Source organism: Typopeltis vanoorti, chromosome 19 (genome assembly GCF_054136105.1).
Source record: "Typopeltis vanoorti isolate ZY-2024b chromosome 19, IOZ_Tvanoo_1.0, whole genome shotgun sequence".
Taxonomy (NCBI): Eukaryota; Metazoa; Arthropoda; class Arachnida; order Uropygi; family Thelyphonidae; genus Typopeltis; species Typopeltis vanoorti.
Genome location: NC_143567.1, coordinates 29,548,290 through 29,752,220, shown reverse-complemented (window position 1 = coordinate 29,752,220; position 203,931 = coordinate 29,548,290). Strand labels below are relative to the sequence as shown.

The window sequence follows — 203,931 nt, the reverse complement described above, 5'->3', positions numbered from 1 at the left end:
GTCTCCCAGGACAAAACTACATTATCACTTTCTCCAAGCAGAGGCAGTGTAGCTAGACTGTTAGTGTTAAGTTCTCTGATGCAATGATCAGATCCTCACTCTTGAACTTTGTGTCTCCTTCATTACATGTTGCATCTGTCAGCAGCAGAGGGAAGGAAATGGAATTTCTTTCCCTGCCTCTGACCATTCCTCCTCTTAATCTATGTATCCATAGTTGAAATCCCCCATAATAATTACTCAGCCTGTACTCATTGTGCTAATATGCAAGTGCATGTCTTGTACATTCTCCTGTACACTCCCCCTCCTGGATTATAGCAGCAGCCAGTTACATATTTAGTCCTGTTAGCCTCTAGTAGTAAGACTTATACGTTGGTTAGACATAACTGGTAATTAATTTACGGAATTAACAACGCATATAAAGTATATTAATTAAAGATAACTTTAATGAATCACTTCTATATTTCGGCAATGTCACATTGCCATCTTCAGGAACATAAAGATATGGTATGTGCACTAAGGAACTAACAAAGCAAATGAGGAAGAAAGTAAGAAACTAATTTTGTTCCTGAAGTCCTAATGGTGCCCTTTTGCGGGCTAATTTGGTAGTCTTGGCAGTTGGGCTGAAGTTCTCATAATGAAAGTCTCCCAAATTTGGGGCAGTTTCATGCACCCAAATTTGTTGAAGTTAGGAACGTTTTTTAGAGCTGCTGAAGATTCTTTGTTTAGATTTTATTTCAAAGAATCTTCAGCAGCTCTAAAAAACGTTCCTAACCTCAACAAATTTGGGTGCATGAAACTGCCCCAAATTTGGGAGACTTTCATTATGAGAACTTCAGCCCAACTGCCAAGACTACCAAATTAGCCCGCAAGAGGGCACCATTAGGACTTTAGGTACAAAATTAGTTTCTTACTTTCTTCCTCATTTGCTTTGTTAGTTCCTTAGTGCACATACCATATCTTTATGTTCCTGAAGATGGCAATGTGACATTGCCGAAATATAGAAGTGATTCATTAAAGTTATCTTTAATTAATATACTTTATATGCGTTGTTAATTCCGTAAATTAATTACCAGTTATGTTAGCCTCTATCTCACACCAGATTGCCTAAAATGAACTTCTGAATCCTTTCCCCCCCACCCCCTAATGTATTGTTACTCTTTCAGAGTTTAATTCCTCTGATATCATTAACAAAACCCCTTCCCACATCCTGTTCCTTCTGTCTTCTTTAAAGACACTATGTCACTTGCATTCCATTCCTATCACCATATCATCCTCGATCAACCACATCTCACTAATGCCTGTAACGTTTGGCCAACCAGTGCCAAAAACTCCAACATTATTTTGAATACTTCTGGCATTAGTATATATGTGTGTGTATATATATAAATTGCAATACCCCCCCCTTAATCCCACAACCTTCCTTACACCTTGTGTTACTTAGCATTAAAGTTAACCTGGGATGCTACCTTTTGCATCATGTGGTCATTCCCACTTACTTCCCCCTAGGTTGCCTGGATCCATGCTCACCTGCATTCTCTCCCCCTCCCTCTTAAGATTCTAGTCTTCATGACTTGTACTTCTGAACTCACTGAACAACACTTTCTTGATGCTCTCAACACCACATCCATTTAGATGCAAGCCATCCACCTTATATAAATCCTCCTTTCCATCAAACTCCACACCATTCCTGCACAATCTGCCCACTGACTCATTTGCAATCATAGCTTCCATCTCAGCTCGCCACTATCATACTGTGTCAACAGACACACAGTTTTTACTTTCTCATTTCTTTTCTGCATGCACTAGTAACTTTCATGCCTTCTCACATACCACATTTGTCACCTGCTAAATCATTTATAACAGCCAAAATAAACAAAATCTGGTCCTTATTTTCACTCTTTCATGTGCCCCTTTCTTTTTCTTCAGGTCATATCATCTGCCAGGTATTTCTCCAACCACTCAATCTCACATTTTGTTCTGTGAAGAAATCCCCATAAGTGCACTATCTTTTCTATTATTATCATCATTCATACAGTCAATTATATTGCTTGCAACACTAATTGCATTATCACACATTTTGTCTTTCAAATCACCCCATCACTCTTCTTACATATATTGTGTGTGTATTTTATGAAATTAAGGAACTCACCCAATCAGTAAAATATAAAATTATCTTATTTTATACAGAATGAAAATATTTAAAAATAAAATCTAAACAAATGCAAAACAAGATTTCTTGTTTTGCATTTGTTTAGCGTTCCAATGAGCAATACAAGGTACTGGCAAAGAGAATAACCTGTATGGTAAGGAAAACCAAAGCTAATTATGAGAGGAAGCTAGCTGATGAATCCAAAAGAAACCCTAAAGAGTTCTTTTGCTATGTGGCTAGTAAAAGGAAGAATATCCATGGAAAGATTACTTTAAAAAGTGTTGACGGTAGGGAAATTACAGAAGCTAATCAAATAGTTGAGTTGCTTAGTGATCATTTCGCAAAAGTGTACCATCTTGGTAGTGATAGTGCAGTGTCAAATGTGCCATTGACTGATGAGAGTCTAGAGATAGACAAAATTGAGATGCTTAATATATTAAAGAACCTTTATGCTAACACTGCCATTGGGTTAGATGGCATATCGGCCCATGTGTTATGAGAATGTGCAAGAGAATTAGCAACTCCTCTAACCAAGATGTTTAATTTAAGCCTCAGTTCTGGTAAAGTGCCACTAGAGTGGAAGGGGAAAATAGTTCCATTGCACAAGGGAGGCTCTAATACTGAGGTTGCAAATTATAGACCAATATATCTGGAGTGGTGGTTAAGATTTTGGAGAAATTGGTAAAAATTAGAATTCAGGACTGGGTGTACAGCAGTATGATACTTTATAAGGGGCAGTATGGTTTTGTGAAGGGTAGGTCTTGCCTAAGTAATTTGCTTACTTTCTATAATAAAGTAACAGTGGAGTTGGATAAAGGAAATCCTTACTCAGTGATACTGCTTGACTTTGCAAAGGCTTTTGACAGTATTCCACATGGAACTCTTTTACATAAATTAGAGCAAATGGGTGTTGATCCGAATATGGTGATTTGGATTAAAGGATGGCTGGTAGACAGATATCAAAGAGTGGTTTATGGAGGAGCTGAGTCCAGGAAAAGGCAAGTGACTAGTGGTGTACCTCAGGGCTCAGTCCTTGGTCCTCTATTGTTCAATTTGTACATCAATGATAATGGAAATATCCACTTGTTTGCTGATGATGCAAAATTGGGAAGAGCGATAATCAATTCAAATGATGTAAATATCTTACAGGATGACTTAAATAGGCTGACCTGACGGTATGGACTAAGGTTGTCATGTTCATGGACTAAATGGCTGTCAGTTCAACGTGGCTAAGTGTAAGGTGATGCACTTTGGGAGGATGACATCACATGTTTACTATATTAACGGAACTGAACTGCAAGAAGTTGATGAGACTTGGGAGTTATTGTGGACAGAGAACTTAAGTTTAAAGGGCATATTGAAAAGATTGCCAAAACATCACATCAAATTACATGGTTGTTGAGGAACACTACCAAGCGGGGATAGGGAGGTTATTGTTCCACTCTGGCATTAATAAGGCCACATTTGGATTATTGTGCACAGATCTGGTCGCCAGGATTTCTTGGTGATGCGGAAGTGGTGGAGAGGATCCAGAGGCAGGTTACAAAGATCGTTGTAGGTCTGTGGGATGTTCCCTATGAGGATAGATTGATGATCTGTGGGCTCCAAAAACTAGCTGATAGATGTAGGAGAGGAGATGTGATAGAGGTATTTAAATTGTTAAAGGGATTTTACAGGATTGATACTGATGATAATTTTAAGACCATTGCAGGAAGTGAGAGAACGAGGGGCCATCCCTGGAGATTGTGTAAGAGTGTGGTTAACAAGGGTGTTAAGACTAGATTTTTTTACTTGGAGGGTTGTGAATGGGTGGAATGCTTTGCCAGAGGTGGTTGTGGTTGGTGGTTGCTTCAACTGTGAATAAATTTAAGGAGAGGTATGACAGGTATTGTGTAAATAATGGTTAGTGTGCCAATGTCGGGGCTCCCACGATGAGTCTTTTGATTCCATGGAGACACCGTTAAAATAATAATATATTTCATTGTAAATGTAAATTTGAATTTAGATGTACATTTAAACAAAAAAAAATGATTTTTTTAATAGAACAAAATTTATAAAGATACTATACATTTTTACTTAATATAAATAATTTATCATCAATGAGACAAGTGAAATTGCCTATTTCTATATCTGCTATATATTGCTCTCTTTTGTGCATTTTATAAATCCGGTCTTTAACCAATGATCCATACTTAAGAATTTGAAAGCTAAAAAATCGTGGTACGAGATATATATGTAGGGATTTTCGGAAACTAAAGTTTTCAGAAAAAAAACTAAAAATGGGTATGACTTACCAAGAAGCTTCTATTCTCCATCACTTCTGTCCTCGAGAGCGGTACCTTGTGTGCAATCAAAGTAATCTACCCAAATAGAGTCATCTTTCCCATTATATCAAGCAAAAATTACCAGTAATTTAAGACTTGAGATACATAATGAACAATCTTTTACAAATTACTAATGAGTAGTGAAAGATGTGCACGATTGCAGGCCAGTAGAGAAAAGCCAACTATTAAGAAGTGCATATGATTGGTGCGGTATTAACGAAAGATCGCACGACCAAAACAAGTTGACAATTGAATTTAAATGCTAATTCTCTTAACCGATTTCCATAATATCTGAAATGCATTCACTATATATTTCTTAGATTTAACACGTTCATGATGGGGTAGTGTCAAGCAAAACCATATGTTATGCCTGCAACATGTGGTTTGCTCCAGTCTATACAGCAGTTTCTGTTGGAGAGGAGATGTGATTATTAGTTAGTGTTTATATATTCCCAGTTGTCTAATTGCACTATTTGTTGAGAAATATATTACAGTGTCTACAATGTCTGTGAACCTTATTCAGTGACATGATAAAGCTAATTGTTTTTCGTGTTTCTGCGGTATAGTTGCTGTTGTGGAGGGCGTAAATAGGGAGCGATAACTTGCTCCTTGCAGTAAACAATATTTTCTGCTCCCTGCAGAAAAAAAAAATATATATATAGACTATAAACGTTTAAGAAATTCACATCGTATGATACTTTATGGGTTCTTTCTTTAAGTATTTAATAAGTGGGTTCTAAAATGTTCACCTGGGGGAGACCTAACTGCTACCAGGCATATCCCTCGGGTGGCGGATGAGGGAAACTCCAATGGGTTGCTCTGAATAAAGAATGAGTCATGGACCAAAGGATGCAGCAGAGGAGTGGCAAGCCAGCTGCATTATTCTGCCATTCAACCCTATGAATCAGGAGTCTCCACTGTGTCAAGAGAATATTACTGCGTCCGAGGAAACCGACGCGACATCCTAGATCACAGGGAGCAGCCGAGAAGTTTAGTATGTGGTCAGCCAATAGAGATTCACATCTCATAACCTTAATATAAGGACACTGTTAAAACCTGGGAAAATAAATTTGATGGAAAAAAGAACTTGCTAGGATTACATGGCACATAGTAGGCTTGGCTGAAACCCATTGAACAGGAGAAGGAGTTATAAACCTAAATTCAGGAAAACTATTCTACTCGGGCAGAGAGGACAATATACATAGAGGAGTCGCCATTTTAGTGAACAATAGGCTACAAAATGTAGTCATGGCCACAGAACCACATGGCTCAAGAATGATCACTATCAAATTAAAAGGTAAAGAAAAAAATGTTCACTTTACAAAAATTCAAATCTACACACCTGACCAGTCACATGAAGAAATTGATACCTTCTATGATAAGTTGCAAATTGCAAAAAATTATAAATGCAATAAACCAAATGAAACTTTCAAAAGCTACGTGTAAAGATGAAATATCTATAGAACTATTGAAATATGGTGGCAAGGAAGCTATTAATTTCCTAATGAATTTATTTAATCAAATGCTTTATACTGGAGTAATCCCAACTGACTGGAAAACGGGAATTATTATACCAATTCACAAAAAAGGAGACAAAAGAATATGTGAAAATTATAGACCCATAACACACAAGTCATAGTTATAAACTATTCATTCGAATTATACAAAAGAGAACACAGGTGCTTACAGAAAAAATCGTAGAGGAAAACCAAGCAGGATTCAGGCCACAGATCCACCATAGACCATATCTTCATTAATAATATAGCAGAAAAATATTGGGAATACAACCTGCCCATATACTGTTGTTTTATAGATTTTAAGCAAGCCAAATTGATCACTATCCTGAAAAACATAAAAATAGATTCAGATATTTTAACATTTATTACAAATTATTATGGAGACACCAAAGCTTTTGTTAAAATGAACAACATTAAAACCGAGTATTTCAGAGTCCAGAAGGGTGTAATGCAGGGATGCCCTCTCTCACCTCAACTCTTCATCATCTTCTTAGAAGTCTGTAAAACCATAGCTGATGAACCAGGTGTAAAAATCAATGGTACCAACATTAATCACATAAAATACACGGATGATATCATTATTGCAGCAGATTCTAAACCACAGCTAGAAAAAACTATTCATATTTTAAATGACTCTTGTAAAACTTATGGTATGAAAATAAATCATCATAAAACAAATAGGTAGAGGAGAAGAAAATATTTCTATAAATCTCGAAAACCATCCGCTGGAACAAGTTAATAAATATGTTTATCAACACCCACTGGATTGAACACAAGACTAATGATCAAGGCAGAACAGATTTAAACTTCCCAGATAATATAATAGACACAATCATTAAGCATCAACTGAGATGGTTTGGTCATATTCAGAGAATGCCCCCCCCCCTCATAGATCCCCATATTTAGCTCTGAATGGATATAGAGGAAGAAAAAGACCTAGAGGCAGACCAAGAAGTACTTGGATAAAGTTGCTGAAATAACATTACCATCTACCCAACTATAGAGTCATGAGTGATATGGCTAAAGATCGCGATAAGTGGAGAACCTTTCTTCTTAGTGGACTCAACCCATTATCAAGTGGATGAGATGATGAAAATGTTAAGTTTTGGTATGTATAACTGTAATTTTTTCAATTGGAACTGGTGCCTTTTTTATTTGGTAAACTAAACGCTTTATTTTTGTAAAATATCTTGTTGCCGTAATACCGCTGAATACAGCGCCTTATTAAGCAGTGCCGAGAGGCAGGCTGCCTCTATGCTACACCCTGTCAACAATACTGGGAAAAGCACAGCATAAGAATGAATTCATTGTCTGTCTTAAACTAACAATTTCCACTAAAAATATAAACAATCGAGAATATTTATATAATTTTCGCTCAGTCGATGCTTACTCTGTGAAATAAAATCTATGGTAATATTGATAACGTTTCACTTCAAACAAATTATAAAAAACTGGTGATGTATTAAGTTCAAAATATAGCGCAATTGGAAGAACGACGGTACATTGCGCCTTTGATTGGAACAGGCTAAGTTCGATTCTCGTCGCGACGGGAGGAATCTTTATCTGGACGATTTCAATCGATCTCATACGGAGGTAGCAGGGTTTTTTCTCCCGGAAACTCGGGTTTTTCATCCCGCATACAGACAAATCGGCCCTTCAGAACACACGCAATTTACAGACAAAAAATACTAGTTGTAGTAGTGGTGGAGGTGAGCGGTTGATGGAGATGATTCGTAGTAGAGGTTCGGTGTAGTAGTTGAGACAGTTGTAGGTGTCCTCCCGCGATGAGTCTTCGGACTCCTTGAAGGTGTCACGAATAATAATAATAATGTTAGATTATTAAGAATTCATAATAATTTGACTGATTTAAAATTTCATTTTTATTCATTAACTATAATTTGTAATTGTGATATTTATATAGTAGGATATAATTCAAGAATAAGAAAATTTATATATGTTTTTAATTATTTTCTATGGTGAAATGTCACCTGCACAATCTGCAACCGCACGGCCTAGTCCTGTGCTAGGCACTTAGAAAGAAATGTTGGGGACAACCATGATCACTGCTGGTGCCAGGTTATTTTGCGCCCTAGGCAAAGTTTACAAGTCCCCTCTTATTTCATAAAATGTTTCTAATTGACATTAAACAAAATAAAATTGTCTTTCAGGTTAAATTAATAGGGCTTTTTTTATTTTCTTTTTTTAATTAATTAGAAAGTTCTCTGTTATAATTGAGTTACAAAACAAAAGTTATAAAATATCGAAATTTAATATTTTAAAACGTTAGCGTTTTAAAATATTTATCTTAACTGAATTTTAAATAGCAGTAAGTTCAAATCGTTTAGGTAAGGAACAAAAAGAACCAAGAGTTAAATAGTAAAATAGTGTGATGTGTGAGGGATAAGGAAAAAGAATCGATACCTAAATCATATATCACTATTTAATTTTGATATTTTAGTAAAGTATGAATAAAGCATACAAGTCCCCTAGTTTGCCTAAATGGTAGTGCCAGCCCTGACCATTATATGATTATTATGGAGAAGGAATGCATCGCATTTTGGTAGATAGATTTAAGGAAGCAGAATTCACAGTGTATGAAATTTGTACTGCTTCAAAACGTAATTTGACTGGCTATGAGAGTCGAACGTGTAAGTTATCTTTCAATATTTTACATAATGTGTGTATGAAGTAGAAGTCGTGTCTATCAAATAAAAGAGTGTTTCATTTACTGTGGCAAACATATTTTTTACTCATATTCTCATCAAACTGGTAGTATTCATTTCTTCTGCCATAGTTTTCTGTAGATACGCACACAGTCATACATTTTAGGATTTATATTTCCGTGGATTATGTTCTGCGCTTCGTTAATGAAAAGATCAGCACCGACAAGGCCCCTTTTAGCAAAAATAAAGCATAATACAAGATTTAGTTGCATGCCAGTGTGTATATAATTATTATACGCACTGGGAAATGTGACAGTGATCGCTTAAGGTTAAACGCTGGACAGTGTCCAGTCCTGGATAGAAGGTTGAATTCCAAATGCTTGCAATAACGCTTTCATTGTACCCATATGTAAAAAAAGAAAATAAAACAATGCGAGAATACCGAGGTATTTCTCTACTGAATGTTCCAGATAAGATTTGAGTAATTTTAGGAGAGGCTTAAAAAAAGTTGTGGGGGAGAGAAAGAGAGAGGAATGACAAACTAGATTTAGGCCAAAAATACATTAATAGGTTAGTTTAGTACTTTACTTTAAGATAACTGAGAAAACAATATAACATGGATCTCTATTTCAGTTTTATACACTGGTGTCCAAAACCGAAGGACATCAATGTATAAAACATTAAAACACGATTTCTGAAGATTACAACAGCAAATTCAGATGAATCAGCTTTTGGTAATTTGTATAACAAGATTTCGAGTAGAAAGCAGGTACACATTCAAATTTGCGAATCGCGTGCAAAGGGGACACGTGGTAGTATTCAATGGGATAAAAGGCTGTAGTAAGCAAATTGTATTTAAAGGAAGCTCTTTTCGTGAAAGAACGAAGTTCCAAACTTGGATGTCTTTTAATGTCCCAGAGATATCTAAATGATTGCATGTGGGGAAGAATTATTGAAAAGCATGAAGCCTGCAGAATTACTATATTGCAGGAGTTTGGAATCTCACATAGCGTTCTATCCATGCTTTGGGCTGTGTTTCAAATCAACGGAATGTGTTCAAGACGTTTGGAAGAGATCGCACTCGCCCTACCATGCAGCATGAACACAGATTATTGCTTATCACAGCAAAACGTAATTGACGGCAGGGTCAGCTCGATACAAGCACAGGTACGCGGATATCTCGACAAATTGTGGCAAGACATCTGCGACAAGTTGACCTGTACAGCCGAAATCTGTAGTGTGTGTGTCCCTTTATCCACAGCTCATTGTACAGCAAGTTTTCAGTGGTATCCATAAGAACTGAATAAGATACCAATAGGCTAATGTACTCTTTACAGATGAATACATTCCGATTCGAGACGACACCTGATTTGGCATAAAATTCGCGCTTTGTATCGCGAGAATGTTCTTAAAAGGGGACGATACGGCGGTGCTGGAGTCGTGGTGTGAAGAGGTCACACCGCCCTACAGGAAATTGGAAAAGGGACTATGACCGGTGAACGATATTTTCAATGAAGTTCTTCAACGTCATGTTTGATTGTTGCGTGGTGCTGTAGGCAAAAAATTCAGTTTTATGGATGATAGTGCCACCCGACATCGTACATAAGCAGTGGAGATGCTTCTGGAGACTAAAGATGTTAATCCAATCGAGTAGCCAGCACACTCCCCAGATCTCATCCTCCTAGAACACGTTTGGATGCAAAAGGAGATATTTCTTCTCGAAATTTCCCTCCAGAAAACAAACGAGGTCTTATCCTTGCTCTGATGGAGGAGTTGGCCAGTTTGCCTCATCACCTCCTGAATCACGTAGTGCAATTTTGTGAGAGCTGCATCGCAGTTCTCATATTGAAATCTCTCTCTCTATCTCTGCATAGTTTACTGTAAGCGCTGTACATTAATTCCTTAACTACAGGAAATTTGTAACTTTTGCCAAAAATGTATTGCAATTTAATTTGTACGAAATTTAGAACATATAATTTATTATATAATATAATTTAATTTATTAGCGTGCAATTATATGCAATATAATTTATTAGTATGCTGGCAATAAATGTATGTGTTCATTTCACCATAGTCGTGAATTTTTTTTCCATATATATATATATATACTGGTAAAAATGTAGTTCGTCCTTAGCTAATAGACTCCAGTGTAGATTTGGAAAAGATGGAAGAGGAAAGCTGTTGAAAATGCTGAAAGAGGGAAGTACATGAAGATGGTTTAGTGTAAATAAGGAACAAAAGTAGGTAACATTACTTTACCTTATATTACGTTATGAAGGAAAGTGGTATTAAACCTATTATCAACATTGTTGTTTTTATATTTAGACTGAAGAATTTCATTTCAGCTAGTGGCGGTGTAGCCCTTTGGAAATGCAGTTTGCCTCCACGGCAACAAATGTAGAAGAAATACCTTTTGATTCTAGTCACCAACTAGAATTACCAGGCCTATTATCAGCCAGTTCTTGATTCAGGAAAGAAGGGTTCTTTCTCTCCTAGAAATTGCAAGTTTTGCTGTTAAACTCAAAAAATCGATCACAGATTTCATGCTAATTCAGACAATGTAACCAATAGGATTTTAGGACCGTATGGCAGCAGTATCTGGTATACTGTTTCGGATGAAATCGAAACAGGCTAAAACACCTTCTGCCTTATTACTTTTGAATAAAAGGTATTAGATAATTTATTTTTAATTTTTGCTATTTAATTTATTCAGATGATGAATACAGTGTGTGTGTATATATATATATACTGCCTTCCTTACTAAATTGGATAACTTTTGTACACAAATTCGGCACAAAATCAGCAATATATAATATAATATAAAAATAGTTATCCCGTATACCTGTGTTCCTGCTGGTTCGGGAACACAAGTATATGGGAGAATGATTTGAAACAAGAAGTGATCACCATTTAATTTTGAGTAGGATAAAACTGAATATCATACTGGAAGAAATATAGTAGTAGTCCGGTCACTCTGAACAAGATCAAGGAATCATGATGTGATTGGTTGTTGCGTATGGAATTATGGGTGACGCTAACACTCCTTTAGCATTTTCTTTTAGAATCCAAAGACACAATTACATTATTAGCTATCACATCTGTCTTTTTTTTTCTAAACCAGCAGCAACCCTTTTCACTTTTACTTATGGAAAAGGGTGTTGTTGATGCGTTATGCAATTTTAAGTGAGACCATATATATATATATATATTATTATTATTATTATTCCTGATACCTCCAAGGAGTCCGAAGACTCATCGCGGGAGGACATCTTCAACTGTCTCTACACTTTATCTCTACTACGAATCAACGCCATCTACCGCCCACCTCCAACACCACCACAACTAGTAATTTTTTGTCTGTAAATTGCGTGTGTTCTGAAGGGCCGATTTGTATGTATGCGGGAGAAAAAACCCTGCTACCTCTGTATGAGATCAGCTAAATCACCATCGATTGAAATCGACCAGATAAAGATTCCTCCCGTCTCTCTGTTAAATAACCGAATTCTAACAGTCATACTTTCAGTATGACTGTTTTTTTTTCAAGTCTGGTGGAGGTATCTACAGATATAGTAACAAATTGTCACTTTTCATGTAAAATCTCCATTAAAATTCTAGCTATAATTTAATACCCAATTCCTTTTGCTTGCAAGAGTTGACACAGTTTCTTGAAATATTTGAAGGCTTGCATGAACAAATAACTTTTAACTCAGTGAATTAACCTCAGGGTTAATTCACTGAGTAGATTTAAAAAAAAAAAAGAAAAGTCTCTGGTTAGTTTGTGGCAAGAAATTTCACAAGGAAAAAAAATTTAAGTAAGACCATATATATATATATATATTAGGGTTACCAAGTAATTTTAAAAACTTGGTTATTTTACTCCTAATCCCAAGTAAGCAAACAGTTAAGTTTGCGCCTGAAACGTAGTTCAAGTGTAAAGGTGGTGCAGCATCAGGGCAACTCATTGTAAAGGTGGGTAAAGCTCTGATTACTATTCTTAGTATTTTCCATAATGTAAAGCACATCTCACTAAGAGATGTATACTGCAATACATTATGGGTGGGGGGTCACTACCCAGACTGGTTTCAACCTTTTTTGAGGTCACCTCAGTGAGTAGCTACATAGGTTAAAGTTGATAAGGCTCCGTATTACTAAAACCTTGGTATTTCGGGTCTAGCTACTCACTGAGGAGACCTCAAAAAAAGGTTGAAACTGGTCTGGGTAGTGACCCCACCCATAATGTATTGCAGTATACATCTCTTAGTGAGATGTGCTTTACATTATGGAAAATACTAAGAATAGTGATCAGAGCTTTACACACCTTTACAATGAGTTATCCTGGTGTTGTACCACCTTTAGATTTGAACTACGTTTCAGGTGCATACTTAACTGTTTGCTTACTTGGATTAGGAGTAAAATAACCAAGTTTATAAAATTACTCGGTAACCCTAATATACATTATTCTCAAGGTGAAAAAACTTATTTACATCTATATATCTCCTCCAGAGATTATTCAAAATAAAAACACCTTGTAGCAACTTGTATAGATAAAGTTGATAAGGCTCTGTATTACTAAAACCTTGGTATTTAGAAAAGAGCCTGTGTAGCTCAGTGGATGTGGCGTTTGCCAACCACGGCGCTTGGCCGCACGAAGGAAGACTTGGTTTCGAGTCTAGTCGGCGACTAGAGGAAATTTTTCTAAGCCTTTTTTCGACCGCTTCCCGAGTTAGTCGATCTCTGGCACGGGCAAGCAGGTTTTTCGTCCTGTAAACTCAAGAAAATCGACGGTAGAACCCACATTATTTCAGACATTAAATATATTGTGTTAGGGTTAGGGACCACGAGATGGCGGCACATTTGAGTGGTCTCTCTTCACTGAGTACCGCTTAATTAGTGATAGCCTTGGGCCATCTATCTCTGATTGGTACCAGTGGAGATTGAACTGCCCACTCAGTCTCCAAAAGTTAGATAGGGCTAAATGGCCTCACCTACTCCCCGTATACGGGAATAAAAAGGCGTTAGCTGATTTTTTTTTTTGATTGGTATTTAGAATCTGGGAGACCTCAAAAAAGGTTGAAACCGGCTGGGTACGACCTCATCCTTAATGTATTGCAGTATACATCTCTTAGTGAGATGTGCTTTACATTATAGAAAATACTAAGAATAGTGATCAGAGCTTTACCCACCTTTACAATGAGTTGCCCTGGTGTTGCACCACCTTTAGACTTGAGCTATGTTTCAGGCACAAACTTAACTGTTTGCTTACGTAACCAAGTTTATAAAATTACTTGGTAACCCTAATATACATTATTCACAAGGTGAAAAAACTTATTTACATATATATATATATATATATATATATGGTCTTACTTAAAATTGAATAACACATCAACGACACCCTTTTGTTCATTTTAATTTACACATTTTATTTGAGGGAAATATTATTTACAATGTATTTACTGAATCTAACATACAGAAAATAAATAAAGTGAAAATACAATGTTATTTTTTGGTCCTTAATCTACTTATTGTTAATTTTGCGCTGTTGTTCAAAGGTTCTTCCCATGGTTGCGGAATTGTCATGATGTGATTTTCGACAATGTGACTCTCATCTGAAAGTTTCTTCATTTGTGATTGTTGGGAATTTGTTACTGTAGTAAAATTAAGGGTCACATTTTTATTTTTTTGAAACCAATACATATATATTTGAGCATTATTAAAAGCACAGAAATGTTCGTTATGTTTCCAAAAGCATTTAAAAGTACATGTTATGTTTTCACGTTTTGGCCATCCAATTTTATTTAAATCAAGAACAGGTCTCGCTATTAATCTTGTTAATGTTTTAGATTTTTCTCTTCCTTTGGTGAGCGATATTTGATATTTGCATGGTGATTCTATTATCCAATTTCTTAGTTTGTCCAGAGATAGTGAACCAATTTCCCACTTCAGCTGATGGTTATATTTTATTAACCAAGAATTCTGTTTTTTAACTCTTTCAAGTAATTCATTCCAACTACAAGGTGATTTTGTCAATGCATATCTTAAAATAATTCCATCAGAAATACAAATTTCTTTAGGAAATAAATTTGAAGTCTTATTCAAACGAAATTGACAATCAATTATACAAATGATAACTGAAAATTCGTATTTTTCATCCGCTGTCGATTTTTCATATTCGTTTTCCTTCATTCTTCTTACATTATTTCATATGGCATCACAAATAAATAGTTAATTGTTATTATTAGTATTTCACTGATTATTAGCTCTGATCTTATATTTTATGTTAGCTTTCTGTTAAAAAATTCTAAACAATTAGAACTTTTCACAAAGAAGCTTTCAAAGAATTTTGTGGCTCGCCCATTATTTTTACATTACCAGACACAAAACACCACAACACAATACATCAGCTGCAGTGGATGAACGATTACATTTAGTCCAAAGTCACTCAACTTGATTGTTTTTCCTTATATTACCGTTTACCTTACCCAACCCTATCCTGACCATTCCTTCAAAATTAACCTTTTGTGCAGATGACTCAACGACAAGTTTTCGCATGCTGCTGGATATACTGTTGATGTGTTTTTATCTTACTTTGTGTGGGGAAAGGTAAAATTTGTATCTGTGTTATCTGGAGAGTAGAATCATTTTTTCTATACCAAACTTTAAGAGTTTAAGTCACGTTTTTGGGTTAAATTATCTGCTGTCTCTCTGTAAAATCACCAAATTCTAACAGTTTGGATTTTCGATTATGTGAATGAAATGTTTTTTTCAGATAACTCAAACAATGTCAATAGGTAGCATTAGACTATTTCTAAAATAATCAATTACCGTAACTGCCAGCGTATAAGACGCACTGGCATATAGGACGCACCCCCTTTTTTGTACACATTTTTTATGAAAAAAACTTTATCACTGAATAATATAATGAATTTACAGTATTTCAAATATAAAGTAAGTAGGTCTACTTTCAACAAATATCTAATCTCACTAGGAAAGAGCACCCACCTTTTAATCGTCAAAACCCAGAAATTCATCTCCAGAGCTAAATGAAGAGACACTTGACACCACTTTTAAATCAGAATCTGAGTCCTCATACAACAAATTGTCCTCTGTACCATCCAGTGTATTACTAATTCCACACTTAAATGATTTAATCAGTCTCAGTTTTCACAGCATCCCATGAAGCTTTGACCCACTCACAAACTTGCAAAATGCTAGGCCTCTTCCTTCTTCCTGGTGGCATAACCTCAATATCTGAAGACTGCATCCAGCTGTTCCACTTCTTAAATTAATAAATCAATTAAATGGTTTATTAATACAAACATCTAAAGGTTGAAGCTGACTAATTAGACCTCCTGCAATTACAGCTAACTGAGTTTTCAATTCCTTGAGTTTATTTGTAACATCGTCTATTCTGTGAGAATGAAACTGATCCCATACTAGCATGACAGGCTTCTTCAACAGTCCACCAGGGTGCCTAGACCAAATTTTATCTATCCATAACTTCAATCCTCCTCCATCCATCCAGCCTTTTGCATGAACATGTACAAACTCTCCTTTAACATGTTCATTGCCAGACACGCGATATCGCGCGATGCGAGTTCTCACCAAACGGCCGATCACGCGTTATCGCGTGAACGTCGCTAACTAAATAAAAAAATATATAAAATTTGGCCACCACACGAAATTCCAATTTTCAGCTTGGCAATGAAAGTGTTAAGCAGTTTTTCTTTGGGTAGCGTCTTCCTTTTAAAAATCAATAGTGGCGGGCAATTTTGTCCCATCAGCACAGCAGGATAAAACAACCGTGTAGTGAGTTTTTTTGTGCCCCAAAGTTTTAATAGTAACACTTTTAGTGCCCTCGGAATCTACAGTTTTGTTTGAGGGCACATCAAAAGTCAGCAGAACCTCGTCCATGTTTCCTATTTGTGCCAGTTCAAAATTTTCTCGTTTCCTTGCGTTAATGACGAACGGATGAAACTCGATCATTTTTTCATATTCAGCTAGCATCTTTTGTGATATTTTTGTTTTAGTCTGCATACATAGCTGGTTTCTCTTCATGAATCTTGAACACCATGATGTTGATCACAAAAATTTTTACTTTAAGAATTAAATTTTATTTTGGAGTGTGAAACTACAGGTATTGACCATACAAATAGTACAACAATAAACGACGTGGAATTTTTTAGAACCATTAATCCTCAACTTGTCATCTCGCAATTTTCTGGTGAAGAAAAGGACAACATTTTAGCGTTTTTCAGCTTCGTCAAAGAGCTGAGAAAGGTTAAAGGGTGGTATTGCTTTCGCTTGATGAATAATCATTTTTGTAGACACTAAAAGTCCCACTTTTCTGTGGTCTAAAATCCAAGTATTCAGTTCTGCCTCAAGTTCTGGCAATTTTGCAGTTCCACTTCATAGGTTATGTTTAGTCTGAGTTGCTTTTTTAAATCTTCCTCCTGATTTCACCAAGTTCTTATCATTTTCTCAGTTGAGGTGGTCCGAAATGCCTCTCTGCAGCCCTGTTTTCATGTTCATTATGCAATCACACATAGCTTGTATGCAATATTGTAACAATGCTGACGTTTTTCAGCCATAATTTGCCAAGAAATTTAGTGAAAATTTAACGGCAGAAATTTATCACCGTTCACAACTGCGACAACAATTGGAAAGTTTAAATGAACAGCACACAGCTGTGATCGTGGATGACAGCGCATGTGCATCCACTGAACTCTATGTCAGTGTTTCTCAAAGTGTGGTACGTGTACCCCCGGGGGTACGTGAAAGGTCTTCAGGGGGTCCGTGGCAATTTTTGGCTATGCATCATTAACACATAGAATAAAATTCAATGTATCTGTGAATTTCGAGATTGTAAAACGTTCCTATTGTGTCACTGGATAAGGTTCAGAGAAATCTGCAGGCCTGTGCAATATGTTTCTCAACAAACAGTACAATTAGAGACAACTGGGATAAAAACAGCACTAACTAATAAATCGCATGTCCCCCTCCCACAGAAAATGCTGTATGACTCGAGCAAAACCATATGTTGCTGGTGCAACATATGGTTTTGTTTGAGTGAACGTGTAAAATGAAGAAATATATAGTGAATGTGTTTCAGATATTATATAAGGAATTTGGGTGAAGAGAATTAGCATTTCAACTCAACTATCGGCTTGTCTCTGTTATTTAATAGCATGATCTTTTGTTAATACCACACCAATCATATGAACGCAGATATCTGAAATTTGAGAAACACTGCTCTACATAACTGGAATGCTCTCACATCGCAAGGAAGTAATAAAGAAATCGGGTAACTCATAACAGAGAAAATTTCCAGAAATGAAAATAATAAAAAACTGAGTATCGGCATATAAGACGTATCCTGTTTATCAGACCTATTTTCAAAGAAGAAAAGTGTGTCTTATGTGCTGGCAAATACAGTACATAGATATCAGTTTTAGCCACTTTTTCCCCCTGTTCCTGGCATTAATTTCACAGTAGTAATTTTTTTTACAATAATTAAACAGAATTGCATTAAGGTATAGAGTTATGGATTTAAATATGAAATTCTAATCAGAATAGCTGAGTAAAAAATTCACTGTGGAAAAACACAACAGCAAAAGCACACATCTTTGCTCATTTAAGTTTGCAAATGCATATTTTATTTTTCTGAAATACTATTTACAAATATATTCACAGAGAATATATAATTACCCAAAAATATTTCACAATATTTAGTTTACACTCTTAATATTTTCCAAAGAGTTCAATAAAGAAAATTTTCATTACTCACTGTTTCTTGGTTACATTACATCAAAATAGCTAGTCACGCAAAAGTTTTTAGAACAGATATCATGGTAAGCAAAACTCCGTACATTTGATATTGTGTCAGTCTGGAAAGCACACCATGCCTCCCTTAAATTTCTGTGCATTCTTTTGTCACCAAATATGCACAGTTTTCGTAAAATGTCGTAAATATCCCAAAATAATCTTTATCGAATTGGATAAAATCTTGAAAGTCTAATTTTACCATTGATGAATTTAAATGATTAGCGATAATTTTCCCCATGATACGAATAGCTGGTAATTCAGTTCTAAAAAATAGTAAATGATTATCAATGTCATACATTTTTGGTGAAAATCTATCAGCTTCTTCACAACTAATAGAGAAAACCTTACTTCCATCAGCTCCTGTATCATCAAGTATTAGTTCCCCATCTTGTCATTTCAGAATATAGCACTCACCGAGGTCCATTTCGTAGTCAACTCTTCTTTGCAAGTAGCCAAGGATATCAGACCACTTCCTATGTAACTTTTCCCAAGTGGTCCTGGATAAATACATCACAATGTATGTGTCTTCTAAAATAATTGGTTTCCATCCTTTTAGAGCTATGTGAAGAGTTTTGTCTTGTGCTATTTTCCTGAAGAAAGAAAATTTCAATGACTTTTGTGGCAATCCTATTATTTTACTTTACTTTACTTTATTGGACACAAAACACCACAATAGCTGCACTGGATGTACGAATTGCCGTAACTGCAAAGACACTTGACTCGTTTGTTTTTCCTTATAGTACTGTTTACGTGACCCTGACTGTTCCTTCCAAATGAAACTTTCACGCAGATGATTCACACACATATTTCTACATGCTGTTGGATATGTTTATGGGAGATTATCTTACTTTGTGACATCATTGGGCAAACCTCTCTGTGGCTCGAAGAGTATTCTATATTATTTGTCCTTATTATATTAAGTATTTTATCCTCAAACAGCATTTTTGATGGTAGACCATGTGACTGGTTCTCTCACTCATATGTCTGAAATAAAACAGAAAAAAAATTACGAGTCTTAATAACAAATCTTACAGAATTCCAAAAACAGGAAGTCAGTCGCTAGTAGGCTCAACACTATGATGTCATTGGGTCATTGGGGACAGATAGCTTGGGAAAAACATAGCATGAGAACTGTGCGAAGGAATTAACGAACAGAAGCAAACAGATGGAAATCTAAAGGATGTAGTCAAATAGATCTCCTGGTTATTTACAGAAATATTGTTCTTTCAACTCGTGTGTGTTATGCTGTGGATATAAAATTCAACTATTTTGGAATATCTTTTTTGGAATATTCGCATTTAGAAGAGTCATTCTGGAAAGACTAAGTAATTTAAATTATCATTAGAATTTCTAGACTACATACAAAAGTTATCAATTTAAGTCTCCATTTATTTTAATTTATTTTTTAAATGCCATTCAGTTTTTCTCTTGACTAAACTAAAAATACCAATAGCCAAAACATTTTGTAAAAAAGATAACTTTAATTAGCAAAAGTAATGAAGTTTAAGATCTTAATGTAGACAAATCAAAAGATTCTGAAGAGTTGATTTGTCTACATTAAGATCTTAAACTTCATTACTTTTGGGACACCAGTATATAATTAAATTATTCAGAAAAGCCTAAATGCCGCTGCCATTTAGACTCTACTCTATGAATTCCCATATTATTTAATAGGAAAGAAATACCCCAAACTATATTGGAAAATCAGTACTTCTATCTACAGGCAACCAAACACAAAACTTGAAAACAATGACGGATGTGTGTCACCCTGGGAAAATTCCAAGATATCTTACCTCAAAAATATCACCCACAATTCCACAGGCAAACCAAAACATCACATTATGTCACAAAGACATATGTTCCCCAGAAATTTCCAAACACATAATGTCACGATTCCTTATCTCTAAAATAACCCACAATGCTTTATGCTAACCAAACACACCACATGATGTCCCTGACAGAAGGGAGTCCCTGAGCGAAATTCCAAACATTCCAAACTGCATCTTATCACTAACCATCACCCATAATGCCATACACAAACCATTTACTTATCTACAACTCATAACAGAACATATCCATGACACTGATGTCGCTGCCCCCATTCACCCTACTCCTGTTTGGTTTTAAATGTCCCATCAATCACACGACGAATCCTTAGCCACTAATATATCTTCCTTTTCCATTCAAAACAATAACGTCACTTATTTACAAGTAACAAATAACGTCACTTATCTTCATCTGATAACAACACACATCCAAGACACGATTCCTTATCTTGATCTTGTTCAGTGTCCCACCAATCATGACACGATTTCTTATCTATAACCATCACCCATAATTCCATATGCGAACAAAACAAACGTGACGTCACACACATAGATGGTTCCCAGAAAAATTCCAAACATTCCAAACTCATGGCATCACTCACACAATGACGTCATCATCTCAACAACCAATCACGTCACGATTCCTTATCTTTTTTGATCTTGATCTTGTTCAGAGTGACCAGACTATTACTAAAACTGTGTAAGAAAGTTTGAAAGTTTCAAGCAGCTTTCAAGGTGAACCTTGAAAGTCCAAGAATATCACTGTATGTATATGATTCTTCCTTACTACCCTCATTACCTCACCATAAAATGTAGGTAAATTGCTAAAACAAGAAATCTAACAGGTATTAGTTATTATTATTACTTTTGCACTTTTCTCCAAATTTTCCCATAAAATTTCTTAGCTTTCCTATAATGTCTGTTGGTTTCCTACTATCTTATTTAAATGTCAAATAAATATCATTTCTTTTTCCTTGTATCAGCAGCCTTCTCTAATGCCCAGTGGTGGCTCATACATAAGCACTGCGACACTGCAGCACCCCGAAGGAAAAAATGAAATTTTGTTTGTGTTTATAAATAATAACAATGCTTACATTATATAAATGCAATATGGCATGTTAAAGGTTACAGCTTATGTTTTGTCATTGATTGAATAGTTAATAATCGGAATTGTTCAATTAATGCTTTAGATTACGAAACAAATACACTGCGATCTAATGCAGTGTCGGAATTATCACATTCGGCAAATTGCAGCTAGACTTGCCGATATTCGTTTGCGCTTCTCATTGCATGTTAAGTGATTCCGACATTGGGAACAAATTATACATTTTCCCACAGGTTATTATATTCGATTTCGTTTTCAATTAATGCACCTGTTTTAAAGAATGCATTAGGTGCATTAATCGAGGGATTGCTGTGTGTGTGTGTAGTCCTGTATAGCTCAGTGGAAGTTGTGCTTGCATCCTCTGCACTTGGCCGCTCAAAGTTAGACCTAGGTTCAAGCCTAGTCGCAGACCGGAGGAACTTTTTCTAAGCCTATCTTCGACCGGTTTCCGAGTGAGTCAATCTTTGTTACGGGCAAGCGGGTTTCTACTCCCAGAAACTTGGGATTTTCGTCCCATTAATTAACTCAAGAAAATCGACCATAGTACCCACATTATTTCAGACAATAACATATCCTGTTAGGGTTAGGCACCTATAATTAGTGATAGACATGGGCCAGCTATCTCTGATTAGCTACTAGTGGAGATTAAACTTCCCCCTCAGTCTCCAAAAGCTAGATAGAGTATAAAGATCTCGCCTACTCCCTATTAGGGAATAAAAGGAGTTAGCTGATTTTCTTTTACATATTATTATTATTATTAACCTATATAGCTTTTGGAAACTGATTGGGAAGTACAATCAGAGATAGCTAGCTCAAGGCTATCACTAATTTAAGCAGCCTGCACTCAAGAGATGGCTCAATAAGTGCTGCCATCTAGCTGACAAGTGTATACTGAGTTAAAATATGAGGCGATTACAATTTAGTTTTCAGCAGGATAAAATTAAATATCATACAAATATCATAGGTTTAAAAGGAGACAAGTTGAGCACTTGCCAGAGGTGAACTATAAAGTCAAATACACAAATATTATTCAAGAAAAAAATGAAAGTTTGGAAATAAAACTCTCTTTCGAAAAATTCCTAGATTTTTCGATATGTGGCAAGCAGAAAGAAAAATGATTATGGCAAGATGATGTTGACGAATGAAAGTTGGAGATTGGTTACTTACTGCTGCAGAGGACAGTTAAGAAAGCTAGATACATATCAGTATGGCAAGAGGACTGATGACATACCACTTTGATCTTTGTTATATTCCCATGGTTTCTCAAGTATTTCTCATGAAGTAAAAATTGATCTTGACAACCTGTGTTTGGCTTGAATCCAACTTGTTCTTCTCCAAGTGTCTATTCCACAAATTTTCTTGGCCTCCTATGAAGTATGCTTACTTAAACCTTACCTTGGAACCGTTAATGGAAATTCTCCTGGCATTATTACAGAGAGCTGTGTTCCAATTATGTGGAATTCGAACTATGTTGTGTGCATCCTGTGTAGCTCTGTAAAAACTTTAATACCTCCATATTTTAGCATTTCTGGTCGAATATCATCCAGCTTCCTTTGCCTTTTCACATTTCAGTTTTAATGGCTTTTTCTACCTGCAGTATGGATACATACTCATTAATGTGTTCCTCTTGAATATATTTTCTACAACAGTTTTGCCAGTTCTTCTTTCATTTAACAGTCTTTCAAAATATCCACTCCAAATATCTACGTTATCATCATCTTCAGTTTTCATGTCACCTCTGTCATCTCCCATTCTACTGGACTGTTCTCAATTACCTACTCAGTAGCCTGCAGAACATTTTTACACATTCTTGATAATTACCTTCTGTATTCTTACCAAAGTCTCCAAATGAATTTTGTTATTAATATTAACACCATACCTCCATGAATTAAAAATATTCATCACAGGAGACACACTGTTGTACACAAAGCCTATCAAACTGTGCTTTAAACTCATTAAATGTAGCTGCTTTCATTATGTCAGGCAAAGCATTCCAGTCACCAATTACTCTCCATTCAAAGAACCTGCTGCTTAAGCTCCTGCTCTCACAGCTTCCAATTATGTTGCCTTCTTCAATGTTATGAAAAATTTCTTCCACGTTAACCTGCTAACAACTCTTTATCAGAGTAAATGTTTCAATCATGTCCTCTCTCTCTCTTCCGTCTTCCAGGGAGTTACAATAAAATTGGCCTTTAATTTGTAGCCATAGCCTTATCACCACCTGTGTGAAGTAGCACAATCTTATCTTTCTTCCACTCTGGAAATTGTGTTGTTGCAATACTTTGATCTTTGTTATATTCCCATGGTTTCTCAAGTATTTAAATTTTCAAATATTCTGAATGCTTTGCAAACTGCATTCCCAAAATATGTCTTCATATCCCACATCCCAAAAATCAGTTACCACCTTAGGTAGTTTTTCTCTGGAACCTTTCCAGAATATCTTCATCACCATGAAGACCAGTGGATCAAATCTCTGCACAATAATCCGTACAAGGTATGATGAAGGTCTTCTATAACAGAACCAGAACTTCCCTATTTCTGCAACTTAAAGTCCTCTGTTCACTGTCATTATCCAATGCGATGACTTCACAACTTGTGCAATGTGACCTCTGAACATCAGATCCTTGTCCACCCCAAAAGTCTCTTTTCTTCTCAACTTCCTCAAATATTTCCTCAGCAAGTGTATACTCTGTATCCCATTGTTGCCTATCAAATTTCAGAACCTTGCCCTTTGCAACATTGAACTGACAGTTCCACTTACCTGCCCATTCATGCAATCTATTAAAGTCCACCTGTAAGGTCAAATCTGCTTGACTCCACACTTTCTCTCCAATTTTGCATCATCTGCAAACATACATCACCAGTTTAACCCATCCTAATATCATTAATGTTAGTATATTCTTTTGGCTGTTGCAGATTGGATACATCCTTTCACTACTAAGAACTTCGGGATGACAGCAAAATCTCTACATCTCTTCAGAAATGTAAGGTGATTTAGTAACTTAGCTTTTTTGCATTTGTCCTTTTCTAAGCACTGATCTTTATGTTTCATCTATGAAGTTACATTGTTCATATTTGGTCTAATGTATTAAAACTAAGAACTTTTATTGTTAAAAGACCATAAGATTTAATGATTACATTACAAATACAAAAAGCTAACAAGTTTCACTAGCCACTGTCTAGCATTTTCAAGGCTAGACAGTGGCTAGTAATGTGTGTGCGCACGCGCACACACACACACACACACACTATGTTGAGAAAAGTATTTGGACACCTAGTTGTGGTAAAAAAAAATTTCATTTTAATTACATTTCTCATACCGAGTGAACCATTAGTCTGCCTGAATGACAGCATCATATTCTTCCAATTTATAATGTTTACATAACAACACATTGTTTACAAACACGTATCTCATTACATGGCACGATGCACCTTGCCCATGAGGATGTCCCATTGACTTCTTTCCAGACAGTGTGTATATATATATAAATATATCAGTAGCATATCTGATTACAGTTATGTTTACATCATCATCAGCAAACAACAGGTCAAACCCTGCCCATTCTTTCGAATATAACGAATGTACAGACTGAAACATTTTGCCACTCACGTATCCAAATTAATAGCTTATATTTCAATTCCATATTCTTTTAGACAACAGCCGTTCATCTGGAATCCCGTCAAATGTTTTAACAAAGTCCAACAGTATCATACGCTATCCATTCCCTCTATTCGACTGAGTCATATGATTACAAAATATGAGCATTTTGCTAGAACACAACTTTCCTTTAGTAAACCTATGATGATCCTTGCAAAGTACAGCCTAATTGTCAACAAATTTCTGTAAGTTCTTACCATCTTCTCTAAAATCTTCACCACCAAACCAGAGATGCTAAGCGTCACCTGGTTATACGAGGCCCTATTGTTTTCGTTAGGGAACCATAGGATGCTATTTTCAGGCAATAATGATCAAAGAAAGGAAGCAGCAGTGATAGCATTCAACACCAACCATGAACTTCTTAATTGGAAGGCAGTTTCAAGTAGAGTTACGTGCGCAAGCTTCAAAATGAGTGAAAAGTGAACAGTGAAAAGTCAGCTACTGGAACAAGCTCCGACTCAATATCTAGAAGAAGAAGAATAAACCAACCATCAGAAGAACTGAATATGGGAATCATCAATATAAGGAGTATTATTGGAAAGGAAATCGAACTTGCAGAACAATTGGAAAAGTACCACACAGACATAATTGGCATTATTCGGACAAAAACAGGTGAGATCTTACTAAATAATAAGTATAGGATGCTATTTTCAGGCAATAATGATCAAAGAAAGGAAGCAGCAGTGATAGCATTCAACACCAACCATGAACTTCTTAACTGGAAGGCAGTTTCAAGTAGAGTTACGTGCGCAAGCTTCAAAATGAGGACATGGACAATGAAACTTATTAGTGCCTATGGTCCTGCAGAAGGTTCTTCTAAGGAAGAAGTGGATGAATTTTTCATCATTAGAACATGCAACTGACATAAAGAAAATGGAAAAAGTGGTTCTTGTTGGAGATCTGAAAAGCAGAGTAGGAAATAAATCCTGCCAGGTATATAGGAACATTTTGGAAATATTTGGAGAAAAGGAAAAAGCTAATCATGCTCATACATTGATACAAGAGTGTAGAGAGGATTTGAAATTGGAAGTGACCATTCTCAGTACTAAGCAGGATAAAAATGGATATCACATTGAAAAGAACAGTATGTAAGAAAGTTTTCAAAAGAATTAGTTGAGCAGCTTTTACAAGTAAATTGTAGACTCAACTATACAAACATTATTGAAGAAAAAAATGAAGCAAATTGAAAACAGGAACCAAACCTTGGAGTCTCAGTATCAAACTCTGAAGAAGACATTGACTGATTCAGCCAGGGAGGTATATTATTATTATTATTGCACCCTCCATGGAGTCGGCAGACTCATCGTGGGAGGTTCATTCAACTGACAACATATTTATCATACCAAATCTTAAAATCCTTAACACTCCTTGCATTACCACAACATTCTGGTAACGCATTCTATTCACTGATAATTCTCCATATAAAAATCTACTCCTCACACTCCTCTTCACCACACTCTTACATAACTTCCAAAGATGACCTCTGGTTTTTCCCTTCTCACTTTCTACTCTTTTTATAATCTCATCTGGATTAATCTGATAAAATCCTCTCACTAACTTAAATGTCTCTATCATATTGCCTCCTTTCCTCCTATCCACCAAACTCTGCAATCCATACTTTTTCAACTTCTCTCCATAGCCAGCAGTCCAAAGTCCTGATATTGTCTTAGTCACTCACCTTTGGACCCTCTCCAATGTCTCCACATCACACTGAAAACCAGGTGACCAGATTTGAACACAATAGTCCAAGTGTGGTCTGACCAGTGCATATGGTGAAGTTGTCTGCAAGAATATAAAAGTAAGAACACCATGGTGGACACAAGAAGTTAAAGTAGTCCTGGAAAAGAAGAAAGCATACCAAAAGTTTCTAGCAAATAAGTCAGCAGATGCCCTAAAGGAATACTGAGAAAAATGTAAGAGAGCTAAGCTATGTGAAAAAGTAGCTAAACAAACGTCACGGGAAGACTTTGGTAAGAATATGGAAAATAAATATCGGGAAGGTGGCAAAATGTTTTGCAGGCTAATGAAGAAGCTTAGAAACGGAGGAAAGAGTAGTGTAAAAGAATCAAAGATTATAAAGGTGACATGAAAATTGAAGATAAGGATATCCTAGATGTCTGGAATAAGACTGTTAAATGAACCAAGCAGCTGGAGTAGAAATTTTCGACCAGAAATGCTTAAGTATGAAGATATAAAATTCTGCACTACATAATTCAGAGGGCCTGGTTAGAAGGTCGAATTCCTGATGCATGGAGTAGAGCTCTCATAGTACTCATCTATAAAAAAGGGAATAAAACAATGTGAGAATTACAGAGGAATTTCTCTACTAAGTGTTCCAGGTAAGATTTATGCAAGTATACTTGAAAAGAAATTGAGAAAAAGTGTTGAGGAGGAACTTGGAGAAGAACATGATTGGTTCATGACAAATAGAGGTTGTCAAGATCAGATTTTCACTTTAAGACAAATAGTTGAGAAATCATGGGAATTTTACAACAAGGATATGTACTTCTTTGGGAAGATTGAATGTAGGCTTTTCATGCTGTAGTGCAGTTACCCGATGAGTATGACGGATTATAAGATGATACAGACTGAGATGATAATATGCTGGGGCACAAGTTTTAAGTACAATTTTTGGGAGGGACACCAGAAGACTTGTTGTATACAAGCTATTTTAGCATTCATTTGTTGGCTTGTATGATCTGAGTCACCAAGAGGATTGCCAACACCCATAATATATGGTATAGTAAGCAAACTGGATAAGAAAAGTTCTGGGTACTAAGCGAATAGTGACTGATATTCTGGTAGGTAGATGGACAATTTGTGATAAATCATTCAAATACTTCTATGTCCAAACAGAATGTGATTTCAATTCAAATAAAGACAATGCAAAATTCTTTAACACAAGAATGTCATGACCATTTCTAACCAAGCATACTTTTATACTATTTATTTTGACTAAATTAGACTTTTGAAATGGTATCAACAATTTTTTGGTCCCTCAGAATTAACTTATAACAAAATTATAAGTTAACTGTGAGTGATATGGGATGAAATGGAATGGAATGAAATGTCTTCCATGATGACTTCTTGGAGTCCAACAACTCATCAGAAAATAATAATAATAATTATTTAGAAAACAATAATAATAATTATTATGCTAATTAATTATTTTTAAGATATAGGGATCTTTCAATTATCCAGTCACAATGGAAAATTGATTTGTTTTTCTATTAACTGTAGATACATTTAACTATGTATAGTTACACAGTGAGTTCCAAGTTTCAGTTGATATACCTATTCAAGGAATAGTTATTTGAAGGTCAGATAATTAAGCATCGTATTACATTTTTAATCAGTATATATATTTTTTTATTTCAGTCTATATACATTTTAGAACCTATAACACATTAGTGACATGTGTGGTCAAGGATTAAGAAACAGAGACACACACACACACACACACACACACACACACACACACACACACACACAGAGAGAGAGAGAGAAAGAAGTCATATTTATTAGTGTTATTTTTTAATGTATTCACAATTACTCCCTTAAGATGTAACAAATGGCAAGTAAAAAAGCACCAACATTAATAAGTTATGTCAAAAAATATTAATAAGCATTGTAGTACTTGATCCAAATATGAGTCTCTTTTGGCTATATCTTTTTATTAAGCAGGATAGGAAAGGAAAGCGTGGTAGTGGAGTACTGCTTATGATATGTGATGACTTATGTCCTCTAAGAGTGGAGGCTTTGGACGGCAGTGACCCAGGTGGTTTTGAAAGCATATGGTGTGAGGAAGAAGTGGCAAAAACAGGATATTTATTGCAGTGTTGCTATAAACCAGGGAGCACGGAGGGTGGGGACCAGGAGATGTTTAGGCAGTTGAGCTTGGCAAGTGCAAGAAGAACGATTGTTGTGGGAGATTTTAACCAGCAGTATAAGCTGGGAAGAGGAAAATGCAAGTAGTAAGAAGGGGATAGAATTTCTGGAATTCTTGAGGGACAAATGTCTTTGGCAGCATGTAATAGAGGGAACAAGAGGTTCAAGAGTTTTGGATTTGGTCATAGCATCAGAAGATGCTGATAATAACTGAGATGACATCTCTACCCGTTGTTGGAGAGAGACCATGTGGTTTTGACTTGGAAGATGAATAGACATGCAGGAGTATCAAAGAAAAGTGACGTATGTGGAATTATAAGGCAGGTGATTATAATAGTCTTAGATATCAACTTGGGGCTGTTCCATGGAGGGCAGAATTGGAAGGCCAGGATATCATTAGTGCATGGGAAATTGTGAAGGAATATTTGTTGGCAGCAATAGTAAGCTGTATTCCACGAGTGAAGAAGAGGACACAATTTGGTGTAAAGTGGATGACAAACAACAGCAATCTCTCCAGATGCCTATCCTTCCTCATTCAAATGCAAGTGGTCTCTTACATATATCAAATTGGAAGAATTGGAAGAACGATGGTACATTGCACCCTTCGATTAGAAAAGGCCCAAGTTTGATTCTTGTCATGAAGGGAGGAATCTTTATATGGACTTTTTCAATTGAAGGTGAGTTAGCTGATCTCATACAGAGGTAGCAGGGTTTTTTCTCCCGGAAACTCGGGTTTTTCATCCTATATACAGACAAATCGGCCCTTTAGAACACATGCAATTTACAGACAAAAATACTAGCGGTGGTGGTGGTTGTGGGCAGTACCTGGCGTTGATGTAGGTGATTGGTAGTAGAGGGTCGGTGCAGTAGTGGAGATGGAGTGTTGTATAGTAGGTGTCCTCCCGCGATGAGGCTTCGGACTCCTTGGAGGTGTCACGAATAATAATAATAATAATACGTAAAAGGATGGATTTAGCAGTTTGGCCGTAGTATAGCTTTCCACAATCACATAAAATCTTGTAGACTCCTGGAAACTGAGTGGGAAGATGTTTCTCTTTAGGTTTACTAAGTATGGAGCGAAATTTTGGGAGCATAGAGAAGCAAGTTCTGAAGTTAAGGGGGAGAGGGATCTTCAGAAGCAGTTGAGTGACGGAGAGAAAGAAATTTATCAATCTTATTAGGAGAGAAATCATTATTAATAAAAGTCTTTTTAAGAAAAGGTGTTCATTTTCAATTTCCGTTTCTTCTGTAAGTAAAGATTTGGCCCGGTGTGCTAAGGTGGAAATAATATATATATATGTGTGTGTGTGTGTATGCACACACACAGTATATATAAATAAAATAAATAAATAAATAAAGTACAACACTGTGGAGAGAATATAAAGAAAAAGGTGACCAGCATACCATGAGCAATAATACAAAGCACAGACAAGAAAAATTATTAGTATGGCAACAAGGGTTAAATCTGATTATGAGAGGAAATTAGGTAAGTAGGCCAAAGAAAATTCTAAACAGTTTTTATGCAATGTAGTGATGTAGTGATTAAGAGAAAGAATGATTATGGGAGGATATCTTTAATCAGTGCTGAGGGTGCAAAAGTGAGAAAAGCAGAAGAAATAGTTGAGATACTGAGGGATCATTTTTACAATGTTGGTATTGCATTTGCCAAGAGGCTGATACAAGAACTCAGACAGATGAACATAAGGTGCTCAGTATATTGAAAAATAACAATGTGAACACAGCAGTGGGATTGGATAGCATGTGGGCACACGTGTTATGATAATGTACAAGAGAATTTGCAGTGCCGCTGATGTTAAATCTAAGTCTCTGGCAAGGCTCCAAGGGTGTGAAAAGGAGGCAAGATAGTTCCATTACATAAAGATGACCCTAAGAGACAAGTAGCAAATGACTAGTTAGTATCTCAGGAGTAGTGGTTGAGGTACTGGACAAGTTGGTTGAAAATGGAATTCAGAAGTGGGTTGATAGGAATATAATATTATATGATGGACAGCATGGTTGCATGAATGGGAGGTCCTGCCTTAGTAATTTATTCATATTTTATAACAGAGTGACAAATGAGTTGGATAATAGAAACAGCTACCACTATGATACTTCTGAATTTTGCAAAGGCATTTGACAGAATGCTGTGCAGAAAACTATCACATGAGTTGAAAGAAATGGAAATAGATATCTGCTATTTGCTATTCTCTGGTGTATGTTAGTCAACCACTCCCCTATGAAGCTGGTGGCATGGATAGGGGAGTGGTTGACTAACATATACCATAGAATAGCAAATAGTGGAGTAGAATTCACAAGAATGATGATGATTTATAAGGCCACATCTGGATTACTGTGCTCAGGTCTGGTCTCATGAGTTTCTTGGGGATGAAGAAGTTGGGGAGAGAATTCAGAGGCAAGCAAATGAAAATGGTGAGTGGTTTGTGGAACATATCCTATGAGGATAGATTGAGGGTTTGTAAATTGCAAAAGTTTGTTGATAAGCGGAAAAGTGGGGGGGGGGGATATCATAGAAACATTTAAGTTACTTAAATGATTTTATAGGATTGATGCAGAAGAAATGTTTCAGCACTTAGCTAGAGAGGGGGGGAAGGAGGGTGAATCTTCATCCCTGAAGATTCTTCCAGATATGGATCTTCATTCCTGAAAGTTGGGTAAAGGTGTGGTTAGTAAGGATATGAGAACTAGATTTATTATTATTATTTATTATGTGACACCTCAAAGCAGTCCAAAGACTCATCGAGGGAGGGCACCTACTCTACAACTTTCCGTCTCCACCAATCGCAACTACCATCATCACTATACCAATGCCATCTACCACCCAACACTATTTTCACAGACAATCACACACATCCATACCCATGGCAGGATTCAAACCCACAGCCTTTTGGCTGGAGAGCGGATATGCTAACCACTCAGCCAACCAGGCCAGCTCACTTGGAAAGTCGTGAATGAATGGAATGGGTTGCCAGAGTCAACTGTTAGCACCTTGTCTATTAATTGGTTTAAGGTGAGGTATGATAGATTGTGTAGATAGCTTTGGTCACCTGCAATGAGTTTCAGACTCCATGATGATGCCTGTAATGCCTCAGGTCTTTTACTAGGGCCACTGCTTTTTATTTCATTATTAATGATACAGAAAATGATTTAAGGGGAAGTATTCAGCTGTTGTTTTTTTATTGTACTCAAGGAGAACAACAGAGAATAATAAAAGTGATGTAGAGATCCTGCAGGATGATTTAAATAAATTGGCAGTGTTAATGTGACAAAAAAAGTAAGGTAAGGTTATGCATTTCAAAATGAACAGTTTACATGTATTAAATTGATGGTACTTTACTGTAGTATACCAACAAGACTAGAGATTTATGATAAACATAGAGCTCCATATTGCAAAAGTTGGCAAAATACCTCAAAGGAATACTTAGATGTTGATAAGTAGAGATTGGAATGTTATTATCCTCTTTTATAAGGTGATGATATGGCTGCATCATAATTACTGTGCATAGATTTGATCACTTGGATCTAGAGACAAGTGATCAGAATGTAGAAAGCTCTTGAAATGCTCCTTATGAGGACAGACTGAAAGTGTGTGGTTTGCAAAGTTCAGTTGACAAGTGTAAAAGAGGGAACACTAACAGAAACTTATAAGTTACTTCTATAAGATTGATACAAAAGAAATGTTTCAATATATGACATGTATGGAAAGAAGTGGGGATGACCCCCGGAAGTAATGTAAAAGTATGGTTAGTAAAAGTGTGAGGATGATTCGATATTTGCTTGGAGAGTGATGAATGACTGAAACGGACTGCCAAATTTGGTTGTGAATACTTTGACAATGAGGGTTATGAATTGTATTGAAAAATAATGTGAACAACAGCTATTTTGGGCCTCCAGTCATTAATCTTCTGACACCATGGATATACTCATAATAATATGCCAAGCTAAAAAAGAATAGCAAGTTTTTTCTGTTGGGTGGAAAAGTATATTTGACAAGCCTCAATAGTGCAATTGAAAGAATAAGACACTGCAACCTTCAAATGGAAAAAATCTGAATTTGATTCTTGTCATCATGAGAGGAATCTTTATATGGATTTTTTCAACTGAAGGTAAGTTAACCATTCTCATCCAGAGGTAGCAGCAGGGTGTACTTACACTTTTCTCAAGGCAGACGGGGGGGGGGGGGGGCTGAGGCGCTAGAGTGCTCTGGAGCCCTTCCTCACTGTTTGGAGACCTTAAATTGGCCATAATTTTTCAAGACCACCAGCTAGAACCTAGTGTGCCTGTGCATAAGTACAGCCATGGGTAGCAGGGTTTTTATTCTCCCAGAAATATGTATGTATGTATGTATGTATATTATTATTATTATTATTATCAAACAAGACCTCATGGAGTCAAAGACTCATCTAGGAGGTCCTTTTATCTCACACACATCTCATCATACCGGGTCTTAAACACATTCAAACTCCTTGCAGACACCACACTCTCAGGCAAGGCATTCCAATCATTCACAACTCTGCATGAAAAAAACCTGCTCTCACTCCCCTACTCACACCCTCTTTATACAGTTTCCAGGGATGACCTCTGGTTCTCCCCTGATCTCCCACTATTCGCTGTAGAACTTCTCCACCATTGATCCTATAACAACCCCTTACCAACTTGTAGGTCTCTATCATATCTCCCCTCTTCCTTCTCTCCACTAGACTCTGCAAATTACATCTTTTCAATCTTTCCTCATACTCGACATTCCAGAGGTCAGAAACTACCTTAGTCAGTCGCCTTTGGACCCTTTCCAACATCTCTTCATCCTTCTGAAAACCAGGTGACCAAATCTGGGCACAATAGTCCATGTGTGGCCTAATCAAAGCCTTATACAATGGAACAAGAATCTCCCTACTTCTACACGTCAGTGTCCTCCTCATCATTCCCAGAAGTCTTTGTGTTGTCTTCACAATTTTGGCGATGTGTCCCCTAAATTTTAGATCCTTATCCACTATCACTCCCAGATCTCTTATTTCCTCTACTTCCAACAATATATTCTCACCAAGCATAAATTCTGAATCCCATCTTTGTTTTCCAAATTTTAAAACATTACATTTTGCAACATTGAACTCACATCCCCATTTGCTTGCCCAATCACTCAATTTATTCAAGTCTTCTTGCAAGGCCACAACATCTTCACTACTCTTTATGGTTCGTCCCAACTTTGCATCATCTGCAAACAACTGAATATCTCCATCCAAATCTTTGCCGATATCATTAATATACAAGTTAAATAGTAATGGCCCTAAAACAGATCCCTGAGGCACTCCACTAGTGACTTTCCTTTTCCTGGATATTGCACCCCCATACACAACTTGTTGATACCTATCAGATAGCCAGTCTCCAATCCAATGCACTAATCTAATATCCAACCCCATCTGCTCTAGTTTGACTGTCAACTTATCATGAGGTACTCTATCAAAAGCTTTTGCGAAATCCAAGTATATTACTGTGTATCGTTCTCCTCTGTCCAAGGAAGCAGTCACTTTATTGTAATAAGTAAGTAGATTACTAAAACACGACCTCCCTTTAGCAAATCCATGCTGTCCATCAAAGATTATACCATTGTTGTCAACCCAACTCTGGATCCTAGTTCTCACAAGCTTCTCCAACAACTTAACCACAACACCTGACACACAGATAGGCCTATAGTTTGATGCTTGAGTTCGATCACCTCCTTTATGAAGTGGCACAATCTTGCCCTCCTTCCACTCTTTAGGGACTTGACCAAGTGCAAGACTCGTATTAAAAAAATATGTCAAGGCAGGTGTCAACTCTCTGGCACATTCCTTCAGAATACGCGGTGATATATTATCAAGTCCCACAGCCTTATTTACATCTAGTTTACTCAACTCCCCAAACACCTCTTGCTCACTTACAGTCAGTCTCTCCTCCCCATCATCAACTGCTCTTAATCTCTCCATGAAGTCACATTCACAAGATTGAAAGATCTTTATGAACTGCTCATTAAGTAATTCCACCACAGATTCTGCAACAGCTGTCTTTATACCATTTCCTCCAATCAATGTCATCCTTCCATAATCATTCTTTCTTTTGCTGGCTACATATCGAAAGAACTCCCTAGGATTCTTTTATGTGTGTCTGTGTGTGTGTGTTTTTGATGGAGTAGTGTAAACAGCAGGGTATGATGTGGAGTGAAGTGACCTACCACAATGAGTCCTTGTGCTCCTTTGAAGTGTCATTTAATAATAATATTTCTACTGGACAAGAAACTGTATTCTTCTTTGAATCATTTACTTCAGAATATGGAAACAAAAAAAAGAATTTGCATGTGAAATATCAGTTCTACTTCTATGAATATGAAATATCTTCATGACTGAGCTATTTGATTTGTTATGCACAGCATAGAGAGCATAAAATTTCACATTGTTCATGTGTTCCATTTATTTGCTTATGGTTAGGTTAAATAAGGGCTTTAGTCATCATATAGTCTATATGCTTAATTATTGTGTGTTGTAGTTATTCCATTAAATTGTGTGATGAGGATAGCACTCTCATGGTGGTGATGGGCAGTAGATGGCAACACCATCTACTGCCCATCACCACCAGGGTTTGATTCATCCTTCTTCTTCTTAAGTGACACCTCCAAGGACTCATTGCAGGAGGTCACTTCACTCCACTCCACTCTGATACACACATATCTCCATCTCCCCTACCACTTAATTCTTCACTTGCACACAACACTGCCAGCAACACCATCTACTGCCCTTCACTACCAACAATATATTTTCCAGATTGCTAACTTATTATCAATTGAAAAAGTCTATAAAGATTCATCTATAGACAATTTTCATGACAAAAACCTACATAATATTTAATTTTTAAATAAATAAAACCAACACTTAAGCCTGGGCCCAGAAACAACTGAGTTAGAAATCTGGAAATAATGTTATTCTGATTTTTTTTTCCTCTTCCAGAGCAGTTATGATCTTGTAAAAATGCAACATTCTTCACTGCATGAATTAAAATAAATTAAAGTCATTATCATTATTTGAATTCCAACCTATTTAAATCATTCCAAAAGTGTGCTATGTCAGTGATATTCTTGATTATTCTAGTTGATTTTGCATCATCAGTAAACAGTTTTATGTCACCAGTGAAATCCTTCTAATGTCATTAATGTAAAGATTGAATAAGAACTGATCTCTGCAGCATTTAACAGTTACGTTAAATCTTGCAGGTTACTCCCCACCTCCTCAAATTATAATACTGGAATAAGCTCGTAAATTTTTATTAGAATAATTTATGTGAGTTTATTCCAATATTATGATTTATTTAAATATACCTACTCACAGTATTTCCTTATTGAAACAAAATCTATCAAATCAGCTATCCTGTTATTCAAACTAATTGTTTATAATCCAGTCCCATATCCTCTGACTTATGCAACAGCTTTTCATGCTGAATCCTGTTAAAAAAACATCAGCAAAATCCAAAAGTATGATGGTATATCCATTCCCTTTGTTTGATTTAACAGTAACATTGTTATAAAATGTGAGCAAATTGCCCAAATATAACCTTTCCTTAGTTCATGCAGTTCTTTGCAAAGTATAGATACTCTATAATAAATTTAGTTTAATCCTTTATCCCAGTGTAAGCAAACAAAGTTTGCACCTGAAGTATCTTCAGGACTGAGGCAACTCATGGTAAAGGTGGACCAAGCTCTCATCACTCGTCTTAGTATCTCCCATAATGCAAAGCACATCTCCTTGCAGACATGTATAATGCTATGCATTAAGGGAAGGGCCACTACCCAGACCGGTTTCAACCTTTATTGAGGTCTCGTCAGTGGGAGCCAGACCCAGAGGTGGTGATACTAAGGCAGAAGCAATGGAGAAGTCATATTTACCTATACGAGTTGCCAAAAGGTGTACCACCTTATTATTAAATTAAATTACTCTGGATTTAGAGAAAGATGTTGGAAGTTTTTTTTCCACATGGTTAGACTATAATAAATTTAGTTTAATCCTTTATCCAAGTATAAGCAAACAAAGTTTGCACTTGAAGTATCTTCAGGACTGAGGAAACTCGTGGTAAAGATGGATAAAGCTCTCATCACTCCTTGTCTTAGTATCTCCCATAATGGGTAGTGGCCCTTCCCTTAATGCATAGTATTATACATGTCTGCAAGGAGATGTGTTTTGCATTATGGGAGATACTAAGACAAGGAGTGGATGAGAGCTGAGTCCACCTTTACCACGAGTAGCCTCAGTCCTGAAGATACTTCAGGGGCAAACTTTGTTTGCTTACATTTGGATAAAGGATTAAACTAAATTTATTATAGTCTAACCAAGTGGAAAAAACTTCCAACAAAAATATTGATAATCTGTCAACTTATTTCTGTAGGCAATCTCTTTACCAACTTCCCCAAAATCTTCACTACAAGTCCAGAGATATTGATAGGGTAATAGTTAGACAATACTCTTTGCAGACTGTTATGCAATGGATTATCAAAAATTCTTTCTTTTCCTGTGAAATTTTGCCTGTTTTGAGATTCATATTATACAGCAAAGTCAAAGGTATCTAGTTCAGCTGAACACGCTTTCAGCATCCATGCAGATATTCCATTTGTCCCCATTGCTGAATTCTTATCCTGTTTATGCAATAGCTAGTTTCTCCTTCTCATGCACCCGAGTTTCTTCATCCAGTGAAGAGGTAGCTCTGAGCTCAATGTTACATACACCAGGTTGGCAGCTTTTAGGTAATGAGTACTCATTAGCTGAACAAACTCTCCTACATCTATCATCCATATTATCTGCATTCATGTCATTCTTTCTTTTACTTGCAGCATAACAACAGACAATGGAATTCTTTTGAGTAATATTAATATTAAAATAAATATATGAATTATTAATAAAAGAATCTATGCACCATCCCCAGTTATATGTACCAAATATGTAACAAGTTTAAAATTAAAAAAAAACAAAAAAATTAAAAATCCAGAGGTGGATCAAACGGGTGGTGGACCTGGTGTCCGCCATGGGTCCCGAGCTATGGAAAAATTAAGAGATCTATAAGAATGATATAGATAATATGCACTTTAATGATGAATTGAAACAGTTTCTACTATTTTAAAAAGAAGATAGAAAAAATTCAATACTGCCACACAACAATACCTAGCTGCAGAAGAAATGCCATCATCTTTTCCAAATGTAGAAATTTTTAACCCCCCCCCATAAATTTTATTGCCAGGGGCCCCTGGAAAAACCAACAACAGCAAAACTGTGATCATATTTATTGTTCCTGTAATCTTGCTTAATCTAGCTACACAATAATATCAAATCCTATCAGCCAAAGAGTAACTGTTGAGGGATGAGAATGCTCTACTAGAATAACCAACACCATGAATGTTTTAATTATATCTCCTCCACACACACACACACACACACACACACACACGCAAAAAAAAAAAAAAAAAACATGCATACAATGTTCAACCTATTACAGAATCTACAAATATTACCCCTAGTAGATATTTTAATTCAAAATTGACACATTTGTTAGCAAAGTAAGATTTATAAGATTTGTTAACATTTTATTAATAAACAAACAGAAAGAAAGAAAAAAAAGGAAAAAAATTGGCTCATACCATAAAATTCTTGGATTAGTAAAGGACAGCTAAAAGCCTTATATTTCAAAAGTAAATAAATGGTATTTCTGCTCTGTTTCATGGGATACATGATTTTTTTTGTGAAGCTGCAGTATTTGCCAATTCTCCAATATCTGTCAAAAGGCTGAGGAGAATAAATAAAGCTGTCGCATGGATGTTTGCGATTGTCTGTGAAAATACTAGTTGTGGTGGTGGGCGGTAGATGGCGTTGAGATGATGATGTAGTTGCCGTTAGTTGTACTTGGAGAATTGGGTGGAGATAGGGTGGTAGAGTAGGTGCCCTCCCTCGATAAGTCCTTGGACTCCTTGGAGGTGTCACGCAATAATAATAATAATCTGTCATAGTAACTGTATACAACATATAAATCTATAATCTTAAACTTCCCCTCAACTTTAAGCAGCATCACTATCTGCCCATGAATGCAATACAGCCCTAGCTAATTTTCAGTCTACACCACCAACTTTTATCAATTCCTAAAATTGTATATTTAATTACGTAAATCAAGCGGATATTAAATCCGGCATTATTTCAAAGCCGAATGTATATTTAAGTTCCTTCCTCTGTGTTCAAGGATTTGTAGTCTCATGAACCATCAAGCAGCAAGGGAAACATTCTTCATAATAAAAAAGAGAGAAATTAACATAGAAAGAAATGTTAATTGGAGTGCATAAAATCTTATAATTTCTGTTCAAAATTCAATTACCCTATGCGAAATTAATCATTACGATAATGTATATTACAGCAGAGGGGGAAAAAAAATTCCTTCGTTTGTCAGGAGTGGGGTTCGAACCCACGCCCTCTTACGAGGACCAGATCTTAAGTCTGGCGCCTTAGACCACTCGGCCATCCTGACAGATAATTCTGGTGTCATAAAATCATTATAAATTAATAATATAATTTTCGGTTTTTTTATTTGTGGTAACCTCATACTTTTCAATTCATAAATATGTTACAAACTCAATCATACCTCACTGTACAATTAAGACGACTGACTCCTGTCTTCAAATGGAATTATACAATGGCGATGTTATTCTACAACCAACAGTATCTTTGAATGTGCCGTGCCATGCCATCTACTGGCAACAATTGCATTTTTAGACCAAATTACTAACCTACTACATATGCATCATAAAAATGAAAGCCAATAATCCATAAGAAAATATCAAAAAATAAAGTAAGGAATTATGTGAATAAGTACTTCGTATTTTATATATAAAAAGGCGAGTTAGTTTCAGCGTTATTTTACATTGGATATATAATTGTTGTAAGCAAATCAACTAATTTCTTAGTTCAAAAATTAACCCGAAACCTCAGTAATAAAATAAATATTGAGCAATTTTTACACATTTTTTAGATCCATTTATCTGGAATAACCAAGTATTAATAAAATTAGATAATAGTTAGCAAACTTAAAGTTCAATGATACTATTTTATTTTCCAATCGAAGAAGAGTTAGCTAGTCTCATACGTAAAGGTTTGTTTATTCCGAAACCTGGTATTTTTCATCCCAGCAATCCAGCCAGAAGAACATGCACAATGCAAATAGGATTAACTGCCCTATCATACGTAATAATAACATTTCTAATAATCCAAGTAATTTTGTAGTGATGAGCACTTCAAAAGATAGCGTAAGATACCCGAGAAAGCTGTTATCAGTCCGAAACTAGTTGCCGACTACAGGAATTTTTGTAATTCTGTTTGCGACCTGCTTCCGGGCTAACACTAAAGTTAGCACTTAATAACTTTGGAAAAGTAGGATCAGCCAATCCCCACTCTCTCTCATCCATCATAGGCTTAAGCATTAAATTAATTATCATTAATTAAATTATGATAATATTAATGTATTTACTTTATTAAAAGCAAATAGACCAGTGCAGCCCTGTGGAACTGGCATTTACATTCATAATGCAAGATGAATGAAGAAAGCTGTTCTCCTTCCAAAACTAATCGCTGACTAGAGGAACTTTTCCTAATCCTTTCTTCAACCTGTTTCCAAGTTAATCGATCTTTGGCAAACAGTCTCTCTCTCGTGGAAACTCGAATTTTTCATCTTTCAAATTCAGGAAAATCGATTTTAGAAAATCCCCACTATTTCAGAAAATAAATATATTTTGTTAGGATTAGGAACCACGAGATGGCGAGTTGTTACAACTGTGCCACTAGTTTAATCTTATCCTCGGGATATGAGTCGGATCTCGTGAATGCATATTCACAATGGTCTCTTTCCATATATATATACTTATTATCGAGCAAACTGTTTTATGCAATCTACACATACATTTTATAATTTATTGTACCTCATTTATATTATCCGAAAAAATCCTTTACGGCTTTTGTTTTCCAAACAGAGATTAACTTTTTAATGACTAGTGAGCAGCTACTCTCCATCCTTCAGTGTTCACTGATAGTGAACTCACGCAATCAATGAACCAACACTTCCACTCGTCAGAGTACGGATAAGAATTACAGTAATCTCGTATCCCTAAACTATAACACCTGAATTATTATGTGGTAATGCGAGTTATAATGTGGATTTCTTGAGACAAACTAGAGATGGAAGCTTATTTATTAGTGTCAGAGATCAACCGAGTCAGAAGTCGGCAGAGGAAATTCCTTTACTTGTCAACTAAAATATAACTTACAATTGACTTTTCTTCGGATAACGTAACTCTATAAAACCAGGGGCGATTTTTATAGGTCTCAGCAGACACCTCTGTTTTATGCTATCAATTTATGGCAGTCAATCTGAAATTTAAAGAGTGATACTTTGTGTTCCAGAATCAGCACCCATACAGTGTCATCTTTGTAAGATCCTCTACTCATTGGAATCTCTCCGACGGTATAGAAAGTTTTATCCCCACTCTTCCTAAAGAGAAAAATAAATGTCTGCCATTAAACTATCTTCAACTTGTGCTCACTTCTGTACTCTCTCTAAATTGAAAAGAAGGTAATTAACCACCATCTTCTTCACCACCTAGAAACACATTCGTTAATTAGTGATCAACAATATGGACGTCACCATTCTCGTTCTACAAAGACCTTCTTTCTAACTCAATTCACCTTTGGACACATATCAAAGAAAGACTTAAAGAAGTTCATGTGATCTTGTTATTTCAAATACATGGTATCCAGTTTTGTATCGCAATTTCTTTCCAAGCTGCTCTTTTGGTCTCATTTTACCCCTTAGAATTGACTAGATAAGAAGCTGGAAATCACTGTGTAGCTCGTTATCTAGTCATTTATTGCAAGTCATGTGGATGTTTCTCTCATATGATTTTTCCATCAAAATCAGAGTACTACCTGAGGTGCTGTGTTTCATCTTCACTACACCTAGAGAGCAATGATCTCTCACAAAATCCTATCCTGTATACAGTTTACTGATGTCCATTATCTATTCACAATCAATTAATCTTCGTCAGTCACAAATTATTGTAGCACCCAGATGACTCAAGATTCAAGCTGCTATGATCTCTACCTTGTTCCCAAAACACAGCACACCTTATTGCATCGAAGAAGGACCATAACTCACTTTTCCTGACTTATGGTAACACTCCACGCACGAAACAAGATATTTCCTCTTCTTGGTCTGACTTTCACTTCCAAACCTATCCTGACACAAATGTCCAGATACTTTTACTTTTTCGTACTATACATCACATATCTTCTGCGCAACTCCTAAAATTTTATAAATTCGAATTCCACCCAACCTTAGAATCTCTCTCTCTCTGGATGCCCCTTTCATCCATTTTCCCACAGATGTTTTTTTTAAAGCATTTCCTTGGACGATGCTTCACTGAACTGGCAACACCCTATCCTAAATTTGCTGCTAATCACGTTAGAACCCGAGAAGTTGATGAACAACGTCCACATATCATAACGCTCCAGATTTGTAAAACTAACATCTCTTCCATCATTCCATATAGTTCAATCTCCTCCGTACGGTTTATCCACCAAAAGGGCACAATCTAAAACTCTTCAAGAAACACATTAAGAGAGATTCCATTATTCTCTCTGATCACATGTCGACACACTAAATCTTGTTATCTTGCTATAGGTCCCGATACATCTAGCGTTTAGAGATGACATAAAAAATCGATAAAAAAAAACTTGGCTTTCGTTATACTTATTATAAACATACTAAATAAAATTTTAGTGTCACTTTCCACGAGATGGCCACGGTTACCTGCCATGATCTTGTCACTGAAAGCTGTTTGAAATCGCTGATAGCTTGGACCAGGTATCACTAACAGCAATGGTGAATACTGTCTGCCCCTGCTTTGTAAGTTGCTCAAGGGTTAAATAGGGTTAAACAACTTGATCTATTCCCTTTCGGGAAGAAAAGTCATTGACAGGTAAACACAAAATGGTTTGCAACTATATACTCCGTTATTCTTATTAACAACAAACAGAATATACTATTATTACGATTATTATTTTATTATTTAGAAAGGTATTTCCATGGAGTAAAAGATTCATTCTGGAAGTCCAGTACTATATCCACTACTCACACAATATCTATTATACATCTCCTTAAATACGCATGGTTGGGGTGCTCACACACTAAACTCTACAACCCACAGACCATCCATTTATACTCATAGAGAGCATTCTACAGACCCGTCACCAGCTTGGTCACGCATATATGAATCCTCCCTACCACTTCTTGATCCCAAGAAACTCAGGTGACCGAGTCTATACAAAGTAGTCAACATGTGGACGAATCATAGGGTTTATAAAGAGGAATAACAATTCCTCTGAATCTTTATCCACCATCAAGCAGGATCCCTAGCCTCATGAATTTCCTGTAATTTAGTACCATCAATATGATACAAAGTATGTAACCTTTTCATCCCGAAGTGAATTACCTTAGATTTTCAAACATTAAATTGATATCCATTGCTCTTTGCCTACACAGCCAATTTATGTAAATCATCTTGCAGGATACCCGCGTCACTTTTATCAACTATTGTCCTCCACACACATCAGCAAACAGCTGAATATCCCCTCAAGTATTCTTATATATCATGAATGTACAAATTGAAGAGTAGAGGTCCTAGTACAGAGCTCTGTGACACTCTACTAGTCACTTTCATTCACTTTATTAAACTCCACCATTGTCTAATGTCTGTCTATCAGCTACTCGTGTATCCTTGCCACTAACCTCACATCCATCCCCATTTGCTCTAACTTATGTAGTAATTTTCCATGCAGTATTGTCAAACGCCTTTGCAGAGTGCAGCAGATCATAGTGTTATTGACAGAGAACCTACTTTTACAAAGCTATGCTTCCTCATAGAGTGTTATATTCCTATCCACCCATTCCTGAATTTTACGTTTAACCAACTTTTCCAATACATTAGCCATCACTCCATAGATACTAATTGGTCGGCAATTTGCTACTTCCATCTTTCAGCTACATTTATGTCCTACTCCCTTTTCATTCCCTTTGAACTTTAGCTCAGCTGAGAATTAGATTAAAATAACTTCTCCAGGCCTTGACCAGTTCTCTTGCACATTTTCGTAGCACATGAGCTGACACACCTGTTGTATTCAAATTGATATTTTTTAATGTACTCGATGTGATCAATGCTAACATCAGTCTTCATCACATTAGTAACTGCAAAGTGACTATCTGAATGGCATATCATTGCAAAGTAATCACTCATAAAATTATTTTGTCTGCTGCTTTCACTTTTCTACCATCAGCAATGAGTAAAGTATCTCTCCAGAAAAAATCAGCTGACGCCTTTAATTCCGGTATAGGCGAGGACGTTTCAGCCCTATCTACATAAATTTCGTATAAAATGGAAAAAACAGTTTATTAGTACTACAAAACTAGTTTCAGTTTTTTAACAGCCTTCATCAGGTGCACATTATAAGAGAAATAACCATTAAACATGGAGAAAAAAACTGTAAATATCACGGAAAGTAAATGCATATATTTAACTTTAATTAAGTCAACGTTTGACTTCAACAATTGACTCGGTTAAATGACATGTTTATAATTATTAATTGACTTAAACACCACCGAAAAAAAATACAAGAGGTTTAATAAGGTTTCACTACTAGTTTCATTAGAAATGCCAACTTCGTAAGGTGAATACAGTACCATGGAGAAAACAACATCCTAAAAATATATTGTACTTGAGACAAAAACAGAGTTTAGAACAAGTAGTAGTTGTGTTTGAAAATGAGTCCGAGCGTTCGTTCGGTCGTGAAGCACTGTGCGTGTGAATGATATCATGAGTGCGCAAAAACTGGATTACAGCGCAATGTGAATCAGGCAGGCTGTAACTGAGATTGCTGTTTAGATAGATAGGGTCGAGAGCTATTTCTTTGGATTCCAAGATACGTCTTTCTAATTCATTGGAGCATTTATGGATGATTGAAGTTGAGTTCCAGTCTATTTGATGTTGTCGTCCTTGAACATCGGTATTGGACGAGTATATATATGTATGTATATATCCCATTTCCATTCATGTGCAGTCTCGTACCTAGGAGGTTGACTACCATTATGTGACTCATGGTTAACTACTGGTGTAACGACATGTGATGAGGACCCGATCTCGTTCACATATATCGTCGTCAGTATTCACGGCTGTAATCCGTGTGTGTTCACGGGGACGGTTTGCCTGTTCTGAGGGACGAAAACCCGAGTTTCCGGGTATAAAAACCCTCTACCTACGTATGAGACCGGCTAACTCATCTTTAGACGAAAGAGACCTGGCATATGTATATATAAAATCAGCTAACGCCTTTTTATTCCCGTATACGTGGGAGTAGGCGAGGCCATTTAGCCCTATCTAACTTTTGGAGACTGAGTGGGCAGTTCAATCTCCACTGGTACCAATCAGAGATAGATGGCCCAAGGCTATCACTAATTAAACGGTACACAGTGAAGAGAGACTGCTCAGATGTGCCGCCATCTGAAATAATGTGGGTTCTACGGTCGATTTTCTTGAGTTTACAGGACGAAAAACCCGAGTTTCCGGGAGGAGAAACTCCTTGCCCGTGCCAGAGATCGACTAACTCGGGAACCGGTCGAAAAAAGGCTTAGAAAAATTTCCTCTAGTCGCCGACTAGACTTGAAACCAAGTCTTCCTTCGTGCGGCCAAGCGCCGTGGTGCGCAAACGCCACACACACACACATATATACAGTATGTGTGTGTAAAAAGAAAAAATTAAATTAAAAATCAGCTAATGCCTTTTTATTCCCGTATACGGGAGTAGGCGAGGCCATTTAACCCTATCAAACTTTTGGAGACTGAGTGGGCAGTTCAATCTTCACTGGTACTAATCAGAAATAGCTGGCCCAAGGCTATCACTAATTAAGCGGTACACAGTGAAGAGAGACGGCTCAAATGTGCCACCATCTCGTAGTCCCTATCTTGAGCTTAGGGGACGAAAAACCCGAGTTTCCGGGAGGAAAAACCAGCTTGCCCGTGCCAGAGATCGACTAACTCGGGAACTGGTCGAAAAAAGGCTTAGAAAAATTTCCTATATATATATATATATATATATATATATATATATATATATATATACTGTGTGCTAAAGATAGCTGTGTGCTCCACACTGGAGCACACAGCTATCTCTGATTGGCTACCAGTAGAGATTGAACTACCCTGTCAGTCTCCAAAAGTTGGATAGGGTTTAAAGGCTTCTCCTACTTCCTAAAGGAATAAAAGGCGTTGGCTTATTATTATTGCTTATCAGTTTAAATTGTCTCTAATCTATTGGATCCCTGGAACCAGTGGGGTTCCAGGTACCCAGGAACTGGGTACCTGGATGATATGATTGACGATCTGCTGATCAGCGCCAGATGTTGGGAATTTACACAGGCACCATTTGCACATCATACGAATACATCTGGCATGGCCTGCCCTCTGGCAGTTCATTGTGCTCCATTACTGTCTGGACAGGTCAAAGCCAGGAGAACTCTATTGTGAGGTCTGTAATGAGATGTCAATTTTTTATTATTGAAGTAAGCCAGTGATTTTTGTATTGTTTCTTGAGAACATATATCTAATTGCTCATATATCCAGATCGCATTGCGGAACTTTAAGCGGATACATAGTAGATTTTGAAGGTTCTCATGGAAAGATAAGGTGTTATTTCCCATACGTATTTCCATTCTCTTTTAGCGGCAGCTTTCTTCCTTATGTCTGGTGATATGATGTTAGAGGGTGTTGGTAACCACTCAACAGGTGTAGACTTTATGCAACCCGTGATGATTTTCATGGTATCCTTAAGTTGCACGTCGACCATGCTGACATAATGACTCGAAAACCACACTGGAGCACAATGTCCTGCACAAGAGTATATTATTGAATGGGCAGCAGATTTTAAAGTGTTATTTCCTGCCCACTCAGCCCAAATACAGAAGCTTCCTGATGATATTATTCCTAGGCTTTAGCTCTTGGCAGACATTTTCCAGGTATTTCTTGAAGGTTAAAGAGCAATCTAAGGTGACTGCGAGATATTTTGGATTGTGGTTGTGCTTTAAAGTCTCTTCTCTGAATGAGGCTTTCAGCCGTTTATCACCTTGATGACTGTTCAAGTGAAATGTGCAAATTTCAGCCTTAGAGGGATTTGGGCAAAGACGCCATTTGGTATAATAGTTGTACAAATCTTCAAGATCGGAACTGAGCAAAGTGTCGGCCTCTTTCAGGTGTTTAGTCTGACTCTCGTCGCAGATCGTTGATCTGGCGTTCACAGATTGTATGCGTATCCAAATTTTCGAGAGGAGATTTGCAGCATGTCACTAATGTATAAATTAAAGAGGATCATAGTTAGCACAGAGCCCTTTGATAGTCCATTTTTTAGTGCTTTAAGGGGATATTTTTACCATTCAGTTATACTTTGAATTTATGCTTTGATGGCATGCGCTTTAGAATCTTAATCATCTTTGGATGTTGTATTAGAGTTGAAAATTCCAGTATGAGTCCATTCAGTCTATGCCCCGGACTGATCTATGAATGCTACTGAGGTTTTAAAGCCTTTTTTTTGGAAACCAGCTTCCGTATTTGTAGTAAGGGCAAGTACTTGGTCACAGCAGCTGCAAGAGTCTCTGAATCCGGCTTGTTCATTTCTCACTATGGCATTAATCAATAGGTAAATTCTATTATAGAGTAATCGTTCAAAACCTTTATAGGGAATATTTATTAAAGATATTGGTCGATAGTTTGCTACATCAGTCTGCTCGTTTCAGGTTTTATGATGGCTATAACTCTGCTGCTCAGGAATTCCTTTGGAATGTTTCCGCTTTCTAGAATTTTACAGAAATACTGCAAAAACCACTTACGACCGTTACTTCGAAGATGTTTAATGCAGGGTATATACCTTCCAGGCCTGCTGCTTTCTTATTTTTCAGGGATTTGAATGCCTGAATAAGTTCGTTTTCAGTGAATGGCATTGAGAGGTGGTTATTTTGTTTGACACTTCTATAAACATGGATATATTTGGTCCTAATTTCTTTAGAAACGATTCTGTAGCTCAGTGGAAGTAGCACTTGCATCCATTTCGCTAGGACGCTCGAAGTTAGGCTTAGATTCAAGTCTAGTCTTCGACTCGATGACCTTTTTTCTAAGCCTATCTTTGACCGGTTGCTGAGTTAGGCTATCTCTGACACGTGCAATAGGGTTTCTATCCCCCCGTAACTCGGGATTTTCGTCCCGTTAACTCAGGAAAATTGACCGTATAACCCACACTATTACAGAGAGTAACATATCCTGTTAGGGTTAGGTACTCAAAAGATGGCAGCACTTGTTGGCCGATTTCTTCATCGGTGATATTCAATTAGTGATCGACATAGGCCAGCTATCTCTGATTGGCTACTAGTAGATATTGAACGGCCAGCTCAGTCTCCAAAAGCCAGATATGGTTAAAAGGCCTCCCTACTCCGTATAAGGGAATAAAAGGCATTAACTGATTTTTTTTTATATTTCTTTAGAATAGAATGCACTTATCTTTACTTTGTTAGATGCTTTCTGGATTCCAGTTGCTATGTCTTTTGAAGTAACCTGTGTGACTTTCCGCTTAGAATCTGCAGTTTCAAGTTTTCAGAGCAAGGAGTGGGTATGCGGGTAGAGTGGCTGAAGTCTAAATTTTCGGTTGTTGTTTTCCAATGTTGCAATCGTTGTTGATTAAGCATTTCTAAAAGTCTTCTTCCAATTTCAGGGTCTGGATCTTTTTCGTATGTTTTGGATACTTCCTTAGTTTTAGCAGACCGGTATGGGGTGTACTATTTCTGGAATTTCTTCATAACATGATTTTGCAGCATCTATCAGTACTCCTACAAAAGATTTGTAAATTTCGACTTCAGGTCGGACTGCTGGATGTTAGATTCAGGTTGTATCTAACAACCCAATGGATGTTAGATTCAATTTGTTTAGAGTACTAATTCCTGATAGCTTTGCAAAAATTCCATTTTGTCTTTCCACAGATTGTATAATCTGGGTTTGCGTTTATATAGTGACTATAACAGGTCTATGTTGAGATCGTGGAAAGTTGTCAAGTACTTTCCTATCAGTGGGTAAAGGATTATCCTTGGTGTTCAAGTGACAAAGCAGAAGTCGGGGTTGAGTCTTTCTTCCATTCACCTGATTTAAAAGTTCTAATTTTTTTTCATCAAAATCCAGAGATCGTTCAAGGCGTTCAGCCCAATCCATCAGTCTAGTACCTTTGATATCTTTTCTACTATAACCCCATGAGTAATGTTGACTGTTAAAATTTCCTATGCAGACTGCTGGATGTTGGTGAGCAGGAAGGGCCGGGTAGACCAAGTTTGTTTCGGTGGTTTGTAAACTGACACTACGGTTGTGCCAGCTGTCTTTTTGCTGTAATGTTCTCGATGATAGCTGGCCCAAGACTATCCTTAATTTAAGTTGCACGCAGTAAAGAGACGGCTCACAAGTGCCGCCATGTCGTGGTCACTGACCATACCCCAATATTTTTATCGTCTGAAATAGTGTGGTTTCTAGGGTAAATTTTCGTGAGTTTATGGGATGAAAAACCGAGTTATACGGAGAAAAAAACCACTTTCCAGTGCCAGAGATGGACTACTCGTGAACCAGTCGAGAAAAATAAAGTTTTAGTAAAAGGTCCTCTAGTCGGCGACTAGAATCGAACTCGCGACGCACTTTCTTCGGGCAGTCTAGCTCTGAGGAGTGCGAACACCACTTCCACTGAAAAAACAAAGTCTCTATCATACTTTATTCACTTGATACGCAATAAAAATCTCTTTTGCATTTACCTTAGCCTGCTTAGGCAATTTTCTCTGAAATGCTGCTTTCACCTTCCTTCATACTAGTTAATCTTCTTGCTTGTGATTTATATTGATCATGAGCTTGCCAAATTGATATTCCTTCCACAATCTTCCTTTTTTTTTTTTTTTTTTGCAGCTCCTGCTTAATATTTCCACTCGTCCACTTTATCCCTACTTGGTTTATCGTCCAGATCATAAGTTTGCAGCCTTGATATTGCAAATAAACACAATCCATGACCACATCCCATGCACTAATAACATTCATTGGATGTAGCTTCTTGCGCCATCGCACTGCTTCAAGTTGTACTTGAGCATGTTACAATTGCCTACTTTTGTAGTTTAATATAAATAAATATAAATAATATAAAATAAATTAATATAAAACCCTTTCTTGACTGAAAATTCCGCATGTTCGCAACCTCCCATGACAAGACTGCATTATCACTTTCCTCCATTGAAGGCAAAGTGGTTACTATAGTCATACGAGGGTGGTCTGAAACATTCTCGTCCGAATGAAAAAACGAATTCATAATTTCAAAATAATTTTTATTTTTCAACATAATCTCCCTTAAGACTAATACATTTATTCCAGCGATGCTCCATCGCAATTATCCCGTCCCTGTAGTGGTTCTCAGTAAGATCTGCAAAATATCCCTCAATAGCTGCAATCACCTCTTGATTCCAACTGCAACGCTGACCAGCGAGGAAGAGTGTTAGTTCGGGGAAGAGATAGAAGTCAGAGAGAGCAAAATCTGGAGAATAGGGTGGATTTTACAACAAATCATACTACAGATCCCTTATTCTGCCTATTGTCAAAACACGTTTGTAGGCAGGTGCATTATCATGAGGAAAATTGATATTTTCCTTCTGCAAACCGGGTATTTTCTCACGAATTTTTTCGACTAGTCTGGCTAAAAGATCGGGATACTCTTCCCCGGTTATTGTTTTACTTTTTTTTTCAAGATAATTAATAAACAAAATGCCTTTAGCATCCCAAAATACCGATGGCATGACCATTCCTGCTGATGGAACCGACATTGTCTTCTTTGGCGCTGAACAACTGTCTGTCCACTGTTTTGACTGCTGTTTGGATTCTGGCGTGTAATGGTGAATCCAAGTCGCATCGATAGTAATAAATCAATTAACAAAAATCAGTTTTATTCTTGTTAAAACCCTCCAAGTACTGTTTAAAGAATTTCATGCAAGTGCATTTTGGATCTGCTGTGGGCAATGAATACATTAAACATATGCTGCATCGCACTGAATCGGGCATATTAATATCATTCAGCATCGAATTCTTGGATGTCATTTTGCATGTACTCATCGGTGCCATAAAAATGTAGAATGCGTTTCAAACTATATCGGTTAATGATATTCTCAATTCAATAACACACTTCACAACACAGTCAAAAATAAAGAAAATACCAGCATGAAACTTTAACAATATTAAACTAGACATACTTGATGTTCCGACCACAAGGCTGTGTAGCTTACTGGAAGTGGCATTTACACTTCTCAGCGCTAAACCGCCCGAAGAAAGAGCGTCACAAGTTCGATTCAAGTCGCCGATTAGAGGAACTTTTTCTAAGCCTTTTATCGACCGGTTCGAGAGTTAGTCGATCTCTGGCACCAGCAAACGGGTATTTTATCCCGGAAACTCAGGTTTGTCCCGTAAATTCAAGAAAATCGACGGTAGACCCACACTATTTTCATAAATGAAAAATATTGTGATAAGATTAGGTACCATTGGCACTTGTTAGCCGTCTCTTCACTGCATGCCGCTTAATTAGTGATAGCCTCTGGCCAAGTATCTCTGATTGGCTACCAGTGGAGATTGAACTGCCCTCAGTCTCCAAACGTTAAATAGGGCTAAAACGGCCTTGCTTACTCCCTTTACGGGAATAAAAATGAGTTAGCTGATTTATTATTATTAAAAAAAAAATTATGTGCTCCAAAGTCAGTTCAGCTGTGAATTGGCTACAAAGATGAAAAAATGCGGAGATAAAAAGAGTCATTGTGTTAGAATGCCATGTTGCAGGCCTATCTCTTCTACAAAGTGTTGAGAATTTTAACCATTCCAGGCCATCAGTCAGTGATGCCATACTGCGATGGAAGCGCAGGGCATCAAGAATTCGAGTGCAAATGCTACCTGCAGGAATTCACCCACCATACTCGTCGAACAGGACTGTACAGTGCTACGAAATATAATATGTAAAAACTGCAATTCTTCTGCCAATATATTGATTGCAGGGTTCCAGGCATCGACTGGACGAATCTTCACTAATATATTAAGAACCTATGGTCACAACATGGGTTTCCATGGCATCGCAATATACAAGACCCACATTTCCCGAACCAACATGCTGCCCATCTTCAGCATGTTTAGTGGAAAGTTATTTTATGGAGCGAAGAATCATGATACACCCCTTGCAGAGAAGATAGGAGGGTGTGTGGGGTGTTAATGATGCACGGTGAACGTCACTTACGAGAGTGCGTAACCTGAAGTATGATATTGAGAGGTAGCGGCATGATGGTATGGTTTTGTTTTTCCTGATTTGGCCTCGGACCTCTCTTTGTGCTACCATGAACATTGATCTCTGAGAGGTATCTGAATATTCTAGACCAGGGGTTCCCAACTTTTTTGGTCCCTGTACCCACTTGACTTTTAGTAAATTATCTGGTACCCCCTATTCATTATAATAAGAAATAAATTCTTAAGTTTACCATGCAGATTCAAAGAATATAAGAAATAAACAGTAATTCAGTTTTCATAAAAGCTTTATTCGGTAAATAAATCAATTGCATTGTCATAAAATTGTTAAATCTTTATTAAACTGCAGTAAAATCGACTAGTGAGACCCTTGATACTGTTTTTCATCCATCAACAGTTTTATTCTTGGTACAGTTTTTGAAATAGATACCCGCATATCATGTTCCAGTTCCAGTTTGTTTCTTGTTTTGGACTTGATTGAAAACAGAACTGAGAATCCTGATTCACATAGATAAGTTGTTATAAATGGAATGATAGCCATGTAAGCACGTTTAGTGATAACGAGATATGCGTCTCCAAGTGTACACCAAATATTTTGTAACTTCATTGATTGGAATTCAATTCGGAGTTTCTAGTTATTGCGGAGATCAATTAGCTCGTCTTTCACTTGGTCGTTTTCACTGATTTTTTCTAAATCAACATGAAAAGGGTTACGTATCCAAGCTTCATTCCTGTGGTCAGGAGGAATTATTCTTGAAACTTCCTCTTTCAAAGTTTTTAAATGCAATATAATGCTATCGCGAACTTCCTGTTTTATTTCATATGCCGGATCTGAAGTGATTTCATCAAGAGATTTGAAATTGGCAAAGTTACCTAACTCCACCCTTCTTCCCCAGAGAGTCAATTTTTCTTGAAACGATTGTATATTTTCTTCATCCTCCGCGAGAACGACATCTGTACCTTGCAGTGAAATGTTCACAGAATTAAGAATTCCAAATACACCAGAAAGATATGCCAGAGAAATCTCAAACTTTGGATCTTTGAAATATGAAGCAAAAGCAGATTCTTTTTCGACTAAAAAAATTTCAATTAAATTTCTAAATTCAAAAACCCTTCCTAAAACATTTCCTCTGGATAACCATCGTACTTCTGTATGAAGCAGCAGTATATGATTTGCTCCAACTTCTTCATACAAAGATTTAAACACACGGTATTTCAATGCTTTTGCTCTGATAAAATTCAAAACTTGAACAACAACATCCAAAACGTCTTTCAAATTATGTGGAAGTGTTTTAGATGTTAAAGCATACCGGTGAAGGATGCAATGGTTTGTAAAAATATTTGGGTTGATTTCTTTAACTAAATCGGTGAAACCTGATTTTTTCTCCAACACACCAGGAGAACCGTCAGTACAAATAGATTGTACTAATTCCCATGAAAGGCCATTTGAAAAAAAAAATCATTACCAAATTCATAATGTCCACTGCCTTTGTTGTTTCTTTCAAGGGTTTACAAAAAAGAAATTCATCTTTTATGTCATTCTGATGTATATATATCTAGTAAAAACAAGAAGCTGTGCACAGTTAGAGACATCAGTTGATTCATCCAACTGTAAACTAATTCTTGCCGGATTTTTCTTGATTTCCTCCACTACCGATACACGTATGTCTTCTGACATTTCTAGAATCCGATCATAAATTGTATTATTTTATAATGGTATTTGTGCAATTTTCTATTTTGCTTCTTTACCACACATCAACTCAACCATGTCCATAGCACACTGATTCACTAATGTCTCAGAAATTGCATGTGGTTTCTTTTCTTTGGCGACCCTCAATGCGACGCGATAACTGGCCTCCAGTGCTGGTTTCATCGGGGTAATAAATCCATGGTCATGAAGTGTGATATTCTTACCAAATCATGCTCGTTTTATTCTAAATGAGGACTCTTACTCGTTAGAATGTTCGGGATGAACATTCTGAAGATGCTCTCTCAGTTTTGATGGCTTCATACTGCCATTGCTGAATATCTTGGAGCAAATGAAGCACTGCGGTTTTTGCACACCTTCTTTGTCAAGCACAAGAGTAAAACCATATTGCACCTATGAATCTTGGTAACAACGTTTCTTTGGCATGTGCATTCCTCGGGTCTGCAAAAATAATTTTTTTGTATATAAAAATCCTGATCTACCCTTTCATTTTAAAAATAAGCTAAAAATAAATAATATTTTAATGTACTTAAATCTTGATCTATCCTCTAGGCTAAAAATAAACTATAAGCTACTTACGATTAGATTACAATTTAGTCAGCAAAAGTGAAGTCGGCAAAAGTAATTTAGCTAACCTATGTTTATCACTAAAACATGTGTACTGTGAGCATGTCGAAATGAAGTAGTTGGAGTGTGTACCATACATTACTTTACGCGCATGCGCAGGAGGTGCAGATGCCTCAGAGGCGACCTCCAGAGGGCGCCGATCTGGCAAATTCACTAGCTATCATGAATCTTAACCGGACATTTCTAGTTATCGGACCCTGCAGTCAGAAAAAAGTCTACAAACTCACTATGTTCGAAAAGAGGCCTGAAATGTTGCTGGTGTGGCTGACAGACGGTACCAACATGGAATAGCCAGGAAATGTTGATAACATAACTATTTTTGTAATATATCAATAGCATAATATACTTATTTAACTGCTATTCACCGTACCGTACTCCCTAGACAAGCTTCCCGAACCCCCATTGGATACGGTTACACCAGGTTGGGAACCCCTGTTCTAGACAATGCAATGCTTCCTATTTTGTGGCGTTTCTAAGGAAATGACTATTGCCTCTTTCACCAAAACAACGCAACATGTCATAAGTCTATTGATATAACTGCGTGGTTTGGGAAAATGAACATCAACACACTTGCTGGTCAGTCTTCACAGAGACTTGATCTCAACCCTATTGAACATCAGTTGGATTAATTGAGCATCAGGTGAGATCAAGAGACGTCTGCTCCACAAAAGTTCAGGATTTGGTTACATACAGGAAGAATGGTTTAAAATTCATTGATCATGTACGATTGTGGATAATATGCATCGTAGTATTGCCTTGATGCAAAATCAGATATCATATTTTATTAAGGTGGGCGTCATTGCTCTTTGATCCTTACAATATGGTGTCTGTTGACTTTCTTCGAAGCAGTATTTTATAACATAACTATAGAAATCTGAAGATTGATGTTAAATTACATAAAAATAGAGCGAAAAGAATCTTGTCTTGTCGATTGTGTAGTTGATAGAAGGCAGTGAAGGGATAACGATTACATATCTCATCATCACAACTGAATTTATAGGACAACTTGAGGTATCCGTTCGTCTTCCATGTGTGTTGAAATAAGTGCAGGGATCTGAGTAGATGAATTTGAATGAATGCTTCCGGATTGGTTTTTTAAAATCTGCCACAGGCTTTAGTGCATTCCGTCGTCAGCTTTGAGGTTCACATTCTCTTACACGCGATTCAGCTGGAAGCTGAATGGCACATTTAGCTTTGAACAGTTGAATACATGTGAGATGGATGGATCCAGTAATATCAGGGAGCATTAGATTTTCTGTGGTTGGTAGGAATTGTAGTGAAGTAGTACTTACATGAGTTGGAAAGTTGGTGCATGATACTGTGCACTCACTCTGTTCTGGAAATGCTTTTCTGATTGTTAATTTGAATTGCTGTTATTGTGATTTTGCTTTGCGATTATTTTTATTGACAGCTGTTCAAATATCTTTACTGTATATTCTTTGTTAGAAGATCTGAGATTGTGATTTCGGTATTCTGTTCCAAGTAGGAAAAGAAAGGCGATGCCCAGTTCTGAAGAATGGACGTGTTTATTTTAGTAACTGTGAACATAGGATGTGGGATGATCCTTTTACGGTACGATGAAATTCTTGGCGTTTGTACCGATGGAAAACAACTCGATAAATACTTAACAAATAGGAAGGTATTCGTGTGTCGCTCATGAGGAACGTGAATAGTAGGAGACTTCTAACGGTTTTTGAATGATACACTATATTAACAAATGTATTTGGGCACACAGTTGTGGTAAAAACATGCATTTTAATACATTTCTAGTACCGAGAGGGACCATCTCTGGCCTGAATTTCTGATAACGTGGTAACAGGAATAGTCTTCTATTACTTGAGCATGACTACCTCAATGTTCATGCTGATCATGGCCACTGTGGTCTTGGTCTGAAGCGAATTCGGTGTTCTAATTCTTCAGATGTTCAATGACGTTCAGGTCAGGACTCCGAGCTGGCTAGTCCAACACGTCACTGTTGTTTTTTGAAATCCACCGGCATGTTTTCCTTTAACATTTTCCAGATTAACTGCGAAGTCCACCACTAATGACGTATGGGATGCTCGAACATTCCGAGACAAGGGTTGATGTCTCAGTTGAATCCTAGGGTGTTTTCCTGCCGTGGTAGTACTATCCATCTAAGAATGATATAAGCAACGGTGTATTTCGGTATTCAGACACAGGTATCAATGTTACGAACAGGGCCACTAATATGACACCCAACTATCATTCCACATAGGAAGTCTGTCATTTCAACTGAACGTGGTATCTTGACATCGAGTTCAGTGCAAAATATGCAGCACATCCCAACTTTTATTACAAGTTTATGCAGACACTCACTGAGTATCTGCATGTGATAGGATCCGAAATTTGCATGGCACAAAAGGTGTCCAAATACTTTTGTCAACATAGTGTATAACTTTATTGTGTTTAATCTCGGGACTAATCCAATCCAAAGACGTTATAAACCTCATAAAAATGATGACCCAGTCAGAAATCCCAACTAAAGTCTATCGGACAACTCTACATTCACCAGAGAAGTCAACAGAAACAGATGAGAATCGGGAAACTTCAGCACCAGCTCCAGTCCCTCCCAGAAGAAAGCCCATCGTATCAGTGTATCCTCCGGGCCATATAGGCACAAATGGAATAGACATCAAATCTATTAGATGCTCATACCAAATACTTCTCTTTAAACAAAAATCCCTGGGTCAAACATCATCTCAGCCATCCTTTTGAAAGATATCAGCATTAAAGAAGAACCACATGAATTCACATGTGAAATACTAGAGCAGCCAGACCATATATTGCTTTACAGGAGACCAAGTGGGTGATTAGAGAATTCCTGAGATATCCAAAATATTACTCACAAGTCTTCAGAAAAGCATAGAAAAACTAATTACCATAGAAGAGTTAAAAATATCATGCAGCTCCCTATTAAAAAAAACATCAGAATGGATGTATGCTTCAGAAGTAAATACAAGAAACATTAATGGCCTATGGAGACGGAAATAGAATCCCAGAACTGGAGCTCTAATAAAATGCAGCTGCTCAGATAAAAGATGAAATTACCATAGGTTTATGGCAACACCCAAATCTACAACATACTGAAATCGACAGAACAGATGCCGCTGTGATCTGGAGCGAATTGGACGTTCTGATTCTTCCCAAAGATGTTCGATGGCGGTCTGGCCCCTGAGCTGGCCAGTTCAACACTTTAACATTGTTTTGTGGAAACCAGTCTCGTACACAGTGCAGTATGGCATGGAGCATTGTCGTGCTGAAACACGAAGGGGGGTTACTGCGGAAGTACTTCCACAGCATTGGAATCACGAAGTTGTCCAGATATCCATCAGCGTTAATGATTTTGGGCACGCCCACCAATGGAACATGCTCCATCCACTGATACACCACCATACCATTACCGAGTTCCCCCCCCCGACCCAAATTTGACATTTTGAATGATGCAGCCGTCAGGAACCGTATCCCAGCCAAAACATTTAGAGGCGTGATTTGTCATTCCACAGAATGTTTTCCAATCATCTACTGTCCAAGAACGATGTGAAAGATGCTAGTCCAAGCGTCGTTTCGCATTGATGGGGGTGATGTGTGGCTTGTTTGCAGCAGATCTGCCATGGCAATCTAAGCCATGCAACTCTCTGCAGATAGTTCTAGTGCTGACAGATGTCCCTGTAGCATTTTCTAGGTTGACTGCGAAGTCCGCCGCTGATGATGATGTGCGGGATGATTGAACATACCGAGACAGAGATCGTCGATTTCCTTCAGTGAGTCTGTTGTCTCCGAGAGCGTTTTCCTGCTGTGGTAGCACCATCAACTTTCCATCTAAGAATGATATAAGCAATGGTGGTTTTCGGTATTCTGAGACGAGTAGCAACATCACGAACAGGAAGACTACTGATATGACACCCAACTACGATTCCACGTCTGTTAGTTCAGCTGAACGTGGCATCTTGACATCGAGTACAGTGCAAATCTTCGTATCAGGCTTACGAAGACACTCCCTAAATATTTGCATACGTATGGTCTGAAATATGCATGGCACATAAGATGTCCAGATATTTTTGTAAACATAGTGTGTATAGAGTGCTACTAATATTCGTATCATAGTCGGTAAAATCCTGAATATTTAACTGGGCCATTTCGAAGTGCTGCGGATAGTTGTAATAGGCAGTTGTAGTAAACAGTTAGCTAAGCAGTTGAAGAAAAGCGTTTTTTAGAAATTGGAGGTATTTAGATTGGTCATTCTGTTTATGATAAATAAGGTGGGCTCTTGATCCTAGAGTTGAAATAATGCCCAATTTTTGAGGTGAAATGATGGAATGAAGCATGTAGATATCTATTAGTATCCATAGATTTTTGAAATATAGACACTTTTAATTTACTAGATTCCTTAGTTAGTCGAATACCCAGAAATGGGACTGAGCCATTAGATAAGAATATATCATCAAGGTACCTTTTGCATAATTTTGGTTTATATCTTCTAGGACATTTCTTTCGAATGTTTCCATATAAACATTTGCTAAAACTGGAGAAAGAGGACAAACAGGTAATAGAAAGACCAGAGTTCTGTTTGTATGATATTGTAATTGAAATACCCAGAGAAGATACAATGTTTATAATGTGTCAGGAATTTCTTAGAAAATGTATCTTGCAGCAGATTCGAGATACTTGTGATGACGAGGAAAGCATAGGCGTTATTACTCTTCCATATATTAGCTCTCTTTCCATAATTTGTGCCGTCTGGCAGGTGATATGATAATTATCTGCAATACCTATCTAACTTCCTCAAACCTCATATCGAACATTCCAACTCCTATTTGAAAAACTCAATGTAATTTGTTGAGAACCTTTCAAAGATACTAATTACACTATTAGAAATATTAGCTAGTGTAGACGTAGTTTCGTGGTTTACAAACGTCTCTGTTGAAGAATTAATAGATATCCTTTCAGACATCTTTCCTTACTCCAACCTTAGTCTTGATATTTAATGGCGTTCTGATTCAAATTTCGAATAATGAAATTAATATTTGAAAAGTTAATAATTTATTGTTTATTTTTCAAATTTATTATTATTATTATTATTATTATTATTATTATTATTATTACATGATATCTCAAAGGAGCCCAAGGGTTCATCATGGGAGAGCACGTCATCTAAAGCACGCAAATAGTAACTTTGTCTGCTAATTGCATGTGTTCTCTGGCTGATGCAGAACTCCGCTACTGCTACAAGAAATTTCATAGTATGATCCCATCTGAAATCAGACACACTAACACAGGACCCAATCCTTAAAAAATGAAAAAAAAAAAAATTCATCCTCTTGTTGGTGCACGCAGAGTTGGCAGTCCTAATCTAATGCTTTCTGTACGCCAATTTTATAATTAATATTTTGTGGCACTCTGTATTCAAACTTCGAATAATCAGATGCAGTTACGAATCATAATGAATTTCACCTGCCAACGATCTGGGTAAGAAGTAAACTTCCGCAATGAATTTTTTTATTCATTATTTTTCGTCAATTTTTACATTTCGTAATGTTGGTTCTGTTTCTTTTCTCTATGCAATTATTGCAGTACACACATATACAGTACACATTTGTTACAGGAAGAATAATATAAGCGAAAACTTATTTTAAAACTCGTGGGCACTTTGTTTATTCAATGCTAGGGGGCTCCTCCCCCTGACGCCAACCTCCAGTGTTCCGGACTGGTAGGCCGGTTCTCCTTGAATTCCGATGACTCGAATTTTGAAGACTCGACACTCAGGGTAGCCCCTGAGTTTTAAAACGTTTCAAATAACTTGAAAAAAAAAAAAAAAAAACGTTACACAAAAACGTACAAAAAATGTTACAAAAAACGTTACAGCCTACATCCGTTTCAAGCCGACGTTACATCAGTTTCCAATTTCAGCTTATCATTTTATAGTATAGAGTAGATTTTGATAACACATTTGATTGATATGTAATAGATGAGCATTATTATTATTATTATTGTGACACTTCCATGGAGTCCAAAGACTCATCGAGGGAGAACACATACTCTACAGCTCTCTGTCTCTACCACTCAATCCACCAACTACATAACCACAAGTACACCAACGCCACCTACCACCTACCACCACTAGTATTTCCACAGAAAATCACAAACACCCATGCCATCGGCGGGATTCGAACTGCAGCCTTTTGGCTGAACAGCTGATATGTTAACCGCTTGGCTAACCAGGCCAGCAAAGATCTCGCCAGCGACAAGAATCACACCTACCGTCTAGCGTTATGGATACAAACATCCATAGGGATATGCAAACAGCCACATATATTTTTATTTATTGGTGATGTCAAATTTTATATTCTCTAATACAAAATTAATTTAATTTGATATTTGAGATTAATAAAAAATTAATTAATCAAACATTTAATAAGTATTCAAAATTTGCTCTGTTTATTAAATGACATTTATCGTTATGCTGATTTACTGTCCAAGGCAGATCCGTAAATCGCCCATTACCGTTTATTGTAGGTGCTGTCTATGTTGCTCTAGTTGTGGAATATATCCACATGTTCCAAATGACATTCATTAATTAAAGTAGTGCATATATAATTTGATGTTGATGAGTATACTAAAGAGATTCTTGACCCACCTTATTCAACTCTTCATTTAATCATCGACACTTTGTGTTGTGTTGTAGTGTGCAGTTGTCGAGATGCACATTTCATTTTCAAAATGTGAATAAAATATGGGAAGTTTGGTTTCCAGCTGCAAAAGGCAAACTTCGCGGTCAAACAGGTAATAGAAAAATTTGATTTATAATTGTGTAACAATAGAAATAAAAGAACAACGATTGCATATTAGTTGACCTGCATTTTTACACTAATAATTGATTACTGCTCATTAACCCTAGGGAGCAGCACTGCAGATTTCTAGCATACATTGAAATAATTTCTGTGTTGATTTCTAATGTTATTTCAAAAAAGACATAAAATATGAATTGTTAACTGTTTTGTAAAAATAACAAAGATGGAAAATAAACAGCCAAATCACCAAAATATAACAAGCACTCATGGCGTCAGTTCTGAATTGTTAGATGGTTTATTATTGATACAATAAGATCTTTCTTATTAAAAAAAAACTTAATTAAAGGGCACTTAATGTGATTTTTAGCTAGGGACATGATTATCAGATTGGTAGCACTCATTAGGTAGCGTTATTATGGTATATTAATAAGCAAATATAAGTGCTTTATTGAATTGTGACTTATTATTTTGAGGAAAAAACCGTCAGCAATCTGATGTTATTTACACTTACGACCACTTTATGCATAGAAAATCATTTCTTTTAAGAGTAACTCCCCAATAGCCTTTATAAATTGATTTATTCATTTGCGAATTTCGCAAAAAGGGAGAAGTCAGAACATTTTTGGAATATTTGTAGAGTTTACAAATATTAGTTTAAAATTTGTAAACCTTTTGAAAATAATACATGCTGATATCAGTTACTAGGTGAGACGATTTCTATCATCAATTATACCATCATTGCTTTGCTTGATACAGGTCTGAAGTAGCAAAAAAGAAAACTGTCCTGCTTTGAGGAAAATGATTTCTCAAAATTCTCATAGGTCACTAAATTAGTTAGTGGCATTGGCATAAATTAGAAATTGCAGCGGGGGGGGGGAGATGTTATCAGTGCATGGGAGATGGTCAGTGGGTTTTTCACTGAAACAATATCAAAATGTATTTCCATTATCAGAAAATGAATAAGGCAGGTTGGTGGATGAGTAGTAGTATTAGGTGTGATCTTAAAAAAAAAAAAAAACTTATGGAGGATTTACAAGGAGAAAGGTAATCAGGAGGCTCACAAGCAATACAAAGCTTAGGCTAGAAAAGATAAATAGTAAGGAAGGCTAAATCAGATTATGAGAAGCCAAGCAGGTCAAGGAATACTCCAAAGAATTCTTTCACTGCATGGCTAGTAAAAGGAAGAATGACTTTAGAAGGATAGTTTTAGTTGGTGTTGATGGCAGTGAGGTGTCCGAGTCAGACATAATAGTAGAGTTACTGAGTGACCACTTTTTGAAAGTCTATCCAAGTCAATACCCAAGTGAGGATATTTTTGTGTCTTATGTAGCAACAGGCACTTAGGATATTGTGAAATTTAAATGTAAATACTGCTGTGAGTTTGGGTATTTCATGAATGTGCAAAGGAATTGTCAGTGCCTCTTACTTGGCTGTTTAACTTAAGTGTGAACTCTGATAAGGTCCCTATGGAGTGGAAAGAGGGTAAAATAGTTCCTTTGCATAAACAAGACTAAGACTGCAATAGAAAATTACAGACCAATCACTATCTTGAGACTGGTGGTAAAAATATTGAAAAAGTTGGTTAAAGATTCAGGAATGGGTAGATAAGAATATGATACTCCATGGTTTTGTTAAAGATCAGTCTAGCCTTAGTAAATTATTAACTTTTTATAATAGAGTGACAGCTGAGTTGGATATGGGGAATGGCTACACGGTGATACTGATGAATTTTGCTAAGGTGTTTGACAGGATACCCCATGGAATACTGTTATGCAAATTGTTAACAGATTCTTCAAGGATCTGTTAACAATTTTTTTAACAATTTAACGCCTTCATAGCGTAATTGGAAGAATGACGGTACATTGCGCCCTTCAATTGCAATAAGCCTAAATTCGATTCTCGTCATGATGGGAGGAATCTTTATGTGGACTTTTTCAATCGAAGATGAGTTAGCCGATCTCATACGGAGGTAGCAGGGTTTTTTCTCCCGGAAACTCTGGTTTTTCATCCCGCATACAGACAAATCAGCCCTCCAGAACACACGCAGTTTACAGACAAAAAATACTGGTTGTGGTGGGCAGTGGATGGTGTTGATGGGGATGATTGATGGTGGAGGTTCGGTGTGGTGGTGGGGATGGCGAATTGTATGGTGGGTGTCCTCCCGCGATGGGTCTTCAGACTCCTTGGAGGTGTCATGAATAATAATAATAATAATATATTATAATAGAGGGTGTTGTGGCCTTACAAGAAGACTTGAATAAATTGAGTGATTGGGCATGGGAATGGGGATGTGAGTTCAGTGTTGTAAAATGTAAGGTTTTAAAATTTGGAAAACAAAAATGGGATGCAGAATTTATGCGTGGTGAGGATATATTGTCAGAGGAATGGCTACACGGAGGAAATAAGATATCTGGTGGTGATAGTGAATAAGGATCTGAAATTTAGGGGACACATGCCTTGAGAAATGGTATGCCTTGCCTGAGAGTGTGGTGTCTGCAGAGAATTTGAGGGTGGTTAAAGCACGGTATGACGAGCTGTGTGTATGATAAAAGGACCTCCTGGATGAATCTTTGACTCCATGGGGTCTTGGGTCACGTCTAGCTCACAAGTTACTTTAGCCGGCCTGGTTGGCCGAGTGGTTAGCATATCCTCTCCAGCCAAAAGGCTGCAAGTTCGAATCCTGCTGTGGGCATGGATGTTGGTGATTGTGTGTGAAAATACTAGTGGTGATGGTTGACGGTAGATGGCGTTGGTGTAGATGATGAAGGTAGTAGCGGTTGGTGGAGAGTTGTAGAGTAGGTACCCTCCCTCAATGGATCTTTGGATTCCCTGGAGGTGTTACGTAATAATAATTATAATAATAACAAAGCCAAAATTGTGAAGACAACACAAAGGCTTCTGGAAATGATGCGGAGGACACTGACTTATAGAAGTAGGGAGATTCTTGTTCCATTGTATAAGGCTTAGATTAGGCCACACATGGACTATTGTGCCCAGATTTGGTCACCTGGTTTTCAGAAGGATGAAGAGATGTTGGAAAGGATCCAGAGGTGACTGACTAAGGTAGTTTCTAACCGCTGGAATGTCGAGTATGAGGAAAGATTGAGAAGATGCAACTTGCAGAGTCTGGTGGACAGGAGGAAGAGAGGAGATATGATAAAGACCTACAAGCTATTAAGGGGTTGTTATAGGATTAATGCTGGAGGGGTTCTACAGAAAATAGTAGGAGATCAGGGGAGAACCAGAGGTCATTCCTGGAAACTATAAAGAGGGTGTGAGAAGCAGGTTTTTTTCATGCAGAGTTGTGAATGATTGGAATGCTTTGCCCGAGAGTGTGTGGTGTCTGCAAAGAATTTGAGTGTGTTTAAAGCACGGTATGATGACCTGTGTGTATGATAAAAGGACTTCCTAGATGAGTCTTTGACTCCATGGGGTCTTGGGTAATAGTAATAATAATAATAATTTATTTATTTATTCGTATGGAGTTTCCTCCCCTTTTCTCCCGCGTCCCTATTGGGGCGAGTTGAGCCCCCTCGTGGGGGTTAAGTATTTATGGCTGTAGATCCGTGTGTGTTCACAGGGCGGTGTTCCTGTGAACTTGTCATCTTTGCTACTTTGGACAGACTGGTTGTTTTGCTACTGTTAGAAACCAAGAACATTAAGATTATATAAAATTTTTGGAATCTGAAGGTTCAAGCCTTGTTTCTCATGCTATTGACACTAGACATAGAATTCACTGGAACGGAACCAAGATGCTACACTACAGTAGATTCAAATTTGATCATCCATGTTTTGAATCACATGAAGTTGTACAGCACCATCCTAATCTTAATTGGACAGACTGTATGCCTAGTTTTGGGAAGTGATTGCTGTTCATTGTTTATTTATAATTTTTTTAAAATAAATTAATTATACATCTATTCCCATGTTTTCTCCTGCTATACAACTGCAACTGAGACAAATGATATTATACACATGCTGTATGATTCACTCTTGTATTCAGAATTTAAATGTTGTTACCAGTTCTGACACGTGGAGCAAAATATATTGGAGTAATAATACTTTGTTCTTGTCATCTTTGCTACTTTATATTTAGTTTTCTCTAACATGAAAGCGTTATTTCAAAAATCCATTGTCTAACATGCATGTCTCTATTAAACTTCTAGTAAGCCAGTAGTGCATATAGTATTTTTCTGAAGGAAAAATACTGAAGTGCTGAATCCTCATGAAATCTTTCTTGCTACTTTCATTGAGTCAGAAGACTCATAGCAGGAGGTATAAACTCTAATTAACATAATGCATATATACAGTAACTTAATTTATTCCTCACGTGTGTGCTCACCACCTTCTCTGTTAATACATTTTATTTGTTTATCACTTTTTTATGCAAATTCCCTTGGTTGGTAACTTAATGTTAAGGAATGAGGAAGCAGTGGAGAGGATTCAGAGTCGAGTGACCAAGATGGTGAGTGACCTTTGAATGTTTCCTATGAGGATAGATTGAAGCTGTTTGGATTGCAGAAGTTGATTGATAGGAGAAAAAGAGGGGATATGATAGAAACATTTAAGTTGCTTAAAGGGTTTTTATAGGATAGATGCAGGGAAAATGTTTCAACACTTGGCTAGAGGGACCAGAACAAGGGATCATTGCTAGAAGTTGAATAAAGATGTGGTTAGTAGGGGTGTAAGGACTAGATTTTTTGCTTGGAGAGTGGTAAATGAGTCGAATGGGTTGCCAGGGTCAGTTGTGAGTGCTTTGTCTGTTAATGGGTTCAAGGAGAGGCATGATAAATTGTGTGGATAGATTGGGTCTCCCACGATGAGTCTTCAGACTCCATGGAGGTGCCCATAATAATAATAATAAATGATGTTGGGACTTACTTTTTTCACTTCTCATGTGTAGTCTTCACAGCATTTTGAGATCTGTGTTCAATTACCCAAGCACTCTCTCTCTCTCTCTCTCTATCTCTCTCTGCTAGCAGTTCCACATTAACATTACACTTCTTTCTCTACTGGATGTAGGCCCCTACCTCCTGAAAACACACTCTTAGTCAACCAGATGGACACAGCCATATTTGCAACTGTACCTTATATATTGTCAGTCTCTCTTGTCTACTTGCATGAAGAAAAACCTGAGTTTCTAGGAGGAAAAATCTGATATGCTGCTATATCAGATCAACCGACCCACTTTCATTCAAAAAAAAGTATTTCATACAAATGGACTTTACATCATTGATGAGAATTGAAAACCCAAGTCTTTTGCAACCAGAAAGGGCATATATATTGTTTTCCAGATATGCTACAGAAGTGCTACTCTGCCTTACCTTACAAGCACACTTTTATACATTTGTGAGGTTGAATACCATTGTTCTGATCCTCCCCCCCCCCTTTGTATCCTTCCTTTTGGAAAAACTCTTTATATAACCAGTATGATCTTCTCCAACATTCATGTCTTAAATCATATTACTATTCTCATTCAGTTTACTTAGTTTTATAGTTTACAGTCTGTCGTTATACTCGAGAGTCGCAATATGTCTTTTGTAATTCTTTCTGCATGTTTTCTAGAATATCATTTCCCTGAAATCCAAGGGAAATGATATGGCCCACCACACACAAATCTCTGTGTGTGGTGGGCCATATGCGGTCTGAGTAAAACCTTATATAATACAGTCCTATTCTTCTAAACAATGAATCAACATGATCACCATTTTTTTGTATACATGTTTCCCAACTCTAACTCTCCAGTCATTATTATTATTATATGGTAACATCCATGGAGTCAGAAGACCCATCTCGGAAGACCCAAACTGTCCACACAATCTGCCATACCTCTTCTTGAACCCATTAACAAAGCATTAGCAACTGACTCTGGCTACCCATTCCATTCATTCACAACTCTCCAACCGAAAAATCAAGTCCTCATTCTCCTACTAACCACACTTTTACTCAACTTCCAGGGATGACCTCTTGTTCTGCTTCCCTCTAGCTAAGTGCTGAGGGAAGTTCCACAGACCATTCACCACCTTGGTTGCTTGCCTCTGGATTCTCTCCTACCTTCATCTAATTCCTTCCATCAATGCAGTACACAACTTGTAATCTATTTATCCCAAAATGCATAACTTTACATTTCTCCATGTTAAACTAATACTCATTATCTTTTCCCATACTGACAGCATATTTAAATCATTCTGCAAGCTCTCCACATTGCCTTCATTACTTATTACTCTATCTAATTTTACATCACCAGCAAACAACTGAATATGTGGTTTGCTGTAGTTGGTGGATTGAGTAGTGGAGATGGAGAATTAGAGCAGGTGTCCTCCCTCGATGAGTCTTTGGACTCCTTGGAGGTATCATGTAATAATAATAACTCAAATAAAAAAAAATAATAATTTCTTTCAGGTTATTTCCTATATTATTTATGTACAAATTAAACAGTAATGGTCCTAGCAGTAAACTTAGTTACCTGTTTTTGTCTTGATTCTACCCATCTGCATACCACTTTTGATGTGTCCAGCAGCCACCTTCTTATCCACTGGCATCATATCCATTTGTTCTAATTTGCATAACAAAGTTCCATGTGGTATTCGATCAAATGCCTTTGCAAAATCCAGTAGAATCATCATGTAACCATTTCCTTTATCCAACTCAACTGTCATTCTATTATAAGAAGTTAGTAAATTACTAAGGCATAACGACCCTTCATAAAGCCATGTTGCCCCTCAGAGAGTATCATATTCTTATCCACCCATTCTTAAATTCTCTTTTTTAACAATTTTTCCTGCTTTTGCCACCACTCCTGAGATACTAATTGGTGTATAATTTGCTACTGGAATCTTAAAACCTCCCTTATGCAAGGGAATTATTTTGGCCTCTTTCCACTTCCTTGGAACTGTATCAGAGCTGAGACTTAAATTAAACAGCCTACTCAGAAGCATTGCCAGTTCCCTTGCATATTCCTGCAAAATATTCCCCTGCATAATTCCTGCTGATACCCCCCATCTAATCCCATAGCTGAATTTAATTGAGATTCTGCAATATCCTAAGAATCTCCATTTCATTTGCCTCTGTTCCCACATATGTCTCTAGGGTCGTCGCCAGATTAGATCATGCCCTGAGGCACACAATTAAATATCACTCCTGATAGATTATAAGACAAAAATATAAGAAAATCTCCAATTGCTATTTTGCTTTTATTACAAGAGAAACATTAATGCAAAACGATTACATAATAATATTAATTAAATGTTTGCTCTACGGGGATATCGCACAATAAAACTTTGAGCTCTTCTACATTTAAATTGTAAACTATGTCCACCTCTATCGATATAGTTGTCAGACCAACCAATCTTTCTTGGGTCATTGCTGTTCGCAAATAATTTTTAATCAGTTTAAGCATGGTAAAAATTTTTTCCGCACTTGCTACGCTAACAGGAATTGTTAGCATAGTGACGGCACCTACCTCAACATGGCTGAACGAGCTCCCTTATTAAGCCACGCCGTGAGGCAGGCTGCCTCTATGCTACACCCTGTTGACGGTACTGTATGTCTCTGTTGCAGGTCAGCATTAACCTCGCTTGTATGATATACTCTTGCAAAGTGGGCACTCAGTAACCTAACTACTTTATCTGCTTCTGTCACCTCATGACTATCAACACTCATTAAAGTTATTCTTCTATAGTCATTCTTCTTGTTACTTGCTACGTAGCAAAAAGAACTCTTTGGGATTTCCTTTGGCCTGCTCGGCTAGTTTCTTTATGTAATATGACATTTCCTTCCTTACCATGCTGGTCACCTTTTTTACCTGACCCTTGTACTGTTCATAAATTTGCTGGTCACCTTTCTTCCTATATATATCCTTCATAGAATTTTTTTTCCCTGCAGCTTATGCTTAATGATATTACTCATCCATCTAGACATACCAACTGCTGAATTAGAAACTTTTATTTTACATATATACTTGCGACTACCAATACTGATCATCTTCAGGTCTGTGTGCTTAGTTCAGTGAGATATGAATTGGGAACAGTCTTCATTAAATGCTGCAGTCAATTGCTGAACACAAAAATTTCGTTTTGTCTATACAAGTCTTCTCAAATAATGGCAGTCTCATTCCTGACAGACTGTCTCAGGACCACAGTTATGCCTCTTAGATAAGCAATGTGGATTATTTTTCCACGGATCAAACACCCAGGATAGTTCACCTTTTGAGCAAAGCAACCAGTCAGCGCTACTGTTTTCAAAATCATGGCTAGAAGGGCACCCACAATAAGCTCTATATTGAACTGTGAAAATCCTTTGTTGTTTCTATTGTGATCACCACTATTGTCTCTTACTGACCAGCAACATTATTAAAAAGTCTAGAACACTTGGTGATGAACATAACTTAGTATTTTGCATATACGCTGCGTAAGTGACATTGACGTACATCTGCATAAAGATTTCTAATTCAGTGGGTATGTAACGCCTACCTGATTAACCCCCCCCGCTTACCTTAGGTAAACGATTTAATATTGCTTCTTCTAGATTCCCCTTAACTATATTCTATGCACTATTAATACTTTCCCTTGAAGGGTTTATGTCATTTCACAGCTTTGAGCTTCCTCCTAAGCTTGCCATAATCACCTGCCTTTTAGTTCCACATATACTCCTTCTTGACAGAATATTCCTAATTTTTTACAATGTCCCAAGTCAAGACTGCATAGTCACTTTCCCCAATCAGAAGCAATTTGGCCACTTTGGTTACAAATAGTTCTTCTGATCCTATGACTAAGTCCAATACTCTTGCACCCTGAGTCCCCTCCATCACATGCTGCCTCAAGTAATTATCTCTTAGTAGGTGTATAATTTCCTTCCTGCCATGTTATCTCTCTTCCTTCCAATCTATATCTCCATAGTTGAAGTCTCCCATTATAATAACTCAATCTGCTCATTGTACTGATTTGCTGATTCATGTCTTCCAGATCATCCCTGGACTATAGCAGCAACTAATGATATATTTTGCCCTATTAGCCTTGATCTCACACCAGACAGCTTCAAATGCATCTCATTTGAAGCTGTCTCATTTCCTTATCTCCTATTCTTTTTGGCTGCAATTCATCTGCAATCATCAACAGTACACCTTCCCCCCATCCTATCTTCTCTATCATCCCTGAAAATACTAAACTCTTCACATTCTATCCCTGAGACTATATCATCTGCTGTTAACCAAGTCTCACTAATGCTTATAACTTTTGGCAAGGTTGTACTGGCCAATGCCAAAATATCCTCCCTCTTGTTTGTGATACTTCTGTCATTAGAGTATAGAAACTGCAGCATCCCTTTAGACCCCCTATCTGACAGCCAGTCACCAATCCAACTAACTAGTCTGTTATCCAATCTCATTCATTCAGTTTATTTAACAGTTTGTTGCATGAATCAATCCAAAGCTTTTTCAAATCTAAATATACCACTATATACATATCATCCATGTCCAATACATTCATCACATTGTTATGATATATAAGTAAGTTGCAAAAACTTGACCTTCCTTTAACAACCCATGGAGATAATCACAGAGAGTACTGCTGTTTATGTACCCATTTCTGTATACTAGTTCTCACTAATCTCTCCAATACCTTTATCACAACTCCAGATATACAGATTGGCCTCTAATTTGTAGCCACAGCTTTATCACTTTAAAATTGTTCCACGTGTGCAGTGGAACAATTTTACTTTCTTTCCACTCACTTGGGACCTCTGCTATTGTAAGACTTATTAAATAGGTATGCAAGTGCCACTGCCAACTTCTTGGAATCTCTTAAGACATGTGGTGATATGCCATCAAATTCTATTGTCTTATTGACTTCAAGCTTATTTATTTCATCATATACCTCTTTCTCACTCACAATTAAGTCATCCTCTCCTATTTCCTCTACACTTCCACTTCTCATGATTTCACTCTGATGAGCATTAAACACCCTTATAAACTATTCACTGAATAAATCAACTGTGTTCTCTTCAGCAGTTTCTATTCCTCCATCTTGGTCCATTAACATCTTACCATAATCATTCTTCCTTCTATTTGCCACATATCTGAAAAAGTCTAAGGTTTTTCTTCAGCCTGATTTGCTAATTTCTGCTCACACTGCTCTTTAGCTGTTCTTACCAAATGAATTACCTTCTGGCCTATTCTTTACACTTCTCATGCAGTTGATTGTTATCATTATTCATTTTGTGCTGCCTTCATAGTATTCTCTTCTTTCAAATTTCATCCTTAATCTCTTCACTCATACACCGATCCATATAATTTGTATAATTTAATAAACAAATTTTATTCAGCCTTTTGACCTTCGGAATACATTCACACATTGTTAAATATCTTTTGATCAGTTCCCATGCAGCATTTTTCTCCCTCATTGAATTAAATTAAATTAAATTTAATTTAATTCAATTAATGAAATTAAGGAGTTAAAATGATTTAACTCCTTAATTGAAAATCATTTAACTCCTTATTCCATGTTATAGCTCGAAGCCATCGCCTAAGCTTCTCTTAATCACCTGTCCTGTAGTTCCACATATATTCTTTCCTCTCTGAGGAAAGGATATTTCCTTTCATATGGCTGGCCACCAGCCAGGTGATCACCTCATGATTCACTTTCTCTGATGAACTGATTAGATCTAAGACTCTCGATCCTGGTGTCTACTCTCCCCTTACATACTGCCTACAATGGTTGTCTCACCGAGAGCTAAAAAAAACTTAATTTTCTTATACCCAAATGCTGTCTCTTCATTTCAATCTATATTTCCATAATTAAAATCATCTATAATGATCACTCTTCCTTTGTTCACTAACCCAAGTTTGCTTATTCATTGAATCATCACCATTTTCCGCATTCCCTGGTCTATAGCAGCATCCAAGTAGATATTTCTTCCTATCAACCTATTATCAAAGGATGAGATTGCAAATGGAGTGTCTAATCTTTCCCTGGTTGGTGAGAGTGACCATGAAGTGATCACCTGGGTTGTAGCCAGTCATATGAGAACGTCTATGAAGAAGGGGTATTTGCGGAACTGCAAGTTTGGTGATTATGAAAAGTTTAGGAGATAACTGAGACCTATACCATGAAAAGAGTAGTTGAGTGGAAAACAGACAGATGCTGCTTGGGCATTCATCAAGAGCTAATTAACAGCAGTAAGGTTTGATTGCATTTCAAAGGTGAAAGGACTAAATAAGGTAGGAGTGAAATAGTGAATGAAGAAAGTATGTTTGAAATCTAGAAGAAGAGGGAACTGTGGAGGCAACACAAGATAAATGTTGATAATAATCAGTTGCACAAAGAATACAAAGAGCAGGCCAGGAAGGTGACTTGGTTGATAAAGATAGCAAAAGTGCAATGCGAGAAGAAATTAGCCAATCAAGGTAAGAAAAATCATGCGAGTTCTTTTGATATATGACAAGTAGAAGAATGGAAGCTGATAATTAATGACACTGGCAGAGTGGTAACCAATGTTGAGAATATAGTTGAAGTATTTAATGAGCAGCTTCCCAGTGTATTTCATCCTCTTGAAGCTGATATAAGAAGCTGGAGTGTAGAAGGTATTTGGAGGAGGGACTGATGATGAATGAGCAGGAGATATATGAGGAATTAAGTAAACTTGATCTTAATAAGGCAGTAGGAATTGACAATATATCACCACATCTCTTGAAGGAATGCTGTAGGAAATTAACACCGTCTTTGGTACACTGCTTAATGTGAGTCTTACAACAGATTAAGTCCCAAAAGGAATGGAAGGTGGAAAAAATTGTCCCCTTCACAAAGGGAGAGAAAACCGAGGCTAATTTTATAGTACAGTTTGACTGTCAAGTTATTGTAAAGGTGTTAGAGAGGTTGGTGAGGACTAGAATTCAGAAATATGTTGATAATAGCAGTATTTTTCATGATGGTCAGCAGGGGTTTGTTAGTGGGGAGGTCATGCTTTAGCAATCTGCTTATTACAACAAGGTGACAAATTCACTGGAGATGCGCATACAATAGTTGCTTGGCATTTTCAAATGCCTTTGAGAAACTGCCACATGACAATCTGGTAGCTAAATTGAAATAGTTGATTAGATAATAGACTAGTGAGATGGATAGCTGATTAGCTGTCAGAAGTATCAGACCAAAAGAAGAAAGTCACTTGTGGAGTGCCACAAGGATTATTATTGTTTAACTTGTACATTGATATTGGGACTGACTTACCTGAAGATATGCAGCTGTTTGCTGATGAGGTGGACTTGGAAATAACAAGGAGAAGTAGAGCAGATGTTGTGGCCTTGCAGGATGATCTCAATAGACTGTGAGTGTAGCTGTCAGGTTTAATGTTGCAAAGTGCAAGGTCTTGAAGTTTGGTATGCAAGGTTGCAATACAGGGTATACAATTATTATTATTATTATTATTATTATTACCCAAGACCCCATGGAGTCAAAGACTCATCTAGGAGGTCCTTTTATCAAACACACAACTCATCATACTGTGCTTTAAACACACTCAAATTCTCTGCAGACACCACACTCTCAGGCAAGGCATTCCAATCATTCACAACTCTGAATGAAAAAAACCTGCTTCCCACTCCCCTACTCACACCCTCTTTATACAGTTTCCAGGGATGACCTTTGGTTCTCCCACTATTTTCTGTAGAATCCCTCCAGCATTGATCCTATAACAACCCCTTAATAGCTTGTAAGTCTCTATCATATCTCCCCTCTTCCTCCTGTCCACCAGACTCTGCAAGTTGCATCTTCTCAATCTTTCCTCATACTCGACATTCCAGAGGTTAGAAACTACCTTAGTCAGTCGCCTCTGGACCCTTTCCAACATCTCTTCATCCTTCTGAAAACCAGGTGACCAAATCTGGGCACAATAGTCAGTGTGTGGCTTAATCTAAGCCTTATACAATGCAACAAGAATCTCCCTACTTCTATAAGTCAGTGTCCTTTGCATCATTCCCAGAAGCCTTCGTGTTGTATTCACAATTTTGGTTATATGTTCCCTAAATTTCAGATCCTTATCCACTATCATTTCCAGATCTCTTATTTCCTCCACCTCTGACATATATCCTTGCCAAGCATAAATTCTGCATCCCATTTTTGGTATCCAAATTTTAAAACCTTACATTTTGCAACATTGAACTTGCATCCCCATTCCCAATCACTCAATTTATTCAAGTCTTCTTTTAAGGCCACAACATCTTCTCTACTCTTCATGGTTCGTCCCAACTTTGCATCATTTGCAAACAACTGAATATCTCCATCCAAATCTTCACCAATATCTTTAATATACAAGTTAAACAGCAGTGACCCTAAAACAGACCCATGAGGCACACCACTAGTAACTTTCCTTTTCCTGGATATCGCTCCCCTATACACAACTTATTGATACCTATCAGATAGTCAGTCTCCAATCCAATGCACCAATCTAATATTCAACCCCATCCACTCCAGTTTGACTATCAACTTATTGTGCAGTAATCTATCAAAAGCCTTTGCAAAATCTAAGTATATTACTGTGTATCCTTCTCCTCTTTTCACGGAAGCAGTCACCTTATTGTAATAAGTAAGTAGATTACTAAAACATGACCTCCCATTAGTAAATCCATGCTGTCCATGAAAGATAATACTATTGTTGTCAACCCAATTCTGAATCCTAGTTCTCACAAGCTTCTCCAACAACTTAACTACAACACCTGACACACAGATAGGCCTATAGTTTGATGCTTGAGTTCTATCACCTCCTTTATGAAGTGGCACAATCTTGCCTTCCTTCCACTCCTTAGGAACTTGACCTAGTGCAAGACTTGTATTAAAAAATATGTCAAGGCCGGCGTCAACTCCCTGGCACATTCCTTCAGAATACTTGGTGATATATTATCAAGTCCCACATCCTTATTTACATATAGTTTGCTCAACTCCTTATACACCTCTTGATCACACAATTAGTGAGAAAATTTTGAAGGAGGGAAAAGAGATGAGAGATCTCTTTTCCTTCATTACCTCTAAACTTCAAGACAGAGTCTTGAAGTTTAGAGGTAACGAGGTTTAGAGGTTCAGAGTCTTAGGTATATAAATGTCACAGATTGAATATTGGGCAATAGGATTCAGTCACAGATTGAATCCAAATGCATTTTACTTGTTGCCTTTCTTCTCTTAGATGTGTTTTCTCCACAGTGACACATTTAAGAAATGAGACATTTGAAGATTTATAATGAACAATTTTTTTTTTTTTTGATGAGCAGCAAATTCATTATATTTCATAGGTATTGTACTAGGCCTAAGCTCAATGTTAAATTTGCATTATTTATTTAGTTTGAGTTAAAACTATTATAGTTTGTGAGTTAGTTTTTTTTTTTTTTTTTCAGGGAAATTATATTACTAATGATTGGTTTGGATAATGCTGGAAAAACATGCACTGCCAAGCATCTTTTGGGTGGTATGTGTGTTTTTACTAAACATATATTCTTTGGAAAAAGACTATTTCTGTATTTTTCTGGACCAGGCATAAGCATACTAGCTGGCTTTTGGCATACTGATGTTTGTTCATGAAATGTGGCATTGTTCTGTATAAAGACATCAATGGATCTTTAATTTCCCTAAAAAAAAAAAAAAACCTTCATAAAACTACTATAATTGCCATTAAATTTATATACAAGACACTGTCTTGAATATAAATTCTTTTATATGCAAATTCTAGTTTTCTAAAAACAAGCTGATTGCATATGTTTTGTTGGTTCAGAAATGTACAAGAATGTAATTCCTCTTCTATTACACCAAGCAAAAAATAAATCTTTAATTATATATTAGTATTATTAGATAATTACTGTTGTTATCCTGTTCATGTATGTATGCCAATCACATTGTATAATCAGCAGCCACATTAATATGGATGATTGCATTATTACTACAACATGATATCTGATAAATATTATTGAAACCATAGTTGAAACTGTGGACTATGCCATATAATATTTCATTGTATTTTAATAAACTCTTAGTCTTGCTCTCTCTCTTTCCTTGCTTCTTTCTATCTTAGCTTTAATCTAAGTGCAGATTAATTGAACCAGCCTTTTACATAGGAGTCATCATATTCCAATCACCTATACAAATTATTGCATTGTGTATTAGATTTACATGCTGGTTTAAACTCATTATCAGATTTAATGGAATGCATTCTGCACAGAGAAACAATTAAACACAAGTTTAATGGAGCCTATATTTCATGTCATGGAAACATTCAGGGATACAATCTTAAAATTGTAAAGACACACTCAATAAATGGAAAAAAAAAAGTTAAACTTAATGGCTAAGTCCTATGAAGGGATGCTGTTCTCTATGGGTGCTGTTTGCTAGCCTTAGCTCTTGGGCAGGAAGCATATTAAAGTTTCTCAAATCCTGGAAAGTTTAACACAGCTATATTTATTAAGATTTGGTTGTTTTTTTTCAAATCCACTGCTGATTCTAAGAAAAGTTTTTCAAGTTTATATTTGTTGCAGTGTAGCATAGTAGGTTTTTTTTTTTTTTTTCCATATGATTCTGTGCAAGGTATGGAAGGGGAAAGCGTGGTGGTGGGGTACTGCTTATGATAAGTGATGACCTATGTCCTCTAAGAGTGGAGAATTTGGAAGGAAGTGAGACAAATGATTTTGAGAGCGTATGGTGTGAGGTAGAGGTAGGCAAGACAGGATATTTATTGGGGTGTTGCTACAGACCCAGGAGCACAGAGGATGGGGACCAGGAGATGTTTAGACAGCTAAGTTTGGCAAGTGCAAGAAGAATGATTGTTATGGGAGATTTTAACTTCAGTAGTATAAATTGGAGAGAGGAAGATGCATGTAGCAATAGGGGAATGGAATTTCTAGAATTCTTGAGGGACAAATGTCTTAGGCAACATGTAACAGAGGGAACAAGAGGTTCAAAAATTTTGGATTTGGTTATAGCATCAGAAGAGTTGATAATAACTGAGTTGACGTCTCTCCCACCAGTTGGAGAGAGTGACCATATGGTGTTGACTTGGAAAATGAATAGACATGCAGGAGTATCAAAGAGACAGGAACTTATGTGGAATTATAAGGCAGGTGATTATAATAGTCTTAGACGTCAACTTCAGGAAGTTTCATGGAGGGAGGAATTGGAAGGCCGGGATATCACCAGTGCGTGGGAAATTGTGAAAGAATATTTGTTATCAGCAATGGTAAGTTGTATACCACGAGTGAAGAAGAGGACGCAATTTGGAGTAAAGTGGATGACAAACAATATTAAACAGGAATTGCATGCGAAAAAGAGGCTATGGAAGAGATATAAGGAGATAGGTGAAGAGATGCATGAGGAATATAAGACACAGGCCAGAAGAGTGACTAGTGTGGTAAGGAAAGCGAAACTGGAATATGAGAGGAGATTGGCCCTAAGATCCAAAGAAAATCCTAGGGAATTTTTTAGCTATGTGGCCAGTAGGAGGAGAAATGACTGTGGAAGAATGATATTGTGGGATAAAAATGGGAATAGAGTGACTGATGCAGAGGACATAGTGGAATTGTTCAATGAACACTTTATTGGAGTATTTCATCCTAGAGGAGTCAGTTTTAATGCTAGAGGGATAGGACTGGTACGAGGTCTGGAGGTACAGGAGGAGAGTGTGTTTCAGATACTGAGTTCTCTGGATGTCAGTAAAGCTGTGGGACTGGATGGTATTTCGCCACGAGTTTTGAGAGAATGTGCTAGGGAATTGACAGTACCTTTAACGTGGCTTTTCAATGAAAGTCTGGCTTTGGCAAAGGTGCCCAGGGAATGGAAGGAAGGTAAGATAGTGCCATTGCATAAGGGTGGTAACAGACTGGAAGTGTCTAATTATAGGCCAGTCTGTGTGTCATCAGTAGTTGTTAAGATCTTGGAGAAAGTAGTGAAGGACCGTGTACAGCATTGGGCAGATGAGGGTAATGTTATCTGTGAGAATCAACATGGATTTGTAAAAGGACGCTCTTGTTTTAGCAATATGCTAGCCTTTTATAATAAAGTTACAAGAACATTAGATGAGGGAAAGGCATATACTGCAATTTTCTTAGACTTGGCGAAGGCATTTGACAGGGTACCACATGATAAGCTGATATTTAAGTTGCAGCACATGGGTCTGGATGTCAGATTGATCAACTGGATTCAGGATTGGCTGTCTGATAGGTATCAGAGAGTTGTGTATGGTGGAGCAGTTTCCAGGAGGCAGAGGGTTACAAGTGGGGTCCCACAGGGCTCAGTACTAGGACCTATATTGTTTAACCTTTATATCAATGACATAGCCAGTGGATTGCAGGGGGATATTCAGTTGTTTGCAGATGATGCGAAGCTGGGAAGGATTATTAGTAATAGTGCAGATGTGGTAGCCCTGCAAGAGGATTTAAATAAGCTAGATAGATGGGCAAATGAATGAATGGGGGTGTCAGTTTAATGCAGCAAAATGTAAGGTCTTGAGGTTTGGGAAACATCGATGGGATGCTGCATACTCTATGGGAGGAGTTATACTGGAGGAAGTAGGGGAGACAAGAGATCTGGGGTTGATGATTGATAGAAACCTTAAGTTTAGGGGACATATTGCAAAGGTGGTGAAGGTAACACAGAGGATTGCTGCTATTATGAGAAGGACACTGACCTGCAGAGATAAGAGGGTTATCATTCCGTTGTATAAGTCTCTGATCAGACCACACTTGGACTATTGTTCTCAGATTTGGTCCCCAGGATTTGAAGGGGATAAATTAACTGTGGAAAGGATACAAAGACGGATGACAAAGATGGTTTCAGGACTGTACAAGGATAGTTATGAGGATCGGCTGAGAGAACGTGGACTGCAGAGTTTGGTGGATAGAAGAAGGAGAGGTGATATGATTGAGACTTTTAAACTGTTGAGAGGTGGTTACAGGGTTGACACTGGGGAGTTCTTTCGCTTGGTTGATCAGCGGGAAGGAGTGATGACAAGAGGCCATCCCTGGAAGTTACGAAAGGAAACTGTGAGCAAGAGGGTAAGGAGTGGTTTCTTTGTGTGGAGGGTGGTTGAGCTGTGGAATGCATTGCCTGATGGAGTGGTGGGAGCGAGAACGGTCAGTGAGTTTAAAGAGTGGTATGATAGACTTTGTGTTTCTCGGGGGGGACCTCCCCTCAGTGAGTCTTGACAGACTTTATGTCTTAGGAAGGACCTCCCTCGATGAGTCTTTTGACTCCTTGGAGGCCTGAATAATAATAATAATAATAATAATAATAATAATAAGGTATCCAAGGCATGGTCATCTAGACCTGGCTCATCATAGCCCATCACACAATGGCAGCAGATGTATTTCTTATGCTCTTCTAGACAGATGTTGGCAGCTCTCCCAGTTCTATCATAATTTGCAAGAACAAAGAACCTTGTAAATACCTGGAATAGAGAGAGGGCAGGGAGTGAATCCTTAGAGTGGATAAGGGCAGTCAGCTTCAGATGAGGTTTGAAAGCAGTACAGAGATTATATTTCTTTAGAGTTCTGTCTATTTTTTCTGAGGTGGCCTGGATATGGGCAGTAGTTTTTGTTCCACCCAGGCTCCCCTTTCAATTGAACTCTCCTTTATTCACTAGATGATTTTCCTGTCCAAAGTTGCATTTGCCAAAAAGATTAGTAAATTAGTTGTTCCTCCCATCTCCTCGCAGAAGAACAGTGATTATGAATGGTGTGATAGCTAGAATGCATGAAAAAAAACAAAGGAGGCCTGTGTGGATGTGAAATCACTTTGGGTAAAGGGCAGAAAGGAATTCAGAGAGCTGTTTCTTTGAAATAGTTTGTATCTGAGTAGCAGTGACAGTGTGTGATTGCTGTTAAGAGGAGAAGAGAGTGTGTCCAGAGAGGAGAAACAAGAATTAGGCTGTGGTGACTGTGGATATAAGCCATCAAGATAGGTATGATGAATGAGGTCTGCATGGATGGCCCTAATATGAATAGCAATATCAGATGTTTTATGGAATGATAGGATTGCATAGAAGAAAATGAAAACTATGGCAAGTTTTATTATGTTTATACAATCAACTCTCTTACTACATGTAGTTAATTTGTAAGGATCATGGAAATAGTTTGCTGTAGTGGATAGTTACTATAATGTACTTCCTTTAGAAGAGCAGTGTGCTTAGGATTTGGTCAGGACTTGTAGTGAGGAATATTAGGAATAAACAGGAAGAGTTGGTTGTCATGATTAAATTATTATTATTATTACTATTACACCCTCCATGGAGTCGGCAGACTCACTGTAGGAGATTCATTCAGCTGACAACACATATTTATCATCAGTGCCATAACGAGGGCATGGTGAAAGAGGCGCCTGCCACAGGCGCAACTAGGTTTGGGGTGCAAAACATAAAAAATAAAAATAAATAAATAGATATAAAAGTCCGCTATTTTATATTGTATTTTTAAGTTCGGCAATATGCTGCTTTAGACACACAAATTCTGTAATACACTGCAACTCATTTTGATGGGGTTAATAGTAAGTATTTAACATATTGCATTTAGTAAAACTTAACATGTTACATTTAAATTTTTCAAAATTTTTGTCATTTTTGGTTTGGGGGGGGGGGCAAAAGTTAGACACTTGCCACAGGCGCTTCATACCCTCGTTACTGTACTGTTTATCATATAGAATCTTAAAATCCTTAATACTCCTTGCATTAACAACGTGTTCTAGTAATGTGTTCCATTCACTGACAATTCTCCATGTAAAAAATCTACTCCTCACCCCCCCCCCCTCGTCACCACACTTTTACATAACTTCCAGGAATGACCTCTGGTTCTTCCCCTCTCACCTTCTACTGTTTTTATAATTCCCTCTGGATTAATCTGATAAAATCCACTCACTAACTTAAATGTCTCCATCATATCACCTCTTTTTTTTCCTTCTATCCACCAAACTCTGCAGTCCACATTTCCTCAACCTCTCTCTCCATAGCCAGCACTCCAAAGTCCTGACATTGTCTTAGTCACTCGTCTCTGGACCTCTTCAATGTTTCCACATCACATTGAAAACCAGGTGACCAGATCTGAGCACAATAGTCCAAGTGTGGTCTCACCAGTGCCTTATACAATGGCTACACTTCCTTATCCCTACATGTTAAAGTACTTCTTATCATAGCAACACTACAATGTGCAGCCTTTGCAACACTTGCAATATGCCCTCTTAACTTCAGTCTAACTGTCAACCATCACTCCCAAATCTCAAATCTCATTCACTTCTTGCAGTACAGCACTGTCAATATAGTACACAGCCTTATATTTCTGCACTCCAGGATGCAACACCTTGCACTTATTAATATTGAAACTATAACCCCACTCCTTTGTCTAAGTAAAAAGTCTATTCAAATCTTCCTGAAGGGAATTAACATCAATTATGCTACTTATAATCCTTCCCAACTTTGCATCATCATCATCAGCAGCAGCAATCAGCTGATGATCCTCATTCAGCAGAGAGAATCTTTGATCCATCTAACCAATATACTGTATTTTCCGGTGTATAAGATGCACTTTTTTACCTTAAAAATTCATCTTAAAAATGGGGTGCGTCTTATATAATGAAGGTAAAAATTGTTTCCTCTTTTCAAAGTCATATGCACTCCCTTTTATGTTCCAAGATCTTTGTAGGCGGTTAATGGTGCAATCAAATTGATGCGTGACCTTCACGTGACTTCTAGTGCATCATTGGCTAAGAATGGGGAGTCCATATTCAAGTTTCATAATATCTTATCCGATTAATCAGTTACCGATGTTTATCAGTATTGAGTTGACGTGTTGAGATACTTTGTGTTCAGTTTGATATTTCCCTGTAGATTTTAGTGATCAAAAAAAACAGGCGACATTCATATACTTCAAGTTACAAATTGCAGGTTGTAAAATATGCGGAAGAACACAGGAATAGGGAAGCTGAAAGACATTTTTGACCTCTGCCTATAGAAAAAACGATTAGAACTTGGCGTGGTCAGAAGGAGATTTTGTACAATTAGCGTAATGAAAAGCACAAGGAACATGGAAAAATTGCGAAGTGGCCAGAAATAGAGACCGAAGTTTTGAAATGGGTGCAAGAAAATCGGCAAAATGGCATTGCCATTTCAACAAAAATGATTCGTACACATGCAGTCAAAGTAGCCTGTGAGCATAACATTGAAGATTTTAAAGGTGGTGCGTCATGGTGTTACCATTTCATGAAATGCAGTGGACTTTGTATGCATACAAAAACAAAAATCAGTCAAAAAATGCCAAAAGAATATGAAGACAAAATTATTTCTTTTCATAAATATGTGATTCAACATCGAAAAAATTACAATTTTGAAATGGGACAGATAGCCAATATGGATGAAACGCCCCTAACCTTTGATGTTCCCTCAAATAGAACTGTAGCTGAGAAAGGTGAGAAAAGCATTACAATCAAAACCAGTGGACACGAAAAAACACGCTGCACTGTAGTTCTTGCATGTTGTGCTGATGGTACGAAGCTGCCGCCAATGATAATTTTTAAGCGGAAGACTCTGCCTACAGAAAAAATACCAACAAGACTGATTGTACATGTGCATGAAAAGAGGTTGGATGGATGAAAGTGGCATGAAAGTGTGGATAGATAAAGTATGGAAAAGAAGGAATGGTTCTTGTATTTGATCAGTTCCGGGCTCATCTGAAGGATTCAATCAAACAAAAATTCCAAGAGTGCAATACTGAATTGGCTGTCATACCAGGAGGACTTACATCACAACTGCAGCCACTTGATGTATCTTTAAACAAACCCTTTAAAGTCTTTATGAGGGAAGAGTGGAACAAGTGGATGATGAATGCCGGTGTACATCAGCTAACACCAAAGGGTGCCCTGAAACGGCCATCAATCTCTCAAGTGTGCGAGTGGGTTAAGACATCTTGGTCGAAAATGAATGAACAAACTATTGTTAAATCTTTCTTGAAATGTGAAATTAGCAACACCCTTGATGGAAGTGAAGATCATTTCTTATATGAAGATGAAGATCATTTCTTATATGAAGATGAAGAACAAGAGGAAGAAGAAAGAGAAGAAATTAATGTTGATAGAGAAGAGTCAGATGACAGTGACATGGGTTTTGCAGGCTTTTGAAAGGTCCGTTTACTATTAAAAATTACCTATTATTTTATCAATTTTTTTTAAAATCATACTTTAAAGTTTTTTAAAGTTTAGGTTTTTTCCAGAAAATTGTATTAAATTTCTTGGGTGCGTCTTATACAAAAATATGGTACTCTCTATTCCCATCCTTTGTAGCTTGTACACAAACTGATCACGTGGTAATCTATCGAATGCTTTTGCAAAGTCGAAGAATATCAGTGTATGTGATTCTCCCTTATCTAACACACTCATCACCTTATCATAAAATGCAAGTAAATTACTGAACAAGACTTACCCTTTAAAAATCCATGCTGACCTTCATGAAGAATGTCATGTCCATCAACCCAATCCTGTATTCTATTCTTTACCAATCTTTCCAACACCTTGACCACAACCGCAATTATACAGACTGGTCTATAATTGGAGACTTCTGTCTTAGAACCATGCTTATGGAGTGGTGCTATTTTGCTTTCTTTCCACTCCTTAGGAACCCTACCCACTGCAAGACTTTCATTAAATAACCAGGTCAAGGGCATAGCCAACTGTGGTGCACATTTCTTAAGAATATGTGGTGATATGTCATCTATTCCCACAGCCTTATTAACATCCAGCCCAGCCAACATCTGATACACATCTGATTCTTTCACTTTCAATTCTCCTAATACTTGCCTCTCTTCTGTATATTGCATAGCATTATTTATATGCTGATAAAGTGCTCATTCAATAATGCTACTATATCCTTTGCAGTTGTTAATCTGCCGTAATTATTCTTCCTCTTGCTTGCCTTATAGCGGAAAAATTCCCTTGAGTTAACCTTGGCCTGACCAGCTAATCACCTCTCATATACTGCACCTTTTCTTTCTTTACCATGCTTGTCACCTTTCTAGCCTGCACCTTATACTCTTCATGGATCTGATCACCATGAACTGTCTTGCACCTCCTCCATAACATTTTTCTTTTCCAGCACGGCTTGCTTGATTTCACTGTTTATCCATTTCACTCCTACTCTATTTACTCGCTTAATCCTTGATATGCAGTCACACATTGCTTTTCTCAGATACTGCCTTATGAGTTTCCATGCATTGTCAACATCTTTTTCGCTTAGCTCATCTACTACCCAACATACTGATGCTAACTGACTACAGGGCTTCGTATAATCACCTGCTTTATAACTTCCACATATATCCATTTTTGGCAGTAACCTTTTATTGTTTCATCACTTCCCAAACAAGTACCTCATGATCACTCTCACCAACCGGCAACAATGTCAACACTTCATTAAACTACATCTTGTGAAGTTATCACTAAATCCAAAACATTAAAGCCTCTAGTTGCTTCAATCACATGCTGCTTAAGACACTTATCTCTCAGAAATTTCACAAACTTGCTCTCCTTGTTCTCATACACTATCTGCTCCTTCCATTCTATATTGCTGTAATTAAAGTCTCCCATCAGGATCACATTCTTTTTACATGCACAACTAATTGTCTAAACATTTCACAATCGGTATACTCTGCATTCCCTGGTCTATAACAGCATCCTATCAGATATACTAACCTGTTTATTTCAACTTCATATCACACAGATTCAAAATAAGCAACTTGGGTTAATCAACAAGGGAAGAATGATTATTATGGGTGATTTTAATTATGGTGATATAGACTGGAATAAAGAGATAGCATTTATTTTAGAACTAATCATTTCATCAAAGCATGTAATTGTGAGTGGGGTTTTGTACTTTCTTCCAGTTGGTGAGAATGAATATGAAGTGATTGCCTGGGTTGTGACTAGCCATATGAAGTCTTGTGCTTCCACAATATATCCTTTCCTCTCAAAAGTCTTCATATGGCTAGCCACAACTCAGGTGATTGTCTTAATCACCAGTCTACCTGGTTATTATGACAAGCTTAGGAGATAGCTTGGAGCTATAATATAGAATGAGGAGTTGAGTGGTCAGGAAATAAATTCTGCTTAGGAACTGACAAAAAAATACATAACAGCATCAATGTGTGAATGTATTGCAAAGATCAAAAGGCTGCATATGGTAGGTGTAAAATGGATGAATGAGAGGAGTAAGTATAAAATCTGGAAGAAGCGGCATTTTGGAGGCAGCACAAATGAATAATGGTAATAATGAGTTGCATGAAGAGCATAAGAGCAGAGCAGGAGAGTAACTCAGTTGGTAAGGTCAACAATAGTGCAATATGAGTTGAAATTAGCTAATCAGGCCGAGAAAAACCCTCATGAGTTTTTTTCAATATGTGGCAAGTAAAAAGAAGAATTATTATGGTAGGATGATCTTAATGAATGAAAGTGGGAAATTGGTAACTGCTGCAGAGCCATTTTTTTTTTATCCATCAGGATGAAATGAAATCAGAATAATATATTCTCAGTGTGAAATCAGAAGCTGAAGTGTAGAGAATGAAAAAAATGAGAGAAGACTTAACCCCTTAACACACTAATTAAAAATCAGAAAGTGGTCGTTTTTCCACCAATTTTTTTATTCCTTATTTTCTTTATACACAAAAGAACATTAACAAATCTTGGAAAAAAAAAAAGTCTCTTTTTTGCAAAAAAAGGTTAACTAAACTGCATCTACTTCGCTAAACCGAGTTAGTAAACAGTCAGTACACATATATCTTGTTTCTTTGCGAACCCTTTTATTGTGTTCATTCCTTTTTCTTGAGCAGAGGAAACACTGGCGAGTTGGATTTTCTTTCTTTTCTGTTGGTGGTATGAAAGATGGAAAATGTTGTGCAGATAATCTCAGTGGTGTTGGGATATTTGATGGACGTCCACTTCTTGAAATGCTTGTAGTTTTATATTTTTCAATGGAAAGTTCGATTACTTTGAGGCAAAAATCAAGTGAATCTATCTTGCCGCTAGATTTTTGGTTAAATCACGAAAGCGTTCCACAGTGCCAGGTCTAAGAGATGAAAGAAAATCTTTTTATAATATTTCTTGCCTCTCTTTCTGGGTACAACATACGAAAACAGGTGTTGATCAACACGATCAACACCACCCATGGTATGGTTGTAATCCAACACAAGTTGCGGTTTTTTTATTCTTCCTTTGTGCGTCTCTATATCTACCATTGATGTAGTGTGAATAGTAGAGATAAGGGAGATATCCTTCTTGTCCTTCCATTTCATTACACACACTTTCTCTCTCTGAAAACCAATTACTTCTCCAGTTTTCAATTTTTTATTCTTCAATTCGCTGGGTACTTCTTTTTGTGGTACGCGTAATGTTCCATAAACATCAGTCTTATTTATTATCAATAGATCTGCTAATCCAGGTGAATTATAGAAATTGTCCATAGTCAAACAATAACCTTTATTCAATAAAGGTTTCATCAAAATCATCACTACTTGCGAAGACATTGGAAGATTGCTAAAATCTCTGTCTAGAATGGTATTCTTACCAGTGTAGGTTATAAAATTATAGACATACATATCCACTTTGTGATTCACATAATAAGTATGCTTTTATGCCGAATCTGGCCTTTTTGAGAGGAATATTGCACCCATCACAGACAACCTTTATAAAGCAATAAACTTTCGTCAATAGTCACCAATTTCTCTGGCGTAATCGAATTGCCAAATTTTCTATTCAGGAGATAGCTTCATAAATTGGCCAGATTTTGTTGAGTTTTGGGCGAGGGTGATTTGCTGGATCAAATTCATCATTATTTGAAAAATGTACAAATTGTTTTATGGCCTCAAAGCGTTTCCTGCTCATACAATCTGGAAAAAAATGGTGTATATAATAATGGAATTTTTGTCCAATAATGATGGTATTCTGGTTTTCTTACTATACTTTGCAAAAGTACAAAAGCCAAAAATATTCCGATTTCATTTGGATTTGTGTCATACCAAGAAGTCTTTTCTTTACCATGGGTATGACTCCTCGCATATCTATTTGTTTCATCCACAACACGTTGAATCAATTGATCATCAGCAAAAAGCTCAAAGAAATTTAGGACGTTATAATCATGGACAAAAAATGTGGAAACGCAAATGAATTAGTTGATACACACCATTGGGAACTTTTCTCGGCTGAAAGGAAATAGGCATAAAATTGTCTAGCATGTATATTCGGTTGTATTTATATGTGAAACCAAAATTCACAGTCACATGTATTAACTAAATTGCATGGAAAAAATTCAGTTTCTTGGACCCGAGTTAACACGGTTGAGTGCGTTAAGGGGTTAATGATAAGCAAGAAAGAGGTATATGAGGAGTTAAGTAAGCTAGATATCAATAAGACACTAAGACTTGATGACATATCACTGCATGTCTTAAGTGAATGTTCCTAGGAGATAGCATCAGCCTTGCCCTACCTGTTTAGTAAGTCTTGCAAAAGCACAATTCCAAAAGGAGTGTAAAGAAGGTAAAACTGTTCACTTCAGAAAGATGGTGATAAGGCTAAGGCTACAAATTATAGCCAATCTATATATATCTGAAGTTGTTTGTTGGTATTGGTTGGTGTAAATATGGGTTTTTGTGTGTATGCATGTATGTTAATATATTGGACAAGGAAGTTGGATATATCATCATCATCATCAACAGACCTCCATGGAGTCAAGAGACTCATTGTGGGAGGTCCCACTCTCACACACACACACACACACACAGCTCATCACACCCTGACTTAAACACATTTGCCGTCCCTGCACTCACCACATTCTAAGACAATGCATTCCAGTCATCCACCACTCACTATGCAAGAAATCTACTCTTTGCCCCTTGCTCTCACCCACCTTATACAACTTCCAGGGATGGCCTCTTGTTCTCTCCCTGTTTCCAGGTATTCAGTGAAAAATTCATCCATGCCAATCTGGTAATTACCCCCTTACCAAGTTATATGTCTTTATCTTGATCATGTTTTCCCCCCCTCTTCTTTCTATCCGCTAGGCTCTGTAATTTGCATTTTCTCAATCTGTCCTCATATTCACATTCCAGAGACCAGAAACCAATTTAGTCAATTGGCTTTGGATCCTCTCCAGCATCTCATCATCTTTTTGAAAACCTGAAATTCTGTTTCATCTGTTTGAAAACAAATAAGCGCCTCCGTAGCACAATTGGAAGAACGACTGTACATTGCGCCCTTCGATTGGAATAGCCTAAGTTCGATTCTCGTTGCAGTGGGAGGAATCTTTATCTGGACAATTTCAGTCGAAGGTGAGTTAGCCGATCTCATACGGAGGTAGCAGGGTTTTTTCTCCCGGAAACTCGAGTTTTTCATCCCACATACAGACAAATTGGTCCTTCAGAACACACGCAATTTACAGACATAGAATACCAATTATGGTGTGGTGGGCTGTAGATGGCATTGATTCATAGTAGAGGTTCGGTGTAGTGGTTGAGACAGTTGTAAGTATCCTCCCGCGATGAGAGTCTTCGGACTCCTTGGAGGTGTCAGGAATAATAATAATAATAACCTGACGACCAATATGCACAGTAATCCATATGCTGCTTGAAAGTCTTGTACAATGGAATCAAAACATCCTTACTTCTACACATCAGTGTTCTCTGCATCATTCCCATAATTTGCTGTTTCTTCCTCACAATTTTAGTAAAATGTCCATGAAATTTCAAGTCCCTGTCCACCACAACCTCCAAATGCTTCATCTCCTCCACCTTCTCCAAAATATCCCCACCATTCCTATACTCTGCATCCCATCTTTACTTCCCAAATTTTAAAACGTTACACTTTGCAACATTAAACTGACATCCCACACACTTTCCCATTCAGAGAGTCTCTTTAGGTTCTCTTGCAAAGCTATAACATCTGCTCTACTTCTCATAACTTTCCTCAACTTTGCATCATCTGTATATCACCATTTAATACCTTTCCAATGTTATTTACATACAAAATTAAACAACAATGGCCCCATAACAGATCCCTGGGCATGCCACTAGTGACTTTCTTCTAGGATATCATCCACCTCCCCCCTTACACAACCTGTTGATATCTATCAGACAGCCAATCTCCATTCCAAATCTGTGCAAATATGGTGCATACTTAGATTTTGCAAAGATTTTTGATAAATTGGAATATCACAAGTTGGTCACTAAACTGAAGCAGATGGGATTGGATAACAGACTCAATGAGTTGTGGTATATAGGTATCAGCAAGTTGTGTATAGGGGGGCAGTACTATCTTGAAAGAGTAAAGTCACTAGTGGTGTATCACAGGGATCTGTTTTGAGATCATTGTTGTTTAATTTGTATATTAATGATATTGGGGTAGGTTTAACTGGTGATATACAACTGTTAGCAGCAGATGATGCAAAACTAGGGAAAGTGATGAGGAATTAAGCAGATGTTGTAGGATTACAGGAGAACTTGAATCAATGGCATGAGTGGGCAACAGTATGAAAGTGTCAATTCAGTGTTGCAAAGTGTAAGGTACTAAAATTTGGTGGGCAACAATAGGATGCAAAACATACACTTGGCAGGGAAAGTTGTAACCAGTACCGTTGACAAGGTGTAGCATAGCGCCCTTATTGAGGTACAGCTTAATAAGGGTGCTTGTTCAGCCATATTGCGGTAGGCGCTGTGTCAATGATGTCCACTACTGTAGTCAATGATGCAATAGACCCAGATGGGTCTATTGCATCATTGACTACAGTAGTGGTGGGAGCAGTTTGGTCGAAAGTTGTGGCCAACTGCTTAAGTCAAAGACCAGAATGCACAGCTGCCATTTGGGCACAATGCAAGTTTAATGCTTTTGGCTCTTTGAAAATCAGTTTTGAATGCGTTGATGATTTTCTTGCATCTGTTTCAGGCTTTGGTGTAAACGATTAGAGAAGACAGAGTTCTTGATGATAACTTGTTTGTGGTATGCTTGGCATGTAGTATGCACACAACCTTAATGCATCTTTTGGAGAATCAGGGCTTACTTAGGAGATGGAAATTTAGAGTGGAATGGGGGAATGTGTGCTTCCATTCCAGAGAGGATTACTTCAAAATGCTCGGGTTGGAAGACTGAAAGCATGAATCCAGCCATGGGAATGAGGCATAGAAATCTTGGAGGTTATTCCACTTGGCACTCTTATAAAGCCAGATGACTCTTGGTTGCAAATAGCTGTATGGATGTTGCTCTGTGTGTGTGTGTGGGGGGGGAAACTTTAAGCACTAGATTGTTGTCTGAGTTACCTAAAGGAAATACAACCTTCACAGTATATTTGGAGGGATCATTAGTGAAGAAAATGTTATGGAGTGTTAATGTTATACAAATGAGAGAAAATGTTATACAAAAAAAGAAAATGTTATGGAGAATTTACAAGGAGAAGGGCGATCAGGACACCCATGAGCAGTACAAGGCTCAAGCTAGGAAGGTTACCAGCATAGTAAGAAAAGCTAAATCAGATTATGAGAAGACCTTAGCCAAAGAGATCAAGGGTAATCCCAAAGAGTTCTTCCGCTATGTGGCAAGTAAGAGGAAGAATGACTTCGGAAGGATAACCTTAGTGGGTGCTGATGGTATTGAGGTGACAAAATCAGATGTAATAGTCGAGTTACTGAGTGATCACTTCTCAAAAGTCTATCACCCAAGTGAGGATATCTCTATACCTATAGCAATACCTAATGTGAAAATTGAAGCTAAAGAATCAGAGGTATTAAATATATTGCGAAACTTAAATGCAAACACTGCGGTAGGCTTAGATGGAATATCAGCTCGGGTGTTGCGTGAATGTGCAAATGAATTGTCAACCCCTCTTACCTGGATATTTAATTTAAGTTTGAACTCTGGTATGGTCCCTAGGGAGTGGAAGTTAGGCAAAGTGGTTCCTTTGCATAAGGGTGGCTCTAAAACTGCAGTATTGAATTACAGACCAATCACCATCTCAGGAGTAGTGGTAAAAGTATTGGAAAAGTTGGTTAAAGACAAAATTCAAGAATGGGTGGATCAGGATATGATACTCTATAGAGGCCAACATGGTTTTGTTAAAGGTAGATCCTGCCTTAGCAATCTATTAACTATCCATAATAGAATAACATCAGAGTTGGACAAAGGAACTGGCTACACAGTGGTACTTCTGGATTTTGCTAAGGCTTTTGACAGGATACCCCATAGAACACTGTTATGCAAATTGGAGCAGATGGGAATGGATATTAAATTGGTGATATGGATAGGAGAATGGCTCAGGGAGAGATACCATAAGGTGGTGTATGGAGGAGCCGAGTCCAGAATGAGGCAGGTGACCAGTGGTGTGCCTCAGGGCTCTGTGCTTGGGCCAATGTTGTTTAATTTGTATATAAATGATATAGGAAACGGCTTAAAGGGAGATATTCAGTTGTTTGCTGATGATGCAAAGTTGTGTAGTGCAATAAAAAATCAAGCTGATGTTGAAAGTTTGCAGGAGGATTTAAATAAGCTGGTAAAATGGGCAAAAGAAAATGGATGTCAGTTCAATGTGGAAAAGTGTAAAGTCTTGCATTTTGGGATTAAAAGATTACCAGCTGTGTACTACATCGATGGAAAGGTACTCCAAGAGATTGATGAGGCTAGGGACTTAGGGGTATTGGTAGATAAGGAGATGAAGTTCAGAGGACACATTGCTAAGGTGTCCAAGATTGCACATAGGATTACTTGGTTGTTGAGGAACACACTGACATCCAGAGATAAAGAGGTTATTATTCCCCTTTATAAAGCATTGATACTTCCACATTTGGATTACTGTGCTCAGGTCTGGTCACCTGGATTCCTTGGAGATGAGGAGGCTGTGGAGAGGGTTCAGAGAAGAGTGACCAAGTTGGTGAGTGATATAAAAAATGCTCCCTACATTGATAGATTGAGAGCTTGTGGATTGCAGAGATTGGTTGATAGGCGAAGAAGAGGGGATATGATAGAAACATTCAAATTACTAAAAGGTTTTTATAGGATTGATGCAGGGGAAATGTTTCAGCTGTGTGATAGTGATGGAAGAACAAGAGGTCATCTCTGGAAATTAAAGAAGAGTGTGGTTAAAAGGTGTCAGAACAAGGTTTTTTGCCTGGAGGGTGGTGAATGAGTGGAATTCATTGCCTGACTTTGTTGTGAGCTCTTCATCTGTAAATGAATTCAAGAAAAGATATGACAGATATTGTTTTGCTAGCTTGGGTCTCCTGCGATGAGTCTACTGACTCCATGGAGATACCCGTAATAATAATAATAATAATAATAAAAAAAAGAAGAGATTTAGAGTTTCAATAAGGAAATACCACAAGTAGGCATGTTTAAATAAGTTATAATGCCGGAATAAATTCACGTAAATTAATTTTTTATTAGTATAGGTTTTGCCTAAGTATCAAAGCTAATCGAACAATAACTGACAATTCCAAAAGGCACCACCTAAGTAGCTAATGTAATATCTTACATTAGCTTAACTAAAAAGATCATTAAATTTCCTAACTTATTAAAAAAAAATGAATAAAAAATTATACAATTAAATAAAATTAAGTTAATACTTTTTAATCAGCTAATCTTTCCTATCTCCCACAAAGGGGATAAACTTAGACCATCGGATCTGTTAAGTTAGGAGAGTGAAGTAAAGTTTCACATGTTTCTTTATAAAGCTGTTCCATGAGGAACTGACTTTTGTGAAGCACTCGTATCTTGTTCCAATGGACTCTGTCTAGTGTTGATAGCATGCTCTGCTAGTCCAGACTGTTCAGGCTTAAGATATTGAATATATGATTTGCGTTCTTCTAGCCAAAAAGCAGATCTTCCTGTCTGTCCAAAATAAGATAACCCACAAGAGCCAGGAATCTGGTAGATACCTGGATAATTGAGATGTGGAAGCTTGTCCTTAGAACAAGAAAGATGGAAATTTTTTTGATGGGGGCAAAAGGCAACAAAAATGTGCTAATAAAAAAATAATTTACGTGAGCTTATTCCAGTATTATAATTTATTTAAAGAGATTTAGAGTGTTTTGAAAGCAGTTATGTGTGTAGAGGCTTAAGTGCTGTGAGGACATCATGTTGGAGGCTTAATGGATTTTTTACAACACTCAAAAAGAATTAAAATAGACTTTAATACTTCCTATATTTCGTCCTAGTCACTAGGACATCTACGGGGATTACAAAAACAATTAATGTAACATATACACAAATAACAAACAATACTAAGCCCAACCACGTAGGTGACACTAAAGTCCTATCTAGGTAGAGCGCCCTCTAAGGGCAGTAGTAGGTGGCCTGGAATGTAAGGTGGGAACTCTGGTGATGAGTGTTTCCCAAATCTTTGGAAGCTTAATGCAACCGTATTTATTGAGATTTGGTTTTTGAGAGCTGCTGCTGCTTCTAAGAAAACTTTTCTTAGAAATTTTCTTAGAAGCAGCAGCAGCTCTCAAAAACCAACCAAATCTCAATAAATATGTTTAATAAATTTAGTTTAATCCTTTATCCAAGTGTGAGCAAACAAAGTTTGTGCCTGAAAGTATCTTCAGGACTGGGCCTGAAGATACTTTCAGGCGCAAACTTTGTTTGCTCACACTTGGATAAAGGATTAAACTAAATTTATTATGCTCTAACCAAGTGAAAAATAAACTTTCAACATCAATAAATACGGTTGCATTAAGCTTCCGAAGATTTGGGAAACACTCATCACCAGAGTTCCCACCTTACATTCCAGGCCACCTACTACTGCCCTTAGAGGGCGCTCTACCTAGATAGGACTTTAGTGTCATCCACATGGTTGGGCTTAGTATTGTTTGTTATTTGTGTATATGTTACATTAATTGTTTTTGTAATCCCCGTAGGTGTCCTAGTGACTAGGACGAAATATAGGAAGTATTAAAGTCTATTTTAATTCTTTTTGAGTGTTGTAAAACATTGGTGATGGCAAATGTCTCAGCATCTCTACCTGCTTGGTCTGTGCAGCTAGAGAAGGAAAGTCAGTTGGTATTGTGCACATTGAAATTGCTGAGAAAGATAATCTCACTTCTAAGAGAGTTCGATTGAAGGACATAGACTTTCACACGGAGGAAATCAAACAGCTCTGAGTAGTTGGTGCCATTGGGAGAGCAATATAGACAACAAATGAATTTGAGGTAGAGAGATTTTCAGCTAAAGTAGATCATGATCAGGAGATTCTAAATCAAATTCTCTCTGGCATGGTATGTCAGAGAACATATGTGCAAATGCCATCCTTGAGCTGTCAGGAGTCAGATAGTATGTATTTGGGAAGTTCAGAAGAGTAGTGCTTGGAGAGTCTGAAATTTGGTTTCTGTCAGAAAAAGCAGGTGTGGTATTGCAGACTAGAGGTAGCAATATTGATTGAAATGAAGACATAGCATCAGGGAATAAGGAGAATGCATTTCTTGAGTTCTTAAGGGAAAGCAATATTAGGCAATATGTAACAGAGGGCACACGAGTGTTAAGTGTCTTAGATTTGGTTATATCATCAGAGGATGTGATTGTGAATGGACTGTTTAATCTTCTCCTGGTTGGTGAGTGAACATGAAGTGATCACCCGGTTGTAACCAGTCATATCAGAACTTCTGTGAAGAAGGGACATTTGTGGAACTGCAAGGCTGTTGATTATGGAAAGCTTAAGACTAGAAGCTGTACCTTGAAAAGAGGAGTTAGTGGAAAACAGACAGATGCTGCTTGGGTATTGATCAAGAGCTATTGAACAGCAGCAGCAATGCCTGAGCATATTCCAAAGATGAAAAGTCAAAGTAGGAGTAAATTAGATGAACTGAGAAATTAAGCATGAATCTGGAAGAAGACAGCACTGTGAAAGTAACACAAAATGAATGTTGGTAATAATCAGTTGCATGAAGAGTACAAAGAGCAGTCCAGAAACGCGACTTGGATGGAAAACAGAAGTGCAGTATGAGAAGAAATTAGCCAATCGAGCTAAGAAAAATCATAGCGAGTTCTTTCGATATGTGCGAAGTAGAAGAGAGTATGACTATAGGAGGATGATGATAGTTGATGACACTGGTGGATTGGTACCTGATGTAGAGGATATGGTTGAAGTATTCAATGAGTAGGTTGTCAGTGCATTTCATCCTCATGAAGGTGACATCATGAGAAGCTGGAGTATAGAGGGTATGGTGGAGGAGAGACTGATGATCAATGAGTATGAGGTATATGAGGCATTAAGTAAACTTGAAATTGATGAGGTAGTAGGAGTTCACAATATATCACAACACGTGTTGAAGAAATACTCAGAGAATTAACAGCACCTTTGGCACATCTCTTTAATATGAGTCTTGCAACGGGATGAGTTCAAAAAGATTGGAACATGGGGAAAATTGTTCCACTCCACATGGGGGGGGGGTTAGACTAAGGCAAATTATAGCTCCAACTGTGTGTCTGGAGTTGTTAAGATGTCACAGAGATTGATGAGGACTAGAATTCAGAAATATGTTGATAATATTTTTTATTTATTTATTTATTATTTTTTTATATATATATATAGTGAAACCTGTGGGGTATCCATAACTATAGAATAATAATACATATACCACAGCAAATAACGTTTTTTTTATTATGTAAATATTTCATCTTATGTATCATAAGACATCATCAGTACAACTAACCAAACTACAATAGGAATTGAATTCAAAAAAACAGTAATGGTATGCTTAAATTGGAATCCCTCTATGTATGCAGTTGTGTGTTCATGGATTAAACACTTCTGGGTTGAAATTAAAATTACTTTTAAAAAAAATTAAAATATAGCAGATAAATTATTGAATACAATTGAGGATAACATTTTGCCAAACTTTTGGAATAGTGAGACAGTCATTTTGATTAAGATTAGGTCTATGAAGTAAGGCTTCAGCAATTTCTTTATATAAACGGCTTATATGTGGATCTATAAGCATGAACGTTTAGTATGTATAATTAGTATCTATGTAGTAGCTTTTCATTTTGCCATTGGAACCTGTGATTAGCATTTTTCATTCCATGTTAAGGCCAGATTTGTGAGGTTTGATAAGGTGGATGTGGTCTTGTTGTTTAGAGATATGTTTATTTATAGATCTTCCTAATTCATAGTCTTAATAGACTTAATGCATAGGATTCAGTCCATGGATTGAATCCTATGGCATTTTACTTGTTGCCTTTCTTCTCTTGGTTTTCTCTACAGTGACTAATTTAAGAAATTAGACATTTGAAGATTTATAATAGACCAAATCTCTTGTTATATCTTCATAATCTTAGTGATGTAATTCCCTAAATTTCAAAGCTCTCTTCCACCACCACTCCCTTAATATCATTGATTTCCTCCATGAAATTTATTCTACCAGTTGTATATTTTATATTTCATCCTTGTATATAAAATTTCAAAAATTTTTTTTAAGTAGTGCTGTTGTCTCACATCAAGTCATGAAATTTATCTCCCACCTATCCTCAGCCATCCACATGGTATTTGGCTTAGTGGATAAAGCATTCAGACACTCACATAAAGCAACAACCTACTTCTCATAGTTCTCCCTTACTTTGCATCATATATAAACAAATGAATTTCTTCATTTAAATCTCCTTTTCATCATTAATATACAAGTTGCTTAGACTAAGTCATTTTTTTATTTTTATTACAGTTATTTTTCTCTTCCACAATACCACTCTCTCAAACAATTTGCTGATATCTGTCTGACACTCATTTGCTTCTCCAGTCTCACTAATCTGTTATCTAACCCAATCTTTTGTTGATTTGGTTTAAAAGAAAAGTTTCTGAACTAACTATACTGGCATGAAAGTATACATTTGAAAAACTCAACGACAAAGCTTCAAATAACACGACATAAAAAATATTAGAACACTGCTGTCACAACCTTAAGAAACTAGACAATCTTACTAATCATGAGCTCCTACTGCCCTCTAACATCAAATATTGCTTGTAGTCTACTAAAACTTGACAATCTTGAAATACATAGATATGAATAAGATCACAAAGTGTTAATTAAAAAATCGGAAAGCATAAAAATAATTTAAATAAATAAATGCACTGAAGCCTTTTATTCTCCAAAGGGATAGGCAAGGCGTTCAGCCTAACTTTTGAACACTAGTAGCCAGCTAGTCTTCACCCTTAACCAACAGAGCAGCAGACTCAAGACTATCAGTGAATTTTAACTGACACCCACAGAGGTGAGTATGGCAGACGACTATTGCTATCTCGTATTCCTTAACACTCTATATTATTGTCAGAAATAGTATCAGTTCTATGGTAGATTTTCTTTAGTTTAAGGGATTTATGGGAGAAAAACCCACTTGCAAGTGTCAAAGATCGACTTACTTGACAACCACAGGAAGAAAGGCTTAGGAAAACTTTCTCTAGTAGCCTATCAAAGGCCTATGTATAATCTAAATGTACTACTATACATACATCTCTTCCTTACTCTTTGCATTTGTCATCTTGTTATAACACATAAGTAGATTGCTAATACATGACCTTCCTTTTATAAACCCATGCTGATCATCACCGAGAATACTACTGAGAATCTAGCCCTTGCCAGCGTTTCCAACACTGACACAACTCCAGACACACAGGTTGGCCTATAATTTGAAGTCTCGGTCTTTTCAATCCTTTGTGAAGTGGAAGAGTTTTCCCCACTTTCTACTCCTGTGGGACTTGCTCCATTGTATGACACTTGTTAAACAGATATGTCTAGGATGAGTACTGCATATACACTTTTGCATTCCTTGCCTGGCCTGCTCTTCAAATATTCCATGTAACTTTCTTATTACCTCTCACCTTATGCTGCCTCCAATAATGCCTTGTTGCTGTTGTTTTCTTCTACTTCCAGATCGCACATGAATAATCTTTTCATTCATCCATTTTCATCAACCTTATTTAACTTCCTGACTTTTGAATCTTTGTGATCATTTCATGGTTAATCATGGTTTCTAAAACTTGATCTTATATTTTCTCTGTTACATGTTGCCTAAGACAATTGTCCCTTAAAAACCCAATAAATCCATTTTCCTTATTCTCAGATACCATTTCTTCATTTAAATCTATATTGTCATAATAAAAATCACTCATAATGATGACTGGTCTTGTTTATTAAGCCAATTTGTCTATATGATTCTTTGTCACCACCTTCAACATTTTCCATCTTATAGTGTCATCACTCTAAATATCTTGTCTACCTCCACTTTGCACCTTACTGCCTCAAAGCCACTGCTGCTATTTCTCCCCTTTCCGACTCAAACTCATGTGGCCATAATTCCTCTGTTGTCATCAACAGCAATCCTGCCCCCTCTTTGTCATTACTGTCCTCTTGAAAAACATTGCATCCTTCCATTCCTATTCTGTGAGGAAATCAACCTCATTCACCAATCCAGGGTATCCAAGATTTGCACAGTGATATTAAAATTGTCTAGTGCAAAAGTAAATAAATAAAAAAGATGCTTCTCGTACTTTTTTTTCTAAAGTAATAGAGAAAACCATTAACACTCTGTTTCTTTGTTACCCTGAATCCTTTCAACTAATAAATGATTGCCAGTATGGATTTTACCACTGTCAGTCAACAGGAGATCTTGCTTATGTTAACCACTTTTTTGCATATGTCATCGAAAACTTGAGGGATCTCAACTGGTTACTTTCGATTTCTTCGATTGGTTTTGACATTTTATTGTGTTTGACACAAAGGTCTATTAAGTTATATGGTGTGTCTTCCGACTGTTGCAACTGGATTACATGCTTTCTCTCCGGACACACATTATTTGTGATGATGAATCTTTTATCCTCAAACTTTGCAATTAATCTCACTTTTCTCTCTCTTTTCCTTCTTTCATCATTGACCATCTCCATTTGACTGCAAATCCAATACACAGTTTTGGATGACAATATATTATGTTCCTGTTTCTTATTTGACAAACCTTGCACTATATTAATCACCAAAACTTCCAGAATATCAGCTTTTACATTCTTAAATTCTGATCTCTAAACTCGATGAAGGTTCAACGAAGGTTCCGATTACCTTGTTAATTTCATCATCATTGATTTCCTGATATGTACCCTCAAGGAGAGTTCATGCTACTATGACAACACTACACCCTCTGTTCAAAAAAAAGAAACCGAACTTTTAATAGAAAATAAAACACAGGCCAATTATAATTATTCAAATCATTAATTTCAATAAATATACTCTCCCTCAGCTTCGATACAGCGTTTGGCATGGTCAATTAATTCGTTAAATGAGTTTTTTATATCGGTTTTTGGGATACTGTTGAGGGTCATGGCTACTGCCGCTTGAACGTTTTCAATAGTATCGGTTTTCTTTCATCAGCAAATGAAGTCGGAAGAAAAGAAAGAAGTCACAGGGTGCTAAATCAGGTGAATACGGTGAGTGATCCAACACACAAACTTGGTTTTTGCTCAAAAACTGTCTCACAATGTTCTAATGTTGAGATGGTGCTTATCGTGCAAAAGTGGCCTTCATCACGATATTCATGGCATACGCGATGAATTCTCACTATCATTCGCTTCAAAACTTCGAGATAAAACTTACCATTGACCGTTTGGCCAGGCGTAACGAATTCTTTTGTGGATAATGCCCTTGGAATTGTAGAAGCAAATCAGCATTCTCTTTACTTTTGACTTCTCCAAGTGACTTTTTTTTTGGATGCCCCTCTTCTGGTAGTCTCCACTCAGCACTCTGGCGCTTTGTTTCGGGCTCATACTCAAAACACCATGTTTCATCACCAGTAACAATCGTTTCAAGGAAATTTGAGTCCTTACGAGTGGTTTTAATGAGGTCCTTGCAGTGTTCAATTCGATACATTTTTTGGTCAACTTGTGTGGAACAAATTGCGAATTCAATTTAAGAAGGCCCCAACTCTCGGTCAAAATGTTGTGTACAGTTGATTTTGGAATGCCCAATTCATCTTCAATCAATCTCACATACGATTTTGGGTTTTCTTTGATGAAATCATGTGCTTTTTGGATGTTAACTTTGCTCAGTCCAGTTTTTGGATGGCTCGGCTTTTCGTCGTCTTCAAGCATCTCACGACCACTTTGAAATTGCTTAAACCACTCGCAAACTTGAGTATGGGATAGGAATTCATCACCCTATGTTTTTTGAAGCATTTGATGTGTTTTGGAAAACTTTTACCAAGTTTAACATAAAAGTCAACTGCAGCTCACTGTTTGAAACTCATTTTCTGACCGTTCATCAAAACACCCTTTCACTCTTGGCACTATCACTCGACTTCTAATGAAACAAATGTCATAGACAGTTGACACAAGACTAATGAAGGTTGCTGCTTTCGACAACAAAAAGATACAATAGGTGGCGCCACTAGTTTCGTCTATTTTCGAAAAGTTCAGTTTCTTTTTGAACAGAGGGTGTATATGATTAAGCTTACATTATTATTAATCTCCTCTCAACAATTTTACTCCAGATTTGTTAATTTAATTACTGGTAAAATTAAATCCTGTTTTATTTCTCACAAACAAGAATCCTTTTCTTCCAGTCTTACTTTTGACAGTATCCCAGACAAGATGAGATTTCTTTTCTTCTAATTACTTCAAAAGTAACTTCAAATCTCTCTCTTGGCATGAACATATTTCAAACATCAACCTCTTGCCATTCAAAAAACTAGAATTTCTCTTTCACTTAAGGTGTTTACTTTACCTCTGAGCAGTTGTTAATTCTGCACAAATCACAAATCTGTCCAACTATCGAATACTGTATGCACATTTGAGGTGGTTCCCCAAACTCTCCCTAAAAATACTTGATCCAGTACATAAGAGAGCAATTAGATTGATTAATTATTATTATTATTACAGGTAACTCCAGAGAGTCCTTAGACTCATCGAGGGAGGCCCCAAATCATGCTCATCACAACTATTCGACATTCATACAGTATCTATCATACCTCGCCTTAAACTCATTCACTGTCACAGCATCCACCACAGACTCTGGCAGCCCATTCCACTCATTCACCACTCTAAAAGTAAAGAACCCAGCTCTAACACCATTACTAACCACACTTTTGCCCAGTTTCCATGGATGTCCCCTAGTCCTCCCACAACCAGCCCTGTTCTCAAAAATATCTTCTGAATTAATTTTATAGAAATCCTTCAGTAATTTGAATGTCTCAATCATATCTCCCCTCCTCTGCCTATCAACCAATTTTTGCAACCCACAAATCCTCAACCTGTTCTCATAAGGTTCATTCCACAGACCTGCTATCATCTTAGTCACTCACCTCTAGATCCTCTCAACTTCCTCCCCATCAAGAAGAAACCTAGGTGACCAAATCTGGACACAGTAGTCGAGATGGGGTCTTATCATGACTCGATACAGAGGAACAATAACCTGCTTGTCTCTGCTTGTCAACGTATTCTTCAGCAACCAAGTGATTTGATGAGCTGATTTGGCCACTTTTGCAGTGTGCCCCCTAAACTTCAACTCCTTATCCACCAACACTCCTAAATCTCGTGCCTCATCAATTTCCTGGAGTACAGTTCCACCAATGTAGTAAACTGCTGCTAATCTTTTCACCCCAAAATGTATAACCTTACATTTTGCCACATTAAATTGACATCCATTCTCTTTAGCCCAGACCTCCAATCTATCCAAATCATCCTGCAAAATTTTGACATCATCTGCATTCACTATTGCCCTACCCAACTTTGCATCATCTGCAAACAAATGAACTGTTCCTCTCAGATCCTTTCCTGTATCATTAATGAACAAATTAAACAGCAGTGGTCCAAGAAGAGATCCTTGTGGCACACCACTAGTCACAGGCCGTCTTGTGGACTCTACTCCTGAATAAACCACTCTCTGATATCTCTCCGTCAACCACCCTCGTATCCATCTCACCAACCCTATATCCATCCCCATATGCTGCAATTTACTGATTAGAATTCCATGTGGTATCCTGTCAAAGGCCTTAGCAAGGTCCAGTAGAATCACTGTAAACCCATTACCCTTATCCAGTTCAGTCGTCACTGTGTTATAATACGTGAGCAAGTTACTGAGGCATGACCTACCCTTCACAAAACCATGCTGTCCCCGATACAGTATCCCATTTTCATCTATCCAATCTTGTATTTTCCTTTTGACTATTTTCTCCAAGACCTTGATAACGATTCCTGTTATGCTGATTGGCCGGTAATTTTCAACAGCAGCCTTGGAACCACCGTTATGCAGCGGAACTATTTTCCCCTCTTTCCACCCCCTTGGGACTGACCCAGACCCGAGGCTCAAATTAAACAAAATGGTCAAGGGCACTGACAATTCTTTAGCCGCTTCACGTACGACACGAGCTGGTATACCATCCAATCCCACAGATGTATTGACATTGAGGTTCTGTAATAGACTATTTACCTCTACTTCATTCATCACAATTCCAGTATAAGCTGTTGGTTCTTCCATTCCTGCAATGTCACCACCTGGATGATATACTCTTGCAAAGTGCTCGCTCAGTAATTCCACTATATCGACTGATTCGGTTACCTCCCTACCCTCAGCATTTTTTAAAATCATTCTGCCATGAACATTTAATGATTCATCTCTTTCCTTAATTAAATCCAGTCTTTCACATAATATTCTGTTTCTGCTGCTTGTAGTTTTTTCAGATATTTTCATTGTCACTATTTATCAGAATACAAGCTATTAGGAAAATACAAGCTATTAGGAAAAAGAAAACCAGGACGTCCTCTTAAACGATTCAACGATGACTTCTAAGGCCAGAACAGGCCATGCTAGGCCTAAATCCTTGATATGCATGATGATGACTATTTATCAGAATATCAGAATTAGCATCAATGATTCTCTTTCTCTCTCTTTCTTCTAAATCTGTTAAAATGCATGTAGCTATTCATCACTCCATTCACTGCTCTACTCAAAACCCACAGAACAGATTTTTCTTCATCTTCATCATTTATTACTTCTGTTTGGAACAGTCTTCCCTCTTATATGTTTTCCAGAGAGTACAATCTGCAAGTTTTCATATCCAATGCAACGAGTTTCGTCTTTCTTCTCACCTGTTTGCCCATCCATACTAACATACACAACTTGCCTGTTAAGTATTGAGGCAACAATTATATCAAAACAAAGAACTATATTTGGAATCGTCAATTACACAGAATCAAAATAATTTCCCTCCAACTCCACATAACATTTACATCTGTTATACAAGTGTTTGAAGGCATGGTGGAAGTCCTGAACAGGAACCTCCTTCAGTCTCTTAGTCACATTGCATTGGATGTCCTCAGTGTTGCTGAAGCACTCCCCCTTTCAAGGCACACTTCATCTTTGGGAAGAGGAAAAAGTCTATGGACGCCATATCTAGTGAATAGGAGGGATGTTTGATCACACAGATCGACTTCAAAGCCAGAAACTGCTTCACAGGTAACGCCTGGTGTGTGGGCACATTGTCGTGCAACAGAAACCAATTGTTGTTGTGGAACAGTTCTTTCCTGACACATTGCATTACTCCTAAATAATACTAACTGCTCACTGTTGTGTCCTCAGGAACAAATTAACAGTGGATAATTCCAGCATCAAAAAACATTGGCCATTGTCTTGATATGTGATTTTTGTAACCTGACTTTCTTCTGGGAAGATGTTTCATGCTCTGAATGTTTTGTTTTCATATCAAACTGAAAACACCAACTTTCATCACTGGTAACAATTCTTTGCAACATGTTACTAGGTGAAACTGGATGCAACACATCACAATGGATGAAATTTTGACAACATGCAAACCAGTGCTCTCTCTTTTCATGTGTCAACATGCACGGCACAAAACTTGAACAAACTTCCTCTTGTGCAAATCTCTTTCTAAGATAAATGTGGCCATTTCCTTACCCACACCAAGCTGTACAGCAAGTATCCTAGTGGTTATTTGCCTGTAATGTGCAACAGTTTCCATAGCTTTCATCAGTGGCGCAATTTACGTAATTTCATCAATGGCACACTCAGGATTTAATCTTGGAGGGGGCCGAGTTGAGTAGACGTTTTGCTAATGCACACTACACATCGCATACGACCTATAACTGAGCATCTGCAGTGATCGCTAATTCCTAAGTAGCACACAACATAAATAAAAAAAAAAGAATTTTAATTAGGAAAAGATTTTTGGAAATTTTTCTAGTGTTTTTCCTTTTCTTTGGGGGTGCCCGGGCCCCTTGGCCCCCCTCCTCTGGGTGCGCCACTGGCTTTCATCACATTTTGGCAGTGTCCTAGTCAAACAGGATATGTAATAATTTCAGTGTCTTCATAGCAGAAGTTATTAAAGAATAACCAAGTGTTTAAGAATGAGTATAGGACAAATCAATTCATTGTCTTTCATTCAGCTGAATACTTCAATGTGAGTATAATTTACAAGGGCAGGCAATTGAATGTAAGAAATGTATGCAGTAATACTGCAAACATTTCCTCCTATATATGTGATATCCCCCCCCCCCCCATAGACACACATACACACAGTCCTTCAGCAATCTTGTTGTATCACATATTCCTTTAAAATGATACTAGGAATTTTGCCTTTAGGTGTTCATACAATTAAACATGCCAAAACAAATTATTATCATTATGTTGCACCTCCAAGGAGTCCAGGACTCATCATGGAAAGGCACTTCAGTATACTACAACTCACTGTCTCTCTTACTTATTACTCAAATGTAGAAACTATGAAAGTTTTGTAAAAAAATAAGTTGACCAGAAAGCTTACAGGAATATACCCGCCAGCATTTACGAGTCACCCTAGCTCGGACCACCTTAGAAAACATGCATGCTGCCCTGGCATCCATATATTCACTTTCTAATTTGGTCCATTTTTAAAGTTTCACTGGCTTGACAGTGGTCCACGCTAGGGCGACTCATAAATGCCGGCAGGCATATTCCTGTAAGTTCTCTGGTCAACTTATTTTTATGAAACTTTCATAATTTCTACATTCAGCTTTGAAATAATGCTGGATCTAATACCCACTTGATTTTTATAATTTTTGCATGGCCAAACTGAAGCCTTTTGGCTCTTTATTTTAGTAAGTACTTTTATGCACCAACCGAGAGTTCGCTTACGAAAAATACACCTCTCCGGAGTTTCAAGTTCCTTGGTATTGAAAGAGAGTTTTTGCTCTCTTAAGGTTTCTTCTGGAATTTCACTCCCAGTGAGGGGGGGGGGGGATTTAAGATTTCGAGGGGTTTGCCTTGAGAAAGCAATTTGAGTCTCCAGGGAAAGTGTTTTCTGGCATGGCCCATGTGAGATTTTTGTCAGTGGATGCTTTTTTCCTGGGGAATATGAGCGGTTCTGCTCAGTGGTAGGGTGAGCCCGTCACTGAATGGAACCAATGCCGAGTTGAATGATCTTTCGGTCACTTGCAGGAGTGGTCTGGGAGATTGCCTAATTTTTAGAGAGGGCTTTACTTAAGTATCTGCCTGGTCTCTGACGAAAACCAACCAGCTTGAAACAGCTGTGAGGCCAATGATATGAACGCCTGGGCAGTGTGCATGTTTTCTAAGGTATTTCACATTTCTATGAAACTTTCATAGTTTCTACATTCGGCTTTGAAATAATGCTGGATCTAATATCCACTTGATTTTTATAACACTATTAGTGGTGGTTGTCAGTGGATAGCATTGTTTTGCTGATGGTAGTACTGTCATTGTGTGTAGCTGGAGATAAGTAGTGGAAGTGGTGAGATGTATGTAGTGGACTAGAGTAGAGTACCCTCCCATGATGACTCCTTGGAGGTATCATGCAATAATAATAATAATCTTTTATGTATTTAATCAGTTATGCTATTGCTATGTTGATATAGTTTTTCAGTTACTATTTCCTGAAGAAATTATCAGATAATAAAAAATAGTAAGATGCCAAAACTGTGCCATTTTAAATAAAATCACAAAATAAAAAAACAACAATAATTAAATTAAGGGGATATTAGATCCCATATTGTTTTAAAACTGAATAAGAAACTCAAAGATTGGAATCAGAGAGTTTCATGCCGAATATAGTATAAAAAACTATAAAAGTATCGGCGAATACTAGCGTGAGCTAAATGCAAGTAGTCGTAGTACAAACACGGGCAACTCGTTGCAAAGGTGGGGAAAGTTCCGATTGCTATTCTTAGTATTTAAGTAAAAAAACAACAACTAAATCCATGAAAAAGATAGCATATTATTAGTGAAATGTTAAATTCTTTTCTGTTCTCTATTAAGATTTCCTAAACAGAATCTGGAACAATAGATCAGACATATCTCTTTTCTGTAATGTTTATTTCTATTTATTTATTTATTTGTAACTAATATAATACTTAAAAATGCTATGACATATTTTAATTCATTTATCTCTCAGAATCAACAGATGAAGTAGTACCAACAGTTGGATTCTCCAGCATTCAGCTAAAGCATGGAAAGTTTGATGTCACTATTTATGACCTCGGTGGAGGAGCTAGAATTCGTGGAATTTGGAAAAATTATTATGCTTTTGTTTATGGTATAATTTTTGTTGTTGATGCCACTGCTGTTCACAGAGTACAGGAGTGTAAAAAAGAAATCTCAGATGTTTTAAAGGATCCAAGAATTTCTGGAAAGCCTCTTTTGCTGTGAGTACAGTAGGTTGTTAATTTGAATTTTGCATATCAAACAGTATATTATGCCTGAAAAATATGATCATCCTTGAATTCCTGATATATATAATCAAGGGATGTACAGGATACTGGACAGTACTACAAATTAAGTTTGCATTATTACTAATTTCCTATCAGCAGTTTCCCTCTGGTTTTAGTTTATTTGACAGTGCTTCAATATTGTCAGATCTCTTAATTTTGACTTCTGGGGGGACTTTTGACTGCATCATTTCACCTACATCTTGGTTTTCTTCTTGATCTTTTTCTTGTCATCTTGGCACCAAATACCTGTTTTGCTAATCATTTCCTAAACAGAATCTGTTTAGGAACATTCCCATTAGGAACAAATCCTCTCCCATTCTGTTTAAGTGACCATACCATCATAGATTAGCTCTACTCACACACTCTTGAATGCTAATGATGTTAAGTTTCTTCCTGATATCTTCATTTTCCTGATTCTGCCATTGATGCTATCTGTTAACTCTTCTAATTTTCTCAGACCTTTCATATCTATGGTCACTAGCATTTGATTACCTGCATTATTTCTAACAAAACTGTCAGATCCTTAAGTTAAAATTGGTTTGAATAGTGTCTTGCTAGTTTAGTATTTTGGCTAATTTCTTTCTTATTCTCTCACATGAATGTATTCACTTGGTTCCCCACCACATCAGCTTTTTTTGTTCTGTTGTCTATTTCCATATTTAATTTGTCATCTTTATTAAAATTGTGCCTTCTGCTGCATTCTCAATGGAGAATGCAGCCAAAGTTTTTCACATTCCTTTCTGTTTTTATTGTTTTGGTCTTTTTATTGCTGGTTTTCATGCCAAATTTATTTCAACATTTAATCGTTGTAGTTAAAGAATAATGGAGAGTTAACTGTATTTGTTTAGGTGTATAACATCATCTACATAAAGATTTAAGTTTAATATCTATGATTTTGATATATGATTTCATTCCACTTCTTTCATAATGTGATTCTTGTAGCAGATGAAAAAGAGTGGATATAGTGTACATCCTTTTCTTACACCTGATTTTACATCAAACTTTCAATAATAACTGATGACTTGCAACTTAAATATTGATTATTGATTGCTCAGTATAATGTTCCAATTTGCCTCATATTATTTTTATTATTATTATTATTATTATGGGCAACTCCAGAGAGTCCGTAGACTCATCGAGGGAGTCCCCAAATCATGTTCATCACAACTATTCGACATTCATACAGTATCTATCATACCTCGCCTTAAACTCATTCACTGTCACAGCATCCACCACAGACTCTGGCAGCCCATTCCACTCATTCACCACTCTAAAAGTAAAGAACCCAGCTCTAACACCCTTACTAACCACACTCTTCCCAGTTTCCATGGATGTCCCCTAGTCCTCCCACAACCAGCCCTGTTCTCAAAAATATCTTCTGAATTAATTTTATAGAAACTCTTCAGTAATTTGAATGTCTCAATCATATCTCCCCTCCTCTGCCTATCAACCAATTTTTACAACCCACAAATCCTCAACCTGTTCTCATAAGGTTCATTCCACAGACCTGCTATCATCATCTTGGTCACTCGCCTCTGGATCCTCTCAACTTCCTCCCCATCAAGAAGAAACCTAGGTGACCAAATCTGGACACAGTAGTCGAGATGGGGTCTTATCAAGACTCGATACAGAGGAACAATAACCTGCTTGTCTCTGCTTGTCAATGTATTCTTCAGCAACCAAGTGATTTGATGAGCTGATTTGGCCACTTTTGCAATGTGGCCACTAAACTTCAACTCCTTATTCACCAACACTCCTAAATCTCGTGCCTCATCAATTTCCTGGAGTACATTTCCACCAGTGTAGTAAACTGCTGCTAATCTTTTCACCCCAAAATGTATAACCTTACATTTTGCCACATGAAATTGACATCCATTCTCCTTAGCCCAGACCTCCAATCTATCTCCAAATCACCCTGCAAAATTTTGACATCATCTGCATTCACTATTGCCCTACCCAACTTTGCATCATCTGCAAACAAATGAACTGTTCCTCTCAGATCCTTTCCTATATCATTAATGAACAAATTAAACAGCAGTGGTCCAAGAAGAGATCCTTGTGGCACACCACTAGTCACAGGCCGTCTTGTGGACTCTACTCCTGAATAAACCACTCTCTGATATTTCTCCGTCAACCACCCTCCTCTCCCTCTCACCAACCCTATATCCATCCTCATATGCTCCAGTTTACTGATTAGAATTCCATGTGGTATCCTACCAAAGGCCTTAGCAAGGTCCAGTAGAATCACTGTAAACCCATTACCCTTATCCAGTTCAGTCGTCACTGTGTTATAATACGTGAGCAAGTTACTGAGGCATGACCTACCCTTCACAAAACCATGCTGTCCCCGATACAGTATCCCATTTTCATCTATCCAATCTTGTATTTTCCTCTTGACTATTTTCTCCAAGACCTTGATAACGATTCCTGTTATGCTGATTGGCCGGTAATTTTCAACGGCAGCCTTGGAACTACCTTTATGCAGCAGAACTATTTTCCCCTCTTTCCGCCCCTTTGGGACTGACCCAGACCCAAGGCTCAAATTAAACAAAAGTCAAGGGCACTGACAATTCTTTAGCTGCTTCACATACGACACGAGCTGGTATACCATCCAATCCCACAGATCTATTGACATTGAGGTTCTGTAATAGACTATTTACCTCTACTTCATTCATCACAATTCCAGTATAAGCTGTTGGTTCTTTCATTCCTGCAATGTCACCACCTGGATGATATACTCTTGCAAAGTGCTCGCTCAGTAATTCCACTATATCGACTGATTCGGTTACCTCCCTACCCTCAGCATTTTTTAAACTCATTCTGCCATGAACCTTTTTCCTTTTACTTGCAACATGTTGAAAAAACTGTTTGGAATTTTCTTTAGCCTGCATGGCCAATTTTCTTTCGTAATCCGCATTTGCTTTTCTTACCATCCTAGCCTGAGCTTTATACTGTTCCTGCACCTGCTGGTCACCTTTCTCCTTAAATTCCCTCCACAATTGTTTCTTTTTTTGCAGCTCAAGCTTCATAGTATTATTCATCCATTTAACCTCTACTTGATTTATTATTCGGACTCTTGGTATACAGTCAACCATTGCCTCCTGCAAACACTTCTTAACCACCTTCCATGCACTATCAACATCCAGCCCTTGGTTTTACATGCCATGGCACTGATGAGCCAAGCACACTCCTAAGCTTGTCATACTTACCAGCCCGGTAATTCCACATGTACCCTGTCTTAATTGTAAATTCCACTCCTTTAGCCACCTCCCAAGTCATGACCTTATGATCACTCTCACCAATTGGCGGCAACATGGTCATGTTCGTTACAGCCACATTCTCAGATGCAATTACTAGGTCAAGTACTCTCTGCCCCCTAGTATTTTCCACTACATGTTGTTGCAGATAGTTGTCCCTTAATAACTGCATAAAATCCAATTCCTTCCTCTCATGTGCCCTCTCCTCTTTCCAGTCAATGTTACCATAATTGAAATCACCCATAATAATTACCCTCTTTCCACTCATTTCTTCTATTTGCCTATGCATACTATCCCCACCATCTATTCCATCACCTGGTCTATAGCAGCACCCAATTTTATATTTTGTTCTGCTAGACTCTATCTCACACCAAATAGCCTCAAATGTGCTCTTTTCTCTATTCTGTAGTTCAACTTCTATACTCCTTGGCTGCAACTCATCAGCTATCTTCAATAATACTCCTCCCCCCTTTTTATTCTCCCTGTCACTCCTGAACACACTATACCCGTCGCATTCAATCTCACTAGCTTTATCATCTTCTGTCAGCCATGTTTCACTAATACCAACAACCTGTGGCCTGGAAGTGCCAACTAAGGCCAAAAACTCTTCCTTCTTGTTCCTAATACTCCTGGCATTAGTGTACATGAATTGCAGAAGCCCATTAGTCCCATCCCTAGTTTGATGCCTTATACTAACTATCCCATTCTGATTTGTTGTTCTTCATACTCGCTTGGGCATATTATACTCATTCATACACTCAACTGCCTCCCTAAAGTCTGCATATCTACTCCCCCCCCCCTTAATAAATCTAGTTTCCCTGAGTCTGTACATCCACTTCCACTTCATTCATCAACACTTTTTTAATCCTCCGTACACCAAATCCATTCAAATGTAACCCATCCATCTTATTTAAATCCTTTCGCCCATCGAACTCACTCCACACATCCACAAATTCCACACCACTCTCCATGCATAACCCACACATAAAGTCATTGGCAATTATGGCCCTCCTTCTAAACCCTTCACTGTCATACCGTGGAAAAATACTCACCATCCTAACTCTCTCATTCTTCTCTTTTGCTACCTCAAGTAATTCCCTCACATCCTCTATCATTTCCATTTTGTCTTCTTTCAAATCATTTGTTCCTGCCACGATTATCATCTCTTTCACCCTCTGTTTTTGCACTCGAATAGATTCTCTGACGTCCTTTATGTTCGCACCCGACTGGTACGATTTCGTCAAACTCTGAACTATCACACCTCTTAATAGCGAATCTCCATACAGCACTCGCTCCTTCATTTTATTTACGTTTACGAACATTCTGTTATTTTTCGTAACAGACTTTCACCGTTTATTAGTTGGTATGTTCAGTACACATTTTTCCATATGCTCCAGTTGCCGCTTTGCTCTGTGTATCGCTCCACTCAACCATGCGATTTCACTACTTGCATCTATCTCACCATTTTCATTATCAATTAAATCATCCATTCGTTCTGTATTTCTACCTTCATTTACACTTTCAATGACACTCTCATACCTATCTGGTACTACCTCGCAATTCCTTATCACATTGCTATTTTCTATATTCTGACTTTCTTTAACGATATCACTCTCGCCACCCGAAACACGCTTTAGATCCCCATTCTCCTTACACTTTCTGCACATATTAACTCCACTATCACCATCTAACCAGACTCCCACTGCTCTTCACAAAGCATACATCTCACAGACAGCACATTGTATAAACTCTTTTGTATCAAAACTCTTAAACAAACATGGCGACCTGACCGCCATTTTTTTTTAATCGGTGCCATATGTAATGCTATCTTATCTTAAAAATAATAATTAAAATAACACAGAAAACACACAAAAATCGCACAGACACACCAAGAAACAAACAGCAAACAATACTATGTAAAATTCTAGTAAAATTGCCAATGACAACATAAAATACTACTAATCTTTTCAGGAGCTCTCGACAAGCCGACAATCATATCAGTGTGACACCTACCTACCGATATAATTGTAGTGTTTTGGAAAGCTTTTCTCTTTGCAACTTTTCATATGCTTTTTCCAGATCTACATCTACAAAATTTAACTATCGGTCTTTGTTATATATTGATCTGTTTTTCAATTATTTGTCAAAAGTGAAAATCGGATGCTAACAATCCCTATGGCATAGAGAGAGTGAATGTTGAAAGTGGCAATGAATGTGTGTATGAAGATGGGGTATACTGCAATGTGGGTGGAGAAGTGGAGACTGAGGAGGTATATGTGGTAAGTGGTGATAAAGGTGATTTGGCAGGTGTAGTGGGGAAATCACAACCAACATATGGCTTGAATAGGACTGGCTATAGACCTAAAAATGAACTGTTGTGTTTGTTTACAAATGCCAGAAGTATCAGAAATAAAGGGAATGAAATGGTTTCAGTGGTTGAGTTTATTCACCCCCAAATTATTGGAATAAGTGAAACATGGTTGAATGAAGATGATATCATAACAGGAATAGAAATGGAAGGGTACAGTATTTTTTGTGAAGATAGAAAGGGAGGGAGTGCTGCTCATGATAGCAGAGGAATTAAGTCCACATAAGTTTGACATGAAAGAGGGAAATAGTGGCAATGGTTATGAGGCAGTGTGGTGTAACGTGGAGGTTGAGAGGAAGACATATTTAGTTGGATGTTGCTATAGGCCTGGGAATGTGGAAGGTGGTGATGAAGAAATGTATAATCAACTTGGATTAGTGAACAAAGGAAGGGTAATTATTATTATGGTGATTTTAATTATGGCGGTATAGATTGGAATGAGGAGATAGCATTTGGGAATAAGGAAAGTGAATTTCTCGAGTTCTTGATAGATAACTATCTCAGACAGCATGTAAAGAAAGGCACATAAGGATCAAGAGTTCTAGATCTCATAATTTCCTCAGGGGATGTAATCGTTAGAGGGGTTTTACATTTTCCTCCATTTGGTGAAAGTGATCATGAAGTAATCACCTGTGTTGTGGCTAGTCATATGCAGACTTTTGCGAGGAAAGGATATATGGGGAATTATAAGGCTGGTGATTATGACAAGCTCAGGAGACAACTTCGAGCTATAACATGGAACGAGGAGTTGAGTGGTAAGGAAATAAATGCTGCATGGGAACTTACAAAGAAATACATAACAGCGTCAATGCACGAATATCCCAAAGGCCAAAAGGCTGAATAAAGTTGGTGTAAGATGGATGAATGTGGAGCATAAGCATGAAATCTGGAAAATGAAAGTCCTTTGGAGGAAGTACAAATTCATCATCATCATCATCATCAAATTCCTACCATGTACCCTCAAGGGGTGTACAGGATATGATAGTACTACATGAAAAAAATTACATCATTATTACTTTCCTATCTACAATTCTCCTCCAAATCAGTCTGTTACTTGTCAAGACTCCAACATTATCAGATCTTATATTTCTGTCTTCTAAAGCTCATTGTACCGTATCAATCCATCTATATCTTGGTCTTCCTCTGGGTCGTTTTGCTGCCAACCTGGCAGAGAACACTTGTTTTGCTAATCTTTCCTCGCCCATTCTGTTTAAGTGACTATACCACCTGAGATTAGCTCTGCTAACGCATTCCTGGATGCTGACAATGTAAAGTTCTTTCATAATATCCTCGTTTTTAATATGATATTGCCATTGATGCCATCTGTTCATGCCTATAATCTTTCTCAGGACTCTCATATCTGTGGTCTCTAGTCTTTGGTCAAGTGTTTTACTTCTGACCCAACTCTCAGATCCATAAGTTAAAACTGGTTTGAACACTGTCTTGTATACAGCTAATTTAGTGTTCCGACTAATTTCTCTCTTATTCCATATGAATTTATTCAATTGACTTCCCACCATACCAGCTTTGCTGATTCTGTTGTCTATTTCTATATTTAATTTACCATCTTCAGTAAAAATCGTGCCTAAATAGCTGAAATGTTTTACTTGTTCCACAGGTTCTCCATTCACAACACAGTTGACATTTTCAATGATTTCGCCTATTTTCATTGTCTTTGTCTTTTTATTGCTGACCTTCATACCATATCTATTACAACAGCTATTCAATTTAGTCAGAGAATCTTGCAGACTTGTAGCGGATTTATTTAGAAGTATAACATCATTCGCATAAAGCAAAGAGCTGACATTAACATCTCCAATTTTGATATCATGTTTAATACCACTTTCCTTCATAATGTGATCCATATAGATAATGAATAGCAGAGGGGATAATGTACATCCTTGTCTCACACCAGATTTAACATTAAACCATCTTCCTGTACTTCCTTCAATTCTAACTGCTGACTTACAACTCAAATAAAGACTAAGTATTGCTTGATATAATGCCCCATTGACACCATATAACTGCAGCGTATTGAATAGCTTCTCTCTTGGCACCTTGTCATATGCCTTTTCCAAATCGACAAAACTTAAATACAGATCTTTGTTATATTCCCATGCTTTCTCCACTATTTGTCGTAAAGTGAAGAACTGATCCTGACAGCCTCTATTTGGCCTGAATCCAGCTTGTTCTTCACCAAGCTTTTCATCCACGATTCTTCTCAACCGTTTCTCAAGTATACTTGCATAGATCTTGCCAGGAACACTCAGTAGGGAAATACCTCTGTAATTCTCACATTCAGTTTTATTTCCCTTTTTATATATGGGTACTATGAGAGCTCTACTCCCATCATTGGGAATTATTCCCTCTGTCCAGGCTTTCTGAACTATGCAGTGCAGCCACTGTAAGACTCTTATACCACCATACTTCAGCATTTCTGGTCAAATATCATCTATTCCTGCTGCCTTTCCACATTTGAAGCCTTTGATGGCTTTTTCTACTTCAAGTATGGATATGTATTCCTGACTGCATGCCTGGTCAGTGTTTTTTACCATTGTGCTGTCATCACTGCTTGTTTCATTTAGCAGTTTTTCAAAGTAATTACTCCATACTTCAAGGATATCTTTTTCTCCTGTTTTCATGTCACCTTTATCATCTCTAATTCCTTTTACAGCATTCTTTCCTCCATTCTTAAGCTTCTTCAACAACCTCCCGAATATTTTGCCACCTTCTTGATATTTATTTTCTATATTCTTGCCAAATTCCTACTATGACTTTTGTTTCGCTAGTTTTACACAGTGTTTAGCATTCCTGCATTTGTCTCTATATTCTCTAAGAGCACAAGCTGACTTATTTAACAGGAACTTTTGGTATGCTTTCTTCTTTTCCTTCACTGCCTGTTTAACTTCCTGTGTCCACCAGGGAGTTCTGATTTTTTTATCCTTACAGACAACCTCACCACATACCTCTCTGGCAGAATCAATCAATGTTTTCTTCAGAGTTTGCCACTGAATCTCCAAGGTTTGATTCCTGTTCTCAAACTCTTTCATTTTTTCTTCAATAATCTTTGTGTATTTTAGTCTACAGTTCACATCTGAGAACTGCTCAACTTTTATTCACTTTAAAACTTTCTTACATGTTATTCTTTTCAATATGAAATTCAATTTTATCCTGCTCAAGACTAAATAGTGATCACTTCCAATTTCAAATCCTCTGTACACTCTGGTGTCCTGCACCAGAGAGAAAACATCACTATCAACAGTAACATAGTCAATGAGACTTTTCTTATTCCTAGCCTCTTCTCTCCATGTGAATTTGTGCACATTTTTATGTTGGAACATGGTGTTAGTAATAACCAGTCCATGTCCTGAGTAGAAATCCAACAGATATTTGCCATTATTATTAGCTTTGCTCTTTTTCCCAAATTTTTCCAAAATATTTTTGTATTTCTCACAATCATTTCCTACTGTTATTTAGATCCCCAACAAGGACCAACTTTTCATTTTTCATTGTGTCAGTTGCTTTTTCTAAAGCCTCAATAAATTCCTCCACTTCTACCTTAGTAGAACCTTCTGTGGGACCATAGGCACAAATAAGTCTCATTGTCCAGTTTCCCATTCTCATATTTGCCCACATTACTCTACTTGAGACTGACTGCCATTCAAGAAGATTAGCCTCGTATTTAATGTTGAATACTATGGCTACGCCTTCTTTTCCTTGGTTGTCATTGCCTGAATATAACATTTTGTATTTATTGCTCAGAAAGATCTCACCAGTTTTGGTCTTTTTTGTTTCAGTCATCCCTATTATGTCGATCTGATACTTATCTAATTCCTCAGCTAGCTCCATTTCTTTGCCATTCAGGCTTCGTATGTTGATAGTACCGATCTTTAGCTCTTTCCTTTCAGATTTGTTCCAGTAGCTGACTTTTCGCTGTTCGCCCTGGTTCCCTGGCGAAAACAACGGAGGCCTTGTTTAACCGGGCGACGCCCCAGCCTGCATGAAATTTTGTCATGTTGTACCATCATTTTTTTATTTTGGTTTAACCAATAAGAATACAATTTGGTCAGCTAAATCCCAAATTGCCAGCCCATCCTCATCCGTTCAGTATCCAAGTAGATACCTAACAGGGTGCACCATGAGAAGGTGAGGATTGGACATTAGGTCAGAAGCACTGGTCGGTTCTCTGCATTCCTTTAAAGGCTATGTGGAGGTCTCCTCTCAATTATACAGCTTTGACCCTTAAGCACCCCCAAGTACAAAATGAATAATGATAAACAGTCACATGAAGAATATAAAGAACAAGCCAGGAGAGTGACTCAGTTAGTAAGGGAAACAAAAGTAGAGTATGAGCAGAAATTGGCAAATCAGGCTAAGAAAAACCATAGAGTTTTTTAGATATGTGGCAAGTAGAAGGAAGAATGATCATGGAAAGATGAAGTTAAGGGATGAAAGTGGCAGAATGGTAACTCCTGCAGAAGATATTGTTGAGGTATTAGTGATCAATTTATAAGTGTGTTTCATCCTGATCAGGGTGGAATCACGAGGAACTTAAGTGTAGAGGACATAGGAGAGGATAGCTTAATTGTGAGTGAGCAGGAGGTATTTGAGGAAATAAATAACCTTGATGTTAATAAGGGATAGGATTTGATGAAATATCACCACACATCTTAAGAGCATGCCAATGCTACTTCCAGGGAACTGGCAGTAGCATTGGCATGCCTGTTTAACAAGAGTTTTGCAACAGTACAGGTTCCAAGGAAGTAGAAGGAGGGTAAAATTGTTCCATTGTGTAAAGGTAGTGATAAAGCTGTGGCTTCAAATTATAGACCAGTCTGTATATCTGGAGTTGTGGTGAAGGTCCTGGAGAGATTGATGAGAAGTAGGATACAGAAATGGGTTGATAACAGCAGTATTCTCTGTGGTTAACAGCATGTGTTTGTTAAGGGGAGATCATGTTTCACTAACTTACTTATGTACTATAACAAGGTGACAAATACCTTGGACAGAGGAGATGCATATATAGTGGTATACTTGGATTTTGCAAAGGCTTTTGATAGACTGCCACATGACAAGCTCTTAATTAAATTGAAAGAGATGGGATTGGATAACAGACTTCTGTGTTGGATCAGTGACTGGCTGTCAAATAGGTATCAGAAAGTTGTATATGGGAATTCAGTATCTGGAAAGAGAAAGGTCACCAGTGGTATGCCACAGGAGTCAGTTTTGAGGCTATTGTTGTTCAATTTGTATGTTAATGATATTGTGTTGGGTTTAACTAGTGATATCCAGCTGTTTGCAGATGATGCAAAACTGGGGAGAACAATGCACAGTCAGGCTGATGTTAATGCCTTACCAGAGGACTTGAATAGATTGCATGAATGGGCAGGTAAGTGGAACTGTCAGTTCAATGTTGCCAAGTGTAAGATTTTGAGATTTGGTAAGCAACGATGGGATGCCAAGTATACACTTGGTGGGGAAACTTTAACAGAAGTAGAGGAGATGAGAGATCTAGGTGTGATGGTGGACAAGGACCTGAAATTCAGGGGCCACATTGCACAAGTTGTGAAGACATCACATCGAATAATGGCAATGATGCAGAGAACCCTGACATGCAGAAATAGAGAGGTTATGATTCCATTGTTTAAGGCCTTGATCATGCCTCATATGGATTATTGTGCAAATTTGGTCACCGAGTTTTCATGGTGAGGAGGATATGTTGGAAAGGGGATTCACAAAGGGGTAGTCAGTGGTCTTTGGAATGTGGAGTACGAGGACAGATTGAAGGAATGTAAGTTGCAGAGCCTTGTGAATAGGAGGAAGAGGGGGGGGGATATGATTGAGACATATAAACTGGTCAGGGGTTATTATCAGGTAGACATGGAAGAGATTTTTCGTAGAATTGGAGAGGGAAGTAGAACAAGAGGCCATTGCTGGAAACTGTATAAGGAGGGTGTGAGCAAAGGAGTAAGAAGCAGGGTCTTTGCATGGAGAGTGGTTGGTGAGTGGAATGCATTGCCTGAGTGTGTTGTGGATGTGGACATATTGAATCAGTTTTAGACGTGGTTGGATGAGCATTGTATGCAATAGCGAGTACCTCCCACAATGAGTCTCTGACTTCATGGAGGTCAGGTGTTGATAATAATAATAATAAAATAATAATTTTGCCTGAACTCAACTTTTTCTTTCCCAAGTCTCTTTGTCTTCACCAGATGTTACAACATTCAGCTGTTCAAGACTTTCAGAATTTCAAGAAGTTCAGCTGTTTCCATCAACAGAGTCCTTTTTTTTTTCCCTACTCACTATCTCTTGGCTTTACATGGCACCGACATGCTGTAGGCTGTTTATAATTATATAAATACAATTATGTTTATTTAATTATATAATTTATACATATATAATTATAAATATATACTTATAAAATTATAAATGTAATATATTAATATATTATATTTGAATTAAAATGTAAAATACCCAAGCCCTTTTCCATACAAATAGCACATTAATGAACAGTGCTATGAAGCAAATGAAAACACACACTTTCAAAATCGATGTTAGCTATTTGTCTGAGGCTTATATGAAGTGAAAGGTTTGAGAGAGAGTGTGTGTGCACATGCTCACTTAGTGTGATTGGTGCAATAGCATGCTGCTATTCACTCTGAATAGCTCATTGATGTGTTAGCTCTGGAGAAGAGGGCTTACAACACAGTAACTGCAACAAGTGTTGTTCATCATTGCCAGTGTGTTTGCCTCTATTGTAATAGAAAAATAAATTATAATGCAGGAAGAGTGTGTGTGGGTGCTTAATAGAAGATTTATTAAGAAATTCATTTTCTAGCCATAGTTTTCTAAAGATGAGTCTAGCATTCCATGATGTAGTTATTATAAACATTTTTTCTGCCAAAAACTGATGTATAGAGCTTACTTACAATATGTAGGAACCAGAGGTGTGTGGAGATGATTACTTGATGTAAGTTTTAAAAATGCATGTTTCTATTTTTAATTAACTGCAAATATATTTAAGTACTGTTGCGTGCATGATTCAGCAAACAGAATTGAGGCCGACTCTTTAGTAAAGGTTATACTCCACCACTGAATTTGATTTTTGAAATTCTTAAGAGGCATTTGTCTTAGAGAGCACATGGTGGAGGAAACAGGAGAATCAAGAGTTTTGAACTTGATTGTAGCATTAGAGAAATTAATCATTGTGAACTCATGTGTCATCCTTGCCCATAGTTAGTAGTCACATGATCTTGACTTTCAGTGGTGGTGGGAAATGAGTAGATATGCTATTCTCAAGTAGAAAGATAAAATTCAGGAATGGGTAGATAGGAATATGATACTCTACAGTGGGCAACACAGCTTTGTAAAAAGTATCCTGCCTTAGTAATTTACTCATGTTTTATGATAAAGTGATAGTAGAATTAGATAAGAGAAATGGTTGCACCATGATACTGCTAGACTTTGAAAGGTATCATCATCCCTTCATGGATTTAGGCCCAATGGCCAGTTCTGTCTCATTCCACCTTTTTTTTTGAAAGGCATTTGACAGAATAGCACATGGAAAACTATTACCTGAATTGCAACAAATGCGAATAGATACAAAATCTGTGACATGAATGGAGGGGGTTGGCTGACAGACAGATATTAGAAAGTAGTATATGATGGAGTGGAATCAAAGTGAATGTGAGTAACTAGTAGAGTGCAACAGGGCTCTATACTAGAGCCACTATTGTCATAGTGGCTATTCTCATACAGGAAATGAGTTAAGAGGGAATATTCAGTTGTTAGTTGATACAGGTGATATAGACATCCCAAAGAATGATTGAAATAAATTCACAGTGTGGGTATTGTCGATTTAATGTTGCAAAATGTAAGGTTGTGCACTCTGGGATGAAAAGATTACATATGTGTATATACACATTGATGGTGCTTGATTACAGGAAATTGATGAAACTAGGGATTTGGGGTTAATGGTGGATAGAGAGTTGAACAGTGGCGGCCTGTGACGTTTTAAGTAGGGGGTGCTGCCTACAAAATAATTTTAAAAAAATTCTTTTTTTCCTAATCAGCAACCAATTTATTAATAAATAAATCTACTGATTTATTTATTAATAAATTGGTTACTAATTAGGAAAAAAAAATTTTTTTTTTATTATTTTGTATAGGCAGCACCCCCATCATTTAAAACTTCATGGGCCGCCACTGGAGTTGAAGTTCAGAGTGCATATTGCAAAAGTTGATAATATAGCACAAAGGATTTCTTGGATATTGAATGACACAATAAAGACAGGGAGGTTATTATCCATCTTTATAAAATTAGGATTTGATTGCATCTTGACTACTGTGCACAGATTTGGTTACTGGTTACCTGAGTTTCTTCGGAATCAGGAAGTGATGGAGAGGATTCAGAGATGATTGATGAAGCTGGCAACAGGTGTGTGGAATGCTTCTCATGTGAACAGATTTGAAGGTGTGTGGGTTGCCAAGTTTAGTTGATAGGTGGGGACATGATAGAAGCTTATTAGTTACTAAAGGGGTTTTAAGATCAACCCAAAAGAAATTTTTCAACACATGATGAATAGAGCAAGAAATAGAGGTCATCCCTGGAAGTTGTGTAGTAGTGTGGTTAGTAAGGTGTGTAGACTCGATTTTTTGCTTGGAGAGTAGTGAATGAGTGGAATGCCAGAAATGGTTGTGAGTGCCTTGACAGTGAATGAGTTTAAGGAGGGGTATCCTTGAATCTGACTGTAAATGATGTAACTGTTATGACTGCAATTGGTGAAAGTAGTCATGCAGCTTTAATTTAGATAGTAGAAAAACACACCAATGTTTTGCTTAAGATGATGAGTCTCAAAACTCCAATGGAGGGAGAAATACTACTACTACTACTGCTGCTGCTACTACTACTGCTGCTACTACTACTACTACTACTAATAATAATAATGTAGACTTAATCCTGATGCTGGTTATCCATGGATAAACAAATTCTTGAACTCCACAAGAAAAATAAGTTAACAAATAAAATGTAGATCTCTTTTTTGTAATATAGTAGGCGTTGGCATTGCTTGAAACTGACATATTTCCAATTTAATTTTTTTTCATTTTTTTTTATTTTAATTTTTCCTATTTAAAAGAACGTTTGTGGCATAAATTGGACTCAAACATAGACCCTATAAAAATAGCAATTCAAATCTAATCACTGAGCTGCTGAAAAGCAAAACTTATTGTTGTCATTTTAAAGTTATATTGTTAATAAATGTTTTTTCAGTATTATTCCACATGAAAGAAACATGAAATAGATTAATTTATTGACTACTCTTGAGAGCAAAGGCTCACCATGAGATTGGATATCATTGCATGAGGTAACTAATTCTGTGGGGGGGGGAGAACTTATTAGAAATGTTTTTGCTGGTATTATTCAACACAAAAGAACCAGATAGAATAATTTATCGACTATTCTTGACACATCATGATATATCAGATATTGTTCTCACAGCAAGTCTTTGTTCTCAAGAATAATAGCAACATAAACATTTCTAACATATTAACAAATTACTATACTAGTAATAATTTATTTTGATGGCTTAATAAAGGGTAATGTCCCAGTCTTTAGACTGATTTTATTGATATTTATACCAATTGATTTTCTACCATTTCCTAACAAATTCTTAGTACTTCTTGTATAAATATCTATTATAAAAATATAAATATCAATTTTATTAATATTTATACCAGAAGCTTACACAGTGATATTCAATCTCATGGTGAATCTTTGCTCTCAAGAGTAGTCAATAAATTATTCTGTTCCATCTGGTTCTTTCGTATGGAATAATACTGGCAAAAACATTTTGAATGTATCCTCTCTCTCGCTCTCTCTCTCCACAGAAGCATATTATTCCACAATTTTATGATTATTTAGAAAGAGTTATATATCTAATTTCATATTTATTACAAGTATGAAAATTTGCATAAATAACTTTGCACAATTAATTTGGATATATACACTGCTTGGAAAGAAGTCAACGGACACCATACTGTGAGGAACAAACAGCCATGGCACCCACCTTAATAAGATATAGGACCTCCTTTTGCTGCGATGACTGCAGAAGACCTACAGGACATGCTTTCCACAAGCATATGATAGCAATCAATGAGAATTTTGGACCATTCTTCCGTTATTACGTGTTGTTATTTAGGAACGTTCCTAAATAACAACAAGTGAGATTATACACGCTATATGCATGTATTGTACACACTCTGTTCTTTGTCTAATATAATTGGAATCGGTTGATTATAGTTTGTAACAGTTTTTCACTTTTTAGTGCCTTACATCAGTTATGTACCCTGAAGATGCCAACAGCCTTAGTTGGTGAAACTAGTTGGTATAACATAGTTGTTTATTATATGTACTTGATCAATATAGTCCCATTAGAAGTCATTCCAGAGCTTTAATGATCAAGAAAATTAAACGTTTTTTAATATTTTGTGTAATTTACATGACCATCATCACGGAGAGAAAAGATCATTTAATTAAATTCAAATCATGAACCACAGGATATGAGTCACATAATATGCTTACTAGCTCATGTTGCTGTTGCAGCTGAATTGACAGAAGAATGTACTATTAGAGTTCAAAGGAACAAACTGGATAACAGTTGTAACAAAAAATTAAATAACCTAATTAATATTTTTAAAAAAAATGAACAGTTAATAGCAATCACTTCCCAGAATTTTGAAATTAGCATACAATCTAAGCAGTTAAGATTCCAACAGTGTTGTAAAGTTTCACATCTCAAGTAACAGATAATCAAATTTAAATCTTCTGGAATGAAGAATCTTGGTTTGGTTCCAGTGGCAGCCCGTACATAAGCACCGCGACACTGCAGCACCCCAAGGAAAAAATGAAAATTTTAAATTTTGTTTATGTTTATAAATAATAACAATGCTTACAACATTATATAAATGCAATAAAACATGTTAAAGGTTACAGCTTATGTTTCGACAGTGATTGAATAGTTAATAATTGGAATTGTTCGATTAATGCTTTAGATTATGAAACAAATACACTGCGATCTAATGCAGTGTCGGAATTATCACATTCGACCAATCGCAGCCAGACTCGCCGATATTCGTTTGCGATATTCAAATGCGATCATTCCGACACTGCTCGGTTGGGCAGTGTATTGTATGCTTGCACGCGTTATTTCTGTGAGATACGAAACTTTTATTATTGGTGCGTGTTAGTGGTGAGGGTGAACTATTTTTTGCAAATCTTATTTTCTGTTAAAATAACATATAATTATTTATTTATTATAGATACAAGGCTGAATTATGATGAGTGTCACTGTTGAAAATACGAAAAGAATTATATTTTATCAATTATTGTTACACTAAACAAATACACTGTGATCTAACGCAGTGTCAGAATTATCGCATTTGGCCAAATGCAGCCAGACTCGCCGATATTTGTTTGTGCGTGTGATTGCACGTTACAAGTCATTCCGACACTGCTCAGTTAGGCAGTGTATCATGTGCTTGCGTGCGTTATTTCTGTGGGATACGAAACTTTTCTTATTGGTGCGTGTGGTGAGGGTGAACTATTTTTTGCAAATCTTATTTTATTCTGTTAAAATAACATAATTATTTATTTATTATAGGTACAAGGCTGAATTATGACGAGTGTCACTGTTGAAAATATGAAAAGAATTATATTTTTTCAATTATCGTTACACGAAACAAATACACTGCGATCTAATGCAGTGTCAGAAATATCGCGTGTGGCCAAATGCAGCCAGACTCGTTCAACCAAATCAGTTTGGTTGAACACGTTTTTTCTGTAAAGGTTTGTGATATTTGATAGTAAATTGTATCTGAGAGATACTGCGAGCTCCAATGTTAGTATAGCTCATAAATATAAATGGTCAGATTATTCATATGCTGAACAACAATGTGAAAATATGCCGCAGAATATTTATTAGAAATCCCGTAATGCAGTTAGTGTCAGAACAAATAAAAAGGCGTTCAGAAATCTAAGGTGTGAATAGGCCTTTACACCTGAAACTTCATCAATTTGAAGGAAATTCTAATGGCGACATAGATACGGCTCCCTCAACAAACAGAAAAAGAAAAAGATGTTTTATGTGCTATGCATCCAAAACGAGTCGCTTATCAAAATATTTTTGCAAACATTGTAAAAAGTATTATGCTTTCAGCATAGCAATATTGTTTGCGATGACAGTTATGACAGTTTTGTAAATCCAACTATTGAAGATTCTGATTGATTAATGTTAAATGCATTTGTTTAGTTTTATTTTCTTTCATTATCGATGTTTGCGTTATTTTGTAGCAAAAATTTTTATTCTTTATATTTCTTTGTTTCAATAATTTCTAGATAGTAACTGAAAATAAATAAACCATCATGTATTACTGAAATAGAGAGCCAAAGGCTTATTTGTCATACATGTCCTCTAGAACAGTGCTTCCCAAACTGTGGGCCATGGTTCCCCCCCTTGGGGGCCTGCAAGTTTTGTTGAGGGATCTGTGAAATAATGAAAACAAATTTTAAATGTTTTAAGACTAAGTAGTTTTTTTTTTTTTTAATCTTAAAAGAAACGCATTTAATTTTTATTATTTATTATTTATTTTATGGTTTTTTTTATATTTTAATGGAAAAAATCATACATTGGTGTTCGTTCACAAATTTTGCTTCCTGCGTATTTCGGCGCTTAATGAATATTAGTAAATATAAGCTTATTCATATGAGTTTCATTTCAAAGGTATTGATAAGAAGCAAAAAAAAGCTTACAAAAATGCGAAATCTTGAATATAAATACAATGAATATAATAATATATTATTATTATTATTCCTGACACCTCCAAGGAGTCCGAAGACTCATCGCAGGAGGACACCTACAACTGTCTCAACCACTACACCGAACCACTACTACGAATCATCTCCATCAACACCATATATGTCTGTATTACAATTTTTTTTCGAATGGGGGGCCATGAAATATTTTAATTTTTCCAAAAGGGGGGGCTTTACATCCATAAGTTTGGGAAGCACTGCTCTAGAAGATGTGCTTTATATTTATGGAAAATACTAAAGAAAGTGGTCTGGGGCTTGCCAACCTTTACTACGAGTTGCCCATAAGGCACTTATGCTTGCATCTGCCGAAACTTTTAGTTTCTATATATTCGGCATGAAACTCTTGTAGTTTCTATATTCGGCTATGAAATAATGTTGGATTCAATATTCACTTAATTTGTACCATCATGTATTATATTTGCAGTGTTTTTTCTTTATGTTTTTTTCATTTTAGCACATACTAGTAATGAATGTATCTCTCAGATATACCACATCGTACACTGCAAAATTACTGCTGCGAGCTCCTGAGTGTTAATAAGGGCACTCGTTCAGCCATATTACGGCAACAATATTTTACAGAAATACAGCATTTAGTTTACTAAATAAAAAAAAGACGCCATTTCTCATTGACACTTAAATATGTGCTTATTATATTTTATTAATAAAAAAATTATAGTCATACATACTAAAACTAAACATTTTAGAATCCACTTATTAGATACTGAAGGAAACAACCCATAAAGTATCATACGATGTGAATCTCATAAACTTTTATAGTATATATATGTATATATATATATATATATATATATATTAAATTATATTATGCATGAATTCTCCTCGCTCCCTGCAGTAAACAATATGCCCTCCACAACAGCAACTATATTGCAGAAACACAAAAAACAATTACTGTTATTATGTCTGTGAACCTTATTCAGTGACACAAGCAAAAGAAATTGCTATATAGACCCAACCAAAACCACATGTTGCTGATGCAACATAAGGTTTTGCTTGGGTCGATGCCCCGACATGAACTTCTTAAAACTAAGAAATATGTAGTGAATATATTTCAGATATTATGGAAATTGGTTTAAGAGAATTAGCATTTCTATTCAATTGTTGCTTTTTGTTTGGGTCGCGTGATCTTTTGTTAATACCACACCAATTATATGCACTTCTTAATAACTGCTTTTTCTCTATTGGCCTACAATCGCGCACATCTTTCACTTCTCATTAGTAATTTGTCAAGGATTGTTCATTACGTATCTCAAGTGTTAAATTACTGGTAATTTTTGCTTGATATAATGGGAAAGAAGATGTCTCTATTTGGGTAGATAATTTTGATGTTGCGCACAAGGAACTGCTCTCGAGGACAGAAGAAGTGATGGAGAATAGAAGCTTCTTGGTAAGTTATACCCATTTTTATACCCATTTTCAGTTTTTTTTTCTGAAAACTTTAGTTTCCAAAAATCCCAGCATATATCTCGCACCACGATTTTTTAGCTTTAATTTTGGAAAAAAAGTGCGAGTTATTATTATTATTATTATTATCTCGGGCAACTCCAAGGAGTCAGACTCATTGAGGGAGGCCCTAACATCATGTCAAGAGCAACTATTCGACATTCACACAGTATCTATCATACCTTGCCTTGAACTCATGCACGGTCATAGCACCCACAACAGACTCTGGCAGCTCATTCCACTCATTCACCACTCTCCAAGTAAAAAACCTAGTTCTAACACCCCTGCTAACCACACTCTTGCCCAGCTTCCATGTATGGCCCCTAGTCCTCCCACCACCAATCCTATTCTCAAAAATATCTTCTGGATTAATCCTATAGAAACCCTTCAGTAATTTGAATGTCTCAATCATATCACCCCTTTTCTGCCTATCAACCAATTTTTGCAACCCACAAATCTTCAACCTGTTCTCATAAGGTTCATTCTACAGACCTACTATCATCTTGGTCACTCGTCTCTGGCTCCTCTCCACCTCCCCATCAAGAAAAAATCCCATCTAGACTACTATGCCCATATCTGGGCATAGTAGTCTAGATGGGGTCTTATCAAGGCTCGATATAAAGGAACAATAACTTGTTTGTCTCTGCTTGTTAAAGTATTTTTCATCAACCAAGTGATTTGATGAGCTGTTTTGGCCACTTTTGCAATGTGTCCCCTAAACTTCAACTCCCTATCCACCAACACTCCCAAATCCCTGGCCTCATCAATCTCCTGGAGTACGGTTCCAATAATGTGATATACTACTGCTAATCTTTTCACTCCAAAATGCATAACCTTACACTTTGCCACATTAAATTGACATCCATTTTCCCTAGCCCAGTCCTCCAAACTATCCAAATTATCCTGCAAAATTTTGACATCTTGTGCACTCACAATTGCTCAACCCAACTTTGCATCATCAGCAAACAAGTGAACACTCCCTCTCAGATCCTTTCCTATATCGTTAATGAACAAATTGAAAAGTAGTGGTCCAAGAACAGAATCCTGTGGCACACCACTAGTCACAAGCCGTCTTTGGACTCCACTCCTGAATAAACCACTCTCCGGTATCTCTCCATCAACCACCCTCCTATCCATCCTCATATGCTCCCGTTTACTGATTAGAGTAACATGTGGTATCCTGTCAAAGGCCTTAGCAAGGTCCAGTAGAATCACTGTAAACCCATTACCCTTATCCAGTTCAGCTGTCACTGTGTTATAAAACGTGAGCAAGTTACTGAGGCATGATCTATCCTTCACAAAACCATGTTGTCCCCCATACAGTATTCCATTTTCATCTATCCAGTCCTGTATTCTTCTCTTGACTAATTTCTCCAAGACCTTGACAATGATTCCTGATATGTTAATCGGTCGGTAATTTACAACAGCAGTCTTGGAACCACCTTTATGCAGTGGAACTATTTTCCCTCTCTTTCCACCCCGTCGGGACTAACCTAGACCCGAGACTCAAATTAAACAAAATGGTCAAGGGTACTGATAGTTCTTTAGCCGCTTCATGTACGACACGAGCTGGTATACCATCCAATCCCACAGATGTATTGACATTGAGGTTTTGCAATAGACTACTCACCTCCACTTCATTCACCACAATTTCCATATAATCTATTGGTTCATTCATTTCTGCAATGTCACCACCTGGATGATATATTCTTGCAAAGTGCTCTCTCAGTAATTCAACTATATCAGCTGATTCGGTTACCTCTCTACCTTCGGCATTCTTTAAAATCATTCTGCCATATACATTTTTTCTTTTACTTGCAACATATCGAAAAAATTGTTTAGGATTCTCTTTAGCCTCCATGGCCAATGTTCTTTCATAATCCTTTTTTGCTTTTCTTATACTCTCATTACCCTTCTGGCCTGCGCTTTATACCGTTCATATGCCTGTAGGTCACCTTTCTCCTTAAATTCCCTCCATAGTTGTTTCTTTTTTTGCAGCTCAAGCTTAATGGTGTTATTCATCCATTTAACCCCTACTTGATTTATTATTCGGACTCTAGGTATGCAGTCAGCCATTGCTTCATGCAAACACTTCTTGACCACCTCTCATGCACTATCAACTTCTAGCCCTTGCAGTTGTACATGCCACGGCACTCAACCAATCAATCTCCTAAGCTTGTCATACTTACCAGCCCGATAATTCCACATGTACCCCATCTTAATTGTAAAATCCACACCTTTAGCCACCTCTCAAGTTAGGACCCTATGATCACTCTCACCAATTGGTGGCAACTTGGTCATATTCATTACAGTCAAATTCTCAGATGCAATTACCAGGTCAAGCACTCTCTGACCCCTAGTATTTCCAATTACATGCTGTCGCAGATAGTTATCCCTTAATAACCTTCTAAAATCCAATTCCTTCCTCCCATGTGTCCTCTCCTCCTTCCAATCAATGTTACCATAGTTGAAATCTCCCATAATAATTTCCCTCCTTCCACTCATTTCTTCTATTTGCTTATGCATACTATCTCCACCATCTATTCCATCACCTGGTCTATAGCAGCACCCAACTGTGTATTTAGTTCTGCTAATTTTAATCTCACACCAAATAGCCTCAAATGTGCTCTTTTCTCTATCCTGCAGTTCCACTTCTATTCTTCTTGGCTGTAGCTCATCAGCTATCATCAGTAACACTCTGCCTCCCCATTTTATTCTCCCTGTCACTCCTGAACACGAGTTATATTCGAGTAAATACGGTAAGTTTTTTAGCTTTCAAATTCTTAAGTATGGATCATTCGTTAAATACTGGATTTATAAAACGCACAAAAGAGAGCAATATAGCAGATATTGAAATATGCAATTTCACTCCTCTCTTTGATGATAAATTATTTTTATTAAGTAAAAATGTATAGTATCTTTATAAATTTTGTTCTATTAAAAATAAATCTTTTTTTTTTTGTTTAAATGTACATCTAAATTCAAATAAAACAAACATTTACAATGAAATATATTTTTATTTATTATTATTATTATTTTGATAAGATACTTGGTAATAATGAAAATTAAAGAAGGGGTACACAGATATCTGAAGTTTCAGAAATACTGATCTATCCAAATATTTAGTCTGAAACATAGGTGTATATTGCGCTGTTCGTTTTCTTAAATTCTGCTTGAAATTTGGATAGACAAAACAGCATGATATGCACTTACATTTTTTTTCAGCGTCATTTCAATTTTGAATGTGAAACATATTGAATGTATTGTGTATTTAAGTGATTTTTGACAATTTTTGACTTTGTTTTTAATTGTGTACTTATTTTTGATTTTTGATAGACATAAAATTTTAAAGATAATAGTTTATAAATTATAAGCATATTAATCAGAGGAGCATTTTGCTAAAATGCCAAAATCGCTTGTAGCAGAATACTTTGTCTTACATTGCCCTCAATAATTATAGTTTACCTTTAATTATCAAATTTTCAAATTATTGTATAAATTAATTATTTATAGTAAAAATCCGTAGAAGGCAACTGTTTTAAATCGACTTTTTATTAAAATAAGATTTAAATACAAAACGAAATCATTAATATATTGAGTAATGAAATTTTTCAAAAAAATGTATCTAAAATAATGAATGCCAAGTATTTTTCAGTAATTGTTGATTGCACCACTGATATTTCACGGCAGGAGCAAATGTCCTTAATTGTAAGATATGTTTCTATAAAAGAAAAAATGAAGAAACCCAAGATATTATACAAATAGAGGAAAGATGTCTAGATTTTATTAAAATTAATAATACAACAGGGAGTAAAAACACAGAAGTAATTTTAAAATTATTAGAAGAAAAAAAACTTAAATATTTAAAATATCTGTGGTCAGGGATATGACAACGGGTCAAATATGAGTGGGAAGAACGCAGGGGTACAAGCACTTTTAAGGAACAAAAATCCTAGAGCATTTTTTGTTCCATGTTGTATGCATTCCTTGAACTTGGTATTGAGCGATGCAGCAAGCTGCAATGTAGATACGGTTTTATTTTTTTGACATTATTCAGTCAATCTGTAATTTCTTCATTGAGTCATCGGTGGAAAGTTCTTCTAAACTACATCCAACATTTTACTTTAAAACCTTTATGCACGATATAATGGGAAAATCGCGTTGAAGCTGTAAAAGCAATACGGAATCAAGTAAAAGAAATACATGAAGCTTTAATTTTCATCACAGAAGATGATGGCTTAATTGGGCAACAAGGCATTAAAACAAAATTGGAAGCTAGTTTGTTAGCAAAAAAAAATTAATTCTTTCAAGTTTATATTTGGCGCATTTGTTTGGTATGACATTCCAAGTGAAGTCAATGCATCTAGCAAACAATTGTAAAGTATCTCTTGCAATATTATGGAAACAATGAAATCATTAGATGTCACGAAAAAATTCTTGACGTCATACAGAAGCGAAAATAATTTTTTGAAAGTTAAGCACCAAGCCCATAACTTTACTCTAAATATTGGGCTAAATGCTGATTTCCCAACTAACAATAGCACATGAACTCGACATGTAAAAACTCAATTTAATTATGTATGTCCTGATGAATCAATTACTAATTTTGAGCAACATTTTCAAATTATTTTTTTTAATGTAATTCTTGATTCAGCAATAACATCAATTACTGAGAGATTTGAACAGCTAAATAAATATGAATCAATTTTTGGGTTTCTCTTTAACATTGGTAACTTAAAATTTGATAATGATACAGTAAAAAAAAAGCTTGTTTCGACTTAGAAATTGTTCTGTCTGATGATGATCAAAAAGATATTTCAGCAATAGGTTTATTAGATGAATTAAAAATATTGTCTCGGAAGATATCATATAATTATTCTCCCAAAGAAGTATTAAATCATATTTGTGCAAATGTGCAAATAACTGCATAAGTCTTTTTCCTAATGTGTACACATCACTACGAAGTAAGTGCAGAGTGCGGTTTTTCTAAATTAAGACTTATTAAAAATTATTTGAGGTCCGCAATGTCCCAAGAGAGATTAGATGGCTTAGCCACTTTATCTATTGAAAGTAACATAGCCAAGATATTAGATCTAAAAGAAGTAGTCAAGTCTTTTGCCGAAATTAAGGTTAGAAAGGTTTCTTTTTTTTATAAATAATTAAAATTGTTAATTCTTAATTTAGATTTCTTCATATTTGTTTTGTCATATTTAATGTGATTTATGTAATATTTATAAATTATGTTAAAATTATGTACTCATTACATAATAAACCACAAAATATCTTATTTATTATTATTATTTATTTATTCACTATATATATATATATATATATATATATATATATATATATATAATTTTTATATATACATATACAATTTCGACCAAAGGGTGGGAAAAAAAATCTTGCTCACACTCAAAAATTTACGCAAGCCGGCGCTGGTGATAGTTCATAGTAAATTGTATCTGAAAGATACCGTGACCTCCAATGTCAGTATAGTATTAGTTTAGTTGTTTTTTTTTATTATTTACCTTTGAAAATGGCTGGAAAATATATCCATTGGATAATCCATCAGATGTTGAAGAGATTCAGCGATTTTGCTACTTGAGTCTGATGATGAGAATGATAGAGTCGAATGTGAAAGTGATATTTGATAGTAAATTGTGTCTGAGAGATACCGTGAACTCCGATGTCAGTATAGCATTGGTTTAATTTTTTTTCCCCTTTGTTTCTTTGTTCAATAAATTATAGATTGTAACTGAAAATAAATAAACCATCATCTATTATATATGCAGTGTTTTTTAAAAGTTTTATCGCATTTTAGCACATACTAGTAATGAATGTATCTCTCAGATACACACCAATCTATGCTGCAATTTTTTGACCGCGACCTCCACAGGGTTAATATATGCCAAAGAAGTTAATTTCTCTGTATTGATAAAAATAAAATAAAAAAAAATAATAATCTTTTGGATATGTTTTGTGTGATAACCTAAAAAGAATGATGTTACACAATGCATATGTATTATTCACTGGTATTAATTGAATTAATGACACAGAATGAAATGTTTAATTAAATTTGCAGATTGGTCAACAAACAGGATTTGGAAACTTCAGTTGATGAAACTGAAATCTGTAATCTTTTGGACTTGGAAACCATAGTTAATGAGCATAAGTGTCCTACTAGAGTGGTTAGTGTGTGTGTATATATATATATATATATATTATTTATTTATTTTTATTTTTTTCATATTATAAGATAATGGCACTGCTTTACTGCTTGTTATGTATGCTTAAATTCAGAATTTTCTAATATATTCTGAATATGAAATTTTAAAGAAGTTTGGGAGTTTTGCTTCTATGTTTGGCAGAACATTTCTCCAAACGTAGGAGCAGTATTCCATTATCTCTGAACTGTCGTACCTACATAGCATGCTGAATTCTTAGGCAGGTTGTAGACAAGATATGCTTGTGCAGGAGAACTTGAAAATATTGTTATTCCAAGAAGGAAGTCTCCTTTTGATTTATTGATTTATAACTTAGATAGATGAGAGAGATGAAATGTTTTCCTTTATTGAGTTTATTCTCCCCAAAATCATTGGAATAAGTGAAACATAGTTGAATGAAGATGATATCTGAATGGGAATAGAAATGGAGGGTACAGTGTTTTTTTGCAAGAATGGAAAGGACAAGAAGGGAGGTGGAGTGCTTCTGATGATAGCTGATGAAAGAGGGAAATAGTAGTAATGGTTATGAAGCAGTGTAATTTGAGGTGGAGGTTGACAGGAAGAGATATTTAGTTGAATGTTGCTATAAGCCAGGGGAATGTGGAGAGTGGTAATGAAGAAATGTATAAACAACTTGGGTTAGTGAACAAAGGATGAGTGATTGTTATGGGTGATTTTAATTATGGTGGTATAGATTGGAATGAAGAGGTAGTATTTGGGAATAAGGGAAATGAATTTCTTGAGAGACAACTATCTCAGGCAGCATGCAAGTATCAAGTGTTTTGGATCTGATCATTTCATCAGAGGATGTAATCGTGAGTGAGGTTTCTCACTTTCATTCAATTGGTAAGAGTGATCACCTAGATTGGAGCCTAGCCTTGCTGACTTCTGTGAAGAAAGGATATATGTGGAAATTCAAGGCTGGTGATTATGACAAGCTTAGGAGACAGCTTAGAGCAGTATGAGGAGCTGCAGTAAAAAAATAAATGCTATTTGGGAACTGACAAAGAAATACATAACAGCATCAGTGTGTGAATGTATTACAAATGTCAAAAAGCGGAATAAGGTAAGTGTAAAATGGATGAATGAGGGAATTAACACCCCAAACTGCCATGATGTCTATAGATGTCCAGCTAAATCTGGATATGATTCTGTAATAGAAGTGCAATTTGGGCGCACTATTTCATCCACCTCAGCTGGTAAGGGGGTTAAGCATGAAATCTGGAAGAAGAAGGCACTTTGGAGGCAGAAGACTTTGTTGAAGATACTCAGTGATCAGTTTATAAGGGTGTTTCATCCTCATCAGGGTGAAATCATGAGAAACTCGTGATTTCACCCTCAAGTTTAGAGAACATGAGAGAGAGGATGGCTTAATTGTGAGTGAGCAGGCAGTATATGAGGAAATAAATAAACTTGATGTCAATAAGGCAATAGGATTTGATGACATACATAAGGGAATGTTTCAGGGAATTGGCAGTAGCATTGGCATGCCTGTTTAATAAGAGTGTCTTAAAATAGCACAGGTTCCAAGAGACTGGAAAGAAAGTAAAATTGTTCTGCTGCATAAAATATGGTGATAAAGCTGTGGCTACAAATTATAGACCAATCTGTATATCTGGAGTTTTGGTGAATGTACAAACATGGGTTTGTTAAAGGGATATCATGTTTTCCTAACTTACTTATGTACTATAACAAGGAGACATATGTTTTGGACAAAGGAAATGCATATATAGTGGTATACTTAGATTTTGCAAAATCTATTGATAGACTGCCACACAATAAGCTATTAAATAAATTGATGGGATTGGATAACAGACTTCTGAGTTGGATCAGTGACTGGCTGTCAGATAGATATCAGAAAGGTGTATATGGGGTTGCAGTATCTCAACAGAGGTAGGTCACTAGTAGTGTGGCTACAGGGGTCAGTTGTGAGACCATTGTTGTTTAGTTTGTATATTAATGACATTGGGATGGGTTTAACTGGTGATATGCAGATGATGCAAAATTGGGGAGAGCAATGCTGAGTCAAGCAGATGTTATGACCTTACAGGAGGACTTGAATAGATTGCATGAACTATCAGTTCAATGTTGCAAATTGTAAGGTTTGAAATTTGGTAAGTAACAATGGGATACAAAGTATACACTTGGGGGTAGAGGAGATGAGAGATCTGGGAGTGGTTGTTGGACAAGGACCTGAAATTTAGGGCCACATTGCACAAGTTGTGAAGATGTCACATCAAATTATGGCAATGGTGCAGAGGACCCTGGCATGCAGAAGTAAAGAGATTATGATACATTGTATAAGGTCTTGATCAGGCTTCATATGATTATTGTGCACAGATTTGGTCACTGGGTTTTCATGGTGACAAGGATATGTTACAAAGGGTCCAGAGAAGATTCAGAAAGGTGATCAGTGGTCTTTGGAATGTAGAGTAGAAAGACATATTGAGAGAATGTAAATTACAAAGCCTTGTGAAGAGAAAGGGGGGGGGAAGATGATTGAGACATGAGTTAGTCAGGGGTTGTTATCAGGTTGACATGGAAGAGCTTTTTCATAGAATGGTAGAAGGAGGGTAGAACACTCCTTCTACCATTCCTGCTCCTCACACAGGAAACTGTGTGAGGAGCAGGTTCTTTACATGAAGAGTGGTTGGTGAGTGGAATGCATTGTCTGAGTGCATGTGTGAATTTAGACTTTGAGTTTCCTGGAGGTCAGATGTTAATAATAATAATAATAATAGAGTGCAGTTGAAGATGAAATTTCTCTTTCATGAGAAATGAGGGGTTCAGTTTTGAAGAGATTGAATATGACTAGGTTATTTTTTCTCTGTTATACATATAAGGATGTCAATATTTAAGAAAGTAAGTGGTTGTAAATTACAGCATTGACATGATTATTCAGCTAACCTTTCTCAAAAGACAGTAGCTTTAATAATCAAAACCTTGAAGACATAATACAAATGACAATGAATGAAGGAGACTTCCCTGTTTTAAGAGAAGTAGAAGAAGTTAATTCTTTTAAGATGGGAAAATCACCAGGAATAAATGGAATAACTTCAGAACTATTGAAAGCAGGGAGAGAACCTATTATAGATACCCTACTCAAAATTTGTTAAGATGTATGGAACAATGAATCATGGCCTAAAGATTGATGCACTGTTCTGAGTATGTTCTGATTCCCATTCCTTAAAAGAGAGAGAGAGAGAGAAAGAATAGCACAAAATGTATTAATTATAGAACTATCAGTTTAATCAGCCACTCAAGGAAAATTTTCCTAAAAATTGTACTCTCTATGATTGAGAGGAAAATAGAAGTATACTCTCAGAGAACTAAGCAGGATTCTGTAAAAATAGGAGTATAATAGATCACTATTTACAATATATCACATTGGAGAAAATATATTGAACATCATAAAATACTATGTCACAATTGTATAGATACATAGGTCTTTAGTTCAGTATAGCATGAGGCGTTGCAGAGAATACTGAACCAGCATGAAATATTATGTGTGGCAACTATGACAAGCCTATCAAAATGAAAAGAGGTTTGCATCAAGGCTGCATACTCTTGGTGATGCTTTTTAACCTGTATTTGGAATATATAATAAACTTAGCCTTAGAAAACAGTAGTATTGGATTACAGTTGGTATCAAAAAAATCGACAATCTCAGATCACTGATGACATTGACCTAATAGCAGAGAATAAACATTGGTTACAAGAATTAACAGAGTTTCTAAGACACTTAGTGATTATGGATTAAAGTCAGCATTCGCAAATCAAAAATGATGTCTTCAGGTAATAAGCCTATGAAAATTGCATACGATAATGAAAAATTGGAAGCAGGAAGATTCACCTACTTGGGAAACATACAACACAGAGATGGCCAGTCTAAACATGACATTAAAGTACACATTGCTAAAGCAACTATTGCCCTTCAGAGGTTACAGTCACTTTGGAAGGACAATAAAATACAGCTAACTACAAGACTCTATCTTATCATACTTACTATATGAATGTGTGAGTGGACATTGCTATAGGAAGATGAGAAAATGCTATTGGCCTTCAAGATGAAGAACTACAGAAAAATTTTGAAAATACCATACACAGCACATGTAACAAATGATGTGGTTAGAAGGAAAATCCACTCCATTGCCAGAACACAAGAAAATATCATCACTAAAATACATTGGAAACAGCTCTGGTGGCTGGGCCACGTGGTTAAATCAAAAGGCTACCATTGGAAGAACGACGGTACATTGCGCCCTTCAATTGGAATAGGCCTAAGTTCGATTCTCGTCGCGACGGGAGGAATCTTTATCTGGTCGATTTCAATTGATGGTGAGTTAGCCGATCTCATACGGAGGTAGCAGGGTTTTTTTCTCCCGGAAACTCGGGTTTTTCATCCCGCATACATACAAATCGGCCCTTCAGAACACACGCAATTTACAGACAAAAATTACTAGTTGTGGTGGTGTTGGAGGCGGGCGGTAGATGGCGTTGATTCGTAGTAGAGGTAAGGTGTAGAGACAGTTGAAGATGTCCTCCCGCGATGAGTCTTCGGACTCCTTGGAGGTATCAGGAATAATAATAATAATAAAATAGCACTAGAAGGCTTGACTTCTGGTAAAAAAAAAAAAAAAAAAAAAAAAAAAAAAAAAAAAAAAAAAAATGGGCAACCTAGAATTACCTGGATAGATAATATTAGAAAATGGACTAATCCTAATATTTAAAGATACTTGTGGCATAATTATAAACAAAATTATGCAGTAACTACAGTAAGTAACTTTAATGAAAGCATAGGCCTAAAGTCAAAGGCTTAAGTTCGATTCTCGTTGTGACAGGAGGAATCTTTATATGGATTTTTTTCAGTTGAAGGTGAGTTAACATACAGAGGTAGCAGAGTTTTTTCCTCCAAGATTCTCAGGTCTTTCATCCCACATAGAGACACTTCAGCCCTTCAGAACACAAGCAATTCACATACAAAAAATACTAGTCGTAGTGGTGGGCAGTAGATGGCATTAATGTAGATGATGATGGTAGTTGAGGTTCAGTGTAGTGGTGGAGATGGAGCTGTAGAGTAGGTGTCCTCCCTCGATGAGTCTTTGGACTCCTTGATAATAAAAATAACAGTACATCATCAGTGCATGTAGAAACAAGCAAATCAAAGAACAGGAATACAAGGTACATAAAACAATCAGTTTACCAATTAAAAACGGGTTGCCACAAGAACTTCTCACTATCAAAACTTTAATAGAATTACATGGTAACAACCCTCATCAAATCCAGCAGATAATTGACTCCTATGTTGCAGCACCTAAAGATTCTTCAACAGACCACAGGGTTCCAATCCTTTATATTTCTGATATCTCTGAACCTATTGGTAGAATTTTGAAGAATATGTGGGAATGAGGTGATACACCTCATTCCCACATATTTTCTTATCAACAAAATTTCTATCTGTTACCATCTACAAAAGACAAATTGTTACCTGTATCTTTTGCTGGTGTTTACCAGATTCCTTGTGAATGTAATTTAACATACTTTAGGCATACGGGCTGTTCTGTGGAAAAAAAAGAATTAGTGAAACATCAATATTACATCGACCCTTCAGAAGCTGCAAAAGTCTGGTCTGGCATAGCATAGTATTGACACTAAACACAATATCTGGTGGGATGAAGATCATCTTCTCCATAAAAGCAGTTTTAAATACGAATGCCTTTTCAAAGAAAGTTGTGAAGCCCTTTTACACATCCGTCCAACCTGAATCGGAATGAATGTCTCCCCCCCCCCTCACCCCAACTTCGATTCTCATTTTATGTAAACATCAAAAATAGTTTTAATATTATTTATTAATATTAATTTCTAGCTTGCAGCAACTGTTTTTAATTGGTAAACTGATTGTTATATGTACCTTCTGTTCATATTCTTTGATTTGGTTGTTTCTACACACTGAGGATGTACTGTTCTTTTTTGGTAAGAAATATCTGTACTTTCATTCAAGTTAATTACTGTGGTTATTGTGTAATTTTATTGTTTTTGGACAAATTCTTTATTCTCCACCTTGTTAAGGAGATCCCAAGACAGAAATTCCTGAAGAGAGGACTGTCACTTTTATAGTGCCTGTTGGGGCACTATAAAGGTGACATCCCACCAGAAGAAGATATGCCATGTCACAATTATGAAATCTTGGTTTTCAGCTAATTGTGTGCATTATGAGAGTATTTCATTTATAAACATTAACCTGTTTGATAGGCAGCTTATGGATGCTTTTCTTCTAATCAGTGATTCCATATCCTTAGAAATGAGAAAATCAGATATTCTAGTCTGTAGCCTTTAGCAAATATATGAATCGATGATTTTTTTAATTATTTTTACTATTTCTTAAAACTCTCATATTATCTAAGGCTATTCTTTTGGATAATTAGAATGCAAGTCAGCTTGTAAATTGTCATTAAATCTTTGAACAGTACATAGATTATTATTTATTTATTTATTTATTTTTAATGCTTGATGTTGCCTGCTGTGGCATATCAAAGTTGATTAAATTGTATTGTTCTTTGTTTATTGGCAGATATTTACTATGTTAACTTTTAATATATAGGAAGCCTCTTCAGCTATCACCTGGCAAGCAAAAAAAAGGGATAGGGGTATAGATATGGGATTTCGTTGGTTAATTGGTCACATTGCCAAAAATTTTAAAGATCTTCATGAAAGAGTGGAAAAAGAGTCTACTCAGCAGAAAGAAAAGGAAGAGAAAGAAAGAGCAAAAAGAATGGAAAGAGTACAGAAAGCACGTAAAGAAAGGTAGGTAATAATAAATAAGGAGGAAAAATGTATTCCATAAATGGAATAGATCTCACTTTCAAAGCTATTTTCTATTCTAATTTTATTGCTTTGAAAACATGCTATGCAGTTAAAAGTTTTGCATGACTCATTTAGGGAAAAAGTCATGCAAAAGTACAATGTGTAATGGTCCTGCAATTAAACAAAAAAGTTTGTAGAATAAGATGAATCACTAAACCTGCAGACACTGCTTTTCATTCATATTAATTTTTGTAATTACATACATTCTGAAACCAATATACAACTAGAAACAAATAACTTAGTAATAATTGCTAATTAGAATTTTTTATTTTGCAAGGTAACCTGAGATATTGTCACAGCAACACTCCGATTGTAGCAGAAGTGTGTACAAATAGATCCAACAATGGAAAATAAATTTAGATTGTTACAACATCACTTTTTTTTTTCCCACAAATTGATAAATCAGATTGTCCAGTATTATACCAAAATTGAATTAGGATTGTATTTTAGTAAGAATTTATATACCAAATGCCATCATAATTTATCGAGCTTCTTTAGAAGTGAAATATGTGATGCAATTATCATAATGGGTGAACAAACACAATGTGTCTTTGTATTCATTTCAAAGCAATACATTTCACTTAGAAGGTCTTTGGTATGTATATCCTTAACAGAAAAGAGTGGACGGCTATTATTATTATTATTATTATTATATTGAGTTATCAGATTCATCATGGGAGGTCTCACTCAGTGAACAACATATCTGTATGTTGAAATTCATTCGCACGTCCAGCATTAATAATATATTCCAGAAGTGCAAATTCACCAACCACTTTTTATGTATACAATCTATTCCTCACTTCTTTTCTTTACCACACCTTTACCAACATACAGGGATTATCTCTCATTCTCCCCTTTCACTCTCTGCTCTATGTTTATTCTTGTAAAATCTTTAAAAACTAAAATATCTTTGTGATATCACTATATTTTTACTTGTCCACTAAACTCGACAATGTATCCTCAACCTTTCCTCATAACCACCATTGCAAAGTCTTAATATTGATTTAGTTACTTGACTTCGGCTCTCCTCCCATGCCAACACCTTGTTGTTATTATACGTGCACCTCCATGGAGTCTGAAGACTCATTGCAAGAGATCCAAACTATCCACACAATCTCTTATACCTTTCCTTGAACCCGTTAACAGACAAAGCACTCACAATTGAGTGACAATTCATTCCATTCATTCACAACTCTCCAAGCAAAAAAATCTAGTCCTCACACCACTAATAACACCTTTATTCAACTTCCAGGGATAACCCCTTATTCTGGCCCCTCTAGCCAAGTGTTGAAAAATTTTTTCCTACATCCATCTTTTATAAAACCCTTTAAGCAATTATAGGTATTATTTCCAAAAAATTTCCATGTTACTCCTCTAAATAAATATTAATTTTTATGGCTATTTTTGCCTATTTTTGTTTAGGAGTACCCCCCTTTTTATAATGTCATTGGCTTTTTACTCAGTTTTTCAGGGCATTACTAATGTTTTAAAGACAGATACATGAAGAATATATAGGAAGAATAATTTTGGACATACCTTTGTAGGATGTTCCTAGTTGTCTTCTTATTCAGCAGCATCTGGTGTATGGCGATGTACATTTGTACTACTGCTGAAGTATGACTGAAAGGAAGGGGTGGAAATTTTAAAACCTGGGGTACCCTTTTTTATAATGTCATTGGCTTTGAAAGGAAGGGGGGGGTGGTGGAAATGTGGAGATGGGGAAGAATTGAGGGCGAGGCAAGAGGGTACTCCTAAACAAAAATAGCCATAAAAATGAACCCTTTAAGCAACTTAAATGTTTCTGTCATATCCCCCTCTTCTTCTCCTATCAATCAACTTCTGCAGTCCACACACAGACCCTCAATCCATCTTCATAGGGAACATTTCACAGACCATTTATCATCTTAGTTGCTCGCCTCTGAATCTTCTCCACCACTTCCTCATCCCCAAGAAACCCAGGAAACCAGACATGAGTACAGTAATCCACATGTGGACATGTCAAGGCCTTATAAAGAGGAATAAGAACTTCCTTATCTCTACTTGTTAGTGTGTTCTTCAATAGCCAAGTAAACTTATGAGCTATCTTAGCAATATATCCTTTAAACTTTAACACCCCTAAATCTCTAGATTTCATCTATTATATTATATCCTTTAAACTTTAACACCCCTAAATCTCTAGATTTCATCTATTTCCTGGAGTACAGTTCCATCAATATGGTACACAGCTTGTTGTAATCTGTTTAGCCCAAAAATACCTTTACATTTCTCCACATTAAACTGACACCTATTATATTTTGCACATACTGAGAGCATATTTAAATCATCCTGCATGCTCTCTGCATTGCTTTGATTACTTATTACTCTAATTAATAAAACAAAATATTTAGCAAACCCCTGAATATTCTTTTCAGGTTATTTTCTATATCATTTATAGAAATGATATAGACTAGTGACTAGTGGTGTGCGGCAAAGTCCATTGCCGCACACCACTAGTCATTTGTTTTTGCCTCAATTCTGCCCATCCATATACCACTTTTTGATGTCTGTCCACCAGCCACTCTCTTATTCACCACCTCTTAACTGGTGTCATATCCATACCTATTTGTTCTAATTTGCATAACAAAGTTCCATGTGGTATTTGATCAAATGCCTTTGCAAAACCCAGCAGAATCATCACGTAGCCATTTCCTTTATCCAACTCAGCTGTCATTCTATTAGTCAGTAGATAGGGCAGGATTTCTAGACTAGTTAAAAAAATAAACAAATCATTATCAATTTCCTGATATTTTTTATTATTATTTTTAAATAAGCTAGGAAATTTAATGACCTTTTTTAGTTATCTTACATTAGCTACTTAGGTGGTGCCTTTTGGAATTGTCAGTTATTGTTTAATTAGCTTTTTACATGTACTGAAGATGCCTGTGATACTCAGGCAAAAATTCTACTAATAAATAATATTTTACGTGAGTTAATACCATGAGTAGACACATTAATATGTCTACTCATGGTATTTCCTTACTGAAACAAATTCAGAAATATGGTGGTGTCAAAGTTTTACATTGGGCTTAACTGCTTACTTCAGATGGCTTGGGCAGATTTTCAAATAGAGAATTTGTAAAAATAGAATACAAACATATTCTTAAACTGCTGATTACAGCTTAAACATAAACAGTATGTTGTTCAGTAAGTGGTTTTTTAATAGCTGAAAAATCATCATTTCAGCTAGTACTTACTACATGAAAGTACTAGCTGAAAAATAGAGTACTGAAATAAAAGAAATCCTTTTATATCCGATAATTTCTCCTAATCTGATTCTTGATAATCTCTGTTTTGTGATCACCAAGACTAAACATTTTTAAATAGCTTTTTTATATATATTTCCTGCCCACAGAAGGTTGTAAACCTGTAGTATATCAGTACTGTGGGTGGATTAAGGAATTTGTTAAATTATTTTTTATGATTTATTTTTGTATTTATTTATTTATGAAATCTGGAAATAGACAACAGAATAAGCAAAGCTGGTATGGTGAGGAGCCGGTTGAATAAATTTATGTGGAATAAAAGAGAAATTAGCCAAAACACTAAACTAGTAGTATACAAGACAGTGTTCAAGCCAGTTTTAAGTCATGGATCTTAAAGTTGAGTTAGAAATAAAGTACTTCATTAAAGATCAGAGACCCACAGATTAGAGTTCTGAGAAAAATTAGAGGTCTGAACAATGACATAATCATATTAAAATTGAAGACATTATGAAGGAACTTGATATTGTTTGCATTCAAGAATAATGTATGATTTGGGCTAATCGAAGGTGGTATGGTAACTTCCACAGAGGGAGAAGAAAGGTTAGCAAAACAGGTGTTTGATACCAAGATGGCAAGGGAAGACCAAGGTCTAGATGGATTGATTCAGTCAGAAGTGCCTTAGAAGAACAAAATATTAGATATCTCTTTCTTTTAAGGTTACATGGTAATCATCATTCATATTTCCAAATTTAGGGACACAAAACACACTTGACTAATAAAATAACACTTGATGTTTCAACCCCCTGTATTGAGGTCATCATCAAAAAGATATATGTGTATAGGAAACCAAGCTACATGCTCTTGCACTCTATAAAGGTAAATTAAATCTATGCTGTTAATTAATCTTTTTCTTAGCCTGACCTCTAGTGATAAAAAAAAAAAAAAAAAAAAATTTTTTAAATAAATAAATAATTAACAAATAAATTAAATAAAAAACTATAATAGACTCTGTTAAGTCCTCCTGTACTAAGATTACTAAGATTCTTCTGAATTTGTACAGTTCAGATTGTTATACTACAATTTTCTTCTGGACTTGTATAGTTAAAGTTGCTATTGAATATTAAGGTATAAAAAAAAAAAAAAAAAAAACACTTCACCAAGTCTTCTTGTATTGAGATTTTTCTTTGGCTTGTTCTAGTTGCTATAAAGGTTGCAAATGGGTCCTCCACATCCTTGGAATGTGGTTAGACCATCATTTTTGTTCAGATTTGGATTATGTTTGAGCATTTCACATGCATCTTTAAATTTCCTCTCGAACCAGGTTTTGGTGTAGTGTCGTTTGTGTTCATCCTTCCTAATTGGGATGGTTCGCCCTGTTTCCCCTATGTATGGTAGGTTACATGTGCAATGTATTTTGTAAACCCCTGGGTGGACTAGGTGTGGAAGAGGATCTTTGGAAGAACTGAGTAGGTGTCGGGGCTTTAAAGGTGGTTTTGATGTTATATTTGTGAAGTGTTCTGTCCATTTTTTCCGAAATGCCTCTAACATAAGGTATGGCAATAGCATTTTTGAATTCTTTTTTGTTTTTAGTGGTATCTCTGTGGAGGATCTTGTGAATAGTTTTTTTTATTGTATCCATTTTTCATAAATGTAAGGTTGATGATCTTGTATTCCTGGTTTAGAGCTTGTTCATTTCAAGAAATCATTTGAGCTCTGTGTTTAAGGGTGCTTATGATCCCCTAGTTTTTGTGTTGGATGGTGATAAGAATTTTTGTGTATGTATTGACCTGTGTTAAATAGCTCCGTTAACACATGGCCAGAAGAAATAACTAAAAAACTAATACCTCATTATGCCCACTCACCCACAATTTATGGCCTTCCAAAAATACACAAAACAGACACACCACTACATCCGATTGTTGAAGGAATCGACAGCCCAAATTACCACTTAGCCAAAAAATTAGTGGCCACACTCAAGGAATTGGTAGGTCATTCCCCTTCCTATATAAAAAATACACATTTCATAAACAAAATTAAAAAAAAAAAACATTACACTCAACGACCAAGATTTATTAGTCAGCTTTGACATAACTTCCTTTTCACCAATGTCCCAATCAATGATACTATCTTGCTCCTACAGAACATATTTCCACACGACATCACAGCCCTCTTGGCCCACATACTCTACTCTGGATATTTTGTGTGGCAAAACAATTTTTACCTTCAAAAAGAGGGGAAAGTATTTACCTTCTGTAAAAAGAGGGGAAATTTTTATCTTCAAAAAGTTAGCTATTGGGGGGGAGGGGGAAGTGGTGAGCCCATAGCTCACCACTTCCACCTCCCCAATAGCTAACTTTTATATGGACAACTTTGAGCAACGAGCTCTAGAGTCAGTGTGCCTAAAGCCCAAAATTTGGCTCAGATCCGTCAATGATATTTTCGCCATTTGGCCCCACGGCCGTGAAGCACTAAATACATTCTTTAGCGACCTGAACAAACAACTCAAATGTATCCATTTCACCATTGAAATGGAAAAAAACAATTCTCTTCCATTCCTAGACACACTCGTCACACATCTTCCCTCAGGCTGTCTCTCCTTCTCAGTCTACTGCAAACCTACCTACACACAGACCAGTACATAGACAAAAATTTTTATCACCACCCAACACAAAAACTAGGGGTCATAAGCACCCTTAAACATAGAGCTCAATCATACATTTATGAAAAATGGATACAGTAAAAAAACTATTCACAAGATCCTCCACAGAAATACCACTAAAAACAAAAAAGATTTCAAGAATGCTATTGCCATACCTTATGTTAGAGGCATGTCCGAAAAAATAGACAGAACACTACACAAATACAACATCTACACCACCTTTAAAGCCCCGACAAAATTAAGACACCTGCTCAGTTCTTCCAAAGATCCTCTTCCACACCTAGCCCGCCAAGGGGTTTACAAAATACAATGCACATGTAACCTACCATACATAGGGGAAACAGGGCGAACCATCCCAATTAGGAAGGATGAACACAAACGACACATTAAATACCTCCATTTTGGAAAAACCGACCTTTCTGACCATGCACTCCAAACATACCACAGAATTGATATGAATTGATTGGAAAGGTGCCAAGTCCCTACACCACACCAAAACCTGGTTTGAGAGGAAATTTAAAGAAGCATGTGAAATGCTCAAACATAATCCAAATCTGAACAAAAATTTGGTCTAACCATTCCAAGGATGAGGAGGACCCATTTGCAACCTTTATAGCAACTAGAACAAGCCAAAGAAAAATCTCAATACAAGAAGACTTGGTGAAGTGTTTTTTTATTTTTTTTATCTTAACATTAAATAGCAACTTGAACTGTACAAGTCCAGAAGAAGATTGTTGTATAACAATCTGAACTGTACAAATCCAGAAGAATCTTAGTAATCTTAGTACAGGAGGACTTTAGCAGAGTTTATTTAATTTTTATTTAATTTATTATTATTTATTTATTTATTTATTTATTTAAAAAAATTATTTTTTAATTTTTTATTTTATTTTATTTTTTATCACTAGAGGTCAGGCTAAGACAAAGATTAATTAACAGCATAGATTTAATTTACCTTTATAGAGTGCAAGTGCATGTAGCTTGGTTTCCTATACACATGTATCCTTCTGATGATGACCTCAATACAGGGTCAAAACGTCAAGTGTTATTTTATTAATAATAAGTAAAATAATCATTTCAACACATGTGTTTTGTATACCTAAATTCGGAAATAAAAATATTAGATATGACATTATTGGAATGCTGACAAAGTAATAGACTAATTTGGATGAAAATTGTTGATAGGAGATTAATAATAATGTAAACTTATTCATGCTGTGCTGTCATAGTAGCTAGAAAACACTCCTTGAGGGTACATATCAGGAAATTGATAATGATTTATTTATTTTTTAACTAGTCTAGAAATCCTGCCCTATCTAGAGACCACCAAACATGGAACTTTTCAAGCCACTTCAGCCATTCAATAAGCAGGTTGGTAGTCTTATACTGCATGGCAAAGTTCATCATCTCACCTAAAGATAGTCACAGACATCCATGGCAGTATTCAAACCCAGTTTGTTGGTTGGAGAGCAAGTATATTTATGCACTCAGCCAACCAGTCAGGTCAAGTGCTTGCATATTTGAGATGCTTAAAAGAAAGAAAGAAAGGGGAAAAAAAGAAAAAACACGAATCCAATATGTGCACCTTTGCATATTGGATTCACATTTGTAAGCAGACTCATTTATGAAAAAGTATTTTACTTTATTGCTTTTTTTTTTTTTTTAAAAGTAATTATGTTTGAAAAAAAAAAGCTATTTATAAAGGTGCGTTAAAATTGGAATATCCATAATAATATCTAAAATCATTAATTACAGATTTTTATAATGGGCCTTTCTTCTAAAGTAATATCTTTATTTTGTAAAATGTACATAAAACAGTTATTAATTTATAACAGGGAACAAAAGGAGATGATGGAAAGAGCAAAGGAAGATCAAAGCCCAGAAGAACTAGATGACGATAAAGATGTCATTATAGGCAATCCTTTTAAGCCTGTTTCTCAAATAAAGGTATCTTTCTATAAACAGTTCCTGTTTATGAATGACACAGTTATGGTGTTTTAAAAAGAGAACTCTTCAGTATGTTTATGCTGAAGATTTCAGTACTGAAGAATTACTATTTGTTTTCTCATTATTCTCTTTTTCATTGTTAATTATTTACTTTAATAAATTTGGTATCTCTACATGGTAAGAACCTATGTACATGCATTCCAATCTGATTAATTATTCATTCAAAAAATCACTTTATAAATTTGCCATTCATGGTAAATCTACTAGAGATTGATGAATTATTACAGAATCTACCATTTAGTAACATACCAGTTAACTTTTTTCAATGTGACTCCCACTCATGAAAAGTTGTGAGCCTATAATACATTAGTACTGTGAGTGGGCTAAACTGTTAAACTCTTTATTACAATCTGACATTTCCATCAAAATCATATTTTGTTTCTGTTCATATTTTTGCAAGTTTTCTTAAATTTCCTTATATATATACACATATATATATATATAATTTTTATATTTATTTTTTGAAATTACTTGTTTTTTCTCTTCTATTTGAGAAAATTGATTACTAAATATACTTATATATCTTTAATTATATCAAATGCTCTGCATTGTGTATTTCTTCCCTCTTCCATTTAATTATGAAATTCATGTTTCAAATGCAAATGTCTTATACATATCAAATATATTTGAATAATTTTTCTTCAGTTTTGTAGAAAGAGAGTAGTTATGTTACTAAATTAGCTCTGATTGTTATTTGAACTAAACTACAATGGTTGTTTGCATCAAAACTGGAGTTGTTAATCTCAGCTCTTTAACAAATTGAATAACTACTGTATCATACAAATCAGTAATGAAAATAGGCATGAAGTTGTAAAATGTCAACTTAATGGGAAAACATATGGAATAAGTTAAATTCAGCTATTTAGGAACATTTTTAGTGAAGATAGCAAATTAAATTTGTAAATAGATAATAGAATAAACAAGTGGTATGATGGGTAGCCAGTTGAATAAATTATATGGAATAAAAGAGAAATCAGTCAACACATTAAATATGTAGTATCTGTGATAAGTGTTAAACCATTTTTAATTTATGGATCTGAGAGTTTGGTTAGAAATGAAACATTCACTCAAATACTAGAGAACACAGACTTGACAGTTCTGAGAAAAATTAAGAAGTGAACAGATGACATCAATGCAGAATCATATTAAAAATGAAGATATTAGGATGGAACTTAACATTGTTAACATTCAAGAAAGGAGGTGGCTTGATGCATTGGAAGTGCCTTACATTGATTAAGGAATAACTGTGCATTATTCATTATTCTAATAAAGTTACATATAGACAGTTGAAAAAATGATTTAATTAAGATAGATTAACTGCAGATATTTTAATTCACATATCATAGATCATTGTTAGTGTAATTCATTTTTAAATTAAAAAAAAATTAAACAGCAATGGAGAATGGAGTCTCTCCTTATATGCAGTTGTAAGACAGTCAGGTAAAAACCAATACTATTAGAATCAAATGAAGTGTGTTGTATGTGTGCATGTGATTTAAAAAAAAATTAAGTGTTTATGTGTGTATGTGATAAAAAAAAAATCATGTAATTAAATAGTATAGTTCTTAATAATAATTTCCCAGATTTTTGGCATGCCAAGTCCATCATTAATGTTGAGATTTGGGAAATGCAGAAATAATTCGTAAATTTGTTTAAAGAGACATTCATGTGTATGGAAACATCAATGTAATAATTTGGTGTCTAATAGTAGCCAAACAATCCTGTGGCTACTATTAGTAAGCCCATGTTCTGCTAGATCCAATTTATTGCATTTCTTGGAGGTAATGTAGGATTTAGGTTTGGAAAGGCATATAAAAACAGATGTGCCTGTTTGTTCAAAGTAGAATAACTTGCAGTTGCATGGGACTGAATAGACTCCAAGTAACAGTAGAGGTGGAATTTTATCTTTTGGAGATGGTATCATAGAGCTAATTGAATATAGGCTTGAAAGTTGCAAAAATATTAAACTCCTTTAAGGTACAAAAAATGTTGTCTGAAATGTCCTTAATCTATGGGATGGTAATTCTATATGTGAGTTTTCTCTTCTAATAGAGGATAGAGAAATATGATTAAGGTGTTATAGCCCCAAAATATTGTTTTGGGGTTATGACCATTGAGAATAGCTATTTCTTTGTAGAAATTTCTTTTTGAAGTAGATCAAACAAGGAATATATAATGAGCTCTTGAAAGAAAACATTTAATAATGCCATATTTCTGTGAGGGATGGTGAATCAACGTGTGATGGCCATACTGATCAGAGAAGGAAATCATCTGAAAAATAGGTATTGATAAGGAATAATCCAATTCTCTTTTTATAAGGACATTGAGGAAAGAAATGCAGTAGTTCCCCCCCCCCTTATCTGCGGGGGATACATTCCAAGACCTCCCCGTGGATACTTAAAACCACGGATAGTGCTGAACCCTATACATCCTATGTTTTTTCCTATACATGCATACTATATGATAAAGTTTAATTTATAAATTAGGCACAGTAAGAGATTAACAACAATAACTACAATAATAAAATAGAACAATTATAACAATATACTGTAATAAAAGTTATGTGAATGGAATATTAGTGACCTCAGCATACGTTTTTTATTATTATTATTTTTATTTATTTATTATTTTATGAAGTCGAGAACTTTCACCTTTTCACTTAAAAGGAAGCACTTTCAGCTTCTCTTTGGCATATCTGAATTGCTAGCATCACTACTCTTGCACTTTGGGGCCATTATTAAGTAAAATGAGGGTTACTTGAACACAAGCACTGCGATACCACGACAGTCAATCTGATAACCGACCACTACTCAGAATGGTGGGTGCAATTTAAAACTTATGAACTGTTGATTTCTGGAATTTTCCATTTAATATTTTTGGACGACTACTAAGTGACTAACAGGTGGGTAATGTATACGGTACCACATGGATACGGTACCTCATGCCGTCCACACTAGACAAAGGGATGATTTTCATCCCTTTGTCTAGTGTGGACGGCATGAGATTTCATCACATTATTCAGAATGGCGTGTAATTTAAAACTTATAAATTGTTTATTTCTGGAATTTTCCATTGAATATTTTTAGACTGGGGTTGACTGTGGAAAGCAAACCTGCGGATAAGGGGGAACTACACTAGTCCTGTTTGATTCAAGTTCCTTAGTGACATTGATATTCTATGATCAAGGTTATTGATTTTTATAAGAAGGCTCTGGTTGTTGCATGAATTATTCCAAACAGCAAATACATCATCCATATCTTCCATCTGCCAGCAAAGGTTGGTCGATTGGTAGAGCCTCTGCTACTAATGGCTCACACAAAAAGTTAAGCAAGTTTGAGTGCGGTTAGTAGTTGGAAGGAGACAATCATTCGATGCTGTTGGCACACACTCCCTCGATGAGTCTTTGGAATCCATGGAGGTGTCACATAATAATAATATAGTGAAGCTCTATTGAAGGTTTTGGATTAAATACTGAAATTTTTTCTTTTAGTTGTTCTAAATAAAAGTTAGCAAGAATGGGAGAAATTAGAGAGCCCATCACGATACCTTAAATTTGTCTATAAAGCTTTTCATTCCAGCTGAAATATCCAGAATTCATAATGAACTTGAAAAGGTCTAAAATATTATTATTGGAAACTTAGATGATAAAAATTCCATGGTGTCAGCCAGAACATTTGTTAAACATGAAGCTATGTAACATTCTTGATAAGGTTTCTTTACTCTGTAGCAAGAATGTTAGAGAAAAAATAACAAAAAGTCCTACAAGAACATAACTTAGACCTCTACAAAAAAAAATCTCCACAATATTAAGATCGCCTAAACAACTACACACCTATGAAGAGTTTATAAAATCTATTATGATTGTGGTGTTTGTTACTTTGGACAGACAAGCTATTCAGGAGAAATCTGTCAAAAAGAACATGTCAGAGATGTGGAGAAAAAATGAGCACATAAATCTGGGTTGGCCTTTCACACCACCAATGAAAACCATCAAGTCAATTGGTAAATCACCAAAATACCATACATAGAATTTAATACTTATGTACACAAATTTAAAGAGGCTAGTGAGATGATACAATGTCCAACCCAGCATAATAAAAACCAACGCCTGATATTAAATCAACCTTGGGCAGCATACATAAGACATCTAGGTATCAATGAATTAGGTTCTGAGAAAAATATGTTATGTCCTGTAACAATGACCCACACTCATATCTTGTTCCTGTATTCAGCATCTGTCATATGTTGAAAGAGTTAAAAAAAAAAAAAAAAATGAGTTTGTTAATTAGAAATCTCCATGTTAATACCTCTTTATGTTTGTGCTTTATGATATCATTCTGAAGAAGTACAAAATATTGTTGTGTGAAACTAGTCATTGATTTATTAAATTGTTTTACTTTTCTATGTTTTTTTTTGTCATTCATAATTTAATAATTATGAATAACATCTTATAGTTATTTTCAGCAGTTTTGCCTTCATCATCTCATAACAATAACAATGTTGACTTGATACCTCTCTAATTCTTTTGATGTTTCCTTTTTTCTTTTCCCCCGTTGATACTTCTTGGATTAATGATGACTATTTTTCATTTCCACTGATGATATGTTTGCACTTGAAGCTGATTTTTCATTGTTCATCATGCTTTCTTAATGAAAACAGCAGGAACCTTGTGATTCCCTAACTAGCATGACTTTCTTTTGTTCATTTTGTGTACCATCATGTTTGTTTGCTTGTGGTTTAATCTAATGGATAATACAATTTGGTTGGCTGTCTCAAATTTACTAGCCCATCTTCATTTTTGTAATAGCCAGGTGGATACCTAATAACAAAGCATACTAAAAGAAGGTGAAAATTAAGCATTTGAAGAAGCCCTGGTTGGTTCTCCACATTCCTTACAGGTTACATGGAGGTCTATTGCAGTTCTCTAGATTTGACCCTAAAGAGATGCACAGTGATGGTCTGTTCTTCCATATGCATGTAATAGTGCTACCCTAGAAGCTGTATGTATTTTGATTATTAGCTGTGATAAAATACTAAAATTTATGCATAAAATTTCAGTTTTTAATTTAAAATTCATTATGTGAAATACTCCTAATACAATACAAAGTTCAATTTTTCTTTCTAAATTAAGATTAGCAAATTGGGTCTACATCTTAAAAATATTTAATGAGATGACGCCAACTAATAAACAAAATTTTATAATAAACAGAGCTTGAAAAATGTTTGTCTGTGATGAATGAGAATTTTTAGTAGTCAAGTGAAGAAATCAGAAGAGATGGTTTTAGTTTTATGTACATAATGTTTTATTTACATTATTTTTATTTATGTAATAATACTGATTCTATGGCATGTTTTATATTATCTGTTTTTATTTTGTGTCAATTACCACTGATTTTGTCATAATGGAATACATCCAATAAGAGGATAGGGGATTCATGCATCATTTTATCTCTAGAAAGCACTCAGGCATAGTGCTAAATAGCCAGCAATTTGGGACATTGTAACTAAAATGTATGCACAGCTGACAACAGTAATTGTCTTATTTCATACCTGCTGATAGTATATGCAAAATCTGAACTAAAAGTGGATATGGAAAGTTGGAAAAGAAATATTACAGATTTCTTTTTTAATTTTCCTAGATAATATCATTTGTTTATATTCATTCTAACAACACAACTTAAATGTTTTGATTGTGTTTTTCCATTTGCCCTGCTTCACGCAAAACTATTAAACTGAGAAAACATGTTTTCTCAGTTTAATAGTTTGTATTAAACTGATAAAATATGAATTTTTTCTTCATAAAAAAGTATTTAACATTTTAGATGGGAAGATATAATTCTTCATATTCCATTTCTCCACTTTCTATTGTACCTGTTAATACAAGACCAGCAGCTGCCCAGCATCCCTTACTGTGTAACTGCAAACACACCGAACCTGATTTTCCTCTTCCTCTTTTATTCCATCTACCTCCATCCTCTGAAACACCACAAAAAGTAGTTCCAAACAATTACAGCATGTAACTCCTCAAAAAAATGTCACTCAACTTCTGAGTCTTCACCTGCATCCTAGACAAGGCACTGATGTGCTTACTCAGACTCGAGAGGTCCTTTGATCTCTCGTGTCTGGGATAAAAAGAAAAAAGATAATAAAATACATAAGTAGTTAACATTTTCTCTTCAATACTGCCTAAAAAGTACTCATAGCATTAACAAAAATGATCAGGTCCAGGAACACATGCAATTCACAGACTATTAACAAAAATACTATTAACCCCCCAACCAGCCACGATGTCTATAGACATTCAGCTAAATCTGGATATGAAACTCTAACACCCATTGAATAACATGGATAAGAAGTGCAATTTGGTGTCACTATTTCATCCATATCGGCTGGTAGGGAGGTTAATAGACAGTGGATAACCTAATATGATCGGTGGATTAAGTGTTACAGACAGTGAGTTGTGTAGTGTGGAGTATCCTCTAGTAATAAGTCCTTAAACTCTATAGAGATGTTATGTAATAAAAACATCACCAAATATTCTTATTTGTTACCAAATAAGAATATTTGTGCTCTATGTAGGCTGACACTTGACTAATGTGATGTTTGCTTGATTGGTGATCCGGTACAGCCCTGAAGGTTGATAAAAATTAAGCATGAGAAGGAAATGCTAGTACAGATGATTAATTTAGAAATACTTGCTTTTTTTTTTTTTTTTTTTAACTGATCCATTAAAACTCTAGATAAAAAAAATTGAGTTTCTCTATTTAGGAAGATCTTGTGAGGCAAGAACTCAATAAAAAGCATGCTGCTTCTCCTCAAGTTCCTCCAGGTGCAAGAATAATTCATGTTAGTCCAACACACAGCACAAATGAAGAACAGCAAGTAGCAGGTTGCAGTATTACTCCAGAAGCCATGCCAAATACATTCTCAGAATCTGAAGGTGACAGCAAGGGTCTTAGTTCTACAGATGTGGAAGGTGATGTGGTTAATGGAGGTCTTTTATTATCCTTATCTCCACTTGAAGGAGTTCCTGAAAGTAAGAATGCTTTCCATAATTTTTAAATTACACAGATTACTTGGTATAGAATATAATGCTGTTCTTATAAAAATTACTTATTTTCTTTTTTTATTAAATGGTAAATGTATGTGATCCTTAGTCTATGCTTCCAACTGTTTTTATTCCTACGTTGCTTACATTCCAAGTGTTCTTTTCTTTTGGCCAGTCCAACAACCTAATAAAATAACTTTGTCTGTCTGTAACTATTATATATATACAGGGTGTTCGGGATAAATTTGACATATTTATAATTAATTATATTTTTCCGTAAGTTACATGTATTAACACACACTTCTCTTCATTTAAAAGTTTGGACCCTTCTTCATTCACATACAAGATGTCAGAAAGGATGGATAGCTGGAACAAACCTGAATCATGGAAGAGAATAACTTGTATCATGATGATTCGTGCCCGCCATCAAAATAAGGATATTATGACTGCTGCCCAATGCTCCCTGAATACAGTAAAAACAATCAGGCATGAACTAGAGACTTGCAATGGTGACTACGAGGATGTAGCAAGAAGAAAGATCCCTAGCAGACGATCTGATTGCGTTCGTACAGCAGAATTCCTCGCAAATCTGCAGGAACAGGTGTTGAAGAACCCTGGCATTGGAATTCGGGCTTTGTTCGTGGAGTTGCTAACTGTAGTCAAGCCCTGGATAACAAGGGTAGGCAATGGTAGGCCGTATGTATGGCAGCAGGATTCGGCCCCTTGCCACACCTCTGGGAAAAGTCAAAAATGGTTGTCTGAAAATTTCTACGACTTCACCAGTCCAAATGTTTGGCCTCCAAACTCCCCAGACCTTAACCCCATGGATTATTTTGTATGGGGCGCAGTTGAAAAAGACACCAATCGCACTTCCAGTAATACAAAAGCCCAGTTAATGGATAAAATTAAAACAGTTTTTGCGGCCCTTCCCAGGGAGACTGTAGCATCAGCTTGTTCGAGGTTCCGAAGCTGAATTGAGGCTGTGATCGATGCTAATGGTGGTTATTTTGAGTAAATCTTGTTGATAGTATTGTAATTAACTCTGCCTGTAATGTTTTTTTGTCAATTCATTAAATTTAATAGATACAAAGAAGATTTTCTTTTTCCTTACGAAACTGTCAAATTTATCCCGAACACCCTGTATATAGATACACACAAAATTATATATTATGAATAATTTGTTGCATTTATTATTATTAACAACATGCCTCCATTTGCACTCTTGCTTTTAACCATTCACAGTTTCTATATTCGCCACACTCTGAGGCCATGCATTTAACTCGCCAACCACTCTCCATGCAAAGAACGTGCTCCTTACTTCCTTGCTCATACCCTCCTTATATAGCTTCAAGAGATGACCTCTTGTTTTACTCTGGTCTCTCTCTACTCCATGAGGGAGTTGTTACCAACTCCCTCACCAACTTGTACATCTAAATCATATCCCCGCCCCCCTCTCCTTTTATTCCCAAGGCTCTGCAAATTGTATTCCCTGAATATATCTTCATATTTCACATTTCATAGACTTGACTCATTCACTGACTCAGTGAATCTTCTCTTCACCCTCTATAATATATCTTCATACCCTTAAAACCAGAAGATCAAATCTGTACATAGTAGCCCATGTGCAGCCTAATCAAAGCTTTATACAAGAGAACCATAACTTCTTTGCTTCTGCATATCAAGATCCTTCTCATCATTGCTGTAATCTGTTGTGATGCTCTCGTAATTTTATCCATGTGACCACTAAACTTTTAAGTCTCTATCCACTACCACTTCCAGTCATCTCTTCCATCTCCTTCAAAATTTCCTGATTAGTTGTATACTTTGCATAGATCCCTGCCTACCAAATTTTAAGACCTTATACTTTTCAACATTAAGATGTTCAAGTCAGGAAGTGTTTTGCACATTCATCGTACCGACAGGACTTCTCATTACCATTTGTGTGCCGCTTCTACATTGTGCAGGCAGGCTTTTCACACTGTCTTAGTTGCAACCCTTTCAGTAGAAGTTTATTGCCACTTTCTTGTATGCCGCTCTTGTGTCAGGCTGCGGGTGACCTCACTGACACAAAGTTTATGTGGCATGTTTGTTGCAGCTCTTTCGGTAGAATTTTATTTGGAATTGACATTTGTGATCTGTCTTAATGACATCGAAAATTTCGAATTCAATCAAATAAACACTTATTTCACATAATTGAAAATTTGGGCAAATCTTAGGACAATTGTTTTTAGTTAGATACTGTGTTTGGCAGTACAACAATGAAAAATATTTTTGTTTTTGCTTGAGTCTATGCAGCATAGTTTCTGTGAGGAAGAGACATGTTTCATTAGGCAGTGCAGTTTTTATCCCAGTTGTCTCTAAATGCACTATTTGTTGACAAATAGTGCATTTAGAGACAAATATATTACACAGCCTAAATATATTACACAAATATATTATTTAGTGATACAATAAAACTACTTATTTTTCTTGCATCTGCAGTGTAGTGGCTGTTAGTGATTTATATTTTGCAAACAAATCCCTTTCCATCTGTTCATAAGTTTTTAATTATGCCCATCATAAATGCAAATATGAGAGTCTAGAGTTTATAGGATCACATATTTTTCATTCCACATCCCAGATATTTATAATACAAGCACACATACAGGGTGTTCGGGATAAATTTGACATATTTATAATTAATTATATTTTTCCGTAAGTTACATGTATTAACACACACTTCTCTTCATTTAAAAGTTTGGACCCTTCTTCATTCATATACAAGATGTCAGAAAGGATGGATAGCTGGAACCCACCTGAATCATGGAAGAGAATAACTTGTATCATGATGATTCGTGCCCGCCATCAAAATAAGGATATTACGACTGCTGCCCAATGCTCCCTGAATACAGTAAAAACAATCAGGCATGAACTAGAGACTTGCAATGGTGACTACGAGGATGTAGCAAGAAGAAAGATCCCTAGCAGACGATCTGATTGCGTTCGTACAGCAGAATTCCTCGCAAATCTGCAGGAACAGGTGTTGAAGAACCCTGGCATTGGAATTCGGGCTTTGTTCGTGGAGTTGCTAACTGTAGTCAAGCCCTGGATAACAAGGGTAGCCAATGGTAGGCCGTATGTATGGCAGCAGGATTCGGCCCCTTGCCACACCTCTGGGAAAAGTCAAAAATGGTTGTCTGAAAATTTCTACGACTTCACCAGTCCAAATGTTTGGCCTCCAAACTCCCCAGACCTTAACCCCATGGATTATTTTGTATGGGGCGCAGTTGAAAAAGACACCAATCGCACTTCCAGTAATACAAAAGCCCAGTTAATGGATAAAATTAAAACAGTTTTTGCGGCCCTTCCCAGGGAGACTGTAGCATCAGCTTGTTCGAGGTTCCGAAGCAGAATTGAAGCTGTGATCGATGCTAATGGTGGTTATTTTGAGTAAATCTTGTTGATAGTATTGTAATTAACTCTGCCTGTAATGTTTTTTTGTCAATTCATTAAATTTAATAGATACAAAGAAGATTTTCTTTTTCCTTACGAAACTGTCAAATTTATCCCGAACACCCTGTATAATATCACAGATGCAAATTATTCATAATCCATTTTACAGTACTGAAAGTGTTTTTATTCATGTGTATTCTTTCTCTTCCTTATGTTTGCTATTCTTTACATCTTTTAGTAAATCAAGTACAGTAACTAATAATCAAATATATCGTTCTCTTTAATTATTGTTTTTTTAATATATTTTGAAAAGAACATTCCTTTTCACCTATCCCCCTCTCCTCAATGCGGGGAATAGTTACAATCAAAGATACTGTTACAAAATGTCCAACAAGCAGAAACAAAATTGCTGGTAAATTTGCTCACTTTGACAGATGGTTGGGTTCATGGCGAGCAAGCTATGATCGCCCCAACCTGAACTTGTTAAACTGATATCTCCACTCGTTTGTCCACTTGCAGTTGATTATTATTTGCAAAATATCTTTCAAGATTTCTACCTCTTATATACCACCTCTTATATAAAAATAGTTTTCACTTCAAAGAAAAAATTAAAGATCCTCATCTTCAAGAGTCTGAAATGATGATTTCCTTTAATGTAGTTTCATTGTTCACAAATATACCACTTCAAGAAATTCTACCGCTTTTACAAGTAGATTTCTGTTAACATTGTCAATTTATTCAAGTTTACTGTCATTACTGACTACTTTACTTGTGTAATAAATTATTTCAGCAGATCGAAGGTATTGCGATAAGTAGTCCTATATATCACCTGCTTTGGCTGATTATTTTATAGAGCATTTAGAGGATTGGATTTCTGACACCATTTCTCCTTGACCTTGTATTTGGCTACTTTTTGTGAATGACATCTTTGCAATCTGGTCTTACTCTGAAACAGAACTATTTCTTCAGTTTCTGGATAAAAAACTCCTTATATACTTGAATCAGGTTCACTATTGAATGTGAATCTAACAACCATCTTTCCTTTTTGGATACTTTAGTATATCATAACTCTGCTGGTAATACTGAATTTTCTGTTTACAGGAAGCCATCCTTTACAGGCAGATATATCCACATATCTTCACATCATCATCCTTCACAGAAAATAGGTGTTATCAGGTCTTGTACATCAAGCATGTGCAATTTTTTCTTCTGAGTCTCTTCTATTAAAAGAATTACATAAAATAAAACTTACTCTATTACTTAATGTGTACAGCGAGAATTGATACAGAAAATATTTGATAATTATCATCCCTCTTCCAGATTGCAATCTGATGTTAAAAGGATCAGCATACTCTATCTTAAGGGAACATCTGAATAAATGGTAAAGACCCTTTGCAGATATAATTTGTACACCACCTTCAAACCAGCCTGGAAGTTTTCATCTTTCTTGCCACCTATCAAAGAATACATTATCACCTTTGTCTTTGCATGGCGTTTATCAATCCTGTTCTTGTTATCTTTGCTACTTTGGATGGAATGGCTGTTTCAGTACTATTGGAACTGAAGAACATTAAGATTATAAGATTTTTGGAATCTGAGGGTTAAGGCTTTGCTTCTCATGCCATTGACACTAGACATAGAGTTCACTGGAACTATACCAAGATGCTACACTACAGCAGGTTAAATTTGACTGTCTATATTTTTGAATTGTGAAGCCCTATGCCACCATCCTAATCTTATTCATCTAAGTTTTGAAAAGTGATTGCTGTTAATTGTTAACTGTCTAATGCACATGTCTATTAACATACAATAATAGTCACAAAGAAGTCCTCTACGATAATACACTGCTAGAGATCTTCCTCTTCTTGGAATACCACTCCTCCATATACAATTCACTGATAATAACTGTCTGACAACCAACCACCTATCCAACTTATTAGTCTTTAATCAAATTCCATTTCAATTTAGTTATCAGCTTGTCATGTGACAATTCATCAAAGGCCTTTGAAAAATCAAAGTATATCACTTATATGCATCTCCCTTATCCAGTTAGTTAGTCACCTTGTTGTACTTTGTAAGCAGACTGCTAAAATATGACCTCTCCTTAACAAATCAATGCTGCCTATCATAGAGGATATTGCTGCGGTCAACCTAATTCTGAATCCTAGCCCTCACCAACTTCTTCAACAATTTAACCATAACCCTAGACATACCCAGACCAGCTTACAATTTGTAGCCTTAATCTTATCTGTCCCTTTTTATTCATTGGAATGATTTTACCCTCTTTCTACCTTGAAACCTGCCCCATTGCAAGACTCATGTTAAACAGGTATGTTGATGGTGCTGCTAACTCCCTAGAGCATTCCTTCAAAACACACTGTGATATGTTGTGAAGTCCTACCTTATTAACATCAAGCTTAATTCCTCACATACCTATTGCTTGCTCACAATCAGTCTCTTCTCCACTATATCCTCTGCATTCAAGCTACTCATGAGTTGCATTCATGAGGATGAAATATCCTGATAAATTGCTCATTGAGTACTTCAGCTATATTCTCTGCAGTAGTATTTTCATCCACTGACATCACCCTTCTATAAGCATTTTTCTTCTACTTTCCTACTTTTTTCCACTGGTGATATGCTGATGATGCAAAATTGGGAAGGGCAGTGCAGACTCAAGCAGATGTTATGACCTTACAGGAGGAGGACTTGAATAGATTGCATGAATGGGCAGGTAAGTGGAACTGTTAGTTCCATGTTGCAAAGTGCAAGGTTTTGAAATTTGGTAAGCAACGATGGGATGCAAAGTATACACTTGATGGGGAAACTTTAAAGGAAGTAGAGGAGATGAGAGATCTGGAAGTGGTTGTTGGACAAGGACCTGAAATTCAGGGGCCACATTGCACAAGTTGTGACGACATCACATTGGATTATGGCAATGATGCAGAGGACCTGACATGCAGAAATAAATAGGTTATGATGCCATTGTATAAGACCTGGATCAGACTTCATATGAATTATTGTGCACAGATTTGGTCACTGGGTTTTCATTGTGATGAGGATATGTTAGAAAGGATCCAGAGAAGATTCACAAAGGTGGTCTTTGGAATGTGGAGTATGAGAATAGATTGAGAGAATGTAAATTGCAAAGCCTCATGAAGAGGAGGAGGGGGATATGATTGAGACATAAGTTAGTCAGAGGTTTATCAGGTTGACATGGAAGAGATTTTTTCATAGAATGGGAGAGGGGGGTAAAAACAAGACACCATCCATGGAAACTGTATAAGGAGAGTGGGACTGAGGAGCAGGTTCTTTACATGGAGAATGATTGGTGAATGGAATGTGTTGCCTGAGTGTGTTGTGAATGTAGATACATTGAATGAGTTTAAGGCACTGTTGGATGAGCTTTATGTGTGATAGTGTGTACCTCCCATGATGAGGATCTGACTCCATGGAGATCAGATGTTAATAATTTCCACATATCAAAAGAATACTCTAAGTTTTGTTCATGGCCTAATTAACTAATTTCTGTCCAGTCTGCACTTTCATTATTATTAGAGAATTCATGTGTCTATTGGCATAATGTTTAGGGCATCTCTCAATGAATCTATGGACTCCATGGATTGTCCATATAGTAATAATTTTAATAATTACAGAAGGCTGACATCAAGAAAAAAGGAAAAGTTGGTCCTTGTTGGAGATCTAAACAGCAGAATAAGAAATGAATTCCAGTCATTCTGAAATTTTTGGGGGGAAAATTTGAAGAAAACATTAAACTTCTACTGCTAATAATAGTAAGTTCCTGTTGGATTTCTGTTCAGGATATGGACTAGTCATGACTAATACTATGCTCCAACATAACGATGTGCAATAATTCACATGGAGTGACAAAATAAGAAAAGTATCATTGACTGTATTATTGACAGTGATATCTTTGCTCTGGTTTGGGACAATACAGGAGATTTGAAATAGGAATTAATTGCCATTTAGTTTTGAGCAGAATAAATGTGAATTTCATATTAAAATGAAAAATATTTACAAAAGTTTTAAAAAGAATCAAAGTGAAGTAGATTTCTAAGTTGAACTGTCAACTCAAAGATCAAGGATGTTGGTGAAGCAGAGGTGATAAGTGAAATAATTGATTGTTTTGAAAGGTGAGCCATCTGCATCGAGAGAAGATATGAAAATAGTTACTGATAAAAGCAAAAAGAAGAGTGAGAAAGTAAAGATTGCGAGTATGCTGCCTTGGTATAATAGAACTGAATTGTGAAGGGCCATGATTGCTAATGAGTCAATGAGAAGATTGTGCAAGAGGAATGGTATGAAGTATATCTTCTTCTTTTTCATATTCAAGATGGGTTCAGTCCCATATGGATAAGAGCTTTCCACCATTCTCTGTCCAAAACAACCTCTTTCATACTTTATGGAAAATTATGGAGACAACTACCATGTTAAACCAAAATGAACACTCGACGTTTCGACCTTCATATCAAAGAAGTCATCATGTGTAGCACACACACACACACATATATATACAGAGAAACAAGCTGTACCACAATCTACATGGTTTGGTAAAGTTACTGACCAACCGTTACATCAATTATTGGCCTGACCTCTGGTGAAAAAAAAAAACCTTTACTACATCAAAGCTAGAGTCCTATTATTATCTGTTAGGTTTACAAAATTAAATGAGGCTGGAGAGCAACATGTTTTTATATATATATATATTATAATTAAAAAAAAAAATAAATAAATAAACTGTGATTATACATTTATATTAAACTAAAGTTTTGCTCTAAGTTGTTTCCATAATTTTCCATAATGTATTCTGATCACCGTGTAAGCATGAAAGAAAGGAACTGCTTTCATATGCTAGCAGCTTTGAATTCAGTACAATGTATTTCTAAGGACTTAATACCATGTTTCATACAATGTGACCAAACCAATGGAGTTGATGGTTTTTAACTGTATTAAGAATTGTTAAGTTAGGGATATTCAAATCTTGCAGCACCTGTGTATTAGTTTTATGTTCTGTCTAATGAGTTCTGTTTATTTTCCTGAAGCATTTCATTTCAAAAGCAAGTTTCCTCTCTGCTTTTTTTTTTTTTTTTTTTTTCAAAGGTCAAAGTTTCTGTTCTATATTGAGCTATACTTTCATATAATTTTATTTTTAGGATTGCAAGAATTTTGTTGTTTTTCCAAATTTTATTAAGTTTATTCATCATTGAACATGCTATGGAGAATCGGTGTTTTATCATTGCTATGTCATTTAAATTTGAAGTCAAATATGCTCCTAGGTAATTAAAACCATTAACTTGTTCTGTGATTTTCTGATTTAGTGTTATCTGTATATCTTCCAGGTGTCTTCCAATTTTCATTATCTTTGTTTTACTTGAATTTATAATCATATTATAATTTCTGCAGGTTTCTTAAAATTTTGCCAGCTGGTATTGGAGATTTGATATGTTATCTGTTATAATTACTACATCATCTGTGTATATGATAATGTGATTGATTTTCCATTGACTTTTTATTCCTTTTGTTGGATAGTGCTTCTTTAATGAGTTAGTGGATGAAAATATTAAAATGGCATGGGGAGAGAGTGGATAATCCTTGCATAACTCCTCATTTGATTTCAAATTTTTTTAGTTGTGATATTTTTATATTGAACTACTGCACTTGACCTATAGTAGTTTGAAATAAATCTTATTTTTTCAAAGTCTATATTTTTCTTTGTTAATATTTGAATAAGTTTTCCTCTATTGACAGAATATGCAGTTTATAGATGAGTGAATTTGATAGACAAAAGAATTTGTATATGCCTTATGGACTGCTTTTGAATGGTTTTTGGAGTTAGATGTTTGGAGAAGTTGAAAATGCAACATCAGAGAAACTAGAAGCACTGGGGGAGGGTGCAGTCAATTGCGGGTGAAGCCACCTCTTGTACAAATGTATGTGTACAGAAATGATTATGCAATGCCAAATGCAGTTTTACAGGTTTCAAATGTGAATGGGTTGGTAATGACATTACGCACAGGTAACTATGAGCCCAAGATGTTGAAATGCATGTATATGAATGCCAGAAGTATTAGAAATAAAAGGAAGGGGTATTTGTCATTGGTCAACTTGACTGGCCAAAAATTATATGCAGCAGTGAGACCTTAGAATGTAAGAGGTATTGTATTTTCAGGACAGATAGAGGGGTATAGGATAGGAGGAGAGGTATTGCTGATAATAGCTGAAGAACTTCAGCAAAAAAAGAAAAAGAAAAAGACAGTAAAGTGGATTTTAGGTCTTAGGGAGATGGCTCATTAGAGGCTATCTGGTATGAGATAGAGATCAATACAACAAAATTTTGGTTGTTTAAATTTTATCAGGATCTGAAAGTTGGGTTAAAATTAAAAAAAATAGTTTATCAAAGACTAGAGAACACAGATATGAAAGTTCCAAGAAACATTAGGGGAGTAAACAATTACCATTCATGGTAGAATCATATTAAAAATAAAGACGTAGTTTATAAAAGTTTTAATATAAGATATAGGAGTTTTTGGCATTGGCAATTTCTGCAATTCATCTGATGATAGCAGATGAATTGCAGCCAAAAAAAATACGAGATAGATAGGAGGTTGGCTGTTCATTTGAAGCAGTTTGGTGTGAGATCAAAGCCAGTAAGACAAAATATACAGTTGATTGTTGCTATAGGCCTAGAAGGGGGGGGGGGGAAATGATTTAGAAAACATGCATTGGTACATTAGTACCAATGGGTGCAGGTCAAGTGATTATTTTGAAAGAAGGAAGAAAGATCACATGGCAGGAAGGAAATGGAATTTATACACCTACTAAGAAATAATTACTTGAGACAGTATGTGATGGAGGGGACTCGGGATGTTAGAGTATTGGACCTGATCATAGTATCGGAAGAGCTATCCATAACCACATTGCCTTTGATTGGCAGAAGTGACCATACAGTCTTGACGTGGGAGATTGTAAAACATGAGGAATATTTTATCAAGAAGGGGTATGTGTGGAACTACAAGACTGGTGATTCAAACAAACTTAGGCAGAAGCTTGAATCTGTGCTATGGCATAAAATCCTGCAAGGGAAGTATAATATGTCAGTAGTGCATGGGAGATAATTAAGAGGGATCTAGAGGAAGCAGTATTAAATTGTATACCTAACATAAGAAGGGTTAATCAGGTAGGAATTAGATGGATGGATGAATGATATCATTAAGCATGAACTGCAGAAGCTGTGGAGAGTATATAAATAGAAAGATAAACAGTAAACTCATGAACAGTACTAGGATCAGGCAAAAAAGGTGACCCAGCATGGTAAGGAAGGCAAAATCAGATTACAATAAGAATCTAGTCAAGCAGGCCAAAGGAAATCCCAGAGTTCTTTCATCACATGGTAAGTAAGAGAAAGAATGGCTATGGAAGATTAACCTTAATGAGTGCTAATGGTCACAAGGTGACCGAAGGAGATATTGAGTTACAGGGACCACTTTGTAAGGGATATCATACAATTGAGGTTAATGCTGTCACATATACAACAGAGACATATGTGGGAACAGAGGCAGATGAATTGGAGATTCTTAGGATATTGCAGAATCTCAATGTAAATACAGTTATGGGTATTAGATGGGGTATCAGCTCACATTTTGTGGGAATGTGCAAGGGAACTGGCAATGCTTCTGATGGCTGTTTAAGTCTCAGCTCTGGTCGAGTTCCAATGGAGTGGAAAGAGGGCAAAATAATTCCCTTGAATAAGGTTCTAAGACCTCAGTAGCAAATTATAGACCAATCAGTATCTCAGGAGTAGTGGCAAAAGTACAGGAAAATTGGTCAAAAAGAGGATTCAAGAATGGGCAAATAAGAATATGATAATTATTAAATCACTTAAGGAATTGACAACGTATATAAGAATATAAATTAAATTACACTTTAATAAATATTTCCGATATTTCAGCAACGTCACGTTGTCATCTTCAAAAGGAACTTACAAAAAAGCACGTGCACGTAGGCGCTACAATACAGTAACTGAGAATGAAGTGAGGAAGCTATTGTTCTCCTAAAAGTCCTGATGGTGCCCCCTAGCGGGCTATGTAGGTGTTCTTGGCCATTGGGCTGAAGGTCTACTGATGTAAGTCTCCCAATTTGGGGCAGTCTCATGCAACCAAATTTGTTGAGGTTTGGAGAGTTTCTTAGGGCTGAAGCTGATTCCATGAATAGGCTTTTGAATTTGAACTTGCTACGGTGTATTATTGTAGCTTTCTTCCGTCGTATTCTGTGGCGTGTATCCAGAGCATGGTCTGCAAGATCCAAGTGGCTGTACTTGTGAAACTGGATGTAGTCCTTGTGTTCCGAAATTCTGATATTCGTTTTGGGGCAGTCTCAAGATTGCCCCAAATTTGGGAGGCTTACATCAGCAGACCTTCAGCCCAATGGCCAAGAACACCTACATAGCCTGCTAGGGGCACCATCAGGACTTTTAGGAGAACAATAGCTTCCTCACTTCATTCTCGGTTACTGTGTTGTAGTGCCTACATGCACATGCCTGTTTTGTAAGTTCCTTTTGAAGATGGCAACATAACGTTGCCGAAATATCGGAAATACAGTGGTGTCTTGGTTAATGATGGTAATTCGTTCCAGGATTACTGTCTTTAACCAAAACTGTCGTTATCCAAGGCACGATTCCCCATAAGATTTAATTGAAAATTGATTAATTTCTTCCGGCTCCTCCCCACAACCATAGTACATATTAAAAATGCAGATAAAACTCATTTAAAATGTCATAAAAATATGGTAATTATCATTTATTTATTATACAGTATATTTGCTACAAAAAAATTAACATTAATAAAATGAATTGTTCATGAAAACAGTTTTTAATTATCAATCTTAACCAGAAGGACAATTGGGCTCACTTCGGAGTTTTTTGACAAATGGACCTGTAAAAAACACGTCTGGGGTTGTTTGCTTCTGCCTCTTTTTTAAAATGTTCCTGAAAAACTGCATGGACTTTCATTAAATAGATCTGCAGTTCTGATAACCTCAGATTTGTTTGGATTCCATTTCATAGCAACAATTTGAACTTCCTCCCACTTTTCCAAGACATTTTTGATTTCAGCAGTCGTAATTTGTTTTTCGCTCCATCCTTATCTTCCGATGAAATTTCCATTTCCTTTTCTTCACATTTCTGCTTGAAAAGTTCTTTTAGCTCGTCGGTAGTCAGTTCTCGGTCATGCATCTCCAATAATTCTTCAACATCTTCTTCCTCTACTTCCAAGTTAAAATCATGAACATCTCTGATCCAAGGTTGAATCAGAGATGTAGTCTTGGAAGGAAGAAAAATCGCCTTGATAAAATCTAATTCCTCTAGCAGCTCTTCTTGTATGTCCGTTGGATGGCCAAGTGCATTATCCAAGGTTAAATGTCTTGTAGAGGCAGATTGTTTTGCTCAAGATAGGCTTTGACAGTTGGTCCAACACTTCGCAAACCCAGTCTCTAAATTCTATTCTTGTGACCCAGGCTTTGCTGTTAGACTTCCACAAAACACCGAGATTGGATTTAGAGACATTCAGCTTTTTGAATGGTCGGGGATTCTCTGAGTGGTAGATTAACATTGGTTTTGCCTTCCAGTCTCCACTTGCATTTGCTGCTAAAAGCAATGTTAACCTATCATTCATTGTTTATGCCCAGGAAGTGTTTTTTCTTCTTTTGTGATAAATGTCCTGTTGGGCATTTTCTTCCAAAATAACCCAGTCTCATCACAATTGAAGACTTGTTGAGGTAGGTATTCTCCTTCTTCTATAATTCTTGTAAAGCTATTGACAAATTTATCTGCTGCTGCTTTGTCAGCACTAGCTGCCTCTCCATGTCTGACCACACTATGAATTCCTGTTTTTTTTATAAAGTTGTCAAACCAACCTCTGCTACCTTTGAAATCATCATCATCTATCTCAGAACTTGATCCCAAAGTCTTCTTTTTCAAATCTTGATAAATCTATTTAGCTTTCTGACAGATTGCATTTTGAGATGTAGTATCACCGCCATTTCTCTTTCTTTGATTCAAATTAGTAATAGATTTTCCATTTGCTCGAAAAGAAGCCCTCTGACATTCCACCCTGAAGTTCCCTTAGCAACCTTAACTACCATAAGTTCTTCTTTCTTAGCCAAAATGGTTGATATTGTAGAATGACTGGTTTCATATATTCAAATTAGCTGCATAACTTTCACACCTTCATGATGTTTTGCTATTATTTCTTTCTTCTGTTCAATAGAGAATATTTTTCTATTTTTTTTTTTCCCCTCACTAGCTTTCTTTTTGGGACCCATTTTGTCGCATGGTGAAAAAATTCACTCTATGAAAAAAAGATATGCAAAATACAGTATTATTACAAATTGTACAATACTAAGACAAGGGATACAAAGAACATATCGTCACCTAAAATTAAAGTAAAAGTTCAAAAAAAAAAAAAAACTTTTTGAAATTAAAGTTAACAGTTAAATTCGAAACCTACAATTTTTGACTTAGTGCAATTTGCTTGTAAAGTGACGATATTAGATAGAGCACTTACCGTAACATACACTGAATAATAGCCTATAGATACAACGATTATTATACAGATGAGATTTGATTTTGCCTTTTGATGGCGAACGAACCGTGACACACCCGCCGATTTATTGTCTATATCAGTGATGGCGAACTTATGATGCGCGTGTCAGCACTGACACACCCTGGATGTTGAAAGATATCGGTATTCTGATAAAAAAAACTGCGATAAATCGTGTAAGATCACTCTCAGTTAAGGCCATGGAACGGAAAAGTCATTAAATGTCATGTAAGTTAGTAATTTCACTTTATTAAATTAATTGTACACCCCTTGAGGGTACATGTCAGGAATTTGATGATGATGATAAATTAATTGTATAATATGAATTCATAGATTTTATATCAATGTCCTATTAAATAAATAGCCTAATATGATATGTATAAGTCACCATCTATGATTATGTAGTTAAATTTATAATGCATGTATGCAAGTGGCACATCAACAACATCAATATTTAAAAAAAAAAAAGATGTTTGACACACCTGGGTAAAAAGGTTCGCCATCACTGGTCTATATGAACCAACACAAAAAAATAAATGCTTAAATACTCATTTTCATCATAAAATGCATTTATAACCACAGATTTTAAAATAAAGCACAGTACACTACAAGAAAAGAAACAATAAACGGAAAACGTAAACAGCCGGCTATGATGGGTCAAACATATCTGAGGCTTCACAGCTATGCCGCGTGGCTGTTCTCTATTCGACAGTGTCTTCCCGTGCATGGCTGAGTGCGATCAGAAAATTCTGGTTTTTTAGATTGGATAGAGGCTCACATAATTGAGAGTTGTTAACCAAAGCCTGTGTCGTTAACCAAGAGATTTTTTTCTTACAGCCACTCGTCATTATCTGAGGCCATTGTTAACCAAGGCACTACTGTATTTATTAAAGTGTAATTTAATTTATATTCTTATATGCGTTGTCAATTCCTTAAGTGATTTAATAATGCATAACCAACGTATAATCTTATCTACGAGAAGAATATGATAATGTATGAGGGGCAACATAGCTTTGTTAAGGATTGGTCATGCATTAGTAATTTACTAACATTTAATAATACAGTGGCAGCTGAGTTGGATAAAGGAAATGGCTACATGATGTTTCTGCTGGATTTTGCAAAAGCATTTAATAGAATACCACATGAAACTCTGTTACACAAATTAGAACAAATGGGGATGGATATGACATTGGTTTTATGAATAAGAGGGTGGCTGCTGGAGAGATATCAAAAAGTGGTATATGGAGGAGCAGAATCCAGGTGAAAACTAGTGACTAGTGGTGTGCCATAAAGTTCAGTGCTAGGACCACTACTGTTTAATTTGTATATAAGTGATATAGGAAATAATTTGAAAGGAAATATTCAGTTCTTTGCTGATGATGAAAAATTAGGTAGAGTAATAAGTATCAAGGCAATGTGGAGAGCTTGTAGATTGATTTAAATATGCTGTCAGTATGAGCAAAAGATAATAGGTGTCAGTTTAATGTGGAAAAATGTACAGGTAAGTATCTTGGGATAAATAGATTACAACAAGCTGTGTACCACATCGATGGAGCTGTACACCAGGAAATAGATGAATCTAGAGATTTAGGGATGGTAGTAGACAAGAGGACATATTGTAAAGATTGCTAAAGTAGCTCATAAATTTACTTGGCTATTGAAGAACACACTAACAAGTAGAGATAAGAAGTTGCCATTTCTCTTTATAAGGCAGATGTGGATGATACATCCACATCTGGATTACTGTGCTCAAGTCTGGTTCCCCCCACTGGTTTTCTTGGAGATGAAGAAGCAGTGGAGAGGATTCAGAGGTGAATGGCCTGTGGAATATTCCCTATGAGGATAGATTGAAGGTGTGTGGAATGCAGAAGTTGGTTGATAGGAGAAAAAGAGGGGATATGATAGAAACATTTAAGTTACTTCATCATCATCATCAAATTCCTGCCATGTACCCTCAAGGGGTGTACAGGATATGATAGTACTACATGAAAAAAATTACATCGTTATTAATTTCCTATCTACAATTTTCCTCCAAATCAGTCTGTTACTTGTCAAGACTCCAACATTATCAGATTTTATATTTCTATCGTCTAAAGCACTTTGTACTGTATCAATCCACCTATATCTTGGTCTTCCTCTGGGTCGTTTCGCTGCCAACCTGGCAGAGAACACTTGTTTTGCTAATCTTTCCTCACCCATTCTGTTTAAGTGACCATACCACCTGAGATTAGCTCTGCTAAAACATTCCTGGATGCTGACAATGTCAAGTTCTTTCCTAGTATCCTCGTTTTTAATATGATATTGCCATTGATGCCATCTGTTCACGCCTATAATCTTTCTCAGGACTCTCATACCTGTGGTCTCTAGTCTTTGGTCAAGTGTTTTACTTCTGACCCAGCTCTCAGATCCATAAGTTAAAACTGGTTTGAACACTGTCTTGTATACAGCTAATTTAGTGTTCTGACTAATTTCTCTCTTATTCCATATGAATTTATTCAATTGACTTTCCACCATACCAGCTTTGCTGATTCTGTTGTCTATTTCTATATTTAATTTACCATCTTCAGTAAAAATCGTGCCTAAATACCTGAAATGTTTTACTTGTTCCACAGGTTCTCCATTCACAACACAGTTGACATTTTCAATGATTCTGCCTATTTTCATTGTCTTTGTCTTTTTATTGCTGACCTTCATACCATATCTATTACAACAGTTATTCAATTTAGTCAGAGAATCTTGCAGACTTGTAGCAGATTTATTTAGAAGTATAACATCATCCGCATAAAGCAAAGAGCTGACATTAACATCTCCAATTTTGATATCATGTTTAATACCACTTTCCTTCATAATGTGATCCATATAGATAATGAATAACAGAGGGGATAATGTACATCCTTGTCTCACACCAGATTTAACATTAAACCATCTTCCTGTACTTCCTTCAATTCTAACTGCTGACTTATAACTCAAATAAAGACTAAGTATTGCTTGATATAATGCCCCATTGACACCATATAACTGCAGCGTATTGAATAGCTTCTCTCTTGGCACCCTGTCATATGCCTTTTCCAAATCGACAAAACTTAAATACAGATCTTTGTTATATTCCCATGCTTTCTCGACTATTTGTCGTAAAGTGAAAATCTGAACCTGACAGCCTCTATTTGGCCTGAATCCAGCTTGTTCTTCACTCAGCTTTTCTTCCACAATTCTCAACCGTTTCTCAAGTACACTTGCATAGATCTTGCCAGGAACATTCAGTAGGGAATACCTCTGTAATTCTCACATTCAGTTTTATTTCCCTTTTTATATATGGGTACTATGAGAGCTCTACTCCAATCATCGGGAATTCATCCTTCTGTCCAGGCTTTCTGAACTATGCAGTGCAGTCACTGTAAGACTCTTATACCACCATACTTCAGCATTTCTGGTCGAATATCATCTATTCCTGCTGCCTTTCCACATTTCAAGCCTTTGATGGCTTTTTCTACTTCAAGTATGGATATGTATTCCTGACTGCATGCCTGGTCAGTGTTTTTTACCACTGTGCTGTCATCACTGCTTGTTTCATTTAGCAGGTTTTCAAAGTAATTACTCCATACTTCAAGGATATCTTTTTCTCCTGTTTTCATGTCACCTTTATCATCTCTGATTCCTTTTACAGCACTTTTTCCTCCATTCTTAAGCTTCTTTAACAACCTCCAGAATATTTTGCCACCTTCTTGATATTTATTTTGTATATTCTTGCCAAAGTCCTCCCATGACTTTTGTTTGGCTAGTTTTACACAGTGTTTAGCATTTTTGCATTTGTCTCTATATTCTCTAAGAGCACAAGCTGACTTATTTGCCAGGAACTTTTGATATGCTTTCTTCTTTTCCTTCACTGCCTCTTTAACTTCCTGTGTCCACCAGGGAGTTCTGATTTTTTTATCCTTACAGACAACCTCACCACATGCCTCTCTGGCAGAATCAATCAATGTTTTCTTCAGAGTTTGCCACTGAATCTCCACGGTTTGATTCCTGTTCTCAAACTCTTTCATTTTTTCTTCAATAATCTTTGTGTATTTTAGTCTACAGTTCACATCTGAGAGCTGCTCAACTTTTATTTGCTTTAAAACTTTCTTACATGTTATTCTTTTCAATATTAAATTCATTTTTATCCTGCTCAAGACTAAATAGTGATCACTTCCAATTTCAAATCCTCTGTACACTCTGGTGTCCTGCACCGGGGAGAAAACATCACTATCAACAATAACATAGTCAATGAGACTTTTTTTATTCCTAGCCTCTTCTCTCCATGTGAATTTGTGCACATTTTTATGGTGGAACATGGTGTTAGTAATAACCAGTCCATGTCCTGAGCAGAAATCCAACAGATATTTGCCATTATTATTCGCTTTGCTCTTTTCTCCAAATTTTCCCAAAATATTTTTGTATGTCTAACAATCATTTCCTACTCTGACTTAAAGGGTTTTATATTGATGAAGGGGAAATGTTTCAACACTTGACTAGAGGGAGCCAGATCAAGATGGCATCCTTGGAAGTTGAATAAAGGTGCAGTTAGTAGGGGGTGTGAGGACTAGATTTTTTGCTTGGAGAGTTGTGAATGAGGGGAATGGGCTACCAGAGTCAGTCGAGAGTGCTTTGTCTGTTAATGGGTTCAAGGAGAGGTATAATAAATTGTGGGGATAGTTTGAGTCTGCTGCGATATGTTGAACACTTAAGTGTGCTCTCCATAGTGCAGTTGTAAGAACAATGGTACATTGCACCCTTCAGTTGGAAAGGACCCAAGTTCAATTCTTATTGTGATGCAAGGAATCTTTATATTTCCTTTTGCAGTTGAAGATAAGTTAGCTGACCTCATATGGAGGTAGCAGGGTTTTTTCCTCTGAGAAACTTGTGTTTCTCACCCTGCATACAGGCAAATCGGCCAGGACAACACATTCATTTTATAGACTGAAAAAATACTGTTGGTGGTTGGCATTGTGTGTAGTTGGCATTTTGGATTAAGTGGTGGAGATGGTGAGTTCTGAGTAGAATGCCCTCCCTCTGTGAGTCCTTGGAGATGTTGTGTAGTAGTAATGATTAGTAATAGTAAAACAAGTGTTCTTTGCAAGGTTGCAGGAAAATACCCAGAGAATGCCCAAGATCTAGGCTATTGATACCATTAGAGGTGTGTTGGAAGACTGAAATATAAGATCTGACTTTATAGGAATCCTGACAGATATCAGAGTAATTTTGAAGAAAATTGTTGATAGGAATTTAACAATACTGTAAATTTATCAGGTAGTTCTATCATCATGTCCTGTACATTCCTTGAGGGTCCATATCAGGAATTTGATGATGACATAAATAAATTGAATAGGCGTTTTTAATTTCGGATATCTCAAAAAGCAAATGCATTCAACTCTCATTTTATTTTAAATATCCAAACACGGTAATGAAGAGAATGGTGAAACATTTAAGTGACAAAAAATTAAAAAAAAACAAAAGTTACATTGTGTAATTGGCAGAACATGGTACTTTGTGATGGGATTAAGCTTGTATTTAAAAACAGAAAAACACGTGTTGAACATGAGCTTCTCTCCACCTCCTCACAACTTTTAAGTGATGTGGCCAGTAGCAGCATTTGTACTTTGGATAGCAGAGGTACTATATATTGCTGCATACAGTGACTGCTGCCCTTGGTAAAAAAAAAATATTGATGCATTCATTTGTGAAACATACTACTGTAATTTTGACCTGTTACATTATTCAGCCAAAGAATTTACAGTATGCAATTATGGAAGACCTAAATGAACTGCAAGTTAGAATTTTACTGCAATAAAATTTTTACCAGCAGTATTTTAGTACTTTTTTAATTGTTCTTTTTTTTTTTAAACTGAAAAATTGAATGTAGATCAGGTTAATAAGCAAGTATATACAAAATGCAGATATCTTTATCTTAATAGCCACATTCACCAAATCATAATTGCAGTACGACTAGAAGCTATACTAATCAAAAAACTAAAAATAAAGAGATAAATGAAGATTACTATATTAATGATTACTTATAAACAGCATTAGGAATGCAGATAATGAAAATATATGCATATGTATATAAACATATTCTGTGTAGTTAGTGAATTAAATTGTGGAGAGTAGAGTGCTCACCCTCAATGAGTCCGTGGACTCCTTGGGGGTGTCACGTCATAATAATAAATTTTTCCTTTTTATTAATAATTAAGGGTTGGATTGACATATTTAAATAACATATCAATACTGATAATAGGTTCAAGAGATAAAAAGAAAAAACCAAAGAAACTTAAGAAGCATTTCAAGAATAAAGTGGTACCAGGAAATTCAATCCTTCCTGATTTGAAAACAAGAGAATTACCACCTTTACGACATATCAGTAGTAGTAGTCATGATACTTGGAATAACAGCCAGGACTCCCTAGTGCCTTTGCCACCATCACCAACATATCAGGGTTTGTATGTGGTTTGTATAAAGAATTTGGAAAAGTAATTGTACTAATTTTTCATTAGAATTTAAATATGATTACTTGTGGGCTACATCTGTATATCCAGTGTATTGTAAAAACTTTTGATTTCAATTGCAGTATGGCTGTGATTAAAACTAGTTAAATTCTGTTTGGGAAAAACACTTTTGCTAAGGGGAAAGGAAAAAAAACATGAATAGATCATTTCTCTTTTTCTTTCAGGGAAAGTAAATTGGGCTCTTGCAGAAGAACTGATACCATTTGAAGAAAGAGATGATCCAAGGCAGCATACCAAAAATGAAAGTGTAGTTCGTTGAAGAGAGAGTACATTTAAGATCTCAGAAGCTCTCTAACAGCCATTCAGCCATTGATGAATCATCAACCTGGATAGCTTAGAAACTGTTTCAGTTACTCCATCCATATTCGATGATGTCAAGGCAAACATATTTTATGCAGTGCTATTTGTCATAATCTTATTATTTTCCCCCCCTTTTTATAGCAGTTTTAAGAAGTTAAAGATGATCTGTGTAAGTCTGAACAAAACTGCACTGTGTTGCAACCATCTAGTCATTTTTTTTTTCTTTTCTCAACATCTTGCACAAAGCTATTATTGTTGGTGCTGTATAAGTAGTGTTTTTAGATAATGAATTTTTACTCTTTTTTAAAATGAATATTGATGTAAATACATGTTTTATAATAAGTGCAATTTTTGATTTTATTTAATGCACCTCTTCTATTGAGGTCTTGATAATGAAGTCCTATTGAAAATTGTACTGTATTTTGTAAATCAAGGATACCCTAGCAGAAAGTAGAATTAGCAAGGCTAATGATGGTCTGGTTAATTACATTTAATAAGTTAAGGCATTCAGAGTTTTTTCACTTTTGTTATCATATGCTTGTTATGCCTTACTGTTGAAATTATTGTTTGTGATTTTTCTACAATTATTTATTCTTGACCAAGTTAATTGTATTGTTTTTTTTGACTGAGTTTTATATAGACAGTCATTCAGTTATTGCTGTGTAATAGAATATTTGCATACATCAAGTGCTGTTTTACTTTATTAGTAGCGTTTGTGTGGGTGCATGTGCATCGCACTCATGTACATGTATTAGGATGTTATCTGATGATAATGTAAAGCTAGTTTGTTTTTAACTTTTGTTTTAAATTAAAGATTCTCTTTTCAGTACGATATTTACAAGTTTTGCATGCACTAAATCAAAACTAAATTTTGCATTAAGGTTAAAAAACTATACAAATATGAAATACATAGTGGGGGGGAATTATATTAGGTAACACAGCAATCCCTTGATTAATGTGTTCTTTAAAACAGGCACATTAATCGAAAATGCACTAATTGAATATAATAACCTATGGGAAAAATTTCTTTTTTGACTCTTACTTTTTTTTTTATAAAAGAATTAGGGTATATCTAAGGGCCTAGTTAAAGGAAACCCATGAAGATGAAAGACAATAAAACATTCAGAATATAAATTTATTATTCTACTTCTTAACAAAGAATTGAGCTAATGTAATTTGGTGGGCATTCTGTATAGTATAATATAGAATATATATAGTTTTTCAAGAAGCTTTTTATTTCAAGTTTTTCTTCCAATGAGATTACTTTTTGAATCTTTTTCACACTTCCACTTTTTTGCTCACTAATGCTTTTACTTATGATGAAAGGTCATGGGAAAATATTTTAAAATAAAAATGTAAGGAAAACAATTGCAAAAGAGGCACAAGAGATGATCAACAAAATGCTATGTAATTAGTAGACAACATAAATTTTGGCGGTAAATTTGGAACACAGCATACATGGAAATTATTATTATTATTATGGGCAACTCCAAGGAGTCGACAGACTCATCGAGGGAGGCCCTAACATCATGTCAAGAACAACTATTCGTCTTTCACACAGTATCTATCATACCTCGTGTTAAACTCATTCATGGTCATAGCACCCACAACAGACTCTGGCAGCTTATTCCACTCATTTACCACTCTCCAAGTAAGGAACCTAGCTCTAACACCCTTGTTAACCACATTTTTGCCCAGCTATCCATGTATGGCCCCTAGTCCTCCCACCACCACCAGCCCTATTCTCAAAAATATCTTCTGGATTAATCTTATAGAAACTCTTCAGTAATTTGAATGTCTCAATCATATCACCCCTTTTCCGCCTATCAACCAATTTTTGCAACCCACAAATCTTCAATCTGTTTTCATAAGGTTCATTCCACAGACCTGCTATCATCTTGGTCACTCGTCTCTGCATCCTCTCCTCTCCCCATCAAGAAGAAACCCTGGAAAGAAACTCTTTGAGTTTCATGCCGAATATAATAAATATATAAAGTACGGCGAGTTTCTTATTTCTCTTTGAGTTTCTTATTCGGCTATGAAACAATATGGGATGTAATATCCCTTAACTTAAATAAGTTATATGTCGCCGAATTGAAGCCTTTGGCTCTTCATATAATTAATAATTTATTAGGACACCTTCTTAGCAATTCTCATAGTAGGGTATATGTAAGTTCTGTTTGCTACAAACTTGGTATTTCTAGGTCTACCTACTCACTGATGAGACCTCAATAAAGGCTGAAACCGGTCTGGGTAGTGACCTTCTCTCACTCATAATGTAGAACAGTAATACAGCTCCTAGGAGCTGGGTTTCACATTAAGGGGAAATATCAAGAATAGTGATCGGAGCTTGCTCCACCCTTACCATGGGTTGCCTCAGTGTTGCACTCCCTAAAGGGTCAGTTGTAACACTATCCAGGTATTTGCTTATGCTTGTACTCGCCAAACTTTATATATTTACTATATTCGGCATGAAATTCTTTGAGTTTCTTATTCGGCTACGAAACAATATGGGATGTAATATCCTTTAACTTAAATATAGATAGAAAAATTTTTAAAATCTGACACACTAATCGAGGGATTGCTGTAGTTTTAAAAATATATAAAATTGCATTGCAGCCACTCTAGTTCATTCAGTAATGATAACATCATCTAGTTAGAGTGATGTGGTTATAAATTTTGTGTAGGATGCAAAAAACCTTGATAAGGGAAAAGAACATTTTCAACCAAAGGTGAGTTTATCGATCTCATGTGGTAGTGGTGATTTTTGATTTTTTCTCCCTCCTGAGTTTTTCATCTGCAAGGTAGACAAAACAGCAAGAGAACATGTGTATTTCATAGACATACAGGGTGTTCGGGATAAATTTGACATATTTATAATTAATTATATTTTTCCGTAAGTTACATGTATTAACACACACTTCTCTTCATTTAAAAGTTTGGACCCTTCTTCATTCATATACAAGATGTCAGAAAGGATGGATAGCTGGAACCCACCTGAATCATGGAAGAGAATAACTTGTATCATGATGATTCGTGCCCGCCATCAAAATAAGGATATTACGACTGCTGCCCAATGCTCCCTGAATACAGTAAAAACAATCAGGCATGAACTAGAGACTTGCAATGGTGACTACGAGGATGTAGCAAGAAGAAAGATCCCTAGCAGACTATCTGATTGCGTTCGTACAGCAGAATTCCTCGCAAATCTGCAGGAACAGGTGTTGAAGAACCCTGGCATTGGAATTCGGGCTTTGTTCGTGGAGTTGCTAACTGTAGTCAAGCCCTGGATAACAAGGGTAGCCAATGGTAGGCCGTATGTATGGCAGCAGGATTCGGCCCCTTGCCACACCTCTGGGAAAAGTCAAAAATGGTTGTCTGAAAATTTCTACGACTTCACCAGTCCAAATGTTTGGCCTCCAAACTCCCCAGACCTTAACCCCATGGATTATTTTGTATGGGGCGCAGTTGAAAAAGACACCAATCGCACTTCCAGTAATACAAAAGCCCAGTTAATGGATAAAATTAAAACAGTTTTTGCGGCCCTTCCCAGGGAGACTGTAGCATCAGCTTGTTCGAGGTTCCGAAGCAGAATTGAAGCTGTGATCGATGCTAATGGTGGTTATTTTGAGTAAATCTTGTTGATAGTATTGTAATTAACTCTGCCTGTAATGTTTTTTTGTCAATTCATTAAATTTAATAGATACAAAGAAGATTTTCTTTTTCCTTACGAAACTGTCAAATTTATCCCAAACACCCTGTATATATTTTATAGATAGGATTATATGCCCTGTTTTATATATAGTATTCATTTGGTTTTTACGATATCAAATTGCATGGCCAGTGACATGCTGTTGAACCTAACATGCTATGGGAGATGATACAACTGCATTATCTTAAACCAGTGTTTCCCAAAATTGTGGTATGCATATCCCCAGGGTACACAAAAGGACTTTAGTGGGTATGCAGGCCTTTTCTTTTTTAAATTTTGATTACTTTAAAAAAACATATTGTTGCAGTATAGGTTTGTTCTATAAATAATTTTTCCATAACTAAAAATCAAAAAGAAGTTTTAAAGTCTCTTGGCATGTATCACTGACCTCTGTTAGAGCTGTGTTTGGTTGATGGCATGATTGCATTCCAACTGTGTAGTTTGCATTAAGTTTAAATTCATACAGTTTGAATTATGTGGGTCAGAACTCTGTTAAATTTTATTAAATATCTCCACTAAATCTATTGTATGTATATTGGATTCAAAGAACTAAAAATATATTTAATAAATTTAAAAAATGTTTCACTTCACACGTTTGTAATTTATTATAAGGCAAATGTTATAAAATAAATACCTTTATAATTATTCATGTTTGAATGAAATATTATAACTTCTCCCAAATTGTGTTTCCCTGAGAGGGGGATATACCACTGTTCATTAAGATTTTAGGAGTATGTGGGTACTGAAAGTTTGGGAAACACTGCCTTAAATATATGTATTTGAATATACAGGTAACCATCATATATAACGCGGTACTTATACAACACGATTTCGATAAAAACACGGTCTACAAATTGTAGTAACCCTTTATCTTTTTATTTTTTTCATCCCACGACTTAAAAATCAAATTTTGTCTTCATTAAATTTGCATCTGCCTGTATCGCGCATATAGTTATAAGTAGCGAATTTAATATTAGGGGAAATACCCTTTACGTCAATTGATTATCGTATAAAGTGTTTATTGTTGAAAATTGTCTTTCTGTCAGGATAGCGCATTAAAAATCATAAGTGTTAATCTCAAGCTGAGCAGTTTATTTTCTGGTGAGTTACATACAATATGTAATGCTTTTTTATGTAAAAATTTTATTTTTTATAGTAATGGCCACTTAGAGGGCTTTTGTGATATGGTTAAAGACGAAATTAGTGAATTAATTGATGGGGAAATAGATTTAAATGAGGAGGAACTGGTACAATTAATAGATGATGTCGAACCAAATGACAGGGAAAGTTCTGCCGAAGATTCTGATTGTGATGAATTCGTTAAAGAATTCAGTTTAAAGAAATTAGCAGAAAGATTGGACTTGGCAAGAAAGTTAGGAAGTTATTTTAAGGATAATGATTCCTCAATGGAGCGCTCCGGAAAATTCACGAGACAATTGGATATTTGTTTAGCTCCATATTATGAACTTAATAAAAAATTGCAGCATAGTGGTAAGCAAGGTCTTATTACTGACTTCTAAACTAAACCAGCCGAATTATGCAATGAGAATTATACAAATTATGTCCAAGAGATTTCAAGTGATGATGACGTCCGGCCACTCGTAAATAAAGAACATGTACGAAACGTTCATTTCGAAGACAGTGATGACAATTAAAATATGCACTTTATTTTATTTTGCCTAAAACATTTATGCATTATGTGCAATGAAGTTTACGTACAATTTTTATTTTTATAAGTTTATACTATGTATTTTGTTTCATAGTTTATGTTTTCTTAACTTATGCGAATTACCTGAATTAAATAAAAATATTTTTTGTTGGATATGTCATTGTTGTTTATATAATTAAAAAAAAATTATTTCGGAACATAACCCTACTTTTTCTATGTGATCTGAGTCTCGCATAACGCGATTTATATAACGTGGCATTTCTGTGGAACCTAACATCCGCATTATACGAGGGTTACCTGTATAATCATTCTGATATATTATCCAATAGAAAGATTGCTAAAAGTTATAAAATTCTATTAAATGTAAGACCAAGCTGGCTTGAAGCAAGTGAAGGAGGTGTGACTATCACTTCATTTCCTGCAAAATGAACATAACAGTTTAGTCACTGTGCTCATTCTGTTCAATAAAAGAAATTATATATATATTTCACTGTCATTTTAAAAATTTAAAATTCTTTAAATATGCCTTAATTTTAATTTTTTTTAACTTCTAATTTATCTTCCATTGTAAGTTCTCATGGACAGCTTACTCCCCAAATGGTTATGAACAATATTCTTAATTCTTGAAAATAAGACTGCCACAGTATTAATTTAATTAAATTATTACCTTTTAAAATAGGATAATAATTAGAAATTAAGCCTTTTATACAAATAATTTCATATTTTTCAGTACATATATTTTATTATTCAATATGACAAGTGCATTTTATGAATAAATCACTATAAAGTATTTTCAAGCTGCCTGAATTTTCACTTTTTTCATCAGAAATGCATAAAATTATATTTTCTTGTTCTGTAATTTTACATTATAAAATTATCTGTTGCTATAGTGCCTTTTAATGGGTCTGATTATGATGAGCAAGTTAACTTGTAAAGAATATGCAAAAGAGCTATTTCTTCAGAGTGGCCTGCCCAAATTGTGTATTTGAAATTTTAGAAAAGTGATAAATAGGATACTGTGGTGACAGCTCTATGTGCTGTTGTTTGGGAGCTGTGATGGAAGAAAAGGAGATTTTTTATACTTTGGTGAAGTATAAAAATATATATTTTTTCATAGAGGATTGAAGTGAGGAAGGATTTGTATTTTTGATTAAAACAGGCTACTTTTTTGCAGCATGACTGCATACCAGAATAAAATGGAGGGAAGAAGCAGAAAGAATGGGATATGTGATCAGTTGCACAGATTCAGAAAATACACGGCAAATATATACCAGAGCACTGGATACTCTATAGTCTTCTGCTTTTTGTCATCATGAGCAATGTCCTCCTCTCTTGCTGAATCTCATCAGCTAACCAGCATTATCTATTGCTTAGATATAATGCTAGTAGCTGCAGTCTGCACTGCAGCTACTTGCATTATATCTAAGGATATAATTTCTCTCTCTCTTTTTCTTCTGCATACATAGCCATTCAGACATCTCTGTAATTCTAGTATCCCTTCCCTAGTACTGAAAAAGGTAGGAAAAAAGCCCTCCAAAACCAAAATAGACAACATGAATCCACATAACAGAATGTCAACTTCACCTCTCCCTTAATGTTATGCTCAATGGCCTGTCACAACCAATTAACTTGGCCTCAGATACACCTAACTGATGCCATAATAAGAGTGGTTAATTCATTCTATATAATTTGCTCTGTCCATCAAAGCATAATATTGTCTGACTATGTAGTCTGTTTTGTGAAATGAAAAACCAGAATTTCCAGGAGGAAAAACCTTTCCATGTGGAACTGGTTAATTTACTTTCAGTTGAAAAGCCCTTATAAACATTCATTGCTTCTTAAACAGGATTTTAACCTAGGTCTTTCCAACCAAAGGCATCATCAATGAGCTGTGGAAATAAGAAATGCATCCCAAAAACAGACTAAGCCATTAAGAAAATGTTCTCTCGAGGACATAAATTCTTGATGGGGGCTAAATGGGTGGATTCAAACTCATAAATATTAATACTCACACTTGTCTTCAGAACTGATAAACAGTCATCTCAACCCCAACCTCAGTGTTGTTTTTCAATCCCTCACAGATTCACCTCTGTCTTGGCATTGTTGACATCTTCAACTGATGTCAACCATATCAAAATACTGTAATCTTTCTTCAAGCACTTCCCCAAAGTCTGATTGGAAGTACTCTTGAAATGCATGTCAAGCGAACACTCATCTCTCCATTTTACTTTGGTCTGAGGATATAGTCACATAAAAGTCCATTTTATCAGAAATATCCTTCCCTTTCCTTTTGCTCCTAACCTTTTGACATATTCAAACCCAAACCTGCTCCCACGAAATTCTCCATCCATAAAAAAAAGTAAAATTGTTATATTATTCTGTATTACTATTACATGGTGCCTTCACGGAGTCCCAGGACTAGGGTGACCAACTTTGAACATGAAAATAAGGGAGATTGTGTCACGACAAATTTTAGCGAAATTTTTGGGACGTGAATCCTATATATTGATAGGATGGTTTATATTTAAAATATACATATAGCGATTTAAATTTATAGCACATCAAAATATATTGATAGGATGGTTTATATTTAAAATATACATATAGCGATTTAAATTTATAGCACATCAAAATATTTAATATAATAAACACAAATATTTACATTTCTTTTTTGGTGGCGTTTTTACATTATTACTTTCCGTTTCACCATCACTATCCATCATGAAAATATACTATGGCACTTGTTGCTTGCAGTCATTATTATACCCATGGGCGATACTGAAGTCACGTTTACATAATATACAATTAGCTTTGTGAACGTTGGATGGCACAGGTTTTAGCCATGAGTACTGTTCTTCCCATTTCTTCAAATAAACACACAAATATTTACATTTCTTTTTTGGTTTCCTTTTTACATTACTTTCCATTTCACCGTCACTATCCATCACGAAAATATATACTAATGCACTCTATGTTCAAGGATACTGAAAGTACTTTGAGAATGAATGCAGACACAGCGGCTGGTAAGAACGCAAGATAGGAAACAGACAAACAAAATCCAGAAGTGTATATCTAAAATCACTACCAGCAATTTGATTTCCGAATAGGTATCGATTGTTAAAATGCCACCAAAGGTTAGAAGATCAATGCAACGATATAACATCTTTCCCAGAACACCCATGTATATTCGTTGGCCGGAACAGAATTGTATCGATTAGAATTTTCCAAACTATCGATATTAGTGTCAAATTGTATTAGACGGTTATAATATACATTGAAAAATTAACGACAATGATTGCTTATGAAAAATACTGGAGTATTTGAAGATCAATACAGGAGCTGGGATGATCCAAAAAATTAGCTAAAATACGGGAGAGTTGATCACCTTACCCAGGACTCATTATAGGAGGTCACAAACTTATTTTTCTATTTTGCAATGGTTCTCTAGAAAGTTTTCTGGCTAAGAAAAAAAACCACATGTCTTTATAAACAATTTTAATCAATGTTTTCTTCATATTTTATCACCAGATTTTGTAAACAAGAACTAAAGTTAGAATAAGATCTTGTTAGATTTTGATTATTTTCAAAACTTTAGTAGACATTTTCTTTTCAGTGACATATTCATTCTTATAGTGCTGGTGTTGGACACTTTCTATTTCAAATACTCTGTACATTCTTGTACTATCAGTAAGACTTTTGTTCAGTATGTGTTCTTTCCATGTGAATTTAAGAACATTTTTATGTTGGAACATGATATTAATAATGGCTTGTGTCTTTGAGCTGAAATCTAGCAGGTACTTGCCAGCTGCCCATTTTTCCAAATTCTCACAAAACATTTTTAATGTAAGAATTATATGCTACTCTGTTTAGCTTTTTCTTCATATCAGCTATCTTCTCCAATGGCTCAAAAAATTCCTCTACTTCTCACTTACAACAAACCTTCAAGATCATACATAAGTCCCCTTAAATAATTTTGAAATTTGCCCACATCACACTACTCAAAACATTCAAGAATTTTGTCAGTTAGTAATTTTTAGTGTTGAATATTTCTCCCTACTTTCTCTGATCTCTACTTTCTGAATAAGTCATCTCATTATTTAGAAGGATCTCACCTTTTGGCCTGCTAAACAGTAGGTCAGGTTTCAAATTCATTGTGGGCATGAATGTTTGTGAATGTCTAAGTGGGAAATGAATTTCATTACCCAACACTGCTTGTTGGAGGCCTGAAAAAAAAGTTCATGTTTGGTCTCTAGAAAAGATTTCCATAGTATTGTTCTTTAGCCTTGACTCACAATACTAATGTACAATAAATGACTGCTATGCACCAAAGCTTGAAAAAAAAAAAAAAAAATGCCAACTTGGTACCTCTCTAATACATCTACTGTAATTTCTTTCCATTGATACTACTCTCAATGACCTCTTCATTTCTGCTGTTAGTAGATTTTAACAGCTTTAGTAATTCTAAACAACACACTTATTTGCTTGTAATCTCATTTAAGCTTAAAAAAATTATTTTCATATCTTTGTATTATTTGATAGAAATTTTTTCATTTGGCTTTGCTACCAATTACATATTTGGTTTAATCCTTTATCCAAGTGTAAGCAAACAAAGTTTGAACCTGAAATATTTCAGGACTGGGGCAACTCTTAGTAAAGGTGGTATAAGTTCTGATCACTTGCCTTAGTATCCCATAATGCAAAGCACATATCCTTATGGGTATGTAAAATGCTATGCATTATGGAAAGGATCACTATCCAGATCAGTTTCGACCTTTATTGAGATTTCATCAGTGGGAGCTAAATCCAGAGGTGGTGATACTAAGGTGGAAGTAATGCAAAAAGTCATATCACCATAAAATTCTCTAATCCAGAGAATTTTAATAATAAGGTGTTGACACCTTTTGGCAACTGGTATATGGTGATATGACTTTTGCATTACTTCCACCTTAGTATCACCACCTCTGGGTCTAGCTCCCACTGACGAGACTTCAATAAAGATCGAAACTGGTCGAAATGGGTAATGATCCTTTCCATAATGCATAGCATTTTACATAACCATAAGGATATGTGCTTTGCATTATGGGATAGGCAAGTGATCAGAACTTTAACCTCCTTTAACACGAGTTTCCCCAGTCCTGAAAATATTTCAGGCGCAAACTTTGTTTGCTTACACTTGGATAAAGGATTAAACCAAATATGTAATTGGTTATATTGTTTTCTATTAATGCAATAAATTTTTCTGTGTAATGTATATTATAATAATTATATTTATAAAATGAATATACAAATATATAAAATTTAAATTTACAAAGATTATTTTGGAATAGTAAAGTTAATATAAGTTAATATCACCAGGCCATGGTGATATTTCCTGTTCCAGAATAATTTTCTAGTAAGTTGACCCAATTATAGAATCTGATACAGTAAATAAATTATAAATTTCTTTATTGCATTAAATTTTAACCTACTAAAAGAAAATTAGCCAGTAATGTGTATGCATAAGAAATACTTTGTTTAATCATCACTTGAAACATCCAGTGTAAAAAATTTCACCTGTAGGTGAAATTTTTATTTTATGCTATATTAAGTTGGCATTGTACTGTAAATCATGGTAGTTATCAAGCAAAATTTTCAATGGTAGATCAAAAAGTATGGCATAAACGTTTTTGGACAGTGCACATGCTTGCACATTGGTTCATATCAACAACCCAAGTTGAGAAGCTTTTTTTATCAATGTTTAACTAATGAAGCCTAATAATACTTTATCAATGCTATATTTCTTTTATGTTTGTTCATGTTGAAGTGTAATGGAGAAAAACAAATATCTAGAGATAATAATTACTGATTTATTAATAAAAACATTAACTAAATAAATTTAGTAATTAACTCTAGATGTGTTTTTCTCCATTAAACTTCAGCATGGTAAACGGTGTATAAGTATTCATATCAGATTTTTGTTTGTTATATTGGAGGATGGGTACAGGACCAGAGGTCATTCTTGGAAGTTGAGAATGAATGCTATTAAGAAGGGGGAGAGAGCAGAGAGCTAGATTTTTCTCTCATATAGTGCATGATTAGAATGAATTGCCATTCGATGTTTTGTGTGCAAGTAGTATGAATTCAAGAACAGCTCAAACTGTCAATTCTTAGTATTTATTAATATATATTATTAATAATTATATATAAACAAATATGCAAAATGTATTTTATATTTAGTGTGCAAGTATAATATAAATCAGTGGTTCTCAACAATTTTTGCATTGTTTCATGCCTGGTCTGAAATTCTCTCTCTCTCATTAGACACCTTGAGTGTTGAATTTATAACAACAGACTAAAGTTAGCACATTTTAATAATTAAAAACTAATAAATCAACACTAAATAATTAAAAAACTAAAATAATAAATGTAAAAATTTGTGTTGCTGCTCTTGAAATGCTTATTACACATCTGGGCAATTATATTAGAGATGTAAGGATAACAGAAGTTATTTCTAGTGTTGTTTTTTAATTTTATTAAGTTAACTTTACATGCAAATGAAAATAAGTCATGCCCAAAGCCTTGAAAACTTCAAACTTGAACACAGAGAATTGTTATATAAGAAAAACAAAGATCTGTGAATCAGTTATTTTGTAATGTGAATTATTTTACGATTAAAAATGTGCACATGCTGAATGCCAGCAACATCATATACTTGATGTTTTTTCACATTATTTTTTAGTTTAAAATGTGATTTTTGTTTCTAATTAAAAATGAATAATATTTGAAATTTTATTTTGTAATTGAAATGGTTCATTTTCATATGTAATACATATAAATGTATATACAGAAAATATCGAAGTGTCCATAACTATAGAAACTTTTTTTCACTTGGTTACAATTAAAGTTGCCAAGAATTATTTTCTTGTTTAATCCAAGTGTAAGCAATACAGAGTTTGTGTGTGAAGTATCTTCATGACTAGGCTACTAAGTAAGACTAAGAGGGTAATGACTTCACATTAATTGCCTTAGTATCCCATAATGCTATGCATCATGGGAAGGGCCAGTACCCCAGAAGAGATACCAAAGTGAAAGAAACACGTCATATATTTTCCATATACAAATAGTGAAAAGGTGTCACACTTACTGTTAACATATGATTACATATGTTAACATATAATCTGGATTAGAGCTAGTCGTAAAATTTCTTGGCAACTTTAATTTAGTTTATAACCAAGTGAAAAAATATTCTGGTGAGAGCTTGTTCCCAGGTCAGAAGTAGCAGGTATGAAGAGGATAAGTTACTATAGTGAAATTTTATGATTAGCAGTAATTTTGAGAAGAGGGACTGAATGACTAAGTTCTGTTATTTCTATCGAAGTATCTGTAAAACATTGATACACCAGACAAGCACGTGTGCTAGAGAGAGAGAGGTGACCTAGTAAGGGGGGAGAGGCATGTCATCAATTAGTCTGTTCTCTGATGAATGGCATCTAGAATGTTTAAGATTATAGGAAACCTCCTGAGCCATCAGAACAGTAATTGTTAAATTTCCATAATTCCTTCTACTAAGGCAGCAGGGGTTGGCAAACGTTTTCAGAGAAGGGCCAAATTAGTAAATATTTTAGGCTTTACAGACCAAGAGATAAAATCAAGGATAATCATGCACTCATTCATGTATATAAGATAGCAAAAGAAATTTACACTTTTTATTTTTATTTATTAACTACAGAATATACTGTAATTGTGTACAAACATATTTTTTGGAAATTAGTGAGAAGCATGGAATTCTTTTTTTATGAGACATAATTACACTTAATTGAGGCTCAGATTTAGTGTTCTCAATCATCAGACTGATTGCAGTCATCAGATAAGGCTTATCTGTAATAAGAAGATTTTATATATTTCATCTTTGAAAATATCTTTTCACGTGTGTGTAGTACCATATACTGAAATTAATCCACGAGCAAAAAAGATTTCAGTGGAGCATATTGGTTAGTGGTTTCTCAGTTTCTTTGAAAATATTTTCACCCTGTGGTTCTTCTATGTTTATTGTTTATAGATGCTAATCCTTCAGTCACTTTGAACTTAGCATTGACTCCTCAAATGAACAGCAACACTTGCATAGTATCAAAAATATCTGTTAACTGATCAAGAGCCAAGGAGAACAACTTAAAATCATTGGCCTTGTTTTTCAGTAGATTTTTGATGTTGCTTACAGTGTCCTCAAGTCATTAAGCAACTGTTTTCACCAAAAAGACAAATTAATCAAACAAGTTCACTCTCTCTGGATATGTTTCTTCAGCTGCTGCAATTTTCATGGTTAACAAACGAACCACTCAGAAATATATTTTAGTTGCAGCTCCATTTCTCTCTGCCTTACAAAAACATTCTGCTGTGAGATTATTGCATTTTCACATTTATAAACTATTGCTTTCCTATGAGCAGGGAATAGTATGAGTGTTTATTTGGGTAATATTGATGTATATTGTAGTGTTTTAGCACCGCTATAGTGTCACTGCGTAAGCACACGATGTTTTGTTTTTTAATTCAAAAACAAAATAATTCATTCAGAGAGTCAACTTTTCTTCACTTGTACCATGACGGATACCTAGTGGTATCCATTTATAAAAATTGATCGGACCCCTTCTCTAAAACTTCCAAGCTACTGAATTTGAATGCAAACAAATATGTATCAATATTCACTATGTCAGGGGAACAGTGAAAGTTACGAACTTAGGAGCGAAAATACAGGAGGCAAGGTTGAGATGGTTTGGTCATGTGATGAGGAGGGAGGACGAATATGTGGGAAGAAGGGTCATGCAGATGGATGTGCAAGGAAGGCGGAAGCGTGGGCGGCCAAAGAAGAGATGGAGGGAGCTGGTAGAAGAGGATTTGAAGATGAAGAACTTGGATGTGGTGACAGCGCCCAAGACAGGAAGGTGTGGAGGAGACTCATAAGAAACAGTGACCCCACTTAAGTGGGAGAAGCTGCAGAAGAAGAAGAAGATTCACTGACAAACTAATGATAAATGAAAAGAAGAAATGCATGGCAATCGAAAACGCTAAGTGCAAGCAATATCAATGATAGTACACAACAATGAGAGTACAGCATAGTCACTGATGCAATTATACAAAAGCAGCCATAGACAATATATGCAAACAAATGAGTATGGACACACAGTTAATACTACTCAATGGATAATGGAACAGCAATTTCACGATTCTGTCATTAAATTCAATTAAAACCATGCTCAGCTCACAGGCTGTAGTTTGTCCCCCCCCATATACAGAGGGACAGATTTTCAACCCTCCCCAAGGCAACCCAGCAATATAACACATGCAGTATGGTCACTCCGATGCTCAGTGATGTGCCACACCAAGTCTCACCATGTAGTCCTGTTGTGTGCTTTTCTGGAAACTTCAATTCTGAAGATCAGTCACTCCACACAAGCACACCATCCATCTCACTGAAGGTCTACCCCTTCCTATTTTCCCAGGAACTTTACCTTCTATTACTGTTCTGAGAAGTCCTCCTTCCATCCTTTCAATGTGTCCAAAATATTTTAACTTTCTTCTGTCATATCCTTAAGGATCCTTAAAGTTCTGCTGATCTTTTCTAACACCCATTCATCTGAATGCCTTTCAGTATATGATATCATCAACAGCCTTCAACATCACATCACATCACCACACGTGCAGTTAACAGATGTGAAACAGGCCTTATAGCTTTAGTTGTTTCTTCCTTTTTACGTATTAGGCCTAGCGGCCTGTTACGGAGCTATCCTTAGTCCTTCCAAACCGTACCTGTCCTGAGAATAAGGTGGTTAGCCCTATGCCTCCTGTGTCTGTAGATGCGTGTGTTAACGGGGCCAGTTTGCCTGTTCTAGGGACGAAAAACCAGAGTTTCCGGGTGAAAAAAAAAACTCTACCTCCATATGAGACTGGCTAACTCACCTTTAGTTAAAAGAAACCAAATAAAGGCTAGCTTTAGTTGTTCCATTTGTAATTTCAAACAACAAAAGCTTTCTGAGACAATGACCTTTGAAATATATAATGTAATTGCATGCTGCTCTCTCTTTGATTCCTTTCTGAAAAAAAGCTTTAGGTTGTCAATATCGAACAGCCATGTTTTTACTATATATTATTATTTATTTAATTTTTAACCAAAGCTTCAGTTATATATATATATATAGTATTCAAAGAAATTTGCTACAAAACTATCCCCCCCCCCTTTTTTTATACTAATTCTTTCTACAAAAAGTTTGAAGTAATGCAAATAAAAGTTTGGGAGGAAATCACAATATCAGTATGAACACTGTTGGTTACAAAAAAAAAAGTTTCTAATTAATGAAATGTAAATGGACTGTATTTCGTATTCAAGTTAAAAATTAACGAAATAATTGTAAAACGTATATAACCATTCTGTTAGAATGAAATTGATTTTGGATTATATGTCAAATTAAACAGGTTTGCTGTATGCACTTTTAAACCAAAGAGAATAACGAATGGCATAGCAACAGTCATACCTCTGTTAATCAACCATGAAAATCAATATATAAAGGATTATTTAATATATTACATACTATATAATTAGAATCACATTTTCCCAGATGCTATTAGACATTAAATCATTTTAATTCTACAGATCCTGTTATCTCTTTCTGAACTGTAAATATTAATAAAGTAGTAGACAGGCTCATGGAAAGAAGTGTTTGATAGCATCCCATTCCAGTTTGAGTGCTAATGTTTTATCATCCTACTGCTTATTTAACCAAGCACTTTTTTATTTATAGTTAGCACTGTTTATAATTATACTGTTTCATGTTCTAGAATAAATGAATTATGAATAGAACTATAATCAAACTAAATAGAGTTCCTACCAAACTTTATGAACAATTTTAGATTATATTTTCTGTGGGACTTTTTTTTTTTTTTTTTTTTGTAAAGTTATTCATAGGAGAATGCATATTGGTTAGTGCTTTATATTTCTGAAACCGGAGCGTAGTTTTCTGGATTTTATTTCAAAGGAATAAAGATGCCTACAGTAAATAATTTATACAGTACTGCATATGTTATACTATTTATGCTTATGAATAGTTGACATTATCTGATTAATTTTTTTTTATTAATCAGAATTGTGACAACGTATAATTTGTATCAGAAATGACTTATTTGCATCATTAAAGATTTTTATAAATAAAATCATGTAAAAGTATGTAGCATAGTTATTTTTCTTGTATAATCCAGAATTGCAAAAAATCACTGAGAGCCTATATGACAAGTAAAATATTTCAGCTCTTTAGACAGTTTTTTGTAAAGATGGCAAATTAAATTTGGAAATAGACAACAGAATAAGCAAAGCTGGTAGGATGGGGAGCCAGTTGAATAAATTTATATGGAATAAGAGAAATTGGCCAAAAAACACTAAACTAGCAGTATACAAAACAGTGCTCAAACCAGTTTTAAATTATGGACATGAGAGTTGGGTTAGAAATATAGCACTTGATCAAAGACTAGAGACCACTGACATGAGAGTTCTGAGAAAAATTAAGGGGAAATGACACCAGTGGCAGAATCATATTAAAAATGAGGATATTAGAAAAGGACTTGTTGGAATTCAAGAATGTATGAACAGAATTAATCTAAGATGGTATGGCCACTTAAATAGAATAGGAGAAATTAGCTAAACATTAAATGAGCATTATACAAGACAGTGTTCAAAACAATTTGATCTATGTTAGAAATAAAAGTTAAGGAATGGAAATCAGAGAGTATTGGATAGATGACAACAATCAAATTATATTAAAAATGAAGATAGTAAGAAGGAGCTTGACATCAAGTATTCCAGAATGCTAATAGTGTAAGTAGAGCTAATTTGAAGTGGCATGGTTAGCTAAATAGAAAGGGAGAGGAAAGCTTAGTAAAATAGGTGTTAGATGCCAGGATGAAGACCTAGGTCATTCTACTCTATCACAACAAATATGAACACAAAAGACTATTCCTTGAATTTGCTTCTGTCTTATGAAACTATCCAAACCTCAACAAAAGAAAGTGGCTGCATAAAGATGTCCCAAATTTGAGAAGCTCTCATTCTCTATACTTCAGCTCAACAGCCAAGAATACCCATTCTACTGCTGGAGGAAGGGAGGGGGGGCACACTAGAACTTCAGGCTTACTTTCAATTGAGGTGCTTCAGCCTTAGTGTAGTGCCTGTGTGCACATATCATATTGTACTGTGTTCCCTTGTGATGGTAATTTGACTTTGCTGAAATAGTGGAAGTATTAATTAAATTTATTTTAGTTAATATTAATCTACATTGTAATTTCCTTAAAACCTACAGTTAGTTAAAACTGAAAGAAATAAACTTGTTTGTTTTTAAAATCAATTTACACTACAGTTGTAATTCACTGAAAACTCCTGGAAGCAAGTAAATTTTACAATCTACTGATGTTTTGTAGTTCAAACACAAAATACCTTTACACAAAAAAAATATAGACTCAGCAATTAACTAAATTTTACTAATCTTTTCAGAGAACACTGTATAAACAGACTGCAAAACACATTACATGAGGATAAACTTTGTCAAGAACTTTCAGCTGGATGGTAAATACTTGGTATAGAATTCTTACTATGTTGAGATGATCACTCTGGTGGATTGATACTGTATGCAATGAAAATTACTGTTATGTAAAACAATTTGGCAGTTCAAGTTTACCACAGTATTAATTGACTAAATCAGTTAATTCTCATTAGTGATAATTATAACCAGAGAATTATTTATTTAGCGTATGGCATAATAAAGACACATGACATCAGAATATATAAATACATATTTGTGCAGATAATAAAAATGATACAAGTAATGCACATATACAAATTAAAAAAAAAAAGTCTAAAATTTTAAGTCAAGTTCAGATAGCCAATCAAGGGCTGAAGGATCTGCCTCAAAAAAGTCTCTCAGGTCACCAGGGTAGGTTCTTATGCTGCAGTCCTCCACAATGTGCCGGATGGTTTGGTTTATGGTCCCACAGTTGCAATTGGGGTGTAGGTGATCTTTCCCACTTGTGTAAGCTGTCTGTGCAGATACCATGCCCTGTGCATATCCTATTTAGGCTTTTCCATAGATGATGTGGAAGCTCAATCCCTTTTGGATTTTGGTTGGGAAGGATATACTTGTTAAGTCTGGTGGCGATTTTTCTTTCCAAGTTTCTAGCCATTTCAAGTTAACATTCAAATTTCTATTTACTAGTTCTTGAGCCAGTATTAGTAGAGGCAGTCGGGATTTTCTTTCCAAGTTCCTTGCCATTTCAAGTTAACATTGAAATTGCTATTTACTAGTTCTTCAGCCAGTATTAGTGGAGGCTGTCGGGATTTAAGGCGATTCATATTAATATATATGGGAGGCCTCCACATATCGGCAACATGCTGTTTATTTTTTTGTATTCTTTTACCAGAGCATTTTGTCTGCGAGGGTTCGGTGGTGCAATATTGCTCAAAGTTGGAAACCAGTAGAGGGGAGTGGATTTGACACAACCTGTTATTGTCCTCATCACTGCATTTATTTGCGTGTCAATTTTCTCGATATGAAGACTGTTTAGCCATACTGGTGAACAATATTCTGCTGCAGAGTAGACTAAGGCCAACATGGAGTATCGCAGTGTAATAGCAGAAAAACCCCATGTCGAATCACACAGTTTTTGTGTGATGTTATTACGGGTTCTGATCTTTAAAGAGAGATTATCCAGATGTCTTTTGAAAGATAGTGTTCTATCCAGGGTAACACCCAGATATTTAGGGAAATCTTGGTGCTGCAGCATTGTGCTGTTAAAGCTGACCTGAAGTTACCTATTTGCCAATTTGGTGTTTAAACTGCTTCATCTTTATTACTTAGTATAGTGGCTGTGTGCACATATAACTTTCAGAAAAGCTGTGGAACAGTTAATGAAGAAACACAAATTTTATGACACAAATTTGACTTTGCCAAAATATTGGAATATTAATGAAATTTATTTTAGTTAATATTAGTCTGCAGCGTAATTTCCTTAAAAATCATGGTATTTAAAGGTTGAGATTATATTACAGAACAAGTAACACAGCTTAATTATTTGAATCACATCTCAAAAATATAAAAATGAAAAAAATAACTTTCAGAAAAGCTGTGGAACAGTTAAAGGATGCTGAAAAAAAAATAGAGAAACACAAATTTTATGAATAATTGCCATGCTATTATAATATGCTTCAGAAATATGGGCTATTTTGAATGGAAAGATCAAAGTAAAAATACAGGAGCTGAAATGAGATTTTTAAGAAAAATTAAGGGATGCACAAAATTAGACCATGTAAAAATTAAAGACATTAGAAGAGAGCTAGATATAACTTAAGTGAAAAGATCGGAGGTGCTTAAGGGTCAAAGCTGTAAGGAGACCTCCACATAGCCTTTAAAGGAATGCGGAGGGCAGACTGGGGCATCTGACCTAATGTCCAATCCTAACCTTCTCGTAGTGCACCCTGTTCGGTATCTACCTGGATACTGAACGAACGAGGATGGGCTGGCAATTTGGGATTTAGCTGACCAAAATGTATTCTTATTGGTTAAACCAAAATACATAATCATAGTACATGACAAGATTTCATGCTGCTGGGGCATTGCCTGGTTAAACAAGGCCCCCATTGTTTTTGCCAGGTAACCAGGGCGAACAGCAAAAAGTCAGCTACTGGAACTGAAATCTGAAAACACACCCCAACTCAACATCACCAGAGTTAAAGATCGGTACTATCAACATAAGAAGCCTGAATGGCAAAGAAATGGAGCTAGCTGAGGAATTAGATAAGTATCAGATCGACATAATAGACGTGACTGAAACAAAAAAGACAAAAACTGGTGAGATCTTTCTGAGCAATAAATACACAATGTTATATTCAGGCAATGACAATCAGGGAAAAGAAGGAGTAGCCATAGTATTCAACACAAAATACGAGGCTAATCTTCTTGAATCGCAGGCAGTCTCAAGTAGAGTAATGTGGGCAAACATAACAATGAGGAACTGGACAATGAGATGTATTTGTGTCTATGGTCCCATAGAAGGTTCTTTAAGGTAGAAGTGGAGGAATTTTTTGAGGCTTTAGAAAAAGCAACTGACACAATGAAAAAGGAAAAGTTGGTCATTGTTGGGGATCTAAATAGCAGAGTAGAAAATGAATGTTAGACATAGAAAAATATATTGGCAAAATTTGAAGAAAAGAGCAAAGGTAATAATAATGGCAAATATTTGTTGGATTTCTGCTCAGGACATGGACTGGTTATTACTAACACCATGTTCCAATATAAAAATGTGCACAAATTCACATGGAGAGAAGAGGCTAGGAATAAGAAAAGTCTCATTGACTATGTTATTGTTGATAGTGATGTTTTCTCCCTGGTGCAGGACACCAGCGTGTACAGAGGATTTGAAATTGGAAGTAATCACTATTTAGTCTTGACAGGATAAAATTGAATTTCATATTGAAAAGAATAACATGTAAGAAAGTTTTAAAGCGAATAAAAGTTGAGCAACTCTCAGATGTGAACTGTAGACTAAAATACACAAAGATTATTGAAGAAAAAATGAAAGAGCTTGAGAACAGGAATCAAATCTTGGAAATTCAATGGCAAGCCTTGACGAAAACCCTGATTGATTCAGCTAGAGAGGCATTTGGTGAAGTTGTCTGCAAGGATAGAAAAATCAGAACACCCTGGTGGACACAGGAAGTTAAAGAGGCAGTGAAGGAAAAGAAGAAAGTATATCAAAAGTTACTGGCAAATAAGTCAGCTTGTGCTCTTAGAGAATACAGAGACAACTGTAAGAAAGCTAAACACTGTAAAACTAAAAGTCATGGGAGGACTTTGGGAAGAATATAGAAAATAAATATCAAGAAGGTGGCAAAATATTCTGGAGGTTGTTGAAGAAGCTTAGGAATGGAGGAAAGAGTGCTGTAAAAGGAGTTAGAGATGATAAAGGTGACATGAAAATGGGAGAAAAAGATATCCTTGAAATATGGAGTAATTACTTTTGAAAAACTGCTAAATGAAACAAGCAGTGATGACAGCACAGTGATAAAAAACACTGACCAGGCATGCAGTCAGGAATACATAACATACTTGAAGTAGAAAAAGCCATCAAAGGCTTAAAATGTGGAAAGGCAGCAGGAGTAGATATTCGACCAGAAATGCTGAAGTATGGTGGTATAAAAGTCTTACAGTGGCTGTACTGCATAGTTCAGAATGCCTGGACAGAGGGACGAATTCCCGATGATTGGAGTAGACCTCTCATAGTACCCATATATAAAAAAAGGGAAATAAAATTGAATATGAGAATTACAGAGGTATGTTCCTACTGAGTGTTCCTGGTAAGATTTATGCAAATATACTTCAGAAACAGTTGAGAAGAATTGTGGAAGAAAAGCTGGGATCAGGTCAAATAGAGGCTGTCAGGATCAGATCTTCACTTTACGACAGATAGTGGAGAAATCATGGGAATATAACAAAGATCTGTATTTAAGTTTGTCGATTTGAAAGGCATATGACAAAGTGCCAAGAGAGAAGCTATTCAATACGCTAAAGTTATATGGTGTCAATGGGGCATTATATCAAGCAATACTTAGTCTTCATTTGAGTTGTAAGTTAGCAATTAGAATTGAAGGAAGTACGGGAAGATGGTTTAATGTTAAATCTGGTGTGAGAAAAGGATGTACATTATCCCCTCTGTTATTCATTATCTATATGGATCACATTATGAAGGAAAGTCGTATTAAACATGATATCAAAATTGGAGACGTTAATGTCAGCTCTTTGCTTTATGTGGACGATGTTATACTTATCAATATATCTGCTACTAGTCTGCAAGATTCTCTGACTAAATTTAATAACCATTGTAATAGATATGGTATGAAGGTCAGCAATAAAAAGACAAAGACAATGAAAATAGGTAGAATCGTTGAAAATGTCAACTGCATTGTGAACGGAGAACTGTGGAACAAGTAAAACATTTCAGCTACTTAAGCACGATTTTTAGTGAAGATGGTAAATTAAACATAGAAATAGACAACAGAATCAACAAAGCTGGTATGGTGGGAAGTCAATTGAATAAATTCATATGGAATAAGAGAGAAATTAGTCGGAACACTAAATTAGCTGTATACAAGACAGTATTCAAACCAGTTTTAACTTATGGATCTGAGAGCTGGGTCAAAAGTAAAACACTTGACCAAAGACTAGAGACCACAGATATGAGAGTCCTGAGAAAGATTAGGGCATGAACAGATGGGATCAATGGCAATATCATATTAAAAATGAGGATATTAGGAAAGAACTTGACATTTCCAGCAACCAGGAATGCATTAGCAGAGCTAATCTCAGGTGGTATGGTCACTTAAACAGAATGGGTGAGGAAAGATTAGCAAAAACAAGTGTTCTCTGCCAGGTTGGCAGGAAAAAGATCCAGAGGAAGACCAAGATATAGGTGGATTGATACGGTACAAAGTGCCTTAGACCATAGAAATATAAGATCTGATAATGTTGGAGTCTTGACAAGTAACAGACTGATTTGGAGGAAAATTGTAGATAGGAAGTTAGTAATGATGTAAATTTTTCATGTAGTACTATCATATCCTGTAAACCCCTTGAGGGTACATGGCAGGAATTTGATGAGGATTGATGATGATGAAAAGATCGAGGAATATAGAAATGGAAATGGCATTTATATATGACGAAAATATATCGTTTACCAAAAGAAGCGGATAAATATATATACAGGAGAAAGAAAGACCAGCTGCAGGATAGGGAGAGAGGAGCATTTTTGAAGCCTTTCTATCAGCTAAGCTTGAACAAGAATGACTCATTCTTATTGTGGCAGATGTAGAAATACCCACACACACACACATGGAAATTTCTAGTTATGCTTGGAATTTGTATTATTGCCCTTAACATTTCTAGAGCTTTTGAGCGTGTTGAGCATCAAAGCCTGCTGAGTAAATTGCCATTGTTTGGTCTACCTGAAACCCTCTGTAGTTGAGTAACTAGATTTCTCTCTAGTCACTCACTATGTTCTATCACCAACCTTCTTTCTCCTATACATAAATGACTTACTCTCAATTATAATTCATTTAATCCTATAATGCTCAAAGTTCAAATCCTATAAAAATTCAAAGATGATCATCATGATAACTTTGATCAAGAATTTAGAAATTTTCAGTGTGAAATCAAAAAGACTATAGTATGCCCACAGATACGAGACACTTCTGAGCATGTCAACAGAAGGAGAATTCATTCCAATAATAGGTTAATCAATCCGTATTGTGTGATAAGTTGTTTATTATTGCACGTCAGACTATACTAAAGATGTCCAAGATTAGTAATGATACTAATCTTGGACATAACCCACGCATAGACTTTATGCGTGGGTTATGTATGACGAGTGGTGTGGAATTTGTGGATGTGTGGAGTGAGTTTGATGGGCGAAAGGATCTATATAAGATGGATGGCTTGCATTTGAATGGTTACGGTGTAAGAAGACTTGAGAAAGTGTTGCTGAATGTAGTGGATGTGCAAATTCAGGGAAACTAGATTTGTTAGGGGGGGGGAGTAGAGATACAGTCTTTATGGAGGCAGTTGAATGTAAGAATGAATATAATATGCCAGAGCAAATAAGGACAACAAATCTGAGTGGAATAGTTAATATAAGACATCAAGGTAGGGTTGGGGCTAATGGGGGTCTTAAATTCATGTACAATAATACTAGGAGTATTAGGAACAAGAAGGAAGAGTTTTTGGCATTGGTTGGCACTTCCAGACCACAGGTTATAGGTATTAGTGAAACATGGCTGACTGTAGATGATATAACTAGTGGGATTGAATGTGATGGGTATAGTGTGTTCAGGAATGACAGAGAGAATAAAATGGGGGGAGGAGTATTGTTGATGATAGCTGATGAGCTCCAGCCAAGGAGAATAGAAGTTGAATTGCAGGATAGAGAAAAGAGCACATTTGAGGCCATTTGGTGTGAGATTGTGGCTAGCAGAACTAAATATACAATTGGGTGCTGCTATAGACCAGGTGATGGAAAAGATGGTGGTGACAGTATGCACAAGCAAATAGAAGAAATGGGCGGAAGGAGGGTGATTATTATGGGAGATTTCTACTATGGTCGCATTGATTGGAGTGAGGAGAGGACACATGGGAGGAAGGAACTGGATTTTATGCGGTTATTAAGGGATAACTATCTGCGACAGCATGTAATGGAAAATACCAGGGGTCAGAGAGTGCTTGACCTAGTAATTACATCTGAGGATTTGGCTGTAACAAATATGACCACATTGCCACCAATCGGTGAGAGTGATCATAGGGTCTTAACTTGGGAGGTGGCTAAAGGTGTAGAATTTTCAATTAAGACAGGGTACATGTGGAATTATCGGGCTGGAAAGTATGACAAGCTTAGGAGTTTGATTGGTTCAGTGCCATGGCATGTACAACTGCAAGGACTAGAAGTTGATAGTGCATGGGAGGTAGTTAAGAAGTGCTTGCATGAAGCAATGGCTGACTGTATACCTAGAGTCCGAATAATAAATCAGGTAGGGGTTAAATGGATGAATAACACCATTAAGCTTGAGTTGCAAAAAAAGAAACAACTATGGAGGGAATTTAAGGAGAAGGGTGACCGGCAGGCACATGAACGGTATAAAGCGCAGGCCAGGAGGGTGACGAGTGTGGTAAGAAAAGCAAAAAAGGATTACGAAAGAACATTGGCCATGCAGGCTAAAGAGAATCCTAAACAGTTTTTTAGATATGTAGCAAGTAAAAGGAAAAATGTACATGGCAGATTGATTTTAAAGAATGCCGATGGTAGGGAGGTAACTGAATCAGTTGAGATAGTTGAGTTACTGAGTGAGCACTTTGCAAAAGTATATCATCCAGGTGGTGACATTGCAGAAACGAATAAACCAGTAGATTATACGGGAATTGTGGTTAATGAAGTGGAGGTGAGTAGTCTATTGCATAACCTCAATGTCAATACATCTGTGGAATTGGATGGTATACCAGCTCGTGTTGTACGAGAAGCAGCTAATGAATTGTCAGTGCCCTTGACCATTTTGTTTAATTTGAGTCTCGTGTCTGGGTTGGTCCCGAGTGGGTGGAAAGAGGGGAAAATAGTTCCACTGCATAAAGGTGGTTCCAAGACTGCTGTTGTAAATTACCGACCGATTAGCATATCAGGAATCATTGTCAAGGTCTTAGAGAAATTAGTCAAGAAAAGAATACAGGATTGGATAGATGAAAATGGGATATTGTATGGGGGACAACATGGTTTTGTGAAGGGTAGATCATGCCTCAGTAACTTGCTCACGTTTTATAACACAGTGACGGCTGAACTGGATAGGGGTAATGGGTTTACAGTGATACTACTGGACCTTGCCAAGGCCTTTGATAGGATACCACATGGAACCCTAATCAGTAAACTGGAGCAGATGGGTATAGATATAGGGTTGGTGATATGGATAAGAGAGTGGTTGAAGGAGAGATATCAAAGAGTGGTTTATTCAGGAGTGGACTCTAAAAGACGTCTTGTGACTAGTGGAGTGCCACAGGGCTCTGTTCTTGGACCACTGCTTTTCAATTTGTTCATCAATGATATTGGAAAGGATCTGAGGGGAAGTGTTCACTTGTTTGCTGATGATGCAAAGTTGGGTAGAGCAATTGTGAGTGCACAAGATGTCAAAATTTTACAGGATGATTTGGATAGTTTGGAGGACTGGGCTAGGAAAAATGGATGTCAATTTAATGTGGCAAAGTGTAAGGTTATGCACTTTGAGGTGAAAAGAATAGCAACAGTATATCGCATTGGTGGAATCATACTCCAGGAGATTGATGAGGCCAGGGATTTGGGAGTGTTGGTGGATAGGGAGTTGAAGTTTAGGGGGCACATTGCAAAAGTAACTAAAACAGCTCACCAAATCACTTGGCTTCTGAAAAATACTTTAACATGCAGAGATGAACAAGTTGTTGTTCCTCTGTATCGAGCCTTGATAAGACCCCATCTGGACTTCTGTGCCCAGCTATGGGCACCAGGGTTTCTTCGTGATGGGGAGGAAGTGGAGAGGGTACAGAGACGAGTGACCAAGATGATAGCAGGTCTGTGGAATGAACCTTATGAGAATAGGTTGAAGATTTGTGGGTTGCAGAAATTGGACGATAGGCGAAGGAGGGGTGATATGATTGAGACATTCAAATTACTGAAGGGTTTTTATAGGATTGATCCAGAAGATATTTTTAAAAATATGACTGGTGGTGGGAGGACTAGGGGCCATGCATGGAAGCTGGGCAAGAGCGTGGTTAACAAGGGTGTTAGAGCTAGGTTCTTTACTTGGAGAGTGGTAAATGAGTGGAATAAGCTTCCAGAGTCTGTTGTGGGTGCTACGACCGTGAATGAGTTCAAGGCAAGGTATGATAGATACTGTGTGAATGTTGAATAGTTGTTCTTGACATGATGTTAGGGCCTCCCTTGATGAGTCTGTCGACTCCTTGGAGTTTCCCGGAACAATAATAATAATACATTAAACTTCAAATATGTAAATATATGGCAAGTTGGGACTAGCAGATCATGCTCTGGTGGGATAATCACAACCATAGAGCCATACAAAAGTCATTACAAGTTGGTTTCTGAAGTCAGCTATGAAACATTACAGCTATTTTAAGACCAAATTAATCATAAGACTTCTCTTTATCCAACAATGGATGGTGCCAAATTATTTCTTTGTGTTGTCCATTACAATTTTAAACCATTCTGAGTATTGTAATAAACAGTGTTCTGAAGATGCTGGTTATAAACTAGCTAAATAATTGAATATCTTAATTTCTTTGTGTTGCAAATTAAAACACAAAAATTCAAAGATGATCATCATTATCACTTTTGATTAAGAATTTAGAAAATTTCAGTGTGAAATCAAACAGACTACTAAAGATGTCCAAGATTAGTAATGACACATTAAACTTCAAATATGTAAATATATTATTAATGGTTTCATATGTTAACATTCACAAGTGAAATGATATAGAAATTCTGATTAAAATATAATAAAAAAATAATGAAATGGGAAAAGTACTTAAATGATGTTAAAGCTGGATGTTACCTTATTGCTGTGGAATTACTTATTGTAATGTCATGGAATAGTTCACAGTTTGTGAAAATGCTGAACTCATAAAGCTACTGATAACTAGGTATCAGGAATCTCCATGCTCAATCAAGTAGAGATTATTTGGTTGGAAAAATATCCCCCCTCCCTTTGAAGCAGCAAACCAACCAGAGAATTCATGCACAAATTGACAGATATAAGCAGACTAGAGATAGAATTAATCATAACAATCACGCTTATATTAAAGTAAAGATAA

General features: G+C 36.1%; 2 protein-coding genes and 1 non-coding gene across 3 annotated transcripts; 1 reads left to right on the top strand and 2 right to left on the bottom strand.

Annotated features, from left to right (window-relative positions):
- Nucleotides 1–39,413: 39,413 nt before the first annotated feature.
- On the bottom strand, nucleotides 39,414–39,497 carry TRNAL-UAA (transfer RNA leucine (anticodon UAA)). The gene has a single exon. It is a non-coding gene; the product is annotated as a tRNA-Leu (tRNA).
- A 13,535-nt stretch (nucleotides 39,498–53,032) lies between these two features.
- Nucleotides 53,033–54,274, bottom strand: LOC150095957 (protein ZBED8-like). The gene is made up of 2 exons (XM_090409573.1): nucleotides 54,151–54,274; nucleotides 53,033–53,826 (listed from the first exon to the last, which is right to left on the bottom strand). Exons 1-2 carry the CDS (start codon nucleotides 54,272–54,274, stop codon nucleotides 53,033–53,035), a joined length of 918 nt encoding a protein of 305 aa, XP_090265699.1.
- Nucleotides 54,275–61,358: 7,084 nt separating this feature from the next.
- On the top strand, nucleotides 61,359–176,384 carry LOC150095956 (uncharacterized). Its single transcript, XM_090409442.1, has 9 exons — nucleotides 61,359–61,537; nucleotides 75,923–75,993; nucleotides 106,944–107,193; nucleotides 133,302–133,407; nucleotides 140,045–140,247; nucleotides 148,044–148,155; nucleotides 154,984–155,251; nucleotides 175,583–175,780; nucleotides 176,015–176,384. The coding sequence occupies exons 1-9, from the start codon at nucleotides 61,488–61,490 to the stop codon at nucleotides 176,107–176,109; spliced, it is 1,353 nt and encodes a 450-aa protein (XP_090265568.1). The 5' UTR covers nucleotides 61,359–61,487; the 3' UTR covers nucleotides 176,110–176,384.
- The last annotated feature ends 27,547 nt before the right edge of the window (nucleotides 176,385–203,931 follow it).

What these genes read in the sequence shown, in the direction of transcription:
- LOC150095957 (XM_090409573.1), bottom strand. Translation starts at nt 54,274, where the DNA reads ATGAAACCAGCACTGGAGGCCAGTTATCGCGTCGCATTGAGGGTCGCC. An exon ending in CATGGTTGAGTTGATGTGTG is followed by an intron (nt 53,827 to 54,150) that starts GTAAAGAAGCAA and finishes CATGGGAATTAG; the next exon opens with TACAATCTATTTGTACTGAC.
- LOC150095956 (XM_090409442.1), top strand. Translation starts at nt 61,488, where the DNA reads ATGGGAAGTTTGGTTTCCAGCTGCAAAAGGCAAACTTCGCGGTCAAAC. An exon ending in CAGAAAGCACGTAAAGAAAG is followed by an intron (nt 140,248 to 148,043) that starts GTAGGTAATAAT and finishes AATTTATAACAG; the next exon opens with GGAACAAAAGGAGATGATGG. An exon ending in ACTTGAAGGAGTTCCTGAAA is followed by an intron (nt 155,252 to 175,582) that starts GTAAGAATGCTT and finishes TACTGATAATAG; the next exon opens with GTTCAAGAGATAAAAAGAAA.